This window comes from Cheilinus undulatus, linkage group 6 (assembly GCF_018320785.1).
Source record: "Cheilinus undulatus linkage group 6, ASM1832078v1, whole genome shotgun sequence".
Taxonomy (NCBI): domain Eukaryota; kingdom Metazoa; phylum Chordata; class Actinopteri; order Labriformes; family Labridae; genus Cheilinus; species Cheilinus undulatus.
Genome location: NC_054870.1, coordinates 473,026 through 717,080, shown reverse-complemented (window position 1 = coordinate 717,080; position 244,055 = coordinate 473,026). Strand labels below are relative to the sequence as shown.

General features: G+C 40.1%; 2 protein-coding genes across 3 annotated transcripts in view; one reads left to right on the top strand and one right to left on the bottom strand.

Annotated features, from left to right (window-relative positions):
- Positions 1-14,424: 14,424 nt before the first annotated feature.
- On the bottom strand, positions 14,425-140,088 carry tjap1 (tight junction associated protein 1 (peripheral)). Of its 2 annotated transcripts, none has more exons than XM_041789984.1 (11): positions 139,960-140,088; positions 99,033-99,147; positions 98,687-98,736; positions 92,272-92,442; positions 85,319-85,347; positions 76,058-76,219; positions 55,609-55,675; positions 33,993-34,100; positions 31,923-32,006; positions 30,936-31,622; positions 14,425-16,414 (listed from the first exon to the last, which is right to left on the bottom strand). In XM_041789984.1, the coding sequence occupies exons 4-11, from the start codon at positions 92,389-92,391 to the stop codon at positions 15,752-15,754; spliced, it is 1,920 nt and encodes a 639-aa protein (XP_041645918.1). In that variant the 5' UTR covers positions 92,392-92,442; positions 98,687-98,736; positions 99,033-99,147; positions 139,960-140,088; the 3' UTR covers positions 14,425-15,751. The 2 variants fall into 2 exon arrangements, with proteins under 2 accessions (XP_041645918.1, XP_041645917.1); XM_041789983.1 differs by having other exon boundaries at positions 139,913-140,043.
- Positions 140,089-232,189: 92,101 nt separating this feature from the next.
- Positions 232,190-244,055, top strand: part of dlk2 (delta-like 2 homolog (Drosophila)) — a 47,514-nt gene continuing 35,648 nt past the window's right edge. The window contains exon 1 of the mRNA XM_041788747.1: positions 232,190-232,274. Within this exon, the coding sequence (XP_041644681.1) occupies positions 232,190-232,274 (85 nt within the window). The remainder of the gene's footprint in view (positions 232,275-244,055) is intronic.

Below are 244,055 nucleotides of genomic sequence, written 5' to 3'. Positions count from 1 at the left end.
ATTTTACAGCGATATCCCTGTGCACTGCCAAGGTAACAGGTCCATTAAGTCAAATATTATTATATTATTTTATTTCATTCAACCTTTATTAAACCAGGAGAAAAAAAAATTCTGGCATGTCTTGGCCAAATGAGGCAGTTACAGATGACTAATGACAGACAAGCTGATGCCTCCAAACGAGAAGGTTCTGGGTTCGCCTCCCACTCAAGGAAGATAAAACTTATTTAATATGTATTTAAATAAACAGTTTATGTGAAAGACCAACTTAAGTTTACACTGAGTAACTAAATTAACACTGAACATATACGTGCAAGTTTGCATAACTCTAATTCAATGAAATATGACCTGAGTTACTTCATTATTTCACGCTCTCTCAACAAGGTTCTAAGCATTACTTTAATGTTGTATTTTACCTTGAACTAATGTCATAAAAATACACAGAAAGTTACCGCAGTTTGTGTTGGCACACACCTGCAGAAGTTTCTCTCCCTTCTTCCTTTCCACTGAGTCTGTATCTGCTGAAGTTCTCCTGTGTACTCTGGCTCATGAAGGTAAACAGCATGTCATTGCCACTCAAGTTGAAATCTCCCTTTTTATTTTGTTTTAGATTAGTCTGTTGTCTGATGAAGCCTGCAGAACAAACAGCTGATCAGAGATGGAAGAGCACGTGGCCGAAGCTTGCATTGCCTGATAGTGCCAAACGCAGAGGCTTTCTGGGTGAAAACACATGTGAAATTGAGCCAGCATCATTTTTTTTAACCAGCTATTACCTTAAACTCATTAAATTACAGCCTAGCTTCCCTGCCACAACGCCCGTGTCATGTTGGAGAGACAACACTCAGAGAAATCTCTGGAGGCTAATAGCACTACTGTCGCCAAGTACTTAGAACAGCCAAACTTCAGATATACTGAAATATCCCTTAAAGCTGCTCGCGCCTCTTTAGTTGACAAATGCCAGGGGTTCAAGCTAGAAGCACTTGCACTTTTCTCCTAATTAGAATCCCATGTAGGTTTTTCTTTGAAACTTTCTTGTAAACAAATTTGAGAAAAAATCTTAGGAAGGTATTGGTGAATGAAGTCTGTTGACTTTTTGATCAGGCTATTTCATTTCTAAAAGACTGTTTTGTCCCCAAGTTACAAAAAATATGTATTTCATGGTAATAATATCCTATTTGTGTTTTTTGAACTCATAAAAAACTTCATACTGCCAGTGTCATGTAGCAAAAGTAGAAAATTTTACTCCTCCATGTCTTGTGTTGCTGAAGGTGCCTGTCCACCATCTACTGTAGTTCAGTGTTAATGAGCTGCCACATGACTTTCAATTTAAAAGCCCAGCATAGAGTCCACACTTTTTTCCCAGGAAAACATGACCCACTTTAAACATCTTATTTGACCTTTTTGACATAGAAAAAAACACTTTTGGGTCCCAAACCAACAGTTGTGAACCACTTTTTTCTGCAGTATCTGTAAACAGGGATTAATAAGTTATAAACTAGCTACGTCAGGGTCTTTGAACCATCTGAGTCCCTCTGCTGGGACTCGAGCCTGAGCATCAGGAATGATCATGATTTTAAGATGAGTTCAGAGAGTTCAAAACTAAGGAGAGAAAAGAAGGGAGGAGGAGAAGACAAATGTAAGCAGAAGAGGCAGAGAAAAGGAAGACTGAGGAGGAGAAAGAGACATGAGAAAGGGAAAAATGAACAGAATGAGAAAAGAGACAGAAGAAGAGGAGGGTGACCTTGTCTGTGATGAGGCTGCAGGTTGACGTCTCCAATTATATTCATGAAGAAGAGCCATTAAAGATGCACAAGTCCAGATGCAGGATCTATTTATATCCAGACACACACTACTACTCAGAAACACACACTCCTCTAACAGCCTTTCATTCCCCACTTCCTGTTCCCTTTTGAACATCTGATGACTGGTATGAAAAATTCAACACTTACATTCATGCAGACACTCTCTCTCTCTCTCTGCCAGCACACACATGTTAAAGTATTAGCGACCCATTTCTGACAGTAATAGAAGCTTAATAATTTAACAGCAGTGATAATTACAGCTGAGGACAAAAATCAGGAGATAAAAGCAGGGCTAGGAGGGGAGGGTGGTGTGTTTCCTGGTTTGGGAGGTTTTTGTTCCTCATCCTGCAGCTGTCAAACAAAACAAGAAAATAGCTCTGAATAATTGATCAGCTTAGAGACCGAACGGACTGCTGTTAAAGGAACATACTGCTGTTTTAACATGTTTTATTTATCCCAGTCATATTCAGCACACACAACAGTTTGCTCTCCTGTAGTTCGCACATGCTGAAGCACCAGCATGGTCCTCACACAAAACTGGCACATTTTGAAGAGTTCAGTCTAAAAATGACAAAACCAAAAACTTATTTGGCTTATTTGACCTAGAAAAAACAAACAAACCTAAAAGCCTGGTTTTACCAGGAACTTCCATTTTTTTCAAGTTCTTCCTATTACCCATAATTCTTTGGTTAATCTGTGTTGATTTCATCAACTAAAGAGACTAAAAATGTTTGTCAACTTCCTTATTTCCATGAGGATGATGAGACTAAAGAATAAAGCATTTATATGAGTGTTTTACAGCCCCAATGTAAATATGAGCAGAATGTCAGATCTCATGAGTAAAATAAGGGTATATTTTACTCAAAATAGAAAAAAAAAAAACAGATCAGATGATGAAACTGAGACATTTTACAATTTCAGGAAAAATATTAGCTCATTTTGAATTTGATGGCAGCATCACATTTCAAAAAGTAGGGACAGGGCAACAAAGGGCTGGAAAAGTAAGAGGTACTAATGAAAATCAGCTGGAAGAGTATGTTGCAACTAATTCAGTTAATTGTCAAAAAAATACAAAACAATACAATAAAATAACTGTATTTATCCCTGCAGGGAAATTCAATTGTCTGGAGTCTCTCTCATCTGTTTACGGTAGAATTATAAAGTCTAAAGTCCAAAAAGGAGCCTTCTAGAGTGGCAGAGTCTCTCAGAAGTAAAGTTGGGCAGAGGTTCAACAATCTGTAAAAACTAAGTCCAAAACAATTTAGAAAAAAGGTTCCTCAATGTAAAGTTGTGACGACTCTGAATATGCCACCATCTACAGATTTAGAGAATCTGGAGAAATCTCTGTGAGCAAGGCTTCAAGGCTGAAGTTCAGTATTGGATGCTCATGATCTTGGGGTCCTCAGGGGCCACTGCATTAAAAACAGACGTGATTCTGTACTGAAATCACTGCATGGGCTCAGGAAATCATTGTCTGTCAACACAGTTGGCCGTGCCATCCACATATGATAGTTAAAGCTGGATCATGGAGAGAGGAAGCCAGGATCCAGAAACACCATGGTCCAAAGCTCATTTAACATGGACTGAGGAAACATGGAAAACTGTTCTGTGGTCTGAGGAAACCACAGCCGCCGTGTCCTGTGGACTAAAGAGGAGAGGGAGCATCCAGCTTGTTCTCCTGGCTCAGGTCTAAAGCCTGCATCTCTGATGGTATGGGGTTGCATTAGTGCCTATGGCGTGGGCAGCTCTAACATCTGGAAAGGAACTATCAACGCTGAAAAGTAGAGAGAGCTTTTAGAGCAACACATGCTCCCATCCAGACAACGTCTCTGTCAGGGAAGGCTGCCACTATTTCAGCAAGACCATGCTAAACCACAGACCACATCCATCACAACAGCATGGCTTCACGGGAGAAGAGTCTGGGTCCTGAACTGGTCTGCCTGACCTTTCACCATGGAAAACATTTGGAGCATCATTGCAACAAATCCGGCAAGACTGTTGTTAAAAGAAAGATGCTACACAATGTGTCCCTACTTTAAAAAAAAAAAATGTGTTGATGCCATCAAATTCAAAATGAGCTAATATTTTCATGAAATAGTAAAATGTCTCAGTTTTATCATCTGATCTGTTGTTTCTGTTCTATTGTGAATCAAATATGGGTTTATGAGATTTCATAAATCATTGACTTCTGTCAATGTCAATTAACATTTTATACAGTGCCCCAAACTTTTTGGAACTGGGGTCATTTATTTTAAGCTGTGTGCTGTGTTGTACTAACAACAAAACTAAGTTATATTTGTGGCTTTATCAGCTGTGTTTAAAACATGATGTCCTGTCTGACTACTTCAGAGATCCAGGTCTTCCAAAATTACTCCACCTTCAAATTTTCCAACCTTAAAAGGTGAGCCAGGTGATTCATGGATATCACTAAGAATATGTATTTTTTCTGCAAAAAGCAAATATCATGCATTCCTAACATGATGCGTTAAAACATCTGCAGAGTTGTCTTTATTTAATTTGATGATGTTGCAACAGTGAGAAACATCAGTAGTCTTACACTGAGATTAAACCAGTCTGCTAGCATCGTCTATCCCAGCATGCACCCCAACGGCACCTATAGCTGATTTTTGCACTAACAGTGTCCTGATAGCTTATGAGTCTTCGAGGCTGTTGGTAAAAGCATCCATGTTCTGTTTTGGGCACTTTAGTACCTGTGTCCATGTTATGAGCATGTGCTTAAGAAATGTATGAGACCACCAGGCCACAGCTGCACTAAATTAACAGCATTGGTAATTACCAAAATCCAGGTTTGAACTCTTCGGTCAGCATGGTCATGTTTACACCGCTTTCCACAATATTATGCAAATGACATTTTTCTCTTATTTTCCTAAATATTAATGCAAATGACAGAATATTTTTCAAGTCATCAGCAGTTAGAGCATAATTCAAATGTTTTTGAACAAACCATAATGATAACAATTTTTTTTTAAAAATCAAAACCTCAAAATGCACTGTTCCACATTATTATGCAAAACAGAGTTTTAAAAGATTTCATAGGTTGTAAAGAACTGAAAATGGTCATTTATTGAATTTACAGCATAAGGAGGTCATATTTACTGTAATCAAAGCTATTTCAATCAAAAACATCTTAACAGGCAAAGTTCCATGTTAACATAGAAGACATTTGTCAGCGCACAGACGGGTTCATGCTGATAAAGGCATAATGATGGTTTCTGATGGACAAATACATCGGATTAAGAGAGCAGCTGCTAAAAAGTCATTACAAAGCAAGAAACAGGTATTTGAAGCTGCTGGTGCCTCTGGAGTCCCACCAACCTCAAGGTGTAGGATCCTCCAGAGGCTTGCAGTCGTGTATAAACTTAATATTCAGCCACCCTTAACCAATGCTCACAAGCAGAAATGGTTGCAGTGGGCCACCCTTAACCAGTGCTCACAAGCAGAAACGGTTGCAGTGGGCCCAGAAATACATGGAGACTCATTTTCAAACAGTCTTGACTGATGAGTGCTGTGCAACCCTGGATGGTCCAGATGGAGGAGTAGTGGATAGTTGTTGGATGGCCACCATGTCCCAACAAGGCTGTGACATCAGCAAGGAGGGGGCGGAGTCATGTTCTGGGCCGAATTCATAAGGGACCCCTTTAGGGTCCCTGAAGGTGTGAAAATGACCTTGGCAAAGTATATATAGTTTCTGACTGACCACTTTCTTCCATGGTACAAAGCATGACAATGCTCCATCTCATGCTGCAAAGAATCCCTCTGTGTCATTGGCTGCTATGGGCATAAAAGGAGAGAAACTCATGGTGTGGCCCCCATCCTCCCCTGACCTCAACCCTGTTGAGAACCTTTGGAGCATCTATGAGGGTGGGAGGCAGTTCACATCAAAACAGCAGCTCTGGGAGGATATTCTGACATCCTTCAAAAATATTCTAGCAGAAACTCTCCAAAAACTCACAAGTTCAATGGATGCAAGAATAGTGAAGGTGATATCAGAGAAGGGCTCCTATGTTAACATGGAACTTTGCCTGTTCAGATGTTTTTGATTGAAATCACTTTTGATTTCAGTAAATATGACATCCTAATGCTGCAAATTTAATGAATGACCATTTTCAGTTCTTTACAACCTATAAAATCTTTTAAAACTCTGTTTTGCATAATAATGTGAAAAGCAGTGTATGCCCACAGAAAAGCTGGAGAATGTTTTGATGCCAGATGCATTGCACCCACAGTGAAACACGGTGGAGATTCCATTATGGTATGGGGATACGGCGTGGGCAAATGAGTGAAAATGGACGGTATCATGAACAAGAATGTCTACCACAACATCTTAGTACATCATGGAATCCCTTCTGGACTGAATCTGATTGGTCGTGGGTTAATATACCAACAGGAAATTGACCCCAAGCATACTTCAAAGCTGTGCAGAGACTATTTAACCAAGAAAAAGGAATCTGGAGTACTGGAACTGATGGACTGGCCAAGTCAAAGTCCGGATTTGAGTCCTATTTAACAAATTTGGGATTTAGTAGATTCAAAGATTCGAAGACTGATCGCACAAAAGTTTCACCAAAGCAAGTCTTTGGGAACAGCTAGAAACTATTTGGAACTCAATAACAAAAGAGACTGTGGAAAAGGGAAAAGTACATAAAAACAATGGCAGCAAGAATACAAGCTGTTATCAAGGCCAAAGGAGGCCATTGAAAATATGAAGTTTTTTGGTTATTATGTGTGACAAAGGACTATTTACTGTGGTGTGAAAAAGTATTTGCCCCCTTTCTGATTCCTGAGTTTTTTGCATATTTATCACACTTAGATATTTAGATTTCACAAAGACAACCCAAGTAAATGGAAAATACAGTGTTTGAAAGATTACTTAATTTTTTTAAAAGGGGGGGGGGGGGGGATCCCAACCTCTCTGGCCCTGTGTGAAAAAGTAATTGCCCCCCTTGTTAAATCTTGAGTTAGCTGTGATTAAACACAGTTTTTGGAAAGCTGAGTTCAGTTTCACTGACCACACCCAGGCCTGATTACTGCCAGATTTGTTGAATCAAAAAATCCCTTAAATAGAAGCTGTCAGACAAAGTGAAGTAGGCTACAAGATCAAAAAGAAACGCATCATGCCACGAGCCAAAGAAATTCAAGAACAAATGAAAAAACAAGGTGACTGGAATCCATCAGTCTGGAAAAGTTTACAAAGACATTTCCAAGGCTTTGGGACTCCAGAGAACCACGGTCAGAGCCATTATCCACAAATGGAGAAAACTGGGAACAGTGGTGAACCTTCCCAGGAGTGGTCGGCCAACCAAAATGACTCCAAGAGTGCAACCACGACTCATCCAGGAGGTCATAAAAGAACCTAGAACAAAATCTGAAGACCTGTAGGCCTCACTGGCCTCAGTTAAGGTCAGAGTTCATGACTGAACCATAAGAAAGACACTGGGCAACAATGGCATCATGGGAGAGTTCCAAGGCCAAAACCACTGCTGACCAAAAAGAACACAAAGGATCGTCTCACATTTTCCAAGAAACATCCTGATGATCCCCAAGACTTTTGGAGAAATACTCTGTGGACTGACGAGACAAAGTTGAACTTTCTGGAAAGTTTGAGTCCCGTTACATCGTGCGTAAAAATAACACAGCACTTGATAAAAAGAACATCATGCCAACAGTCAAACATGGTAGTGGCAGTGTGATGGCCTGGGGTTACTTTGCTGCTTCAGGACCTGGACCACTTGCTGTGATTGATGGAACAATGAATTCTGATGTCTACCAGAAAATCCTGAAGGTGAACGTCCGGCCATCAGTTCATGACCTCAAGCTCAAGCACTCTTGGGTTATGAAGCAGGACAACGACCCGAAACACACCAGCAAGTCCACCTCTGAATGGATCAGAATAAACTAAATGAAGGTTCTAGAGTGGCCCAGTCAAAGTCCGGACTTAAATCCAACTGAGATGCTGTGGTGTGACCTTTAAACGGCAGTTCATGCTGGAAAACCCTCCAATATGGCTGAGTTAAAGCAATTCTGTGAAGAAGAGTGGGACAACATTCCTCCACAGCAATGAGAAACACTCATCACCTGTTATCGCAAACGCTTGATTTCAGTTATTGCTGCCAAGGGTGGAACAACAAGTTATTAGGTTCAGGGGGCAATTACTTTTTCACACAGGGACAGAGAGGTTTGGATTTTTTTTCCCCTTAAAAAATGAGATAATCATTCAAACACTGCATTTTCTATTTACTTGGGTTGTCTTTGTAAAATACAAAAATTGGTTTGATGATCCGAAACATTTAAATATGCAAAAAACTCAGAATCAGAAAGGGGGCAAATACTTTTTCACACCACTGTAGTTGTTTCAGTTTGTTATTTGCCAAATAAATAACAATAACATTTTTAGTTTTAAACAAGTTTTTGAAAGATTTCTAAAATAGTCACGTTTTCTCGTTTTTATGACAGGTGGTCTAATGAATTTGTTAAGCACTGTATAAATGAAATGTTTTCAGTAATGACCTGATATCTGAACCTTCTGATGCCTTTTCAGGTCAACATTTGGGTCTCTCTGGTATGCCTGTGCACTGTGTGCTGGTCATAATAATGAATGGCGGCAACCCCCCCCCCACACACACACACACAAACTAAGAGTCTAGTAGTGCCTCTTTTCTCCCTCATTTTATCATAAACATGCTTTAAAGGTACACAGGGGTATAAATCTAAATATAAGATTCAACAAATAAATCTAAATATAAGATTCAACAAATAAATCTCAAAAGGACAAGTTACAATGGAATTGTGATGTGATGTGGACAAGCTGGTTCTTAGAGCCTTTTTTGAATAACCGGAGCTGGCTCCTGTTTAAGATAAGACTTTTGTTGTTTTACGCAAATAAAAAGACAAAATTCTACTGATAAAGAGCTGTTTTGGAACCAAAGATCAGCTCTTATTACTGAGCTGAGCCAAATAATCTACATATCCAAAAAGAGCTGAAACTCCCATCTCTCAATGCTGGACTGGGCAGACATAAAATAGGCCATTCTTTTAGTTAACTAGTCAGTTGATGGTGCGGCCTTTAATGCGTGCCGGTAGTTGATGTACTTGATGTACACAACCAATCCAATCTGGATGGAGGTAGTTAGACCATCAGCCTGGGCTATGAGATATCAGACTTTCTTCAATATGCATTGATCAGCATCGACTCAAAGGATTGTGAGGCGATTGTGGACAGGCCAGGGCACATATTTTTGTTAGAAAAGGCTGAAAAAGTGATTTTTGCATAATATGTCCCCTTTAATGATCAATATTTTTTGATCCTCAGCCTACAGTCACACTTTGCAAGACTTAGCTGGTAGATAATCCAATAACCGATGCTGATCAATACTTGAAAGCTCGTAAAAAAACAAAGAGGCGTGAACAAGTGATGTCAAAAACAAACAGTTTAGTGTTAGGGTTTAAAATCCAATGACTTCCATAAAGTAAGACTCTGCAAGACTCCAAAAACCTGCAGTAAGTTCAATCACAGAACCAATCATTCGGTGGGTCAATCGGTGAACATTGGTCTTCGGTGAGAGTCACAATCAGAGGGCTCTGAGGGGGGCAACAAGCCGACATTCAACCACAGACCTCAGAGAATAAAAACAAACAGTGATGACAGCTGTACGGAGGCCTGGGGGTGCCAGGAACAGAAACACTAAAGAAGACTTTAAAGGTTTCATGAGACTTTGACCAAGTTTTTTGGTATATTTTTAGTTTTAAATTTCAAAGAAGGCTTGATCCATTTTTAAATCTTTAAACAAAGCTGGTTTTAAATCCCACCAAATCCTGAGAGCTGCAAGCATTGGGTGCTGAACTTTTTATTAAAGGTTATCATTATTTAATTTGTTTAATGAATTATTAACATGAACATAGATTTAAAAAATAATTATCCAAACTTTTAACTTCTGTTGAAGCAGTCTGTGGATCTTTATGGAGGCAATGTGAATTCAATCTTTTAGTAGATTGTAGGACCCTTTCTGAAGCAGCAAGGCTGTTTTTGTTGGACTATTACAACCAGGAGAGCTTATAATGACAGAATATGACTCTGTGGTCCATTGTTGTTTGGTGGTCTGGCAGACAGTAAATTCAGGCTGCTGTCTTGGTGAGATCATGAAATACTGGAAATGACCAGAGTCATACCTTCCCAGCATATAAGGACCTCTCCTCAGCAGTTTCTACGTCATGATGAAAACACACTGACAGCCTCGGGACAGTCTTGCTGGAATTTCAAATAGGTTTACACATCAACGTAATGTTAACTTCTATTCATTTTGTACAGAATTAACGCATAATAAATTTCAAAATTATCAGACAGTTGCCACTGTCAAACACTTCATCAACACTAACATGACTGAAAAAATATCACACCATTAATTGTGTTATGGAAGCAGCTGCTTCACTGCTAAAGGTGCTGGAATATACATAACAACAGGGGCTGGTGACACTATACACACTTCACCTGCTTCTGAAGTTCTAACTGTGAACTGATGAGTTAATAACCCTAGCAGACTGTAGCCTATAGAACAGAGAGACTTGTATGAAGTAGTTTTGATGAACATCTCACATGTGGAATGATCTGTCACTGCTTAACAGTATGTTTAGTTGATTATATGAAATGGTTCAGTGGAATAGATGCTGTTTAGGTTAAGGAAAGCAAAGTTTGTGTCTGAGCATCTCCACAATTGGTAACACTCCAGTTTTTTCTCCAGAAATTACTGTTTTCTTCCTCTTTTGAAATATAATGATAGTTAGCTGACACCTTTTCTTTTTGATCTCCTGAAGCTACCACCTAGCAGCCAAGCACAGGTAAAAATAATGAAAAAACTACATTTCTAAGACAAAATAATACTCAAATTAAGTCTTTGATTTTTACTTAACTTAATGAATCCAAAAATCATTGCGCTTCACTACTTTTTTTTTTGCAATATAACAAGAAGAACCTCAGGGGCAATGGATAAGTCAGGTGAATTGTGTAGGCAGCTGGCCTTAGTTTGATAGAGTTTGTTTAGAAATTAAAAAATAGCTGACGACCATTAAAAAATTTCAGTTGCATTTTCTCTTAGAATTTAAATAAATCTCCCATAGCATTTGATCTGAGCTGTCTGAGTTTTGTAGAGTTTCGGGATCAGTGGAGGTATTATTACATCACGTTGACATGGTTTGAATGAATTTTGCTGAAAGGAGCACTGAAGCACTGCGATTAAAAAAAGTGTATACACTAATTGTGGACCTTAATTAATTGCAATTAATGCATTAATGCTAATTTGATGTAAGTCCAACATTACTGCTTTCCAATTCTTTTGTTATTCAATGGTGGTTAGCAAACAGTTTTTTTGATGTGCTACAGCCACAGATTGATTGTAGTTGTGCCTGTTAAAACAAAAACTACATCTTTAAAATAGGATAATAGTCACGTTCTCCTCCACAGCACATTTTATTCAATTTAGTATAAATTAAGGACTGTCCTAGTATATATGAAAAAAAAATCCCAATCACTCTTTATTTGAAGTCAAATAAAAGTAAATAAGATAACCCTAAGGAGAAGTGGCAGTCATTGAAATGGTGTGAGCAGCAGTCTCGGTTGGAGTGTAGCTTTATAGATAAAAGAAAACCTGTTCAAATCTCCAGCCCTGTTTCTGGCACTAACAGGCCTCTGTCAGATGCTTGGAACAGCTGAACATATAAACCAGACTGGTCAAAAACAATAAAACGACAACATATCAGTCCAAACAGGAAATATTAAAATAATCTCTTAATATTGGATTTATACTCCAGATATCATTACAGAGAGAAAAAGAAAGGAACGGTGATAACAACATAAAATCAGATGTTTACATTCCAGGTGGGAGAAGCACTGCCCCCCAGCAGGTACAGTCGGAGTGATGGCGAAAAGGGAGGAGTTTGAGCATGACGGGGGTTAAATCAACTCCCCCTACAAATAAATCAGATAACTAAAAAATAACATCATTACATGAATCAGTGATTAGTGGAGACAACAAAAGAGGAGTCCGACCCTCAGCAGGCCGACGTACCATCCGGAGGGAGACAGTGAGAGAGGGAGTGAGAGAAAGACAGATGGACAGAGAGAGAGAGAGAGAGAGAGAGAGAGAGAGAGAGAGAGAGAGAGTGAGAGAGGGAGAGAGGGAGTGAGAGAGAGAGAGAGAGAGAGAGAGAGAGAAAGAGAGAGAGAGAGAGAGAGAGAGAGAGGGAGTGAGAGAGAGAGAGCGAGAGAGAGAGAGGGAGTGAGAGAGAGAGAGAGGGAGATAGGCACTGAGAGTCTTAGTGGAGTGTTTGTGTGTTCATCCAGGTGTGTCTCATCTGTTCTTTTCAAAATAAAAGCTCCTGGTCATGAAACAAGGCAAAGACATCTGTAAAGTGTGTCATTTTTGTTTTTTTTTTTGTTTTTTTGTTTTGTTTTTTTAGTTTCCATTCAGTTATTTTCTCCTCTGACAAAAAAAGAAAAAAAACACACACCAAGCACACACATAAGACCGATGTTGGGATTCAACTACTGATTGTAACAATGATATTTCAGACAATCAAGCTAAAGGTTTTAACGGTTTGATCAGCTGTCAGCATACTTTCAGTCCTTTACTTCCCGCTGATGGGGGCCTTTAAATGTGTGTACCATGTTAATGAGGAGAGAACGCTCCCCTCTTGTGGTATTTAAGACACCTTAAGAGATTTTCTGGAAGCTTCAAGTTTGTTCTTCAAACTGTGGTGGGTTTTCTTACATTTTAAAGTCCCTGTAAAGTGACAAAAAATTATTTAAAGTTTGTTGTATGACAGAAGAGTAGTATGTGCAATGTGAACTTACATTTCTTCCAGCATTTTTAAGTGATGCCCAGTGTTAGTTTTGGCAACTATTTTAAATTTAGTTTCAGTATCAGTTTAAGTCACATTTGAGTCATTTTAACCTTTAACATTTGAGTCCTGTTTTAGTTAATAGCGGCTCTTACGTTTTAGTCTTTCAGTCACACTATTTATTCTCTTTAGACTAATTTGGTCATCCTGATTGTTAAATTAGTTTAACAGTACACTATCAACTCTTGAATTGATTTAGAAAATTCTGGTGAAAATACTGACATACCTTATAAGCACAGTGGATAAATATCATAGATCTGTCAAACGGAATGCATAAAAAGTCCAGCACCAACATTCTAGTCTTTCTAGTATTAGTCTCACTGGTATTTTCACCTCACCAAAGATGTGCTTGTCTTGAGTCTTTTTATGTGCCAATAATTTGCATGACATCTTTTTTGCCATAGCAGCTGGGCAAGCTGTCACACAAGCAGAGCAATTGTGTGAGAAACTGTGGCTAATATTTTTGGTCAGTTTTTCCAAAGTTTTCCTCCGATGAGCTCACATCTGATCAATCAAAACACTCGTTGTTGCCTATGGTAGAATGGTTCAGACTGAGAAGCAAAAACGTCCTCCTCTACATAACACTGCATGATGTTTTATCTTCTTTTTCATACAAGTATGAGTAATATTAGTCTTTACTCTGATATTATGCAATCCAGTCTAAGATTGAGACAAGCATCAGGGAGCCCGACATGTCCATGTGAGCGTAAATGTGCTACACACACAGCTGGAGCTGATTTCAACCAAAGGGGAATTTACTCCCATTTAAGTCAGCCCCAGACAATCAGCCCCATGAAATTACTGTTTGTTCAGATTCCATGTCTGTCATCAGGTGGAACCTTTTTGCAAAGTTTAAATCTAAGACGCTTGTGCCAGGTCTGAAAGCAAACCTGACCAATCAGTGTCATTTGAGGAGCTGCTCTGGCATGAGTTAAGTCCACCAGCAAGCTTCATTGTTTGTTAACATCAGCAGATTAACCCCCCCCCCAAAGAAAAGTTTTGGCTGAGAAGAAGAAGCAGCGCAGTGAATGAAACAGTAAAAAGAAACAAAGCTAACCTCAGGTCAACAGAGGACAGAGGGGCAAAAGCCATATTTTAGCTCTAACTCTATTTACCAAATTGAGTTTACCAAAGAATTGATAACACTCTGTAAAATTGCAGCTTGAATGTTTTTTTTTAAGTGCTTAACTTTTTTAAAAATGTTGTTGCTTCTGATGTGCATGGAAAGGAATGCCATAATTCACATTTCTGGCTTTTTTGTTAGATAAGCTATAGTTTCGGCTTTTATGTGTTTATTTACAGCGGATAGAGTCAGAAATACAGATGAGAGAGTGGGGATGAGATACACCAGAAAGAGGCTGCACGCCGGACTTGAATCCAGGCCGCCCAAGTACTACCTGCGCCCCATATGTCTTTTATAGCATTGCTCTTAATGTGCTCAGGCCTTTAGTCTCATCTTCCTCATGGAAAAACATCAACTAACATTTTTAGTCATAGTACCAGCCAGAAAAAAAATTAACACTGGAGATGTCTGAGTTATTAAGCTGTTGCTGAATTCATCCAATTTCCTAATATTGCTCCTTCAAAATAAGCACCTTTCATTAACATCAGAAATGGGGACATTTACTGTGAAAAAATTGGTGAAAATAGAACATGTCATCATCCGAAAGGAACCAGAACTTTAGCATAGTGACACTAGCAGAGAGCAGGAAGTAAAGACAGAACCACAGCCCTTTCCTTTTAATCATCCTGGACTTATGACAGGAGGATATCAGTAAAACAGACCTTCAGCAAGTTAAGATGTTAATGCATGCAGTGATAGGCTCAGGTGACACAGAGACAACCATTCCAGCAAACAGCCTTCCCCTTGACATAAAGGTAATCTGCATTTCTGTGTCAGTGAGGGAGAGGCAGAATCTGCAGGTAAAATTTACACAGTTTTTATCATTACGTTGTTAGCAACCCTCCCATACCTACCTTCAAGTATCTATGAGGTAGGCATAGTTAGCCAACTCAACAACACACTGCACTTGAATATGGCTGTAGCGTTAGGGAGGCCAGATTATGCAACTGTCCTACATTTAGCCCATTAGCCTCTAAAGTGGTGACCATATTTCTGCTGGACTAAATCCATAGTATAATCACATTTAGCTCTCAGTCTGTTCACACATTTACAGCATATTTGTTCCAACATATCCTGTGTGTTCAGGATTACATTTTTGATTTTGCTTTACAGGGACTTTAAGATATGTTGAACCCCGGTGACTTCAGTTTTTTAGCCAAATACAGAGCTACGGAGCTCTGCATCTTTTGGTTTCATGTTGACTTCACAGAACAACTTAACAACTTCATGAGTTCTGTTTAAAGGCTTCGTATGCCGGCTACCATCCCATCCATAAGTATGCTGACAAACTTTATACTAAATGTCCTCAAGTACGTCGACTCCACCAACCCAATTCTGTTGGATAGTTCTGAGAATTTGAATAGAAGTTTTCTAGTTGATTTAACACTGTTGAATTTTCAGTCTTTGACGTATTGGATCTCCTGAAATGAAAGATGTGGAACTCTGCTGCAGAACACAACATTCCTTTAACATCCTGTGGATCGGGCCGGTCCACATACTTTTGACTGATCAATGATTTTTTAAAATCTTTTTTTTAATTTTGAAGAATGAGTATTTTTCTAAAACTCTTATCTTTAAAAATACTGTTAGAATTTATTTTAATACACAAAAATAAATCTCTTTATTTACCTATCAATCTGTCTGATCAGCTGATTGACTGGGTTCAAATCACTGATACAGAAGCCTACATATTGATCCAGAGCTGATCAATATCAAAACTGATCGGTCTGACACACTCGCTCACTCACAAACGAACATACACGCAGTGAGCTCGGCAGCATACGGTAAGGTATGGCTATATCCTGATGGGCTTGACCTCTGACCCCGTACAGACAGGCCAGTGGCCATGAAACAGACAGCAGCTGATGGAGCACAGTGTGGGGCGAGCAAGGCTTTCTCAGGCTCTGGAGAGCGAGCATCAGTCCAACAGAGTGCCTTGCTCCTGGGCTCGGGTCAGACTGTCTTTGCGGTGCAGGTGGTGCACACCCATCCTCTTCGGACTCTTCTGTGGTCGCTGTGAAGGGGCGGCAGAGGCGTGGGCTGAGTCAAAGTCCAGGAGGCGTGGTGAGATGACGGGCAGGTCGTGTGGGAGGACGTCTCTCTCCTCGGCTGAACTCTCTGCGTCCTCCTCCTCAAAATCATTCCTGCGGGTGTCAGCTGGGCTGGTCTCCACGGTGACGGCAGTGTCCCCACTGCCGCCGTCATCCTCCAGGTTCATAAGCAACCTCTTGCCCTCCTCTGTGGAGCCATCCCCAATGCTGTAGCGTCCTCTCCTGCCAGACCTTTGCTCAGTGTCGGTGTCGGTGTCCAGGCTGGAGCCACGACTAGGCGTCCAGCTGCGTGCTGACGAGCCCTCCTCACCGTCTGAATACGCTGCTCTGTGGCGATCAGAGGAGGAGGAAGTCCCACCTCCTGGTGTCTGCCTCCTCCTCTGCAGCTCCTGAGCCGTTTGACTGCTGAACGAAGTGCGGTGGACCACTGAGCTCTCGCTGGATGGTGCCATCTTTTCTACAAACATTCGCTGCCAGTTGGCCAGCAGGTCCTCCTCTGAGCTCGCAGAGCTGGCCAGGACGCTGGGAGCCTGAGGGAGAAGGGGGAGTTATTAATATAAAAACCTTTGTAATAGATTAGGATTGATCCAGGACAGGTTACAGGTGTAAAAATACAAAGCATATCAGATTTAGCAGGCAGACAGTAGGTCCCAAACCTACCCTCTAAAGACTCATCACAGCATTCCAGTTAACATCAGACAGGCTCTGGGATCTATAGCATGATACTTGATATGCTGATGTGTTTCAAAGGCAAGGATCCATGATAATATCAGCAACAGCTGAAAATAACTTAGAATGTTATTTGTTGTATTAGAAGATCTGGAAAGTTCTGCCAATATCTACAGCTGATATATATCAGCCATACAGACCTGCTGAATGTGGAGAGGTGGGCATTTAGAAAAATCATTTTTGCTGGCAATTAATTGAAGACAATCCTAAAGGCCAGTATGTACAGTCATGAGCATGAGTTTTAGGCATGTAGGGTGCTGATTCATCACAGGTTCCATGAGCCACCACTTAGGGCTGGATGGGAAGGGAGAAGGGTGCCCAGAGTCAAGCTCCACTGCATTTCTTTCACACCTTCTTATACACCCAGTGACCTCCAGCAGTTATTAGGCCCTTGGGACATCCAAAGCCCAACCAGGGGCTCCTTGCAACTCTAACTAGTGACTCAACCATAACCTACTGCACTGAGTATACTACTAGTGTACTGAGTATACTATCTTGATGCTAAACACAAAATGGAAATTGGCCTAAAAAAAGATTTTGCATTGTTAAGCACTAATTTTAATTAAAGAAGTGTTTGATACTGAGTTCCCTACATCAGCTGGTGGGTCAGCTCCCAAAAGTGTGTTACAGAGCTTTTTCAGTGAGTTCCAAATGTAGATGACAAAAAGAAACAGTGTACAGAGGATCAACATGAACAAACATCCATGTGGTTTTAATTTCAATTAACTAATTAATTGTATTGCCAAGATAAGTAGATGGATTTGTTCTCTTTAGATTTCAACTTATCTATCACTTTATCTTGAGTCATCAGGGATGAGTCCCCATGATCATTTGTTAATTTCTCAAATCAGTATCAAATGAAATGACATGTAGAAAATGCAGTGAAAATATATTCATGTCTTAATGTAACTTTTGAACACTTATGTTTTGTCCTGTCTCTTTATTCAATCAAAACTCTACACTGCAACACTTTTTAATAAATAAATTTCATTGGTTAGAATTTTCAGAGATTTGGGTCATGGTTTCTCATTTAGGATTGGATCATGGGCCTGAGGCTAGACCAGTCCGGAGTCACTGAACGAGATCGTTTAATTGATCAGTCAACATAAAAAGCCTATTCATAAAATCGATCTATTGTTAAGAGAGGAGAAACAAGTATTATCTAATAATACTGTATTGCTATTATTAGTATTATTATATTTCACTGTAGTACAATTATTAGTGTTATTAGATAATACTGTACAACTGTTATAAGTATTATCTAATAGTACTGTATTGCTATTATTAGTTTTATTATATATCACTGTAGTACAATTATTAGTGTTATTAGATAATACTGTATGACTGTTATAAGTATTATCTAATAATACTGTATTGCTATTATTAGTTTTATTATATATCACTGTAGTACTATTTTTAGTGTTATTAGATAATACTGTATTACTGTTTTAAGTATTATTACATAATACTGGAAACCAGGACTTTGTGTGAAATTTTATATTATGCCCTTTATGAGTGGACTAAGGTATGTAAGGGATTGTTTATATTGTATTATATTGTGAAATTTAGTGAGTCATCCAGTCGTCATTTTCCAGGTGTGTACGTTCACATGGGGGTTGTTGGCAGGTGACGTCACATTCTCATCCAGAAGATTTGTGTATTTTTTTTTGTATGGTCTTACAGTGCATCCGGAAAGTATTCACAATGCTTCACTTTTTCCAAATTTTGTTATGTTACAGCCTCATTCCAAAATGGAATAAATTTATTTTTTGCTCAAAATTCTACACACAACACCCCATAATGACAATGTGAAAAAGTTTTTTGAAATTCTTGCAAGTTTATTAAAAATATGAAACTAAGACACCACATGAACATAAGTATTCACAGCCTTTGCCACAAAGCTCAAAACTGAGCTCAGGTGCATCCTGTTTCCACTGATCATCCTTGAGATGTTCCTACAGCTTCATTGGAGTCCACCTGTGGTAAAGTCAGTTGATTAGACATGATTCGGAAAGGCACACAACTGTCTATATAAGGTCTATATAAGGTGACAGTGCATGTCAGAGCACAAACCAAGCATAAAGTCAAAGGAATTTTCTGTAGAACTTCGAGACAGGATTGTCTCTAGGCACAAATCTGGGGAAGGTTACAGAAACATTTCTGCTACTTTGAAGGTCCCAGTGAGCACAGTGGCCTCCATCATCCATAAATGGAAGAAGTTCAGAACCACCGGGACTCTTCCTAAGGCTGGCCGCCCGTCTAAACTGAGCGATCGGGGGAGAAGGGCCTTAGTCAGGGAGGTGACCTAGAACCTGTGGTCACTCTGTCAGAGCTCCAGCAGTCCTCTGTGGAGAGAGGAGAACCTTCCAGAAGATCAACCATCTCTGCAGCAATCCACCAATCAGGCCTGTATGGTAGAGTGGCCAGACTGAAGCCACTCCTTAGTAAAAGGCACATGGCAGCCCACCTGGAGTTAGCCAAAAGGCACCTGAAGGACTCTCAGACCATGAGACACAAAATTCTCTGGTCTGATGAGACAAAGATTGAACTCTTTGGCGTGAATGCAAGGCATCATGTTTGGAGGAAACCAGGCAGTGCTCATCACCTGGCCAATACAATCCCTACAGTGAAGCACGGTGGTGGCAGCATCATGCTGTGGGGATTTTTTTTCAGCAGCAGGAACTGGGAGACTAGTCAGGATTGAGGGAAAGATGAATGCAGCAATGTACAGAGACATCCTGGTTGAAAACCTGCTCCTGAGCGCTTTTGACCTCAGACTGGGGCGACGGTACATCTTTCAGCAGGACAACGACCCTAAGCACACAGCAAAGATGTCAAAGGAGTGGCTTCAGGACAACTCTGTGAATGTCCTTGAGTGGCCCAGCCAAAGCCCAGACTTGAATTCGATCGAACATTTCTGGAGAGATCTGAAAATGGCTGTGCACTGACGCTCCCCATCCAACCTGATGGAGCTTGAGAGATGCTGCAAAAAGGAATGGGCAAAACTGCCCAAAGATAGGTGTGCCAAGCTTGTGGTATCATACTCAAAAAAGTATTCTCTAAAATACTAATAGAAACACAGTATTAGCTAATAACAATGATTATTCTAACAGTATTCTCTAATATACTAATAGTAACACGGTGTTATCTAATAATACTAATATTTCTAACAGTATTCTCTAATATAGTAATAATAGTAACACGGTGTTATCTAATAATACTAATAATTCTAACAGTATTCTCTAATATAGTAATAATAGTAACACGGTGTTATCTAATTATACTAAAAATTCTAGCAGTATTCTCTAATATAGTAATAATAGTAACACGGTGTTAACTAATAATACTAATATTTCTAACAGTATTCTCTAATATAGTAATAATAGTAACATGGTGTTACCTAATAATACTATTAATTCTAACAGTATTCTCTAATATAGTAATAATAGTAACATGGTGTTATCTAATAATACTAATAATTCTGACAGTATCCTCTAATATAGTAATAATAGTAACACGGTGTTACCTAATAATACTAATATTTCTAACAGTATTCTCTAATATAGTAATAATAGTAACACGGTGTTATCTAATAATACTAATATTTCTAACAGTATTCTCTAATATAGTAATAATAGTAACATGGTGTTATCTAATAATACTAATAATTCTGACAGTATTCTCTAATATAGTAATAATAGTAACATGGTGTTACCTAATAATACTATTAATTCTAACAGTATTCTCTAATATAGTAATAATAGTAACATGGTGTTATCTAATAATACTAATAATTCTGACAGTATCCTCTAATATAGTAATAATAGTAACACGGTGTTATCTAATAATACTAATATTTCTAACAGTATTCTCTAATATAGTAATAATAGTAACATGGTGTTATCTAATAATACTAATAATTCTGACAGTATCCTCTAATATAGTAATAATAGTAACACTGTGTTATCTAATAATACTAATATTTCTAACAGTATTCTCTAATATAGTAATAATAGTAACATGGTGTTACCTAATAATACTAATATTTCTAACAGTATTCTCTAATATAGTAATAATAGTAACACTGTGTTACCTAATAATACTAATAATTCTAACAGTATTCTCTAATATAGTAATAATAGTAACACGGTGTTATCTAATAATACTAATATTTCTAACAGTATTCTCTAATATAGTAATAATAGTAACATGGTGTTACCTAATAATACTAATATTTCTAACAGTATTCTCTAATATAGTAATAATAGTAACACGGTGTTACCTAATAATACTATTAATTCTAACAGTATTCTCTAATATAGTAATAATAGTAACATGGTGTTATCTAATAATACTAATAATTCTGACAGTATTCTCTAATATAGTAATAATAGTAACATGGTGTTACCTAATAATACTATTAATTCTAACAGTATTCTCTAATATAGTAATAATAGTAACATGGTGTTATCTAATAATACTAATAATTCTGACAGTATCCTCTAATATAGTAATAATAGTAACACGGTGTTATCTAATAATACTAATATTTCTAACAGTATTCTCTAATATAGTAATAATAGTAACATGGTGTTACCTAATAATACTATTAATTCTAACAGTATTCTCTAATATAGTAATAATAGTAACACTGTGTTATCTAATAATACTAATATTTCTAACAGTATTCTCTAATATAGTAATAATAGTAACATGGTGTTATCTAATAATACTAATAATTCTGACAGTATCCTCTAATATAGTAATAATAGTAACACTGTGTTATCTAATAATACTAATATTTCTAACAGTATTCTCTAATATAGTAATAATAGTAACATGGTGTTACCTAATAATACTAATATTTCTAACAGTATTCTCTAATATAGTAATAATAGTAACACGTTGTTACCTAATAATACTATTAATTCTAACAGTATTCTCTAATATAGTAATAATAGTAACACGGTGTTATCTAATAATACTAATATTTCTAACAGTATTCTCTAATATAGTAATAATAGTAACATGGTGTTATCTAATAATACTAATAATTCTGACAGTATTCTCTAATATAGTAATAATAGTAACACGGTGTTATCTAATAATACTAATATTTCTAACAGTATTCTCTAATATAGTAATAATAGTAACACGGTGTTATCTAATAATACTAATATATCTAACAGTATTCTCTAATATAGTAATAATAGTAACACGGTGTTATCTAATAATACTAATATTTCTAACAGTATTCTCTAATATAGTAATAATAGTAACACGGTGTTATCTAATAATACTAATATTTCTAACAGTATTCTCTAATATAGTAATAATAGTAACATGGTGTTACCTAATAATACTATTAATTCTAACAGTATTCTCTAATATAGTAATAATAGTAACACGGTGTTATCTAATAATACTAATATTTCTAGCAGTATTCTCTAATATAGTAATAATAGTAACACGGTGTTATCTAATAATACTAATATTTCTAACAGTATTCTCTAATATAGTAATAATAGTAACATGGTGTTACCTAATAATACTAATATTTCTAACAGTATTCTCTAATATAGTAATAATAGTAACACGGTGTTATCTAATAATACTAATATTTCTAGCAGTATTCTCTAATATAGTAATAATAGTAACACGGTGTTATCTAATAATACTAATAATTCTAGCAGTATTCTCTAATATAGTAATAATAGTAACACTGTGTTACCTAATAATACTAATATTTCTAACAGTATTCTCTAATATAGTAACACAGTGTTATCTAATAATACTAATATTTCTAGCAGTATTCTCTAATATAGTAATAATAGTAACACGGTGTTATCTAATAATACTAATAATTCTAGCAGTAGTCTCTAATATAGTAATAATAGTAACACTGTGTTATCTAATAACACTAGAATACTATTATAACAATTCTAACACAGTATTTTCAAATATTGATACTGATAGAACTGTAGAATAATCTAATTATACCAGTAATACTAATGCAGTGGTATCTTAATACTAATAATTCTAATATAATATTATTGTATTATTAGATAATACTATATTTCTGTCATTAGTGATACTGGATTATACTGTTTTAGAATTATTAGTACTATTAGATAACATTTTATTAGTATTAGTATTACAGTATTAAGTAATAATACTAGTAATAGTAACACTGTATTAAACTTATATTACTAATAATAGTAATACTGTATTATCTAATAATAATAATAATAATAATGGTAATACAGTATCATCTGAAAATACTAATTAGGGCCCGAGCACCAAGTGGTGCGAGGATCTAATTGTATTCGCCAGGATTATCTTACCTATTATTTGCCGTCATTGCATGGACTTAATATTTATGAATTCGCAGGACACTTTGCACATATATCTGGTCTCGTGAAAATTTTGATATTTTTTGGGTTTCCTGTGTGATCATTCAGAATTGCAAAAGTAGCGCCCCCAAACAGTTTTCAAAGTTAAAGCCCCCTTCTTTGATTTTGTCATAGATTCATCAAATTTTGTGTGCAGGTGCGGCTTGGGGAGATCTACAAAAAAGCCTCTTGGGCCCACACTCTATCTCCAACAAAAAAAAAACCATTTTTGAATAAATATGCAAAAAAGGGGCTGTTTTTGGCCTTTTCCAGGGGTCATAACTGGATTAACTCCTCTGAGGGATTTCATCCGATCTACTTGTACTTTGGCACAGAGCTACATGAGACATGGATGATGAAAAGTTATTTGGGGTTTTCTCATTAGGCGAAAGGTGTGGCCATGGCGAACCCTCAAATTTGCATATTTTTCTAGTAAACAGGAAGTAGTTGATAACTCAGCTGTGCATTGTCCAACTGGACTCATATTGCTAAGGTATATTGACGGTCATGGTCTGCACCCATTTGTATGGTCAGATTTTTTACAGATCAAAGCGCCACCTAGTGGTGACAGGAAATGTCAAGATTTATAGTGCAAGCTATAGTTTAAAAACTATCCAAGATATCCACTTTGTGTCAGGAAGGACTAAAGAAGTGGATTTAGCTTTGTGAAAAATAAAATTGACTTTTCATCAGAGGGGGTGGCCTTGGTGGGGCAACGAAGTCAAGAGTCGCCATTTTGTCTCGCCAAAAATTTTAAACAGTCATAACTCTAGTATACATGGTCCTATCTGAGACAAATTTCATGTGCTTGATAGCAGTCCAGGCCAGAACACATCCATACTTGAAATTGTGAAAAATTGTACAGTGCCAACCTCTGGCAACAGAAAGTCACTACTCCTGAATTTCCCATCGCAGTACCTACATGGTTGGACAAATCGTTCTGGAATTCACTCAGGCAGTTCCCGAGGAGTTGGCCTTGCACTTATACAATGGTCAAACAGTTATGTTAAAAGGCGTGGTCATGGCGAATTTTTTTGTTCACCATGAAATAGGATGTAGATTTTTGAAATGGTCATAAGAAATGTAGAGCAATGAAACTTGACAAAAAAAAAAAAAAAATCTCATTGGCATTCTGAGATGATTGATATTTATTTTGTATGTGGGTGTAGCCTATTGGCTCAATGGCACCCCTACAACCATTCAAAAATTCAGCCGCCCCAGCAGGTTTAACCTAGGATTTCGAGCATGAGTGGGCAGATGTGTCATGTCAGAATGCACAAAAAAGCCTCCTGGACCCATATTGTAATTCAAACAGGAAGTCGGCCATTTTGCGAAGGACTTAAGAAGTAGATTTAGCTTTGTGAAAAATAAAATTGACTTTTCATCAGAGGGTGTGGCCTGGCAGGACGACGAAGTCAAGAGTCGCCATTTTGTCTAGCCAAGAATTTTAATCAGTCATAACTCTAGTATACATGGTCATATCTGAGACAAATTTCATGTGCTTGATAGCAGTCCAGGCCAGAACACATCCATACTTGAAATTGTGAAAAATTGTACAGTGCCACCCTCTGGCAATGGAAAGTCACTACTCCTGAATTTCACGTTGCAGTTCCTAAATGGTTGGACAAATCATTCTGAAATTCACTCAGGCTGTTCCCAAGGAGTTGGCCTTACACATATACAATGGTTAAACATCTACATTAAAAGGCGTGGCCATGGCAATATTTTGTTCACCCTGAAAGAGGAAGTAGATTTTCAAATTGTTGTAAGAAATGTAGAGCAATGAAACTTGACGCAAAAAAATCTCATTGGTATTCTGAGATGATTGATATTCATTTTGTATATGGGTGTGGCCTATTGGCTCAATGGCGCCCCCTACAACCTTTCAAAAATTCAGCCCCCCCAGCAGATTTAACCTAGGATTTCGAACATGAGTGGGCAGATGTGTCATGTCAGGATGCACAAAAAAGCCTCCTGGACCCATATTGTAATTCAAACAGGAAGTCGGCCATTTTGCTTTTTTTTTTTTTGTAAAACTAGGCATATTTTAGGGGTCGTATTTGAACGAAGTCGTCCTAGTGCATTCATCCAAACTACTTCATCTTTGGTGTAGAGCAAGAAGAGATGTCCTAGGTAGAAACTTATTTGGGAATTTCTCATTAGTCGAAAGGCGTGACCATGGCAGCCTTTAAAAGTTAGCTATCTTGCAAAAAAATTGGATTTTGCTGTCATGGAAGCATGCGGAGCCAAAGCATACCACATTTTGACAAACATTACATTTTTCCCCAATTTATCATATCAGCATGCCAGTACTAAAGATCTGTGGATTTTCATCAAAGGGCGGGGGCGTGGCATCCTTACAAATTTCGATGTTGATGATGAGGTCTCGCCATACAAACACAGTCTGTTATATCTCAGCTGTACATCATCATATCTTAACTAGATTTTGTGTGCTTACTGGATTTACTTGCCTGAACAAGTTTCATATGCAACATTTTTCTCTGAATCATAGCACCTCCCGCTGGCAGCATGAAGAACTGTATTCGTATAATTGCCTCTAATTCCTCCAAAATTGAAGATATTGCAGTCAACTTTTATTAGATTTATGCCGTATCATTGGGGTAATCAGATTTGTAAAGCTCACAAGGCTGCTTGTAGCTTAGTTGCCACAACGAAGGATCCTTTGCCATTACACAGCAAGTACTTATATGAAGAGCTTAAACTTCTTGTAGAGCCATGAAACTTGGCAAAGATATGCTCAGTGGCAAACCAAGATGATCAATATTAATGTTGTTTTTGAAAATTCTTGAGCTCATACATAATTTAAAGATCTACAAAAAAAGCATCTTGGACCCATGCTGTAAAACAAACAGGAAGTCCGCCATTCTGATTTCTTTGGTCAAAAAGCAGCATACTGGAGACATCACAATTTTCAAAATTCCTCTTGGGGAATTCATCCAAACACCTCCATGTTAAGTACACTGTAAGAAGACATGTCATAGTTAAAAATGTCATTGTAACTTTTCATCACTCAAAGGGGTGTGGTCATGGTGAATTTTTCTTCACCATGAACAGAAAGTAGAATTATTCTGGGTTTAGAAAACTTGCAGAGTCTTGAAACCTGCAACAAAAATTCACAGTGAGAATCTGAGATGACTTCCCTTGGTGTTTTCGGGGGGCCTTGCTTATCAGCCCCTGGAGTACATATTACCAAGGCATTTGAAAATGCTTAAGCCTGTATGTCATCTCAGGACCTACAATTAGGCCTCTTCGATTTATATTGTTAAACAACAGCATTTTTTTTTTTATTTTGCATGTTGAAAGTTTTAAAAGTCCCTCTTCTCTTAATAGAACTAAAATGAAGGCTACGCTGCCATGTTGTGATGATACAAAATACTGCAATACTATTTTGGACAGGGTCCAAACAGCAAACAACACAGTACAAAGTTTGTATGTGTTTATTTATCTATATAAAGAAAATGACAAACTGAGAGGAGATATAAAAGAACTGAAAAAAATAATGAAACAAACATGTACACATCTGTATCTCTTTATACTCCTCTGATCTATCTTCATCACCAATGACTGGAACATTCAGAAGACAATCAGTTAATACTTTTAGCCACACTGTCATTTTTCTCCTGCGGAATGAGTGCCAACATGAGGGAGAGGGAGTGAGGCTGCAAGAATACAAGAGAAAGAGCGGCTGAGCCACGCAGAGCAGAGAGGGGAGCTGTGAAGTTGACAATACAGTAGTTTGTTTATGATTTGGAGCTGCATTCAAAATTTTCATGATGCATTCCTCCTACCCATTTGTTTGACTGCCAAAGTAATGGCAAGCTCTGGATATTAATAAGGGGGATCACCCTCCATTTCTGTGAAAGTGTGAGTGTTGCAATGTCAACATACTGTATGGGTGCAGCGCACCTTGTTGCTGGCACCCAATGGTTGCCATAAACCTGGGGTCGCAAAACACCCCAACGTGCAGCAGGTTGCGAGAGCTCGTCATCGCTGCTTGCAGCTTTAATTAGATTATTAGAATCACTAGATAATACTGTATAAATACTATTAGTATTAGAACATAATAATAATGTATTATATGCATTATTAGGTAATACTGTATAATGTAAGTCATCTTTTATTTAAAGAGATATTTTAATTAGTATAAGACACATGTATGAAAACATTTCCTACATACAGTATAGAGCAGAGGACAGGAGAAGTTGGACACTTTATACTTTCTGGTGGAGATTTGTCAGAGTGAAAATTAGAGATGTTCTTGTAATCTGCTGTAGTTTTTTCTAATAAACAGCCGATAAACAGTATTTCAATTTTAGCATAAACTTGATATCCATTAAGAAAATAGAAATCTAAGTGTTTCGACACTTAGATGACTGTCTCTTACAGTCTGACCCATATCTAAGTAGTGTGCTGTTTCATATGTACAGGGAGAAATGCTTTATTAAGAGGAGAGCTGATGTTGATCATGTTGGTGAGGGAAAGTAGAGCATGTGTGTCATATCATACCCTTTGTATCAAATTTGGCATATAGCTCAGAGTTACCAAACACCAAGGTTGTGGCTAGTGGAAATACTGAGTGGCTAGTAAGTTTGCAGAACGACTAGCCACCATGGCTGGTGAGCAAAAAAGTTAATGTCAAGCCCTGATGACCATTATTAGATAATACTGTAAATGTATTTTGACCATTATTAGATAATACTGTATATGTATTATGACCATTATTAGATAATACTGTATATGTATTTTGACCATTATTAGATAATACTGTAAATGTATTTTGACCATTATTAGATAATACTGTATAAGTATTTTTACTATTATGAGATAACACTATATATGTGTTATGACCATTATTAAATAATACTGTATATGTATTTTGACCATTATTAGATAATACTGTATATGTATTTTGACCATTATTAGATAATACTGTATATGTATTATGACCATTATTAGATAATACTGTATATGTATTATTACCATTATTAGATAATACTGTATATGTATTTTGACCATTATTAGATAATACTGTATATGTGTTATGACATTTATTAGATAATACTGTATATGTATTTTTACTATTATTAGATAATACTGTATATGTGTTATGACCATTATTAGATAATACTGTATATGTATTATGACTATTATTAGATAATACTGTATATGTATTATTACCATTATTAGATAATACTGTGTATGTATTTTGACCATTACTAGATAATACTGTATATGTGTTATGACCATTATTAGATAATACTGTATATGTGTTATGACATTTATTAGATAATACTGTATATGTATTTTGACCATTATTAGATAATACTGTGTATGTATTTTGACCATTACTAGATAATACTGTATATGTATTTTTACCATTATTAGATAATACTGTGCATGTATTTTGACCATTACTAGATAATACTGTATATGTATTTTTACCACAATTAGATAATACTGTGTATGTATTTTGACTATTATTAGATAATACTGTATATGTATTTTTACCATTATTAGATAATACTGTGTATGTATTTTGACCATTACTAGATAATACTGTATATGTGTTATGACCATTATTAGATAATACTGTATATGTGTTATGACATTTATTAGATAATACTGTATATGTATTTTTACTATTATTAGATAATACTGTGTATGTATTTTGACCATTACTAGATAATACTGTATATGTATTTTGACCATTATTAGATAATACTGTATATGTATTTTTACCACAATTAGATAATACTGTGTATGTATTTTGACCATTATTAGATAATACTGTATATGTATTTTGACCATTATTAGATAATACTGTATATGTATTTTTACCATTATTAGATAATACTGTGTATGTATTTTGACCATTACTAGATAATACTGTATATGTGTTATGACATTTATTAGATAATACTGTGTATGTATTTTTACTATTATTAGATAATACTGTGTATGTATTTTGACCATTACTAGATAATACTGTATATGTATTTTGACCATTATTAGATAATACTGTATATGTATTTTGACCATTATTAGATAATACTGTATATGTATTATTACCATTATTAGATAATACTGTGTATGTATTTTGACCATTACTAGATAATACTGTATATGTATTTTGACCATTATTAGATAATACTGTATATGTGTTATGACATTTATTAGATAATACTGTATATGTATTTTTACTATTATTAGATAATACTGTGTATGTATTTTGACCATTACTAGATAATAATGTATATGTGTTATGACCATTATTAGAAAATACTGTATATGTATTATGACCATTATTAGATAATACTGTATATGTATTTTGACTATTATTAGATAATACTGTATATGTATTATGACCATTATTAGATAATACTGTATATGTATTTTGACCATTATTAGATAATACTGTATATGTATTTTTACCATTATTAGATAATACTGTGTATGTATTTTGACCATTACTAGATAATACTGTATATGTGTTATGACATTTATTAGATAATACTGTATATGTATTTTTACTATTATTAGATAATACTGTGTATGTATTTTGACCATTACTAGATAATACTGTATATGTATTTTGACCATTATTAGATAATACTGTATATGTATTATGACCATTATTAGATAATACTGTATATGTATTATTACCATTATTAGATAATACTGTGTATGTATTTTGACCATTACTAGATAATACTGTATATGTATTTTGACCATTATTAGATAATACTGTATATGTGTTATGACATTTATTAGATAATACTGTATATGTATTTTTACTATTATTAGATAATACTGTGTATGTATTTTGACCATTACTAGATAATAATGTATATGTGTTATGACCATTATTAGAAAATACTGTATATGTATTATGACTATTATTAGATAATACTGTGTATGTATTTTGACCATTATTAGATAATACTGTATATGTATTTTGACTATTATTAGATAATACTGTATATGTATTATGACCATTATTAGATAATACTGTATATGTATTATTACCATTATTAGATAATACTGTGTATGTATTTTGACCATTACTAGATAATACTGTATATGTGTTATGACCATTATTAGATAATACTGTATATGTATTTTGACCATTATTAGATAATACTGTGTATGTATTTTGACCATTACTAGATAATACTGTATATGTATTTTTACCATTATTAGATAATACTGTGCATGTATTTTGACCATTACTAGATAATACTGTATATGTATTTTTACCACTATTAGATAATACTGTGTATGTATTTTGACCATTATTAGATAATACTGTATATGTATTTTTACCATTATTAGATAATACTGTGTATGTATTTTGACCATTATTAGATAATACTGTATATGTATTTTTACCACAATTAGATAATACTGTGTATGTATTTTGACCATTATTAGATAATACTGTATATGTATTTTTACCATTATTAGATAATACTGTGTATGTATTTTGACCATTACTAGATAATACTGTATATGTGTTATGACAATTATAAGGTAATACTGTAAATGTATTTTGACCTTTATTAGATAATACTGTATATGTTTTTTGACCATTATTAGATAATACTGTAAATGTATTTTGACCATTATTAGATAATACTGTATATGTATTATTAGTATTTTTAGATAATACTAGGTATTATTAGTATTATAATATGGTATTGTTTCAGTAGTATGAGTATTACAGGTAATACTGTATACATATTATTAGTATTATTATTATTAGTTAATATAGTATAAGTATTATTAGTATTATAGATATTACTGTATTATTATTAAATAATAATGTCTAACTCTTATTAGTATTAATAGTATTATTACACAATACCCCATTAGTGTATGGGGTATATGGGGTAGATACTCAGTGACTTACCTGTGGTGGGCTGCTGAATGGGCTGGACTGACTGGACAAAGGCTCACTGGTGGCGTCCCGTTGTGATGGAGGAGTGCGCTGGTGCCCACCCCCACCTGAGGAGGAGGAGGGGGCAGGGCTTCCAGTTGCCATCCGCTCGTCATCATTCTGGACCAGGCTCAGGGAGATTGCCTGACGGGTGGCGTAGGTGCAGTTGGGCAGTGGGGAGTTTTTTGGGATCTTGACTTTGTCGTCTGAAGAGAACTCGATGACCTTACGGCCGGGATAAAGAGGATGGGGCGGCGGTGGCGCAGGGTATGGGTTCAATTTCTCAAATGATGGAACCCCGCCTACCTCTTCACTACCCACCTGTCCATCGATACTACTCTGACTTCTACAGGAACCGTTCTGTTGCGCCCCCTGACTGCTGCCATTCTCCCTGCTATGGCCCTCGGCCCCGGCAGGGCCTGTCATGTCCACATGAACAAAGACGTCCTCAGCAACGGGCCTGCCGCAGCTGCTGGACTGGGCAGAGTTCAGGACCAGAGGTTCGGGTTTCTCAAGGACGCGAGCAATGACAGAAGTCGGCACAACATCCGCTGGAGTTAAACTGAGTGTGTCGGGGTCCTGAGAGCCGGGGCCAGGGCCCCGTTCAGGCAGGCTGCTCTTCATGTGTTTATTTAGCATGTCCTGAAGCTCGTAGGGTAACTGTGACACACATATACAAAAATCACAAAGTAATACACACAAACAAAAACACAGGGACAAATACTGAGTGTTAGAGGGTTTCTAGGATGTGAGTGAATCAGCTGAGTCTCAAACACAGAAGAGAGCATGATGCTGCCATTTTTATAGACTGACTCTGATCTTTTGTTCTGAGACAGCTGATGACAGAAATAGAACAAGAAGCTGAACCATTCTCTAAAAAGGACCATGAGGCTCTGTTGAACAGCCACTGTTAAAATGATGATGATAAAGTATCATAACTTTAAATGCAGAGTTACTCACATCAGCAAACTTATGGTTCCTGAAATGCGACTTGTTGCATTTGAGCAGCTGGACAGCCAAGTTACAGTCCTGCCTGTAACGCTCCTGCAGACACAGAGAGGAACAATTAAACCCACAGTCACATACACATGAACATACTGCTCTCTGTTCAGCTCACAGACATGAAATGATCCATGACTTTCATTTGTAAGGCAACTGCCAGCCAATCAGCTGACGAGGCTCAGACTCCCTTTGTTGTCACATTATGAATCAGTCAGAGGGCTCCTGAGTCCATGATAGAGGCTCAGTCATTGAGAGCAAGCTCAGAATGTAATAATGGCTGATCCCTTAGACAGACTCATAATAATGGCAGATCACAGTCAATCAAATCAATCAGAAATCAATCAGAGCAGCTTATTAAAAATCTGCTCTATAAGAAGAAGCTGATTGCCAAACAGGAAAAACAGAGGTTTTTTGTTTTAACATAATCACTGCACTTATGTGAAGATGAAGGTGGCTGTCATTTTTTTTAGTGAGACAGTTGCCATGGTAACGACACAGACTGGATTCAACCTCCAGATTAAAGCTGCTTTAGTAACACTCTGCTGCACTGCTAACATGACCATTTAATCATCGTCTGATTTGTATCTTTGACTTTCTCAGCATCACATCCAAAAAAATCTAAAGGGACATCATGTAAGGGACAGAGAGAAGACCACATAATGCTGTCAGCAGCCGATACTTTGGTCTTTTTCTACCATCAGTGATTACTACACAAGTTCAGCTGTTTAAAACTGGCAGCAGCTCACTAACTTTTTGTCATTATACAGTCATCTCCCAGATATTGTTGCACTAACAAATGTTTTTTGGTACACACGTTTATTTCCTTTACGTACATTGGAATAACACAAAAAACAGAAGAAAAAAGTTCAAACTGACATGATTTTAAACAAAACTCAAAAAATGGGCTGGAAAAAAATGACTGGCACCCTCAACTTAACATTTGGTTGCACACCCTTTAGAAAAATAACTGAAACCAATGGCTTCCTATAACCATCAACAAGCTTCTTACACCTCTCAGCTGGAATTTTGGACCTACCTTTATTTTAGATTATTCAGTGGAAAGAGGACACATGGAGAGAGGGGCAAAGAGTCAGATTGTGGGAACATTTTCAAAAAATGATAATGAATTGTATCAGTTTGAACTTTAAATATGTAATCTGTGTGCTGAATATAGGTTTTGAATATAGGTTAAAAAGTTTCATACCATGGTTTTGGTGAATACTCGATTCTGATTGGCTCTGATATCCATTGGTGTCCATTAACATCTGATATATGAACACCGTTCGAACTTCACAAGTCGTTCCAGTCAAAAAATAATTACACTGTTCAAAATGAATGTGCAGCAGCCGTAAGCCGTTACTCTGTTAGGGATAACCATAGCAACCTGAGGCAGTCATATAGGGAGTACAGCACTGCCAGCCTAAGGAGCCTGCAGACCAGCATCAACCGTCACTTAACTGACAAAAATAAAATGACAGACTCCAGGCTTAAGACCAGCAACGTAAGACCCTATTATCCTCTATATTCGATGTACGCCTTGTTTCCAGGCTCACCTTAACACTGAGAGGTGAGTGTTGCAAAGAACTCACTTTCTTCCTATTCTAACTGCTATAAACTACTGTCAGAAGATTCAAATAACATAAACAAAAGAAAAGAAGCCATTATTTCTTTGTAGAGCCAAAGGAAATGCTTCTGATAAACCCGCATGATAGTATCTGATAAATATTGACGTTTCTAACAGAGAATCAGCACCTGCAGGGTGTGGGCAGGTCCGTTTCACGTCTGTGACCTCGTAGTGCTTAAGGGGGAATTATTCTGTTTATTCAAACAGCTGGTCTGCTAAAACTAAGCCTTGGGGGAGGCAACCGTCCGACGTGCCTTCAGGCCTCCACGTTGTCCATTAATCCCTGATAACTGGACACTTTGTCTGGCATTAACCCTTACTTATATATATACACACAACATCCCAATTTTTTTGGAATAGTTTTATTTTTTAACAACAAACTAAATCACTGAGTCTTTACTCACATTGAGTTCCTCTAGACGATCAATTGTGTTCTTAGCGTCCAGGAGTTTGTTGGTCAGTTCCACAATCTCCTGGTCCATTGTCTTTTTGTCCCTTTCCACCTTCCGTAGCTGTTGGAGAAGGAAGAACATGTTACTACATCATCATTGGCCTTAAAGGAGTCTGAGGAGGCAGGAGACGGAGCCTACATTCAGATCATGTGGGAATAAAAATATATAACCCAGGTAGACTTCATGTTTACTCGGTTTGTATTTTTTAATCATTCATGTTTTCATTGTTTTAATTTACTTTTAAAAGTCACACCCTTAAATTCACCCAGGAATTTTCTATAGTATCAAACTAGACTTCATACTTGTGTTACATAACCTTAATCATCTGAGAGCTTTATGTCTGTTTCCCAGATCATTTGAATGCTGCATTAACAAGCAGCACCTACAGATGCAGTATGGGATGTGGGGATGTGGCTGCTGCTGCAAGAAGATCAGTAAGATCCAATGATCTTGATCAAAGCATCAAAGCTGAAAGATGAAATGTTTTTATTTTTTGGTGAAAAAAGCAAGCAGCTAAGGTCACCTTAAAAGCTTAAATTAAGGTATACTTCTGTTAGAAAATCCTGATTTCACTGGTCGTTTAAACAGATCAGGAAATGGTTCTTTACTGCAAGTTATGCTGGAAGTGTCTAAGGACAATATCTGTCATAAGTTTCTGAGATTGCACCCCACACATCATGTAGTCAAAGCTACACCTGGAGGACTAAAGCAGCTCTTTAAATGAAAAAGCTAACATAGAGATCTACACGTGGATGCTGACTGGACGGCAAACAATCACAGGAATGACATGTCCATACGCTGGTGCCACTTTGGAGAGGGGAAACCACGGCTAACAAGTAAGAAGTTATCTCACTACTTAACTGATGTTAGCAAATCTCACCCTGCTGCTGATGGTTACTTATTTAAGCAATTTAATTCATGTGGTCTAAACATCCTGACCTGTCAAAGCGATCAGTTTCATGCTGGCTGTGTCTGAAACTCATACTGCTCTTTGTAAACTCACCAACACAGTGCTGTGGATTTGTCATGTTGTAGAGCTGTTTGGATGTTAAAGAAGCATTAATAAAAAAAATACAATAACAGAAAAGGACATTAAGTGTTTATTTTCCTCATGTCCTCACTTTACAGTCTTCTCTATAGAATTTATTCAACAGTGAGTTTTCAGGAGTGACTAGCATGATCATTTCAGACACAACCACTGCCATATCAAATCAGCATTTCAACATCAGTTTTATCTACCCGCATGAGAAGAAGAAAGCTTAGTTAAACAGGACAAGACAGACAGAGCTAACTCAAGTCTAAATACAGGTGCATCTCAAAAAATATTTTGGAAAAGTTCAATATTTCTGTCAGTTATTTTTGAAAGTGAAAACAGTATATGTTCCTGTAACGAGCTCTAATCAGTGAATTGACTCAAAGCACTGGCAAATGTTTCCTGATCCCAGATTTACTCCGTCTTGCTCTGGGCACATACTGCTAAATGGCAGTTGTCCAGAACTGGCACTGTCCACAAGGAGAGTAAGCCACAGAGGGTACTTGGTGAAAGGACAGGCTGTCCTCAGAGTGCTGTATTATGTGTGTTAGGAAAAAATGCACAAGCAACAGGGATGAGCTCAGTCATCAAACAAAGCAGATTCAAAATGCTGGGGGAGTCTCACGAGGACTGCACTGTGGCTGGAGTCGGAAGAACAAAAGCCTGATGGGTCCGGGAAAAGGACTACAAGTTCCTTGTGTCGAGCCAATCCTGAACCACAGATGTCATCAGCATCTCACCTGAGCTAAAGAGGGAAAGATCAGAGGGGACGACTGCTCGCTGGTCCAAAGTCCTGTTTTCAGATCTAAGTAAATTACATCAAGGCCCTGGAGCCTGGAGGAAGAATCTAAGGTGCCTGAAGTCCAGTTTTTCCAGTCTCCACAGTCAGTGATGGTTTGGAGTCCATGTCATCTGCTGCTGTTGGTCCTCTGGTCTTCAATCAAGTCCAGAGTCCACGTTGCCAGCCGTCTTGTCAGCCGAGATTTTAGAGCCCTTTGTGCTTCGATCTGCAGAGAAGCTTTGTGGAGATCCTGATTTCCTCTCCACTGTCCCACAGTGAAGCCAGAACTACCAGAAACTGGTTTACTGACCCTGGTATTACTGGGTTTGATTGGCCAGCCAACTGGTCTGACCTGACCCCCATAGAGGATCTCTGGAAGATGAGAGACACCAGACTCAATGATCCAAGCCAGCTGAAGGCTGCTATCAGAGCAACCTGGGCTTCATAACACCCCAGCAGGACCGTGGATTGATTGGCTCCATGACATGCCACATTAATGCAGGAGGCAGACTCCTGCAACGCACCGGGTCAGGTAGCTGTAGAAAATGTTCAGCAATGGATAGAAAATATGATTATGCAATTTCACAGGTCATGGGTAAAAAAATTAACAGTGGGGCTGGCAGGTAACCATGAAAGTCCATTCATAACTCAAGACATTCAGAAAGTCTACACTCAACAGTCTCTGGTTGTGGGCTACTAGCTAAGGGCTACTATAGTGGTTTTAACAGAAGCATGTGATGAATGTGTGTTTGTAAGTGTTTACGTGTGTGAGAGAAAGGTGCCACAGTAGGCTTATGTACCACTGCTCATCTGTGTGCACAACATGCTCAAGGCTGTGAATATCAGGAGATAAACAGAACCATCCTTGTTGTTAAGGAATTGTTTTAACCGTAGCTAAAAACTACTGAGAGTGAGTGGCTGCATGTAGCCTTTACATTGTGTTTAATAACGGGTTGGGTCATGCTGTTATTCACAGGTCTGGGCGGATCCAAGTATTAAATGGGGATGATCACAGGTAACAAGTAGGGGCTTGGCTCTGAGCCCTACGGGAGCAGGTAGATGCGGGTTTGCAAAATTGGATATCTATCTAGAGATTCTTTTGTCTTCTGAGATGGCACCACATCAGATTATGCATCACAAATCTTTTCCTGTGTTGGCCAAAGGACTGACAGCATTACAAGTGGGATCCTGACCACTCATTGTTTGCTGCTGTTATGACTCATCTCTATGTATCAAGGAGATGACAGTATGGACTGGCTAACCTTTAAATACAGCTTGAAGTACAAGCATGGCAGCATGTCAAAAAAAAGAGCCCAGTTAGCTAGTTTTGCAAGCATAGCTTTATGTGAACAGAGGATCCCTGAAGGGAAAAAAGAAGAGTGAGGGGAATTGTATAATGATGCTCTGGTTAATGGCGATACGAAGATAGGGGGCCTGTTCTAAATTCCCCAATTAGTAATGCTAAAATGCAGTTTCATTGTTTATTTTTAGTCAGGCATTCTACTGAACAGCCTAGGGTCCTTTCAATATCCTGCAGGCATATTGTTGGGCAGCTGGGGGCCTAGGGTAATATGAGGACCAGCTCGGATGGCAGCTTCTGTATTACCTGCAGAAAACTGCCAGTTTGTTGAATAGAGGTTGCGTTCGTGAAGAAAGTCAGTGTTAATGACCGGAGAAAGTGTCTAAGAAAGTGAAAATGAGAGTTAGATTTCATCCTGTTTGTAATAGTAGCCTCTGTGTGTGTTTACTAGGCTGTTTTCTCCCGCTATCTTTCTAACTATATGCTAATGCTAATCAGCTAGCTCCGTTCTATTATGTGTTGATGAGGGCGTGTTCAAATGCTAACTAAGCTAATTCACAGCAGTTTAGTCTGAAGCATCTTTGTGCTCCATCTCCTGTGCAGTTTGTAGCTTCAGCATTGCGCTGAACATTTAGATATATATTTCCGATGACTTAATAAGCTCCTTGAACTGTAAAAGGGAGAACATTTTTTATATTCTGTACATGTTTATTGTTTTACAGAAACCATCCTCTGTTCTTCATTGGTTGTATCCCCCTTCTGACCCATATAAATGACATAAACAGTTCTCTGTGTACGTCTCTACTCTCTGACTGGAGTCACTGTTGTGGATAGAGTAGATCAGCATCACACATCACATCAAGAAGCTCTTAACTTCTAATAGGACCAGTGCTCTCCTACTGGACGGGTTCATTGTTGACGTCAGGTCAGGGATAATTCTGACCTGCCGATCTTGTCAAACTGTGGTCGTGGGGAATCCTGGATGCATCAGTGATTATGTCACAGTACTAGAGCCTCTGCTTTTCCAAACGTTCAGATTCGGCTCTGACCTTGATGATGGGCAGCAACAACACAATCGGACCAAAGAATGGTCCAGCCTTAAATGAACAGTCTCCCCAGATTGTTTCCATTCCTGTCATATAAATTTTTTTTGATTGGTCTTGTCTTGTGTAATCTTCTCATATTTTAAGAAAATAAAAAACATAAAGAGGCTTTAAATATGTCCGGTTCATGTAATGAATCTAGACAAATAAAAGTTTGCATTTTTGAAATAAACCACAGAAAAAATGATCTTTTCCATGATACCCTGATTTTTGAGATGCCCTTGTACATCATAATCTGTCTGCTGTAACTCATACCATAATATAAAACGTATCAGCACATGGTAACAAGCCTGGCCCTTATCCAACAAAATGAAACCATCTCATGGTCATGAGTTTCAATGTAGAAGTCACATAAAACAAAAAAGAACTCTGTCAAAAATAGAAAAGTTAGACAAAAACTGCTAGAGCTGAGGAAAAACTCCAACAGCAGAGAATGCAACCCTGCTCATATTTCATGTGAAGTTTTGGCCCATTCATAAAATGACCACTTTATCAGATTAATCATAAACGCTGCAAGGGCCGAGTGCTGAAACACTTTGGACTGAAAAGACACCAGAGAAGAAGAAAACTGAGGAGGAGGAGGAGGATAAAGAGATGAAGAGAGGGCGAGGGAGAAGAAAGGAAGGAGGAAGAAAATGAATAAAAACCCAACTGCATGAACCCATGTCTGACTGACAGCAGCCTGATGGGGATGATGATGATGATGATGAAGAAGATGAGTGAATCCATCACAGAGCAGCGTGAGGAAAGAGGAGAAAAAAAGAAAAGCAGAGATGAAGAACAACATCAGACAAAGCAGGACAAACAGAAGCTGTAAAGAAGTGTTATTTTAGTTGTTAGATTTCATCAGATCAGTTTGCAGTGTTTCATAGAGAAGTAAGGATGTTTGTTTAAAAGTAGTGAGATCCAGTTTTACACGATGTAATACTGCAGGAGTGTTTGTTAGAAAGGTGTTGATATTTATGGGAAATCCTGAGATATGTTTTAAGATAAGTTGGGACATACATCTAGAAAAGTCAGAACAAACCATAAAAACACAAGCCTTTTCTGATCAAGGTGAAGTTAGTAGAACTACTTTTGGTAATCTTGAGGTTTAAACACAGTGTCAGGAAGTTAAGATGTGTGGTCACCTCATGTCAGAAAGTTCTGGACCAACCATATGGAGTGGACAGATAAAGGAAACCAACCTGAGGTAAAGATATTCTGACACATACAATTTAGCACTTTGTGGTGAAGCTTAGAATGGGCCCAACCCCACCTGAGCCTGTTTAATACATTTTCTCTGATTGGACCTCTTTGAATTTTAGCTGATTACTCCTGGTTTACACTGTGCTCAAGGAGCAGGCAGGTGGTCCCACTTTTAAACAGCTTTTCACCCTCATCCTACATACAGCCCTCATACAGTCATCACAATAAATGACTGAAAAAAGTGATATAATGCTTAGTAGTGCTGAGAAATTAATCAAGTTCCAATTTCAACCACTATTTTGGCTCTAATTTCATGTCAAAGTGAAAACTGATTTTTACAACATAAAAAAAAATGTAACAAAAACATGTAATGTAAAATAAGTTACTGCATAAATATTCAGCCCCTACGAGTCAGTTTTACTGGTATTCAGAAGGTTTTTATGTTAAAAGCTAAACGGTCCAAGAGGGTGAATGCTTTTAATAGGCACTGTAAATGCTGCAGTGTTTGGTGATGTGCTTCAGCCACGATAGTCATCTATTTGTTTGTTAGTATTACATATTATTATTTTTTACATATTTATGTTTTTCACTTAGTTTCAGCTTGTTTTTTAAGTGCTACTAGAGGTTAAGTTCCATAAATGCATGTGATACAGATGTAAAATCAGTGAGTAATCAGTTTAGTAATTGTGATCTCAATACCAATTAAATAATCATAGTTAGGACTTTGTCAATATTGAACAGCCCTAATGCTTAAAAAAACCCTTGGAAAAGAGTTTAAGACTTCTTCACTGAAGGAACATGATCAGCAGAGCTGGGCAGCACGTCTGTAGATCATTTGTGCAGTGGGTCTGCACTGAGGGAACTTCTTCTAAGGTATTACAAAAAAAAAAAAAAAGACAAAACTCAAGTCTTAGAGGATGCCAGACTTTCCTCAAGCCTGACATAGCCTGGGCCTGAGGGAAGGTGGGCCTGACCCAGCCTTGGACGGCAGGCCACCCTGGGCTGGACTCCGGTTCTGGCAGAGACTCTAACCTCTAATTTGTAGTCATGTCCAGGATGTTGAATACTGAGACTTGTCAAACGGTTTTTGTGTATTAAAGACAGACAAACTGAGGACATAAAACAGATTTACAAGGTCTGAGCTATCACACGTCACTGACAGACTGATGGTGAACTGTTCTTCTGATGGCTGTTAAATCTGTTGATTATTTGATTAATTATGTAATGCATTTGAGAACAATAAATCACAAGTATAGCTATTGTTAAATAAGCTGAATTTTGATTCAAAGAGCATCTGATGGTATTTTAAGCAATGTTTGTCCAGTTCCTTAGAAATTTCTCAGGTATCTGGCTTCCTTCTGTCTGTTTCTCTCTGCTTGCTTCATCTGTAGTGTTGCCACCATAATGCACACCCATCACTATGTCATAATCAAGCTGTTTTCTCCAGCTGGGCTAGAGTGAAGTTCAGCGTGTAAAACTTGGACTAATGTTTCCTTTGATTCTTGGTCTGAGGTTTTTGTGTCAGTAAACTGGCTCACAGTGACTTCTGACCTCCTGATCTATCGCCTGTGGGATCCTTCCTGCTGTCCATCAGCTTCAGTTTTCCACAGATGATCAATAAACCGCCTCAGTGGGTGTTTTCATTTAGTCATTGATCATCTATTGACAGTGGTATCAATATTCCATATACACACAAAGACAAAGCTTTCACTATGCTCACACAAACACTTGCTGTAGAAAATATAAAGCATCAAATATTGATCTGTATCATGCTCTCACTTATTCCCATGAGCAGAGACAGTTCAATGGTGTGTACAGTTAGTTTAAGTGTTTTAAGGTTAGAATTCTGATAACAAAATACCCTGCAGATACACTTGACTATTATTGATATAAATGTGCAATTTATTTATCCTCATTCCACCGTTCTAGTGATTTGCGTTTGTGTCAATAAGAGCTATGCCATTCACATATGAAATACTACTAAGGCACAAGGACATGGACGGGGGGCTTTCCCAGCTTGAAACTGCAACTCTGTGTCTGTTTCTGGCATTTTCTGGCCGCTTTCAGGGCTTGCCGTGAATTCCTGTGAAAAGTTGGAACGTGTGAAGTTCCCTGGAAAGTCACAGGGCCAAGAATTGTTGGGAATCTCTCTTTTCATGCAGTGTTGTGGGCTGGGTCAAAAATAATTTAACCCATAAACACTTTGGTAATAAAGATATCGAAGTAAAATAAAACGGACAAAGCAACTTGCAGGAATAAGAATCTGGAAAATCAATAAGTAGGAAAATGGTTTAGAAATAATATTTTTCTAAAAATGTATAAAAAATACACTATAGTGACTCTGTATTTTTACTCCCACACTAAAACAAAGACAAGGCTTTACTAAAAGCCGTCTGGCAGATTTGACTAAGCTTTAAAACATTAAATAAAGATGACAGACAGATGGATAAATGACAGTCCTATCAATGAAGACAGGTCAAAGAGACCTGGACCAAGCTAACAGGTCAGGACAAGAAAATGAAGGGGCGAGAAATGAAGTTGTAGTGGGAGGAGACCCAGGCGGGTTTTGGCCAGCAATATCCAATGATGTGTTCACATCATAGCAATGTAAAGTTTGCCATGGATCAGAGATTTTAACAGAGATTATTAGTCATGAGAGAAGCGGTTGGTGTTTGTTCTGCACCTGTTCAGTTTCACAGTACTCTGACCTCTATTGTATCACATAATCCTCCTGTCAAAACCACAGATGAGCATGGTTTTGACTGTACTGATCTAAAATGATCCAGGCTTATCCATAGCTTCCAGTCATGTGATCGATGTAGAGCTAGAGGCCACCACTGACCACCGCTGCACAGAGTATTTTACTCTCCTTCTCCTTAAAAGGAACCCTGCATGATCAGACAAATTTATCTTGTTGGATAAATATTTGTATCTCTCTTATGTATACTGAACTAAAAAACTCACTAGATATTTGCATTTTGAGTAATTTTGAGTTTATAAACTCAACAGGAGGCCGCCATGTTTTGGTCCGTGCCGGTAGTGTGACATCACGGTTCCGCAGCACTCCTCACCGTTCGTCTGCAGTAACCGCTGTTTCAGACGGTTTTTCTGCTTGCAGCTGTCGCTGCCTTAACAACTGTCATACCAGACACAAGTTTGCTGCGTGTTGGTTTTGTGTCCCTGCTGTCAAAGCTCTGTCATTCCTCCTAAGTTTCACCTCAATAAAATGTAAGGTTACGTATGTAACCATGGTTCTATGAATCCTGGATGACCGCCAGAGTGCCCATAGACCGCCAGAGCGCCCATGTGTTACCCAGTGCTTCAAGCACTGGATAACACATCGCGCATGCGCAGGTCGAGTAGCTACAGTCATGGACAAAAATGTTGGCACCCCTGGAATTTTTCCAGAAAATACATCATTTCTCCCAGAAATTGTTGCAATCAACAAATGTTTCGGTATACATGTGTTTATTTCCTTTATGTGCATTGGAACAACACAAAAAATCTGAAGGAAAAAGACAACATTGACATAATTTTACACAAAACTCAAAAAATGGGCCGGACAAAATTGTTGGCACCCTCACCTTAATATTTGGTTGCACATCCTTGGGAAATAATAACTGAAACCAATCGCTTCCTAAAACAAAACAAGCTTCTTACACCTCTCAACTGGAATTTTGGACCAGTCTTCTTTTGCAAACTGCTCCAGGTCTCTCAGATTTGAAGGGTTCTTTCTTGCAACAGCAGTTCTGAGATCTCTCCATAGGTTTTCAATGGGATTTAGATCTGGACTCATTGCTGGCCACTTCAGAACTCTCCAGCGCTTTGTCTCCAACCATTTCTTAGTGCTTTTTGAAGTATGTTTGGGGTCATTGTCCTGCTGGAACACCCATGACCTTTGACGCAGACCCAACTTTCTGACACTAGGCCCTACATTGCGGCCCAAAATTTTTTGATAGTCTCCAGATTTCATGATTCCTTGCAGACAGTCAAGGCACCCAGTGCTTTTTTATGTCTCTTTGTCAGCAGTGGGGTTCTCCTGGGTCTCCTGCCATAGCGCTTCATCTCATTCAGATGACCACCTATGGTTCGAGCTGACACTTTTGCACCCTGAGTCTGCAGGACAGCCTGAATTTGTGTGGAAGTTGACTGAGGATGTTTATCCACCATTCCAACTATCCTGCGTTGCATTCTTTTGTCAATTTATCTCTTTTGTCCACGTCCAGGGAGATTAGCCACAGTTCCATGGTTATAAACTTCCTGATTATATTACGCACAGCAGACAAAGGAATTTCTAAATCTCTGCAGATGGTCTTGAAACCTTGAGATTGTTCATATTTTTCCACAATTTTGCTTCTCAAGTCCTCAGACAATTCTGGGCTCTTCTTTCTCTTCTCCAAACTTGGTGTGACACACACAGACACACAACACAAAGGTTGAGTCAACTTTTAGACATTCTAACTGGCTTCAGGTGTGATTTCTAGATTGCCAGCACCTGTTACTTGGCACAGGTGAGCTTAAATGAGCATCACAGGCTAGAAATAAAATGATTTACCCACAGTTTTAAAAAGGTGCAAACAATTTTGTCTGGCCCATTTTTTGAGTTTTGTGTAAAATTATGTCAATTTTGGCTTTTTTCTTTGATTTTTTTCTATTGCTCTAATGCACATAAAGGCAATGAACATGTGTATGCCAAAAACATTTGTAACTGCAACAATTTCTGGGAGAAATGGTGTATTTTCTAGAAAAATTCCAGGGGTGCCAACATTTTCATCCATAACTGTATACCAACAAAGTCACATGTGACACCTGCTGACCCAGACAGCCTATATCTTCTGGTGTCATTGGGGAATCAGTTCCAACGGGATCTTCTCACGAGCTCACAAGGATTCCGAGTGGCTGAGTGCTCTGGCGGTCATCCAGCATTCATAGAACCATGGTTACATACGTAATCTTATATTCTATTTCATCCTTCCTGACTGCCAGAGGCGGTGCTTCAAGCACTGGATGACCTATACCCGACATGGTCATGAGGAATCCAATACGTACCACTTACTGCGTCGAAGCAGCAGAGTCTGGTAAAAGGATCACCCCCAGGGGATGGGGGCTGGGGATGTTCACTTCGTAGAACCTTGTGAATGTGTTTGGGTTGCCCAAGAGGCTGCATCACAAATGGCCTCCAGGGATACTCCTCTCATGGCCACCCATGACGTGGATATACCCCTCGTGGAGTAGCACCATACTCCAGATGGCAGTGGGTGACCATCTGCCTGATATGCCTCGTTAATAACATCTACAATCCAGTGGGCCAAGCATTGTTTGGAGACAGCACTATGTCTTTTAGGACCACTATGACAGACAAACAGTTGGTCCGATGTACACATGTTCGCTGTGCTAATAATATATAACTTCAAGGCACGAACCGGGCACAGCAATGCTGGCCTGTTATTATCTTCCCCTGGTGGGGAATCGAAACGCGCAAGGTGAATGGGTTTATCAAGGTTTGACTATGACAACAGCCTGGGCAGAAAAGCTGCATGTGGCCACAAGGTGACCCCATGGTCATCTGGGTGCCACCTCAGACATGTAGGGTTGACAGACAAGGCGTGGAGCTCACCAACATGCTTTGCTGTAGTAATAGCAAGGAGGACGGCCGTCTTCGCCGATAACCACCTCAAGCGGGTAGATGAGGCTCTGGCATTCAGGACTGTCTTACGGACAGAAGCTGAGCAGCGTGTCAGCATTGGGTTGAGCCCTGCAGTGGCCAGACCCACAGCTGAAGGCGTTGAGGGTTGGGATGCCAAATCTGACCCCCCATCTGTGACAGGAGATCCTGCCTGTCTGGGAGGCGCCATGGTGGGCTGTGACAGAGTCTGTGCAGTAGTGGGAACCATGATCTCTCTCTGGCCAGAAGGGGGCCACCAGGAGCACCCTGTGGCCCTCCATGAGAACCCTGTGTAGCACCGCCTGAATCAGAGGGAGTGGAGGAAAGGCATACAGGAGACCCCTTGGCCAATCATTTGCCAGGGCGTCCTGCCCCAGAGCACTGGACTCTTCCCTGCAAGAAAACCAGAGGGGGCAATGAGTTGTGGCTTCTGAGGCAAACAGATCTACCTCTGCCTTGCCGAAGAGACCCCAGACGATGAGCACCACCTGTGGGTGAAGACGACACTCCCCTGGGGAAGGCTTGTCTCGTGACAGGAAGTCTGCAACCTGGTTTCGCTTTCCAGGCAAGTACATCGCCCTTAGGCTGGCTAGGTGTGGGGCTGCCCAAGTCAGGAGGTCCTGAGTCACCCGCAGTAAGCGTGCGGACCTGGTGCCCCCTTGATGGTTTATGTGCGATACTGCTGTGACATTGTCTAGGACAAGCTTCCCCTTGAGGAATGGCAGAAAGTGTCTTAATACCAGATGCACAGCCTGCAGCTCAAGCATATTGACATGGTCTGAACAGGCTTGAACAGGCCACTGTCCCTGAGCTGTTCGGTTTTGCCAAACTGCACCCCAGCCTGTGAGGGAGCCCATAGAGTCCTCCTCGGAACCCCGCCCAGAGCTGTGGGTTGAGGAACGGGAGCCAGCAAGAGACGCCTGAGAAGGGATGTCATGGGAGAATAAATCCCCTCCACACTCCCTGAACTCTGTGGCAGATGCTGCCATTGAGAGGATATCGTCCTCTAGAATCAGATGGGCCTCTGAAGTAGTGGGTGAGACCACATCACTCTTGCTCGTCTCAGCCTGGAGGGATAAAAAAACAGCCTTCATCTGCTGAAGCTCTGCAGATAACTGGTCCATCTTAGAAACAAGTTTGGACTCCTTGGCCTTCTTCCTGGAAGAGGAGCCGCTGCCTTCTGCAGCCCGATGTTTCGACCGAACAGATTAGGGTGGGGTCACCTTTTGAGCTGGGGTCAACTGTGGAGGAGATAACTGGTCTGGTGAAGCTACAAGACCCAGGAGTTGCTCCACCTCAGCCAGCCTGGCAGCCCTCACTCCCCTAGGCAGGTAGCTGCAGTTCATGCAGGGATCCTCAGACAAGCCCTCCCTCAAATGCTCGAGTCTGAGGCAGGAGGGACAAAGATCATGGCCATCTTCGGGCTGCATAGTAGCCATACAAGCAGTACAGCAATGACTGCCCAACATCATGGTAGTTGTCAGCATAAGCAGAGAACTCACCAAGCAGGGAGAGAGGAAGCGTGAGCACTGCTTTCACCAACTGGTTTTAAGGGGCGAATTCTCCAATAAAGGGGTAGTCAGATGCTAGTAGTTGGCTATGGCGAAAGCGCTAGCTGACTATGCCACAATTACTAGAGGTGCCAATGCTGGGAGTGGGAGTGAAAACACTGCCTTCACCAGTCAAGGGCGTTACTAAATCCCAGTTAGCAATTATTTATTGCAATATAAATGGAGTAGGCTTCAGCTGAAAACATTACTGCCACTGAAGAAAAAACGGTCATAATTAAGGCTGGAAGGGAACCGAAACGCTGCCTTAGCGAATGAGGGTATATTCAGGAAAAATCAAAATTACAATTATTACAAAATAGGGTTGGCTTAAGCGAAAACACTATTGCCACTCAAAGAAAATAGGCTATGTCATAAGTAAAGCTGGACTTAGAGCGAAGATGCTTGCTTCCAATTCAAAAATACATGTAAATCAGTTATAATTGTTACAAATGGAGCTGGCTTCAGCGAAAACACTATGCCACTCAAAGAAAATATGTCAAAAGTAAAGCTGGACTTAAAGCGAAAACGCTTTCTTCCAATTCAAGGGTGTACAGAAAATCAGTTTTGATTGTTTCAAAATAGAGTTGGCTTCAGTGAACACACTATTTGCCACTCAAAGAAAATATGTTAAGAGTAACACTGGGATGTGTGCGGAAACACCGCACTTACCGCAACTGGAAGCTGTGTGCTAGCATTGACCTAGCTGGACACACACCTATGGATGAATAAACACTGCTTACGCCTGTGTTGGGAGCGGGTGCTGACGCACTGCCCTCACCGAAAAAAGGGTACACAACAGAAATACCAGCAGCCACCGGGTTAAGGTGCTACCACAGCTAACATGGCTTGATAGCCCAAACACAAAACGCTGGAAAATATCCAGGATAATCAATTGAAAAATGCTGCTAATAACCGCAGCACGGTGCAACCGGGTTGCTACCTCTATAGCAAAGCTATTGTGTTAGCTCAGCGGACACGCTTCGCCTAACACCACGATAAACATAAACACGACGCAGCTCCGACTACAACGGTCACAGGGCTCCCAGCGACAGCTGCTTCAAATAGCTACTTCTTAATCTGACATCTGCGAGCGAGAAGATGTGAAGGAACTGATTCCCTGTTGACACCGGAAGATATAGGCTGTCCGGGTCAGCAGGTGTCACATGTGACTTTGTTGGTATAGCTACTCGACCTGCGGAAGTGCGATGTGTTATCCAGTGCTTGAAGCACCGCCTCTGGCGGTCAGGAAGGATGAAATAGAACTCCCTACAAGTGCCTGGATTCAGTGTATAGTGGAAGCATGTCGGGAACTTTTCAAAATAAATGCAGTATGTACATACAAAGGGAGTATCTCCAAAGAAATTGGACTTTTACTTTGAAAAGTGTAAACTGGAGGTACTTCCGTACTGTGTTTACTTTTACCTGAACTGTGTGGAAACAGAAAGCTTCATGAAGAGTCGACGTTTGGGGAACGACTTTATCAAACAGACACATTTTAGCTCGCGGCCTTCATCTGGATCATCAAGAAACAGATTTCAAACATATTCTACCCATGTAGACGTAAATATTTATTACAACAAGGTAAATGTGGTTCTGTATTCAGCACTTTCCTGTCTAGATGGACAGATAACTGCTCAAGGTGCAAATAAAAAAAAAAGAAGAGACCTCAAATTTTAGAATTCTCCGTGTCTGAGATGTACAGCCTCTCTGAGAAGCAGCCCAAACACTGACTGCCAGTCTGAAACAGCGGTTACTGCAGACGAACGGTGAGGAGTGCTGCAGAACTGTGACGTCACACTGCCAGCGCGGACCAAATCATGGCAGCCTCCTGGTGAGCTTATACACTCAAATTACTCAAAATGCAGATATCTAGTGAGTTTTTTAGTTCAGTATACATACAAGAAATACAAAAACCTATCAAACAAGATGAACTTGTCTGATCATGCAGGGTTCCTTTTAAACAAAGCATTTTAACCAGAGAGATGTGAATTTAAACAGCAAGTTTTTGTCATTTTGGACCTTAAAGGCTCCTGGGACACCATTAAATCGCTAAAATCATAAAAGTCTAAGCTTGAACTTTAGTGATGATTACACACCAGCATGTCTACAGCAGAGGAGAATCGTCCTTATAATGTGCCCTACCTGGACTCTGTCCCTCTTAGTGGCTCTGAGAGGGTCCAAGAACAAAATAAACAGTCAGATAACAGACATAGGGAATGTCTGATGGAACATTCTCTTGATCTTCTTTCACTTCCCTGGCTCTGTGGAGCATATTTGCTTGTTTTACCACAGAGACAAAACTATTTGGCTCAAAGTTGCTCATCAATACAAAGCGTCATACGCCAGTTTCTCTACTTTCAACAATAATGTGTTGGATGTCACAAGAAGAAACCGAAATTGATAGGGCATAGAATTAAATACTTAGTGGATCCAGTGTGGACAGCCAGCATGCGGTGCTGTTGATGTCTGATGCTTGAATGCTGTTAGGACAAGGGGTGACAGCACAACAAAGACGAAAGTCTGCATGAGTCTGAGCAGTTTTAAACGTTTATGATGAGTGTGGGTTAATCATGCTGCTGTTTGGCATGTAAAGGGTAAAACATTCTTCAGCACCAAAGCATAGCTGAGGGTTCATAGCTAACATTAGCTGGTTCTTACTCAATGATCTTTTCAGGATCAATAGATAAGAGAAGTCTGTTTGGCACCACTGTACTATTCCCCTAAAGCAGGGGTTCCCCAAAATAAGAGCTTGGGCCCCCACTGTACCTGAGGGTGGGTGAAGCATACAGCCATTACTGTGACTGGAGCAGAAATCTCCCCAAATGACCATCTTTTATCTTGTTTTACATTTAACTAATTTTAATGCATATATATTTATATATATATATACAGAGCGAGAGAGAGAGAGAGATTTTTTTTTTTTACAAAAATAGGTCAAATAAACCATTTGAAATCATTTTAAAATATTCTTTATTTTTTGGAAGGCATCTGGCAACTCCCTCTCAGTGTCTCACGGCTACCAAGGGGGTCCTGACCCCAAGGTTGAGAACCATTGCCCTAAAGGAACAGCAGAGCTTCTGACAGAATCTGCTTTTTGCTCATTTCTAGTTTTCTTTTTCTCTGACAGTGTTCTGTAGAAGTATGACTGGACTTTAGAGTCTAGGTGGACAACTTTATTTCATTCAACAAAGTGAAAAAAACCAAAACCTTCAACATCTCGATGGTATACAGGGGCAGGAAGCTTTTCTTGTCTGCACAGAGGCAGCTCCATGAAACTCATGGAGCTTTGTAGCATAATCCCAGCTTTTATCGTTACACATCTGTTAAGCAACTACAGGCTCTGAAAACACCCATATTCACTTCACTCCAGAAGTATTGGAGCAGTGAGGCCAGTTCCTCTATTTCTGCTGTAGACTAAAAAACATTTGGGTTTGACACAAAAAGATGAATTTGAGACAGGAGATCAACATTTCAGCTCTTATGTCCAGGTATTCACATCTGGATCTGACTCTAAACTTAGGAGAAAGCTTTATTTGTAATGGAACACCACATTTTTAGGTGAGCAAAAGTATTGGAGCAGATGAACTTTAAATAGATTAAAGTGAATCAGACTTAAAGGGACTCTATGCAAGATTTAGAAAAATGTCAGTGTTAGCGACACCGCCGGCCATTAAGCAAACTACAACAATGTGTTGCTCGTCCACTCCTTTCTCATGAACAAGCCTGCACTTTATCAGCTGATACACACGCAGACCAAGGTGATTTACCAGCATCATGTATACAAAGGAGGTAAGTAACTTTGAGTTGTTGAAGCCACAGGGCTAACATTGCTTAGCTCTGATAATGGTGCCTCGATCAAGGATATCAGTTGGCTGAAATTATGTTTTGAAGATATTTTACGAACTAAGTATCAGAACATAAACTCAGTAAGTCCAGTGCCAGGAAGCAAGAAAAAGATGCAGCATTATCCGGAAAACACTAAATGAGCAAAGTGACATTCTCATTGTTTGGATAGCATCTTCGTAAGCAAGCTAACGCGATATAGCATATGGTTAGTAGAACACAAGACACTACATCGTATTTCATGGTCCGGAGTGATGTGTTACCTTTTCAACAGAAAGACGGCCATCTCTGGATCGGTATTTTTCCGAAGCGCCAAGTGAAGCTCCCTCTATTTATTCATTCTCAAATGCTCCACAGATATTTGTCATCGATTTCCCCCTGCGTTGGTCACACTTTCTTTTAGCTTGACGAGCTTCAGCAGATAAAACTATCTTAGTTTTTTTATGTTTTCGCTGAGTTTGTGTCGTTTACTCATGGAAGCAGCCTTCGTTCTGTTTCTCTCTCTCTCTTTTCCATTCAACACACTGTTGTCAGGTATAAATAGAGCAAGGGGGTGCACGCATTACGTAGTACCCAACGTCACTTCCGTTGAGATTTCGCGGAAAATTCGGCCCAAGTTCTTAACAGAGAAATGACTCCACAGGCTTAAAGAGGCAAACAAGGAAGACATAAAGAGCCTCATTCTTCACATCGGGATAAAGTGCACACCATTATATACTCAAAAGTGAGAAATTTTAAAGCAAAAATCTTACATAGAGCCCCTTTAATATTTAGTTGGAAATCCTTTTCTTGCAGTAACTGCATCAATCCTGTGACCCACTGACATCACCAGACCAGCATTCTTCTTCTGTGGGGCCTTTCCAGACTTTCACCGCAGCCTATTTTAGTTTTTGTTTGTTTTGGGGGTTTCTCCCTTCAGTCTCCTCTTTAGTAGCTAAAATGCTCTATAGGGTTCAAGTCTGGAGATTTTGATGTGGTCAGTCTAAAACCTTCCACTTCTTGCCCCTGATGAACTCCTATGTTGTTCTGCCAGTGTATGTTGGGTCATTATCTTGCTGCATGATGAAGGAGGAAGGATCATCAGTTTGGTTTCATCTCTCTTTAAATTGGCAGACAAAATGTTTCTGGAGACATCTGAGTTCATTTCAGCTTCCATCATGTGTTACATCATCAATGAAGATTAATGAGCCCATCTGAGAGGAAGACATGCAACCCAAGCAGTGACTTCACTCTTGTCCTCTGGAGGTTGTTGTTGATGTCACTAACAGTTGATGGTGATACCTTCACTCCTGTCCTCTGGAGGTTGTTGTTGATGTCACTAACAGTAGATGGTGATACCTTCACTCCTGTCCTCTGGAGGTTGTTGTTGATGTCACTAACAGTAGATGGTGATACCTTCACTCCTGTCCTCTGGAGGTTGTTGTTGATGTCACTAACAGTTGATGGTGATACCTTCACTCCTGTCCTCTGGAGGTTGTTGTTGATGTCACTAACAGTAGATGGTGATACCTTCACTCCTGTCCTCTGGAGGTTGTTGTTGATGTCACTAACAGTAGATGGTGATACCTTCACTCCTGTCCTCTGGAGGTTGTTGTTGATGTCAATAACAGTTGATGGTGATACCTTCACTCCTGTCCTCTGGAGGTTGTTGTTGATGTCACTAACAGTAGATGGTGATACCTTCACTCCTGTCCTCTGGAGGTTGTTGTTGATGTCAATAACAGTTGATGGTGATACCTTCACTCCTGTCCTCTGGAGGTTGTTGTTGATGTCAATAACAGTAGATGGTGATACCTTCACTCCTGTCCTCTGGAGGTTGTTGGTGATGTCAATAACAGTAGATGGTGATACCTTCACTCCTGTCCTCTGGAGGTTGTTGGTGATGTCAATAACAGTAGATGGTGATACCTTCACTCCTGTCCTCTGGAGGTTGTTGTTGATGTCAATAACAGTTGATGGTGATACCTTCACTCCTGTCCTCTGGAGGTTGTTGTTGATGTCAATAACAGTTGATGGTGATACCTTCACTCCTGTCCTCTGGAGGTTGTTGTTGATGTCAATAACAGTTGATGGTGATACCTTCACTCCTGTCCTCTGGAGGTTGTTGTTGATGTCAATAACAGTAGATGGTGATACCTTCACTCCTGTCCTCTGGAGGTTGTTGTTGATGTCAATAACAGTTGATGGTGATACCTTCACTCCTGTCCTCTGGAGGTTGTTGTTGATGTCAATAACAGTTGATGGTGATACCTTCACTCCTGTCCTCTGGAGGTTGTTGTTGATGTCAATAACAGTTGATGGTGATACCTTCACTCCTGTCCTCTGGAGGTTGTTGTTGATGTCAATAACAGTTGATGGTGATACCTTCACTCCTGTCCTCTGGAGGTTGTTGTTGATGTCAATAACAGTTGATGGTGATACCTTCACTCCTGTCCTCTGGAGGTTGTTGTTGATGTCACTAACAGTAGATGGTGATACCTTCACTCCTGTCCTCTGGAGGTTGTTGTTGATGTCACTAACAGTAGATGGTGATACCTTCACTCCTGTCCTCTGGAGGTTGTTGTTGATGTCAATAACAGTTGATGGTGATACCTTCACTCCTGTCCTCTGGAAGTCCTTACTGATGTCACTAACAGTACACCGCATTCCACATTATTATGCAAATGATATTTTTCTCTGATTTTCCTAAAATATTAATGCAAATGACAGAATATCTTTCAAGTCTTCAGCCATTAGAGCATAATTCAAATGTTTTTGAACAAACTTCATAATGACAAAAATTATTAAAAAATAAATAAAAACCTCAAAATGCACTATTCTACATTATTAAGCACAACAGCTATTTAAAAGATTTTATAGGTTGTAAAGAACTGAAAATGGTCATTTGTAGAAATTGCAGCATCAGGGGGTCATATTTACTGAAATCAAAGCTATTTCAATCAAAAACGTCTTAACAGGACAAGTTCCATGTTAACATAGGAGCCCTTCTTTGATATCACCTTCACTATTCTTGCATCCATTGAACTTGTGAGTTTTTGGAGAGTTTCTGCTAGAATATTTTTGAAGGATGTCAGAATATCCTCCCAGAGCTGCTGTTTTGATGTGAACTGCCTCCCACCCTCATAGATCTTTAGCTTGAGGATGCTCCAAAGGTTCTCAGTACGGTTAAAGGTCAGGGGAGGATGGGGGCCACACCATGAGTTTCTCTCCTTTTATGCCCATAGCAGCCAATGACACAGAGGGATTCTTTGCAGCATGAGATGGAGCATTGTCATGCTTGAAGAAAATTTTGCTACAGAAGGCACGATTCTCTTTTTGTACCATGGAAGAAAGTGGTCAGTCAGAAACTCTATATACTTTGCCAAGGTCATTTTCACACCTTCAGGGACCCTAAAGGGGCCTACCAGCTCTCTCCTCATGATTCCGGCCAAAACATGACTCCGCCTCCTCCTTGGTGACGTCCTGGCCTCATTGGGACATGGTGCCCATCCACCAACCATCCACTACTCCTCCATCTGGACCATCCAGGGTTGCACGGCACTCATCAGTCAACAAGACTGTTTGAAAATGAGTCTTCATGTATTTCTGGGCCCACTGCAACCGTTTCTGCTTGTGAGCATTGGTTAGGGGGGGCTGAATAGTAGGTTTATACACGACTGCAAGCCTCTGGAGGATCCTACACCTTGAGGTTGGTGGGACTCCAGAGGCACCAGCAGCTTCAAATACTTGTTTGCTGCTTTGTAATGAAATTTTAGCATCTGCTCTCTTAATCTGATGTATTTGTCCGTCAGAAACCTTCCTCATTATGTCTTTATCTGCACAAGCCCGTCTGTGCTCTGAATCAGCCACAAATTTCGTCACAGTACGATGATCATGCTTAATTTTTCCTGAAATATCAAATGTTTTCATTCCTTGTCCAAGGTATTACACTATTTGACACTTTTCAGCAGCAGAGAGATCCTTTTTCTTTCCCATATTGCTGAAACCTGTGGCCTGCTTAATAATGTGGAACATGTGGAAAAGTGCATTTTGAGGTTTTTATTTAAAAAAAAAATAATAGTTATCATTATGAAGTTTGTTCAAAAACATTTGAATTATACTCTAACTGCTGATGACTTGGAAAATATTCCCCCATTTGCATTGATATTTAGAAAATCAGAGAAAAACGTTGTTTGCATAATAATGTGGAACGCGGTGTACAGATCACAACTCGCTGGTTTTCTTAAACCAGATGCGCAATTCGAATCAGCGCCTCATGCGCTGGTCCCTCCTCATGCAGGATCCGGGTCTCCAGTCCGGGTGGACTGGTGGTAGGCTGCTGCGGAGCTCGGCCTTAATATAAGGAGGAGATGTGACGTCACCGCGGCGCAGGGGAACCCCGTTCCATTCACCTCCCAATCTGCCATGCCACAACACCTCGTAGAGTCCAGCTTGCCTATTGTTAATTTAATCAGTGTTTATTTGTAGACTTGTGTTTAAAGGTAAAGCAGGTTTGCTGCTACACGGAGAGACCCTTCAGTTTTTACAGACTCGGTTGAACCTCTCTCCTTTTTAAGTTTGGTTATCTTTGATTGCAGGTTACCATTCTTTGTTACTAAGACTCTTATGTAACATAAATTGTATCTTTGTTAAAACCTTGGAACTTAGTCCTGTGGCTGCTTGAGAGATGGGTGAAATGGGTCCTTTTCATGTTGTGTCCTGGCCACCCCAAGTTGGGGCGTAACATTGCTATCCAAGTATCAATATTTATGTTCAAACAAATTTAAACTGCAAGTTCCTCCTTAAATAAAACAAATCTTCTTGAATGAAAACACAAAAAATAACAAAATAAACAGACCCACACTGGCATAAAGTGCTTAAACCATAGTATAATTTCACCTTTAAATGAGTTTTGGTGTATTTTCTCTCTCATGAGAGTTAACTTAGTTTGAGGATTTGCTGTGAAATGCTGATGAGTAAAAGTCATTGAACAAACACACATCTAAAATGACAATTTCATCTTCAGTCATTCTGATTCACTGCAATGGTTGTTTAGACCGACTCATTTCCAGAAGCTCTGCCATGTTTAAAGAAGAATAATCAAGTGTCAGAGATGAAAAGGTTACCAGAGCGTGGAGCTTCTCCTCCAGATCCTGATTGGCTCTCTGAGACGCCGTGTAGCTGTTCTGGAGTCTGCAGAGAAAGGGAGGAAAAAGTGTCACTGAGCATGCTCAGACACCCATAGAAACATTGTTTGGGTAACACTCATGATTCATTTTAAGATAAGAAAAGATAAGATATTCCTTTATTAGTCCCACAAGGGGAAATTCCAATTTACTGCAGCAAAAAGTATCTTAGACAAAGCAGGCCATTGGCGACAGAAACACAATAGAAATAGAGGACAAATAAAGTATATAAAAGTAGTAATAATCTAGTATTGCAAGAGCACTAATAAATAAAAAAATACAAAAATATGGAATATGAAAATGTCAACTTACAAATTATAAATAGTATTTATAAACAGTTATGTACAGATTGGATATATTACAGATTGGGTGTGGTGGAGATATTCATATGTACATACAAATACAGTGCTTAAAAAATGTATTAGACCACCCTAACCCTAACCAAAGTAAGGTTCATGCCCCAGCTGCCCTAAATCAACAGCACTGGTAATCACCAAAATCATTTTTGATGTTTCTGCAATGATTAATACACCAATATGTAGAAGCTCTTTAACCCAAATGATATTTTTAATGCTAAAATAGAATTATTATTGTTATCCATGAATTTTCAAATGTACTGATTTACAAAAAAACTGAAAAAATAGTAAAGCACATTAATATTTCTTGATTAATATGTCAAATTATAGTTATTTACTGTCATTCCTGAACAGAAAAATGAGTTTTAGTGGTTGAATGTTATGCTTGATTAATTTCTGACTTCTCAGAGAAGCCTAGAGAGTTGGCTCAAATTTGGGTGAATTCAGTTTGAAATCCCTTATTCCTGTTCAAAATGGTAAATTGGTGGTTTGTCTTGAGACAAATATGACAGGTGGTCTAATAAATTTGTTAAGCACTGTACATATACACACACACACACACAAAAAAAAAAATATATATATATATATATATATAGTCAAACATGTGTACAGATTTTACATATAAATATTACTTTTATTTATTATTAATTTATTATTTATCTTATTGGTGTTAAATTATTTTAAGGACATTGATTACAGGTGGTCTAATAAATTTGTTAAGCACTGTACATATACACAAAAAAAAATAATAATATATATATATATAGTCAAACATGTGTACAGATTTTACATATAAATATTACTTTTATTTATTATTAATTTATTATTTATTTTATTAGTGTTAAATTATTTTAAGGACATTGATTACAGGAAGGGTCACTACGAAAGCAGACACAAAGCCGAGTCAGCAACATTACGCTTCCTCTTAGCGAGGGGGGTTTACTTCAGACACTTGGGAGGAAATCTTTCAGACACACAACTCTAAAATGTTGCAGATGTCGAAACAGTTGGAATATTTGATTTGTCCGTTTAGGTTTGGAAGATTCTGAGTGAAGCACTTCCTTCATTAGCTCCAGTAGTCCAAGACACACAGGGCAGATTTTTATCAAAGGAAAGAAGAAAATATAACAAACTACATGTGACGCACTTATTTCAATGTCATTTAAAGTGATACACCGCTTCAGTGATAAACATGATCATGGTGGATATACAAAAAAATGTCTATTTCAAACTATGGATTCATGAGGGAGAAGGGAGAGCAGAGGAATTCTCTAAATGTGACATCTATCATATGTGATAGCATTTAAATATTTTTTATTTGATCCAACCAGCCAGGCAAAAATCAGTCATTAAACTCAAGCATTTGTGACGCTGTTTGGAGATATTAGTGTGGTGAAAGTAAAGGTCATCACACTCACAGCTGAGTGGAGCATCTTTTCATGAAGTGCCAAGTAAAATTTACTGGACTCTGGTTTAAATCTGGTACAAAGAAATGTGGACTCTGTAAAAACCACCATCACAGCTACAGAGACATGAAAACATATGGGACCCCTTTGAGATGATCTGGTTTTCTGTTTTAATTGGTCATCGAACGTGATCTGACCTGCATACAAGTCACAAGTATAATCAAACACACTGTGATTAACCTAACACCACACACATGACTGTAATATTCAGTGTCTTTATTGAACACAGCCATTAAACATTCACAGTGCTGCTGGAAAAGTAAGTAAACCCTGGATTTAATGGCTCCTCCTTTGGCAGCAAGAACCTCAACCAAGCGTTACTGGTAGCGGCTGATCAGACTAGTACAACTTTCAGGAGGAATTTTGGACCATTCTTCCTCACAGAACTGCTTCAGCTCACCCAGATTCTTAGGATATCTGGTGTGAACGGCTCTCTTGAGATTATTCCATAGCATCTCAGTTGGATTCAGGTCTGGGGTCTGACAGGGCTGCTCCAAAAGTTGGATTTTAATTTTTTTTTTAAACCATGCTGTAGTAGATTTGCTTCTGTTTTAGGGTCATTGTTGGTGGACAGCCCCCGTGAAATTATCCTGTAGGCTACCTGGGCAAACTTGAAAATTTCATTTCCCCCTCCATGATGGCAAGCAGCCCAGGTCCTGAGGCAGCAAAGCCCCAAACCACTGCACATCACTGTGCGGATGATGTTCTCATGGCTGTATGTGGTACCCTTTAATGTCTTGCTTGTTCTTCCCAAACAATTCAACCTTAGTTTCATCAGTCCACAAACATTTTTTTCCAGTCGTGTTGTGAAATGTCAAGGTGCTCTTCAGGAAACTTTAGGCATGCAGTGATGTTTATTAGGAAAGCAGCCGCTCCCTAAATTGATGTCCTGCCATGGCAACCACGCCATCTTTAGTGTGACTCATGAACAGAGATGTTGATAGTTCTAGTAATTCTTTTAAGCCGTTAGCTGTTCCTCTAGGGTTCTTTCTGAGCTTTCTGCATTCACCCTGGCTGATCGCCCTCTCCTAGGGAGAGTAGCCACGGTACTGTATCGTCTCCATCTGTGGACACAGTCTGACTGTGGAAAGGTGAGCGCCTAAAGTCTTTGAAATGATGTTGGAACCCCTCACAGTCGTATACAGTCTTATATAGATTAAAGGTCCTAGGAGATCTCTTATGTTGAAAGGCAGGGATCACATCAATAGTTTTGGACCTTTCAACAGCTTTTATTTTGATTTCATTTTCACTTGTTGAGGTGTTATTAGTGTTGATTGCTGGTTTGTTAGTTCAGTTTGGTTTTTATTAGTTTGACTGCTGGGTTGTTAGTTCAGTTTGGTTTATATTAGTTTGACTGCTGGTTTGTTAGTTTAGTTTAGTATTTATTAGTTTGACTGCTGGTTTGGTAGTTTAGTTTAGTTTTTATTAGTTTGACTGCTGGTTTGGTAGTTTAGTATTTATTAGTTTGACTGCTGGTTTGGTAGTTTAGTTTAGTTTTTATTAGTTTGACTGCTGGTTTGGTAGTTTAGTATTTATTAGTTTGACTGCTGGTTTGGTAGTTTAGTTTAGTTTTTATTAGTTTGACTGCTGGTTTGGTAGTTTAGTATTTATTAGTTTGACTGCTGGTTTGGTAGTTTAGTTTAGTTTTTATTAGTTTGACTGCTGGTTTGGTAGTTTAGTATTTATTAGTTTGACTGCTGGTTTGGTAGTTTAGTTTAGTTTTTATTAGTTTGACTGCTGGTTTGGTAGTTTAGTATTTATTAGTTTGACTGCTGGTTTGGAAGTTTAGATTTTATTAGTCTGACTGCTGGTTTGGTAGTTTAGTATTTATTAGTTTGACTGCTGGTTTGGTAGTTTAGTTTAGTTTTTATTAGTTTGACTGCTGGTTTGTTAGTTTAGTTTAGTATTTATTAGTTTGACTGCTGGTTTGTTAGTTTAGTTTAGTATTTATTAGTTTGACTGCTGGTTTGTTAGTTTAGTTTAGTATTTATTAGTTTGACTGCTGGTTTGTTAGTTTAGTTTAGTATTTATTAGTTTGACTGCTGGTTTGTTAGTTTAGTTTAGTATTTATTAGTTTGACTGCTGGTTTGTTAGTTTAGTTTAGTATTTATTAGTTTGACTGCTGGTTTGGTAGTTTAGTTTAGTATTTATTAGTTTGACTGCTGGTTTGGTAGTTTAGTTTAGTATTTATTAGTTTGACTGCTGGTTTGGTAGTTTAGTTTAGTATTTATTAGTTTGACTGCTGGTTTGTTAGTTTAGTTTAGTATTTATTAGTTTGACTGCTGGTTTGTTAGTTTAGTTTAGTATTTATTAGTTTGACTGCTGGTTTGTTAGTTTAGTTTAGTATTTATTAGTTTGACTGCTGGTTTGTTAGTTTAGTTTAGTATTTATTAGTTTGACTGCTGGTTTGTTAGTTTAGTTTAGTATTTATTAGTTTGACTGCTGGTTTGGTAGTTTAGTTTAGTATTTATTAGTTTGACTGCTGGTTTGTTAGTTTAGTTTAGTATTTATTAGTTTGACTGCTGGTTTGTTAGTTTAGTTTAGTATTTATTAGTTTGACTGCTGGTTTGTTAGTTTAGTTTAGTATTTATTAGTTTGACTGCTGGTTTGTTAGTTTAGTTTAGTATTTATTAGTTTGACTGCTGGTTTGGAAGTTTAGTATTTATTAGTTTGACTGCTGGTTTGGAAGTTTAGTATTTATTAGTTTGACTGCTGGTTTGGTAGTTTAGTTTTTATTAGTTTAACTGCTGGTTTGGTAGTTTAGTTTAGTTTTTATAAGTTTGACTGCTGGTTTGTTAGTTAAGTTTAGTTTTTATTAGTTTGACTGCTGGTTTGGTAGTTTAGTTTTTATTAGTTTGACTGCTGGTTTGGTAGTTTAGTTTTTATTAGTTTGACTGCTGGTTTGGTAGTTTAGTTTAGTTTTTATAAGTTTGACTGCTGGTCTGTCAGTTAAGTTTAGTTTTTATTAGTTTGACTGCTGGTTTGGTAGTTTAGTTTAGTTTTTATTAGTTTGACTGCTGGTCTGTCAGTTTAGTTTTTATTAGTTTGACTGCTGGTTTGGTAGTTAAGTTTAGTTTTTATAAGTTTGACTGCTGGTTTGGTAGTTTAGTTTTTATTAGTTTGACTGCTGGTTTGTTAGTTCAGTTTAGTTTTTATTAGTTTGACTGCTGGTTTGGTAGTTTAGTTTAGTATTTATTAGTTTGACTGCTGGTTTGGTAGTTTAGTTTAGTATTTATTAGTTTGACTGCTGGTTTGTTAGTTCAGTTTAGTTTTTATTAGTTTGACTGCTGGTTTGGTAGTTTAGTTTAGTATTTATTAGTTTGACTGCTGGTTTGTTAGTTCAGTTTAGTTTTTATTAGTTTGACTGCTGGTTTGGTAGTTTAGTTTAGTATTTATTAGTTTGACTGCTGGTTTGTTAGTTAAGTTTAGTTTTTATTAGTTTGACTGCTGGTTTGGTAGTTTAGTAATTATTAGTTTGACTGCTGGTTTGGTAGTTTAGTTTAGTTTTTATTAGTTTGACTGCTGGTTTGGTAGTTTAGTATTTATTAGTTTGACTGCTGGTTTGGAAGTTTAGATTTTATTAGTTTGACTGCTGGTTTGGTAGTTTAGTATTTATGAGTTTGACTGCTGGTTTGGTAGTTTAGTTTAGTATTTATTAGTTTGCTGGTTTGTTAGTTTAGTTTAGTATTTATTAGTTTGACTGCTGGTTTGTTAGTTTAGTTTAGTATTTATTAGTTTGACTGCTGGTTTGGTAGTTTAGTTTAGTATTTATTAGTTTGACTGCTGGTTTGGTAGTTTAGTATTTATTAGTTTGACTGCTGGTTTGGTAGTTTAGTTTAGTTTTTATTAGTTTGACTGCTGGTTTGGTAGTTTAGTATTTATTAGTTTGACTGCTGGTTTGGAAGTTTAGATTTTATCAGTTTGACTGCTGGTTTGGTAGTTTAGTATTTATTAGTTTGACTGCTGGTTTGGTAGTTTAGTATTTATGAGTTTGACTGCTGGTTTGTTAGTTTAGTTTAGTATTTATTAGTTTGACTGCTGGTTTGTTAGTTTGGTTTAGTATTTATTAGTTTGACTGCTGGTTTGGTAGTTTAGTTTAGTATTTATTAGTTTGCTGGATTGTTAGTTTAGTTCAGTATTTATTAGTTTGACTGCTGGTTTGTTAGTTTAGTTTAGTATTTATTAGTTTGACTGCTGGTTTGTTAGTTTAGTTTAGTATTTATTAGTTTGACTGCTGGTTTGTTAGTTTAGTTTAGTATTTATTAGTTTGACTGCTGGTTTGGTAGTTTAGTTTAGTATTTATTAGTTTGACTGCTGGTTTGGTAGTTTAGTTTAGTATTTATTAGTTTGACTGCTGGTTTGTTAGTTTAGTTTAGTATTTATTAGTTTGCTGGTTTGTTAGTTTAGTTTAGTATTTATTAGTTTGACTGCTGGTTTGTTAGTTTAGTTTAGTATTTATTAGTTTGACTGCTGGTTTGTCAGTTTAGTTTTTATTAGTCTGACTGCTGGTTTGGAAGTTTAGTATTTATTAGTTTGACTGCTGGTTTGGTAGTTTAGTTTTTATTAGTTTAACTGCTGGTTTGGTAGTTTAGTTTAGTTTTTATAAGTTTGACTGCTGGTTTGGTAGTTTAGTTTAGTTTTTATAAGTTTGACTGCTGGTTTGTTAGTTAAGTTTAGTTTTTATTAGTTTGACTGCTGGTTTGGTAGTTTAGTTTTTATTAGTTTGACTGCTGGTTTGGTAGTTTAGTTTTTATTAGTTTGACTGCTGGTTTGGTAGTTTAGTTTAGTTTTTATAAGTTTGACTGCTGGTCTGTCAGTTAAGTTTAGTTTTTATTAGTTTGACTGCTGGTTTGGTAGTTTAGTTTAGTTTTTATTAGTTTGACTGCTGGTTTGGTAGTTTAGTTTAGTATTTATTAGTTTGACTGCTGGTTTGGTAGTTTAGTTTAGTTTTTATAAGTTTGACTGCTGGTTTGTTAGTTTAGTTTTTATTAGTTTGACTGCTGGTTTGGTAGTTAAGTTTAGTTTTTATAAGTTTGACTGCTGGTTTGTTAGTTCAGTTTAGTTTTTATTAGTTTGACTGCTGGTTTGGTAGTTTAGTTTAGTATTTATTAGTTTGACTGCTGGTTTGGTAGTTCAGTTTAGTTTTTATTAGTTTGACTGCTGGTTTGGTAGTTTAGTTTAGTATTTATTAGTTTGACTGCTGGTTTGTTAGTTCAGTTTAGTTTTTATTAGTTTGACTGCTGGTTTGGTAGTTTAGTTTAGTATTTATTAGTTTGACTGCTGGTTTGTTAGTTCAGTTTAGTTTTTATTAGTTTGACTGCTGGTTTGGTAGTTTAGTTTAGTTTTTATTAGTTTGACTGCTGGTTTGGTAGTTTAGTTTAGTATTTATTAGTTTGACTGCTGGTTTGTTAGTTCAGTTTAGTTTTTATTAGTTTGACTGCTGGTTTGGTAGTTTAGTTTAGTATTTATTAGTTTGACTGCTGGTTTGGTAGTTTAGTTTAGTTTTTATAAGTTTGACTGCTGGTTTGTTAGTTTAGTTTTTATTAGTTTGACTGCTGGTTTGGTAGTTTAGTTTAGTTTTTATAAGTTTGACTGCTGGTTTGTTAGGTAAGTTTAGTTTTTATTAGTTTGACTGCTGGTTTGTTAGTTCAGTTTAGTTTTTATTAGTTTGACTGCTGGTTTGGTAGTTAAGTTTAGTATTTATTAGTTTGACTGCTGGTTTGTTAGTTCAGTTTAGTTTTTATTAGTTTGACTGCTGGTTTGGTAGTTCAGTTTAGTATTTATTTGTTTGACTGCTGGTTTGGTAGTTTAGTATTTATTAGTTTGATTGCTGGTTTGGTAGTTTAGTTTAGTTTTTATTAGTTTGACTGCTGGTTTGGTAGTTTAGTTTAGTATTTATTAGTTTGACTGCTGGTTTGGTAGTTTAGTTTAGTTTTTATAAGTTTGACTGCTGGTTTGTTAGTTTAGTTTTTATTAGTTTGACTGCTGGTTTGGTAGTTAAGTTTAGTTTTTATAAGTTTGACTGCTGGTTTGTTAGTTCAGTTTAGTTTTTATTAGTTTGACTGCTGGTTTGGTAGTTTAGTTTAGTATTTATTAGTTTGACTGCTGGTTTGGTAGTTTAGTTTAGTATTTATTAGTTTGACTGCTGGTTTGGTAGTTTAGTTTAGTTTTTATAAGTTTGACTGCTGGTTTGTTAGTTTAGTTTTTATTAGTTTGACTGCTGGTTTGGTAGTTTAGTTTAGTTTTTATTAGTTTGCTGGTTTGGTAGTTTAGTTTAGTATTTATTAGTTTGACTGCTGGTTTGGTAGTTTAGTTTAGCTTTTATAAGTTTGACTGCTGGTTTGTTAGTTAAGTTTAGTTTTTATTAGTTTGACTGCTGGTTTGGTAGTTTAGTTTAGTTTTTATAAGTTTGACTGCTGGTTTGTTAGTTTAGTTTTTATTAGTTTGACTGCTGGTTTGTAAGTTTAGTTTAGTTTTTATTAGTTTGACTGCTGGGTTGTTAGTTTAGTTTAGTATTTATTAGTTTGACTGCTGGTTTGTTAGTTTAGTTTAGTATTTATTAGTTTGACTGCTGGTTTGGTAGTTTAGTTTAGTATTTATTAGTTTGACTGCTGGTTTGGTAGTTTAGTTTAGTTTTTATTAGTTTGACTGCTGGGTTGTTAGTTTAGTTTAGTTTTTATTAGTTTGACTGCTGGTTTGGTAGTTTAGTTTAGTTTTTATTAGTTTGACTGCTGGGCTGTTAGTTTAGTTTAGTTTTTATTAGTTTGACTGCTGGTTTGGTAGTTTAGTTTTTATTAGTTTGACTGCTGGTTTGGTAGTTTAGTATTTATTAGTTTGACTGCTGGTTTGGTAGTTAAGTTTAGTTTTTATGAGTTTGACTGCTGGTTTGGTAGTTTAGTTTTTATTAGTCTGACTGCTGGTTTGGTAGTTTAGTTTTTATTAGTTTGACTGCTGGTTTGGTAGTTTAGTATTTATTAGTTTGACTGCTGGTTTGGTAGTTTAGTTTAGTTTTTATTAGTTTGACTGCTGGTTTGGTAGTTTAGTTTTTATTAGTCTGACTGCTGGTTTGGTAGTTTAGTTTTTATTAGTTTGACTGCTGGTTTGGTAGTTTAGTTTTTATTAGTCTGACTGCTGGTTTGGTAGTTTAGTTTAGTTTTTATTAGTTTGACTGCTGGTTTGGTAGTTTAGTTTTTATTAGTTTGACTGCTGGTTTGGTAGTTTAGTTTAGTATTTATTAGTTTGACTGCTGGTTTGGTAGTTTAGTTTAGTTTTTATTAGTTTGACTGCTGGTTTGGTAGTTTAGTTTAGTTTTTATTAGTTTGACTGCTGGTTTGGTAGTTTAGTTTAGTTTTTATTAGTTTGACTGCTGGTTTGGTAGTTTAGTTTAGTTTTTATTAGTTTGACTGCTGGTTTGGTAGTTTAGTTTAGTTTTTATTAGTTTGACTGCTGGTTTGGTAGTTTAGTTTAGTTTTTATTAGTCTGACTGCTGGTTTGTTAGTTTAGTTTAGTTTTTATTAGTTCGACTGCTGGTTTGGTAGTTTAGTTTAGTTTTTATTAGTTTGACTGCTGGTTTGGTAGTTTAGTTTAGTTTTTATTAGTTTGACTGCTGGTTTGGTAGTTTAGTTTAGTATTTTTTAGTCTGACTGCTGGTTTGGTAGTTTAGTTTAGTTTTTATTAGTCTGACTGCTGGTTTGGTAGTTTAATTTATTTTTTATTAGTCTGACTGCTGGTTTGGTAGTTTAGTTTAGTTTTTATTAGTTTGACTGCTGGTTTGTTAGTTTGGTTTAGTTTTTATTAGTTTGACTGCTGGTTTGGTAGTTTAGTTTAGTTTTTATTAGTTTGACTGCTGGTTTGGTAGTTTAGTTTAGTATTTATTAGTTTGACTGCTGGTTTGGTAGTTTAGTTTAGTTTTTATAAGTTTGACTGCTGGTTTGGTAGTTTAGTTTAGTTTTTATTAGTTTGACTGCTGGTTTGGTAGTTTAGTTTTTATTAGTTTGACTGCTGGTTTGGTAGTTTAGTTTTTATTAGTTTGACTGCTGGTTTGGTAGTTAAGTATTTATTAGTTTGACTGCTGGTTTGGTAGTTTAGTTTAGTTTTTATTAGTTTGACTGCTGGTTTGGTAGTTCAGTTTAGTTTTTATTAGTTTGACTGCTGGTTTGGTAGTTTAGTTTTTATTAGTTTGACTGCTGGTTTGGTAGTTTAGTTTTTATTAGTTTGACTGCTGGTTTGGTAGTTTAGTTTAGTTTTTATTAGTTTGACTGCTGGTTTGGTAGTTTAGTTTAGTTTTTATTAGTCTGACTGCTGGTTTGGTAGTTTAATTTAGTTTTTATTAGTTTGACTGCTGGTTTGGTAGTTTAGTTTAGTATTTATTAGTTTGACTGCTGGTTTGGTAGTTTAGTTTAGTTTTTATTAGTTTGACTGCTGGTTTGGTAGTTTAGTTTAGTTTTTATTAGTTTGACTGCTGGTTTGGTAGTTTAGTTTAGTATTTATTAGTTTGACTGCTGGTTTGGTTGTTTAGTTTAGTATGTATTAGTTCTGACTGCTGGTTTGGTAGTTTAGTTTAGCTTTTATTAGTTTGACTGCTGGTTTGGTAGTTTAGTTTAGTTTTTATTAGTCTGACTGCTGGTTTGGTAGTTTAGTTTAGTATTTATTAGTTTGACTGCTGGTTTGTTAGTTCAGTTTAGTTTTTATTAGTTTGACTGCTGGTTTGGTAGTTTAGTTTAGTATTTATTTGTTTGACTGCTGGTTTGTTAGTTCAGTTTAGTTTTTATTAGTTTGACTGCTGGTTTGGTAGTTTAGTTTAGTATTTATTTTTTTGACTGCTGGTTTGTTAGTTTAGTATTTATTAGTTTGATTGCTGGTTTGGTAGTTTAGTATTTATAAGTTTGACTGCTGGTTTGTTAGTTTAGTTTAGTTTTTATTAGTTTGACTGCTGGTTTGGTAGTTTAGTTTAGTATTTATTAGTTTGACTGCTGGTTTGTTAGTTAAGTTTAGTTTTTATTAGTTTGACTGCTGGTTTGGTAGTTTAGTAATTATTAGTTTGACTGCTGGTTTGGTAGTTTAGTTTAGTTTTTATTAGTTTGACTGCTGGTTTGGTAGTTTAGTATTTATTAGTTTGACTGCTGGTTTGGAAGTTTAGATTTTATTAGTTTGACTGCTGGTTTGGTAGTTTAGTATTTATGAGTTTGACTGCTGGTTTGGTAGTTTAGTTTAGTATTTATTAGTTTGACTGCTGGTTTGGTAGTTTAGTTTAGTTTTTATTAGTTTGACTGCTGGTTTGGTAGTTTAGTTTAGTTTTTATTAGTTTGACTGCTGGTTTGGTAGTTTAGTTTAGTATTTATTAGTTTGACTGCTGGTTTGTTAGTTTAGTTTAGTATTTATTAGTTTGACTGCTGGTTTGGTAGTTTAGTTTAGTTTTTATTAGTTTGACTGCTGGTTTGGTAGTTTAGTATTTATTAGTTTGACTGCTGGTTTGGAAGTTTAGATTTTATCAGTTTGACTGCTGGTTTGGTAGTTTAGTATTTATTAGTTTGACTGCTGGTTTGGTAGTTTAGTATTTATTAGTTTGACTGCTGGTTTGGTAGTTTAGTTTAGTATTTATTAGTTTGCTGGTTTGTTAGTTTAGTTTAGTATTTATTAGTTTGACTGCTGGTTTGTTAGTTTAGTTTAGTATTTATTAGTTTGACTGCTGGTTTGGAAGTTTAGTATTTATTAGTCTGACTGCTGGTTTGGAAGTTTAGTATTTATTAGTTTGACTGCTGGTTTGGTAGTTTAGTTTTTATTAGTTTAACTGCTGGTTTGGTAGTTTAGTTTAGTTTTTATAAGTTTGACTACTGGTTTGGTAGTTTAGTTTAGTTTTTATTAGTTTTTACTGTTGGTTTGTTAGTTTAGTTTAGTTTTTATTAGTTTGACTGCTGGTTTGGTAGTTTAGTTTTTATTAGTTTGACTGCTGGTTTGGTAGTTTAGTTTTTATTAGTTTGACTGCTGGTTTGGTAGTTTAGTTTAGTTTTTATAAGTTTGACTGCTGGTCTGTCAGTTAAGTTTAGTTTTTATTAGTTTGACTGCTGGTTTGGTAGTTTAGTTTAGTTTTTATAAGTTTGACTGCTGGTTTGTTAGTTTAGTTTTTATTAGTTTGACTGCTGGTTTGGTAGTTAAGTTTAGTTTTTATTAGTTTGACTGCTGGTCTGTCAGTTTAGTTTTTATTAGTTTGACTGCTGGTTTGGTAGTTAAGTTTAGTTTTTATTAGTTTGACTGCTGGTTTGTTAGTTCAGTTTAGTTTTTATTAGTTTGACTGCTGGTTTGGTAGTTTAGTTTAGTATTTATTAGTTTGACTGCTGGTTTGGTAGTTTAGTTTAGTTTTTATAAGTTTGACTGCTGGTTTGGTAGTTTAGTTTAGTTTTTATAAGTTTGACTGCTGGTTTGGTAGTTTAGTTTAGTTTTTATTAGTTTGACTGCTGGTTTGGTAGTTCAGTTTAGTTTTTATTAGTTTGACTGCTGGTTTGTTAGTTCAGTTTAGTTTTTTATTAGTTTGACTGCTGGTTTGGTAGTTTAGTTTAGTTTTTATTAGTTTGACTGCTGGTTTGGTAGTTTAGTTTAGTATTTATTAGTTTGACTGCTGGTTTGTTAGTTCAGTTTAGTTTTTATTAGTTTGACTGCTGGTTTGGTAGTTCAGTTTAGTTTTTATTAGTTTGACTGCTGGTTTGGTAGTTTAGTTTAGTATTTATTAGTTTGACTGCTGGTTTGTTAGTTCAGTTTAGTTTTTATTAGTTTGACTGCTGGTTTGGTAGTTTAGTTTAGTATTTATTAGTTTGACTGCTGGTTTGGTAGTTTAGTTTAGTTTTTATAAGTTTGACTGCTGGTTTGTTAGTTTAGTTTTTATTAGTTTGACTGCTGGTTTGGTAGTTTAGTTTAGTATTTATTAGTTTGACTGCTGGTTTGGTAGTTTAGTTTAGTTTTTATAAGTTTGACTGCTGGTTTGTTAGGTAAGTTTAGTTTTTATTAGTTTGACTGCTGGTTTGTTAGTTCAGTTTAGTTTTTATTAGTTTGACTGCTGGTTTGGTAGTTTAGTTTAGTATTTATTTGTTTGACTGCTGGTTTGTTAGTTCAGTTTAGTTTTTATTAGTTTGACTGCTGGTTTGGTAGTTTAGTTTAGTATTTATTTGTTTGACTGCTGGTTTGTTAGTTTAGTATTTATTAGTTTGACTGCTGGTTTGGTAGTTTAGTTTAGTATTTATTAGTTTGACTGCTGGTTTGGTAGTTTAGTTTAGTATTTATTAGTTTGACTGCTGGTTTGGTAGTTTAGTTTAGTTTTTATAAGTTTGACTGCTGGTTTGTTAGTTTAGTTTTTATTAGTTTGACTGCTGGTTTGGTAGTTTAGTTTAGTTTTTATTAGTTTGCTGGTTTGGTAGTTTAGTTTAGTATTTATTAGTTTGACTGCTGGTTTGGTAGTTTAGTTTAGCTTTTATAAGTTTGACTGCTGGTTTGTTAGTTAAGTTTAGTTTTTATTAGTTTGACTGCTGGTTTGGTAGTTTAGTTTAGTTTTTATAAGTTTGACTGCTGGTTTGTTAGTTTAGTTTTTATTAGTTTGACTGCTGGTTTGTAAGTTTAGTTTAGTTTTTATTAGTTTGACTGCTGGTTTGGTAGTTTAGTTTTTATTAGTCTGACTGCTGGTTTGGTAGTTTAGTTTTTATTAGTTTGACTGCTGGTTTGGTAGTTTAGTATTTATGAGTTTGACTGCTGGTTTGGTAGTTTAGTTTTTATTAGTTTGACTGCTGGTTTGGTAGTTTAGTTTAGTATTTATTAGTTTGACTGCTGGTTTGGTAGTTTAGTTTAGTTTTTATTAGTTTGACTGCTGGTTTGGTAGTTTAGTTTAGTTTTTATTAGTTTGACTGCTGGTTTGGTAGTTTAGTTTAGTTTTTATTAGTTTGACTGCTGGTTTGGTAGTTTAGTTTAGTTTTTATTAGTTTGACTGCTGGTTTGGTAGTTTAGTTTAGTATTTATTAGTTTGACTGCTGGTTTGGTTGTTTAGTTTAGTATGTATTAGTTCTGACTGCTGGTTTGGTAGTTTAGTTTAGCTTTTATTAGTTTGACTGCTGGTTTGGTTGTTTAGTTTAGTATGTATTAGTTCTGACTGCTGGTTTGGTAGTTTAGTTTAGCTTTTATTAGTTTGACTGCTGGTTTGGTAGTTTAGTTTAGTTTTTATTAGTTTGACTGCTGGTTTGGTAGTTTAGTTTAGTATGTATTAGTTCTGACTGCTGGTTTGGTAGTTTAGTTTAGTTTTTATTAGTTTGACTGCTGGTTTGGTAGTTTAGTTTTTATTAGTTTGACTGCTGGTTTGGTAGTTTAGTTTTTATTAGTTTGACTGCTGGTTTGGTAGTTTAGTTTAGTATTTATTAGTTTGACTGCTGGTTTGGTAGTTTAGTTTAGTTTTTATTAGTTTGACTGCTGGTTTGGTAGTTTAGTTTAGTTTTTATTAGTTTGACTGCTGGTTTGTTAGTTTAGTTTAGTTTTTATTAGTTTGACTGCTGGTTTGGTAGTTTAGTTTAGTTTTTATTAGTTTGACTGCTGGTTTGGTAGTTTAGTTTAGTTTTTATTAGTTTGACTGCTGGTTTGGTAGTTTAGTTTAGTTTTTATTAGTCTGACTGCTGGTTTGTTAGTTTAGTTTAGTTTTTATTAGTTCGACTGCTGCTTTGGTAGTTTAGTTTAGTTTTTATTAGTTTGACTGCTGGTTTGGTAGTTTAGTTTAGTTTTTATTAGTTTGACTGCTGGTTTGGTAGTTTAGTTTAGTATTTTTTAGTTTGACTGCTGGTTTGGTAGTTTAGTTTAGTTTTTATTAGTCTGACTGCTGGTTTGGTAGTTTAATTTATTTTTTATTAGTCTGACTGCTGGTTTGGTAGTTTAGTTTAGTTTTTATTAGTTTGACTGCTGGTTTGTTAGTTTGGTTTAGTTTTTATTAGTTTGACTGCTGGTTTGGTAGTTTAGTTTAGTTTTTATTAGTTTGACTGCTGGTTTGGTAGTTTAGTTTAGTATTTATTAGTTTGACTGCTGGTTTGGTAGTTTAGTTTAGTTTTTATTTGTTTGACTGCTGGTTTGGTAGTTTAGTTTAGTTTTTATTAGTTTGACTGCTGGTTTGGTAGTTTAGTTTAGTTTTTATTAGTTTGACTGCTGGTTTGGTAGTTTAGTTTTTATTAGTTTGACTGCTGGTTTGGTAGTTAAGTATTTATTAGTTTGACTGCTGGTTTGGTAGTTTAGTTTAGTTTTTATTAGTTTGACTGCTGGTTTGGTAGTTTAGTTTAGTTTTTATTAGTTTGACTGCTGGTTTGGTAGTTCAGTTTAGTTTTTATTAGTTTGACTGCTGGTTTGGTAGTTTAGTTTTTATTAGTTTGACTGCTGGTTTGGTAGTTTAGTTTAGCTTTTATTAGTTTGACTGCTGGTTTGGTAGTTTAGTTTAGTTTTTATTAGTCTGACTGCTGGTTTGGTAGTTTAGTTTAGTTTTTATTAGTTTGACTGCTGGTTTGGTAGTTTAGTTTAGTATTTATTAGTTTGACTGCTGGTTTGGTAGTTTAGTTTAGTTTTTATTAGTTTGACTGCTGGTTTGGTAGTTTAGTTTAGTTTTTATTAGTTTGACTGCTGGTTTGGTAGTTTAGTTTAGTATTTATTAGTTTGACTGCTGGTTTGGTTGTTTAGTTTAGTATGTATTAGTTGTTAGTGCTGGTTTGTTAGTTTAGTTTATGTTTTATTAGTTTGACTGCTGGTTTGGTAGTTTAGTTTAGTTTTTATTAGTCTGACTGCTGGTTTGGTAGTTTAGTTTAGTATGTATTAGTTCTGACTGCTGGTTTGGTAGTTTAGTTTAGTTTTTATTAGTTTGACTGCTGGTTTGTTAGTTTAGTTTTTATTAGTTTGACTGCTGGTTTGGTAGTTTAGTTTAGTATTTATTAGTTTGACTGCTGGTTTGGTAGTTTAGTTTAGTATTTATTAGTTTGCTGGTTTGTTAGTTTAGTTTAGTATTTATTAGTTTGACTGCTGGTTTGTTAGTTTAGTTTAGTATTTATTAGTTTGACTGCTGGTTTGGAAGTTTAGTATTTATTAGTCTGACTGCTGGTTTGGAAGTTTAGTATTTATTAGTTTGACTGCTGGTTTGGTAGTTTAGTTTTTATTAGTTTAACTGCTGGTTTGGTAGTTTAGTTTAGTTTTTATAAGTTTGACTGCTGGTTTGGTAGTTTAGTTTAGTTTTTATAAGTTTGACTGCTGGTTTGTTAGTTAAGTTTAGTTTTTATTAGTTTGACTGCTGGTTTGGTAGTTTAGTTTTTATTAGTTTGACTGCTGGTTTGGTAGTTTAGTTTAGTTTTTATAAGTTTGACAGCTGGTTTGGTAGTTTAGTTTAGTTTTTATAAGTTTGACTGCTGGTTTGGTAGTTTAGTTTAGTTTTTATTAGTTTGACTGCTGGTCTGTCAGTTAAGTTTAGTTTTTATTAGTTTGACTGCTGGTTTGGTAGTTTAGTTTAGTTTTTATTAGTTTGACTGCTGGTTTGGTAGTTTAGTTTAGTTTTTATTAGTTTGACTGCTGGTTTGGTAGTTTAGTTTAGTTTTTATAAGTTTGACTGCTGGTTTGTTAGTTTAGTTTTTATTAGTTTGACTGCTGGTTTGGTAGTTAAGTTTAGTTTTTATAAGTTTGACTGCTGGTTTGTTAGTTCAGTTTAGTTTTTATTAGTTTGACTGCTGGTTTGGTAGTTTAGTTTAGTTTTTATAAGTTTGACTGCTGGTTTGTTAGTTCAGTTTAGTTTTTATTAGTTTGACTGCTGGTTTGGTAGTTTAGTTTAGTTTTTATTAGTTTGACTGCTGGTTTGGTAGTTTAGTTTAGTTTTTATTAGTTTGACTGCTGGTTTGTTAGTTCAGTTTAGTTTTTATTAGTTTGACTGCTGGTTTGGTAGTTTAGTTTAGTATTTATTAGTTTGACTGCTGGTTTGGTAGTTTAGTTTAGTTTTTATAAGTTTGACTGCTGGTTTGGTAGTTTAGTTTTTATTAGTTTGACTGCTGGTTTGGTAGTTAAGTATTTATTAGTTTGACTGCTGGTTTGGTAGTTTAGTTTAGTTTTTATTAGTTTGACTGCTGGTTTGGTAGTTCAGTTTAGTTTTTATTAGTTTGACTGCTGGTTTGGTAGTTTAGTTTAGTTTTTATTAGTTTGACTGCTGGTTTGGTAGTTTAGTTTAGTTTTTATTAGTTTGACTGCTGGTTTGGTAGTTTAGTTTAGTATTTATTAGTTTGACTGCTGGTTTGGTAGTTTAGTTTAGTTTTTATTAGTTTGACTGCTGGTTTGGTAGTTTAATTTAGTTTTTATTAGTTTGACTGCTGGTTTGGTAGTTTAGTTTAGTATTTATTAGTTTGACTGCTGGTTTGGTAGTTTAGTTTAGTTTTTATTAGTTTGACTGCTGGTTTGGTAGTTTAGTTTAGTATTTATTAGTTTGACTGCTGGTTTGGTTGTTTAGTTTAGTATGTATTAGTTCTGACTGCTGGTTTGGTAGTTTAGTTTAGCTTTTATTAGTTTGACTGCTGGTTTGGTAGTTTAGTTTAGTTTTTATTAGTCTGACTGCTGGTTTGGTAGTTTAGTTTAGTATGTATTAGTTCTGACTGCTGGTTTGGTAGTTAAGTTTAGTTTTTATTAGTTTGACTGCTGGTTTGGTAGTTTAGTTTAGTTTTTATTAGTTTGACTGCTGGTTTGGTAGTTTAGTTTAGTATTTATTAGTTTGACTGCTGGTTTGGTAGTTTAGTTTAGTTTTTATTAGTTTGACTGCTGGTTTGGTAGTTTAGTTTAGTTTTTATTAGTTTGACTGCTGGTTTGTTAGTTTAGTTTAGTTTTTATTAGTTTGACTGCTGGTTTGGTAGTTTAGTTTAGTTTTTATTAGTTTGACTGCTGGTTTGGTAGTTTAGTTTAGTTTTTATTAGTTTGACTGCTGGTTTGTTAGTTTAGTTTAGTTTTTATTAGTCTGACTGCTGGTTTGTTAGTTTAGTTTAGTTTTTATTAGTTCGACTGCTGGTTTGGTAGTTTAGTTTAGTTTTTATTAGTTTGACTGCTGGTTTGGTAGTTTAGTTTAGTTTTTATTAGTTTGACTGCTGGTTTGGTAGTTTAGTTTAGTATTTATTAGTTTGACTGCTGGTTTGGTAGTTTAGTTTAGTTTTTATTAGTTTGACTGCTGGTTTGGTAGTTTAATTTATTTTTTATTAGTCTGACTGCTGGTTTGGTAGTTTAGTTTAGTTTTTATTAGTTTGACTGCTGGTTTGGTAGTTTAGTTTAGTATTTATTAGTTTGACTGCTGGTTTGGTAGTTTAGTTTAGTATTTATTAGTTTGACTGCTGGTTTGGTAGTTTAGTTTAGTTTTTATTAGTTTGACTGCTGGTTTGGTAGTTTAGTTTAGTTTTTATTAGTTTGACTGCTGGTTTGGTAGTTTAGTTTAGTATTTATTAGTTTGACTGCTGGTTTGGTAGTTTAGTTTAGTTTTTATTAGTCTGACTGCTGGTTTGGTAGTTTAATTTAGTTTTTATTAGTCTGACTGCTGGTTTGGTAGTTTAGTTTAGTATTTATTAGTTTGACTGCTGGTTTGGTAGTTTAGTTTAGTTTGTATTAGTTTGACTGCTGGTTTGGTAGTTTAGTTTAGTTTTTATTAGTTTGACTGCTGGTTTGGTAGTTTAGTTTAGTATTTATTAGTTTGACTGCTGGTTTGGTAGTTTAGTTTAGTTTTTATTAGTTTGACTGCTGGTTTGGTAGTTTAATTTAGTATTTATTAGTTTGACTGCTGGTTTGGTAGTTTAGTTTAGTTTTTATTAGTTTGACTGCTGGTTTGGTAGTTTAGTTTAGTATGTATTAGTTCTGACTGCTGGTTTGGTAGTTTAGTTTAGTTTTTATCAGTGTTGACTGCTGGTTTGGTAGTTTAGTTTAGTATGTATTAGTTCTGACTGCTGGTTTGGTAGTTTAGTTTAGTTTTTATTAGTTTGACTGCTGGTTTGGTAGTTAAGTTTAGTTTTTATTAGTCTGACTGCTGGTTTGCTAGTTTAGTTTAGTATTTATTAGTTCGACTGCTGGTTTGGTAGTTTAGTTTAGTTTTTATTAGTTTGACTGCTGGTTTGGTAGTTAAGTTTAGTTTTTATTAGTCTGACTGCTGGTTTGCTAGTTTAGTTTAGTATTTATTAGTTCGACTGCTGGTTTGTTAGTTTAGTTTAGTTTTTATTAGTTTGACTGCTGGTTTGGTAGTTTAGTTTAGTTTTTATTAGTTTGACTGCTGGTTTGGTAGTTTAGTTTAGTATTTATTAGTTTGAGTGCTGGTTTGGTAGTTTAGTTCAGTTGTTATTAGGTTTGACAGTTGGTTTTTATTAGTTTTGACTGTTGGTTTTTAGTTTAGTTTATATTATCATTATTCAACACATGACAATTGATTTTGTTTGAAATGTCTATACTGTGCAAAATGTTTGGATTTGTGTCATGATTGAATAAACTAAACCAAACTTTTTATCAGTGTTGACTACTGGTTTGTTAGTTTAGTTTAGTTTTAATCAGTTTTGACAGCTGATTTGTTAGTTTAGTTTCATTCTTATTTTGCAAAAATCCTTGTTTCAGTTTCATTTCTATTAGTTTTAGAATAAGTTTAGTTTTTCAGATAGATGTGGGGGCTGAGGGAATATCATACATTTTTAAAAACATATTAAAACAGGCTACTCTTTACTTATTTTTTTTTTATTTAAAAACAAGGTTTGAATACAACTCCAGACATAAAACTACCCCTGTGTGAAGTCTTAACCAATCAGATTAGGCCTTTTTACTCTCCCCTGACTCTGGTGTTGGTGCCAGTGAGTATGGTTGTGCCAAAGACTAAAACTAAGGATATTTTGTCTTAGACACAGCCACTCCTTTCCTCTTACTGTCCCTTATCAGCCACAACCTCATTCAATCCATGCTGCTGTCAGAACCATTTAAGGTAGACCTATCAAGAGATGATATATGGTCACATAGAAGACATGGTTTCTAATATAATCAACTTCTCTTCAAGAAAAACGTGCTTTATTTGCATTCCTATAGTGTCACAGCACTGACCCTGGTTGGCTGATCCTGCCTTGACCCATGAAGCCTCGGTGTTCAATCCAGCACGGCCACTAGAAGTGAATTTAACTGTAGTTTTTCAACAAAGGACGGTTTCCTGGGTAACACAAGTATTTTGGGGTATACGACCAGGTGGCAGACAAGGGCGGAAACTCAGTCATACTGACCCGAAACAGGGCAGCGTAAAACAGGATAAAAATAATTATGCACAAACGCTTCATCTAAAAAAAATGGTCCAAGGGTTTAGTGACTCTTTAAGTACACCCAGGTCAATTTAAGCAGTTAAGGGCCTTTAAAACCTAAAACAGCCATTCAAACTGACCCCTAGAACCAGATGTAGAAAAAGCCAGAGTCTATCCACACAGCCATAGAGGGATCAATAAGATCAGCTTCAACATCTTCAAGACAAGTAGGACCAAAAAAACCCAGAGTCTGATCCTGATCATCACTGGTCAAACCGTCTGTGATCAGAACACTCACCTGCGGAACTTGTCCCTCATCTTGTCCAGGTCGTCTCTGGTCCGGCTGAGCTCAGCCTCCATGTAGTGACGGCTGCCATCAAACTCCGCCTCCATGGCCTCCATTTTGTGGGTGGTGAGAGAGAGGCGGCGCTGCAAGTCTTCATTCTGCTGCTGGAGGATTCTGGGTACAGAAGGACAGTTTTTGTTGAGTAACTAAGCAGGTTTACTGAAGTTTGATTATCCAGGACATCCCACAGAAATGTTTTACAAAGTGACTCTACAGACCCAGATTTATTTCAACACATAAATGATCTCTTATTATTATTGCTCTTATTCGCAGCTGTCTGTCTGTGATGTGTCATCATTTCTTTAAATTGTTGCTGACAAAGCAGGAGGGAAAGTCTGAAGTCTGAAGTTTTACAACCGCGCCACTTTACAGGTGCATCTCAAAATACGTGAGAATCATGGAACAGTTTGTCACATAATTTATCTATAAAGGTAACCAGCAGAGGGCGCATAAGAGCACACAGTCTGCACAGAATAGTTAATGTGTGGGAGGTAAACTACAAACAAGGTAGCACTTGAGGAGGTTACTATAATGCTAACTCTGAGTTCAGGACTAAGAGAATAATAGCTGTAATGCACTGTGACATCAGATCAGCTCAGACTGATGACTGCTGGACAGAACAACACCATCTGTACTTCATTCTTTCTTTGTGTACAGACTCAACTTTCTCAGTGTATTAGTGTGACTGGTGACCAAGTTAACAGGTGGCTTTCAGCTGGCTGTGTTCATAAATACAGAAGCGAGAAAACACAGAAAGACTCTTACAAATGTTCGTTTTATTTCTATTTTCACAGGTTTAAACATCAACTCTTGGGGTGTGGATGGCAAAGCAGTGAGGTCATGTCCCATGTACACCAGGGTTCTGTTCCTGCATGTCATTCCCCATTCTCTGATCACCATTTCTTTTTTCCTTTTTTTTTTTGATCAATTTTTTGTTGTTTTCAAAAAAAGTTCATAATAAGGATATACATAGTGTTGTGTCCCATTAGAAGACAGTATACAGGAAGGAGAGGTTATTTGCGTACACATACAGCAATACTGAACGAAGGGTAAACGAGTAACAGGCCAAAATAAAGCATGCAAAATCGAGATAAGTCTGTCCTTCTGTTCTCAATCATTACAACACAAGTATACACAGAAGAAAGATAAAATAAAATACACCCCATCCAACCCATACCCACCCACCCCACCCCAAGGACCCCAAGGATGGACCAAAAAAAGTAATAAAGCTGTTCATAGTAAGGCCTTAAGAGTTCTTATAGTATCAAACCAAAATGTTACATTATCAGGTTTAGCATAGTGCATTTCTGCTGCCCAGCATTCCAAGTTTGCAATATCATTAAAATCCAACAACCATTTCTGCACCGATAATAAATGGGGGGTTTCCATCTACATGCTATAAGTCTTTTGGCAGTGGTGAGGCCAGCTAAAAGGACACGCTTCTGTTTAATTGAAAGCTCTAAGCTAGAGCTGCAGAAGAACATCTGGTGAGAATGGAACGTGTTTGGCCAAAATACGTGATAGAATATCGCAAACTCCTTCCCGGAAATCTGAAACCCCTGGGCACTCCCAAACCATATGTAGAAAGGTGCCAATAGATTTATCAGGGCATAAACTGCAATTAGGAGATGACAGGTCTCTCATTTTATAGAGAGTGCGAGGAGTATAATATGTGCGATGGATAAAGTTAAAATGAACAACTCGGTGGTTAGGATTTTTGGAAGATAGGATGGTGTTTTGCCAGATTGAATTCCAGTTACAAACAGTAGATGGTAGGTCCTTCATCCATGCATTGTAAAGAGATAGGGGATTAGCAGTAGCTTCCAGTAATGTAGCATCAAAGGTAGAAACTATGCTGTTGGGTTTAGTCAGTAATGCATGAAAAGGATGGACAGTCAGTGAGCTGTCCCAGGGAACACCATAGGTGCGTATTGCTGTGCGCAGCTGAAGGTAGAAAAAGAAAGAAGTTCCTGGTAGATTAAAGAGATTCTGAATTTCTTGGAATGAATGTAAGCCCCCTACCCCAAAAATATCACATTAAGTATACACCCCCTTCTTGCTTCAAGTGGGGAATGAAACTTGGTGTCCTCCTACTTTTTGATCAAAATACTTTGGTGCATATACCGATACAAATGCAATTTTCTTATCGCTAATCATAGTCTTGATATATGCCACTCTACTTTCTGAGTCATAAACTGATCCCAAATCTGTTACAGGCTACGTTTGGCAATGATCACTACTCCTCTGTTTTTGGGTTTGAATGAGGAGGAGGCTAAAACATCATAGTATTTATTCTTTAGTCTAAAGCAGTGGTTCCCAACCTTTTCCAACTCAGGGCCCACTTTTAAGTTTCAAAAATTTTCGCGGCCCACCTCCGACCCCATATCCTGATACACAATCTATATTGTGATATTTTGAAATGGCCTCTCAGCAGCTGTATTAAATTCAGCCCCAAATGACACTAGTTTGGTGATAAAAAATGCACTGTTCTATTGAATTTTTAATAAAATTATATGCAGAAAGTAAAAATCAATTTAAAGTCAAATTTAGCTGTTTTATTTTGAAAAGTACTTCATTCAATCTTTCACTAATAAATCAAAAATACATAAATCATGAAATACTCTGTCTTTTACAGTGTATGGAAAGTCCTGAAATGTTTTCTGAAATGTTTACTGCTGATGATTATAAAATGATTATTTTCCTCATTAAGGGTGAAGCAAAACTCACCAATTATGCATGAAGACCAAAACCCTGCAGTCTAGTCCTCCATTCAGGCACAGCTGTGATTATATTAGTCCGCTATCTGTGCTGATGAGTGCTGGAGCAGTTTCTGACAAGTTCATGAGATGAGAGCATCTTTAGGCCTCATTCATGAAGCTCTCCTGTGTGATCATGGGGGAAAAAGCTCGTCTGGAGTCAGGAACATTTTAACTTCTCGTTGTCGGTGTTTTGAACTGTAAGGCTGAGATAAGTCTCCGTTGTTGTGGAGAAGTGGATCACATTTTTCCGCTGCTGGACGTCTTCTCTCTGACATGTACGACTCTGGCAGGGAGTTTTCAGCAAAATGTTTGCACCCAGGCAAACCTCGCATTCTGGGTTAAGTGTCTTTATGAGATTTTGAAAATCCTGGCTTTTCAACAACACTGGGCTCATGTCTTTAGTGACGTGTTGTGTTACTCCCGCCGTTATCTCTGAGTCATCTTGCGGCGTATTTGAACGAATACCGCTTGAGTTTGACCTCTTCCTTTTCAAAGTTGAACGGCTGCTCAACGCTGCAGATCCAGCGCTGTTTCTGTCTCTTAAGTCAGCTAGCTCCCCGCTAACTAGCCACGTGGCTGCTATGTTTACCTTCCTCTCCCTTGCTTCTTGCCGCTGATGCGCATGTGCAAAGGATTTTTCTGAATGGGTGCAGGAGAGTGAGCTCTGTGCTGTGAGAGATGCATTCAGGGACAATGGGAGAAGTGAAACTCCGGCGAGAAATGCATGCTGGCAGCTCAAAACTTCTACATAATTTATACTCGAAAATTTGCGATATAGTCATTTTAACGACACGCTACATTCACAGACCGAGGGTGAACAGGTAGCACCAGAATCTATTTGTGGCGGGCCTACAGCTGATAGTTTCCCGCCCCAAACTTGTCCAAAAACTGCCAGAATGCACAAAAACAGCCCAATAATCATTATTTAGTGCTTTTTCTTTTGACGAACGAACAAAACTCCATAAAAGTCCACTGACAGCTTAAGTACACCAAAAGTAACTCCTATAGTGACACTGATGAAGAGCACAGAAACATCTGATCCTAACATCTGTCTACATCAGCGTATGTGGCAGCTGGGTGTGCAGTTCAATAACATGAGGCTAATTCATAACTCCTCACACCAGAATGTTTTGCTAGCTATAATGTATAATAGTGCAGCGTTTGACTTTTTGTTTACTTTATCAGGACCCCCACTCTTCCTATACAACAGCACGTTATCCAGCTTTGTATAAGCTTTTGCTAATTCAGTGCAGGCTACTGTGGGCCGTAGCCATCACCAAAAACAACACAATTTGCCATCTTTATTGGTCTCTGAGAGTTTAGCTCTCTTGCAGACACCCACACACACACATAAAAACACACAGGGCATGACGTGCACAACCATCTCTCGCTCGCGCGCGCTCTCTCCCAATCACATCACGGCTCCCTCCATTGAACTCTACAGGATACTCAGAGTGACTGACAGATTACAGAAGCGCTGGGTGTTTCCTGGGAGGAGGGTCTATGCTGACTGCAGACAGTAGATCCCATACAGCCACCCGTGCCAGGCGGCTGTGTGCCACAGCACGGAGCGGAGGGGAGAGAGCGATGAGGAAGCTTGTGCCCTTTTCGGCGGATTTGGTTTGCGGGGGCAAGGCATTTGTTTGAGGGGGCGTTGCCCCCTCTTGCCCCTGCGTATAGCCAGCCCGGTTGCAACACCTTCAGTATTACAGTTTTCAAGAAGCTGTCAACACAATAACCTCTAGATAACAACAAAAGTTCCAGTAAATGAGATTCTGGAAAAAAAGGCCAAATCAATATTTTTCCTCCTGAAATTATCCATTATGCCTCTGGATCTGATCACCATTTCTGACTCTTTCCACTGTCCTGTCTCTATTAATAAAGGCCCAAAAGGAAATTTACAAAGAAAAAATAAAAAAAACATTTAAAAGTACAGGTTGTAAAATTAGCCTTAAAAGCATTGAGTGGAACAAACCTGATAAAAATGAAAAATAATATTTATAAGAAGGATTGGACTTGTTTCTAAGTAAGCTTTTTATGAATGCATAACCTCTACTGACTCTGCCATCTTGGATTTTTTTTGGCTTCAATGTTTTTACAGTACCACAGAAGGGACCAAATAATGGACACTTGTTTTATTTATTCCACTGTTGCCACGGTTACCAGCATAAGTTCGCATCAGAAACTAGAGTGTGGCTGTAAAGTCCCGTTCACACCAAAGATTGCAGCCATCTCAACCGAGCAGCTAAAATCAAAACATCTGATGAAGGTGCCTGCAGTTCAGCAATTCAGCAGTTCAGCCAGCCAAATATGACAAGGGAAATGAAATCTTGTTTTCAAAGGCTATAAAAAAACAACAGATATTGTTCAAAGTAGAATATTCATATTTACACATTGAACTTTGCAAGGGATTACAGCTATCTGCCTTTTTTAATTATTCAGCCCCAAAACACTCTGTCTCCGCCATCAGCTGCACACCTGAGCAGGACTTGTGGCACTGCTAACACTCACACATGAGACCATTAAGGCTGCAGTAGCTGAATTTGTCTGTGGACAATTAATGATTGGCGGCAGATATCTTTGTCATAACAGATCATTGCTGTGATTAAAGTCATGCACCTGTATGTGATATAAATGTTACTCATCCTAACCACAAAAAAGTGTGGAAAACAGCGAATCTTAATTTCTGTCCCTCTTATAGAGACAGATCTGTGGTGCAGTAGCTATGAGTCGTTGCCATGAAACATCATCCCCTGTAGTTGCATTGGTGTGAACACATCAGCTTTTTGAACATGGCAGACCGACCACTTGCCATCTTGTTGTGAATCTTTGGTCTTAACTGAGCTGCAGATGTCGCTATTATTCTAAATTTTACACACCGTACCTTAAAAACAGAATTTATTTGTCCCACTTGGTTTGGCAGACTCTGCAGAGACACAGAGAACTGTTGACTTGGTTTTCAGTTTCTCTTCAACCCTTTAAGCTGCTTTCATTTCTGCTGCCATCTATCGCCACACGGTTCAGTACTACAATCTTTAAAAACTCTGAAAGGAATACTGCTGGACAGGAGAGCCTAAGAAGCTACCATGTGGTACAGACCTGTGCTCAAAAGACTGATATGGCAGTCTAATGTCATACACATAACCTTGCAAAGCAGATGGATACGCCCGTTTCCGTGTTTCTCACTGGTGAATCCATCTTGGGCCCGGTTAGAAAGTGGGGCAGTACTTTGGGGTGTGGTGGAGTCATGACGTAAGCAAGCAGCAACAAGAGGCCGATGCCATTATGGCGGAAGACATTAGCATGGATGCTGCTAAAGCACCAGTTTTATCAGAACTTTATGACATTTCTTCGTTAAAAGAAGAACAAAGACCAAACTTTACTTCATGGATTAAATTACTCTATTCACACCCCACAACCTCAATTCATACACACTCACAGCAGTCAAGGCCTTTTAGTTTGCATCGTGGAACCCGCCAAGGGTGCCCCTTAAGTCCCATGCTTTTTGATTTGGCCATTGAACCACTTGCCTCAGCACTTTGCACTTGCAAAGATATATCTGGTATTTGGAGAGGTAACATTGAGCATAAGGTTTCACTGCCTCCTGCTCTATCGCTGCTTAGTCAGTATGGTAAGCTTTCAGGCTTTAAATCAAATATCGATAAAAGTGAGCTTTTTCCTATCAATAATGAAGCACATGCATTAGACTTTACCAATCTGCCTTTTAAATTGAAAAAAACAAGTTTTCTTATTTAGGTATTTCTATCACATGGAAACACAAGAATTTATTCCGAGAGAACTTTATCTCCTTGTTAAACCAGACAAAAGAAATACTATCACAGTGGTCTCCCCTGTCGATGTCTCTTGTGGGACGCATCAACTTGGTCAAGATGACCATCCTGTCTAAATTTTTATACCTTTTCCAGGCCTTACCACTTTTTATCCCAGGATCCTATTTTCAAAACTTGGATTCAGTTATCTCTCCCTATTTATGGCAGTGTAAAAGGCCTCATCTAAACAGGACCCACCTTCAGAGAACCAAAGTTGCAGGTGGTCTGGCTCTTCCAAATTTTTGTTTTTGTTATTGGGCTGCTAACTTGTGATGCTTTGCATTCTGTTTTTTTTTTTTTGTTATAGGCAGCCTGACTGTCCTGACTGGGTAGCAACGGAACTACATTCAGATAAAAAGTTGTGCATTCCTGCATTTCTTGGATCCTCTCTCCCACTTCCCTCAACAGAATCAATCAAGAACCAAGAAGTGAAACACTCTCTAAAGATATAGTCCCACTTTAGGAAGTGTTTTGGTTTTTGTAGTTTCTTTCTCCTAAGCCCCATTGCATCAAAACATCTTTTCAAACCATCCTCTCACAACTCTGCTTTTCAAGAATGGCACAATAAGGGTATTATAGGCTTCAAAGATTTATACATTGGTAATACCATGGCATCATTCGAACAGTTAAGTGAAAAATTCAGTCTTTCTAAATCAAACTTTTTCAGGTACCTTCAGGCAAGACATTTAGTCCTTGCTCAGTTGTCTGGCTCTCCAGCTGCGGCAGAGTCATCCGTAGTTGATACAGTCCTTTCTTTAAATCCACTGAAAAAAGACTAATTTCAACTATATATGGCATAATTCTAGACAGGCATGCCCCCACAGACAAGCTGAGATCAGCATGGGAGGAAGATCTCAGTCTGTCCCTGTCAGAAGATACTTGGACTTCCATACTCAAACTGGTTAACTCTACCTCTTTATGTGCTCGCCACTGCTTAATTCAGTTCAAAGCGGTGCACAGGGCCCATAAGCAAAACTGTCCTCTATGTACCCTGAGATTAGCGCATTATGTGTCAAATGTAAGTCTGCTGAAGCTTCTCTTATCCATATGCACTGGTCCTGTTCTAGTCTTAACAAATATTGGACAGACGTTTTTAAAACACTTTCTAAAATATTCAATATCAAATTAGAGCCTAATCCTTTGACTGGTTTGTTTGGGATCACTAGCAGGGAGATGGGACTAACTGCAGCAAAGAGATGCACTTTATCCTTCGCTTCTCTGCTAGCTTAAAGAGCGGTACTGCTGAGGTGGAGGGACACTTTACCACCCACTCATGCACAATGGCTTGAGGACATCATGACTTGCTTAAAATGAGAAAAAAATAGATATTCACTCCAACATTCTACTGGGAAATTTGGGAAAACATGGGGTTCATTTTTGAATGCATTCCAGACTCTAAAATGGCTTGACCAATAGGTGCTATTTACCATCTCCAACTGTTTACTAATTTGACTACTTTGGATAGGCTGTTGGTGTGACAGTGCTCTAATTATATGTGTGATGTGCTGGTAGTGACTGGGGAGGGAATGTTTTTACTTTGTGTTTCTGTAAGAGTATAGTTTTCTTTTTTCCTCTCTTCGATTAATATCACTCTTGTACATGCTTGTTGAGTTCATGTTTTATTGAGATATAGGTGTCAGCTACTCTATTGTAAACCAACGTCATGTCTTTATTTTTGTAACAATCATCCAGTGCTGCACTTATGCTATACGATGAAAATTTTCAATAAAAACAATCTTGACTAAAAAAAGAAGAACAAAGAACAGTGGTGAGTTGTTTTCTTTTCAAAAACCACAAAAGTCATGTAGTGACATGTCTACAGTCACCATGGTTTACGTTGTGTAGTTCTCTATGGCGTTTGCATCTTGGTAGTGGTGACAACGTCACGTTTTGTTGCTCTGATTGGCCTGTAAAGATGTGACAGACAGAACGTTCATCCAACCACACTCCAAGTTTTTTAAAAGGCTCTGCCCTTTCCCAAACGCCTTGTATGTGAGGTTTACCAGATGGATTAGTGAAACAAGTCCATCTGGTGTGTCAGGTTGTCGTATACCAGCATTGGTACAGATGAGAAGATACAACCGAAAATGCTGTGATGGCAGCTTTTTAAAGACGCATCATCTATGGTGCAGTTCACAATAAAGCCAATAGACAGAAGTAGAAGGCAAACCAAACAAGCATGGATGAGAGAGTCTCCCAGCAGCACAAAGACTGAAGGCTCATTTACAGACTCTCATAAACACCAGGAAGACAGGATGTGGACGTGAGTATGAAAGCTCGGCAAAAACAAGCAATCAACGGAACTAAAAGCTTGAAATATTACACTTCATAATTCAGGAATATAAAATTCTCACTTTTTAACTGAGTTTTTTCTGGAATTCTCCTTTTTTTTTAGATAAACCGGTAAAAACACGCAGAAGTAAAAATAAAGATGGAGTAAATATGAATGGAGTCAGGAGAAACTCAGGAGGAATGATGTTTTGTGTTTCTGGACCAGCTTTTTAATGTGATTTATAAATAATCTGTTGTATTTTTCAGAGCTTCTTCTGTTTTTTATCTACTGTAAGAACAGAAAGGGAACAGCTCATGAGGAAACGAAAAGAAATGAAGAGAAAGGCTCTCACCTGATCCTGTCAGACTCTGATATCGCCTCCTGAAACAGAAGAAAAACCGTTTGAACAGATTTATAAGACAAAAACAGCAACAAACAAAACATTCTGTGAACTAAACCCTCAAATTGCTGCTCTAATAAGAACCTCCCCTCATCATAACAGGAGCTGATAGCAGGTTATTTCTCTCATTATACAGAAAATCCTCATTAAAAGGGCTTAAAATTCACACTGTCACTCACAACGTTTCTCTGAGATCAGTTAAGTCTGTGTGTTCAGGTTGAATGTAGATAAATGTAACGCAGGAATGATGTTTAGCTACAGACAGCCTGAACACATCCATTTAGAAGGACAAAAGGCAGTGATGAGCCATCTGCCATGTTAGACATCAGACAGTTGACCTCTTCTGGAACAGAGATAATGCAGTTGTTGGAGGCTAAGTGGTGATTACAATTTTAAAGACAATCAATCTTGTTTGTACACAACTATCTTGTCTTAACATTTTAAATGATCTTGTTACACACCAGGCATAAATACAAGATATTTAACCAAACAATACTCTTGTCTTGATCAGTATGTAGTTGTAGGAGTAAATCATTGGAGTTCAACCTAAGGTTTGCACAATAAAGGGACATGGAGCTTGGAAAAATATAACTATCTGAAGCACAGCTGATGGCTGATAATAATAATGGTGCAGCATAAGTAAGCAGCTCACACATGAGCAAAGTCCATCACTGTGAACAAGACATGTTCGTTTTCTATATACACTGCATCCAGAAAGTATTCAGACCCCCTTCACTTTTTCAAATTAAAAAAATAAAAATAAAAATTTTAATCTCACATTGATATCAGTATTTAGACTGTAAATGTAGCTCAGGCTCCTCCATGTCTCATTGCTGAGATGTTTCTACACATTGACTGGAGTCCACCTGTGCTAAACTAACCTGATTGGATGTGATTCTAAAGGCTCACAGCTGACAATGATATCAGAGCAGAAACCAAGGGTCAAAGGTTAAAGGAGCTGCAGAGCTCAGAGACCGGACTTCCTCAGCTGAGTGTAGACTAATGGAATGAAAATGAATTGAAACAACTGTAGGATCAGGCTACAAGGTATGAATACGTTCTGAACGTACTGCATACCAAACTATGAAAAGACTAATACATGGATTCTTGAGGTTTTGGTGTTTTTAAATTTTTATCCAGCATATATCATGTGATGTTTTTCTTGGCTGGAACATATCCCACAACTCTTATTCGTGATATTTTTACATTCAGTTTTATCTATGAATATTTTAATTTATTTTTAGAGGTATTTTTATCTCTGTACTTTAAGTTTATTTAATGAAATATGTATAATTCTTGGCAGGACATAAACGTTATATAACAAAGTGCATCATTTTGTAGGTGACCAATAAATATGGTATCAAATTGAGCTAAACCACCATGAACTGCAGCACGTTTCTGTGTTTTGCTGTTATTCAGGACTTCAGGACTGCAGAGCAGCAACGTGTTGTCATGTGAACAATGTGTGCCAGTGATGGCGGGTCAGTAAACGTCGATGAAGCCACATTGTAGAGACAGTCAGATGTTTTCCGTTTCTTTATCATCTGTATTATTGATCTCTGTCGACTTATGGAAACACATCCTCACCCAGCGTGCATGATCGATTGCCTACAGAGCAGCATTATCAACGACTCAGCTGCTGTGACTGGAGTGGGGAAAGGCCAATCACATCGCTCCGTCCTGTGGCTGCAGTGTTATGTTCTGATGATTTGTTGTTGACATTATCTGCTTCCTCAAGTGTCACTATCGGAATTCAATATGAAGAGCACGTAGAGACGAAGCCTGCAGCTGGCTGCATTAAGATAAATCCATGTTTCATCTCCTGACTGCTGGACTGTTGCATTCTGGGTATTTCAGCAGCTGCTGTGTGAGAATTTTACTTCAATTTTTCTACAAACAGGAAAGACGCATTGTCCCCTTGTAATTACATTTAAATCACAAAGTTTGTGGTTTGAACTTGTCGTCTCACTGATGTTTAACAGTTATTAACAGTATGAAAAGTGGCTTCGCTAGCATCTGCTCATATCATTTCAATAATTCATGATGATTCCTGCAGGAACAAAAGGTTTTCCTGTTCTTTTGCCTTCAGTCTGATATTTGAATTTATACTGGAACTTTGGATCCAAAGGGCATAAAAGATAAAGTGACCTTAAGTTCAATCAGGTGACTTTTATCATACATGGTTGAACCCTGCTGACTCCAAACATATGCTGTATCCAAAACCACTTACTAACTCTCTACCTCAGGTGTAGGAATTTAGATACACTGTCTTGACAAAAGTATTTGGCCACACCTGTTAATAATTCAATTCAGGTGTTCTAATCAGACCCACAGGTGTATAAAATCATCACCTGTCCATGCAGGCTCCATTTATAAACATCTGTGATCCTAAACAGGTCGTTCTGAAGAGCTCAGAGACTTCCAGCGTGGTTCTGTGATGATGACACCTTTGATTTAAGACAGTTCATGCTGGATATTCCACAGTCAACTGTCAGGAGCTACTTTCCCACTGCCTCTCTTTTCCATGTCTGTTACATCTTCGTTCCGCAATGCCGTTCTGTATGAAAGTGACCATTCCGCAATGGGGGGTTGATCTCACCCAACCTCTGATCTGGATCGAGAGGTAGTATCAGAGCCATAATAGACTTTTCCACAACGAGTGTGAAAGGATGTCACGGCATTCCGCAACAGCGAGTGTGCGCTACTGTCTCCATAAATGAGAGATTTAAAAACCAGCGCAGTTTAATCGAGCTGCATTTCATCAGAGAAAACAACAGTGGGATAAAACAAAGAATAATGTGGATTAACTGGAGAGACTGACGTCCAAGAGCTGATCACACTCTGTACAGGAGTGGAGAGAGCAGACACATCTCTGCTCACAGCAGCGTCTGAAAAGTTCCATGATGCATTCAAGCAAGCTCGGTACTCTGAAGTTTCCGACCTCCGACGTAAATACGGGCACTGTGGCACTGCTTAAAGTCGGACTTCCAACTCAGAAACATGGAGGAAAAAAGTCTATTGGATCTAATCGATCAAAATAAATATTCATGTTATTTTTAGTTTTGAGTTTCATTGAAAGCAGCAGCTCGGGCAGCGGCTGCCATCTGATTACGGGACGCTGGGGTGTGTATCTAAGCTCGGGCGTGCTCGGCTCTGTTACACCTTTGTGTGAATTGCTTGTTGCGGAACAGAGATAGGCATTCCTTTTTGCCTTTATTGTGGAATCTCTGTGTAAAAATGGCTAATGATATTATTAGAGAGTGGAAGAGTTTAGGAACGACAGAAACTCAGCCAGGAAGCAGAAGACCAGGTAAAATCACAGAGTGGGGTCAACGACTGCTAAGGATCATGGGTAAAAGTCTCCAAGTCTCTGTTAATTCCATCCCTGAAGAGTTCTGAACTTCCTCTGGCATTAATGTAAACACTAAAACTGCAGCAGGAGTTTCATGAATGGGTGTCCATGGTAACAGCTGCATGCAAGCCTCACATCACCAAGTCCAATGAAAGCATCAGATGGAGCGGAGTAAAACACACTGACACTGGACCGTGGTGCAGTGGAAACCAGAGGTCATCTACCATTCTGGTACTGCTGAAAATGCTGGTATTGGTATCAGTTGCATGACTCACTGACCAGGGTGGTCTTCATTTATCGCCACTTACTCAAAGCTAATGGCCATATTGTTTTATTGTTTTCCCAGAATGCTTTGTGAGGGGCTGTTGACCAACAGCAGACTGTTCCATCATCATGTCATGCTGAGTCAAACTGCACACGCTGTAACACAAAAATCACGATGGAAACGCTCTGAAAAGAGAGAGAGCCAGAGAGCCTGTGATGTGGCTCTCATTTTTATTTTTAGCAATAATAAGCAGGAAAAAACAACTTGAAGTGTTACGTAGTGGCTATGCATCACCATTCTATCTGTATGTTGTGTTCTAAGTTCCCCGTAGCTAGGTCAGTCCAGAAACTTCACATCAGTCTGAGATTGACTCTTTCTCGGCCCATACGCCCTGGTATCAGAGTCAGTATCACTAAACGTGCCCTAATAAATGTCTTTTCAGACTCAAAGCATATATTCTAACGTATGAATGAAGCACCTGTACAGCTACGCACTCAGCTCGCTGTTCTTGTGAGTGCATGCCAGGAAGTGCTTGAATAATGTGGTACTTAAACACTTGGCAGTATTACCATTTAACCCAGTGAAATTTGGGGAGGGTTTGGATGGTATAAAGAAATGAATATCACTAAACCCTGGTACAGTTGTGTGCTTCTGTTGCTTTGGCTGGAGAATAATGGCAGTACTATCATTATCATTATTATTATTAATATCATCATCATCATTATTATTATTGTTATTATTGTTATTATTCACTGTGCAATAAGCACAGATTCAGAACAGAATGGAGGATTTTGTGTTATAAGCGTTCATGTTATGTGGTTAGTAAATAATCTGGATACCCAAATATACAAGCTAAAAAGTGTCATATGATAAATGTCCGTTCCAATAAAACATTTACTTCTACCTACTGGCGTTGTCACTTTAAGTCTACCCATGTCGTTGTTGTTGCTCTTGTTTTTTTGTCTCTTTAACAAGGGTCTGGGTCTACTCAAGGTTTCTTCCTACTTAGTGCTGAGCTCATGACAGATTAATGCTGGGTGTCTGTAAATAAAATAACAAAGACCACAGTCTAAGCCTGCTCTTTTAGGAACATATTAAATTTGTAGGAATGCATGAGATTAGGATATCAGTATCATCAGATGAGAAAGGTTCTGCTGACATGTACTGCTGTTAGCTTGGCTGTAAAATTCTGCCCATATCAGCTGCTAATATTGTAACTAGATAAGTTAGTGGAGTTTTAGTCTGGACCTTCAGAACCGTATGAGCCAAAGTCTTTCTCTTTATTCATCCTCATTCCTCACATTTTTTTTGTATTTTTTAAGGATGAAAATGTATCATTCTAAAATAAAAAACCAACACCTCAACTCAAACCCACAGAGTGCCAGTTTGTAATCTGTATTAAAGGTTAATTTTTCTGGGATGAATTACTTTTATATTTCTCCATAAAATTGTAAATACCGATTAGATTCACAAAAACATATCACAAGAAAATGTTTCATCGAGTCCTAATTGCACAGTTTGGCGTTTTAACTGTTGACAGAAAGTTAGCTGGTAGCAGCATGTAGTTGTTTCACAACAGGTAGTTCTGGACCATCTGGGGGTCTCCTTTCAGTCCAAAAGTTTTGTCAGCAGAAGAGAAGTTATCCTAGAGAGACAATCTGACCCTGAGCAGCGAGCTGAGGCTTCCTTCCAACCATCCAAATGAACAGCCAACATTACAGTAACTGAAGTCTCTGTACTCTTTAGGACTTCTCTGTTATAATTAGGATGTGAATACTGAGATGTATCAGGTAAAAGAGACTGACACACTGCTACTATAAAAAACACAGCTGTATATGTGGATGTGAACTATCACAAACAAGTTAAACAACTTTAAACTGCACTCCTACAGCTGCCTTAGTATTAACTCTTGGTTAACTATTTAATCGACGGTGTAATGTTTGATAGAACTATTTCAATCTGTAGAACTACTGCTGCTGCTGTTTCTACCCACCGTATTCCTGAACATCTGATTTCCACTCATTTAACAGAATACATTTCTCCCGGTAGCTAACCATCAACGGTTGCTGTTCTAAACCTCAACTTTAATGAAGTGAGTCACTTCCTAGAAATATGCTGAATCGCTTGGTAAAAACAGTACAAGAAGAGACAGGAACAAAAGAAAGAGAATAAACCTATTCAGACATTAAAAGGAAGGATAAGGGGGGAGGCTGAGGAGATGAGGAAGGTCACCCCCTCTGACCTCTGACCTACCTTTACATGGGACAGATGACACTGACTACAAACAGTATGTTTGTGTTTATGTCTCAGAAGCTGTTCGGGATCCTGAGGCCCCATCTTTACGCCTTTAGTCATCCCCATCACTTCCTCTTTAGACCCCGCCCCCTCTGTGATGTCACCCTGCCGCACCCCTAACCCCTCATCCTGGAGGGGTTGGTACCAGCTGTCAGACCGCTGCACCGCTGCAACCCAGTCGTCCCAGCGTCGAGTCCTTTCTGCAGCTGGACTCCCCTCCTGCTGCTTCCTGTAGGCAGGGCGGTATCGGCGGGGCTCAGGGGTGGGGCTTCCATGCTCTACAGAAGGTTCCTTCCCGAGCAGCATGAGATTAGCAGGGCTCAAGACCTGACAGGTTATCTCATCCAGAAAGTTAGAGAAGCGAACCTTGTCCTGTAGAGCCTGCATCCTCCAGTTTCCATCAGTCCTGGGGGAGGCCGGGGCAGAGGACCGCCGCGAGACTGGCGTCCTCTCCTGAGAATGGTCCAGAGAGCGTGAGGGCACCCTGGTGTTGCTGCGTCGCCCCCCGAACTCATCCAACAGCTCAACAGACTTTGACTTCCTTAAGGTGTCACGTTCGTGCTCCACGCCCAAAAAAGCTGGCTGCTTTAGGATGCTCTTTGGGGTGATGCCAGTCTTTGAGCGGTGTGTCCAGCTGTGATGCTCCGATCTGGGACTGGAGCTCGGCGAATACTTCATGGGGCTTTGGTGTGAAGTAAAACTCTCCCTGGCACTGGTGATGAAGCGACTAACAGAGCGATGAGGACTGGTGGTGACCCCTGACATCCTGGTTCTGGTCCGTGCGCTCCAGTTAGGTCGGCTGTTGCTAAAGAGCGGTGGTGGTGGGATGCAGAGCTCCAGGCTCGACAGGCTTGACATGTCCAGTTCGCTTTCAGACATAGATATTGGTGAGGCAGGGGCAGCATGCCGTGACCCAGCACTTTGAGGCTGTGTGGGAGCGTTAGAAATGTAGGAGAATTTTCTCAGGGGTGAAGGAGGGGTGTTTAGGTTTACCTGATTGATGTTGTGCTGAGGCGCAGGAGGTGGTGGAGCGACGGGCAGAGCTTGGCGTGTCTCACGGTGCTGCGGTGGAGCCTTGCGGTATGGCTTCCGTGCAGGGGCCGCACTTGTCATCCTGGGCCCTACCTTCTTTGTCCTGGCTTCCTTCCTGTCGGTGTGTCAATCCTACCAGGAGAAGAAGAGTTAATGAGGTACCGAATGACACAAAAGCCTGCCACCAACAGCCTGCCAACCTCCCACCACAACGCCTCAACCACAACTGTACTCTGCCACTGATGTCACTCTCTCTCTCCCTCTCTCTCTCTGTACAGATCAATGCTTGGTCGCCCCTGATTAACATCAAACATGGCTCCATCTCTGCAAACTTCATCATGTTTGTTTGTTTTTGTGCGTAGACTGTGACATAAATGTTTGTTTTGCATCTTGTCCAAAATTTTCTGGTTACTTTTATGCATTTGAGCACCAGACTGAAGGCTCAGACCTCCACTGGCAGCACATTTTTCCTCTTTAATACATGTCCCATCTACAGCTGATAAAGCAGCTCTACAGTGGTGATGATGGAGTCTCCACAAACGTCTTAAACATCTTTACAGGAAAGTTTCAGACAATATCTTTGAATGTTGTGTAAGCAGAGTGTGTGTCTGTTGTGGCCAGACTAAGTGTGGGTGAGAGAGTCAGAGCCTCAGGCACCTCATTGATCTCAGTTTGTTTCCAGAGCAGGAAATGCAGCTCCATCGATCAGAATGAGGTCAGCGCTAATGTGTCAGTGTTGGCTGGCTAATCAGAATGACACAGCTAGCATTGCTAACAGAGGCGCCATAGCTGTGGGTTTCCCAACTGTTGCCACGCCAAAGACCCCTGTAGAGCATTAGCATTTAGCAGGGAACCCTTCTCACATCTTTATTTCCCCGTACATTATGATGATACGTATAAAATAGTACTCCTGCCTTGTGCTTATATGCCTCTGTGTATCCAACTATCAGACAGTGAGAGTACAGCTGTGGGTGAAGAAATGCTATAGGCCAGTGTTACTCAACCCTGCTCAGAGCCAAACTGTTGAAAAATACCTTGCAAGAGCCACAATCTAAGAGGTGAAAAGTGGCAAAACTGGGTTAAAGTGGCAGAATGGTCAAAAAGCGACAAAGAAGTGGCAAAAATGAGTGAGAAGAGACCAAAATGGGCAAAATGGAGAATAACATGTCATTCAATGGAAATAGGCTTCTTAAATGGGCGAGAAGGGGTTAAAAGTGGCAATAAAAGGGAAAAAAATGGAAAATAGCAAAAAGCAGGATAAAAAAGGGCAAAAACTGTCAAAAAGAAGTGGCAAACTCAGGCCATAAAAGCAACACAAATGGATTAAAAGTGGAAAAAAAGGAAAAACATGGGCAAAAATGCAAATAAGGGCAATGGAAATATACAGATAAAAAATTAAAGATTGACAATTAAAGCCACCTGTACAAGAGTGGGAAAAAAAATGATTAATGTAACTTGCAATGGGTAATTTCTAAAGTTAAAGTTGACCTTTTTCATGGTTTTCTGGGGAAAATATCACAAATGTAGACATAAAAGAGCCACAAATCATCACAAAAGAGCCACATGTGGCTCAAGAGCCGCACGTTGAGTATCACTGCTACAGGCATTAGCTGACCATGAGGCCCAGTAACTTTGACCTGGTACCTTGAAAAGCTGTGATCCATGAGTCAGAGTGGACATCAGTCCAAAGTTTGAAACCTCTGGAATGTAAAATTTCACCACTAGGGGGCTCTCAATCAAAGAAATATGAATTTCCATAGGGATGAATATAGTGTCTATCCTCATAAAAAAAATAAAATTTGGTCATTAAAAAGGTATATCTATTGTTTATTTTATTCCATACTGACTACCCTTTGTGGTAGGACACCCAACAGAGCATTTGGCCATGTTTTATTATGAGCAGCCAGGAAACTAACTGAACATTACTCGCTTGGCCGTTGTACAAAACTTGCAATACAGTAAACTGGTAAAATGTGTGTTTTTTTCTGTCTGTAAAAAAGTGTGTGTGACAACAGCAACATAGTGGCTGTGCTCTCTTTGCAGCATGCACCTGTCAGTCTGTCTGGGACACAAGCTAGGTCCAAGGTTATTATAGTTAACTAAAACTTACTAAATAACTAAAACTAACATTCAAAAATCATCTTAGTTAACTACAACTAAATCAAAACTTAGCTTTACCAAAAAATGACAACCAACTAAACCTGTATAGATCACTTACAAAACTAACTAAAATAAAATAAAAATAAAGACTACATCTCCTTAGTTTTAGTCTTTGACTCATCCAGACTGACTGGCACCTACACCAGAGTCTGGGGAGCATAAAACTGTCTGAGTTGATTGGTTAAGACTTCATACAGTGGCAGTTTTACATCATCATTTAACAAATAAAATGAAAAGTAAGGAGTAGCCTGTTTGAATATGTTTTTAAAAAGGCATGATGTTCCCATTTTTTGCCAAATAAAAACTAAACTAAACTAACAAACCAGCACTCAAAACTAATTAAAACTAAACAGAAATTGAACACAGGAAGTGAAAACAAAATAAAAATAAAAACTATCGAAAAATCCAAAACTATTATAACCTTGGCTGGGTCATCTCGGTCTGATTTTAGCCCAGTGCTGCAGTGATTCAGCTTGAACCAGTCTTTAAAGGTGTGGGTAAACTCACTGCAGCTGTGTTGAAGTAAAGTTAAACTCATGATAAACATGCTACTTCATAGCTGGAGTACTATTTCTGGAGGGCTTTTATTGTGAAGGCCCCAAATTAGGAAGGATGGTGTAGTCAATAGCAGCTTGAAACATTACAGCATTTACAGAAGTGAAACTTATTTATATATTTATCAAGCATTTTTTGATGTGGACACACAGTAGCATTGATGCTGTGACATTTAATCGCACACAGGTCCTTGATGCACTGCTGTAAGTGTATAGCAAAGGGCTCATTTTTAACGCCTGTCCATGGGAGGCTTTAAGAGTACAGAAGTTACAAAGAGGTGAAAGCAGAGAGACTTGTAAGGAGTGTTCTGCTCAGACATGAGTTGATCTGCCACCACAGGCTTGTTTTAGGGGGAGGAGGGGGATTGCAATGCCTGAATATGCATTTAAATGTGATATCTATTCTAATTTAGTATTTAGTATGATATAATACTATTACCATGAAGGGCAGAAAAAATACTGTGATCTGATAGGCCATATCTGCCAACAGAGGGGCATCCAAAAATGGCCCTTCTTTGCAGTTTTTTTCTGACCATTAGGGCACCAGGGGGCGACCCCCCCCCCCCCCCCGTGAGTCCACCACTGGTCAGAATAAACAGACCACCAACTATGGCACGTTCGAAGTCACATGAATCACCCTTCTTTTCTGCTCTGGTACTCACTTTGAATTCAGTGCATCGTCTTGTTTTCAGAGTTTAATACACTGGCTGCTGCCATGTGGTTGGCTGATCAGATATCTGTGTTAGAGAGCAGTTGTAAAGGTATACCTAATAATGTGATGGGTAAGGCAATAAAAAAAAAAACCTTGGCTTTGAAAACATCAGCATGGTTACTGTGAGACTACAGCACACTCTGGTCCAGACAAAAGCTCATCCATGCTGATAAATAAATCATTGCAGGACCATAAAAACATTTCATCCTAAATTCAGTTCGATTTAAATTGAAACTAATCAGGATGTTCTGTGACTCTGTTTTAACATGTGTCTGGACTGAACGGTCTGTTTCTGCTCAATGACCCGCTCTATTTAGAGTTTGTCCATGTCACATGACCATGTTCTGTCCTGAGGGGAGCAATGAAAGGCCATCGATCACTGTGTGACCCTCTGAATCTCCCACTCACACTAACACACTTCATTATGATGCTATTTTCTGCTGCCGTTTGTTTCAAACGTGTCACGTGACGTCCTCAAAGTGAATGCCATCGATCTTTTGACAAAGTTTCACTGCATCATTTCACTTCTAATTGTTCTTGCTGCCTCTTTATACTACACTACCCATGAGCCTTTGCTGCTGTTGCCATGTAGAGCTCTGGGAAAGAGGCTTGGTTAAAACGGATGAATCTTTAATCAGGTGCTTACAAAGTCCTATAATTAGCTTCAGCTTGTTTTTATAATCTAAAAGCTCTGTTTTTGGCTTTTTGTTAGAGAAATGCACCATGGGAGTTGTAGTTGGCCTTTTTTAGACACTGTCATTTTTTTATCCAAAGAACAGACAAACAAATCCTCATCCTGTGTTTTATATCATTCAAAACAAGAGTGCAGGACCATGAAATCATCAGTTTTTGGCTCTCAGCTAAACCAAAGCTCACAAATATAAAGGTATATGTGTAAAGATGTCACCATCACTGTTTCACACAGCTGTCTGCTGTCGTTTCTATCAAACAAACATCAAATCTATTTTTGACTTTGACCAAGACTAAAAAAAAATACTTCAGGTGGCTAAGCTAACCAGGGACAGGTAGGACATCTGAGTAAAGCTTCTAAATTTTACATCAAAATGCCCCAAGCATTTTTACCCATGATGCTCTGCTCTTATACAACACTCACACATACATGAACCTGCTATTATATTTGTAATGACGCTCCAAACAATCAAACTTGTTTTCAGCAGCAGAAATCTTTGTTTTCTCCCTTTTTCAAACATTTCCTGGCTTTCCCGTCCATGTTCCTTTCTCTGTGTCCTCCTTCTTTCTCTGTGTCCTCCTTCTTTCTCTGTGTCCTCCTTCTTTCTCTTGTCCTTTCAAATGTTTTATTCATTCACTTATTTCTGCCCTCATTCACTGCTTTCTTGATTTCAGCGTCTGGCAGCTTTGCCATCTACTTCTCAGGTTTCATTCCTTGTCCCTGTCTTTCTTTTCTCTATTCATCCTCTTAATCTCTCCATCCTTTCACTCATATTTCAGAGCAAAAGTTCAACATATAGTATCTTTAAACTGGGTGAGGGCTTTCTATGGTCTCACTCTTTCATTTCCATGAGTGAAGATCATTTCCCCTTATCCAACAATAGAGACCATTGAATTACTACGTGATTTAGGATTTCACTGCTGCTGTAAACTAGCTGAAGATTTAGGTTGTAGTTATCACCTTATCACAATGCTGTGGCATCTTTAATTCACATTTTTATTGCTGTTTGTCTAACTTCACTTCATAAAACAAGCTAACAGCTGTTGAGTGAGGAAAGTGAGAGGAAATCAAGAAAATATTCCTTTCATATTCCTGATTCTTTGTCATCTCTCTCTTTTCTTGTACCTACCCCATCTTAGAAGGACACTACAATGGGAATCAGTGATGAAGCAGCCGGGACGAGGACGGGTCTGGGCTGAGCAGAGGGTTGTAGTAGACCTTGGTAAATCTACTAGTGACCAATTTCCAGAAGAAGTGGAAGTGTGTTCAACACAGAATCATGTTATGCAGAAAGACATGAGTCATCAGGGCCAACAGTGAGAGCACCATCTCACCTCCATGTAGCTGGTGTTCATGCTCGGGGCATCCTGGCTAACCAGCAGCAGTGTGGGAAGAGCCATCAATGAGAGGAGGACTGATCTGGATTATCCAAAGAGGCTGCTTTTGTCTTATAAACCCTGATGGTTGGATTTTACTGTTTTAGTGGAGGTTACAGTTGAGATCATCAGTTTATAAGGACTAAAATGGGATCATTGACAGTAAGACTTAATTTTCAGTTGTAATGCAGAGTTTTAGGGTGGTGTCTAGTTAGTGGAGCACTGGTTAGTCACCTGTTGGTACAATCTGTTGGTGTTTCCAGTGGAAGATGGTATTTGGCTGTGCTAATGTGAAGCTAAGCGCTGTTATGTATTAAAATGTAAGTTGGGCAACTGCTTACATGTGTTGAAGAAAAGCTCATTTTCTTTCTGTCGACTCAGGTCTACTGTCTCAGTCCTGGGATAGGATTGAAAATAAAAATGTGTCTCCAGTCCTGCTTTAGCACAGACATAGAGCTGTATCACAGTGTTTCTGTTTTTGTGTTTTATTGCTGTTAAATGCAGGCTATTGGTCACATGGCTTTCTAAAGCAAATGTCCAGTAGTTGTACTAAAAGGCTGAATTCTTGAAGACTGGCGGTCATTTTGGCTGAAGACAAGAGTCTAGTGGAAACTCTGGTTTGCATACCACACATTTTTAGGCATTTTTAATGAACCATGTACAGTGCAGACATTTTTTAACATTGAAAACAAAAACACGGGTTTTCAGTGGATGTTTGCGTGGTTGTGGCCTCAATTAATTTGATCAAAGAAAGCAGACAACTCTAATGTGACAGGACAACTGCTCAGCTGTGTTTTAGAGTCTACAAGTTTGTTTTAGGAGGTTTTCAAGGTTTTCCAGGATGTTTCAGAGTGTTGAATGGCCACTTTAAGTGTGTTTGTACCTGAAGTGTAGGCAGCCCCAGCACTGACTTCATCCACGGAAACAATCCAGCTGAAAAACATTCAGAGGATCAGCTCTTAATATTCACATCGTAGAAACGCTTATTTAGATTAGAGATCTACTGACTATCACATCTGCAGGGAGTTAATCATACATTTATACACATGTCTCTTCATCACAGTCTCATCCTCTCATTCATGTTCACAATGAAAAACATGAGGCTGATTCTTCACTGTGACTGAAAACGTACAATATGAATTAGCAGGAGAGAGAAGAGCCAAGGCTACGGAGATTGTTTGTGTGTCTCTGTCTTTCTGTGACCAATCTGTCCTTGAACAGATCCTCACCTTGTACGTCAGCACTGAAAGCTCGTCATCTTCTCTGCAGTGTCTTTCCTCACACTCTGTCCACTTCCTTCTCTTCTTTCTCCTCTTGGCATGTGAGACAGCGGCCTCTGATCACCTGAAACACAAGACAGTCAGATGGAAAAACACGAGTCAATACCTGCTGTCAGTCAGCCTGCCAGACACCGCAGAGGGTAAAGTGGCAAAATACTAAGAACACCAGCTAAAATCAGGTTAAAAGCTTCTAAACTCATGTTTAAGACATGGAAACAGATTAGAGCAGGCAAGGTGATTTATAGAGAACCATTTATGAGTAGAGCCACTCAATATGATTCACAGAGTGAAAAAACAAATACTTGAACATTAAACATTAAAATGAAAAAGATGGGCATAACAAAAGCACAAAATCCATGCCAAACATTATTCAACAGCTCAAAGCATGGCCCAAAGACAGATGAATAATCTAAATTACTCCACTCATGACAATTTTGGGTTTTAATGCAGATTTGCATCTGTGATTTTTCTTTAAAAAATCCCCTTTTAGGTACTACTGTATATAAATTTATCAATATTGCATCATTTAGTGATGACAAAAAAAATGTACCCAGTGGTCAAACATTTGTACATCCTCATAAACAATGCTGCCTAAAACCACCACTAGGGGGCTCTCAACCAATACAATGACACAATATGACGAGTACAGACCAGCCCTGCCGAGCTTCGCTTTTTTGGTTTGAAATGAGATTTTCTATTCTGTGAAAACGGCACATCCTAAGGCGTGTTAGAGAAACAGAAAATTTCTCATTTGTTTTCTCATAACGAAGAGAAACGCACTGAAAAACGAACTTCTGGTTCTTGATCCATGTGGCCCAAAATGCACATGTGCTCTGGAAGCGATGCTATTTCCAAAGTTACTGACCAATAAATCTATCTGTGCTTGTGTGTGTGTGTGTGTGTGTGTGTGTGTGGGGCACATCTTAATGTTGTCTTTTTCTATATCTTCTGGTTTCTCATACCTTTATTTTAAAGAGGAGGACAGTGGATAGAGTTTGGAAAAGAGATGGAAGAGTTGGGGTCCGATTGAAGGCGAGCAACCTCGTCCACTGGAAGTGTGTCAAGAGTGCTGCGCCGCGCAGCCCTGATCAGCAGGCAGGAATCACAGGAGAACTGTGAGTTCACACAGGAACAGCATGTCAACAGCGGACTATTTTACCTTTGGGGCTTACTTTATCATCCGTGCTGGTGTAAGTCCATGATATTATTGCTTCCGCCATTAGGTGAGCACATTGGGAAGCTAAAAGGGTCATGTTTGCTTGAAGGATCTGTGGTTTCATGTAAAATTCTTTGGCTTAATATCCTAAAAAGTTAACTTTTTCTCATCAGTGGCGCCGTTGTAGCTCTGTGACCCACTGACCTCTTGGTGACCCTTTGCTCTCTCTGCAGGATGAGACATAATGTTGATATAGTGATGATTTATGACCAGGAGTCCGTGCATTGTGTTGTACTTTGAAAGAACCGGATATTCTACGCTTCTGACTTCCTGTTTGGAGCTTTCTGATCAACGGGTATTGATGCGGTTTGGCAGCAGCCGGTGCTGAAAATAGACCTGCAGGGTATCGCGAACGAAGTGGCGCAAAGTGTTGGTCCAGGCACAAGCCACTGCCAGACTGGAGCGCTGGCTGTGGAAATGCTCTGATAGACTAGAGGAAGTGATTTGCTCTGCAGTACGAATCGCTGGCAGATCGCGGCGTGGTCACTGTATGTGGAAATTGGAGGTCATATGGGGTGTGACCAACCTGCCAGGCCATTTGTGCCCCTAGCAGTGCCAACATCATGTTGGCAACATGATCTGTTTCACTGCAAAGCTGTAAAATCCTGTAAACGTTAACAAGTATCTGCCCCAGGACCTTCTCCTCCAACCACGTCTCAGAGAACTGTAAGGATGAACAGATAGCTCAACGGGCCAGAACATAAACAAGCTTGCTGGCTGACGTCAACAAAAGCAGAAATATTAGACTGCAATTCTTTTGACAAGTATAGAAACTGAAAACAGCTCCAAGGTAAAATCTCAAAGTGCTGTATTTATTCCATTTTCAAAGCCTACATTTTTGCTGAATTGATTTATCAACTTTAATACTTTAAAGAGCCAGCAGACATCCTGAACGTCCTGCTTGATTTTACAAACTGAATGGCAGACCACATCACCAGATGGCCTGGCTGAGCTGCGATGGCTCGTTTTAGAGCTGGTGACAGCTGCGATTGTCACCAGCTATGTTCTAAAATCGTCTTGTTGTGTCCCAAGTATTCTGTCTTAACTTGGCTTTACCCATAATCTTTTTGAATAATGTAGCCAAAAAACGTACAAAATTGACATATTGCCCAGCCCTAGGACATAAAGGTAATAGGAAGTAGGCCTGTGCTAAAAGAATCAATGTGGCAATATACTGACATGTGCACCTTGCAGATACGTCTCGATACAGATGCTACAGAATCAACACGGATGTAAACGCTGGGATGGCAGTTTTAAAATAAACATCCTCTGTGGCAGAACAAAAGAGCCAACAGATGCAGCAGACGCCTCACTCCAATGAAGGGAGAGATGGTACTCACAGTGTTACATGGGTTATAGTGTCTAGCTACTGCCAGCTACACTAAAAGAAAAGATACTGGATCATTTCAGGTTTCTCTAACACAAGGAAGCTGTAAGAAGGTAAAACACTGGAGCAACACCAATCTTCATCATCATATGACTCCAGGATAATTAGCCATTAGCAACAGCAGCTAAGCTTATCGGGCTAATCTGTGTCGTCATAACCACTGAACACTGTAAAGTCAAAATTTCCCTCAATTTCTTAACGGGATCATAAGATCATTATCAGCACTATAAGGTGTATTCGTAAAGACACAGGCAAACAGCAGCTGATAATGAACCTGGACTACACACTCTCACAAACACACACTCAGTCACACGCACCCTGAGTATTAGTGTGACTGAGTCAGAGAACCAGTCGACACTGTGTCTGTGAAAGGGAGCGAATCATCCTGCTGACAACCTGAACAAACCGCTCACCTCTCACTGAAGGTCAAACCGCAGCAGATGGCATGCTGGGAAATCCTCACTGAGGACTGTCTGTGTTGTGTCTGTGTGTCTGTTATATAACTTATTGATATTTATTGATTTTTATCTATGACTGGTTAATGGAGCTGCACCAACAGGAAATGTATTTAAAGACTTTCTGGTCAATCAAAGTATTGATAAACAGCCTGGTTATAGACCAGCAGTGAATGATCAGGTCAGAACAGTGAGACATGTTTCTGCTCTGATTATAAATCTGCTGCTTACTGACTTTTTAAAGAAAATCAATAACCTCAGGCTCAGTCACTAACAGCTCTGTGAGCCAATCAGGATTCAGACTTCTGACTTGAGTTTGACATTACTGCCAAAAGCAAGAGGACACTAAGTCAGCATGAGGTCTCTAGATAGAATACTCTGGCAAATGGAGCTTTTCTCAAACAGCAAATGTCCAGTTAAGGTTCAGTAATAATCATCAGTGAAGCAGTAGAGACAGTGGCGGTTTCATTACTCGCTGAAGCGGGTTGCTTGATAAAAAACCAGACATGAACATGTATCACACAGAGGAAGAGAAGTGGGAGGAGTTATAATCTTTATAAACTGTGACTAGGGCTGTCAGTCACCCGTTTCACTAGCCTCTTTGAAAGTTCAGCACAACACAGCTGGGCAGAAACGGCCTTCAAGCCTACAGGAGGAATTTCAAAATAAAAGCATAGCTTAAAGGTGACTTGTAGATGTTTTTTTTTTACTTTCTGTCAATTTCACTGGATAATTGATCAACCAATTAATGTATCTGTATACATCATTGGATTATTATGTGGTTATATCAGCCAATGCAGTAAACAGAGGCTGTTTTTCACAAAGCGGGCAAGCAAAATTCCAACCTGGGCTCCTTTGCCATTTTCCACCATCTTTTCTTAATAAAGGCACAAAGTCATTATTCCTTCTCTTTTAGTTTACAGTCTTTTTTTTGCTCTCTCTCTACTTTATGAATATCAAATCCATTAAATAATGCAATGTTAGAACCTGTGTTTGATATAGGCCATGACCTGAGTCCACTTTCTATTGCTGTCCACAGAGCAGGGAAGGGGGCTGGCATCAACCAACCAGAGAGTAGAGAAGGCACAGGAGTCATCCTTCCCATAATCCTCTCTGAGCAAAGATAAACCCCTGTCCTATGTAATCCAACACACAGACACAAATATAAACACAGTCCATAAATCATTCATTATTTAACAGCATTTCTCAGTATGATACCTGCTTTGTAATAAGGTAATCAATGAAGAGAGATATTAATGACTTCAGAATGAAAGAAATCATTGGTTGCAATTATTGAATCCTTTCAGAAATATTATTAAAGAGAGCTGCAACAACAAATCAATCAAATCCATTTTTAAAAGTGGTGTAAAAAAATCGGTTATTGATTCATTGTGTTACCTGAACATGATGTCATATTGGGCCTGTGCACATCCTCGAGTCCGAGCCAAGTCCGAGCCAAGTCCCGAGGCCCTAGTGTTCAAGTCTGAGTCGAGTCAGAGTAACCAAAGAAAAATCAGAGTGGAGTCCGAGTCGAGTCCTCTTTACCCGAGTCAGAGTCCGAGTCGAGTCCCCAGTACCTAAAACCTAGAGCCATTAAACCAAAATGATCAATAATTTTTAATGCATTAAGCTTTCCAGGTGGGCTGCACTGATGTGTTCTATTAATGTATGAATTTATTCAACTGTTTATTCTGAAGGCCTAGAGGAGCTGTTACACTCTTCATCTATAATATTAGTGATATTAACAGGATTATTTGTTTATTCAGGGTGGAAAAATGAGAAAACATGTTTTTAACTGAACTCTTTACATCTATCTTATACTAAATATTCCTCCTTTAAAATGACTGGATTTATTCAGATTTATAACTAAATACTAAAATTCCTATTTTCTCCATGGGACATTTGAACACATCATAAAAAGGTCTTAAGTTCGTCCCCCCTGCAATACTCTAAAGTCTGAGCTGTCTTTAAACACATCACAATTTTACCGTATGCCACCTCGTCTACCTACCTAATCAGCATTATCTCGCCGTTGTTAACGCAGATTTCAGAGTTGGATTGATATTTTTAACTATCGGGACTCTCTACAAGGTTTAAGAGTTTTTATCACTCTGTCCCAGACTGACGAGGATTACTGTACAGCAGCAACAGCAGCTAATATGACCAGTCTGAGCAGCTGGTGGAGATTTTCAGACATTCAAACGTAGGCTGGCTGCATTTTAGTTTCATTTCTAGTAAAGATTTCCGCGGGAATACAGAGAAGAGCCACAGGTTTAAGATACCTATCAGCCTATCAGCTCCTCTCTCTGTCACCAGGCTCCTCCTCTCTCCCTCCTCTGGTTGTTTTAACAGACATCAGGTTAGACTCACATGAACGCGCATGCAGGTGAACGCACACCAGGCGCTGGTGAACACTGATCAGTTACGAGGGGTTTATCACACAAAAACAACAAATATTACAGAATAAACAGTTTTCAGCAAAAAGGTTCCTCCTCAAGTCCCGACGCAGTTAAAGCTCGAGTCAAAGTCTGAGTCATCAGCGCTCGAGTCCAAGTTGAGTCATGAGTCCTCCAAATCATGACTCGAGTCAAAGTCCAGGACTCGAGTACTACAAGGCTGATCACTAGACAGTAAGTGTGGGTTGTACTGCCTCAGCAATATTCCAAAAACCACAGAAAAACTTCAGCTTTTGGTGGATTGAACTTTTGTACCATAACTTCCTGGTTGGACTTCTCCTCTTCTACATCTCAACAGCTCAGGGATGCTGTTCTCTACATAAATAAAAGGATGGCAACTTTAAACCTTTTAGCGAGCCATTTTATTTTAAATGCTCAACCACCTCTGAGAGTAGAGAGGTGCTTTACCCAGAATGATGACAGGAGGCTACATTACACAATGATGCCCTAATCAATATTCCTGTTTGATCCCAGATCCTTTAAATCATCAACATTACCGTCTATCTTTCCTGAAAGCAGCTCTAGATACAGCCCCACCAAATCAAGTGATCAATTATTTAACATTCTGTTCACACTGACAGAGACACACCTGCAGCTCACCTGTCTGAGTAATCAGACTCCTCTGTCCTCTACCAGGACACAAAATCCACTAAATGGAAACCAGAGCTGATGTCAGTAGCAATTAGCACACACCTTACATCATATCAAGCCTTTGCCTTGTTTGTTATCTGTGAGGACTGATAAATGAGCAAAGCGTGGCACTAAAGACAGCGATGGCTCTTACACAATTCTTATCTCCACATTAACAGCCCCAGTCAGACCGTCTAACAGGACATCCCACTACTGAGACTATTTTGTTAGAACCGATAATAATAACCATCGTCAGTAACCTTGCCAGGTCATCATCAGGCCAAGCCAAAGCTCCAATCAACATTTGGGTCAAACCAAAAACTGTTCAAACCAATCGCTTATTCACAAGGTGGTAGCTAGTGGCGGTGTTAAGTTGCACTGTGAGCTTATAGCCATGACAGCTGCCAGCGGTGAGCTCCATGTAGCTACAGTGGCAATTTTATCAGAACTGGACCTTATCTATGTACCAAAAGAGCAAACAGCACTGAAAGCTCTCCATGGTAGAAAAGCTGTTTTTGCTTTTCTGACCTGCTTCTGCATTTATTTTAATTTTTTCATCATTTTATCATCTTCATGTAACCAGGAGTTTTCCCATTGAGATACAACAATCTCTTTTACAGACGAGTCCTGGCTGAGACGGCAGTGTGTTTGAGGAATCTCACACATGATGAGAACAAAAGTTACAGCTGTCAACAGTCCGTGGAGTCAGTACCGCACATACAGAAGAAGGCAAATTATTCAAAATGGCCTTAAAAAGAATAATATACCAATGCTCCATCCTTTTATTCCACAAAGAAGACCAACTGACTTTCAAAAAGCACAAAAACCCCACGATGATGGGTGCAAAACCCAAACCAGAGGCAAACAGCAAGGCAGTATGGTAGACTGAAGCCCAAAACCCACTGGCACTGTCCGAACTGCATCAAAACACTCAGTCCCTGAGCAGGCTTACAGCCCTGGTAGCATTAAAAGACAGATTTTCTTCTAGCAAATGAGTTTGTGATGGTTACGGTTGGGTTAGAGTTGTACTGTAAGCTGGTATATACGGCATATATACGGTATATACCAGGATACTGGTGGAGCGATTAGCTTGGATGTAGCTGCAGAAAAGCTGAAGTTAATTCAGACCTTTACCACACTTCTTTATTAACACAAGAGCAACGCTAAAAGCTTTCTGCACTAGCCTGGGTAACTCAGCTTACGTAGCAGTGGAGTTGTACATGTCTACTTCCTCATTTTGTCTTGTCGCTCTGATTGGCTGGTCATGATTTTGATGGACAGAGCATTTGTCCAATCAGCTCCTGAGAATTTTCAAAGAGTCCTGCCCTTCCCAAACACTTTGTATAAACAGTCCTTCTGGTTTCAGGGTAAACCAACAGTGTGGCTGCTGTGGCACTTGCATGATGACTTCATGGACACGGCTGGAGGTTGTGGTGAATGTTCTGGTGACTTGTTGGCTCTGGCAGATTTTCCACATGTTGTTGACCTCACTGCTGAGCAGTATGAGCTCCCCATCCTCCTCCTATCTACAAACATCAGGCTTTCTGTTAGTAGAGTTATCTTTTTTTTATTCTTTGCTCCACGATTCTGTAGATAATTTTCAACACTGCCAATGATTCAGTACAGAGGTTCAGTCCTGACACAGCAGCCTGGTGTGACTGGGCCCTTTGCTGTGTTTCATCCTCACTCTTTCTTCCTCTGTTTTTTCAGTTCTATCCACCATCGTATTAAGACAGAGGCCAAAAATGAAATAAATCATTTGATAATGTGCAGTGTATAAATGTGTCAACATCTATGAGATGCTTTGCACTGATCATTTATGGTGTAATGTTGGAGTGTGGTGGGCGAAATAAGAACCTGATCTGAGAGCCAACATTCAGAGAACATTCTGTACAGGTGTACATACGCAGACACTGATAAATCAGGATTATTTGGAACGTGTTTTTTTCTTCGTGCATATTTACACACATATCTGGATTCTATGGACTGATTTAAATGCCAGAAATGAGAGGAGCACCAATGCATGGCAAGCTGCATGGACCCAAAGTGGAACCTGCAGCCAATCAGGTGAACTTCAACTTTGACCCTGAGTTTGTAGAACTAAAATGAGGGTCATTTTTGGGCCACTGTGTGTCATCTTGCAATCAGAAGGGTGTGGGTTCGATTCCCAGCTCCTGCAGTCTCATGTCGATGTGTCCTCAGGTAAGACGCTTACCCCTAGGGATGCACTGATCCACTTTTTTTCAGTTCTGATCTGATTCCAATAAATATGTGCTGATACCAATACTGATTCCGATATATATATATAACATTTATTTTTGTTGTTAGTATAATGTGTGAGGTTACATGAGTATTAAACCACCCAGCTCCTCTTAATAAAAAGCAAAAAGCAAAAAAAAAAAAGCACAAAAAAACAAGACAAATTGAATTTAAATGTATTCCAAACAAATTTATTTGAACTACTACAAAAAAAATAAATATCAACATTATCCAAAAAGCAACAATTGAGTATAAGTTATAAACAACAATGCTTACCCTAAATAGCATAACTCAAGTAGGTTAAACTACTACTTTAACAGTCGGTTAAACTAATTACCAATCCTTTTTTAAGAACACAGGCTTGAAATCCCTGTCTATACTGTGTTTGATGAACCTCCCGCCACTAGAGACCGCTGTAGCTTCAGTAGCTTCAGTTAATGGCAGCAGCCTTCCTCTCTGACCCTTCACCAGATGTAAACAATGAGAAGGTCTGCGGTGGCTACTCTGTTAGCATATAGTAGAAAGATCGCAGTACAACAGTTTTCCAAAGTAGTAAATGGAAATAAAGTGGTATGTGGGCTGTTGAGGGTTAAGCTCACGTATGACGACTCACCTGAAGTGAAAAGAGGCCAAATATCAAAGCAGCAAAAATGATATTAATCTGCAAAGAGGAACGAAGGTGGGCAGCGCTAGCTTTCAATGCTAGCCACACTGTAGAGAGTATATCAGGCTAACGTCACAAACACTCTTCTTTGTGTTCTCTCGTCTATAGACTAGTTTTGACTATTCTAAATAAAGATACGTTTAATTGACTAGGTAATTATACCGCTACGAACATCCTAACTAATACTAGCTCAGTTACACACAGACTGTCTTGTGTTAGACTGCGGTGCGTTCATGGTCTACCGCAAACTGTAGGATGGATTTGGATTGGTCACTTGGATCGGCGCCGTCAGTAAGATATCTGATCCATTAATTACATCCATATCGGACCCGATACCAATATTGGATCGGATCAGTCCCATCCCTACTTACCCCTGCTTCGTTGATGGGTTCATGACGGGTAAATGGGTATGGATGCGTTTGTATGGATTAGCTAATACTGATGGCCACAGCAACCTCTGCCATCAGAGTGTGAATGTAAAGTGTGTGAATGGGTGGGTGTGACCTGGGGTGTAAATGCACTTTAAGTAGTCAGATGACAGAAAATCACTGCACAAGCTCAAGTCCATTTACCATTTTCATTGCGGCCGCTGAGAATTATAGATCAGGTGATATATATATATATATATATATATTTATAAGGGCGTCACCGTATAAAATCAAATACTTTTATCTTTTTTTTAAAGATGTGTTTTAGGCCTTTTTGTGCCTTTATTGGATAGAGGAGGACAGTGGATAGACTCGGAAACAGGGGCAAGATGGGGGAGAGACATGCGGCAAAGGGCCTCGTGCCGGATTCGAACATGCCTGTGCGCCTTAACCACTCGACTATCAGCGCGCCCTAAAATCAAACACTTACTGCACCGCTGAAGAACAGGCTCAAACTGTCTTACACACTAATAAAATACATTTTATTGGGTAAACCTGTGCCACAGTAATGAATAATACTGCAATGAGCAATGGTAACTGGTCAGTAGAGGGCACCAGAGTGCCTGCCATCACCCTCCATGAGGAAAATGACAGACCTTTATTTCACCTTATACGATTTTAAATACCTGTTTGAAATATTAATATGAATAAATTAGATACGATGCAGTTAGAGTAAAATGTGCACTGTTTATTTTCTGCTGCTGTGTTGAGTCTGCAATTTTTATGCCAGTTCCCAGTGCTGTTTACGCATGGCAAATGAATCTGAATGTACTATTTTGGAGGTGTAACAGATAAATATTGAGCAGTGGCTGATTACAGCCTACTGCAGTTTTTGCAAAGAAGGAAAGACAGGAGACATCGAAGGAGATGGAAAGTTTGGCTGCATGATCAGCTGGGGTTGCAGCACAAATGTAAGTATGAATACAAACCCTGTATCATTTATGTCATCTATTATAATGCCTCTTTGTTGCTGAAATGCTGGTTCTCTTATTCCATGCTGCTTAATGCTAATGTGGTCATGAAATATCTGGGTTACAGAGTCAATCTACTGCTCAGCCACTCAGCTTTTGTTAGCATTAATGACTTCTGGTAACCAAGGCCTAGCCTGGGTTCACTCAGATTCATCTGACCTTGGTGTCTGATGATGGATGCTTCATGTGCTGCTGGAATTTGTAACTTCATGCTTACACAGAATGAGACACTTCATGGGAATGTCTTGCTGAAAGTTTTTTCTTGCTGTATTTTGTTAACCAGACGTTTGTTCTGCATAACCACATGTACAACCTTAGCATTCATTGACCACCCAGATGTTTCCAGCACTGTAATACATGACTGTTTAGACGTGTAGCAGACGTTATAAAGTCACGGTAAAACAATGTCAGAGAGATTACTGATGATGGCCTGCAGACTGAGTAATAGTTAAAGGAGACAGTATTAGCTGTATGAAGCAGCAGGAACAAAAGAACAAAAACAAAGACAACATGGTCAGAGAGGGCGAGCCAAGGACGTGTTGAGATATCACGTCTTCTAAACTCATGAATAAAACATGAACAACATTTGGTCTGTTTTCCCAAATAGAGTCGACCAATGACAAACGGTCTGATAGGAGCAAAACAACACATCAAACCAAGAACACAGGTGACCCACATCTTCACCTTCAGTCTCATCAAAGCTGAATAAACTTCACATAAAACACTAAACACTCCACACCACAGACACCTCACCCCTCCCTCCCTCCTCCACCTTCTCTTCCTTCCTTCACCGCCCCCTTATTTATCTCATCTTCCACCTTCTTTCCTCCCACCCCCCAAACTCCTTCACTGCTTCGGCCTGTTAATTTACCCTCATTTCCTTTTGTTTACTTTTCACTTCTTTATTTAATATTGTATTTTTCCTCCTCCTTCCCATCTTCACTGCCTTCAGGAGTCCTGCTGTCTGGGTTTGTCTAACTGAACATACTTGGTAAGAACAGTCTGTTAAACATGCATCATGTTAGCTCAGAAAAAGTGATGTCTGAAACTACTGCAACAGAAATATCACCATAACTTTCATATCATAGCAATACTGGCTGATTGCTTCACCATAAGAGCAACAATATCCAACATTTATTTTCATGTTTCCAGCTTAAAATAGAAGTTTCAAAGTTGATCTGACAGGACAAGGCCTTCCAACAGGGAGGAAAGGGTCTGCCCCATCTCCACAGAAAGCCAGCTTGCCTGCTTTCAGCACTGTGTAACTTTGGCAGAAGGCTGTGGGTCTCCTGCAAGAAGAGAGAGGTTTAACAGCACTGGTTCATACTTGGACTGAAGGCTATTGGAAAAAAGCTGACCCTGTGATAGGTTTTCTTTCTGCAATATACCCATGTGAACAAAAGTATCTGGCTGTTAATTATTGAACTCAGGTGTTTCAATCAGACCTGTTGCCACAGGTATAAACAGGCCTGGAGTGGCTAATCTGGAAAACCAGGAGAGTTCCAGATGGGCTAGGCTTCTTTCAGGGCTGGTAGGGCTGCCATACAGCGGCATTCATCAGGCTACACTAGCTAGGATGGACACAGGCAGGAGATATTATTGTTACGTCACATTTCTCCTCATAAAATTCACAATCGCTCTCTCACTTAATCCCTCCGACCAAAGACAGTCAAAGGGTTCAAGAGATAGATGGACATAACTAGAGCAAAGTTGGTGAAAAAGCTAGACTAAAAAAACAGACAGCATCAGTACCTCACGCTGCCAAATGTGCAAATTAATTTTTGTTGTCACTAACTCACAGCTCGATGTAAACGCACCAGGTGGAGATGACACAGGAAAGCTAGCAGAACCAGAGCTTCAACACATAACAGCATAAACTGTGCAAACCAATGTCCAAGTTTATCAATTGAATCTATGAATTGTATGACTTGGCCTATAATAACGTATAAGAACACAACACAAATAAGCTCTATGTAGATAGCAGCTGTGTAACTAGAACTAAGTGTTAAACATCACCTCTGCAGCTGCTGCAGCCCCTCCACCAGTCTGCTGCTGAACAGAAGAGCCTTCACCACCAATAAGAACAAGCCATAAGAATGGAAAGATAGGATTCAGTTAATGGAAAAAAAGAGTACAGTATTGATATTATATGTAAATAAAACTATCTTTATGTTTTTTATGAAGGGAAGACTTTCAAAACAAGACTTGTACAATTATAAAACTTGAACTTAGACATTTTGTGGCTTAGAAGATCATAATAATAAAACTGTCAAACTTAGGAAATAAAAAAATAGATTGTTATTCTGTTTTAATCGTGGGAACGGGCTTTCATTGACTAGAGAACATATTTCTTACAGTTTTAAAGTTAATGTTTGCATCAGCCATAGTAGCAGGCCTCAGCATTGAGCTCAGTGTGGTGTTAAAGAAAATATTGATAGCCTAACTGAATTTTAATATAACTAATATTATTAGACGGTAATTGAATAACTTTCGTAAAAGGTTATGAACTGAAGTGGGCCGGTCTGAGCCATGAAACTCCAGGGCTGAAAATTAATCCCACTGGGTATAAAATCATCATCTCGCCATGCAGTCTCTATTCTCAAACATCTATGATCCTAAACGGGTTGTTCCTGAAGAGCTCAGAGACTTCAAGAGTGGGTACCTTTATGACTGTGAAGTTTGGTGGAAGAGGGATAATGGTATGGGGCAATTTTTCAGGGTCTGGGCCAGACCCCTTACCTCCAGTGAAGGCCAATCTTAATGCTTCAACAGACCAAGACATTCTGGACAATGCTACACTTCCAACTGTGTGGCAACAGTTTGGGGAAGGCCCTTTTATATTCCAGCATGACTGTGGCCCAGAGACCAAAGAAGGAAGACATGGTCTGAGGAAGAACTGGGCCTCATGTACAAAAGGTGCATACGCACAAAAACGTGGCATGCGTTCTTTTACACTGCAAAGTTCAGATGTATCAAGAGTGAAATGACCGTGGAAATGTGCAGTGCCTCATGCTAACTTCATGGCTGGCATACGCACGTTTCTACAGCTGTGGATCCTTTGGCGACACTTAGAGGTGATGCTGGGAAACTGTTATAATAAATAAATGTGACGTGCACATCAGAGACACATGACCAATCAACACTGATGAACAATTAACACACACGTGTCTGCAATTACACGAGCGGATATAAAAGCATGCGCTATAAGTGGTGAAAATAAATACAGTTAACAACAATGGCTTTAGCAGTATTAGTAGACATTGTAAATGGTGCAATACAAAGAGAGCATGTGTTTAGAGACAGAGAGGATTTACTGGTGCATGATGACAACTGGCTCATCAGCTGCTTTAGGTTCCCGAGGGCAATCCTCCTAGAACTGTGCGCAGTTGCCTGGGAGCGCGACACAGCGAGGAGCCATGTGCTGCCTGTATGCATACAGGTGCTGACCACACTGGAGTTCTTAGCAACTGGGGCATTCCAGAGGGGGCTGGCGAACCGATCGGGACTTTGTCAGTCAACCCTGAACCGAGCCATGGCAGCTGTGTGGGATGGCATTATCCGCATGTCCGCCAGGTAGCCTATGTCAAATTCCCATACAATGCAGCTGAACAGGTCAACATTAAAGTGCAATTTGCAGCGAGAGCTGGTTTTTCCTAATGTAATCGGGGCTATCGACTGCACACACATTGCTATAAAAGCACCATCACATGATGAATTAGTATGTCAACAGGAAAAATTTTCATTCAATCAATGTACAGATCATATGTGATGCGGAAATGCAATTAATCAGCATTGTGGCGAGGTGGCCTGGTTCAACACATACATTCTGAGTGACAGCATGGTTGGGAACAGACTACAAGCTGGCACTGTGTGCGATGGAGGGCTTCTTGGTGGGTACATTTTTTTCATTTAATTGTCCTAATATTAATCCCCCTGACGCGCATTGAGCATGTGCGGCCCTAAGTACTATCCCGTCTTCACAGCATTATTACTAGTCAGTGGCTAAAGTTAGTGACTTGCTGTTTTTTGCTGGTTAAAGTACAGCTTCAGATCTTTCTAACAAGCCCCTGGTTGTCTCTGTGTGCAAAATACTTATGTTAATAACCCTGTGTGTAAAGTGTGAAAGCCGTGTGTGAAGTGTGAAATGTCTTCATCAGCCTCACCTTTTCCCTGGTGCACCTCTGCATTAGTTTGCAACAATAGCGTGTGATCCATGTAAGTAGTGTATAAAATTAACAATTGGAAACTGTAAATCCAGTTTACTTGTCTGCTTTGCGGCGATTCTCTGTTCAAATGGGGTGAGCCCCTCTTCTCCTGTCCCCCCATCTGTTTTGGCCACACTTTGGCAGTGGGCTTCTGTTCTCTGCTTCACATCCACCTTGATGTCGGACCACTTCTTCTTCAATTCAGCATGTGTGCACTAGGCTTGTTCGGTATACCGGTACTAAATTGGTACCGGGGTACTGAGGCATTTAAAACGGTACTATACTGCGCTTGAATGAGACTGGTACTTCTTTTTTAAACGTCGCCGCGTAACATCACCGTATTGTAATTTGAGCCGAGGCGAGCAAGACGGAGCAAGCAGGCGAGCCTTAACCCTTAGGGATGGCCGTTGTCATATAAAAAGTGCATGGTTTATAAAAACATTAATAACTTTTGAACCATACATGACAGTTGCCTACCATTTTTTCCCGTGAAAGCTGACGGTTTTACCGTTCATTTGCTACCCTGGACGTCCTTGTAGCTCTAAATGACGCCGTTCTAACAAGCCTGGAACTTCGGTGACTTTTTCGGGTCTTTAAAGATTAAATCCACTGCGTTGGAGCTGATTATAAATGCCGTTTTATCAATTTTTTATCCATTTTCAATCATGTTTTGATTATCTTCCGGAGCTGCTGCCATCTTGTTTTGGCCAGTGAGGTCATTTTGTCATGCAAAGCATCTTGGGAGTATTTTCAACCAATCAGAAGGTGGTGCTTCTCACGTCATGCTGTCTGTAACTGCGCCTGCCCAAACACCTTTAGATAATATTAAGTTTGACAAATAAAGAAAAAATGTTGATAAACAGTATATATATATATATTATTATATGTATGTATATATATATATATATATATATATACATATAATAACAGTTTATATACACATATATATCCTCATATCAGTAAATGGTTAAGTATTTAAAATATTAATGATGGTAATAATATTAGCTTTTAGCTTTTTTAACCTTTAAATCCCATACAAAGAAAATATCAGTTCTTTTGGTTTTTTTGCAGTTTTTTCTGTATCCTAAAACATTGACAGAAACAAACAATGACATGTTGTGTTTTTTAACACATTAATTTTTTTACTGATGCATAGTTATAGTTCTAAAATTTTCTATAAACATAAAGTCAATAATGACATTTTCTGTGTTCTCTTTTTATTTGGAAAAGTATCAAAAAGTATCGAAATACATGTTGATACCGGTATCGATACCAAAATGTTGGTATCGTGACAACACTAGTGTGCACTTTTCTGACCCCACAGCATTGACAGCCTCACACACATTCTCTCACTCACTCCTCTTGCGTTTACAGTTTATGTCGGAGGACAGCATGCCAAAGAAGACATTTTTGTGTGCCTTTACTTAAGTTAGAATCGTCTCCAATTCGCTTTCTGTGAAGTTCTTCTTTTTTCCTGTCTTACTCATTCTTATGTTTGAATTTTCTGATTGTGCAGAGAAGGGGATCTCAGGCGCACGGCTCATTTAAATATGATTTGGGTATTTAAATGGGGGCGTGGACAGGGAGGAGTCGGGTACTCCAACATGTGCTCTAAAGTCCACATTGATTGGGATGTACAAAGGAAATGTGCTTCATACATCTGGATATTTTTATGCGTTTAACTTTTTCTGGATTTGAGCATACGCCATGTTTCAGCAGAAAATCCACACAAGTCTTTGTACATGAGGCCCCTGGACTGGTCCACACAGAGTCCTGACCTCAACCCCATCCAGCACCTTAGGGATGAACTGGAACAGAGATTATGGTCCAGGCCTTCTGGACCAACATCAGAACCTGACCTCATAAATGGTCTACAGGATGAATGGACACACATTGACACAGAAACACTCCAGAATGTTGTAGAAAGCCTTCAAAGAAGAGAGGAGGCTGTTAGAGCTGCTAAAGAAGGAAACTCCATATTAAAGTAGGGATGCACTGAAAATTCGGCCACCGAAAATTTTTCGGCCGAAAATGGCCCAAAAGTGCATTTTCGGTTTTCGGCCGAAAGACTTTTATCACCGAAACAACAAGGCCAAAACACGACATTGTGATGACACAAACAAAAACCGCGGCCAGTACGTGCTTGGATCAGTGGTTCTCAAATAGGGGTACGCGTACGTGAAGGCGCTCCAGGGGGTACGCGAGATTTCAAAATACATGCCGGCTATTTAAGAAAAATAGCGCCTTTCTTTGCATGTCAGGAGCGACATGTTATTGGCGAGTATATTACATACATTCTAAAATCACATTCGTGCTGCGAACGTCTGCGGTGTGTTTTCTCTGTCCTCTGATAAACACTGATATTTACTGGAGTGGAAGATAAAAGCAGGTTTGTCCCTGTCTGTCCTTCACTCTGTGCGTAACGCGGCGCTTTTACGCACAGCCAGGCTGTCAGTGCCGTTTTGTCTCACGGTTTCATTCACTGTGCCAGCCAAGTTTGTAAAAGGACTGACTTTTCATTCATTCTATGTCAAATATGATCAATCAGAGTTATAATATCGCACAGCTGAGGCTCGCGGTGAGAGGAGTTAACTCTCTTCACAGCACACAGACTGGCTCACCTGTTTGTGTTCCAGACTGGTCAGAGGAGTCATTTAGCTGGTTGATCTTATAAGTAGCATGTCTGAGGTCAGAGGAGACTGTGTTGGTAAATATTTCACTAAAGTCCCGGTAGTTTAGAAACAGCTCCAGCTGTGTGAGTTTCACTCCAACGAGCGCACATGGTGGTGGTGGTGCTGATTTTTAAGGCAGACAGAGGAACAAAAACATCGTCCTCTCCAACACCACCTGATGTTTGATATCTTCTCATATTTGTTTGTAGTCAGTGCTTGTGTTTTTGCCTCTGTTTTGTTTTTTAGCCAGGTAGAGAGGGAGACAGGCAGCAGTCAGCCCGACATATCCACATGAGCGCAAATTTGTTACTTAAATAAACGCAGCAATGTCGCGCTGTGAAATGATGTTGCAGGTTTATAATTTATTTTTTGTGAAGAGATGCTGATCTATAACTAAGTTCATGATTTCAGTTTGAGAAGAGAGAAGTCTTTTTTATAACTTGTTTATTATTTACAGGTTCTAAGTTCTTTCTAGCTCTATGTTTTTATTTCCATATTGTTCCAGAGAGACCGCTGCAGCCAATCAGAGTTTTGCACACTTCTGGGTTTAAAGCCTTTCCAGCCACTGTTCCCAACAGCTACATTAATTTGAATTCCCACATTTAGAGATGAGAAGATGTGTCATGACTTTAGTCATGCATTTTTAACATTTAAAATGTATGAAAGAAAATCTAATATTTGTCATTTGAAAGTGTTTATCAGTTACAAAGTTTGATAAATCAGACGGCTGTCACAGCACTCTTTAATGTCTTTCTTTTTGGCCAAAAGCTTTGCGCTGTTTAGGGGGTACCTGGCAGAAAAAAATACTTCACAGGGGGTTCATGGTTGATAAAAGGTTGAGAACCACTGATTTACTGTATACATGAGAGCAGTCAAAGTTAAACATTTTATTTTTTATTTTATTTTATATTGTGTATTGTTGGAATGAAGTGCTTAATAAATATTTACATAATTTTGTAATTGATTTATTCTTTGAAGCATTAATATTAATTTTTGCAATTGCAATTGGTTTTAGTGAGGTTAGGACACAGTCATAGCCATAAATGCAATGGTACTAATAACTGGCATAATCATTTCTTTCGGTGTTTCGGTTTTCGGCCTTGGTTTCCTCATTTTCGGTTTTCGGTCTCGGCCAAGAATTTTCATTTCGGTGCATCCCTATATTAAAGTACATGGATATGAATACAGTATCATTACAGCCCCTGTTGGTGGAATGGTCAGGTGGCCAGACACTGTTACCATATATTGTGTGCAGTATTTTGTTATTGCGATATTGTAATGTAATGCAATTTCTTTCATAAACCTCAACACTTAAATCAAATCAAAATCCGATAAATATATTTCCTTTTTTGTTTATTTATTGAATCTAAATCAGCAACTTAAATGATTTTTTTCTTATTTGGGCCCCTTTTCAGTTTTTGATTTCAAATATCACACATTGTGTAGTTCTCTCAGAATGGCTGACAAACCACACATCTGTTCCCTGCAAGGATGTATACTAACCAGCACCGGGACAGGTGTTCTAATACTAGCATTGAGTGTCTGCCTCAAGCATCATGTGGGTGTATCTGTGACGACAACAGCGCCACCTGTTGTCTGTACGTAGATGCAGGCGACACGTAACCTCTTCCTGCACAATGCTCTGTTCTCTGACTCTGATGGTGAGGCCAGACAAACTTTAGTGTTTATTAGTCCCTGAGTTGAGAAAACTTGCAGTTTTGGTTTGATTAAACAACACAGAAGTGGCGACATGATGTGCTTCAGGTCTTGTGGCTCACATCCTGTGATGTGACTATAATGCACACATCCTTCAGCCCTAGTTTATACATCAGCCGTCAGCTAAAAGAGGCTGTTAGCCCCGCCCACTACTAATCCAAATAAGCTCATACTGTCTTCAAACTATAACTATAACTTCTTTTCTGTGTTGTTGTCAAACGAGAAGTTTTTTGTTAACTTCTTGTTTAAACTGCTAACTTCCAGCATCTCTCCTCAAAGTCATGTGACGTTGCTGTGATATGTCTCACTACTGTTTGATACAACAGCTGAGGCTACGAGACGAGTGAGGACAGTAACAAATGAGAGAAAAGAGAGTGGGCTCCAAATAGCTCCAAACTGAAGTCTTATATATTGTTGCTTTAAGCCTTGGGAGAAACCAGCACACACAGTCAGCAGATGTCCTGTGTTGGTTTCTCCCTTCAAAGTCATTGCCTTACGTTAAAAAGGTACCAGGGTTTTGTACCGTGCCTAAAGCTGAGGAGGTGGATCAGTCTGTACAGGCTTTGAGGATCCAGCTGGACTCTGCTGACTCAGTTCTAAAGAACATTTCTGCTCCACTGGAGCCAACACGAGAAAACTTCAATATAATAAAATATAGATGTGGACCATTTTTCACACAGAAACCTGCTGTGGCTGAAAAGATCACACCATATCTGAGAGCTCGTCATCCTAAAGTCTGCTGTTGTTTAAAGCACAGGAGCTTTTATTATCTCACTGCTCTCATCTTACTTTGATTGGCCTCTGCTGTGTGAGGACGTTCAGAACAGCCTGGATCGTTTTCTGGTTTTATCACACAGTGGCAGTCCTCTGATTCTATGTAAACAGCAAGAACAACCCTCCTTTCTGAACCAGGCATTGATATCTGATTAACAGAAGCCACATTTATATCCTGTGAAGGAAACTAGTATACATGGCTTTCTTTGGGCAGCTGGCTGGTAAACAGCACCTTAGCTGTAGTTTCCACAGTCTGTCTGCATGTTGTCCTGTGTACAACACACACCGTGCCCAAAAGTGAGAAACACGGAAACGGGCGAATCCATCTGCTTTGCAAGGTTAGAAACAGAATGCACATTTAAAAAAACAAATATACTTTGGACAAATAAAGTTGCATGATGTTTGTATGCTGTTCTCCTGATTACTACATGACCCTGTGATCCCATGATCTTTGATGCGGTTCCTCAGAGCCACACAGTGCTCTGATTCACAAACTGACCCAGTGGACGATGGTGTGGACCATTGATTAGAGACAAACGGAGCACACAGACAAATCCCTGCAGGACCAGAGCCTGCGGAATCTGTGGTGCTGGTGTGACTATGGCCGAAATGTCTGAGAAATGTTTCCCCAATTACAGTCCATTTTTCTAGAAAGTTGGGACATTGCGGTCAAAAGTTATCTTTTATGGAAACTTAAGGCCAAATTTAAACTGATAGTCCGGGGGCTCGGTCCGTTTTGGAACAGAAAGTATAACATTGTTGCTCTTTCCTTTGGTTGGATTCACATTCACGCTGCTCTTGGTCAAAAAGATCAAACCGTCTGAACCCCTACAACCTCTGCCCATTAGGGGTGCTGTGGTTACATACAAACGGCGAAGAAGAAGAAAAGAAGGCGTAGAAGAAGACAAAGCGGCTCATCTATTGCCCAGACTAGAAACTGGAAACACATTCACCGGCCTTTGGAGACCCCCTGTTTTCAAACGGACCAAAGTCCGCTTGTTTGGTCCGCACCAGAGTTCACATGAGCTTTCACACCACTCTAAACGAACCTGACTGTCTGGGAAAACGGACCAGAGTTGCTTTAAAGAGGACCAAACAGCTCTGGTATGAATGCGCCCTTAGGGCCCAGATGTGATGGAGGTAGCAGCGATCCACACTGATGGACCGTTCATCCCTGACATGCCCTGTGATGTGACTATTGTTCATCTGTACATCCCAGTGAGGCTAATAAATGCTATACTGTTAGTCTTTTTGGCACAGTTCCTTCTTTGTGGATCTGGCCGATGGTTTCAGTGTTTTAAAAACCATCACATCCTGAGATAGTTCAGAACTTACACAACAGAACACTCTGACAGGAGACTGGGTTGTCAATGATTTCAGTCTTTTTTAAGCAAAAACGGCGACTGCTGCTTCTTTAAACATCCTCCTTGTTCTTGGAGTGATTGCTTTCTTTTTCATAGAATCTACATCTTATTCAGGAAACAACCTTTTCTTTATGCAGATTTCTCAGACTTCAGAAATGTGACTCACTTGAACATGACACCAATTCACTGAAATAAAAACCCAACCAGACTTCACAGCAGCCTGAGCGGCACACCTGAGCAGGTGAACACAGCAGGACTCACATTTCCTCTCAGTGGAAAACAGGCAGAGTGACAGATGGTGTCTGTCAGTCAGCCGTGAACTCTGGCTCCTCTTCATTAGCCCTCCCCACACACTCACCGTTCAGCTCTACTCTGCTGCTTTAATGAGAGAGAGATTTCAGCAGTGAGCTAATGAACACAGTCCAGAGCTGTCATCATTTCATTACCATGATGCACATTCAGATCTCTTCACATTAGTTCAGACCTCACTTCCTGTCTGTGGCTGCTGACATCATGAAGATAAAAAAATGAGTCACACGGTCTCCTAGCAACAGCAGGACTCCAGGAGTCAGTGTGAGAGCTGTGAACAAAAATCAGAACCAGATTAAAACGAGGATTTCAAAATACTGACACGTGTGCCACTTAAGTTACCATCTGTGTATCAGCCAAAATAAGCTCTTCATTTTTAACCTTAGAACCAACATTATCCCACACCAGGTCTCCTGGTAATCTGAACTCAAACCAAAGGAGGGTAGCTCATGAGCACTGGGAACCTGTGTAGGACTAAGACACTGACATCTGATCCGCCCCAGCCTGGATGGCTGAAGGGACAGGTTACTCACAGGATTCCAGTGCTACAGAAAGATCCTTGTCTAAGGATGCAGGGATGCGTTGGTTCAGAATTGGTATTGTTGATATCAGCTGACAGCATCAAATAACGTGACATGAACAGATGTCAGTGGCAGATTATGGTGCATGCCTAACTGCAGATTTTTTTAATCAGGTAGAAGAAGTGACCCGAAGGACCAACTTTGTTCTGTCCTGAATGTTGACATTGGGGGTCTTTCAACCAAAGACGTCATGAAAAAACACCTAAACTGGTAACCAGCTAATAGCTTATTTTAAATACCAGTATCGTAATAATCTGATGTTCACATCCTGTGCATTTCCACTCTTATCTAGTGATTGCCCGAGGTAAAGGTGGAACAAAATTACACTTTCATATCACGATAAGCAAGACCTGAAATCAGAGGTGGAGAAAGTATATGACAATTGCCCTCCGGTAAAAGTACGCTCTGGTTAAATGTAACTTTAGTAAAAGTACTGGTCTATAAATCTACTCAGGAAAAGATAAACTTTCATGATATTCTAATTTTTGAGTTGTACCTATGAACCATCGGAGTGGAAGCTGGTGGGTGCTTAAACTATATCTGTAAATATCCTTACCTGACACGCCAGACTGATTTGCTCCACTCATCCATCTGGTAAACCTCTCATAGACAGCGTTTGGGAAAGGGCAGAGCCGTTGAAAAAAAAACTCAGAGGGTGATTGGATGAACATTCTGTCCGTCACATCTTTACAGGCCAATCAGAGCAACAAAACACGTGACCTAGCCGCTACTGAGGAGTAAACTCTAAAGAGAACTGCAAAACGGTAACCATGGCGACTGTAGACATGTCAGTTCACGGCTTTTGTAGTTAATTTCTGTCCAAAAAAAAGAAGAATATATATATATATAGGCCAAGACTAATTTATAGAATCAATAAAAGGGTAAAATATCCAAGGGGGTGAATACTTTTTATAGGCACTGTACCTTTATGTCAGCAAGGATTAGCGCTGTAACTCACAGGTTTCATCATGATACCGTAGCAATCCTTAGGACAATTATACGATATTTTCCAATAATCTAAAATCTAGGATGATGCAGTTTCTATTGGATTTTACTCATGAGCCTGTAGACATCTGAAAATATTATTTATCTGTCCAATTCCGTAAAAAAAAAAAAGTTTTGACAATTGTATTTCTGAAGGGTTTCTGCTTTTTTAATGAGAAAATATATTTTAACAAAAAAGACCAATGTGTTGCTGTACAGTGCCGTTTTTTTAAACATTGCTTAGCTTTCTTTTCCTTTTTCAATCGTGTGATCCCAGATGTTGGGAGTCAGGAAGTGGGGGACAGCCATAAGAATGAATGGGAATGGAGGACAGTCTATCCTCTACAGATCTCAATGGACCTGAATGCTGGAATGATCATTAGAATATTTCTACATTGAGTGCAATCCCTGCACTTTACTCAAGTGGGATTCTTCCAGTTTAACAGAATTTTCCTGGTGTGGAGGAGAACAATATCAAAAATTACTCAGTCCTGCAGACCTGTCTAGTGTGGTCCAGATGAAGGGGGACCAGGGTCTAGAGGAGTCTAGCACTGAGCTAAGAGGCTAGCTGGGCCCTATATAAAATAATCTTGTTTTGTCACAAACATGTTTTAGTTAAATGGCTGAGCGCTGTAAGCCGAATAAACCTTATGGGATGAGTGATGGAGTAATGATCCACAAACAAGCCTGTGCATACATGAACTGTGTTTTTACTAGGGCTGCTAACATTAAGGCCCGTGATTAATCTTGAAACCTTAATGCATTAAAAAATAATAACACAATTTAATCATATGACTAAGTTTGACCACAGCTTGCTCCCGTAGTCCTCCAGCACAGATGTTTAGGTGCCTGGGGGTGAAGAGGTGAGAGGGTCAGACACAGCCAGCAGTGATGAGTGAGGAGACAGACCCAGGTCTACTTAAGAGTGAATTTCTTTTTAAAAAGCTGGAGAATGTTAGTGAGGATAAAACCAAAGCTGTGGGTACATGCTGCAGTCATGAACTGTCTTTACACTGAAGCACCAGTGGGACTTGGCAAAATTGAAGTTGGTTAGTTAGTGAACTTAATGAGCTGAAGATAGAAAATATGATGCATTCAGGTAACTTCAGTAAATTAGACTGTACTCTATGTTATGATGTGTTCAAATGTCACATAAAAATGGTATAATGTAGTTTTTGATGAGAAACCTTAATAAATACAGTGTGAATCTGTGTTTATATTTAAGGGATATACTGAATCATAGCTGTTTAACTAAAGCACTACTCAGCTAAGACCACTCGGAGTTTAAATATTTACTATAGAAAGTACTGATAGTGGTATTGATAAGGACTCAGATCAGCACTTTAATGTACTGTACACATAATTAAAAGAATAAAAATAAAACACTTGACAATAACAACCTTTAAAAATCTAAAAACATAAAAATATTAGGGCTGAAACAATTCCTCCAATTATCCGGGTAATTCAATTCAAAAAATTCCTCGAGGCAAATTACCTGCCTCGAGGCTTCGCTTAAATCAGTCATGTATCCATATACACCAATGCTGTATCGTGCTGTGCATGCACGGTGTGCTGTGTTTCACATGGACGGCTATTTATGTGGCACAATGCCCTTGTTTTTGCTGTTACAATAACTTAACATGCATGACACAAGGCGTCAAAATCACAAGGGAATAGAAGTTGATGCAGTGATGTTTACAGGTAGGCTACTCGTCCTGCGTTTTTACGCATCCACAGGCCGCAGCTTCATGGCAGATACGGCACTACACCTGCACCGGCGAACCTACACAGATCTCTGAGTTCATGCGTTACCTGCATGACTTGCAGCACTCAGTTTGTGTCTGCAGACTTCAGGGAATTTCATAAACTCCTCTGATTGACCCGACGGTTTCACAGAAAACCTTCAGGCTTCACGATTCAAGTCCTGCTTTGGTGCTTTCCCTCTTTGTATCTCTCCCCACCTTCTCTCTCTCTCCCTCTCTCTAAAATTCAGCGCACTGACGTCTTGATTGCAGCGTATTTTTCAAAACGTTTCAGCATCCCAAACAATTTGATGACTTATATTGATAATGAATTAACGCAATTAATTTTTTTAATTGCGTAACAGCACTAGTTTTTATGTTAGCCATCTTACTGCCCGTTTCCTTTCCTACTTTTTTGCAGTTATCCAGTCCACATTAAAAAGACAAACTGGTCCTGACTGGGAGCCAAACAACCAGCTCAATGCCAAATGATCTGGATCTAAAAAACAGAGATGGTTTTCCTGTTACAACGGACAAGAGTGAACGGACATCAGCTGAGGAAATACGGGTCAGATCAGAGTTGAATGTGCTCAACCCTGAAAACTGTACAGAACTAAACCAGACCACTCAGTGAAAACGCACCAATCAGCCCCTCCAGGCTTTAGACAGAGGCTTTTTTATTCCCCACAGCGGCTGTTTCTCCTCCAGTGTTTTTCAAACTTTTTTGCTGAATATTTCACTACTTTTGAAAGACAAATGCAGCTTAAGAATTAAGAGTGTTTTGGTTTTTGCGTGCTTAGCATAGTCATAGACAGCCCAAAAACATGATCACCTCTAAATCTGAAATCCCTTCTTCCCTCTTAACAGCTGTTCTCCTCTGCTGCGTCATATCAACCTATTCTGGTCAATCTAAAGCACCAAAATGACATGAATACTTGCTTCATACTTTCATATTAACGTGGCATTTAGTTTTTGAGTAGATTTGTATCATCTTGATTTTGATGTTCGTTGTTTAAACAGGCACAGAAAGAGCAGCTGTCCTGTTTAGATCACTTTGAGTTGGGATGGTTGTATTTTTTATGATAAATTTAATGTGAATCTTCTGACTAAAATCAATGAATCCTGAATGAATGAAGACTGTTTCAGACACCACTTGCACTACTTCAGCTCTGAAGAGTCAGCATGTGATATCACTTTTCTGTCCATGAAAGATCTTAAAGTCCAATGAACAAGTATTTTGCACCCTTCCTGATTTCTAATTCTTTTGCAATGTTGTCACACTTAAATGTTTCAGATCTTGAAACACATTTTCATATAGACAAAGATAGCCCAAGTAAATACAAATGTAGTTTTTAAATCATTATTTTATTTATAAGAGGAATAAAGCCATCCAAAACTACCTGGCCCTGTCTGAAATAAATTTACTGAGATTAACCACATTTTTTAGAAAGTTGAGTTCAGTTTCACTAGCCGCATGATTCCTGCCAGACCTGTTGAATAAAGAAAATTACTTCAACAAACCCTGATCTCAAAAAGCAACACATCATGGAGCCATCTAAACAAAATTCAAGTACAGATGAGGAACACAGTCATTGACATCTATCAGTCTGAGAGGGTTACAGAGACATTTCTAAGGCTTTGAGATGCCAGTGAACCACTGTCAGAGCCATTATCCACAAATGGAGAAAACTGGGAACAGTGGTGGACCTTCGTTAATTCAGCCGTTGATTTCAGTGGAAAAGCAGAGCAAAATCACTACATGAGAGCTTTGCCACTGTCAGTATTGGATTCAGCGGATATGCACATTCACGAGGAAGTATGTGAGAAGAGGGGAGGAGCTACGGAGCTCAAACACGGAGAAGAATAGGATGGGAGGGGGAGTACAGCTGATTCTACATGGTTATCATTGAATGTGACATACTCAAGCTTGAAGTCATGACTACAGACAGCAGGTGAGCAGTGTCACAGTCTAGCTGAGTCGTCTAGTTTGAGCATTTAGGATTATATGATAAAAAATGGTTTTAAATGGTAGTCATGTCTCTTGTTTCCTATATTTTTAAAATCATGTAAGATCTGAAAAGTGTCATTGCCATCCTTAGTTGGTTAAATGAAGCGTTAAACTCAGACTGACCAACTGGTTTCAAGATGCAAAAGCACTCATAAAAGAGAACAAACTGAGTCACAAAGATGCCTCACACATGTCTGACATTTACCAGTGATTGGTGGAGCAGCTCTGAACCTCCAGAGAAAAGTAAACACAGCACGAGGCCCAACCCTGACCTTTGACCCCTGAGAGGTCTGAAGGTTTACTGACGTTGACCTGAAGCCCTGAGGGTGTTTTAGTTGACAACATGTTTTTAAAAAATTTGAACTGAACTCAAGACTAAAAGAAAATCAAAGTACAATGTTATGTTTTGGAACAGTTTTCCCTCTCACTGCAGAAGTTTGAGGACGGACACAGAACTGGAAAGGGGCTACACGGACCCTCCAGGGAGATGAGCTAGATTTACCAAACTGAAAACAGCCAGTTTCTCTAAAGACTGAACCTTACCTTTCTTTTAGCTTGTAAAGTAATATGACCATAATGACCTCTCCTGCCAGTAGATCACGTATATATAATCTAATCCTGACAATAAGTTTTTGGATGAAAGCTCACCTTCTCCTACTACCTGCTGACTCACACCACATGACCGAGTCTGACTGCTGCACATTCAATCACCACCACAGATTTAATTCAGGAAAATATTTTGGAGCTTTTGTGAGATGACTGAGCAATAACTGCATATGTAATTTATCATTTACAGTGAAATCTATCTACCTATTCATCTTTGTATTTTTAGCAGATGACTGTTCAACATGACTCTGGTTCTTGTTAAAATATTGCTTTCCTTGCCAAGTTAAAGTCCAGATCAGATCAAAGACTGAAACAGGCGTTACTGACATACAGCAATGCTCATACACTGGCAGCCCAGGGGCCACATCGGGCCCTCCACGACCCCCATACGGCCCCCGGAATGTCAGGAAATTGAGGAGAGAAAACATGTTGTGGTATTTACAGCTCCTGTGTGGAGATTGAACAAAGTTCGAGAAGGACAAGCATCACTGCAGCCCTCAACTGATCTGGCTTTGTGGAGGGGTGGAGAGATGAAGACTCTTCTCTGCACAAAACACATGAAAGCCTGCTTGAATTTGCAAAAACTATGTTTTGCACTAAGGAGAGGCTTCCATAGCCACTCTGCCATAAAGCCCAGATCGGTGGAGTTTGAGCTACCACTCTTAGAAAAGCTTTGTAGGCTGTGCTGGTTGTAACTGAATACTAGAAGCTGAGAATCACAGGAGGTGAAACAAATCCTCATTTGCACAGTGGTGGGCCATCAGGGCCAGCAAGGCCTTCTCTGCTGCCCTAAACATACTCAGAAAAGTAAATTTATTTATTTATTTATTTTCATAAAAATGTAAATAAAATTATTCTCTATTGTCTGTTCACTTTATGTCATATTATGTCCACTTGGTTGAGCTGCTTCCAATGTTGTATATTATGATAGAATTTTTTATCCAATCATATTTCAGCTAGCTGTGTTGTCAGGTTCTATGAAATCTGCCCGAGGCCTTCAGGAATAAACAGAGCAGGCTCTTGTGCGCTTTAAGTGAACTGACACAGTCATTTGAAATAGCCAATCAGAAATTGAGTTTGCGACACCAAGGCCAGCTAGAAGGTCTTACGCTGAACTGGACACATACTCGTCCTGTGTTTGGATAAGCACTCGTGAGAGCCTGAAAGGTGGCACTTTGCAAAATTACGAACTAAATCCAGAGATCCGTTAGCTACCAACAGCTATCGCTGTATTTTTAACCCATGATGGCCGAAGGAGGAGAAGAGATGGATCTGGTTGCAGATATACTTGCCACGCCATTTTCAAGACGGACCTTTCACGAAAAGCTAGATATTGTGAGAAGAGGTCGGCCAACCCCTGTGCTAGTTAGCCTGTCCCAGCAGGGGAAAGGGTTTGTCTGCCATTTCCAGACAAGCAACTATGAACGCTACCCGTGGCTCACAGCTTCTGAGAAACGCTGCAAATTGTACTGCTGGGAATGCCTGTTGCTTGCAACTGATTGATTTGGTGTTTGGAGTAACACTGGGTTTGCCAACTTAAGTTGCTTCACCAAGGCAGCAACAACACACCAAAGTACGGCTGGGCACTTACAAGCTACGGTGCTTTTAAAAACGTTTGGGGACACCCAAGTGGATCTGCAGCTCAGCGAACAGGCACGCAGGGAAATGGAGCTCCACAACGAAAGGATGAAGAAAAATAGGGAGATATTGAAAAGACTGATGGATTGTGTCATGTTTTTGGGTAAACAGGAACTTTCATTTAGGGGACACGATGAAAGCCCCCAGTCCTTAAATAGAGGTAACTATGTGGAGCTTCTTTCTTTTCTTGCTGAACATGACACAGACTTGCATTACCACCTGTCCACTAACAGGGTGTTTACTGGGACATCAGGAAAAATACAAAACAACCTCATTTATGCTATTGCTGAAGTGATGGGAGAGGAGATCAAAATGGAGATCAAAAGAGCCCCCTTTGTCGCTGTGATGGTAGATGAAACCACGGACGTGGGTAATATGGCACAGCTCACACTCGTCCTGCGCTATGTGACGGAAACAGGTGCAGGACGAGTGCGTTTCGTCAAATTTGTAGATGTAACCAGTGGCAGGAGAGCAGATGACTGCTCTTATTTTCCATTTCTTCGAGGAATATGAATGTTCTCTGGACAAAGCTGTGGCACAGTGTTACGATGGTGCAACAGTAATGGCGTCTGGACTAAATGGGGTGCAGGCTAAAGTTAAAGAGAAGGCACCTATGGCCTTATTCATTCACTGTTAGGCACAGTGTCTCAATTTAGTACTGACTCAAGGGGCCTCAAAGCTTAAAGAGTGCAAGGTCTTTTTTGCCAACTTGAATGGTCTGGCTGCGTTCTTCTCCAGATCCCTGAAGCGCACTCAACTACTGGATGACATGTGCAAGCGGCATCTTCCTCACGTTGCGCCGACGCGGTGGCAATATACATCAAGATCGGTGAATGCAGTCTATGAGAAGGGAGCTGCGTTAAAGGAGTTGTTTGATCACATATTGGAGCACCATGACGGCACAGGAGTGCAGCTCTTCTGTAAGCTACATGAGAAACACAAACTCGTCAGTCCGTTCATGATCTGATATTCCATGTCTTAGCTGAAGGATCTCTGAGTGCAGCACGAGAATCAGACCAAAGACATGCCGATACTTTTACACATTATAGACATATTTGGGGGGGGGGGGGGCTTGTGATATGATTTGAATGCATCTTTCTTGAGTTAGCCACAAGGGCTCGCTGTTAGACTACGACAAGAGTTTACGTACCCAGTTAAGCTACAGTAAAAGCAGTGTTGTTACTGCTCAGCTAAGGATATGCCATGATGCTGTTCATGCTAAAGAACGAACCTAAATAAGAGTATCAAACTTAGATTATGAGTCACTGAACTTCATGACAGGGCTCCGCCCGATTAAACTCACCCTCTCCACCATAATAAAACACAAAACAACCACTGGATGGCAAAAGCTGCAGTTACTGATGCTTGGCAATTGAAAAAAATGCAGTGTTCCAGACCAGACAGCCACTGAGGACCCAAAAGTGTAGAGCATGCAAAGAAAGCCTGCATGATGGAGGTGAAGTGGCTTCCCCCAGCTTTTTAAATACAAAGCAGCAGGTTATGGCCAGACTGAGTCTGGAATTAATGTCATTCTAGCAAGCAATGGCCATCAGAGCAACCAACCAGCCTAGGATGGTGCAGAGGGGCAAACTTGATAAGAAATAACTTACAGACAACGAAGTTGTTGGGTCGCAATGGCTTGTACCCCGCAAAGAGTAGGTCAGCCAAAAAAAGTTTGGGACAAATTCTACCAACACATTCCAGAGATGAAAATCCCTCAAATCTCCATCTTCTCTATTATGAGACTCATAAACACTGACTTGTTCACTGTCCCTGATACAGATGAACTTAATAAACTAACAGTATGCTGGTGAAGGATGTAATGTGCATGAGTCCATTCATCATCACAGGATGTGGATTAGTGACGCAAATAAACTGAAATGTGTCACATTTCTACATTTTACTGCTTATTAATAATTGATGCAAAAGCTCATTTCCCATGACTTACGTATTCATTACCCTGCTAGGCTGGCCCTTCAGTAGAGCACACAGAGGACATGAGCACTGTGCCAACAGAGTCTTATGTCACCTGCCTGTAAACATGCATGATGCACAGCTACAGTCTCAAATGTCGCTGGATTCTTGAGGCAGCTCTGACTGTGTATTTCCATTATCAGTGAAATCTTTACCTCAGCTTCACCTGCAGCTCACATAGAAAGAGATATCCCACAGACACTTGTTTTCCATTGTGGTGCTGCTCCTCTCCCCGTTTTTGAAAGTAAGCTTCAGTCTTCGTCTTTGATAGAGATTTAGAAAGGACCGGCTCTAGCTGCCTTGGACTAAAAACTCACGTAAGTTGATGTTGGCTGAGACTGCAGGAGGACATGTGCGCTTACGTCTCCCTAGTTGCTGTGGGCTGTTTTGGACCCCCTACTGTCATGGCCCCGCTAGAGTCCATTATCACCCGTCATATTTTCAGAGGTGCTGTGCGGGGGTCGGGATGAATGACGGGCCCCTAAAACACATTTTCAAATGAGTTCATTAAAACACAAGAGAAGGCCTTCCTATTTTTCTTGCTAGAAGTAACTTTCAGGCACCCACTGAGTCTGTGGATTATTCCCCCTGTTTATTTCCAGGAAAACTATGCCATCCTGACTCAAACCTGTGCTTCCAGCTGACAGCCAGAGAGGAGTACCGGCGCACCTAGTCTGAACCTGAAAAGAAAAACTGTGATATCAGAAATAAAAGGAAAAAAGGAGAAATGATCGGCAAGCTGAGAGAAATGTTTTTTCTTTAGTTTAAGTTTAGTTAAACTTAGTTTTAGTTGAAAGGTGAGCAACAAACACAGATCAGAAACAGTCTGAGCCAACACTAGCTACTCAGATATTCAGCTGGGATCATACTAGTGTCACACTCATCACCTTTATAAATGGATCAGCAGAATAATAAAACTCTCATATACAATGTTTTCAGTGAACAGACAGATCTACATATACATGGCATTCTAAATTGTTTCACATCCATCAGGGCAACAGCCCATACACTAGACATCATCAGGGGGCCAAGGGCCACATCAGGCCCCCATATCTCCCTAACCGGCCCCCAGGTCGTTATTACATTCAGAGGAAACCAACTTAGCTAAAAAACAGTAGGGACATCTGTGTTTGGTAGATTATTTCTTTGTTGTAAGAATAAAGAATAAACCTTAAACCACAGTAAAGCTTTTTAAATGGAGCCACATCTATAAGGAACATGCATGTGTGGGATGAGCAGCAGAGCTGAGGTCAAAAAGAAGTGTATTTAAGATCTGAACAAATGTACTAAAAATTCTCAACGTGAACGTGAAAGTGCTACTCACACAACTGGAGCTGTTTCTAAACTAACAGGACTTTAGTCCAATTAAATGTCTAACAACAGTCTCCTCTGACCTCGACTAATAAATGCTCCGCATCAGTCAGCTCACTGAAATCACTCCTCTGACTAGTCTGTGATACAAACGTGAGCCAATCAGTGCACTGTGGGCGGAGTTAACTCCTCCCACAGCTGTGCCCTTATTACTGTTATTAATAATATTTAACATAGAATGAATGTAAAGTTGGTCCCTCCTCTAGGTAAATGTGGCTGGTGCAGTGAATGAAACAGTGAAACTAAACGCCACTGACATCTTGGCTGTGAGTAAAACTGTGCAGGGAGTGGAGGAGAGAGAGAGAAACTTCCTTTTATCATCCGCTCCCATAAACATCACTGTTCATCAGAGGACAGGAAAAACACACCACAGACTTTCACGGATGTGCTAAATTTATTCGCAAAATCTTCTGGTGTGCATAGAAAGGCGCGACAAAATAAGCCTCCGAGTTATTCGCATTTTCGTGCTGTTTATTCGCACCGCCCTATATGTGTAAAGGCCTTTAGTGGGTAGGTGGCGCTGTCAAACCCATCTTCATGTTTACTTATACACAGAACATCACCCGCCACGTAAATTCAAGGAGAAGCCAAAAACATTGCCGTAGGGCTGCGTTTTAACAAATAGTTGGTGCCTGGAGACGGTTCTGGTTGAGTTTACAGGTCGAAACATTGTCAAATTGTTTTGCATTGTTAGCTGGTAGGATGATTAACTCCATTTTAGTTTCTAAGTCATTTTACCAGCTAATCAGAGAAAGCATTCTCCTGCTCATATCCCACACTGACCTATGTAGCTTGCTTAGCACAGATGTGGTTTTAAAGTCATTATTTGGAAACATACAACACTTACCAGAAAGAGGAGCCGGTTTTAGATATTTATTTTTCCCCTCAGTTTTAAGTATCATGATTTTTCTGCTATAGAATGAATGACAGCGAATGTATGGCATCGTGTTAGATATTGTTTAGTGACACAATAGATTTTAATTTGCATAAACTATTAAACTGTTGTCTTCATAGCATGCGTTCACTGGAGGTTAGAAACCCATTTGCTCTATTTAAGTTCATTCCAGCATTGTTACCTCCAGGAAGTGATCAGAAAACATTTTTGACCCTGAATAGATAATAAGAGGGCAGCTTCATCTATGTTATACAGTTGCAAGAAAAAATATATGAACCCTTTGGGATTTCTTGGATTTCTGCATAAATTGGTCATAAAATGTGTTCTGATCTTCATCTAAGTCACAACAATAGACAAACACAGCCTGCTTAAACTAATACCACACAAAAAATGACATTTTTTCATGTTTTTATTGAACAAAACATGTAAACATTCACAGTGAAGGATGGAGAAAGTATGTGAACCCCTAGGCTAATGACTTCTCAAAGAGCTAATTGGAGCCAGGTCAGCCAACCTGGAGTCCAATCAATGTGATGAGATCAGATGTGCCCTATAAAAAACACACCAGTTTTGAATTTGCTGTTCTAAAGACGCATTGCCTGATGTTAACCATGCCTGGTACAAAAGAGCTCTCAGAAGACCTACGATCAAGAATTGTTGACTTGCATGAAGCTGGAAAGGGTTACAAAAGTATCTCTAAAGCCTTGATGTTCATGTGTCCACGGTAAGACAGACTGTCTACAAATGGAGAAGGTTCAGCACTGTTGCTACTCTCCCTAGGCGTGGTCGTCCTGTAAAGATGACTGCAAGAGCACAGCGCAGAATGCTCACTGAGGTGAAGAAGAATCCTAGAGTGTCAGCTAAAGACTTACAGAAGTCTCTGGCACATGCTAACATTTGTGTTGACAAATCTACAATAAGTAAAACATTAAACAAGAATGGAGTTCATGGGAGGACACCACGGAGGAAGCCACTGCTGTCCAAAGAAAACATTGCTGCACGTTTGAAGTTTACAAAAGAGCACCTGGATGTTCCACAGCACTACTGGCAAAATATTCTGTCCATAGATGAAACCAAAATTGAGTTGTTCGGAAGAACACACAACGCTATGTGTGGAGAAAAAAAGGCACAGCACACCAACATCAAAACCTCATCCCAACTGTGAAATATGGTGGAGGGGCCATCATGGTTTGGGGCTGCTTTGCTGCCTCAGGGCCTGGACGGATTGCTGTCATTGATAGAAAAAATGAACTCCCAAGTTTATCAAGACATTTTGCAGGAAAACTTAAGACCATCTGCCTGCCAACTGAAGCTCAGCAGAGGATGGGTGATGCAACAGGACAACGACCCAAAGCATAGAAGTAAATCAACAACAGAATGGCTTCAACGGAAGAAAATAGGCCTTCTGGAGTGGCCCAGTCAGAGTCCTGACCTCAACCTGATTGACATGCTGTGGCATGACCTCAAGAGAGCGATTCACACCAGACATCCCAAGAATACTGCTGAACTGAAACATTTTTGTAAAGAGGAATGGTCCAAAATTCCTCGTGACCATGTATTATGAAACTGCAAAAAAAAAAAAATGTTGTACGTTGTACAATGACAATAAAATGTTTCTGATTCTGATATCACAGAAATGCTCTGGTATCACAGCAGTGTTGGCGACTCCTGGTTCGGACCAGCAGGAGTTCAGAGAAAAAAAGTCACCATGAGCATTTTTCCCTTAGCTCTGACTGTGAGGAGAGAGATGGAGTGTCTGTGTTTGTTCCTCCTGAAGCTCATTTTGAAGATTTCAGGTGAAAAGAAGCAGCAGAGCAGAAACTGATTCACTGACTTCAAACACAAACACGCAGACACAGTGGATTTGGTTTGATGGAGGATTTCATCACGACTGCAGAGAAACACAGCCACCTTTTCTTACTGCCATTGTGGATTAAGTGTAAAAACTTTTCCACACAGTGTTTCCTCCCACTGATCAACTTCTAGAAGCTTCCTGGCCCTGATAACCTTCTGTTGGTCTGTCTCACTCAGTTAGCCCCCCAGGGTCCGGATCAGACCTGGGATGACTGAGTTTAGGCACTGTGGTCACAATGGGGATTGAAACCTCCATCACTGTCACATGACCTGAGGACACACAAAAATGATTTGTCCTGAAAATAAAATAATCCCTTTTACTTTTATAGGAATTAACAGGCGGCCATCTTTAAATACTGCAGCCAGTTCTCAGTAACAGTCCACGAGTTCAGCTCTGGCTTTGAGGACTCTGTTTGGACCGTGTAGGGTTTGGGGGTTTCATTTAAAGAGTTTTAACTTTCTCCTTATTTCTGACTGAAGTTAGAATGAACTGAAGCTGTTTTAAGGTGAACAGGTTCTGGTGTACACTGAAATATATTCAGCTGGATGAACTCTGGTTCTGATATTCCCTGTTTGATGAAATCTGAGGCATCAGTGAGTCACATACTGTCTAACACACACACATATTAGAACCGGATTTGATGTTGTGAGGAGTACTCTGCTCAGCTCTTATGAGCAGCATCCCTCTTTACACTCTGGTCCCTTTGCAGGTCCAGTTAGTGGACTTTATTATTCACTGACTCTGTCCTACTGAGGCAGAGGGTCCCTGACTGTGGTTCCCAGCGTTGTAGTTGGCCATCAGTGCAAGTGGATGTGATGAAACACACAGAGAACCACACAGAACCTGGATGATTCAGTTAGGGTGGGTATATATCCAGTTTAATCAATATAGGGTAAGACAATATGTCTATAGTTTATGTTAATGTTGATTATGAAAATATTATAAATACCAGGAATCATTCTCAGTAAAAAGTACCTCTACAGCTAGAATAAAGATAATCTATTTCAAATGTTTAGTCTAGATTAAGAGCTAAGATTTTATTTAACTGAGGAGCATTTATATTAGCAGTAAAGATCATGATATTGATAAAAAAGAAATAAATAAATAAATTAAATTAAACAGAAGTCTTTGACAACCAGTACAGGATCATTTCTGTTTTAGGCCGGCCACACACTACAGGATTTTGAGCCCAATTTTAGGCAAGATTCGACCCCTCCGATTGGGGGGGCGTATACCAACTGGAGCCTCATTGCAAACAATTATTTGTCTGACTAGTCTGCATGTGTGTGGCGTCAACACCATTAATTTACTGCTCCAGATCGCGTCCTAAACTTCCAGACCCTGAATCGTAAATATCAAACATGTTTGAAATTTACGGTTCTAGGTCGTAGTGCCGCTGACAGAGTACCCTCAACAACCAATGAGAGCGAACACACCAGGTAGCATCACAGCCGGCTCATATGTTCTTTCACCGCTCACAACCATAAACACAACAGTACCTTAATTCCAGCCAAGATTTCATCCTGAGTCTTTCCCTTGTTTTATGATTGTTGCTGCACCTGTAACTCACGCCAGGACAGCCTGTTGTGGAGAGACAGCAAGATGGATCGACACACATCCATGTTTTTTTTTTGTTTTGTTTTGTTTTTTTCTAAAGTCACGTGATCACGTGGGGTCATAGGCAGGTCGGCAGGTGTGTGGTCTCCAGTGATCTGACAGTCTGGCTGAGTCGTCTAGTGTGTGCGTTCAGAGGATTAAAGATGAAAATCTTTGGAAACTGTCCTGAAGTCTGTGGTCTCCTAAGGTTTAAAAATCATTTCAGATTAAAAAACTGTCTAGTGTGTGGCCGGCCTTAATGATCAAAATTGTCTAAGGTGAAAATATGACTGAAGGTCATGAGCTTTCTGGGCTTTTTGATACTACCATTCATTAAATTGAGAGAGATTTCATAATTTCAAAACGTGGCCTCTTCAGTTCAAGAAAATGTTGACAACTTCAGCATGCAGAAATACAGCCATATTTGTATAATTTAGAGTATGGAGGTTTGTCTGCATTTTAAATGAAACCTGTCCTTTATTGAGAGGCTGGGGCTTCTGTTTTTCATACCGTGGTTTCAAACAAGTTTTATTGTTATGGATGGATGGTAGTGAATGTTCCCCAACATGCCAACACGTTTGTCTTGGACAGTGCAGAGGCTGATTTATTCAAAGCTTTCAGTCATGTGACTGGTGCAGGGACCTGGAGGACAAAAACCCTTTAGGCTACCGTTGACCACTACGCTGAACTGCAGCACTGGCAAAAACACAGGTCCGTATCACATGACCTGTAAACATGAGAAAAGTTCCTGGCAGAGCTTAGCGGTATGTCTACAGTAGCGGAGAATCCCTTTCCTTCCACAGGTTAATACAGAAGGACAGTCAGATTTATGTATTTATGTTGTGTTTGTGGTAATCATGCCGCCATTTGGGAAATACAGGGCAAGAAATTCTTCATTATTAAAGCCTAGATGAGTGCTGATCAGCTAACCTGAGCTAGTTCTTGAAGGTATCAGGATCATTGTCAGCTGTCAGTCAGTGTTCTGGGGCTGTGATTTTAGTTAAAAACAGTCATTTTCTGCTCAGGTTAAAGGGATACTTCAACATTTTGGCAAATTCGCCCATTGCCATAATTCCTACAGTCTTAGTAATAGGTTCATTACCTTCAGTTGTCGGTGCAAGTTATTTTTAGATCGCCGCTGCCGAGTTCGGACCTGCTGTGCCAACTCAATGTAAGCAGACGGTTTTCCAGCTTTCCCTCATTAAACTCATCAAATACACAATCCAACAACTCCAAAACGCTCTCTGGGAGAAGTTGTGACCTGCACATTCATCATGCTATGAAATAATCATGGAACGTTACTAGGCGGAGATGTTTTAAAGCTAAATGCAAAGCAGGAACTACACTCCAGACATGGCTGCTGTACTGTGTCACTCCGCCCAGTGGTTTACTCAAGAAATAGTTCCGAATATTTGCTTCATATGTTGTAATGTTACATAAGTATACGTTATTATTTCATAGTGTGATGAATGTGCAGGTCACAACGTGTCCACAAGAGCTTTTTTTGAGTTGTTGGATTGTGTATTTGATAAGTTTGATGAGGGAAAACCGGAATACCGTCTGCTTAAATTGAGTTGGCACAGCAGGTCTGAACTCGGCAGCGGCGATCTAAAAATAGCTTGCACCAACAACTGAAGGTAACGAACCTATTACTAAGACTATAGGAATTATGGCAATGGGCGAATTTGCCAAAATGTTGAAGTATCCCTTTAACTCCATGTTTTAGAGCAGGAACCAGGAGACGTTTGTTCAGAGCTGCTGTCTGTTGTATAGACAGAAGTGGATCAACAATACTTACCCATGGTCTGCTCATTTTTTTCCCTGACTATTCTACATAGATGCACCATGAGCGAGTAACGATAAAAAAGTCAGCTCGATTGCATTGATTCCAACCACAGTAACTGCACGATGCAGTGCGATGCAACACGATGCAGCACAATGCAGCGCGATGCAACACGATGCAGCACAATGCAGCGCGATGCAACATGATGCAGCACAATGCAGCGCGATGCAACACGATGCAGCATGATGCGGCACGATGTCTTCCTGTCCCAGCTTTCCTCTCTGTCATGTTGGAACTGGCAGAGAACAAGGACAGAGGCACATGACAAACTAGGAATATTCCCATCATTTTTTTTTTTTCAATTTCATCTTTCAGCATAGGGTTTTAGTTTGCTTTACAAAGTGGACATAGCTTTGCAGTATTGATATCCATACCAAGATTTTGTGTTTGACCCGTCGTGACATTTCAACATGGAGACTAAACCATACAGCTCAAAGCTGTCCAAGGCTCGTCCCTTTTACAATGCCATACTTCTGTTCATCCACATTCAAAATAAAAGCACCAGGCTTCAAACTCTTTACAGCCTGAAATTCACAGGGCATGGACGGGCATTTTAAATTGATGCAGCGCAGAGAGCAAGCATGTCCTGATGGCTGACACACTCTTGCTGTCAGGATACAGTGTGATGGGGCTCTGGAGTAAAATCCAGCCATGTCTCCATATCAGTTAGTGCAGATGAACAAAAACTTTGTTACAGTAAAAACAGTAACATTAAACTGGCTTAAACACTGCTGGTGACAATTGAGGCCATTGCATTGGAAGTGTTTTTTGCCTGCCAGGTGACAGTTCCATAAGCCTGAGACATCACATGAAAACTGTAAATTTAAGTTTGTTTTTTACTGTAATAACTACCAAGTCTCTTCTGTACAGTCTATTCATTCAGAAAAAATAGGCAAACATGTGATTCCACTGACAGTAATAAATGTATTATTCCACATTCATAGACATTCAGTATTTTCCTTAGATTACATTTATATACAAGGGCTCAACAACCTTGGAACAGAATCTGATTGGCCCCTTATATGTTTTTTTTTTTGTTTGTTTTTTTACACAAACGATAAATTATTCTACACTATAACCAACACAGACAGCATAGACTGACAAAACTTGGGCTGAACAAGTTTAAAAAAGTATCTGATTGAGATTATTAGACTCTGGTTGCAGATTCAAAAACATTAACAAAAATGAGAAGCGTAGGGTTTTTAAACTGTTCTACATCATGACACTTGAATTACTCGATGATTTGTAGAGTCATATTTCTGCACCAAAAAAGCTCTAAACTGGTATTTTTTGACACATTTCAGGTTAAAGAAATTGCCCAGCACAGATTTATGTGATGTGAAAATGTATTTTAAAGGGTTAAAACCACGCTTCATCTCTTTGTCAGCACAACAAACAGCCTTGTAACAACAGCCTGCTGACAGACAGCGAGCTCTGTAGCCAGCTGCATAAAAACATGTTTCTTTGATACTTTCACATTAAAAGCAGCCATCCTAATTAACCGACAGGTTTGCGGCTGATTGGCTGAGGTGATCCCGACATGGGGCTTTAAGTAACACCAAACATTTTTCTCAAGTGCAAAGAAAAATAAAGCAGCTGAAGTTCAGACCAGAAACTTCAGAACAAACTTTAAAATATGCACTGAGGAAAAAGAAGGAAACTTCTCTGCTGTTTCTGTCTACAGCTCCACAAACTCTGCTCTCTGGTCTGTTCTGCCCTCTTCTACAGACCACAGAACTGTAAACTCAGAACTGTTCCTGAGTCAGCACTGATGATTGATACTCCAGTAATATCGCGCCTCCCTGTTTATTAGGCATGGTTTGGTGACAACCATGCTGTTTATCAGACACAAATATCGAGATATGTACCGTGAGTCGCCACTAAGCTAGAAAATATCGAGACGTGATTGTTGGTCCATATGATCCAGATCTAGTCCAGACTCGATCACCTGACCGCTGCACACCAGCCCTCAGAGCCGACTGGCAGGCTGACTCAGCCCTGAGTGCTGTCTGGCAGGCTTACGGGGACACACACGACAAAAACAGCGGGTCTCGGTGACACCGGGCCGGACCGGCCCTCAACATCGCACTGGCACCGTCCTGCAGCGGCCCGGTAAGGCGACATAAACCCGCTCAGACCGCTGCAGAACTCATCGTGGCCCAGTTCAGACCACAACAAGCTGCACCCAACTGTCACACACCGATTAAACCGACTCATCCGAGCCTCTCACCTCCACAATCCCCGCTGCGACTCCAGTTCACCAGGGTTAGAGCTCACCTCTGCGGCCGTGTGGCGCCGATCAGCTCCGGTTATCTCCACAAAACAAATCCCAGAGAGCGGAGAGGAGAGGAAACTTTAGCCGGAGCTCCGATCTGCTCCTCAGGCGGGGCGAGGAGGGAGGGAGGGGGGCTCCGAACCGATGTGAGGCCGTGGAGGATGGCAGAGGTCCGCCTGTGGAGAAGATCCGAGCGCGGAGGAAGCAGCAGCAGCAGCGGGCGGCGGGAGGAGAAGCAGCCGGCTGAGACGCTCCGTGTGACGGAAGGAAATCCACTCAGAGCTGCTCGGATAAAGTTGATCCGCTGCCCTGCTCTGCTGTCGCCATCTTTACCCGCGGGGCATGACGGGTAATCCTCAGGAATCCCGATTCCCCCCTCCCTTCCCAAACCCCCACCGTACTCCATACACACCCGTCACACGTCCTGCGTGCTGACGTCACACACCTTAATCTGAGGACAAACAAGTGGGAGCACAGGTGTTGATCAGGAGCAGAGGGGCTGGTATGAGAAGTTAGAAATGTTGATCATTTATTCATCTGAGATCTGCCCAGAGCAGGGAGGAGTACTCACAGCAGGACAGGATCAAACAGCTCAGAATATGAGGAAGAAATAAACACAGGGGACATATGGGTGTGTGGGACAGTTCAACGAAATGCTTGGATGAAAATAAAAAGTGTTTTTTCCTGCTGATTATATATACGGCATCATACGTGTGACATCACACAGGTGGACAGGGCAAACAACAACCAGGGCCTCCACCAGGTGGTCCATGATGAAATGATGATGTCAGCTTTTTATAATGACACGATCATGAAATCATAACTTGATTGAAAGTTTGATGCAAGTTGGAACTGATTTACTACTACTACTGTTTTTGGAATGAGGTTGTTTTCATGATGGCCCATTCACCCAGGGAATAGGACAGCATCATTCTGGCTGATTGGAGAGTAAAAGGCTAAAAGGCTCTTATTATGAAGGAGATCATCAGCTTGGTGCTGAAAGAAACCGTCCTGTTTGCTCTGTATATGCTCCTATGAAGCTGTTTCCAATCTCTTGATGTGTGCAGACCCCTAACTCAGTAGTCCCCAAAAACAATGACAGATTTTAAATGATTTCAGACGGTACATTTCAGCCGTCATTGTAAAGATAACTCATGTTACCTTATAGGACAAATTCATCATCGTTCATTTAAGGCTGTGATCTGAACATTTCTGTGAAATTTGGCCTCTACTATTATATTCTGGTTCCAGGCTATTCAGTCGGAGATCCTGGGGCAAGATCAGGGCCCCGCAGTCATTTTTAGTGGCCCTTTAAGTAGACTACTCATGCTTAAAAGTGATTTTTGATAAACAAAAAAGGTCTACGTTTTTTTATTGTACAATCATCTGTCACATTTATTTTCCAGTCCCAGACTAACTGTGCGCTACGGCAGGAGTCAACCATTATAGCCAACGACCCCCACAATAAAGATGCGAGACACCGGGGACCCCCACCGTACCTGAAGGTGACTGAAGCATAATTGAATGCAGGAACGTGGAATAGTCATGTACACATGTACACGCTAACATTTCAGCATAAATCTGACCATATTGTCATATTATACCATACCATATAATATCATATTAATATTTTTTTTGAATTTAAATATATTTTATTGAGTCAAAAACAGTATACACTTTACAATAAAAATGGCCAGTGTTCATTTTCTTTGTCCTTTCCCCTTCCCCAACATTATATATAATATACACGCTCTACCATGGGCGCAGCACGGGGGGAAAGGTTACTGATTACCCAGGCCCGCAGTCGGGAGGGGCCCTTGAGAAACCTGCCATGAAAAGTGTTTTATAAATTGTTTTTCTCAATAATTAGTGTCATTATTGAATCAGAAGTGACTAAATGAATCAGACTGAAATTTTTATCAAATAGGACAAAATAAAACACAGGGGGGGGGGGCTCCTCCCTTCAAAATGTCCAAATGTTGAAGTCCATGCCTGCGAAATAATGCAAGCGAATTTAATTTAGAATACACAGATATTTGTAAAAATGAGGCAACATTTGTCTCTTGGCTAGCAGTTAAAGAGGGGGTATTATTCCTTTTTTCAAGGCTTTCCACCATCTCTCTGATCCCCACGTAGTAGCTTCACATGGTTCACAGCTCAAAAAACTCCCCATGTTTCTCACACTGGCGTCCTGAAAAACCCTTATTTTACCCTCCGTCTGAAACGCTTCATTTTGGCTGCTGTCTCTTGAACTCCCCCCGCTCCACGGACCTGCTTTCCTGATTGGCTGATTTTCCGAAGGCTGGCCGGCGGCAGGACTCAATGTTTTGTGCCCGCCCCCTCCAATGATGCTAATGCTATTATGCTAATAGTTGTAAACTTTGAATGAACCGGTCCGACTGAGTAAAATATGGCCAATTTTGATATCCGCCCGTACGTGTTAGACCCGGAGTCTGACGCTGATAGTTTGGAGAGAGAGGTAAGAAAAGCAGCAGCAGCGAAGGATAGAGCAGGACGTATCTGTTTGGTAAGTGTTTAATTACTCTGTTGCTAAGTGGCTAATGGCTAAAAGGCCTTGTGGGGGCGGTCTGTTGAATCTCGGTGAGTTTTTCAACGAATCGTTTTCATCAGTTCACACACTAATTCCAAGATTACCGCCACATACGTTTATCTTGCACTTTGAAAATTTGCATACGTGGAGTATGGACACCTAACATTGGGACTTTATGTTTTAAAAATCTGAAAAGTATAATACCCCCACTTTAAGGAGGGCCCTGTGTAATATTCTTTCCGGGGGCCCAAAATTCCTAGCTACGCCCCTGCACTCTACTGTAGCCTATATGTGGACTGGTGCGTAGAAGCCGCTCACATCCAGGCCAAATTGCTAAATCTGCGAGTCAAGGTGAAGGATTAGATCAGTAACAATGTTCTTATAAGGGCAGAAAGCGGATAAAAGTTCATCAGGAGACACTGAAAATAGTGATGTGTGGGGATGGCTTGATGTTCAAGCCTAATATGTCTGATCTGAAGGAGCATGACCAAAACATGTGTGTCAGATTACATGGAGCATCCGTCACACGCTTCCCAGCTCTATCTGGATAAAGTTTACAGAGTTTGTCCTTGCTGTAACGGAGCCTGAAGAATACTTTAGATTAAATAAGAGAGAGTCTGGCTCAGTTAGAAGAAGAGTTGACAGTAAACCATGCTTTCTTCCAGGAAACATCAGAAAGATGGGTCTGTAATTCCCCTGTAGTTTCCCAGGCAGTTTTAACTTTCCTAAAATCAGGATCTCTGGATGGAGAAAGCAGGTTGAATAAGTAGGATATATGGGCCTTTGGTAAGTCCTTGGTCTTCAATGCTAGATCCATGCCGTTGGGAGGCGGGGCTTGAGGAAATAAAGGAGAGTGGGTCCAAGCAAAGTCATGAAGCTGAAAATACAGACAGAAATCTGAGCTTTGTAAATGAAAGGCAGAGCAAATCTGACTGAAGCTAGCTAACAGTCCATCTACGTACAACGCTCCCAGACAGTTAAGAGATCGTTACAGAGTAAGGCTGCTTGGGGCAGAGTCAGCCAGCAAAAGTGGCATCTACATTGTGTCCAAATCTTTAGTGTGTTTTTAACCAAGGAATTAGATGTGAAGGTCAAGATAGAGAGAGGGAAAGTACTGAGCACGCTAATGCTTGAAGTGAAGAGGAGCAAAAGTTTGCTTCAGTCAGGCACCAACTGAACTGTGGAGAAATAAACCAAAGTACAAATTTTTATACATTTGCCACCTGATAGTAGCCAGTAGACCACCTGTTGGTCTATTCCTCTAAAGTAGGGTTTTGTTTGCTCCTGCACGCTTTCCAGTCTGGATAAAAGTGGAAATCATGGCATTTAGGGATTTGAAAAAGATTGCTGTTGTTTGACCAATTTCTTCTCGTAGAGCGCAAGGAGAACATGTGACAACTAGACAGTTTCCTCAAGCGGAAATCGCGAGAGGGGCTCGGGGGGCGGTGCCGGTTTCATCGCAAGGCCAGGAGACTTCATTCATGTGTTTTAGTCATGTGGCCTGATTAGCTGATGCTGATCACCTGGCAACTGAGCCTCAGCTGTTTTCTTGACATACCTGGTGGTGTTGACCCTCCCTATGAAATAGAGTCCTTTATTTGAATTTTATACAGACATGCAGTTCCTGTCAAGGTCTTGATGAGAGCAGGTGCAGAAGAGATGAACTTTGTTATTTCCAGCTCCATTTGAACACATTAAAAACTTTTATTGAGAAAGGATTGTGTGTTGCTATTTTGATTGACGTCACCAAAGTCAAGAGAACACAGAAACACACACCAATGCGTGCTTCACGCGCTAACACACACACAAATGAACAATCTCTCCCATTCACTTCATATGGGATATATGTGTGGCTGTCTTTGGCGACTGACCTCACCAAAGACTTTATGGGGGACTGTATGTGGATGAGAAGCCACCCACCATCCTGTTAAAGCATTGTTTAAATGGGCTGCTTTATTGGAACAGCTCCATGTGTGTGCGTGATCAGAGCCCATTGAGGGCTGTAATCTGTGTGTCAATCAACGATGACATCATCAAAGCACCAGAGCTGCTGTTGCCATGGTAATTAATGCCTGCCAGTTACGCATCACTGATTACAGATCAGTTACACCTGAGGCAGCAGAGTGTAGTTTTGGGTGATTTTTGCTTGTGAACACAGTCTCTTTCTCCTCTCCGTGTGCGAAAACCGTAAATGGTATCATCAAACGGATTTCGGCGTGAGCATCTGCAGGCTTGGAACTAGCTGTGATGTAATTTTGGTGTTGATTGTGCAAGAAATGAGGCCAGGAGGGCGATCTAAAAATGGGCATCTTTTTGACTTTGAAATGAAATGGATCCGATTCGGTAACATTGCAGCAGATGGCCGAGATGTCCATTTTCTTGGGACAGTTGGTCCTCTCACGCCAAAACTGCACATGATATGGCTTTGGTTCTTGGTTCCACAGTAGCGGGACAAGATTTCCTCCATTTTGATATATTTTTTATGTGTGTGGTGTTAGATTTGTGGCCGTAGTCACAAGTTGTTCGCAAAAGTCTCAGTTGATGTGTTGGCTCTCTCACACTCTGGGGTGATGACATCACCCACTCTAGCAGGGTGATTTTTCATGATTTTCACTCAACGCACAGGAGATTTGAAGACTTGCCTATCGAAAACCGTAAACCCCATCATCATAACAAAGACATTCCTGAAGACAGGACAAAAATACCTGCGTTTTAAAGTTTGAATGATCTCTGTAGGTGAAAGTATGGCGAAGCAGTAGGGGTGGTAAAAAACCCTATTTTGGGGGGTTCATTGTCTCTCTCCCCATTCATTTCAGATGGGACATTCTTCGCAGTTTTTTGCAAATAACTGCGAAAAACTGGGGAATCTCTTAGAAAAGTCGTAGCACACCGATCGGGAACAAACCACACGTTTTGATGTATAATTTGCAGGGGTTTTCTCAAAGCCCTAGGAGAAGTAGCGCGGCGAATTTTTGTCCATAAGATGAAAACGGAAGAACAACAACACTCTCCTCCCATAGCTTTGCTATGAGGAGGAGATTAGCTAATTATGGTGAGATATTTGATTCCTTCTTTGACAGTTCTATAGCCAGCTGATTAATAGAGACTCTCACTTTTAGAGATGTTCAGCTAATATCTGGAGAAAGAGCCAAAGGAATCTAACAGTGAGAGGATAGGTGGGATGCTTGTTAGAGGGATGAAGAGGAGGGGCTTTGGAGTGCTGAGTATTTGTGCACACTGATGCATGGGGGATGTGATAATCAGATTCAGGAGAAGAGAATTTTTTTTTTTGTTTTAGGGTTGTCAAGATTGATCACATTAATCACAGTTAACTATGATCAACATTAAGTGCACAAGAATTTTTTTAGTCACAGTTAATTGCATGCTTGATATTTCCTTCAACACATTTTGGTTTAGCCGCTTCAGCGTCTCCCTGCAGTCACCATCATGTCAAATATGTCCACCTCTGCTGCTCAGTGTCTCATTTCAGTTTCAAAACTCTCAGACAGCTCAGCAGACAGTCACCTGAACCATGTGTTAGCAAACATTTATGTTTGACTGTTTTACATAAGTACTTTTCATTCATGTTAAAATTCTCACTTCACCTATAAAAGTAGGGGTGTATAAAAACTGGAAGTCAGTTACCTTTAGTTTAAGACAACAGAAAAATAGAGGAATTTTAGAACGGGATTGAAAGAGTGTGATTAATCACAATTAACTACAGAAATCCTGAGATTAATTGCCAACAGACATTGTAACCTTTTGACAGCCCTAGTTTTTATCTGTTTGTGCTTAAAGGGGACATATTATGCAAAAATCACTTTTTCAGGCCTTTCTAACACAAATCTGTGTCCCTGGCCTGTCCACAATCCCCTCAAGTACCAGAAAAATCCATTCCCTTCCCCCTCTCTTTCTCCACCTTTCAGAAAATGTTTGCTGAAACAAGCCATTCTCAGTTTTAACACCTAGTGACCTCACCAGGGGCCCTCAGCACCCACCCCCAGGTTTGGTTGGCCCTCCCCCACTTGGAGGAAAGTTCCACCCTCCTCTACTGATCCTCTTAGCTACCAGCTGAGATGCTGGATAGCTCAGTGGGTTACCCTGCTGACTACAGTGTAGAAGATTGATGATTCGAATCCCAGTCTAAACTTTGGATAAAAAAGTGTCTGCTATATCACAAGTGCTGCATTCATTTCCTGGAAGGGGTGTGGTCAGGGGCGGAGTCAGACAGCTAATCAACATTTAAAGCCACAGGCACAGAAACAGCTCGTTGTGAGGAGGGCTGAAACAGAGGGGTTTTTAGACATGCAAAAATCCGAAACTGGAGTGTTTTTTCAGCAACAAACTCCACAGCCATGTTTTGGGACCTCTGAGAACAATATAAACTTGTCTTAAAAGGGTCAAATATGAGACCTTTAATCTGCAATGAGTGCATCGGGATTTGCAAGGAAAACAACTGGAGAAAGTATTTGAAGGCCACTCGTACAAATTTTAACACCACTTGGCTCTGATTTTTGCTACTAAAAGATTTTGAGGCAGATCTCATGTTGAGAGCAAAGACACGGCACCCTTTGAGGGTGGCTCAGACTACACAAATTCAGCCAATCATTGTTGTCAGTGTTGGGCCTACTGAATCATGGTAGCTCACCATAGGCCTGAATATGAGCGTTGGAATGACATAGTGGGACATAATAAATGACACCTTCAAGACACCCCATGACCGTGATTCACCCTGACCTGACGGCCCATCTTTGTATCCTCATTTACCAGGTAAATATCTCAAGATTTTAACAAAGTCCAGTGGTAAAGGCACACAGGTACACACAAACAGAAATCAGAGGGATCTGTCATGTCTGACAGAGGTGGTGTATTTAAGGACGTTTGTCTCATAGACCCTCAGGAACTAAACAAGTGCACCACCTGCCATGTGGTCAGTTTTTGGCTGAGAAACTCTCCTCCAGGAGCCGGTTGGACACTTTTTTGGTCAGGTCTCCCTTTCAAAGGAGAAGGTTGATCTCAGTGGTACTAACCTGGTTAAATAAAGGTTAAACAAAAACATTTAGAGAGGCTTTAGCTGGTAAAACATGACCAAAAAGAAAAAATCCAGATGGGAACAAATGTTATTTTTTTAAATCGACTGTCATTTTGTTGTTATATATTAATTATAAACATGCACACTTGTGTTCATATAGCTCTGATGTCATTTGGTTGAAATCCACCTGGATATTTCTGAACAGTCATTTTTGGATCTTGTTGAATATGATCAGGCAATGCTTCCATTAGGTCTCTAAGCTAAAATATCACAGCCATTACTAAATAACACTAAACAAATATTGAGAGCATTGGAACTGCAAGAATAGATTAAAAGTAAATTGTGTGTGTGTGTGTGTGTGTGTGTGTGTGTGTGGGGTCATCACTACAGAAGTGCTCTGTGTGATGGTAGTGGTTGGAGGTCAAACAAACAATTCTGGATTATGGATTCAAAGCAATTATGGACACATCCCGACATATCCGGAGGAGGACATGATCGGCTGGCTACTCTTCAGTTACTCTGAGTATGAATGTGATAATGTAAAGAAAATAAGCCCATGTGGCCTAGCTAATACAAACAGTCAGTGGCGGACCAAGGCAAACACAGGTGTGGGGGCCCTCCACAGGAGCATGTGAGCGGAGTGGAGCGATGAGATTTCCCGCTCCTCGCTCACAGAGCTGTTCCTGCTCCGCTCATTATCGCTCCACCTTCCACTAAAATTTCTACCCGCTCCACTCCAATCGCTCACCGCTCACTCAACGAAAACACGGAAGCACATTACCATTACCATCTTCTTGGTTTCAGACACTGGGAAATACTGATGTTTTTAAAAAATGACGATGGTAATATTAGTATATCAACACTGTGCAGGCATCTCAAGTCTCTCGGATTATTCCGGCGGAAAGCCCAGTCTGACGTGTTGGATGTTGCTGTCTCGCTGCAGGAGCAGATACAAATTCTTGCAGATGCATTCTGGGTGAGACATGCTTCAGACGCATGGTGTGAGGGGTACCGGAGCGAAATTGGAGCAGGATGGAGCGCAAGATAAGGTGCCAGTCCAGCTTTTTTGAAAAAAAAAAAAAAACGCTCCGCGGTCTGGCCCAAATCCTTCCGCTCACGCTCCCCGCTCGCTCCCACTCTGCTCCACCCACATGCTCTGCCCTCCACATCCATAAACCTACTTTGAATTCCTGTTATTCAGTCTTTACACAGCAGTGATGTGAGGATGAACAGTTAAACAAATGCTTTACTATAGAAACTATAAAAATGTAATTTTTCTGTTTTTCCTTTGACCTTAAAGTCTTACATATTTTACTGTTGCTTTATTTCTACAGTCTTCCAATGCTTTCAGTAATTTGTTAAGTGTTATTTTGCTGTCTTTGTGGAATAAAAAAATCTTTTCATTTTCAGATTTATGTTTGGGTCTTTTCATGCCTTTATTGGATAGAAGAAGGACAGTGGATAGACTCAGAAACAGGGAAGAGAGTGGGGAGAGACATGCGGTAAAGGGCCACAGGCCGGACTCGAACCTGGGCCACCCGCACACATGGGTGGTGCCCCAAACCACTCGACTCTCTGCGCGCCCCTAAAAAAAGCAGTTGCTCCTTACCTTTGAATCATCAATTACAAGAATCCCTGCTTTTTCTGAAAACTTTCTGAATGTACTTTACAGAGAAAAACCTAAGTTTCCATTTCAAAGTAACACAGAAACCTGGTCTCAACTGCATAAATGCGTTTAACAGGTGCTGGTTGAGCCCGAATACAGAGGCTGCGGTCCTCGACTCACTGGTCTGACATGAATTCCTGATCCTGGCAGGGTTTGGTGCATGTTGTCCCTCTCTCTCCCATATTTACTGTCTCTCTTCAGCTGACCTGTCAGAATGAAGGCAGGAAGCTTAAAAATGTGTTCAACGGAATTATGATTTATAGCTTTTTTAACTCAGTTAAAGCAAATATAAATTCTAATTTTTCCTCTGATACTCCTGCTATAGTGAATTTATGTGATTGCTGAGGTAACTACAGATTTTCTCTTAAAATAATGTTGCCTTTTAAATGCATGAATGATAAACGACTGTTGGCCTAAACAGTTTCTTTTAAAAGGAGCTCAACTTTTAATGCAACCTTCGATGACACACATACTAGACCTGTTTAAAACTATCCAACTAAAGTAGTACTTTAACCTTTGACATGTAAAGACCGTCTGCTTTATGCAAATACAGATGACTGTGGGGTCATGTGTGACTGACCTGAGACAGAGGGGGAGGGACGGAGGGAGGAGGTGGTGCAGTGATCAGTAGATGGCAGCAGGGTCAAGAGTAATGAGACAGAGGGAGGGTTGGCCTCCACTCTATTGTGAAACTGGCTGGAGTCAAAAAGTGAACAGAAGTCAGGTTAAAGCATCCTTAGTGTCCTGGGCATGTTTCTGTACTTCTATGGTACAGAGCATCTGAAGGTTTATTGGACACACAGTTCCCTGGGTCATCCACCACATCATCTACCTTTTCAGGTCTCTGGGCACCCTTCAGTGTAAGGGCAATATTATTTTTACATGAAAAGCAAAAGTTTCTTCCCTCAGGTTTGTAAGATTCATGTTGAGCTTCAAATTAGAGAGCTGCATAGGAGCACAAGAGAAATCATGCAGGAGTAGGTGAATTCACCATTTCTGCAGGTGTTAAGAAACACTGCTGGTTTGGAGAGCTCGTGCCTCTTTTATGGAATTAACAAAATATTTGAATGTTGATTTTTAGTAAAAATGACAAATAAGATAGTAGCTGGCAGAAAAGTAAGAAGAAATGGACGTTGAGTGTTTCCTTAAATATCATAGAGACCCACAGTGGCCCAGCTGTCACATGCACAGCCGATTCCCAGGGGGAAATAAGTGGGAGTTAGACAAAAAGGAGTGAAAGAGTTAGATTTTCAGAGTGAGTTCATGCATTTAGACTCCAGCTAGTGTCCAGTGATGCTCCTGTTCACACGATGGCAAGAGCCATGAATCAACACTCTTCCTGAGTTCAGAACAGCCACACCTATACTGCACTGCAAAGCAGGGAGTTTTCCCATCATGCATTGTGTGTTTAGATGTATTTTAGATGTAAAGGCTTAAATGTAAGAGACGTCTCCTGTTTGTAAGCAGCCTTGCTCCTCCCTCAGGGAAGTAGATCCATCAATCCATCAGCTTTATTCTCAGTGGGTGTGGCGCAGAGTGGGGAAAATCTGATCAAAATCTGGCTGGTCCCAGTTAGCAAGAGATGAGAATAAAGGTTTGGATTCAGTGGCGTGGACCCACGTTTCCAAGAACGTCCTCCAGTCCTCCAGAGCTGCATAAAAAAAATAGAAAAAAAACTACATTTTATAAACAAAGCATCATCAGTAAAGGAGGATGGGGAGAATTTGAATATCTGGCACAGCGAGTAGACCAAGGAAAACACAGAAGCCTAGGCTAGGCTAGGCTAAGCTGTGGTAGAAGAGGACAGGGAGGCTAGGCTAGGCTAAGCTAGGCTAAGCTGTGGTACAAGAGGACAGGGAGGCTAGGCTAGGCTAAGCTGTGGTAGAAGAGGACAGGGAGGCTAGGCTAGGCTAAGCTAGGCTAAGCTGTGGTACAAGAGGACAGGGAGGCTAAGCTAGGCTAAGCTGTGGTACAAGAGGACAGGGAGGCTAAGCTAGGCTAAGCTGTGGTACAAGAGGACAGGGAGGCTAAGCTAGGCTAAGCTGTGGTAGAAGAGGACAGGGAGGCTAAGCTAGGCTAATCTGTGGTAGAAGAGGACAGGGAGGCTAAGCTAGGCTAAGCTAGGCTAATCTGCGGTGGAAGAGGACAGGGAGGCTAAGCTAGGCTAAGCTAGGCTAAGCTGTGGTACAAGAGGACAGGGAGGCTAAGCTAGGCTAAGCTGTGGTAGAAGAGGACAGGGAGGCTAAGCTAGGCTAAGCTGTGGTAGAAGAGGACAGGGAGGCTAAGCTAGGCTAAGCTAGGCTAATTTGCGGTGGAAGAGGACAGGGAGGCTAAGCTAGGCTAAGCTAGGCTAATCTGCGGTGGAAGAGGACAGGGAGGCTAAGCTAGGCTAAGCTGTGGTAGAAGAGGACAGGGAGGCTAAGCTAGGCTAAGCTAGGCTAAGCTGTGGTAGAAGAGGACAGGGAGGCTAAGCTAGGCTAAGCTGTGGTAGAAGAGGACAGGGAGGCTAAGCTAGGCTAAGCTAGGCTAATTTGCGGTGGAAGAGGACAGGGAGGCTAAGCTAGGCTAAGCTAGGCTAATCTGCGGTGGAAGAGGACAGGGAGGCTAAGCTAGGCTAATCTGCGGTGGAAGAGGACAGGGAGGCTAAGCTAGGCTAAGCTGTGGTAGAAGAGGACAGGGAGGCTAAGCTAGGCTAAGCTAGGCTAAGCTGTGGTAGAAGAGGACAGGGAGGCTAAGCTAGGCTAAGCTAGGCTAATTTGCGGTGGAAGAGGACAGGGAGGCTAAGCTAGGCTAATCTGTGGTAGAAGAGGACAGGGAGGCTAAGCTAGGCTAAGCTGTGGTATTAGAGGACAGGGAGGCTAAGCTAGGCTAAGCTAGGCTAAGCTGTGGTAGAAGAGGACAGGGAGGCTAAGCTAGGCTAAGCTAGGCTAATTTGCGGTGGAAGAGGACAGGGAGGCTAAGCTAGGCTAATCTGTGGTAGAAGAGGACAGGGAGGCTAAGCTAGGCTAAGCTAGGCTAATCTGTGGTAGAAGAGGACAGGGAGGCTAAGCTAGGCTAAGCTGTGGTAGAAGAGGACAGGGAGGCTAAGCTAGGCTAATCTGTGGTAGAAGAGGACAGGGAGGCTAAGCTAGGCTAAGCTGTGGTAGAAGAGGACAGGGAGGCTAGGCTAGGCTAAGCTAGGCTAAGCTGTGGTACAAGAGGACAGGGAGGCTAAGCTAGGCTAAGCTAGGCTAATCTGCGGTGGAAGAGGACAGGGAGGCTAAGCTAGGCTAAGCTAGGCTAATCTGTGGTAGAAGAGGACAGGGAGGCTAAGCTAGGCTAAGCTGTGGTAGAAGAGGACAGGGAGGCTAAGCTAGGCTAAGCTGTGGTAGAAGAGGACAGGGAGGCTAAGCTAGGCTAAGCTAGGCTAATTTGCGGTGGAAGAGGACAGGGAGGCTAAGCTAGGCTAAGCTAGGCTAATCTGCGGTGGAAGAGGACAGGGAGGCTAAGCTAGGCTAAGCTGTGGTAGAAGAGGACAGGGAGGCTAAGCTAGGCTAATCTGTGGTAGAAGAGGACAGGGAGGCTAAGCTAGGCTAAGCTGTGGTAGAAGAGGACAGGGAGGCTAGGCTAGGCTAAGCTAGGCTAAGCTGTGGTACAAGAGGACAGGGAGGCTAAGCTAGGCTAAGCTAGGCTAATCTGCGGTGGAAGAGGACAGGGAGGCTAAGCTAGGCTAAGCTAGGCTAATCTGTGGTAGAAGAGGACAGGGAGGCTAAGCTAGGCTAAGCTGTGGTAGAAGAGGACAGGGAGGCTAAGCTAGGCTAAGCTGTGGTAGAAGAGGACAGGGAGGCTAAGCTAGGCTAAGCTAGGCTAATTTGCGGTGGAAGAGGACAGGGAGGCTAAGCTAGGCTAAGCTAGGCTAATCTGCGGTGGAAGAGGACAGGGAGGCTAAGCTAGGCTAAGCTAGGCTAAGCTGTGGTAGAAGAGGACAGGGAGGCTAAGCTAGGCTAAGCTAGGCTAAGCTGTGGTAGAAGAGGACAGGGAGGCTAAGCTAGGCTAAGCTAGGCTAAGCTGTGGTAGAAGAGGACAGGGAGGCTAAGCTAGGCTAAGCTGTGGTAGAAGAGGACAGGGAGGCTAAGCTAGGCTAAGCTAGGCTAAGCTAGGCTAATTTGCGGTGGAAGAGGACAGGGTGGCTCAGAGAAATGCTGGTCAAACTGTGAGGGTGCTTGTTAAGTGTATGTCTGCATAAATGCACAACAGCTATGAAACAGTAGTTATGAGAAGTAGAAAAAGTAACAAAAATTAACTGTAGAAAAACAGTGTCTAAAGGAGGTTCGCAAAGGAAAAGTGCAGCTTTACCAAGGAAGTGGAGCGATACGCTTACTGTACGTCAGCACATCAGCTCTATCCGTGGATGAGACCTGACGGGGACCGGTGTGAAGTGTAAATGGAGGGAGGTTAGCAAATTGAAACATACAGACAGACAGCTCTCCATATATGGTAGTAAGATAACAAAAGATATTTATCCATATTAATAATTTAAGAGTGATATTTATGTCAAAGCTCATTTTAATATTAATTGTGTAAACTGGGTCTCATGGTTTAACTGGTGCTGAATTTACTGGTGACAACTATGCTGCATTAACGTAACTAGGAGAGGGTCTATAGAGTCACAAACCACATTTTTAATGATTCATTTCATAATAGAAAATCTGTGCATAGCAGATGCCTGTCTAAATGAACACATGCTGGCGTCTAATTAATGGTAATGCCTGCCTTCATCCGCTCATTCAGATGTGAATCAGAGGTTGGTGCAACAATGGAGGAGCATTTTGTTGGATTTATTGACGTGCACAACAGGATAAGGATTGTGTGATGCTTGTTGAAACAACTTAAAAAACTGAAAGTTAATATATCTGACTGTTGCGGGCAGGGAAAACACCAGGGTGTTCAAAAGAGAGGACTGGACATCCACAAGGAAGTGCTGTGTCACACTTTAAATCTCGTTATTGCTGATGCAGTGAAATCAGTGAACTTCCTTGGACTTCTTCAAAGACGTTAGAATCTTCTCATCTCCTCTGTACAGCGGGAGGAAACCATGAAAGAGCGTATAAAGTTGACTGTGGAGACTACAACCAGATGGGAGTGCAGAGTGGACAAGGCTCCACCATAGATAACCATAGATCAGTGTCAAAGTGTTAGCTATGTTCAGAGTAGATGTCCTTCAGTGTTATCTGACAGTGTTGATCCATTCATTGTTAATCTAACACTGCAGACTCAGTTGATCCAAGCTCCACCCACTGCCATTTACAATCTGGGAGTTTTCCCATCATGCCTTTGTGCAGGGTGTGTTTTCCATCTTTCAGGTGAATTATTGTTTTTGATGTTAAGCACTTCTGCACCATGAACTTGGTTGGTCACTTCCTGACTGTGGGGGTGGGTGATCTTCTTACCATAAACAGAGTAGTGGAGGCTTACAGCTCAGAGTATGCTCTAGCTCTGGGTCTGTCTGTTTGCTCCATGATTGCCATAACACCCCTCAGATTGCTGTAAAAGTTTTATGTGAGGTGGAAATACATATTAATTATGATTTCAAACTACTTGGCACAGTGTAGATAATTGAATTAAAAACACATCAGATTTACACCCAATGTTAGAAGAAATAACGCAATATTGAGTTAACAGTATATTTTAATATAGAGTAAAAATCAGAAACTGCAAATGTTAAAAATGAACACTAGATTAGTGGTTCTATAAACCCTGGCAGAGTGTTAACTTTAACAGCTAGGTTTTAACCTGTTTTGGTGCTTTTGGTCCATTTGACCCCAGTAGGTGCCAGAATACCTGTGAGAGTGGTGCACCTGTAAATCTTTCAGGTGTTGCTCATACTTGATGAATAATGCCCGTAAAAGAGTGGATTTGAACACTAGGGGAGTTTGAAATGTGACACTATTTCAGTGTTGATGTTTGGTGTCCAGTGCTAAAACAATGGTGAACGTCACTCTTATTGAGTTAGACACACGCTGTCTAATTTACTGTGTAGGGTAGGTGTAGGACCAGGACCCGACCTATGTCTGGTCTAGAGATCAGTCCAAGATACCGCAGTGATTTACTGAGGAAGAAAATCATAATTCTCCAGCCCTGGAGTTCTCTGGTCACCATCAAACCTTCATTTATAGTTCCGGCCTCACGTTTGTGCTGTTTGATCTTCCAGAGTTCTGTTTTGTCTCCTTTCTATCCTGTCAGAGTGGCTCCACGTGTTTGTTGTGTCCACAGAATGTTTCAGTCTGATCTCTGCTGTGTTTACACTAAAACACTCTGATGATGCAGTCAGGCTTTAGATGCCAACATACCTGAGCTGACTGAGGACGAAGGAACAGACTACGAATGAGAGAAACAGAGAAAATGCCCCATGACCACCCCCTTTCCCTGTCACTGTAAATGGTTTTAAAACATTTTCTCTGATTCTCAAAGCTTCAGCTGCTGTAGAGATTTAAACGTGCTCTGTTTCAGTGACACCACCATTAAAGTACAGTTGAGCTTTAGTAAAGTTATTCCATGATGGGGATCAGCGTGATGGGGACCACCTGAGACATGGTGACCCCTCTGCCCATCCAACCAATCAGATCATCTTCACAGCTCAGAGCGACCTCACAAGAATAGAGGCTGACAGAGCAGCTGTTAAAGAGATTAGCGTCTCCCTGCAGGGAGGAAAGACGAAGACAATGTCCAGCTGCTCCACAACAATGCAGATCTCCCTCTGTCCTCTCATATGAGAGCTATGGGAGTAATGGGAGTAATGGGAGGTATGGAGAACATGCCGCTGGTTGGTGTCCCTGCAGCTGCTGGTGTCTCTCTGACGTGTTTCAAAACCAGAATCAAAACCCAGTAAATCAGAGACTGAGGAGCAGCTCCAGCCAGAGTTAGAAACTTAAAGCCAAATTTATCTGTCCAGCTCCTCACAGAGACGTAAAGCCATCCCGTGCTTTGTGTGGATGAACACACAGACATGTAAGAATATCATTTAGACGGCCTCATGAGCCACAATAAAAACACAAACTTCACACCGAATCATCCAGGGGTTTTCCTTGCACCTTTCACAGAGCTGGTTTGAACAGAATTATGGTAGAGTTCAGCAGTGGTTTGCTGTTTTATGTTGAACTGCAGGCATCTGCTCTGCTTGCTTACCTCTGGCATCACCTGCATGTTTCTTACAAAAAAAGGCATTTTAAATTTAGTGGCTTTGGCCATGCCATCTTCCAAAGTTGACCTTTTTTATTAAGCTTTATCACCGACACCTTTGCTCTTTTTAGTATTCATCTTTTTTCCCCATTTTTCTCTCAGCTTTCTTGAAGAGGAGGAACTGACCATTGTCAAGGAGCAGGCATAATGGCTGAACTGAAAAAGTTGTGTTTCCAGTCAGACAAAGACAGGACAGACCTCCAGTAAAACACGGCTCGATCAGTAATTAGTGGTTCTTATCGCAGCGGGTGAGGGTGAGAGATCTGTTTACTGCTGCGGTCCTCATGGCTCTGAAAGCAGCCTGGCTCCCCCAAAATCTTCCCATCTCTCCAGATTAGTCCCCTAGGCCTGTTTGGTGTTAAATCTTAGCGCTGACTGTCACACAGCAACACAAAGTGAATTCAGTCTGCAGCAAATCTGCACAGTCAGGTGTTAATGCAGCAGCAGAGGTTCAGCTGACGTTCATCCATCTGCCTACAGTCAGTAACCATGCCAGTCTACATAGACCAGGTCACATCATCAGAAGAGGAAGATATGAAAGACGTTCTGTCCTATCAAAACAACAGCAGCATGTAGGGGTCAAAGGTCACACAGTCAGTACGGTTCCATGCTGTTAGAAGAGTTGAATGACTGTGTCAAGCCCGCCATGTAAAGACTAAAAATCTTAATGATTTTGTGTGGCATTGAATGAGAGGATCAACAAACTACACCACTAACAGAGTCTCACCCTCTAAATGCCAGATCTCACACAGTCTGAGCGACTTCAGAGAGGCATCCACTGTGACTGGAGTTTAAGTCCGGCTCAGGTTGTCAGTGTCTGTGTTACAGCACACGCTGTTAAACACTTGTGCTGCCTCAAATCATCGAGCTGCTCCTCCAGTCCTGAAGTCTTCATGCTTACTGCTGCTAAGCTGACACTTCATACATCCATCTGGTAAACCTTTCATAGACAGTGTTTGGGAAAGGGCAGAGCTTTGAAAAAATACTCAGAGTGTGATTGGATGAATTTTCTGTCTGTCACATCTTTATGGACCAGTCAGAGCAACAAAACACGTGATATAGCCACGACCGAGGAGTAAACTCCAGACTTTTTTAGGTTTTTGAAAAGAAAACAACTCACTGCTGTTCTTTGTTCTTCTTTTAACCAAGAAATGTTGTCAGGTTCTGATAAAACTGGCGCTTTAGCAGCATCCACGCTAATCTCTTCTGCCATAACTGCACCAGCCTCTTGTTGCTGCTTGCTTAAGTCACGACTCTACCACGCCTGAAAGTACTGCCCCTCATCAATGATTGGTCCTGTCACTTTCTAACCGGGCCCAAACGGTTCAGACGGGAGCTTTGCAAGATGGATTCACCGTTAAGAAACAAGGAAACAGGCGAATCCATCTGCTTTGCAAGGTTATACTGCTGCTGTCATGGTTGTGTTTTCTTTTTGCTTCCTTCTTTGTCCCAGCTTGCAAACCTAAAGTGGACTGGACTTTACGAAGCAGCAACCGCTGATGCTGCTAAATGAAGGCGTGTGGAGGACGCTGCAGGTCCTCATTAAGCACATGAGGCTGGGAGCAGAGGCACAGGAAGTCAGATACAAATGCGTTTAAATGTCAATTTGTACAGTAGAACTTATAAATCCTCAAATGTGCCGTCTCCTTTCTGACCTTGCAGCTCTCAGGGGTTCACCATCACGCCGGCATGATTTCATCATGCACCACTTTTGTCACATGACCTGTGACCATGAAACCCCCCATAAAAGAGCTGTTTTTCAGAACATTCTCTGAAGCTGATTGGACGAACATTCTGTCTGCCACAGTCATTACCAGCCAATCAGAGCGACAAGACAAGATGATGTTGTCTCACATGTGCAGCTTCAGTAGGCTGAGCTTGAAAGACAGTTTGTGAATGGTGGAGCTTATTGGTGGATAAAACTCATGTCTTCTCTGCCCAGAGCAGCTCTCAGTGGGGATATTTGATCTTTTTCAATAACCAAATGTGCTCCAGTTCTGATTAAACTGCTGCCATAGCTGAAGATACTCTGACTTAAGTGCTACACCAGCGGCAGCCATTGCTAACGCTTGCCACGTCTGTAGTTGTAGCCTGACTGGTCAGGTCTGTTTTCAGATTGATACTCAGATTATTCAGACTGGAGCTTTGCACGATGGATTTGGACAATATGGCCATTCTGTCTGTTTGGAAGGTTACTTTAGTCAACTTTTGTTGTTTTAAATGTGCTTTATGAATGAATCTAGATTGGATTTTGAGTATTCTATTATAAAAAACAGTAATAACTGTAGATCAGCTTATGTGAGTGTTCACCAGTCTGACTGTGAGCTCCTTGTTTGGCTGTGAGAAAGATAATGTGTGTTTGGTTGTAGGGAGGAAAGGAGGAGGAGGGAAGGAAGCAGTGAAGGGAGTGAGGAGGTAGGAGAGGACCTATAAGAACAAGGGAAGTAATAAAAGGAAATATGTGACTCTTGAATCTTCCACTTAAACTCCATCACAGAGTTAAAACTGGGATGAGGGATAATGGCTGGGGGGGGGGGTCCTCAGCTGCTGTGGTGAGGGTTGGGTCAAGGCCACCCCCCCATCTATTCTTTTCCCTGCAAACAGAGAGGCACTATGAGGCAGGTGGTTTCATACACACTCACAGTTTAGAGCAGAGAGGAATCTCCCAGCTGCCTCTGCTGCAGTTCATTCGGCAGGTTAGGCCCTCATCAACCCCTCAACACCCTGCTACCCCCACCAACACTCGCCACTTCAACGTCTGAACATTGGTCGAACGCACGCTGGCGACAGATTTAGCATCCGAACATCATCACAGACACCACGGTTATAAATGCACTCCCACGATGACAAACTGGCCAAAGAGCTTCAGAAGTCCACTTTAAAACCAGTCTCATCAGGTGCAATGGTTCCAGATTATCGGTTACTGATCAACAGGGTTTTCTTTCTGGGTTCAGCCGTTCGTGCTCCTCTTGCTCTGTTTTTCACACATTTTCCAGTGAGCTGTAGAGGGAACAGATGGTTGCAGATGGAGAGGAAAGTGACAGAATCTGAGCTATGGCACATTAAACCAACGAACCAGCTGAGAGGAGACCTCATCACTTCCTCTGGTCTGGTCCACATCAGTAAAACTGATCCATTCCTGAGCACACTTGTGTATTTTCCAATACAGTGGAGGAAACATTGATTCACATCAGAATCACATACATTTCTACATTTCTGAATCGATTCAAAATGACCAATAACTGATGTTTTCAAACATGCGTGGTTACATCCTGGGCGTGTTTTCCACTGCAGACCTGCTGTGAGTATTTTCCTCTGTGTGCCGTCTCAGACGCTGCAGGATGTGGATGGCTTGTTAGCTGCACTGTTAGCATTAGCAGTGTTGGCTCTTAGTACTGATAATGTTTACAGAGCTGTGTCTGACATATTCATGTACTACCTGCATCATCTGTGGAGTTATGCAACCTGTCCCGTTTTCACAAAAGAGAAAAGTTTTAAGACTCCTTGTGGAGTCTGACCTGACATATCCACATACTCTGCTGAAGAACTAAAGCCTGCTTCAGGACCCCCCCCCCCCCACCTTGCAGAACAACAAAGCCATTAAAGACAAAAAAAAAAAAAAAAACATATCTGAGAGGTGAATGACAGAATACTGTAGCATTAAGGGCAGCAGTAAGGGTTTTTTTTTGGGGGGGGGGGGGTCTGGAATGAATGCATGTGCTTTGGTCTGTATGGGGACCAGTGAAGGGTGATGATTTAGTGATATCTAAGGAGAGAGATATGTATCTGTATGGATGTATATAGGCTTAGATGTGTTTATGTGTGTGAGATCAATAAGATTTGTCTTATGAATGTCTTAATTTTAAGATTTATTTTTTTGGCCTTTTCATGCCTTTATTTGATAGAGGAAGGACAGTGGATAAACTCGGAAACAGGGAAGAAAGTGAGGAGAGACGTGCGGTGGAGGGCCACAGGCCGGATTTGAGCCTGGGCCCCCCGCGTACATGGGTAGTGCCTTAAACCACTCGACCATCTGCGCTCCTAAATGTCTTACTTTTAAATGAAATGTGAGCCTGTATGGGTTATGGGTAATAATACTATAATAGTATAATTGGAAAAAACTAAATTTATGTTATTTGGTAACTGTAAACTAAACATACAGGTGAAAATGATGATTGATGATGTAACTATTGAAAGACTATATGAAAACAAATTCCTTGGAGTTATACTTGACCACAAACTTTGCTGGAAAGCTCAGGTAAGATACACTTGTTCTAAACCGGCAAGAATGGTTGGCGTTTTGGGTCGGGCTAAGCACATTCTGAATAAGAATGCATTTATTTTGTGCTGTTCACTGGTGCTGCCATATTTAATGTATTGTGTTGAGGTGTGGGGGAACACCTATAAAAGCACCCTACAGACGATATGCATAATACAAAAGAAAGCAATAAGGGTCGTGCATAAAGTGGGTTACAACAACCACACCAATCAGCTGTTTTTAAAGTCAAATACATTAAAATTTATGGATCTGGTAAAATTTAAAACTGTACAAAAAGTTTATAAAGCAAGAAAAAAAATTACCACCCGGTAACTTGAATAAACTGTTCTTGGACAGAGAGGGAGAGTATGAATTAAGGAGGGAGCATAATTTAAAACTACCCAGTGTCCGTACTACTCTTAAAAGTATGTGCATTTCTATCTGTGGGGTGACACTGGGGAATGGTTCAGAAAAACATATGAAAATGAGTGAAAATGTCAAACAACTTAAGAAAAGTTATAAAGGAGTTATTCTTGAGAGTTATAGAAGCTTAGAAGGAGAGCCAAATGTTGTCTAAGGGCTGTTCATGTAATCCTCAGGAAAAACTCTTGTTGTCAGGATTATTGTACTCCTGTACAATATTATTCTACTAATTATAAGATTGGGGATTGACACAAGTTTGTCTCTATCGACTTATCTACGCTAAAGAATGAAGAATGAATGGAAGGATGGGTGAAGGAGTGACTGAGTGAATGAATGAGGGTGGGGGTGGGTGAGGGGGGTTTATGATAAGGGGTGACACGGGAACATTAAGATGTTCATAAAAGGACAGTAAGTGGGGGTAAGACTGGAAAAGCTTCTGCTTTTTCCCACTCCTGTTTCGGACTCATGAAAACTTTGTGGGATGGATTATGAACTGTTTTATCATTGCTTTACTGTTTTTTTTATTGTCTGTTGTCCAAAATAAATAAATAAAATAAATAATAATAAATAAAATAAATACAGAAGAAATAAATAAAGCAAAAATAAGACAAAAAATAAGTAAATATATATAGGCTATACATATGAATAAATTAAGAGGAGGGTAGATAAATGAGATGAACAAGCAGAAAAAAAGAAAAGAAAGAAAAAAGAGAGAAGAGGAGAACAAAACAAGAGAGAGTCCCTCCATCTTTTCTCTGCAGTATTCTTTATGTTAGATTTTTTATTTTCTATTTTCACATCTGTCTTCCCCCATGTCTGTTTTCTTTTTTAATCATTTCCCTTTTTTCCCTTCTTCCTGTAGTTATGTGGAGTGGCGGTAAGCACGCATCAGTCAGCTCAGCAGAGTGAGCTGGCAGACGTGGCCTCCTCCTGATCGTTTTCCATCCATCCCCAACCTCACCTGTCTCCCTGCTTGTAATCCCTCCCTGTGTGTTTAGACTCGGCGTTCCTCCCGGTCCTTTGTCATGTAGTTGTTTGTCTCTGGGACATCTTTGTGAATCCTTCTCGTGGCTCCCGTGTATTTTTTCCTTTTTGTTGGACGTATAGTTAGAGTACGTTTTTAAAGGAGACATATTTGACCCTTTCAAGACCAGTTCATATCGGCCTCAGAGGGCCCCAAAACATGGCTGTGAAGTTTACTGCTGAAACAAACATTCCAGTATTGGATTTTTGCATGTCTATAAAGCCCTCTGTTTCAGCCCTGCTCAGAATGAGCTGTTTCTGAGTCTGTGACTTTAAATGTTAATTAGCTGTCTGACTCCGCCCCTGACCACACCCCTCTCAAATGGATGCAGCACTCCTGATGTTACAGACACTTTCTACAAAGTGTCAAATGAAGTTTAGGACCTGACTGGGATTCAAACCATCAACCTCTGTAGCCGACAGGGTAACCCACTGAGCTATCCAGCCTCTCAGCTGAGGGGATCAGTAGAGGAGAGCGGGGGGGGCAAACAAACCTGGGGGCGGGTGCTTATGCCCCATGTGAGGTCACCAGGGTTAAAATCTGAGAACGGCTTGTTTCAGCACACATTTTCTAAAAGATGGAGAGAGAGAGGGGGAGAGGGAATGGATTTTTCTGGTATTTGAGGGGACTGTGGACAAGCCAGGGGCACATATTTGTGTTAGAAAAGCTTGAAAAAGGGATTTTTGCATAATATGTCCCCTTTAAAGTAAGTTTCATCAGTGGTTTTTTCCTTGTTAGTTGTTTTTTTCTTGTGTTTGGACTTTCTGTCATTTTCTTGGTTTTTGGCTATATAATATATTTATTAGTTATCAGGGTTCAGCATTAGAATGTACAATACAAATTATGAGATCACAAACTGAACCCGTTTTCCACCCCAAACCCAGAACACCTTCCCCCAGCACCTAAGACACAACAGAAAAACAAAAACAAAAACAAAAAAAACCCAAACAAACAAACAAACAAAAAAACAACCCAGCAACAACAACAAACAGAAGGCTAGAACAACTAGACTGTATGTGACAGGAAATCAGACAAGCAACAGTAGGGCTACAATAGACATTTACGCCTATATAGCAATGTATCTTGAAATCTCAGTCCACGCTAAACCATAGAGTCCAGACCTAAGGGCCTGGGCCCCATCATCTCCAATGTAGTCCAGGAAAGGGTCCCAGATATGAAAGAACTCAAATGGTTTGTCTTTGAGCCAGAAACGTATTGCCTCTAGAGGGATGAGTTCCATAACACTCCGAGTCCACTGAGCAACTGTAGGGGCTGCGTCTGAAGTCCATTGAAGGAGCACGCATCTCCTAGCACTGAATAGAAGCACCCTGAGCAGCTTCAGCGAAGCAGGGCTAAGGTTTAGTGCCACAGATTGTACACCAAGAATACATAGGACAGGATGAATGTCTAAATTTTTCTCAAATACAGTGTTGATTTCACTACATACTTTGACCCAAAAATTCATTAATAACAGGGCAATCAAAAATACAATGAAAATATGTACCTTCAGCAGTCTTACAGTTAACACAGTACTTTGAGAGCGAGGGGTTGAACCTGTGACGCTTTATTGGAGTAATTTGAAGTCGGTGTATAATCCTAAATTGCTGTTCCCTAGCTTTGTTGGTAAATAAGCAACCTGAAGAGCTCAGCCACACACCCTCCCAGTCATCATCCGGGATAGGTTCCCCAAAATCAACGTCCCAAAGAGATTTAACCCGGACTGTACAGTCATTGTCCCGGGATGATAGGGCACAGTAGAACCTGGTGATAATTTCCTGGTGTCGGAATTCTGAATAACCCTCTCCACAGCCGAAAGAGAAAACCCATTGGGACACAACCTAATAGTTGAGGTGATGAAACTACGCACTTGTAAGTACCTGAAAAAGTTATTACAAGAGAGAGCATATTTCTCTCTGAGCTGCTCAAAAGACATGATATTGCCATCTAATATCAAATCATCCACAGTCTGTATCCCTCTTTCATACGGTCTGTAAAGCTAGGGGGGAAATCTGGATTTAAGTAAAGAGGTGTGAGAAGTGAGATTTGGTCCTCCTGGTTTTCTAGTTTCCTAGTCAGTCTCCACACTTTCAGAGTGTTCTGTAAAATGAGATTACCCTTTACCCTATTACTAACCCAATTTTTAGAGGCATATAGAATATTACGGAGAGGAATAGGGGCCACCGAACTAGCTTCTTGGGCAAGCCAAGTAGATTCAGGGTCCTCTCTATACCAATGCCATAGATAACTACAGAGGCAGGCAATTTGGTAGCGTTTAATGTCTGGCACACCCATACCTCCTCCCTCGATTGGGCGTTGCAGTATGGTGAGCTTCAGCCTAGCTCTCCATAGAAAAAAAGATAGGGAGCTATTTATAGATGCAGTTGACTTTCTGGTTAAAAGAAACAGAATCATTTGAAAGGGGTATAAAAGCCGTGGTAGTATATTCATCTTAAAAAGATTCACCCTTCCCAGGAGAGACAGTGGAAGAGCTGTCCAGCGAGCCAGGTCTTCTTTAATCTTACGAATTAGGGGCATAAAATTAGCTTTGTACAAGCCATCAAGGGAGGGGGTAATATATATACCTAGGAATACAAAACCTGATGGGGACCAACGGAAAGGGGCAGAGCAAGATGGGGACCAGGACACATGAAGGGTCAGAGGCATTGCCTCAGATTTAGAGTAGTTAATCTTGTAGCCTGAGAATAGGCCAAAGGACCTAATTATATTGACCATTCTTGCAATGGAGGCCACAGGATTACTAAGATAAAGAAAGACATCGTCCACGTAAAGTGAAATCTTGCGGCATATAGGAGAGATATCCATTTGATAAAGTTATCACCTAGGTTAAATTTAGTAAGGACGCCCAGCAGGTACGGCCACTCAATCCTATCAAAGGCCTTCTCTGCATCGAGGGAGACCACTAGAGATTCGGACTTTGATTTACGACCATATTGAATGAGGTTTAGGAGCCTCCTGACATTATTACACGAATTACGACCCTGTATAAACCCTGTCTGATCTACCGAGATGAGATCTGGGAGAATATCTTCAAGTCTTTTAGCCAATATTTTGGCAAGTAGTTTCTGGTCTACATCCAGCAGAGCAATCGGTCTATAGGAGGCGCAATCATCAGCCGGTTTGCCCTTTTTCAAAATCAGTGAGATGTTTGCATCCATCATAGTGCCCGGCAGAGTCCCTGATTCAAAAGAATGGGATAACATATTGAGTAAGGGATCAACTAGCAGGTCCTGAAATGCTTTATAAAATTCAGGAGTCAGACCGTCCGGCCCAGGGGCCTTGTTATTCTGTAGGTCTCTAATAGCGTCTGTGATTTCCTTGCGAGTAACTGGTCTGTTCAACAGCTCTGTCTGTGCCTCTGAGGCTTGAGGGAGATTAACAGAAGAAAGGAATTGGTGCATCAGAGCCTCAGAGTGACTGTCTATCTCTGAAGTGTACAACTGCTCGTAAAATTTAAGAAATGAATCGCTGATATCCTTAATGTTATGAACTCTATTACCAGCCTGAGGGGCGCTTCTTGCCCTAACCAGGTTGGCCAGATATTTACTTGGTTTATTCCCAAATTCATACGTCTTATTTTTAGCGAATAGAATGGATTTTTGGGCCTCGGTAGATAGGAGAGTGTCTAGAGCTGCTGTAGTAGCATCAATTTTATGCCTCAGAACCTCTGAGGGGTTTAGGTTGAATTCCCCTCGCAGCCTACCTAATTGCTCTTCCAGTGCCTGTTGCCCAGCCCTCAGCTTTTTCTTCAGATTTGCTGAAAAAGATATAGTAAAGCCCTGAATTACAGCCTTAACTGTCTCCCAGAGCAGACTAGGAGATACATCTGGGGTACTATTTTCCATGATAAAATACTTGAACTGTTCTGTAGAATACAATTTGAAATGAGGGTTTTTAAGAAGATGATTTGCAAACCTCCACTGCCCTTTGGGTTGTTGAACCTTGCTGGACAAGGAGTTGTAACTTTGCAAGTTACTGTGTCTTGAGGCTGTGGGTTAGCAAAGAGCACGGGGACAACTTCTGTATTTCTTCTTGAACACTTTAATGGCTCCTTTTTCTTAGCATAACAAACTTTTTCTCTCTTGTTCACCGGAACAGCCACTTCTCATCATTACACGTCTTAAAGCTGTATTACTCCGCTAGCTGTTACCAGGAGCAACCTTAAAGGGAAAGTGTACCATATGAACTAGTACCCTTTTACATATAGTATTAAGCTCACACAATGAATATAATTCAAATTAACCCTTACATCAATTGGTATTAATTACCTTACATGGTAATAAGAAAAACTTAATAAAATAAAACTTAGCCAAAAATAAATCTCATCTTACAGTATATTGCTTATCGGAGGGGTGGAGAGACCGCCATGTGTCAATGACATGTATATCTTTGCAGCAGCCAAGTAGGGATTGGCTATGCCCCAGATTGGATCGTGCTGTTCTATGAGATTTATCCAGACGTGAATTAAGGTAACAGTTGAAATCACCTGCTATCACTGAGGAGTCTACAATCCAATCTGAGAACAAGGAAAACACCTCAGTGTAAAAATCAGTGGAGTGAGTGGGAGGGGCATATGCATTTAAATAGGAGACTTTTTGGGGAAAAAGTTTTAATCATCACATATCTACCAGATTTGTCCGCCCTAACTTCCACTCCCGTCAGTGGTAATGATTTATGCACTAGGATGGCCACGCCTCTGCTTCTAGCAGTAAAAGAAGAGTAGTAGACCTGGCCTACCCATTCTCTTTTTAACTTTAAGTGCTCATTGTCATCTAAATGCGTTTCTTGAATCAGTGCTATTTGGATCCTTTCCTTTTTCAAATAGTTAAGAATTTTCTTTCGTTTTATAGGGCCCTGAATCCCATGGACATTCCAAGAGCTAGTTTAATTATTGCGTTATCAACCATACTCTAAAATGGTATCTATGATAATCCTACCTGAATCCCCAGTCACTATACACACACTCAATGCAATAAACCTTCTGACAAGAACATAAAAAACACAAATAAACAGTGAAGGGGGCAAAAACAAAATAAACCCATCCCGAGCTCTCAAAACGCCTCCCTGAACCTGGCGTCTAGCGCTTACTACACTGTGCATTCTAAACCTGCACTAAACCAGTACTCCTTAAATGATAATATTCACAAACGTCTGATTAATAAGCAGAACAACATAAAATGAGTGATGTCCAAACTCACCACAATCAAGTCCCATGGGAAAGTGACCAATAAGGAGGAATAAAATTAAAATATAAACTCCCGTTTGTATCCTTAGCCGTCCGATTCAGACTATGTCCGCCAGTAATTCAAAAGAAACCACAAGCTGAAAAGTTAGGCGTCAGTGCCTTCTGCTGCCTGTCCAGGGGTGATGGTTTCCGTGTAGAATTTCAAAGCTGTGTCTCTTGTTGTCGAATGACACCTGAAGCCTGGCAGGGAATAACAGACCATATCTGATGTTGATGGCCCAGAGCTTCAGCTTGATGTTATTAAACAAGGCTCTCTGCTTGCCGACCTCAGTCGTGAAATCCGGGAAGATGTGCACCCTATTTCCACGGAGGGTAAGCGGACCTTTCTCCCTTGATAGCCGCAGGATGCGCTGTATCATTCTATAATGGTGGACCCTCATGATCATGGGTCTGGGGGGCGCGGTCGTACCGCTCTGGCATGAGGCAATACGGTGTGCCCTGTCCAGCAGCTCGGGTCCGTCAGGTACGTCAATACCCGGCGTCTTGACGAAAAACTCAGTCATGAAGCTCGTGACTTGAGACCCCTCCATCTTTTCTGGGATGCTGAGCATGCGAAGATTCTGGCGTCTGCTTCTGGACTCTAGATCTTCAGTTTTAGCCATTAGCCTCTTGTTGCTTGCTTCCAGTGCTACACGTTTAGCTTCGAGTGCAGTAATCCTGTCGTCGTAACTTTGCAATGATGTCTCTACTTCAGTTAAACATGTCTCGAAAGAGTCCACAGTAGTCTGCAAAGTTTCCATTAAGGCGCGTGATTCACAGCGAAACATTTCTATGAGTTTGACCACCGTTGAAAGAGTTGGGTCCTCCTCCCCATCATCGCCATGTTGTGGCTGCGGAGAGTTAGCTTTCTCACTAGCCTGTTGAGATGACAAACTTTTAATACGTTCCTGATGCGGATTACCTCTACCCCCTATCTCTATATATGTCTCCAACAAAAAAGGAGTAAAACTCACGCTAAAAAGAGGGCTAAAGCAACGTTTGTATCTTAATGAATTGAGTATAAGTGTCGGAGGTGGCAAAGACACGTCTACTCTCCTCCCATGCTGCCCCGCGTCTCGGTTTTTGGCTTTTTGATAATTAAATCCTTTTGAATTTTCTGCTTTTGGGTCTTTCTCTTTTGTTTTTACTTTTTTTGCCAATACGTGACAGGTTGAATGGAATCTAGTGAAACTTAAAGGTTCACGTCTCTATGATACAGTAGTTAATGCGGGCATGGTGCACAAAACAACCAAGAAGAGCCGACCATGGCGATTATTCAGGCCAACATTTGTTCACTGTGGAGTCCATCCTGCAGGCCGCCAAGGAAGAACTATTAAGACTCCAAAAACTACACCTCTTCCTCTCCCTTGACCTCCTCCATCCCTACTGTACACTTGTCTTCATGCTGCTCATGGAATCAGCCTTTGGAGTCTAGACTATTCCAATCAAGGTCCAGGTCCCTAGTGTACACTGACCCTTAAAGAGGTCTAGGACTGGGAATTTCATATCTTTAAAGAGCTCTACATGATTTTCTTCAGGTCAATAGCAGCTAGAGCACTGTTTCCCAACCAATTTTGGAGGCCCCCAACATGTACCTAAGAAAAGTGGAGCCCGCCCCCCAGGACCCAAGAGAGAAAAAAAAGTGACACACTGTTGTCAAAAATCAACATAAATTTCAGTTATTTCACTGATAATACCCCAAAAAGGCGTATGCATGCTTTTCCTTATCAAAAGATCTTTGTATAGATTATTTAATACCTGCTTTATCATGGTTTTAGTCAATATTTGCATATCTGATTTTGGCAGCCTCAGAGCAGACAAAGCCCCCCCCCCCCCAAGATCTCTGCCCCCCCCCCACCTAGAGTCCATCTTTTGGTCCCATCTTCCCTTTTTTTCCATTACAGCAAAAACAAAAAAGGAGGATAAAGGGAACGGCCTCTCTAACAGATCTGACCCTCATCATTCACTAAAAGGAGTCAGCTCTCAGAACCGGCACACCAAAACTCCTTTATAAGTTCTTGTCTTGAATTAGAGCAGTCCTTCAGTCTTTATGCCCACAACATTGATTTAGTATATCCAAGTGTCTGTTAGAAGCATGTTTAGGACAAAGCCAGAAAAGCGGCTATCTCTCCTGGCTTGTGGCTAAATATCCTCCATTCTGGCTCCACCGCACACATCATCCTGGTATACCATGCCACAGCAACGATGCAGGAGCTGTGGTTTGTATAAGAGGAGGGCAAGTGAGTTCTGAGATCAGATGAAGATGTTCTGTAAATGCATAGTGTGGACCTCGGTGCAGTGCAGTCACCAGTCTTGGCGTCTGAATGTCAAAATAGTTGATCCAATTGTTGAAACGACCCTGAAGGACCATGGCAATAAACTACATCACAGCAGCACTCTGGGAGCCTCTCTACTTCATTAGAGCACAAGAATGTAGTGCTCTAGAAAAGATGACAATCGAATGTCCTTGTAGGCTTGTAGGTCCTCCAGGTGGTTTCAGAGGTTGTCAGACAGGTTGCAGTGCTCTCTAATCATTAAAAGTTAAGGATTATTGTCTTTAAAGATGATTTTCTGTTGTGTCCGACTATCTTTATTTGGCTGACCGTTGAGGTCAGGCAATGGCAATGTCCATGTCTGAGTATGTCTGTCTGTCTGTCTGTGGGTAAGTAACTGAGTGAGTGACACTTTTGTTGAGCCATATAATACAGAGTTGCATTTGCTTGGACTGAATGCTGGCAGTGATGGCTGCCTCCACCTTGTTAACTAGGCTCCAGTTTATGTATGACTCATCCATACAGAATTTCTCTATGGCAGAGTTTACTTGTGCTGAAAGCCCTTTAATGGCTATCATCGCTGCTCTAAATACTCAGATTTAGCTTTAGCCTCTCTTCAACCAGAACTGGGCCACATTTATGTATGACAAAGAATAAACAACCCTATAAACTTTTCATTTTGGGAAAGATGTTTTTACTCCTCTGCTGAGCTGCTTTGGCATGATTATGTGACAGTTGAGGGGAAAAAGGGTAACTTGTGTGAATGCTTTTGGACTAGCCGAACATTAGCTCGGCCTTAGCCAGAACAACACATTTCTTCATCACAGCTAGCTCTGAGAGCAACACAGAAAGCTTTCTGCAAAAGAAAACTAAGATGCTGCTCTTCTGCCCCCCGCTTTGGCATGATAATGTGATAGTTATAGGAAAGGGTTAGTTGTGTATGGCTAATGAGTTGTTGTGTCCCAGCTAACAACTAGCAGGCCTGTCATTAGCTGACCGAGCCACAGCGGAGCTTCTGTCTGAACCAGACAGCACGTCTAAATCCAAACAAGCACAGAGAGCAACACTGAAAGCTTTCTGTGACAGAAAAAAATGTTCTCTCTCCACTCCCGGCCTGTTTCAGCATTGCTCCCCGATCATGGCGGTGAGCTTGTCCTGTTTACTCCGCCGTTAGCTGTAGCTGTTAGCTTGGATGTCACAGTAGGACCGCTGCTGTTTACTCTGACCTAGACGCTGTTCTTGTTGAAATCAGGGCACAAAGCCACACCAACAGCTTGTCTTATGCAGAAGAGAGCTTCTGGCTCTTTTCCTGTAGCGTTGTCATCCAGTCTATCTGCAGCTGAGTCGATGTGTGTCTGTGTTTAACCAATCAGATGCGGTAGAACAAAAGCAGGAGGGGAGGGGGGATGCTTAGGTTTCATCTTCTCACACACAGGAGATAGAGAGAGAGAGGGCAACATGTAGCTTTTTACGTTTCAGTAACCACTCACCATACCTTTGACTAACAATAATAAACTACTAACAATCATGACAATTTCACTCTGCCAAAACACACATTTCAGTCAGGCAGTTAGGCATCCCAGATAGTTGTGGTCAGTCATATACTAGGTTTTTACCTAGTCTGGTTTACAGTCTTCTAGTTAACAGTGTTCTTGATGTCTATGATCATCTTCTTAAAACTTTATTTCCTCTCATTGACAGTAAAAATGAAATGTGAAGAGAGCTTTAAACTGTTTCTGTGAGTTAATCCTGTTTTCCCCTCGTGTCGTCTGTCAAGATCGACTGTCTCTGAAGCGGCTGACTCGTGAAAACATTAGAAAAGCTGCACCTTGTCTAAAGTGTAGACGTGCCTCAGCATGTCAGGAGACATCTACTGATCTGAAATCAGATTTCATATACTTACAGAAGCTTTTTAACAAACCTGCAGAAACAGGAGCAGACTGGAGGGAGCCTGCGTCTGATATCATCACACTTGGCCTGCTGGGAGTTGATCTGCACAGGCACTGTTCAGACACGGCAGATCTTAGTGGATTATCAGGGAGGAAGAGAGTCTTAAACAAACAGCAGAGCATTCTGGGAAAGAATAAGCGAGGCAGAATGAGCAAGAGAGAGACTCTCCTTAGGGCCAAATAACATTCAGCATGTAGAACTAATTCTGTTAGACTGAGACAGAGGCAGTGAGAATGACGGAGCTACACTGAAGTTCACAGCTTTAAAATGAATCAAACATGACAAACATAAAACAGCAAGAGAGAGTGGAGAGCTGCTGGTGTCCTCTCCAGGCTTCATCACAGCTGAAATATGAACTAATTAGATCCTGATGGTTTGTCTTCTTCTATTCACAAGTCTCATCTTTTAGGAATTTTGAGTTTGATGAAATCTGGATCTACATCTAGTCTTAGTTTCCTGTTTGTTCCTGATATTTCTACCTCGTTAGAGGGGAGAGCAGGTAGATGTTGTCTCTCAGGTTAGGGGTTGGACTTCCATCTGCTGCAGTCCCATATCACGGTGTCCTTTGGTAAGTGTTTGCAACTGTTTGAGAGCAGTCAGTCAGGGCAGTGTGGTCCTGTCCAGTCTCCCTCACTTTGTCATGATTGTTTCTGTAAAAAACTCTGAATCCATGTCCTCCTAATTTTACATCAAGAAAGGTGTCACTTTCAGGGTATAGTGCAAAAAGCGCACTGGTCAGCTGTGTTTGCACTCGTTTAATCTGAAACCATCTCTTGCGCCACATCAATAATGCTGAAATACTGCCTCCTAAGTTCTGCAGAGTAGGCCCATAGATATATAAAAGACTAGATACGTCAGTGCGCTGTAGCAGCCCGCTAAGTGACGTGCCTACGTGGCGGCCATCTTGGCGGTGGTGATGTTCTTATTAAAGGCAATGCATGTGCATTGAAAATTTATCATAACTTGCTCATTTCTCAACTGATTTTCATGCGGTTTACTTTATTGCCAACATCAAAACATGTGCTATTAATACAGGTTATTTGATTTAAAAAAAAAAAACGGAAAAAGGCTTTCTACCAGTGTAGCCTACAATTCTAATTATTTTACTCTTTAGGTCCAGAGGTCTGGGAATCTTTTATGTTCAGCCATTATATATTTATAAATGTATATACATAGACATATAGTTGTATGCTTACAAATAAAATGATAAAGTCATACATATACAGAAATATGTTTTTAGATTGAAAAATTTAATAATAATAATAATAATATCTTGAATTTATATAGCGCCTTTCAAGAAACCCAAGGACGCTTTACAGGAACTCATAGACATGGACAAACTATGTGAGGGGTAGGATGAGTGTAAGGGTGGTTTAGTGAAGACTGTAGGCTGTGGTGAACAGGTGGTGCTTGAGACGTTTTTTTGAAAATGTCCAGAGATGGAGCGCTACGGATGTCTGCAGGAAGAGTGTTCCAGAGGGTGGGAGCTGCAGCACTGAAGGCTCTGTCTCCATAGGTTCAGAGTTTGGTTTCGGGTATGGAAAGTAGGACGGTGTCTGAAGATGGAAGGTTGTGGGATGGTGTGTATGGATGGAGGAGATCAGAAAGGTACTGGGGAGCCAGAGCATGGAGAGATTTGTATGTGAGGAGGAGGACTTTGTAGTTGATACGGGACTTGATAGGGAGCCAGTGGAGGTGGATGAGGGTCGGAGTGATGTGTTGCCAGGGTCTAGTGCGGGTGAGAACTCTAGCTGCAGAGTTTTGGACGTACTGAAGCCTGTCCAGGGTTTTTGCTGGGAACGCCAGACAGGACTCCATTACAGTAGTCCAGGCGGGAGGTTATGAAAGTATGAATGAGTGTTTCAGCCACAGAATCAGGGAGTGATGGTCAGAGTTAATTGTAAAGGCAATAAAAATAATCATTTATATTAATTTATTTGTCTCTCTCCCCCTCCTTGTCTCTCTATATATATATAAACGTGGAGAAACAACGGTGGTGGATGGCTACTCTCTCTTTACTGCAGGACATAAAGATATAGAAGATCTTTCATACCATCAAAAATAAGACTATATAATTCTACCATAAACAGATGAGACTCCAGACAAATAAATTTCCCTTCGGGGATAAATAAAGATATTGTATTGTATTGTATTGTATATACAGTGCATCCAGAGAGTATTCACAATGCTTCACTTTTTCCACATTTTGTTATGTAACAGCTTCATTCCAAAATGGAATAAATTCACTTTTTTCCTCAAAATTCTACACACAACACCCCATAATGACAACATGAAAACAATTTTTTTGAAATTTTTGCAAATTTATTAAAAATATGAAACTAAGACACCACATGAACATAAGTATTCACAGCCTTTGCCACAAAGCTCAAAACTGAGCTCAGGTGCATCCTGTTTCCACTGATCATCCTTGAGATGTTCCTACAGCTTCACTGGAGTCCACCTGTGGTAAAGTCAGTTGATTAGACATGATTCGGAAAGGCACACAACTGTCTATATAAGGTCTCACAGGTGACAGTGAATGTCAGAGCACAAACCAAGCATGAAGTCAAAGTAACTGTCTGTAGACCTCCGAGACAGGATTGTCTCTAGGCACAAATCTGGGGAAGGTTACAGAAACATTTCTGTTACTTTGAAGGTCCCAGTGAGCACAGTGGCCTCCATCATCCATAAATGGAAGAAGTTCAGAACCACCAGGACTCTTCCTAAAGCCGTCTAAACTGAGCGATCGGGGGAGAAGGGCCTTAGTCAGGGAGGTGACCAAGAACCTGTGGTCACTCTGTCAGAGCTCCAGCGGTCCTCTGTGAAGAGGAGAACCTTCCAGAAGGTCAACCATCTCTGCAGCAATCCACCAATCAGGCCTGTATGGTAGAGTGGCCAGACTGAAGCCACTCCTTAGTAAAAGGCACATGGCAGCCCACCTGGAGTTAGCCAAAAGGCACCTGAAGGACTCTCAGACCATGAGACACAAAATTCTCCGGTCTGATGGGACAAAGATTAGATAATATAACTATAACTTATATAACTATATATAAACTGTAACTATAATGTACATAACTATATATATACTATAACTATAATGTATATAACTATATATATACTATAACTATAATGTATATAACTATATTTATACTATAACTATATTGTATATAACTATATATATACTATAACTATAATGTATATAACTATATATATACTATAACTATAATGTATATAACTATATATATACTATAACTATATTGTATATAACTATATATATACTATAACTATAATGTATATAACTATATATATAACTATAACTATAACGTATATAACTATATATATACTATAACTATAATGTATATAACTATATATATACTATAACTATATTGTATATAACTATATATATACTATAACTATATTGTATATAACTATATATATACTATAACTATAATGTATATAACTATATATATACTATAACTATAATGTATATAACTATATTTATACTATAACTATATTGTATATAACTATATATATACTATAACTATAATGTATATAACTATATATATACTATAACTATAATGTATATAACTATACATATACTATAACGTGAATAACTATACATAATTACTATAATATATAACTATACATATACTATAACATATATATCTATACATATACAATAACGTATATAACTATAACATGTATAACTATACACATTCTTTAATGTATATAACTACACATATACTATAACGTATATAAATATACATTTAACCATAACGTATATAACTATATATATATATATATATATATATATATATATATATAGCTATAATGTATGTAACTATACATATAACTATAACATATATAACTATACATATACTATAAATATAACATATATAACTATATATATACTATAATATATATAACTATACATATAACTATAACGTATATAACTATACATATACCACAACATATCTAACTATACATATTACTATAACGTATATAACTATAAATATACTATAATGTATGTGTCTATACATATAATTTAACATATATAACAATACATATAACTATAACGTATATAACTATACATATACTTCAATGTATATAACTACACATATTAGTATAACTTATACAACTATACATATACTATAAGGTATATACCCATACACATAACTATAATGTATATAACAATACATATAAGTATAACGTATATAACTATACATATACTAAAACTATATTGTATATAACTATATATACTATAACTATAACGTATATAACTATATATATACTATAACTATATTGTATATAACTATATATACTATAACTATAACGTATATAACTATATATATACTATATCTATAATGTATATAACTTTATATATATACTATAACTATAACGTATATAACTATATATATAGTATAACTATAACGTATATAACTATATATATACTATAACTATGACGTATAGAACTATATATACTATCACTATAATGTATATAACTATATATACACTATATCTATAATGTACATAACTATATATATTGTTACGCTGCTACCCTAACTTCCGCTAAAAGTCACCTAACTCTAGGGCTAGGGAGCCCGTAACCTAGTGCCTCACCCTACGTGAAGTAGTTGACGTGAACTTGTTGCCTGTGTGTCCCTCGGTGTGTGTGTATAAAACCTCTCCCTGTCTGTGGGGGTTTGTGTGTGGATGACTTACCGCTGAGACGCCGCGCATGCCGCGACTAGCTCACTCTCGGTCGGCTACAATGCCAGTTTGCTGCCGCCAGCTCGCTCCGATAGTTGTTGGTTCAGGTGGTGCTCCCCTCATCCGGTGCCGTGTCGTTGAAACACAAAAAAAAACATAAACCCAAGTGTCCTGAATCCGTTTGGTTTGTCCTTGAGTTGAGGTTTTCTTTAGCGTCCTCCACGTTGGCGTCCATTTTCCTTTCAGCCTCTCTTCCACCTTCACAGGTGTCCCTCATAAGGCTGATCAGTCAGAGCCACCACGCCCCCCACTGTGTGACGTCAGTCATGACCCTGCTTCTCTCCGCCTACCAACAACTCCCACCACTCCAAGACACTAACTCCAAACAAATTCCCTCAAACAGTGACATAACATCCCTCCCCCCATAAAGAAAAAGAAGGAAAGGAAAACAAAAGTGTGACAACCACCCTTTTTGTAATTTTCTTCTTTTCTACCATTTTGAATTTTTTTTTTCTTCCTCTTTTTAGAGCACTTTTCTTTTATCTTTCATAACTCCTTATTTACACATGTATACAAGCTTCCCATAAAAGGGTTCTTTCCCAACACAGAAGAACCATGAGCTTCTGAAGGACCCATCACTTTTAACTTCTCTTCCACTTCAGAGAAAATAGTCATTTGCTTTACAAACCAAGACCACAACTGAAGAGATCCTCACGTCAGCTCTTCAACAGGCATGCGAGACAGTGCATCAGCCAAAATGTTGTCCTTACCGGCTATGTGCCGCACAACCAAACTGTATGGCTGTAAAACCAAAGCCCACCTGAATACTCTCTGGTTCGACGTTTTAAACTTGGCTAAGAATGACAGGGGATTGTGGTCTGTATAAACCATGACTTCTCGACCAGAATGGCACACATACACCTCAAAATGCTTGACAGCCAGCACAAGACCCAAAGCTTCCTTCTCAATAGTAGAATAAGCTCTCTGATGTTTATTTAGCTTTCGTGAGAAATAAGCTACTGGTCTGTCTAGTCCAGCCCCATCTGCCTGTAGGAGCACAGCACCCACTCCAATGTCACAGGCATCAACAGCAAGTTTAAATGGTACATCAAAATTGGGTGCAAGCAACACTGGCTCACAAGCTAAAATGGCTTTCAAGCCTTCAAAAGCTCACTCACAAGCCTCTGTCCACACAAACTTGACATCCTTTTTCAAAAGGTTAGTCAGAGGCTCTGCCACAACAGCAAAGTTAGGAACAAACCTTCGATAGAATCCACACATGCCCAACACTCTCATGACATCTCGCCGGTTTCTTGGTACCGGAAGATTAAGGATGGCCTCCACTTTGGCTCGACGAGGCATCACTTTCCCCTGACCCACATGATGTCCAAGATATGTTACCTGTCCTTTTCCAAACTCACATTTCGGCAAATTCACAACAAGACCTGCACTTCTCAACTTTTCAAAAAGCTGTCTCAAGTGTAACAGGTGCTCTTCCCAGGAACAACTGTACACCACCACATCATCAATATAGGTAACCACTGAGCTCAACCCAACAGTGATGGTATTCATCATCCGCTGAAATGTAGCAGGAGCATTTTTCATGCCAAACGGAAGAACATTACACACATACAAACCATCTGGAGTCACAAATGCTGAAATCTCCTTAGCACGTGGGGTCAAAGGCACCTGCCAATAACCTTTCAGTAAATCTAACTTAGAAACGACTTCTGCTCTTCCAATTCTGTCTATGCAGTCTTCGAGTCTGGGAATTGGGAATGCATCTGCCTTAGTCTCCTGGTTTACCTTTCGGTAGTCAATACAAGGTCTCAATGTGGTATCTGGTTTTGGAACAAGCACAACTGGAGAACTCCACTCACTCTGTCCATGCTCTATCACACCAATGTTCAACATGTAAGACAACTCCTCTCTCAAACAATGCAGCTTAGAGGGTGCTAGCCTGTAAGGATGTTGTTTAACTGGAGCTGCACCTCCCACATCCACATCATGCACTGCACAAGATGTCCGCCCTGGAACATCCTTAAAAAGAGAAGAGAACTCAGCTATCAGTGCCTTAACCTGACTCTGCCAATCCGCTGGCAAATGAGCAAGGTAATCATCAAGCGAGTTCAGCGCCTCCGAATTTCTCAAACGGAACCCAACAGTTTCCACTTCCTCACTGTCTCCTTCAGGCATCTGCCCCACAACTGCACAAGCAACAGTTGTACCACATGCACGGCCCTGGTATTTCTTTAACAGGTTAACATGACATAATCGTGTTTTTCTCCTGCCTTCAGGGGTACTGATAACATAGTTTTTGTCTCCTACCTTCTTTAATACAGTGTAGGGACCACAAAATGACGCATTCAGACCAGAGGCACGCTGTGGTGACAAAGCCAGAACCTGGTCTCCAACAGCAAAATGCCTGTCAACAGCTTTCTGGTCAAACTGAGTTTTCATGCGTGTCTGAGTATGCTGTAAATTCTCCCTTGCAACCTGACAAGCCGACCATAAACGATCCTTAAATTCTGACACATACTGCAAAATGGTGGCACCAGGCCTCGGTTGAAGGATCTGTTCCTTGAACAGCTTCAGAGGACCCCTTACCTCGTGACCAAACACCAGCTCAAACGGTGTAAACCCAGTAGATTCACTCACAGAATCTCTCAAGGCAAAAAGCAAAAACGGCAGGCCTACATCCCAGTCTCCAGGAAACTGCACACTGTATGTCTTTATCATAGTCTTTAAAGTCTGATGAGCCCATTCAAGGGCCCCTTGAGACTGCGGGTGATAGGCTGAGGAGACCACTTGCGAAATACCAAGTTCACACATTACATCTTGAAAGACTCCGGACACAAAATTGGTCCCCTGATCATGCTGCACCTGTTTTGGCAAACCAAACTGAGTAAAGAAGGCTAGGAGGGCTTCTATGATGGTCCTAGCTTTAATATTTCTTAAAGGGACAGCCTCGGGAAAACGGGTGGTAACATCCATGATAGTCAAAAGAAACTCATTACCTTTCTTAGTCTTAAGCAAAGGACCGACACAGTCAATAACAACTTTGGAAAAGGGCTCTTCTACTATAGGCACTGGAGTCAGTGGAGATACAGGGATTTTCTGATTGGGTTTCCCAACCAGCTGACAAGAATGACACGAGCGACAAAATGACACCACATCTTTATGGATTTTAGGCCAATAAAAGTGCTTCATAATCTTAGCTTGCGTCTTTCTGATCCCCAGATGACCAGCCATTTGTTTTTCATGAGCCAGACTCAACACTTCACTTCGAAAACCTTGAGGCAAGACTATCTGCTCAACCACACTCCACTCCTCAGTGGCAGGACGCATAGGAGGTCTCCACTTTCTCATCAGCGCATCATCTTTAATGTAGAATCCCTCTGCCATGTTTACACTTTCCTCAAAAGTTGACGCAGACTCCCAAAGAGGCCTCAGAGTGGGATCCTGTCTCTGCTCTACAATCAATGTTTCTCTATTTAGAACAGGCAGCTGATCTACACCACACCATTTAGCAAAGGCTGTGTCTGCCAAGTCAACTGAGGGAACTTCCCTCGAAGTAGAAGCCATACCCTCAGTGTCCTCAACATCAACAGAAGGGTCTGCACGGAGTTCAGACTGTGAGCGTGTTACAACACAAACTGGAAACGCCTCTGGAAATGTCTCCTCTAAAACTTTAGTCTCTGCAACTTCACAAGGTGTTGGAGACAAGAGGGGAGTAACAACTACCTGATCATGGGCCAGGTCATTTCCCAAGAGAAATGTCACGCCTTTCACCGGCAGCTCAGGCGTTACTCCAACATCAGCATAACCAACAAAAATGTTAGTCCGGACAAACAATCTATACATGGGAACTGCACTATAACCACCTCCAAAGCCTTTCACAGGTACAAAGACACCTAAAGCAGCAGTTTCAGGAAGATCTACAGTGCCTTCTACCACAAGAGATTGCCCAGATGCTGTGTCCCTCAGCACTTTAACAGGAGTCTCAGCTACACCCTCCTCCACAGCAACAGCACCATCAGAAAGAAAACCATCAAACATCTCAAGGTCAGCTTTCTCAACATCTTTGACCGTCTCATCAACAGAAAATGAACTTATGAGGTTACAAGCAACAGAGCGGCTACCTCCTGTTCTCATAGACTCCTTCTTCTGTAAGGCAGGACACCGAGACTTAATGTGACCTGGTTTGTGACAATAGTGACAGATAATGTCTCCAGAAAAGGGAGATGGTCTGTCACTGGAATATGTAGGCGACTTATTCAGTCGTCCACCATTCTGATGGTTCACCGGTGAACGCCAGCCAGCATTCTTCTCACTGCGACGATTCTCACAGTCACTCGTTCTTTTAACCTGGCTGGTAGTTTTATCACGCCAGGTCTCCTTGTGAATGAGGACATAATTATCTGCAGCCTCAGCAGCTTTAGACACACATTTCACTTCTAAATCACTCAAATAAGTCTGCATGACCTGAGGAAGACTTTGCTTGAATTGCTCCAGCACAATCAACTCACGTAGGTGTGCAAAATCATGCACATCACTAGCTCTTAGCCATTTATCAAAAGCTGCCTCTTGCTGTCTCGCAAAGTCTAAGTAAGTTTGTCCTGGTCGAAGCCGGTCTGACCTAAAACGCTGCCTATAAGCTTCTGGAACCAGCTCATAAGTCCTCAGCACTGCCTGACGCACCACATCATAATCATCACTTTGACTCAAATCCAGAGCAACATAAGCTTCCTGAGCCTTACCTGTTAGGGAGCCCTGTATAAGTGTGACCCACTCTTCTTTTGGCCACCCTCGCTGCAAAGCAATTTTCTCAAACATCTCAAAGAATGACTCAACCTTCTCAGGGTCAAACTTTGGCACCAAAGACAAACATTTACTTACATCGAAAGTTTCTCGCTGTTCCTGACATCTACGATCCAAAGCAAGTTTAGCTCTCTCCAGCTCAAATTTGGTTTTCTCATGTTCCCGTTCTCTCTCTCGCTCCTGGCGCTCATTCTCTCTCTCTCTCTCTTCAGGGTTACAGTTAACCAAAATACTCTGCACAAGTTCAGGCTTCTTAGCATCCTCGGGAGCCTCTCGCTCCAAATATTCCATCAGTTGCCATAGTTTCGGTTTATCAAGTTTAACCAACCGTGTACGTGTCACGTCAGTTGAAAAGAACTCCTCAGGTTGAAACTCTGCCATGGTTCAAAACAACTAGAGTTTGAGAAACGATACAGACTCTTAGCAAATAATGGAACACAGGTGACTACAACAAAGTTGCACACTGCAACAACGCTGTCACTGAACAGCACAAACAAACATCCACGCAGGGATGAACAACATCTCACCTTTCTTACCAACAAATGCTAGAGCCAAATACTCACCTATAACCAGCCCAAACGCCGGCTTAAGTCAAAAGGAGAAAGGTTACACACTGCTTATGAAGCACTACGAGCAGAAACACGCCGCCACGGGCGCGCTAAACCACAACGAAACTCCAACACAAACCAAAACATTACCATTTTGCTCCGCAAAAGCGAGAACATACAAACCACAGTCCGCCTAGCGAAGCTCAACCGAACACGACCAGCAAACACGCCACAACGCAACACACACGAAAATAGCACAACAGGCTACGCTTCATATCCCGGACTGAGCCCCCAATTGTTACGCTGCTACCCTAACTTCCGCTAAAAGTCACCTAACTCTAGGGCTAGGGAGCCCGTAACCTAGTGCCTCACCCTACGTGAAGTAGTTGACGTGAACTTGTTGCCTGTGTGTCCCTCGGTGTGTGTGTATAAAACCTCTCCCTGTCTGTGGGGGTTTGTGTGTGGATGACTTACCGCTGAGACGCCGCGCATGCCGCGACTAGCTCACTCTCGGTCGGCTACAATGCCAGTTTGCTGCCGCCAGCTCGCTCCGATAGTTGTTGGTTCAGGTGGTGCTCCCCTCATCTGGTGCCGTGTCGTCGAAACACAAAAAAAAACATAAACCCAAGTGTCCTGAATCCGTTTGGTTTGTCCTTGAGTTGAGGTTTTCTTTAGCGTCCTCCACGTTGGCGTCCATTTTCCTTTCAGCCTCTCTTCCACCTTCACAGGTGTCCCTCATAAGGCTGATCAGTCAGAGCCACCACGCCCCCCACTGTGTGACGTCAGTCATGACCCTGCTTCTCTCCGCCTACCAACAACTCCCACCACTCCAAGACACTAACTCCAAACAAATTCCCTCAAACAGTGACATAACAATATACTATAACTCTAACTTATATAACTATATATATACTATAACTATAACGTATATAACTATATATATACTATAACTATATTGTATATAACTATATATATACTATAACTATAACGTATATAACTATATATATACTATATCTATAATGTATATAACTATATATATATACTATAACTATAACGTATATAACTATATATAGTATAACTATAACGTATATAACTATATATATACTATAACTATGACGTATATAACTATATATACTCTATAACTATAATGTATAGAACTATATATACTATAACTATAATGTATATAACTATATATACTATAACTATAATGTATATAACTATATATATACTATATCTATAATGTACATAACTATATATATACTATAACTATAACGTATATAACTATATATATAGGATAACTATAACGTATATAACTATATATATACTATAACTATGACGTATATAACTATATATACACTATAACTATAATGTATAGAACTATATATATACTATAACTATAATGTATATAACTATATATACTATAACTATATTGTATATAACTATATATATACTATAACTATAACGTATATAACTATATATATAGTATAACTATAATGTATATAACTATATATATACTATAACTATGACGTATATAACTATATATACACTATAACTATAATGTATAGAACTATATATACTATAACTATAATGTATATAACTATATATATACTATATCTATAATGTACATAACTATATATATATACTATAACTATAACGTATAGAACTATATATATAGTATAACTATAACGTATATAACTATATATATACTATAACTATGACGAATATAACTATATATACACTATAACTATAATGTATAGAACTATATATATACTATAACTATAATGTATATAACTATATATATATACTATATCTATAATGTACATAACTATATATATACTATAACTATAATGTATATAACTATATATACTATAACTGTAACGTATATAACTATATATATACTATCACTATAACGTATATAACTATATATATATACTATATCTATAATGTACATAACTATATATATACTATAACTATAATGTATATAACTATATATATATACTATAACTATAATGTATATAACTATATATACTATAACTGTAACGTATATAACTATATATATACTATCACTATAATGTATATAACTATATATATACTATATCTATAATGTACATAACTATATATATACTATAACTATAATGTATATAACTATATATACTATAACTGTAACGTATATAACTATATATATACTATCACTATAACGTATATAATTATATATATACTATAACTATAATGTATAGAACTATATATATACTATAACTATAATGTATATAACTATATTTACTATAACTGTAACGCATATAACTATATATATACTATCACTATAACGTATATAACTATATATATACTATAACTATGACGTATATAACTATATATACACTATAACTATAATGTATAGAACTATATATATACTATAACTATAATGTATATAACTATATATATACTATATCTATAATGTACATAACTATATATATACTATAACTATAACGTATAGAACTATATATATACTATAACTATAATGTATATGACTATATTTATACTATAACTATGACATATATAACTATATATACACTATAACTATAACGTATTTAACTATAACGGCTCAGACCGCTGTGGTGGTTGAGGAGAGGGGACAGAACAGGAACTGTTGGCTCGTCTTGGTGCCGTTGTGAAGAGAGGCAGGGAGCTACGAGACCTGTTGTTAGGATGTCATTTGATTTGGGCTTAGGAAGACAAGGAGGTGACTCAGAACTGCTAAATCCATAGGGCTGCCAAGGACGTGCACAGAGAGACTCCACAGCAAGAGGTGGATAATTCTTAGGGTGCAGGATATCATATTTGTTCTCCAGGTGGCTATTGAAAGGTGGTGGTGCATTTCCCCTCCCATCACATTTGGCAACTGTGGCCCAGGGCTCTTGATGGGTCGGTGTGCAGCAGACTAGGGCTTTGGGTCTTTTCCCAAGTTGAGTCCAAGAGTCGACAGTGACAGTGGCCAAGGGAGGGGGATCATTAGTGGGATAGTCAACAGCAACACAGCCCTGTGGCGAGGCAGCTTCAGATCAGGGCAGAGTGGTGCAGTCCTGTGGCGAGGTAGCTTTGGGTCCAGCAGTAGTGCAGTCCTGTAGCAAGGCAACCTTGGATCCAGCGCAGCCTTGCAGTCCTGTTGTGAGGCAGCTTTGGGTCCAGCAGGAGTGCATCCCTGTAGCGAGGCAGCTTTGGGTCCAGCAGGAGTGCAGCCCTGTAGCGAGGCAGCTTTGGGTCCAGCAGCAGTGCAGTCTTGTAGCAAGGCAACCTCGGGTCCAGCACAGCTGTGCAGTCTTGTAGCGAGGTTAAGCTCAAAATATATTTTATGAGAAGTCAAATTATGAGATGAAATGCTCAAAGTATGAAATTAAAAGTCAAAATCCTAAGTTTGAGTCCTAATTGTGAGATGCTAAATTGAAAATGTGAAATTAAAACACAAATTAATTTATTTTCCCATATTCCCGACTTCTTATCTATATATTTTACTCCTAACTTTTTCAGATTTTGTGACTTCACAAGGAGATCTTAAATCATCAGGATAAGTTCACATTTTTATACTTGTGGAAATCTGCAGACCTCAGACTGATGGGATAGTTAGAACAGAAATATCAGATCATCTTGCGGACCGGATTTGGCCCCTGGGCCTTGAGTTTGACACCTGTGCAGTAAAGGCTCTGAATACTGATGTGTGAGATTGAGTGCCAGTCCTTTTATAAAATGGAAAGTGGCTTGTGCCAGCGTTTTTGGCCATTTTGAGTCATCTTTCAAGACCCACAGAATATTTTGTACCATGAGTCTGAAAACACCAAATAGCTCAAATGAAAGAAGAAACTCTCTATTTCATCAAGGAAAAAAAAAACGTTTGTTTGCACCTTTTTCCGTTCTTGATTTATCTGAAGTTGAATAGAGGCTAGTTTCACCAAAAACACCACTGGTTTTCTAGAAAGCTGAGAAAAATGCATTTTTGTGAAAGAGAGTCTGTCAAGCAGAACAGTGATTTGAATGTTATAATTCTGCCTTCAATGACATAAAGACATCTGAAAATTGTATTACAAATGTTATTTTATTGTAAAATAAATAACAATGCTTCCAGTCACTGTCATTCACACTCTGGAACTGGATGGCCTCCATGTGACCCCCCTGTACGCCCACGTCCTCTCCTGCTTGCCTGTCCCCTGGCACTGCCTGTAAATTATAGAAGTAATATATCATATGTTTTATGTACAGTGCTTAACAAATGTATTAGACCACCTGTCTCAGAGACCATCCAGCATCATGAAGTGCTTTAATGCGGGCTCTTTCATTTTCAGTCAGCTCTCCACATTTTACCATTTTGAACAGGAATGAGGAATTTCAAACTGAATTCACCCAAATCTGAGCCGGCTCACTGGGCTTCTCTGAGAAGTCAGAAATGAATCAAGCATAACATTCAACCACTAAAACTCATTTTTCTGTTCAGGAATGACAGTAAATAACTATAATTTGACATATTAATCAGAAATATTAATGTGCTTTACTATTTTTTCAGTTTTTTTGTAAATCAGTAAATTTGAAAATTCATGGATAACAATAATAATTATAATTATAGCCTTTAAAATATCATTTAGGTTCTACATATTGGCGTATTAACCATTGCAGAAACATCAAAAATGACTTTGGTTTAACCAGTTTTTACCAATGCTGTTAATTTAGGGCAGCTGGGGCATAAACCTTACTTTGGGTGGTGGTCTAGTAAATTTGTTAAGCACTGTATATAATATGTAATCTATAATATAGAATTTTTTTGTTCTTACCTCTTTTTCTGCCAACAGACGGTGTTGTAGAACTGCATGAGGCTTGCTCTCCTCTCAAGTCTGCTTCTGAAATCACAGGAGCATGAGTGATGGTTTCATTGATAAATCAGTGGGTTCCTAATGTTAACTTACCTCCATCGCTCTGGGATGGAGAACAAGATCTGCTCCGCTCACTCAGCAGCCATTGCTCAGAGTCTGGGTCGGAAAAGTCCGTCTCTGAAGTGTCATTGCTGTATGCATCCAGCTGGCGAGAGGCTGCCTTATTTCTCCGACGCATGGGGGAGACCTCACAGCATTCTTTAGTCTCTTGGTCGGCCGAGGCAGATGAATGAACGCGCTGATCCCTGGAATCGCTGTCATTAAGTTCAGTGTCGGTTTCAGTGAGTGAGCGATTTCTCAGGCAAAAGTTTAAAGTTTCTCCCAGCGTCTATTTTTAGAACTTTTAGCTTAGATTACCACTGTAACGATCGCTCTGCTCTTTGACCCCAGGGTCTCCACCTCTGATCTCTGTGGCTTTGATCTACCATCTCTTCCGACTGTAGTTCTCCGACTACATATCCCAGAAGCCCCAAAATTACTCACAGGGAGCGTGAGAGCATCCCCTTGTGCCAGCCACTGAAAAAACACTTTGACGTATATATACGTCTATGGCACTCAATGAGTTAATAAGTTTGCAAAAATGTCTAAAATTCTGTTTTCAGTGTGTCATGATCAGTGTAGATTAATGAAAATAAACATGAATTTAAAAGACTGCAGCATCAGGCTGAAACAGAACTGAAAAAGAGAAGGTAGCCAAAATACTTTCAGAATGCTCTTTTTACCTCTACGTTGATGATGGAAAATTCTTTCTCTTCACATCCCAAACAGCAGCATTGTTGACCCAAAAACACGATGAAAAAATAAAGTGTAGTTTTGTGGGGAGATGGCTCCTCCACTCCTGCAGGTAAACCTGTATGTAAACATTTAACTAGAGTCCCAGGTGCTGCAAAAGCATCCAGAAAGACAAAAACTTACAGTTCAAATTCATATCTTTGTTCTTCTGCAGTTTTCAGGGGATGTAAACGTGCATTGCCTTGACATGTTGGGGAAGATGTCGGAGCAACAGCAGACTTAGGAGGTAGCTGCCTCTGTACGAAGCTTTATTTTGCCCTGCAGGCCTAAAGCGTAACCTCTACCATTTTACCACAGCTATAATAATAATAATAATAATATCTTGAATTTATATAGCGCCTTTTAAGAAACCCAAGGACATTTTACAGGAACTCATAGACATGGACAAACTATGTAAGGGGTAGGATGAGTGTAAGGGCTGGTTTAGTGAAGACTGTAGGCTGTGGTGAACAGGTGGTGCTTGAGACGTTTTTTTGAAAATGTCCAGAGATGGAGCGCTACGGATGTCTGCAGGAAGAGTGTTCCAGAGGGTGGGGGCTGCCGCACTGAAGGCTCTGTCTCCATAGGTTCGGAGTTTGGTTTTGGGTATGGATTTGTGTGTGAGGAGGAGGACTTTGTAGTTGATACGGGATTTGATAGGGAGCCAGTGGAGGTGGATGAGGGTCGGAGTGATGTGTTGCCAGGGTCTAATGAAACCAGGAGAGAGCTGTACCAGTGATGCCAAGATGGTGAGACAGGCGGTCAAGGAGGATGGTGTGGGATATTGTGTCGAAGGCAGCGGTTAGGTCAAGGAGGATGAGGAGGCTGATGTGTCCAGAATCTGCAGCTGTGAGGAGGTCGTTGGTTATTTTGATAAGGGCGGTCTCAGTGCTGTGGTGAGTGCGAAATCCTGATTGAAGAGGTTCATGGAGCTCATGGTTGGACATGTGTTGCTGGAGTTGGGCAGCGACTGCTTTTTCGAGAATTTTGCTGATGAAGGGAAGGTTGGAGATCGGTCGATAGTTGGAGAGGTCCTCTGGGTCTGACCCGGGCTTCTTGATGATGGGGGTTACTGAGGCAGTTTTGAAGGATGAGGGGACAATTCCAGATGATAATGAGGTGCTGATGATGTCTACCATGATGGGGCACAGAACAGACAGAGATGCTTTCACCAGTGGTGTGGGCATGGGGTCGAGAGAGCAGGTGGATGCCTTGGCCTTCTTGACCCATTCGGCCACTTGGAGAGTGTCCACGGGTGTGAAGCAGGAAAGATGGCAGTGAGGCGGAGGAGCGGTGTCCTGATGTGAAGTGAAATCCTGAGGTGGAGGTCCAGATGAAAGTTGCTGCTGGATGGAGGCAACTTTATCCTGGAAAAACTGCAGGTGCCTAGTGCAGCGGTCGAAGTTGGCTGGGGGATGAAGGTTGTCAATGGGGCGGAGAAGGCGATTTATTATGGAGAAGAGCATCCGGGGATGGTTTTGCTGGTCACTGATGAGGGATGAGTACTAGCTGGACTTTGCTCTGGAGAGAGCTTCTTTGTAGGAGCGCACATGCTCTTTATAGGCCTCCAGATGGACGGTGAGGCCAGATTTTTTAGAAAGTCTCTCCAGCTGTCGGCCAGAAGCCTTCATGAAGCGGAGTTTAGCAGTGTACCAGAGGGCTGGGTGGGTAAAGGAGACTGAGCGAGTCTTCAGAGGGGCGAGAGAATCCAGGCTGAGGGATAGTGCTGTATTGTAGTGATTCGCCAGGGCATCAACTGTGGTTATAGGGTGTGTAGTGGTCAGGTTGGTAGCTAACATGTTCTTGAGGGCTGGGATGCTTATTGACTTGAGGTTACAGAAAGTGATGTTGCGTTTAGTAAGCTGTCTGGGGAGGGGGGTGGGGATGGAGAAGAAAACAGCATGGGGATGTGAGATGGCTAGGTCCAGGCATTGTGGAATGAATGGGGTGAGACCAGTGGAGCACACAATGTCCAGTGTGTGACCTTTGGAGTGGGTGGGTCCTTGGACGTGTTGTGTGATGTTGAAGCAGTCCAGTAGTGATAGAAATTCGGAGGTGAGTGTGCAGCTGGTGGAGTCAATGTGGATATTGAAGTCTCCAAGGAGAAGTATGGAAGAAGACCTGGAGCAGACAGAGGTGAGGAGCTCAGACAGGTCAGACAGGAAGGTGGTAGTTGCTTTGGGAGGCCGGTTGATGAGGACGATCTGAAGCGGAGCTGATCCGGTGAGAGAGATGATTAGACACTTGAGAGCTGAGGTGCTGGGTGCTGGTAGCTCCTTAACCTGGAAATCTTCTCTATATATCACGGCCAGCCCCCCACCGCGACCAGTGGTGCCAGGTTTTTGGATAAACACATAGCCAGGTGGGGTTGCTTGATTTAGTGTGAAGTAGTCATTTGGGCTTTGACAGGTTTCAGTCAGACATAAGAAGTCTACTTTCCTGTCTGTGATGATGTCTTGGATGAGGTGGGCTTTATTGTTTATGGACCGGGCATTTTGCAGCATAAATGTGGTGGAAATGTTTGAAGATGAAAAGCAGAGGGGAGTGGGAGGGACGTTGGTGCATCTGAGGTCTCAGGTTACTGAGCTGCACGTGTGGTTTGTTGTGATGACGTCATAGAGAGTGGGCGGGGCGCCGGTCTGACTGGACTGTGGGGACGGCGTGGCTGGAGTAAACAAACTTATGTTTCTGTGCTCTGTGGATAAAACGAGGACGACGCAGAAGGCTGAGGGATTTAATGTCTGTAAGACGGGTTGGAGTGGAGAAAGAGATGAGGTTGAGCAGCTGCTAGGGCGAGTATTTGAACAGCACCATGTTAGCTGCGCGAGGAAGCAGTGGGAGCAGGCTGCTGCTAGCAATCTAGCCCACAGAGGCTAACAGCTGATCGGCGGCTAAAAGCTAACAGCTAATCCGGCGTCAAGCTGGGAAATGTGGATGGAAGATCCACAGGTGGTCAGGAGAGAATGCTCAAGATTCGAAGGGGAAAAGCACAGTCAGAGTTTCGGTGGGTCACTAGCTAAGCCAGGAGGCTAGAGGTTAGCCGGAGGGCGCTAACAGCTGTGGGGCGGTGAGTACTTCGGCTGACAACAACACAAGGTTCGTTGTAACAAAGTTAGAGCTAACTGATATCAATCAGCGCTTGACTGGATGGTTTAACAACAGCAGAGGAACAGCAGAACTACATGAAATAATAGACGTTAAGCGAAAGCAGACAGTTTTCTTAGGATCGTGAAGCGGCGACAAACACATCAGCGTCCTCACACATCCGGCGCATGCGCCACTATTCTGTTTATGACCAACAAAGCTATGGTGAAAATGAACCATCTCGCCACTGTCAGGCCTCCATCCAGGACATGGTATTACTACCACCGGAAACTACCACCTTTTACTTCACGCTGCCTTGGCAGGCTGACCCTACCCTGAACCTAACAGTTTTTAAATCAGCCCAGACTCTAACCCCAAATTTCCATATACAGTGTGCGCACCGCAGATCGCTGGTGAATCGTACTGCGAAACAAATCGCTCCCTCTCTAGTCTATCAGGGCATTTCCATTGCCGGCGCTCCAGACCGGCAGCGGTGCGTGTCTGGAGCACCAATCCGCTCCGCTTCGTTTCAGATACGTTGCAGGTCTATTTCAGCGCCGGCCGCTGCCAAACCTCGTAAATTCACTGACATTCAGGAAGCACCAACCATGGAAGTCACAAGCGTAGAACATCCGGTTCTTTCAAAATAAAACACAATGTCGGGATCCTGATCGTAAATCATCACTTTATCAACATTATGTCTCATCCTGCAGAGAGAGCAAAGGGTCACCGAGAGGTCAGTGGGTCAAAGAGCTACAGTGGCGTCATTGATGAGGAAAAGTTAACTTTTGGGGACATTTAGCCAAAGAATTTTACATAAAACCACAGATCCTTTAAGCAAACATTAACCTTTTAACTTCCTAATGTACTCAACTCAATGGAGGAAGCAAGAATATCATGGACTTATACTGGAAACGGTAAAATAGTCCGCTGTTGACATGCTATTCCTGCGTGAACTCGCAGTTTTCCCATGATCTCTTCCTGATGATCAGGACTGCGCGGCGCGGCGCAGGGCTCTAGACTTGCTTCCAGTGGGCGAGGTCGCTCACTTTTCGGTCGGAGCAAACCCGTGGTGCTTCGGTGCGCGGTGCACACGCTGTATATGGAAGTTCGGGGTAACAGCTGAAACGGCTGCCAGTCATTCCTTGCTCGTGATTACAGGAACTCCAGGTGCATCAAAGAATTTTCTACATACTTTGCTCAAATGTTGACTCCGACTCAAGGACGAACTAATTAAATGTTGTAGGTCAAAGGTCAAGCTCATTGGCCTCATCATTCAGTTACTTTGCCTATACCTGCCCTGCAGCAGTTCTGGTTTAACATCGGACATTTTCTACATGACTTTTTCTGCTCGTTTGTAAAAGAACTTTGGGTTGAATTTGTCTAACACATAAATAAGACTGGAGGATTTCTTCATACAGTGCACTGTTTACAGATTTGAGTTTAAAGCGGGAAGGATGTGAATATTTATTTGCTGTTAAAGAATCTTCCCATCTGCGTCTGAAATATGCTGACTCTGTGAGGAGCTGCTCCGTCTTCATGGCGCTGAGTCTCAACAGACTCTGAACATCAAACCCTGATGCCTCTCTCCTCTTCTGACTTGTTTATCTGTCTTCAGGACTGACTCGGCTTTCTCTCATGGATTTTTGTCTCTGATTTGTTTTTGTGGAGTGGATATTTTGAGACCATCTAGTTTTTAGTTTGTGGATAGTTTTGGGACAGACTCTTCTTAGTCTGTGAATATTTTGCACTCAGCTCACTCCCTTCCTCCTCTAGTGTTTTTATTCTGACTCTTTTCTGCTTTCTGGAATTGTTCGGGCCCATTCTGGTGGACAACATAACAGAGCTGCAGTAACTCTGGAAGATCTGTGGTAAGGAGGGTCTCCTCTGGAAGAGCAGAGCAGAGAGTCTGCCTCATAGCCATGCAATCATACTGATGAAGAATGTATCCTTTAGGGAAGTCGTAGGTGGGAACGCTAACTCAGTGGGTAACTTCGCGCACAGTGCAAATGTGAAAGACATGACAGAAGGAACCCTGCAGGGATCACGGTGCCACAGGAAACATCCAAACATGGTCAAATATCTCCAACACTGATGACCATTTCACTCAGAATGGAGTTAAAACGACACCCTGGAAGTTCAAATCAACCTGAACTGAAACACTTAACCCTGAGACATCAACACTCCGGATGTTTCTGTCCATGGATATGAGCTGGAATCATTCTCTCTGTGAGGAGGAAAAAGTATAAAAGTACTCAAGTAAAGGTACAGTTCATCTGGTTAAAAGTAAAAGTACTGTTCTCCAAAAACACTACTCAGTTACAGTCTTTTCAGTAACTATAATAACAGACTTTCAATCCCTGTATACATGCATCCGTCTGTGCAAATGTATTTCAGTTTGTTGTGTTTTATTTTAACCTTTTTTATTTTATTTGATTGTATTTTTTATATCATCCATTTTATTATTATTATTATTTATTCATTTGTAGAATGTAACCTGAAGTCAAAGGTGAAAAGAATGACATTTACTCAGATTACTGTCATTGAGTAGTAAACTGTGTGCCAAGTTGTCCCAAACTTCTGACTCCTGATCTAAAGGAAAACCTGGAGAACTAGAGGAGACTTTCTGGAACAAGTGAAGGAAACTCAAATGTTTAAGAATCAATGATCACGTGATGAAGCTGGGATCTTCAAATATGATCCTGAGACAAAACAGCCACCAATAGCTGGAAAACACCATCGTCCCCAAGGACGAAGAAAGCTCCACAAAGATCCAGGATCGTTCTCTTTGACATTAAGGGGGTCCTTCTGGAGGAGTGGGTTCCAGAAGGGTCAGCGGTAAATCAAAACTATTACAAACAGGTTCTGGACAAACTGAGCGATAAAGTCTGGAGGAAGAGAGCACAGCTGTGGAATAATGGGTTCATTCTTCATCAGGACAACAGTCCAGCTCACACTGAGCTCTCAGTAAAGACGTTTCAGAAGCTGACCACAGCGATGATCTAGTGCTCTTTCCCTTTTCCTCAGGTCAGATCTGAGCTCAGAGGAACGTTTAGAGTCTGAGTCAGGAGTGAAGAACCACAGATGTTCTGAGACTGAAGAAGACCGACTGCACTGATCTGATCTATGAAGACCTGAATGCATCGGGGGTTTGATGTCAAAGGAGGAGACTGAAGGAGAAAGACACTGAAGAATATTCAATAAAACTGGATTACTGCTGTAGTCTCAGTTTAGTAGCTGCACCTCCTATATGTTCATTTAGCTCAGTGGTTCTCAAACAGGGGTATGCAAGATTTTAAAATATATTTTAAAAGTAATTATTAGAAGTGTATATATTTTAAAAAAGGTTTCCATGTGAAACTCCTTTGAAATAACTAATAAATATTTCAATATAAGTGTAGGTTTATATACTTAATGTTATATTTAGTCTGTCGAATTGTAATTATTTGTTGTAATTAATTAACTAAGATACCCAGAGCCCCCTCCAAAGGATGGTTTGACCATGGCACATCAGCTGTCGATGGCTGATGGCTGTATAGTCATCACTCTGGTCATGATTCCTGTTTTGGGGGAGTAATGTTCCTAACTTCAGTTTGAGAATTAAATGAATAAACAGTGTTATTATGATCTGTGTCAGCAAGATTAACGTATGCTGAGCTGCATTTCTGATTATCTTTGCCTTTCTCTGATTGTGACATTAATTTAATCTGATCTGCAAAAGCACCACGGAGAAAAGATGTGGCTGACAGGGACAGAAGTAGGAGAGGGCGTGCCTCATCTCTGACGCTCTACAGGCTGAAGCTCCGGGCTCTAGTCTCTCTTTAAGGTGTTCTCAAGGCATCAGAGATATTGTGTGAAAAATGACTCTAAAGTGTTCATGAGTCTAATCAACACTTATTAACACCTGACTGTGCAGATGAAGCCTCAGACTGTCAGTGTGACTGTCAGAGCTCCAGATTAACCCCCTGTTTACCTGACAACAACAACACGCTCCTATGCACACACGCTCCCCCTCACTACACTTTATATATGTCTGTATGTGTGTATGGGGGTGTTTGTGTCAGTGGGGGAGGGTGGTCAGCCCCACAGAGGGGGAGTGTTAAATGAACAGGGAGGACTGGTGGAGGACAGATGGGGGACGGCTCTCCCTGTTGTATGACTGCAGCTTCAAACACTCTGAACATAACTGGAGGACAGGAGTGAGTGAAGTAGAGCTGAATGTTGATGAGGATTTTCACATTAAGAAGAAGGTGCGTTGAGTCAAGGTAAGAACTCTTTATTTCATTCTTTAAAATCAGTCAATTCAACATCAGCTTCACGCCAGTCACTTTTACAAAAGCTGTCAGTATATCTGAAAGATCCAGGATGACAGTCAGCTGTGGGCAAAGTTCCCAACATCATTACTGGAATCAGAGTCAGAGATTGTTCTGGTCAAATATTACTACAATACCAGTCAAAGTACTCGCTGGAGTAATACTGAAGTAGTGCATTTAAAAACACTGGAAACACTCGGAATAGTCCCAGTGTGTAGATACAGTCAGGAATACATGGGTGTATGATAGGATGTAATGGGATCAAATACGATACTGCGCAATAAGATACAATATAGGAAACAATATACATTACAATACAATTAAACCTGATAGGATACAATAAATAACAATGTTATCCAAAAGAATTCAGTACAATAGAGAAATAGGAAAGGGTACAATATAATACTAGTGTTAATTTCATCAACTAAAACGATGATTAAAAATGTTTATTGAAAGCTTTGTTCCGTGACAAAACTAGACTAAGACTGACAAAAATAGATCTGTGATGACTGAAACTGACAAAAACTAGACTGAGACTAACAAAAATAGATCTGTGATGATTAAAACTAGACTAAGACTGACAAAAATAGATCTGTGATGACTGAAACTGACAAAAACTAGACTGAGACTAACAAAAATAGATCTGTGATGATTAAAACTGACTAAAACTAGACTAAGACTGACAAAAATAGATCTGTGATGATTAAAACTAGACTAAGACTGACAAAAATAGATCTGTGATGACTAAAACTAGACTAACAAAAATAGATCTGTGATGACTAAAACTAGACTAACAAAAATAGATCTGTGATGACTAAAACTAGACTGAGACTAACAAAAATAGATCTGTGATGATTAAAACTAGACTAAGACTGACAAAAATAGATCTGTGATGACTAAAACTAGACTAAGACTGACAAAAATAGATCTGTGATGACTAAATCTAGACTAACAAAAATAAATCTGTGATGACTAAAACTAGACTAACAAAAATAGATCTGTGATGACTAAAACTAGACTGAGACTAACAAAAATAGATCTGTGATGACTAAATCTAGACTAACAAAAATAGATCTGTGATGACTAAATCTAGACTAACAAAAATAAATCTGTGATGACTAAAACTAGACTGTGACTAACAAAAATGGATCTGTGATGACTGAAACTGACAAAACTAGACTGAGACTAACAAAAATAGATCTGTGATGACTAAAACTAGACTGAGACTAACAAAAATAGATCTGTGATGACTAAAACTAGACTGAGACTAACAAAAATAGATCTGTGATGACTAAAACTAGACTAAGACTAACAAAAATAGATCTGTGATGACTAAAACTAGACTGAGACTAACAAAAATAGATCTGTGATGACTAAAACTAGACTGAGACTAACAAAAATAGATCTGTGATGACTAAAACTAGACTGAGACTAACAAAAATAGATCTGTGATGACTAAAACTAGACTAAGACTAACAAAAATAGATCTGTGATGACTAAAACTAGACTGAGACTAACAAAAATAGATCTGTGATGACTAAAACTAGACTGAGACTAACAAAAATAGATCTGTGATGACTAAAACTAGACTGAGACTAACAAAAATAGATCTGTGATGACTAAAACTAGACTGAGACTAACAAAAATAGATCTGTGATGACTAAAACTGACTAAAACTAGACTGAGACTAACAAAAATAGATCTGTGATGATTAAAACTGACTAAAACTAGACTGAGACTAACAAAAATAGATCTGTGATGACTAAAACTAGACTGAGACTAACAAAAATAGATCTGTGATGACTAAAACTGACTAAAACTAGACTGAGACTAACAAAAATAGATCTGTGATGACTGAAACTAGACTAACAAAAATAGATCTGTGATGACTAAAACTAGACTGAGACTAACAAAAATAGATCTGTGATGACTAAAACTAGACTAACAAAAATAGATCTGTGATGACTAAAACTAGACTAAGACTGACAAAAATAGATCTGTGATGACTAAATCTAGACTAACAAAAATAGATCTGTGATGACTGAAACTAGACTAACAAAAATAGATCTGTGATGACTAAAACTAGACTAAGACTGACAAAAATAGATCTGTGATGACTAAAACTAGACTAACAAAAATAGATCTGTGATGACTAAAACTAGACTGAGACTAACAAAAATAGATCTGTGATGACTAAAACTAGACTAGACTAACAAAAATAGATCTGTGATGACTAAAACTAGACTAACAAAAATAGATCTTTGATGACTAAAACTAGACTGTGACTAACAAAAATAGATCTGTGATGACTAAAACTGACTAAAACTAGACTGAGACTAACAAAAATAGATCTGTGATGACTAAATCTAGACTAACAAAAATAGATCTGTGATGACTAAAACTAGACTAAGACTGACAAAAATAGATCTGTGATGACTAAAACTAGACTGAGACTAACAAAAATAGATCTGTGATGACTAAAACTGACTAAAACTAGACTGAGACTAACAAAAATAGATCTGTGATGACTAAATCTAGACTAACAAAAATAGATCTGTGATGACTAAAACTAGACTAACAAAAATAGATCTGTGATGACTAAAACTAGACTGTGACTAACAAAAATGGATCTGTGATGACTGAAACTGACTAAAACTAGACTGAGACTAACAAAAATAGATCTGTGATGACTAAAACTAGACTGAGACTAACAAAAATAGATCTGTGATGACTAAAACTAGACTGAGACTAACAAAAATAGATCTGTGATGACTAAAACTAGACAGACTAACAAAAATAGATCTGTGATGACTAAAACTGACTAAAACTAGACTGAGACTAACAAAAATAGATCTGTGATGACTAAAACTAGACTGAGACTAACAAAAATAGATCTGTGATGACTAAAACTAGACTGAGACTAACAAAAATAGATCTGTGATGACTAAAACTGACTAAAACTAGACTGAGACTAACAAAAATAAATCTGTGATGATTAAAACTGACTAAAACTAGACTGAGACTGACAAAAATAGATCTGTGATGACTGAAACTAGACTAACAAAAATAGATCTGTGATGACTAAAACTAGACTAACAAAAATAGATCTGTGATGACTAAAATTAGACTGAGACTAACAAAAATAGATCTGTGATGACTAAAACTAGACTAACAAAAATAGATCTGTGATGACTGAAACTAGACTAACAAAAATAGATCTGTGATGACTGAAACTAGACTAACAAAAATAGATCTGTGATGATTAAAACTAGACTAAGACTGACAAAAATAGATCTGTGATGACTGAAACTGACAAAAACTAGACTGAGACTAACAAAAATAGATCTGTGATGATTAAAACTGACTAAAACTAGACTAAGACTGACAAAAATAGATCTGTGATGATTAAAACTAGACTAAGACTGACAAAAATAGATCTGTGATGACTAAAACTAGACTAACAAAAATAGATCTGTGATGACTAAAACTAGACTAACAAAAATAGATCTGTGATGACTAAAACTAGACTGAGACTAACAAAAATAGATCTGTGATGATTAAAACTAGACTAAGACTGACAAAAATAGATCTGTGATGACTAAAACTAGACTAAGACTGACAAAAATAGATCTGTGATGACTAAATCTAGACTAACAAAAATAAATCTGTGATGACTAAAACTAGACTAACAAAAATAGATCTGTGATGACTAAAACTAGACTGAGACTAACAAAAATAGATCTGTGATGACTAAATCTAGACTAACAAAAATAGATCTGTGATGACTAAATCTAGACTAACAAAAATAAATCTGTGATGACTAAAACTAGACTGTGACTAACAAAAATGGATCTGTGATGACTGAAACTGACAAAACTAGACTGAGACTAACAAAAATAGATCTGTGATGACTAAAACTAGACTGAGACTAACAAAAATAGATCTGTGATGACTAAAACTAGACTGAGACTAACAAAAATAGATCTGTGATGACTAAAACTAGACTAAGACTAACAAAAATAGATCTGTGATGACTAAAACTAGACTGAGACTAACAAAAATAGATCTGTGATGACTAAAACTAGACTGAGACTAACAAAAATAGATCTGTGATGACTAAAACTAGACTGAGACTAACAAAAATAGATCTGTGATGACTAAAACTAGACTAAGACTAACAAAAATAGATCTGTGATGACTAAAACTAGACTGAGACTAACAAAAATAGATCTGTGATGACTAAAACTAGACTGAGACTAACAAAAATAGATCTGTGATGACTAAAACTAGACTGAGACTAACAAAAATAGATCTGTGATGACTAAAACTAGACTGAGACTAACAAAAATAGATCTGTGATGACTAAAACTGACTAAAACTAGACTGAGACTAACAAAAATAGATCTGTGATGATTAAAACTGACTAAAACTAGACTGAGACTAACAAAAATAGATCTGTGATGACTAAAACTAGACTGAGACTAACAAAAATAGATCTGTGATGACTAAAACTGACTAAAACTAGACTGAGACTAACAAAAATAGATCTGTGATGACTGAAACTAGACTAACAAAAATAGATCTGTGATGACTAAAACTAGACTGAGACTAACAAAAATAGATCTGTGATGACTAAAACTAGACTAACAAAAATAGATCTGTGATGACTAAAACTAGACTAAGACTGACAAAAATAGATCTGTGATGACTAAATCTAGACTAACAAAAATAGATCTGTGATGACTGAAACTAGACTAACAAAAATAGATCTGTGATGACTAAAACTAGACTAAGACTGACAAAAATAGATCTGTGATGACTAAAACTAGACTAACAAAAATAGATCTGTGATGACTAAAACTAGACTGAGACTAACAAAAATAGATCTGTGATGACTAAAACTAGACTAACAAAAATAGATCTGTGATGACTGAAACTAGACTAACAAAAATAGATCTTTGATGACTAAAACTAGACTGTGACTAACAAAAATAGATCTGTGATGACTAAAACTGACTAAAACTAGACTGAGACTAACAAAAATAGATCTGTGATGACTAAATCTAGACTAACAAAAATAGATCTGTGATGACTAAAACTAGACTAAGACTGACAAAAATAGATCTGTGATGACTAAAACTAGACTGAGACTAACAAAAATAGATCTGTGATGACTAAAACTGACTAAAACTAGACTGAGACTAACAAAAATAGATCTGTGATGACTAAATCTAGACTAACAAAAATAGATCTGTGATGACTAAAACTAGACTAACAAAAATAGATCTGTGATGACTAAAACTAGACTGTGACTAACAAAAATGGATCTGTGATGACTAAAACTAGACTGAGACTAACAAAAATAGATCTGTGATGACTAAAACTAGACTGAGACTAACAAAAATAGATCTGTGATGACTAAAACTGACTAAAACTAGACTGAGACTAACAAAAATAGATCTGTGATGACTAAAACTAGACTGAGACTAACAAAAATAGATCTGTGATGACTAAAACTAGACAGACTAACAAAAATAGATCTGTGATGACTAAAACTGACTAAAACTAGACTGAGACTAACAAAAATAGATCTGTGATGACTAAAACTAGACTGAGACTAACAAAAATAGATCTGTGATGACTAAAACTAGACTGAGACTAACAAAAATAGATCTGTGATGACTAATACTAGACTAACAAAAATAGATCTGTGATGACTAAAACTAGACTAACAAAAATAGATCTGTGATGACTAAAACTAGACTAACAAAAATAGATCTGTGATGACTAAAACTAGACTAACAAAAATAGATCTGTGATGACTAAAACTAGACTGAGACTAACAAAAATAGATCTGTGATGACTAAAACTAGACTAACAAAAATAGATCTGTGATGACTGAAACTAGACTAACAAAAATAGATCTGTGATGACTGAAACTAGACTAACAAAAATAGATCTGTGATGACTAAAACTAGACTAACAAAAATAGATCTGTGATGACTAAAATTAGACTGAGACTAACAAAAATAGATCTGTGATGACTAAAACTAGACTGAGACTAACAAAAATAGATCTGTGATGACTAAAACTAGACTAACAAAAATAGATCTGTGATGACTGAAACTAGACTAACAAAAATAGATCTGTGATGACTAAAACTAGACTAAGACTGACAAAAATAGATCTGTGATGACTAAATCTAGACCAACAAAAATAAATCTGTGATGACTAAAACTAGACTAACAAAAATAGATCTGTGATGACTAAAACTAGACTGAGACTAACAAAAATAGATCTGTGATGACTAAATCTAGACTAACAAAAATAGATCTGTGATGACTAAAACTAGACTGTGACTAACAAAAATGGATCTGTGATGACTGAAACTGACTAAAACTAGACTGAGACTAACAAAAATAGATCTGTGATGACTAAAACTGACTAAAACTAGACTGAGACTAACAAAAATAGATCTGTGATGACTAAAACTAGACTGAGACTAACAAAAATAGATCTGTGATGACTAAAACTAGACAGACTAACAAAAATAGATCTGTGATGACTGAAACTAGACTAACAAAAATAGATCTGTGATGACTGAAACTAGACTAACAAAAATAAATCTGTGATGATTAAAACTGACTAAAACTAGACTGAGACTAACAAAAATAGATCTGTGATGACTGAAACTAGACTAACAAAAATAGATCTGTGATGACTAAAACTAGACTGAGACTAACAAAAATAGATCTGTGATGACTGAAACTAGACTAACAAAAATAGATCTGTGATGACTGAAACTAGACTAACAAAAATAAATCTGTGATGATTAAAACTGACTAAAACTAGACTGAGACTAACAAAAATAGATCTGTGATGACTGAAACTAGACTAACAAAAATAGATCTGTGATGACTAAAACTAGACTGAGACTAACAAAAATAGATCTGTGATGACTAAAACTAGACTAACAAAAATAGATCTGTGATGACTAAAACTAGACTAACAAAAATAGATCTGTGATGACTAAAACTAGACTAACAAAAATAGATCTGTGATGACTAAAACTAGACTAACAAAAATAGATCTGTGATGACTAAATCTAGACTAACAAAAATAGATCTGTGATGACTAAAACTAGACTAACAAAAATAGATCTGTGATGACTAAAACTAGACTGAGACTAACAAAAATAGATCTGTGATGACTAAAACTAGACTGAGACTAACAAAAATAGATCTGTGATGACTAAAACTAGACTGAGACTAACAAAAATAGATCTGTGATGACTAAAACTAGACTAACAAAAATAGATCTGTGATGACTAAAACTAGACTAACAAAAATAGATCTGTGATGACTGAAACTAGACTAACAAAAATAGATCTGTGATGACTGAAACTAGACTGACAAAAATAGATCTGTGATGACTAAAACTAGACTGAGACTAACAAAAATAGATCTGTGATGACTAAAACTAGACTAACACAAATAGATCTGTGATGACTAAAACTAGACAAACTAAAAAGGGTAGAAATGATTAAAATGTGACTAAAACTAAAAAACATTTCAGCTATGAGGGGCCTCATATCAGAGTCTGTTAGGGCCTCACTCTGGCCAGGGGCAGCCCTGCATATATCCCTACATGATGAGATGCAATTTGATTCAACACATTTCTGTACAGCTTGACACAACAGGACAAGATACAACAATTCTGTAGGAGAGGAAAACAGCAAATGTGATAGAATCCAACACAACGAGACAATGCAGTACAGACTTCAGGTGTGGCTGTGTGGTTCTTCCACTGAGGCTCCTGTTTGTTCAATGATGAAATTGTTAAATCACCAGTGTGATAAGGATGTGAGTCTCCTCCTCCTTAGTGTCAGACTTTGAGACGGTCTCAGGGTGTTATTAATGCCATAAGATTTCTCAAACTTCATATTTTCCTCCATGTCCTGTTATCACAGGATGAAATGAAAACCTTTCCATGCATGTGTCCTCAGGGATCCTGTAATGATTTGCTTTTTAACCCATAGTTTAGTCCTGCCTCTCGTACAGTGATATGGTTTCTCTTCTTGGACAGAGTATATAATCAGCAGGTTTTTGGTGAAAGGAACTAAAAACGTCCTGCAGCTCAGCAGCGTGTGAAATCTCTAACTGGCAGTACTTTAAGGTCTCTTTGAGTCGTGTTCATCTGTCAGATTTTTTCTTGGAGAGCATTAATCCACCTGCTGACAGCCTTTTAGCTTTAAATATCTGAGCTCAAGTATCTGTTAGATGGGAACCACTGAGTCTCTGATTTATGATTTTATGGCTTCTTTTCATGGCTGTAGTCAGGATCTTAGAAACACTGAGGTTATGTTTGGACAGAATGGAAACCTTACAGGAATATTTTGGTAGAGAACACCTTAAGTGCCTGTTAATAAAACTTTTTAGTGTCAAAACGACAAAAAAAGGGACTTATGAGCATTTTCCTCCAAAGACTGAAGGTAAATCTAAAATAGTTGCTAAAAGTTAAATTGTAGAAAAATGTTTCTTAATCTGCTTTGAAATATAATAAAGACAAACTCTAAAAACATTAAATCTAAAATTAAATTAGCCTAATAAAAGTCCTCTTTTCTTCCTGAGAACAGATCTGAAACAGATCCGGGCTCCTCTGTGTCTCTGTGTTTGTCTCTCAGACTTACCAACCAGCAGATCTTCTTTATTTCTGCACACAGTCTCAGTGACTCTCTCCGTCAGGATCAAACGTGCTCATTCAGCTTCGGCAGTCTGTAAAAAACACTCTATAAATACCAGACCTTCACAATTAAAGCTCTGTGACAGGCTGACTCACTGGAGGTCCAGGATGTCAGCTCTTTTCTCTTTGCTTTTATTCTGCTTTACTCCATCCATATGCATTAGACTTTCTTCTCTGACACTGAGCAACGTTAGTAAAAGGACTACAGAATCCAGTTTAAAGTGAACCACATGAAAACACGACTCAGGTAGGCTGGTAGGTGACAGAGAAGTCCCTCATCTACCCTTTTAGATGCTCACAAACTCTGTGTGAGACAGATGCATGAGATTGGATTTGGGCTGATTTTCCAACTTGTTTGATCTGATAACGATGTATACCTTGTTTTTCTCTCTCTCTTTCTTTCTTTCTTTCTTTCATGTGACACAATCACATGACAAAAGGTCACCACAACATATGAAAAACATACAAACATCATACAGCACAGAACTTTTATTGGACTAGCAATATAAATAGTTCATAATAACGTACAGCATTAAAGGGCTTCACTGATTTTAGAGAGAAAAGTCGCCACAAAAGGGATTCAACACAAACATTCAAAGTCACATCAAACATAGACTCAGAAACGTGACAGCAAGGTTACTAGAGTGCGAGAGTTAAGCATAGTATAAGTGTAAAAAAAAAGTCAAAAAACACATCAGAAGAGGAGCTACACTATATTGCCAAAAGTATTTGCTCACCCATCCAAATGATGTAAACCAGGTGTTCCAATCACTTCCATGTCCACAGGTGTATAAAATCATCACCTAGGCATGCAGACTGTTTCTACAAACATTAGTGAAAGAATGGCTCGCTCTCAGGAGCTCAGTGAATTCCAGCGTGGTACTGTGATAGGATGCCACCTGTGCAACAAGTCCAGTGGTGAGATTTCCTGGCTCCTAAATATTCCACAGTCTACTGTCAGTGGTATTAGAACAAAGTGGAAGCCATTGGGAACGACAGGAACTCAGCCACCAAGTGGTAGGACACGTAAAATGATGGAGCGGGGTCAGAGGATGCTGAGGTCATAGTGCACCAACTTTCTGCAGAGTCAATGGCTACAGACCTCCAAACTTCATGTGGCCTTCAGATTAGCTCAAGAACAGTGGTAGAGAGCTTCATGGAATGGGTTTCCATGGTAACAGCTGCATCCAAGCCATACATCACCAAGTGCAATGCAAAGCGTCAGAGGCAGTGGTGTAAAGCACGCCACCACTGGACTCTAGAGCAGTGGAGACGCCTTCTCTGGAGTGACCAATCACGCTTCTCCATCTGGCAATCTGATGGACCAGTCTGGGTTTGGTGGTTGCCAAGAGAACGGTACTTGTCTGACTGCATTGTGCCAAGTGTAAAGTTTGGTGGAGGGGAGATTACAGTGTTGGCTTGTTTTTCAGGAGCTGGGCTTGGCCCCTTAGTTCCAGTCAAAGGAACTCTGAATGCTTCAGCATATCAAGACATTTTGGACAATTCCATGCTCCCAACTTTGTGGGAACAGTTTGGGGATGGCCCCTTCCTGTTCCAACATGACTGTGCACCAGAGCACAAAGCAAGGTCCATAAAGACATGGAGGAGAGTTTGGTGTGGATCACTTGACTGCACAGAGTCCTGACCTCAACCCCATAGAACACCTTTGGGATGAATTAGAGCAGAGACTGAGAGCCAGGCCTTCTCATCCAACATCAGTGTGTGACCTCACAAATGTTTTTCTGGAAGAATGGTCAAAAATTCCCATAAACACACTCCTAAACCTTGTGGAAAGCCTTCCCAGAAGAGTTGAAGCTGTTCTAGCTGCAAAGGGTGGACCGCCGTCATATTAAACCCTATGGATTAAGAATGGGATGTCACTTAAGTTCATATGTGAGTCAAGGCAGGTGAGCGAATACTTTTGGCAATTTGGTGTGATGATGATAAGCCTAAGACTGAAAGGAACTGGAATGACCAATACACCAATAACAGTTCAAATTACTGTAGGGTTTATTATCAGGATCCTGGCTGATTTTCCATCTTCTCTCAGCTTCTCAGTTGCTTGTTTTTCGCTCATAGACAGCTCTCTGGTTTTCATGTTGGGTATACATCCAACTATAAATACAGTCTGCACAGGTAAAACCCAAATCTGAAACTGAGCGTAGACATTCAGCACTATTTATTGTGTGAATAATTGAAGTAATAGGACACACCTGGGCAACGAAACACATCTGTCAGTCACATGTTTCAATCCTTTTGCGCACATAAAAAATGGGTGGGTTCCAACAAAGGTACTATCTTTTAAGTTGTGTATCAGATCTAGACGTAAATACCTGGTAATAAAAGCTGTATTGTCGATCTATTGTCTCATTCATATTTTGATGTCAAACCCAAATGTTTTCAGTCCACAGTAAAAATAAAGGAATTGGCCTCACAGTTCCAATACTTTCAGAGAGGAGTATATGTGTTTAAAACAGTTTTATTTAAAAAAAAAAAAAGTAAGGTAGGAAAGTTGTTTAACTGGATGCAGATACGTATGGGAGACACATTTGGGATCCTCTACAGAACACCATCAGGGAAAGAAAGAGAGAGGAGGAAATATGGGATCAGTGCTGCTAAATGCTGTATCTGTAGGTTACCACAGACAGGAGCATGGATCAGGCCTCTTATAGACCTGAAATCACGTGTAGTAGACTAGTATGTAGTCTATATGTAGTTTCCTCATTAGAGGAGCTGAGCTGATGAATTCTTCCGTGGCTAATTGACACAAACCTTCTGCAAGCTCACATCCAAAACACAGAAGTATCCCTTTAATGTGCTTTAATCTCAACTGTCATCCAGTAAAATCCAGTTAATCCAGTAAAAGAGTCCCCAGTCCCAGACCTGAGCCCAATTTGAACTTGAAACTGATCTCAGGAAGCACACAGACTCAGTGAGGAGGTAAATGTTCTTGATGGTGCAGAGGTGATGTAGTGAGCTTTGACCCCCATTAAAGTCTGATGGTTTGAAAATCTCTGTGATCAAAAACAGGAAACAGTGATGACAGTTTGAGCCTGAAGGACGAGACACTGAGTGTGATGAAACTCTCAGAAACATCGCTCAAATCTGATCCTCCATCCTGCGCTAGTCCACATGCTCCCTCCTCCTCCTCCTGTTACCATGACAGCAGTCCCCCACCTGCAGGGCAGAGTCGGCGTCCCTGTTTGTGGATTATTTCCTGGATTTTAAAAGTCCAAACTGTCGGTATCGGGGGCTGCTGCAGTGGTGACACACTGACAGCAAAGACACTTTAAAGGTTTTCCTCTTCTTCCTCAGAATATCTGCCCTTAACTGAGGGCACATCCTCTAAGAGCTTGTCATCATTTTCTCTAAGATCAGGAATTTTACACTTAATCTCTACGTATTTGATTTCTGTTTACCCTTAGTGCCTCCATTATTTTTAAATCGCACATCCGTCGGAACAATTACATGCTACACTCAAAGCTCAGTCAGCATATTAATCTGGACTACTGGAATTGTCCCAGCGCATTAGATCAAAAGTGGGGACCAGTGGCCAGTAACAATAAGCCACTGTTGACATTGAATATCATAAAGCATAAAAAATATGACTGATTACACTCCACATTCACATCCATTCAAACCCATTCATTCCACATTAACACCTATTCATTCCACATTCACAAACATTCATACCACATTCACACCCATTCATTCCACATTCACAAACATTCATTCCACATTCACACCTATTCATTCCACATTCACAAACATTCATTCCACATTCACAATTATTCATTCCGCGTTCACAAACATTAATTCCACATTCACAAACATTCACACCCATTAATTTCACATTCACACCTATTCATTCCACATTCACAAACATTCACACCCATTCATTTCACATTCACACCAATTCATTTAACATTCACACCCATTCATTTCACATTCACATCCATTCATTCCACATTCACAAACATTCATTCCACATTCACAATTATTCATTCCGCGTTCACAAACATTCATTCCACATTCACAAACATTCACACCCATTCATTTCACATTCACACCAATTCATTTAACATTCACACCCATTCATTTCACATTCACATCCATTCATTCCACATTCACAAACATTCATTCCACATTCACAATTATTCATTCCGCGTTCACACACATTCATTCCACATTCACAAACATTCCCTCAAAATTCACTAACATTCATTCCACCTTCACACGCATTCATTCCACATTCACAAACATTCAATCCACATTCACAAACATTCATTCCATATTCACAAACATTCATTCCACATTCACAATTATTCATTCCATATTCACAAACATTCACTCAAAAATCACTAACATTCATTCCACATTCACAAACATTCATTCCACATTCACAAACATTCATTCCACAGTCACAAACATTCATTCCACATTCACAATTATTCATTCCACATTCACAAACATTCATTCCACATTCACACCCGTTCATTCCACATTCACACCCATTCATTCCACATTCACAAACATTCCCTCAAAATTCACTAACATTCATTCCACATTTACACCCATTCATTTCACATTCACAAACATTCATTCCACATTCACAAACATTCATTCCACATTCACACCCATTCATTCCACATTCACACCCATTCATTCCACATTCACAGTCATTCCACATTCACACCCATTCATTCCACATTCATGCCATTCATTCCACATTCACAATCATTCCACATTCACAAACATTCATTCCATATTCACAAACATTCACTCAAAAATCACTAACATTCATTCCACATTCACACCCATTCATTCCACATTCACAAACATTCGTTCCACATTCACAAACATTCAATCCACATTCACAAACATTCATTCCACATTCACAAACATTCAATCCACATTCACAAACATTCATTCCACATTCACAAACATTCAATCCACATTCACAAACATTCAATCCACAGTCACAAACATTCATTCCACATTCACAAACATTCATTCCACATTCACAAACATTCAATCCACATTCACAAACATTCATTCCATATTCACAAACATTCAATCCACATTCACAAACATTCATTCCACATTCACAAACATTCAATCCACATTCACAAACATTCATTCCACATTCACAAACATTCAATCCACATTCACAAACATTCATTCCATATTCACAAACATTCATTCCACATTCACAAACATTCAATCCACATTCACAAACATTCATTCCACAGTCACAAACATTCAATCCACATTCACAAACATTCATTCCACATTCACAAACATTCAATCCACATTCACAAACATTCATTCCATATTCACAAACGTTCAATCCACATTCACAAACATTCATTCCACATTCACAAACATTCAATCCACATTCACAAACATTCATTCCACATTCACAAACATTCAATCCACATTCACAAACATTCATTCCATATTCACAAACATTCAATCCACATTCACAAACATTCATTCCACATTCACAAACATTCAATCCACATTCACAAACATTCATTCCATATTCACAAACATTCACTCAAAAATCACTAACATTCATTCCACATTCACACCCATTCATTCCACATTCACAAACATTCATTCCACATTCACAAACATTCATTCCACATTCACACCCGTTCATTCCACATTCACAATTATTCATTCCACATTCACAAACATTCACTCACATTCACAAACATTCAACTTTAAAATGCTGGAGTTTTTGGAGAGGAATGCTGTCCCATTCTCATCTGATGTAGGATTCTAGCTGCTCAACTTTCCTGGATCTTTGCTGGATTTTTCCTTTTCTGATGCTCCAAATGTTTTCTGTTGGTGAAAGGTCTGGAATGCAGGCAGACCAGTTCAGGACTCGGACTCTTCTCCTGTGAAGCCATGCTGTTGTGATGGATGTGGTCTGTGGTTTAGCATGGTCTTGCTGAAATAGTGGCAGCCTTCCCTGAGAGAGTCGTTGTCTGGATGGGAGCATATGTTGCTCTAAAAGCTCTCTCTACTCTCAGCATTGATAGTTCCTCCCCAGATGTTAGAGCTGCCCACACCAGAGGCACTGATGCAACCCCTTTAGACCTGAGCCAGGAGAACAAGCTGGATGCTCCCTCTCCTCTTTAGTCCACAGGACATGGCGGCTGTGGTTTCCTCTGACCACAGAACAGTTTTCCATGTTTCCTCAGTCCATGTTAAATGAGCTTTGGTCGGTGTTTCTGGATCCTGTTCACATATGGCTTCTTCCCTCCACGGCCAACTGTGTTGACAGACAATGCTTTCTGGAATGTTCCCTAGCAGTGATTTCACTACAGAATCATGCCTGTTTTTAATGCAGTGGCCTCTGAGGGCCCCAAGACTATGAGGTTTTTTTTTTTCACTTATTTCAAATCAAAGATTTTTGTTTAATGGACATTTTTTTGTAGAAATCTGTTTCCATTTTGACCTTGAAGAGGGATTTTTGTAATTTCCTTTGTCTAAGGAAGTTGGATCAGCTGTTTTAAAATCAGATTGCGGGAAAATACATAAAGATGGTGTATATATATATATATATATATATTTTTTTTTTTTTTTTGCAACTTTATGTTTATTGGGCAAGGTAAGGAATTACAAATATGGTCCAGTTATTACAAAATCTGTTACATACAATAAACATCCTGACCTGAAAGGCTTAGACAGATAAAGTAGTAGTAACTTAATTCCATTGTTTGCCCAACAGCTCAATAAGTAAAATAACAATTAATGAGACAACAGACAAGTAAAACACTTAACAAAAAACAGACAAAAAAGTAAAACATTGAACATCACAAACATATAAAAGACAAACATCCATGTCACACACAATTGATCACAATATTTCCTCAGTTTCTGAAACTCATTTGCTCCAACCCCACTTTAATGCACGATGAAATAAAAAGGTAAAGAAATAAAAGAAGTCTTCCAATTTCTCCTCCCTTGCTAAGTCTGCACCTCTTCCATAACATGTAGCCAAGGTAACAACACTGAAAAAAGTGAAACATTGGTCAAACTTAAAAAAAAATGAAGTAATCAATCACATGAAACATTTTCAATTGAATCAGTTTTTTTTTTTAAATCAGATAAATCTTTATTTTTTGACTTCATAGAAACTATGTTTGAAGGTTGAGCAGACCTAATTATTTTAAATTGTCCTAAACTAAAAATAAACGTTTCATTTATCAGCCAATAGAAATCTTCCACTCATTTGAACTTGAAATGGACACCTTGCACGCTCACACCTACGGCCAATTTAAAGTCACCAAATAGCCCAATGCTCATTTTTTTGGTGGTGGGAGGAAGCTGGAGTACCTGGAGAGAACCCATGTGTGCATGGGAGAACTTCAGAGAACACACAGAAAGGCCCTGAACGGAAAGCGAACAGCGACCTTCTTGCTGTGAGGCAACAGCGCTAACCCCTAGGCCACTGTGCCACAATCCTTCATGAAAGAACGTAAGGATCTTTCAGCTGAGGAGACTGTTCATCTTTACAAATGTAAAACCATGTTAAGTTGTGGAATCCACGACCATGCACACGTGGGTTCTCTCCGGGTACTCCAGCTTCCTCCCAGCACCAAAAGCATGAGCATGGGTTAACTGGTGACTGTAAATTAGCTGTAGGTGTGAGCGTGCAAGGTGTCCATTTCAAGTTCAAATGAGTGGAAGATTTCTATTGGCTGATAAATGAAACATTTATTTTTAGTTTAGGACAATTTAAAATAATTAGGTCTGCTCAACCTTCAAACATAGTTTCTATGAAGTTAAAAAATATAGATTTATCTGATTTTTAAAAAATTAACTGATTTCGTTAAAATGTTTTGTGTGATTGTTTACTTCATATTTTAAATGTTTATTTGATGTTTTATGTTTTACTTTTTCAGTGCATCTGTTTAGGAATTGTGTATTTTGCAGTCTTAATTTGAAGTTATTTTCTCCATGATATAAATATCTACAACTACTAGTTTCCATGTGTCACAGGCTGGAGTATCTCTTTTGAGCCAGTACAAGGTTATGGTTTTTTTGGCTGCTATGAGAAGTGTGTGCAGTAAATACACTTTTTTCCTATTCATGGTTTCAGGGACAGCCCCGAGGATAGCCAGTAGGGGGCCCTAGGGAGTGGAAAATCAAACATTTTTTGAAGTGAATCAAATATCTGCCTCCAAAAATTTTCCAGGAGAGGACAGTTATTAGCTGATTCTTCTCCACAGTTCCTCCAACATTTACTGGATTGACTGAGATCTATTTTGAGAGGAAATGAGGTGTTCTTAAAAATCTGTTCACTATTTCACGCTGATATTCTCTCCACACATTTACATTTGTAACTTTGTGGATTTCTGAGGATATTTTAACCCAGATATCTTCGCTGATTTCCAATTTCAATTCTTGTTCCCATTTAGTTTTTATGTGGAAGTTATTTTCCATTTTCATACGAGATGATGCTCTATATAACTCGGATACTGGTCTCTTCAAGTCCTTTGATTTTTTGAATTTTCATCAGGCATTGCTCAGTGGGAGAACCGCCTTTCTGCAGGCTGGTCCAGTTTGGATGTGAAAGCAGACCACTTCTTATCTGCAGATATGTAAAAAAGTCTGATCTTAGTCCTTTAAAATCATTGCTCTGGACCTTCCATGAGCTGGTGGACATAAAGAAGGTTTCTCCAGCATTTATATTGTTTATCCAGGTTTTAGGGGTGCAAAGTTCTCGATGTATATTTTAAGATGATTTAATAAAAGAAAGGCTTCTGATGATAAGACAGGAGCAGAAAAACAGTGAGGAAGGGAAAGATGCAAAACGGATGAGCTGCTGCGTGTGAGGAGAGGAGAGGGGTGCAGGGGTGTGTTTGAGGGGGGTCGAGGGCGTGGGATCAGCTGGTTTATGTTGGTTTAATTTTGAGGAGAAGACCCCAATAAAAGCAGATTCCCACATGTCAGGACGTTGTTGCTGGGTAAACCTTTCTCAGCTGATTAGATGAGCTACGAGGGACAGAGAGAGAGCTACAGGTGAAGGAGAGGGATTCAAGACGGGTAAAAGTATCCCCACCTGTCCTTCATGGCTCTCATCCACAGTCACTGATACTGGACCTGCTGAGTCACGTGACTTCACTGATTTTTTTTTTTTAAAGGTATATTTTGGGCATTTATTTGATAGAGTTGGAGACGGGGATGAGGGCGGGGTGGGGGGCCTCAGGCCGGATTCGAACCCTACCATCCGTGTACATGGGGCGTGCGCCTTAACCACTCAGCCATCTGTGTCCCACTGATTTTTTTTAAACAAACTGTATTGAATGTTATGCATATTATGTTGATACATCTCAGTAAGAATCAAAAAAAGGTGCATTGAACAGTACATCGTAAGGAACTTTAAAAGAAAAGTGGAGAGGCATGGACTAAATGAAATAAAAACAAGACAGATCAGTCCAGTCTTTAAATAAGTCTTGAATCAAAGTTCAGGAGTGGATAGACTTCTTATTATTGATCATTTTAATGGATTCAGAGTCACTTTTACAGCGTGGGTTAGTTTTCTGGAATTTGGACTGATGGATGTGGGATTTACCAGGATTACTCAACAGATTAATTGTTTGTTGTAAGTTTTTTGTTTGTGTTTTCATACATTAAAATGATATCTTTTGGTGCTAGATTTACTGTAAAATGTGTTATGTTTATCAAAAAATGTTCCATATCCTTCCAGAACAATTGAATTACTGGACATTCATAGAATAAGTGCATTATATTGTCCTCAGCTGTTTTGCAGAAATCACAAATGTTACTTATCTCAGCAAATCTTGAAATGTATGAATTAGTGGGATAGACATTATTTATTCTTTTTGATTGCATTTCCTCTGTCTTGTTTGGAATAGAACATCTGTAGGCTAAAAGCCATGTATTTTTTCAATTAAGATTTGGGAAGTAAGCATTCCAGAAAAATGTACCTCTCTGACTTATTTTGCTCTTACTGTGAAAGTAGCTTCTCATAAATTCATTAGTGCGTTTATAACTTCTAATATCTATCCAGCTGACAGAGAGTACTGGTCCTGCCAGCGGCTCATCTAGTTCCTGACTCTCAAATGAACCCTTCAGTAACTGTAATACTTGGAATAGCATTTACAACCATTTGAAATGCTTTAAATTCTTTCTATGTTACAGGACCATTTTTTTGAGCCAAGAATTCTTCATTTGTTGGAGGACTTGAGTTAGTTTTTAATAAGTCTGCGACAAAAACAACCTCCCTGTCAACCCTTTTTTGCAAGTAAAGTGATTTTTTTTACAGTAATGAATTCTTTACTCCATTTACAGTTTTGAGGAGGACAGTTATGAACAAAGCACATTTTTGCTGAGAGTAGAACCTGCTGATGAAATGTAGACAGCTTCTGTGGAAGTTTGGATTCATCATAAATGCATTAAATATGAATGGTAAGCCTCCAATTCTTTGAAATATGTTGGTGGAATGAAATTCCACAAACTGTGTGGAGCTTTTAGAAATTCTTTTATCCATTTTAATTTAAAGGTATAGTTCAGATCCAGAAAGTCTAACATTTCCAGACCTCCTTCATTTTTTGAGCCGGCTGACATTTCCTTTTATAGGTGATGCATTTAATTCTTCCATACAGAATGAACCGAAGTATTTTTAATTTCTTTGATTACAGAGGGTTGGATATACAAATCTTGAAACGCCCTCAGCTCTACTGAAAAGAATTCTCCTTAGCATAGATAAATCTCTCTGTAACCACATGTTCAAGATATTTTGGTTTAAATTTTCTTTTGTGTCTTTCTTTCATATTTTTGGTGATATATATTCCAATTATATATTTAATAGTATTTTTAACTGGAACGTTGCATATGGAAGTTTTATTAGAATCCCCCAGCATCAGAATTTCACATTTGGAGGTGTTTTTACTTTAGACCAGAACCTTGGGAAAAATATTGACCAACTGAAATGCTTTATCTACTTGATGTTTGTTCTTTAAAAATTAAACAGCATCATCTGCTAACCGGGTTATTTTGATTTCTCTGTCAAAAACGTTTAAGCCTTGTCATTGGTTGTTTAAAACACAAAGTGACAGCAATTCTACAACTATCAGAAAGAGGAAAGGTGAACTGGGACGTCCTTGAGGGACTGATTGCTGAAGTGGAAAATGTTTGGTTGTATTTGGGAAGCGGATAACACAGCTACTTAGATTTTTATAAAGCATCCTGATACAAGAAACAAAGTTAGTACCAAAGCCAAAGGTTTCAAGTGCTTTAAATAAAAATTCATGCTCCAGTGTCGAATCCTTTATAAAAATCAAGAAAGAGAATTAAAGCGTCTGGTCCAACGTACTCTGAGTATCCAACAAGTCCAAAATAAGTCAAATGTTACGGCTGATGTGACAGTTTTTCATAAAGCCTGTTTGAGTCTCATTAATCATTTCAAAAGCCGAGTATACGTTTATCTCCAGGGGTGATCAGTGTAAGCAGCTCCATGACTTCTTTTCTCACTTCTTCATTTTATTTTTCTGGGTAACTGATGAGTCGTAAGTTCTCCCGTCGGCTGTAGTGTTCATTTCCTCTAGTTTTCCTTGTAGTTTTTCAGTGTATTCATCCTTCTTACTGCGTCGTCATGCCTTTCACCTCCTCTTTGACATGACTGAGGTCTTCTGTGTTTTCTTTGTTTTTTGTTCAAAGGTTGCAAAGCCTTCCTCTGGCTCAAAAAAAGGCTTTGAGAATATCCGCATTTGAGAGCGTTTCATTGTCTTTAGCTACGCAAACTGTCTTTGGATTTGGGCTTCTCAGTGGAGATTCAGGTTGAAGTGAGCATAGACCAAGAAAGGTATTCTCTGATGGAAATCCACTACAGACCTCCTTTCACCCCCTTCTTTCCACCTCTTTTTGTCATGTTGAAAGCTCACGTTCACCAACAGCGATGTTAGCAAGCTCGTTAGCTAGCAGTTACCCACACCATAATGGAGAATTTTCTCAAAATTGATATTGTTTTCACGGTTCAATATGTCCACCATCTATTCCTAACACAGTTCGAAGTCTGTTAAGTTTGACAACAAAGTCCTTTATCAAGTATTATTGAGGTACTCAAGACCTGTTGCAGAGCGATTCACAGTGCGTCCACCTCCATCACCATCTTGCGCGACCTCGCCACGTGACTTCACTGTTGGATTAACGTCTTTTTATGACGCGACAAAACAAGGAGGGAAAGACGGGAGTCTAAGCTGAATGTTCCTGTCTGATCTGTTGTATAGAGACTCACAGCACAGAGCGCCACTCTTTTCCCATCAATAAACAATAGTTCATCACAAAGATCGTTTACAGAACAGTCGTTCATGGGTCTGTAGGATAGATCATACTTTTAAAATGGTGATAAGAGCTAAACAAGAGCCAGTACATTAGCATGATTCACTCATTCATTCATCTCTGGCATGGGCTAAACCGTTCAAACATCTCCAACATTCCATCTACAATAAAAAGGGGAAATGGTTTACACTTCTGACATTCATAGACCCAGACCTGGTCCGTCCTGATTTCACTCTCACTCAGAAGTCTGGAATTTTGGTCATGTGACATCAGTGAATGCTGAGATTAGAGCAGCAGAGGCAGGAATGAACCCCCACCCCGGAGATAATTAGCGGACATTTTCATTGGCAGAAATGGCGGACTCTCTCTGATGGTAGATTGAGTGTTAAAGGTAAGAAATGGAGTCTGAAAAAGTTGGCATGCAGCTCATCAGGTGTAACCTCGGCCAGACTCCAGGTTCCTTGTCTTTGCTCCTCTCATGGGTACTTCAGTCGGTATCGGCGTGTTCAGTCTGGTTTTGTTAATGACGCTCTGAGGTCGTGTGTCCGTAGGACGCAATTCTATTCACTCATTCTTCCCGTTTTCATTGACAGCTCATGGTTACGCTGAAGAGACCCTCAGGAATGTTCCCGTCCTCCTGACGTGTGATCCACACAGAGACGACAAACCCTCCATGTTTAAACTCATGTCTGAGTAAATACTGATGCTCTGCAGACATGACTGCACCGTCGGAGGTTTTTCATGTTCACAGTGTTTGAGCAGCTAGAAAGCGTCTGCTCTCTGCTGCAGTGGAGGGACTCTTCAACAGAGACTCACAGAACACAAAATAAAACACAGTTATCAAGACTTCTTTAGGGAAAGAGGGAGCAGCTCTCTGCAGCAGACCTCAGCCTGCCTAGAAGATTTTCACTCAGGAGGATTACCTCCTTTTTTCTCCATTTTTATCACAGCTCCCTGTCAGAGTGAAAAGTCTGCAGCTGCTGAGAGAATACAGATATCAGATTGTTGGGTAGTGTGGACACAGGAATAGAGCCACCTGTATGAGAGGTTACTGCTACAGCCTTTAACTGGTCTCAAGGGGATGAAAAGATAAGAATGAGAAGGCTTTTTCTTTATTTTTAAGGTTTTAGAAACAAATCTGAGAAGGTAAAGAGCAGGCAGTCTCAGAATGAAAATAGTCTTGACTTTCAGTCGTTAACCTGAGAGTTTAAAATGAAGCAGCTCATCATCATCATTAAACAACCTGATTCTGAACTGAGGAGAACCTTCATGTCATGATGAAGTAGAAACCTGTGCATTTTTCCAGACTGGTGTACATTCCTGAGCGCTGAGGTCAGCCCTACAGACTGACTGATGCTACTTTCAGAGCCGTAGCATACAGAGCTGGGTTTGCTTAGCCGTCAGTAATGGCTGCCTCCACTGTGGTAACTAGAGCCATACAGAGCTGGGTTTAGCTGTACTGACAGCCCTCTAATGGCTGCCTCCACTGTGGTAACTAGAGCCATACAGAGCTGGGTTTAGCTGTACTGACAGCCCTCTAATGGCTGCCTCCACTGCTGGAAATACCTCAGATCTAGCTTTAGCATAGCATCGTTTGACTAGAACTGGAGCACATCTCTGAAGGACATGAAGAATAAAAACAACTCTATAAGCTTTTCATGTTTTCACTGCTCTGCTGACCTGCTTCTGCATGAGTATATGATAGTTACGGGTTAGTCGTTGTGTGAGTGATCGTACACAAGGCCTGCTAGTAGAGCGATTAGCTGGGACTTAGCCGAAGCAGCGGTTTTGTCTGAACAGGACAACGTGTTCATTCAAATGTGCAGAGAGCAACGCCGAAAGCTTTCTGTGACAGAGCAATGTTCTCGTTCTACTCTGGGTTTCTGATAAATATAAGATACATCCAGGGCCTGCTGCCACGTTAGCTTGGATGTGGCTGTAGGACCGCCACTTTACTCAGAACTGGAGAACATTTCTTGTTAAAACCAGAGCAGGAGGCCACATAGAAAGCTTGTTTTGGCAGAGAAGATGTTTTTGCACGTTTCCTGTAGTGATGTGTCCTCTCTCCACACAAAAGAGCACAGAATAAAGGAGGACATTTCCTCCTCACTGATCTGCCAACAACATGTCTGTGTAGGGTCATGTGTTTCTGTGCAGCCAATCAGATGTGATAAAAGACAAGCAGGAGGAGAGGCGATGGTGCTGCTCAGGGCATCGTGTACCATTCAGTCTGCACAGAGAGAGAGAGAGAGGAGGGAATGGAGCTTCTGTACATTTAAGTCAGCAGTAACAATAAAGTCCATATAAATAAGGACAGTACCAGGTTGTGTAACAAGCTTTTATACAAAACGTTCTGTAAAATGTAGTCATCCCTTCAGTTTTATGCTTTATCTATTGTCCCCATGCTCCATTTGGAGTTTGATTTATTGGGAAATATTTTGCCAAAGCAGTCTTTTTTTATTTTATTAGCTTTCCCTGATGAATGTCAGATGTATTCATGGATCTGAGTCGTTCTGGTGTGTCAGGTAGCTGTGTCCTAGCGACAGGGCTTCATGGTTTAAACTTCTGGGATCCTTCAATTCTCAACCCACAGACGTGACCCAGATAGCAAAAGACGTTAATTCAATGTTGGATTTTGGTCAAATTGGTTATTTTTGGTTGAGGTTGAAAAATCTACGTTGTTTCAATGTTTAATTACAGTAAGCATTTCAACGTTTGAAAAACTGTTGTTGAATCAGTGTAGTATAGATGATGACTTTTCAATGTTGAAATGCCCTACAATGTGTTACTGGAAGCTGCTGTTCTGTTGGTGTTCCTCCTTCATGGTTTGTGCTTTTTACATTCCATAGACCACAGAGACTCTCTGCCATTGGCTGTGCTGACTGAGGACGGTGGTATAACCACAGATTTACCTGCTAACATCTAGATTGCATATCCTCCTCCATGACGGCCTCCTTTCTTTTCTCCTTGCAGTAACTGCAGGATAATCAGCTGATCTTTAATATTTCTCAGCTCCAGCCTAATCTACTCATTTTAGTTTCTCAGGCTTCTTGTGCAGGCAGTAAAGAAGAGCACGTAAACAACAGATTAGTTTCCCTCTCTGGGGTTGATTTGTCATTCCTTCTGTTAATATTCTAGGAGGTTTGCTTCTGCCATGGCTGAGTATATAAGGAAGTTAAAAGCTTGTGTGGTTTCAGTGGTGCTGTCGTACCACTCTACTGCTATGCCAGTGTAGAGATGAGATTGACTATGGGGAGTCTGTCTGTGGTTACAATGTCATTTAGCAGATGCGTTTATCATAGATATAAGATATCTTTATCGATATGATAAAGATTTAAAAAACACTTATGTGCAATACTGTCCAAACTTGTGGTGATAGGGTTGTCTGTCATTGGGCAGGTCCATTTTGCAGACCTCCTAGGTCTGAAAATGGACCTAACCAATCAGCGTGACTTCAGGAGAGCGAGGCGGTGGATTGGGCCTGGGTGTAGTTGAACTGGGAGCTGATAGCAATGGCTGCTGCCAGTGTAGCGGTTAGCACTGATGTGGCTATGGTGTAGCAGCCATTCTATCAGAACTAGACTTTATTTCTTTATGATCAATGAGCAAGAACAGCACTAAAATCTTTTCCTGATAGGAAGGGTTACTTTGCTTTCTTCCTAACCTGCTTTGGGGATGAGTTTGCAATAACCGTGGGCAGGGTTTAGCTGCAGAGTGAGCTGGTGTATAAACTGGCTGCAGGTGTAGCGATTAGCTTGGATGTAGCTAGATCATAGCAGCAGTTTTATCCAAGCAGCAACCTCCGGTCCTGAAAAATGAATTAAAAAAAATCACAATACCGTGAGTGTCTGCTTGAGGCTGGCTGCAGGAACACAGGAAGTCCCGTCTGAACACCTGTTAAACAGTCGGTTCAACACTAGAGAGAAACTGGTTTACAGCCTGGTTCAAAAAACAAACATGTCTCATTAGCTAGTTCCTTCATGAGCTCTCACTGTATGGGGTGGATTTTTTTGTACCACAATGGTTTAGATTATATTTAGGAAAAACATCCCTGCGGACTGATTGGCGCGTCTCATTTGATTGACAGATAGCTTGACAGGCAGAAGCTACGTTTCTGTTGAACAGAATGCTAGCTGGCTAGCTGACAGGAAGTCGAGCTTAGTGGGCGGGCCGTTGGGTTGATCCAAAGTTCAGTTGAGACTGTGATTACAACATGGAAGCCTCCGCGGATCGGCTTCAACAGCTGTTTGAGTCGGCCTATTGTAAGCAGACGGCTGACGTCACACAGCGTTTGTCCAGTTTTCTCTACAGTCCGTGGGTTTATCAGACCACACTCCCTCATTAAAACAAGAACAAAGAGGCAAACTCAGAGCTTCTCACCTTCTCCTGACTGGCTTCAGCCTGAGTTCATCCAACAAGCTCCACAGTCTGTGAACTATGTCAGCATCTTCCTGGTGCTGCACATATCGACTACCTCATCATGTCATGTTGCACTGATTGGTCCGTAATAAATGAATGTTCCTCCAATCACCTTCTGAGAATTTTTTGAAAAGTTCTGCCCTTCACAAACACTTTCTATGGGAGTTTTCCCTGTTGATAGAAAAGCTATCAACACCAACAAATAGAAGTAGAATATTTTGTTGGATGAATTCATGCTGTGAAGTTGAACATGATCCATCTTTCTGTTTTTTTAGGACATCCCATGAACACTTAACCTTGAAAAGCAGATGGATCCTCCCGTTTCTGTGTTTCTCACTGGTGAATCCATCTTTGGGCCCGGTTAAAAAGTGACAGGACCAATCAGTGATGAGGGGCAGTACTTTCAGGCACGGCAGAGTCGTGATGTAAGCAAGCATCAACAAGAGGCAGTCATGGCAGAGGAGATTAGCGTGGATGCTGCTAAAGCGCCAGTTTTATCAGAACTTGACGACATTTCTTGGTGAAAAGAAGAACAAAGAACAGCAGTGAGTTGTTTTCTTTTCAAAACCCACAAAAGCCGTGTACTGACATGTCTACAGTCGCCATGGTTACCGTTATGCAGCTCTCTATGGAGTTTACTCCTCGGTCGCGGCTACATCACGTGTTTAGTTGCTCTGATTGGCCCATAAAGATGTGACAGAGGACATTCATCCAATCACCCTCTGAGTTTATTTCCAAAGGCTCTGCCCTCTCCCAAACGCTGTCTACGAGAGGTTTACCAGATGGATGAGTGAAACACATCCATCTGGTGTGTCAGGTTAATAAACACTCTTCTCCCCTCCATAAGCTGCACTCGCTGGCAGGGTGCACGGCACTAAAAGTGAGAAATTCAAGGTTGAAGTGGCTCAGATTAATTCTTCACAGCAGATGTCTGGGTTAGGAGAAGACTGAGCTAGGAAAGTATTTTTGTGTTTACACGTGCTGTGAAATTTCACTGCCACACTACGATTAGTGCCGAACAGGAGCGATAGAGGATCTGATTCTAATATCTCATTCTAGTTTTAGACTTTTGACCATCTGCTGAGTCTGACGGTAAAAGAGAGACTCATCACTTAAAGCCAGCATATGTTCAGCTCCAAACAGAGAAGTTCAGATAAAAACTTTTTCATTTGAAAACTTTCATTGTTTCTGCATTTCAAACTGGTTTGGAATCTCAAACATTTTCTGAGCAGTGTTTAAACCAGTGTGAGAGCTTCTATGCTGAATGTCTGTTGTATGTTGAAGCATTAAATTGACCACCTGTTGCTATCCGTTCTCAGACGCTCACACTGGCCTCGTTCTTTTCTTTCTCAGCCAAACACTGAAAGAAAACACTCACACTCTCTCCAAGTATTCCAGGCATGTCAGTTCCTGTCTTAGCGAAGGTTGTGTTCGGCGCAGTAATCTTTGGAAAAATGATCCCTCTGGTTATTTCCCGCCGCCCGCCAATGGAGCGCGTGGGCAGAACAACCTGAGGGTCCGTCGCTACAGCAACAGGCTGAACAGTGCGAAGCTGGGAGCAGGAAGAGGAAAAAACAGAGCTACTCCAAAGAAAAACAACAAAACATGAAGACAGGAGAGACGTAATGGAAATGTAAAAACATCACATCAGCAGCAGAAGGAGGAAATAAGGACAGGAAGCAGCAGGTAGGAACAGGAAGCTGGAAGATATCACATGATTTAAACTCCTTCAGCTCATCCAGGTGCCCACAGCGGCGTGGCTTTTAAAGATTCATGACAACATGTAGCTTTGTTAGCCTGTTAGCTTCACAGAGAAGCTGCAAGCAGAGGAAAGGAGTCAGAACTAAAGAGTGTGTTTCTGTCCAAACACATGAAGCTCTCCTCTGAGACTAACATCAGTCACTGACCAGCTACACGTTTACTTTGGACCACATGTCCCCATAAATCTGTGATGATGATGTTTATGGTTGTAGATCATCAGACTCTGCAGCCCGGCTCTCAGGAGGTTTACTCGCTGCTTTGACATGAGTCCAGTTATGGCGGTCTAGATCAGGGATTTTCAGATGATTTTTCCTGTAATCCAGAGTTTATTTCATTAATAAAAACTATGAGGAAAAATGTTCATTAACCACCTTTTGAGATGGCAGATGGCAGCGACGATGATTTTTAGCACCTTCACTCATTGAAAACTCGGGTCCATCCACTGTTTCAGCCCTTCTTTCAGGTTATTAGCTTTAACATCACTGCACTCTGCCAACGTTAATGGACATTTTCACTCTGTCCCTGTGTTCTGTTGTCATTTTACTTGTGTTGGAGTTTCACATTAGATCTGAACAGCACACGGAGATTCAAGTGAAGCTTCATGGAGAAGAGAGAGAGAGCGAGCTGCAAATCTGAATAGTCAATCAACCATTTGAATTACTGGGACCAGTGCAAAAGGTCACACCTGCTCCAAAACACTAATACAACATTCTTTATTAAGGTGTGACCAATGGGAGGAAAAGGATGCACACAGCTCACAAACAGAGAACTACAGAATCGAGGGCTTATTTTTAGCACAAGCTGCGTGCATCTGTTGGACAATTTAGAAAGGGAAATGATAGAGAGCTAATTTGGATTGTTTGGCATGGACACACATGTCCACATCAGTAGAACATGTTTGCTGTCTGTCTCTTGATGATCCCTGATCTGGCCCAGGCTGAAACGCTGTTTTATGAATAGATAGGGTGGTTGGAAATCGCAAGTTTGTAAAGTTAGTTTATTTTACAGATTGTTCTGAAGCAAAATGCTCCTGAAGGATTGTAAAGGAACCCCTGATCCTGGACCTCGATCAGACCAAAAACTGGGCTGAGCATTCTGTGCAAAGCTTCCACAGTGGGCTTGGACCTGGAAGTCACACAGAGTCACCACAGCCTCGTAGTCGTCTGCCTCCGTGTTTGGACCTGAAGTTAGGTGTGTGATCTTTGTGAAATGTTCAGAGCTGTTCAGGTTTTCAGCTTAAAACTGCCAAACTGTTTGAGAACTTGTTAGCAAGCAACTGTAAGACGGTCTAGACTGACCGCTGTAGAAGGCGCTGCAGATCAGCTCAGTGTGTTGGTTTGTGTTTTTCTGTTGACAGCTACAGATCAGTGACCTCTGTAGAACTCCTCTTCTGCACTTTATTTGATATTTTGTATAACTACCATATTTTCTTATTTTAATCTATCTAATTTCCCTGTCAGAAGTTCTTAAGCTGTTTTACGGCCTCGTACTATTTTTATTTGTCATGTGTAAAGGTGCCACACGTAGATAAACTGGCTGGGATGACAGACTGATTGAATTCCTGGTTATGGCTCATTAATGTCATGACAGAATAATATCTACAGACCTTATTTACACATCATTATGCAGTTATACAGAAGTAGAAGTGAGGTCTTCCATCAGCTCTCACAGACAGCAGGTTCATCTTTACTCTATTAACGCCGTTACCATCCTCATCATTAGAGGATAAATGCTATAAGGCCAGTTCGCATGGACAGGGGTGTTTTTCCCCAAATAACTGCATAATGCCTCAAGGTCTCCGCACCATTGTGCGCACTACACAATAACGGAGCATTAAGGCTGTGCCCTTTGACTTTTTTACAAAGTTTTAGAGCGTGCATCCATTGTGGAGCTTTAAAATAGCATCCCATGGTTTGGCTGCATGGAGACAAACCTGGATTCTGACAAATAACTGCAATGAAACCATCATTTCTATTAACAACATGCGACACATCTCCTGTTATATCTTCTTTAATATGAGCATGGAGACGTGCTTTAAAGAGTTTACTGTGATTGGAGAGTGTGGAGCAGGTGTCTCATCTCATCCAGGAGTGCCATGTGGGTACGCTTCAACAAAGTCCAGTTGTTTTCCTGCCCTTCACTTACTCTTTTGAAAAATTCATCCACAGATGTGCACTGCTGTGTTGTTGTTGTTGTAAAAGAACAACATAAACCTTCTTTTATTTCAATCATAGTAAACACTTGCAAGATGGTTCCTGAAGGATCCCACTCCCAGCGCAGCCTTCTTGTCCTGACCTGAGGTGTTTGTCACCCTGAGGTTGCACACTTCTGTACAGAAGGTGGTGATATGTAGCTGCACAAATAGGATGTGAACTGCCATTAAACCAGAGAAGAAGAAGTGGAAGTCCTCGTATGGTACTTTAACATTTTAGGATGTTATAGAAAGATGTACATATTTATGTTTTCTTATGGCACCAGTTTTGACCCGGTACACCCAGAAAGTCTTCTGAGAGGATTCAAGGACATTTGGAGCAACGGTGTGGCAGATCAGACATTTAAGGGACAATTATAGTAGTAAGTTGTGAAAACAAACCTGGCTGCAATTCTGATTCTGAAACAGGAGCATAGTACCACCTGTGGATATGTCCCACAATAAAACAAAGACCAGGTAGAGCCGTAGTCCACCTAACTGTGCACATAAATATGGTGAGAGTGAATGTCAGCGGTTGACTACTCTGGTTGACTCTGAGCACGCTCATATCATTGGTTTTCTGTAGTAACCTGTACAGGTAGGCTTTCCTCTGCGTGCAGTCTCACTCCACACAGCTTTTTGGTTCCACATTGGTGCTGCTTTCTGGTTCCACTGAAGCTGAGCTGTCACTAAGGGTGCTTTCACACTAGGGGCCTGGCCCCGGATCTGAGTGCACTTGAGCCCAAAGTCCGGTTCGTTTTGTTAGTGTGAATGCAAACGAACCACGCTCGGGCCCACTTGGGGAGGTGGTCTCGGGTGCGATTCAAGTGGACTCTGGCACGGTTCGGATGAGTTGTGAATGCAACCTTGCCCGGATACAGGACATTATGACGTCATCATAAAAACTAAACTTCTTTCCACAGTTTCTGCAGTTTGTTCACATTATTCCTCAATAAAGGGCTGAAATCATCAGAATCCAGTCAATAAACGTCTGCTGTGACTCACCTTACAGATGAACACAAGTTGGAGTCAGTGAGAGGAGGAGCACAGGCAGTAAAAGTCTCCTGTCACCTCAAAAACCGCTGTATCTGCGCAGTGCAAGCCCATTTAATCCTCTGAGCTGTAGTAGATGTGCAGATACGAAGAGCGAAGTTGTTGGCATCTTAAAAGGGATTTTAAATCATCCATGACTGCAGGATGGACTTTCTGCCAGGTTAAGACGAAAACAATCTTCGCTCACTAATGTAAAAGCGCCCAAAGATGTGAAATAGCTGGAGAACAGGTGGGACTTTTACACCAACACCAGTCTCATGATTAATCGTGTTGCTCTTTTTCAGAGTTGGAGCATGAGAAACTTACTGTAACTTTTTCTGCTTTACGTTGCCTGCTGTCTCAGATTTCCAAGAAGTTTAACCCCTGCACACCCAGAAATGGACTAAATTTTAACAAAACACTTGAGCAGGAGCGGTGAGAGGCCAGAGCAGAGAGAGGAAGCCTGAACAGCTCGTCATTAACTGGAGTGATTTTCCATTAACGCCTGAGTGTAACAAACTCTCTGTACTGTTGAGCTTTAATGAGCGTGGAAACAACTGAGACATGGAGGAAGAGGAGGATTAGGAGGAAGAATAAGGGGGAGGAGGAAGAGAGAAAAGAGCTAGAAGAGGAAGAAGCAGAGCAGCTGCTTGGCTCTGCTTCTAAGAAGTCTGTTATGAACAGCTGAGATCCTCCAGAGGAAGTGAGTCTGGGAAAAGTTACCGTTACCACGGCAGCAGAGGTGGGGCCCCATTCACCAGCGTTCTTAAAAAGACATTCCTAACTCCTGCGCACACAGGTGACTCTGGATCAGTGTGTAGAGGAGATGGTCCCACAGTCAGAAGGCTGTTGGTTCGATCCCCAGCTCCTGTTGATGCCTCCATGGGCAAGACACTTAACCTCAGTCTGCTCCCACTGCTTTGCTGGTGGCGTGTAAATGTGTATGGATGTGATTGGATAGGATTAGCTAATACTGAAAGCCAATTCTCCATAGCAACCTCTGTCATCAGTGTGTGAATGTGTGTGTGAAGGGGTGTGATAGGGAAGGAGGACCTGCAGTGTAAAAGTGCCATGAGTTCAGACGACTAGAGAAGCTCACGTCCATGTACCACTCTTACCTGAGGATATAAGAGCTGATGTTCTGAATAGGGCATGGTTTTAGAGGAATGACATACTGGATGATCTGATCAGACTCTGAGAGAAATATTGTTAAAGATCATTTTTGTGTTGTTCAGAATAAAAACGGTGAGAATAAACAGCAGACTTCCTGAGGATCAGAAACCTCCATCACTGACAGCTCAGAGCCTCGCCTCTGATCAGCTTTCATGAGTGTTTGATCTTTAAAAAGCTCGGATGTGGACTGAGTTCACGGAGGGACATACATCTGCTCTGGGATCTGCTGGGCATGATCATGATGATCTGAGTTTAGTCCACCTAACCTGCTGCTTCATATCTGCAGAGCAGCCATCTGGGAAAGCTCCTGTAGAAAGAGTTTGTGAGGGGCAGGACTTTTCAAAAATACCTCAGAGGGTGACAGGACAAAGTTCTGCCTGTCACATTCATTACAGGCCAATCAGACGCAAGGAGGTAGTAGACACGAGCAGTTCTGGAGAGTAGCCAGAGCTGGACAGGTGTGGAGCTGATTGGTGGATAAAACTCATGCCCTTCCACTATGACAAATGGCCCAGTTCTCATAAAACCACCTTAACCCTACAGCTACATCCATCTCATGGCTTCACAGGAGGCCGCCATTGCTATCAGCTCCCAGTACAACCAAACCACCAAGCAGACTAAAGAATGAGTCTGTCTTTAATGATGGTCATCAGGTGATTACAGAGTTGTACATTCAGACTATAGATAGGCCAACAGACATGACAGACAGATGTACAACATCAATCACTGATACTGACTGAAGGAAGGACGGAAGGAAGGAAGGAAGGAAGGAAGGAAGGACGGAAGGAAGGAAGGAGGGGCTACAGCGCTAGACCGTGAACAAAGATGGCTTTTCTGTACTTCATTAGGATGAATGATACGCTCTTTTGATGCTAACGCTACTTACTAACCAAGTTGTTGAAGTGTTTCTCTTTTTTTACCAGTCATGGCCGTCCCACTACAGCAGGGGTGCTGCAGCACCCTGGGGTGTCTTCTGTCGTTGTCAGGGGTGCCTTAAAAATGCTTTGTAAAAATTCAGCCATGAATTACCATGAGTGATCGATCATACACTCTTTTCCTGAAATCCTTTAAACATCAGTGAACAGGGGTGTCCCGATCCTGATCATAGCTATTGGAAAGGAGCCTTTAGAAGCATTTTTTTAATTTATTCGAGATCAGCAATTTGATCCAATCAGCCCAGCCGATCATTTACGATCCTAAACCTGTGACAATCTAACCTGACACACCAGGTGGATGTGTTTCACACATCCACCTGGTAAACCTCTCATAGACATTGTTTGGGAAAGGGCAGAGCCTTTGGAAAAAAACCTCAGCGTGTGATTGGATGAATGTTCTGTCTGTCACATCTTTACGGGCCAATCAGAGCAACAAAACACGTGACATAGCTGCTACTGAGGGGTAAACTCCATAGGGAACTCCATAACGGTAACCATGGCGACTGTAGACATGTCAGTACATGACTTTGGTGGTTTTTGTGTGATGATTGGTATTATTTCTAAGTTGAACCCAGAAGCAGACAGGAAACAGATGAAGCAGTTAAATAGATTTATTGTTGGGAAATATAGGAGGTTGGGGGAATCCAGGGTCCAGGGCGTGAGAGGGGAATCCAGGAGGTTGTGAGGACGTGAGGCGAGAGGTTCAGTGAAGGAGGCAGGTGAGTGAGTCCAGAGTGAGAGTGTGGCAGAGATTGGGCTGTTGCACTGGCGGCACGTGGAGGCACTGGAAAAGGTGGAGGAGGGCAGGATTAGTCACAGGCCACAGGTGAACAACAGCAAAACTCAAATTACTAGAGAGTAGGTCAAAATGCACGAGTGAGAGGCATCTCCACATGAGATACTGGAATAATCTGGTGGCTGAAGAGCCTCGCAGCAGAGCTTAAGAGGAGGTGGTTATTGTGGTGATTGCATGCAGGTGCGAGGGTGCCTTGAGAACCAGTGCAGGGAGACGCCCTATCTCTATAAAGAGAAAAAAAAACTCCAAGCAGGAAACAGACATCTGGAAATCTTTCAAAATAAAACTAAAATGTGCCACAATCACCGCATTTTTTAAAGAAAACAACTCACTGCTGTTCTTTGTTCATCTTTTAGCGAAGAAATGTTGTCAAATTCTGATAAGACTGGCGCTTTACCAGCATCCATGCTAATCCCCTCCGCCATGATTGCCTCTTGTTGCTGCTTGCTTACGTCACAACTCCAGGCTTGTCTCTGATTGGTCCTGTCACTTTCTAACCGGGCCCAAACGGTTCAGACAGGAGCTTTACAAGATGGATTCACCAGTGAGAAACACAGGAACGGGCGTATCCATCTGCTTTATAAGGTTAATGACAATCTGCAGCAGGCCAAAACTGTGGAAATACTCAAGTTTTTGAGCGAAAGCCAATCCAACCACCACGGCCATTTGGCGAGGCGTTAGCAGCCGGCTTGTTTAATACTATCTATTTGATTTGATATCAACAACAGAATATGGTTACCATGGTGACCGAGGAGCTGGCTGGATCAACAAAGTCCGGACTTTTAGAGAGATAAGATGGAGATGGAGATGCTGGTTTCCTCTCTCTTCATTTTCAGGTAACAGTGAGTAAAGAAGGACAAATCTCTGCAGCAGCTCCAGCTGAACTGTAGAAATCTCTCTGTGATAGTGAGTGTCTTGTATTTGACCATAATGTCTCAGGCAGTGGTGGGTAGAGTACACAGTTACAGTACTCAAGTAAAAGTACTGTTACTTGATGATAATAATTACTCAAGTAGAAGTACTCATAAAAATAGTACTTGAGTAAGAGTAAATAAGTACCTTGTTAAAAGACTACTCAAGTAGTGAGTAACTTTATGAGTAACTTCATTTTGTGCAGTTTATTAAAACATATTGCTCTACAACATATTATTCAGGGGTAGTAATGTAAACTGCACATGGTCATAAATAAAGTAGCATAACTTGTCAAAAGTAAAAGAAATAAAAAACTGAACATAAAGCAGCAGTCAAATTATGGGATGAAAAATTCAATATAATGAGAAAAAAACACTCTTCCTCTCATTATAGCTATCTTATTTCTACATGATGATTTTAATCTCATACATGAATTTATACCTTGCAGTTGTAACTTTTTAATCACATTATGTTCATTTTATCATGTGTTGATGATTTTTGGCTCATATTTATGCAATTAATCTTATGAACTGGCCTCAATACTGACTTTTTGCCCTTTTTATTTAATTGTTAAGCTCCAGTTTATGAATTTTTATCCTGATTATCACTCAACAAATTCGGCAAGCCAAACTGAAACTTCTTAAAACTAAAGACAACTTTGGCCCACTGGCCGCACGTTATAACCATGTTAGGTCTAATCAGAGATATGCCACACACACATGATAATAGCATCACCTACACACGTAACGTTAAATAATGGCGTGTAAAATCACATTTGTGGCAGAGCTGCAGAGGTGGTCGGACACGTGACGTCATGTATCACTGACACAGCTGTGTGTTTGCAGTCTGCAGGTTAAAACAGAGATTTGAACTGATGTGTTTAGCTAACTAGCAGAGCAGTCGTTAGCTTGTTTATCTTACCATAACGTGCTTTCTTAGATTTGACGTGCTATTTTTGAAGCTCGACGTTTCCACCGTTGTAGGTAGACACAGTAAGCAGAGCATTATGTGTCTGTTGTTCCTCGTAGTTTGAAAAGAGTCTTGATGTTGGTCCGAGGATAAACACGCTCCTCTGAAGGAGACGCAGGTATCACAGCTTCAGCCATTATCTCCAACTGTTGATGGTTAAGGGGGCGGGGTCATTCCTCCGTTTACTCTGTGGTGCTGAGGATTTTACCTCACGCTGCTGTGAGAGCTCAGCTGAGAGTAAAATACTTAATGAAAATAAATTATAGACAAGTAAAAGTAGCGACCAGTGCATGTCCAACAGAGTAAAAGTATCGTTTTTTAACCACAAATGCAACGGACCAGGAGTAAAAAGTACTCTGCTCAAAATCTACTCTCAAAAGTAGGATTTTTAAAAAAAACCACTCAAGTACATGTAACGGAGTAAATGTAATGCGTTACTACCCACCTCTGGTCTCAGGGTTAAGCTGCTCTATTTTAACACAGATTGTTGTTTCCATTCATTTATTTTTGACCCTATTCAAGTCAAACTGTTCACACCACTCTAAAGTGGAGTTGGGATGTTTTAAATTCCTTTTTCTGCTGTGACTAATAAAGTCTAGCTCATTTTACCACTCTTTAGTGGGATTGTAATATTTCAAATTCATTTATTGAACTCATTTGTGACTGTTGGAGCTGTTTACACCACTTTGTCTGGAACTGAGGTTATTTGAATTCATGTTTTTTTGCTCGGGTCTGTCAGCTGTTTACGGGGATGACTCTTGTCTAACCCTGCACTAAGTCACTTTGTTTTATCACTAAAGATTAAATTGAATCAGAGGTATTGCACCATTCTGAGGACAAATTTGAAAGTGTTTCAATACGTTAGCTGTACTAAATTTAATGGAATGAGCCATTAAGTTATTCTGTGGACTCAATTTTGTGAACAAAACCACTGAAACCTTCATCCAGGCAAGTATGAGTTTCATTTCTGGACTCAGAATCGGTAGATACTCAGATCAGGATCAGAGGCCAGAAATGCTGATCAGGATGTCACTGTGGAATAGTCTGCACTCAGTGATGCTGTGCTAGAATCGTGTAGTTTTCTTGTTTAGTTCGGCAGGGGCTGTAGTGAGAAAAGCCTCAGAGTGTTTTTAAGGACTAACCCTGATGAAGAAGTGAACATCTACACAGCCATTCTATGAAAATGAAGGCATTTTAATCCTAGGAAGAGATTATCTTGTTCTTATTTTCATATATGAATCCTTCAGTAGCCATCGGGTGATTTCAGATTTATTGAATTTTTACAAGAGACAGAAAAAGGCAGTGGTCTAAAGACGAGGATGTAGTCGAGATCGACAAACTTCTGCTCTTCTCACAGTTCCACCTCACTCTGCCTGAGCTTGGTCATTTGGTCAGTTTACATCTGTGACAGCACCATACTGAGCGCTCTGTGCTCTCATTGGTCAGTTTCAATGATGTCATGGAACAAATCCAAAGAGGCAGGACTAAAATCACACAACAGACATTCTGAAAGCAGATTATGAAGCGCCTCAGAAATTTTCATGATTTTTCACTATGGCACGACACAAATAAATCATCAGATCATCAGTTTGACTGTGGTTTAAAAAGTGTTCAGCAGCCAGACCACTAGAAAGTCTCTATTCAACTGTTCCAGGTTTTTTGACATTTTAAAGACAGCTCGATTCTTCCGCCGCAGCCTCAACCTCAGGAAAACTTCACTAAGCAACCTAATAACCAGAAAGAAAAAACAATTATTCTACAAAAATACAAAAGAAAAGAAAGTATAAAACATACAAAGAAATTTCTGTTTTATTCAAGCTGGAATAAAATGTAAAAATAAAGGAAAATGAATAATAAAATAAAATATAAGAATCAAACTGTTTCTCCTTAAATACAGAATAAAAACATCCAATCAAAGGGGATCTTGACTGGGTCTAAATGAAAACCTCTGTGAGGGCTAGAGGAGCCGAGTTCAGGCTGGATTGAAGAGTTGGGTGTGAACACGGCCCGTGAGTTAACAGCTGATCCTGGAGCGGCTCAGATTCTCGTCCGGACCTTTGATCAGCTGTAGACGTGTCCGTGTCACCTTTCAGGAGCCTCCGTGTGTTTATCCTCTGCTGACAAACTGACTCCAGGTCAGACACCAACACGTCTGTCTCTTTCTTGCAGCTCGTCTTTGTCGACATGTCGTCAGTCCGAGCTGCTGCCATCCTGCTGCTACTGAGCTGCTGCCTCCTCGTCCTCCTGGCTCCGCCCTGCACAGGTCAAGGTAAGGTCATCAGGTCACATGTGACCAAACCTCAGGTTACAAGCTGTTTTTAACGACACGCTCACACCAGGCAGTCTGTACCTAGTCTGACCCCCAGAGTCCAGTTTGACTAGTGTGAGTGCTCTTTTGGCCCTAGCACAGTTGGAAGAGGAGAGCGTCAGCATGGAGCAGCTGGGCATGCGTGAGCACAATAACAGGTACGCAACATGGACATGACATAGGCTTTCATAGGCGGGGCCGTTTAGACTAGGCAGGACTTTTAAAGAAAGGATTCATTTGGTCTGATGCACGGGTTTGGGCAAAGATGAAAATTCAGAGTCAGCAGGATAAAACCCACAAGAACTCAGAGGTCTCTGGGAAACCTGCTGTCTTCTTGGTTCTATTAATGTGATGACGAATGTCTAAGAGGAAGCTGTGCATGGGCCCGTTGGCCCTAAAGCCCTGTGTGTGCAGGTCAGTGGGGAACAAGTGGACATGCCACCTGGTGGGGGTGCACCATAAATTTAACCAGCAGTGGATTACATTGAAGATGGCCTGTTTAAAAAATAAAATGCAAATTAAAATGATTATGATTTATAAAATGCGAGGTCACTTCATTTTTACTTACTCCAGCTAAATCCTGACTCATGTTGGTCAGTGAAGGATCACAGACCAGCTCATGCAAACACAGGAGGGGACGTTGTTGTTGGTGTTTTATGCTTCTACGGGTCTGTAAATAGTCTTTAAAATGTTTTAGCAACTGTAATGTGTTCAAGCCTTTCTGCTTTCACATATGGAGGCTTTTTTTTTTTTTTTAAAATGCACCGAGATTAAGAGCGAGAGAAAGAGAGAAAAGGGCAGTGGGTCTCGCAGCTGCTGCCTTTCAGACAAAGCTGAGGGAACAATGCATCATGGAGCTCTCGCTGCTGTGCCTGTCTCTGGAGCTGTAGAGTGTTTTCATATGCCAGGCCGGCTACTTCCTCTTTTTCATTAGTGGTATTACAGCAGTTAGCAAATGCTTACCGGCATTACAGTCACCGGCATCCACAGTAAATACAGTGATATTCATCTTATTTTCCACCCCTCGTATTAATGGTTCGGATGTGGACTATACATGCACCAAAACCAGTACACCCCTAGAAATGGCACCTACTTTTTACATAACATTACACTTAAATAGGTGTGAATGTGAGCGTGCCTGGTTGTCTGTCTCTATATGTCAGCCCTGTGGTTGACCAGTCCAGGGTGTACCCCGCCTCTCGCCCAATGACAGCTGGGATAGGCTCAAGCCCCCACGACCCCGAAGGGGTTAAGCGGTATAGACCATGGATGGATGGATAAAGCTTTTTACTAGGATTGAGAGTCCTCAACATGAGGAGAAAGTCTCTTTGACCCTTTTATAAAGACTGTGACCATCCCTGCAGCAGTAAGAGCTACAAAGTTAGTTTTTCTCACATCCTCTGAACACAGCTCTCCTTTTAGATTTTCCTCCGATGACTGTCTGACTTATTTTCAGGTGTTTCCAGGTGTTGAAGATCTATGTGAGTGCTTTAAAAGCAGTATAAAGGCTTAAACTCTCCAGAGGGAGCTGTTCGAGGCTAATAAATGTCCTCAATCGATATGACTCAAGTCAGCGCTGGCCGGAGCTGAGGAACAAAAGAATAAGAAAAAAAAAAAGTCCTGCCTGTAAACAGTTCTGATTCCTGTCTAAGCCGCAGGCTACATTATCAGCTACCAGCAGAACAACACTTCTCTCAGACACAACTGTAAACGGACTAGCTGCATTATGGGTAATAAAGAAGTAGGAGTTGGACAGGGGAGAAATGTTTACAATAAAGAGAGAATATCTCTGCATGGATGAGGGAGGAAAAAGTGCTGAGGTGCTGCAGAGACTCCTTAAAGTAGAAACAATTCAAACAGCTCCTAAACAGCTGAGCTGGTGTTTACCCTGCTCTATGGGATGTTTGGTTGTGGTACACCTCTACTGTCAGTGGACTTCAGTGGACTGCAGAGTGCAGCACAGTGAATGGTGGTGTTACTCTGAAACACATCACTGATAGGAAACGTACACACTGGGAAAGGCTCTGCATCAACAAAAACAGGAAGGAGAGAAACAGAAACAGTGTTGATGCTTTGCAGGGCATCTTTTTCCTTTTCTTTTTGTGGTCACAGAAGAGAAAGAAAATTGAGGAGTTTGTACAATGCACATGTTACGTTGTTTAAAAAAAAAAGTAATCTGAGCACTCTGAGGAATGAGTAATGTGTCAGCCTGAACACTGAGAGTCTCTGGCTTGTTTATAATGGGCTTCTTTAGCATCTTTAGCATTTGGCTTTAGGTGGCTCCAAAATTTCCATTCAGGAGACTGAACACAGAACAGAACAGTGAATGATGGCAGATTGGTTGCAGTTTACCGGCTTTTTGCAGGAGTTACCCAAGCTGACTGTCAATGACGGGTTAAATTTAGCTGAGGATGTTTGTTGGGGCACACAGCAGTGATGTCCAGAAGTGCTATTAACCCCTTTCTTAAACATTTTAGCACGTTTGGATGCCATAAAGAGTAAACACAAACAGCAATCCAAACAAACACATATTGTTGGGTGGAAGTTGTCAAGCCGCCTTATTTTCTGCCGTAAATAGGTGGCACCCTACTGTGCATCACGCCGATACGGCCTGAGCGACCAAACCCTCAGCAGCTCTGAGTTTTTCTTTCATTTCATGCTGCAAACAGCACACTGGGGTATTTCAGAGATTTTAACCTTGATCAGAGTAATCAAAGACCTCTGAAACCTCTGGGAAATGACACGCAGGAAAGGAAACACAGGCTGGATGTGGATGTGGGACATCGGTCTCTGTACATGTGAGACAGTGGCGCTCCTCTTTGTTTTTGTGGGGCTGTCAAAAGATTACAATTTTCATCACAATCAATCTGGGGATTTCTGTAGTTAATCGCTGTTAATCACAAGAGTTTCATTGCATAGTTTGACGTGGTGCCGTTGTGAACGACGTGTGTGTAGTCTGAGCCGGCCTTTACTCAGCATTTCATTAAAAAAACTTCAGACCAACAGTCAGACATGGTGGTGGTAGTGTGATGGTCTGGACCAGCACCTGGACCACTTGCTGTAACTGATGGAACCATGAATCTTGGTCTCTACCAGAAAATCCTGAAGAATGTTGGGCCATCATAACCCAAGCACACGGGTTATGGAGCAGGACCCTGACCCCACCTCTGGATGGACTAAACACTAAGTAAAGGTTCTGAAGTGGTCTAGTCAAGGTCTGGACTTAGATCTGACTGAGATGCTGTGGTGTGACCTTAAATAGGCCGTTCATGCTGGAAAACCCTCCAATATGGCTGACTAAAAACTATTCTACAGCTCTAGGTTTGCATGGCTCTTTTACCTTAATAAATGAAATCATCATTAAAAAAGTACATTTTGCATTTCCTAATATCTTTGTCTAATAAAATGTGTTTGACGATCTAAGAGTGACAAAAATGCAAAAAGAAGAAATCAGGAAGGAGGCAAATATTTCTACAGCTCTGTGATTTGTACCCGTACACCTCCTGTATGAGTGAACGCCTAACTGAAAGAGGTGGGGCCCTCAACTGTCTGGCTGTAGATTCACACCACTCCTGGGCTTGTGTCCCCCATGCCCTGGGCCCTTGGAACGTGAAGCCCCAGCCGTTGTCTCTTCCTTTGTTTAATGGGGTCAGAGGTCTCCATAACAGCTCCTATTTGTCTCTATAATCATACAATACAATAATAACTTTATTTATCCCCGAAGGGAAATTCATCTGTCTGGAGTCTCATCTGTTTATGGTAGAATTATGTTGTCTGATTGCTGAGGGTATAAAAGATCTTCTGTATCTTTCTGTCCTGCAGTGAAGAGAGAGTAGCCGTCCACCACCGTTGTTTCTTTGGTCATTTAGGGAGATATGAAGTGGATGATCCATGTTCCTCAGAAAGGCCTCCACCTTCTTCACCTCTCCTCCTCATCCTCCAATGAGTTCAGCTTGGTTCCGACCACAGAGCCAGCTTTTTTCACCAGTTTGTTCAGACGCCTTGCATCCTTGTGTTTTCCACTGCCTCCCCAGCAGACTGCAGAATAAAACAGAACATTTGCCACCACAGACTGATAAAACATCTGCAGCATCTTACTGCAGATGTCTACTGATGGGAGTCTTCTAAGGCAAAAGAGGCGGCTCTGCCCCTTTTTGTAGATGAAGTCTACGTTTTTAGACCAGCCCAACATATTATCCAGGTGTACACCTAAATATTTTTACGATGTCACCACCACGATGTCCACACCACAAGTGTTCTCTGGTTGAAGAGGGGGTTTGGATCTGCAGAAATCTATGATCATTTCCTTTGTCTTTGAGGTGTTGAGTAGCAGGCAGTTTTTGTGACTCCAGTCACTGAAGGCACTTATCAGATCCCTGTATTCTGCTTCTTGCCCATTTCTGATACATGCCACCACAGCAGTGTCATCCGAGTATTTGTGGATGTGGCAGGACTCAGTGCTGTATTTGAAGTCTGATGTATACAGTGTGAACAGGAATGGAGCCAGGACTGTCCCTTGTGGAGCCCCTGTACTGCTCATTAATGTCCCAGAAACACAGTTCCCCAGCCTGACAAACTGTGGCCTTCCTGTCAGGTAATCTGTGATCCAAGAAACACAGGAAGGATCCACTCCCATCTCTGTGAGCTTGTCTTTGAGTATGGTGGGTTGGATGGAGCTGAATGTGTTTGAAAAATCAAAGAACATGATTCTCACATAAACTCCAGGTTCCTCCAGATGAGACAGGGCACGGTGAAGCATGAAGAGGATGTCATCATCCACTCCAACATGTCCTTTGTATGCAAACTGCAGGGAATCGAGTTTGCCTTTGACCTCAAGCCTCAGTAGGCGTAGAATCAGCCGCTCCAGAGTTTTCATGATGTGTGAGGTAAGGGCAATAGGTCTGCAGTCATTTAGTTCAGCCGGACATTTGATTTTTGGTACCGGTACAATACAGGATGTTTTCCACAGAGCAGGCACCCGCCCCAGCTGTAGACTCAGGTTGAAGAACCTGTGGAGAGGTTGACACAGTTGTGCAGCACAGTCTTTAAGCAGCCTTGGACACACACCATCTGGGCCAGCTGCCTTCCCAGAGCAAAGTCTCCCAAGCTCCAACCTCACCCCTGTCTCTGTGACAGAGAAGGGTACAGGTGCTAGAAGGGAGGTGGCTGCAGCTGTGGAGACATGTGTAGGAGAAGGAGGAGCTATAGTGGGGATTTCCATATGTTGAGGAGTAGAAGGAGGAGCAGCAGTGGAAGTAGGTGTGTCCACAGTGTCAAATCTGTTGAAGAACAGGTTGAGTTCATCAGCTCTTTCCACATCACCCACTATTGGCTCCCTTTTCTTTCTATTGTTATATCCAGAGATGGTAATGATTCCTCTCCACACATCAAGGATGTTGCTGTGTTGAAAACTCCTTGCTATCTTCTTTTTGTATTCCAGTATTGCCATCTTCAGTCTCCTCTCCAACTCATGTTGCACTTTCTAGAGCCGTTCTTTGTCACCGTCTCTAAAAGCTTTCTTTTACTGGTTGAGGATTGCCTTTATGTCACTTGTGATCCAGGGTTTGTTATTGGGGAAACAGCGAACAGTCTTTGTGGGTATGACTGTGTCTCTACAGAAGTTGATGTACTCAGTAAAACAATCAACCTGTCTGTCAATGTTAATACTGTCCTCATCTGTTTCCAGCAGCACATTCCAGTCTGTTGATTGAAAGCAGTCCCTTAGAGCTTCACTAGCTTGAGGAGTCCATCTTCTGATTTTGACTTTAGCTGCAGGCTGCCTCAGCACACAAGGTTTGTAACAGGTCTGCAGATAAACCAAATTATGATCTGACCTGCCCAGTGGTGGTAAGGCAGTAGCTCTGTAAGCTTCTTTGACATTGGCATACAGCAGGTCTAGGGTTTTGTTTTCTCTGGTAGGGCAGTTAACAAACTGTGTAAATCCAGTCAGGTAAGAGGAGAGGCTGACATGGTTGAAATCCCCTGATATTGCAAGTGCCTCAGGATGTTGAGTCTGTATCCTAGCAACAGTATCACGCAAAACATCACACGGAACCAAATCAGTTGCCTTGGGTAAAATGTATACAAGTATTGTTATGATATGACTGAACTCCCTTGGAACATAATATGGCGGAAGGGCAACTGCCAACGGTTCGATATCTGGACAACACAACTTCCCCTTAACAGTTATGTGTGAGGAGTTACACCATCTCTGGTTAACAAATAAAGCCAGACCCCCTCCTTTCTTCTTGCCACTAGCTTTAGCATCTCTGTCTGAAAGTGAAACCAGGTAGATCTACAGTAGAGTCCGAGTTGTTTTGATTCAACCAGGTTTCAGTAAAACACAGGAGACTGCATTCACGGTATGTTTTTCAGTTTTCACCAATATCTCTAGCTTGTAGCTTTTGTTGGGCAGAGAGTTGACGTTTCCCATAATGGATGATGGAAGAAAGGGCTTATATCTCCATTTCCTAGCCTTCACCTTTGCACCAGCATGGCAACCACGAAAACGCCTCAAGATGTCCACTGGAATTGGATGTTGTTATCCAGATTTGTTCCGTCTCAATGAAAGAAGCTCCTCTCTTGAATAAACTCTTCTCCCAGCAGAAATATCCATCAGTAGTTGACAAAAATATGAAAAAATAGAGTAAAAGTTAGAGAGACCAGACTTTGCAGCCACTTGATCAAGCGTGGGTTTAAGAATCTATAATTCATAGAGTTAGTATAATAGTATAATATAGTAATATATATATATATAATAGTTCAGAATAACCATGGAAACCCACCAACCACATTACATTACATTTATGTCTGTGCTGGACTACGGTGATATTTTGTATATGCACGCCTCCTCTCAAAGCTTACAGTCTCTGGATACTGTCTATCATGGAGCTCTGAGGTTCATCACTAATTTTAAATCTCTTACTCATCATTGTTTGCTGTATGCTCGCGTTGGATGGTCTTCTTTGTCCGCACGCAGACTCAGTCATTGGCGTGTTCTTATTTATAAATGTATTCTTGGTCTGCTCCCATCCCACCTTCTGACCTACATCAGTCAGAAGAACACAGGATCTTATAATCTTCGGTCTAAGGATCTTTTCTTATTGTCTGTCCCTAAAGTAAGAACTGAACTGGGAAAAAAGGCGTTCAGGTTTGCGGCTCCACATGCTTGGAACGATCTACAAAAAGACCTGAAACTAAAAGAACTGGTTTCATTGGATACTTTTAAGGTGATATTGAGTGACTTGGAGTCAGACACATCTGGCTGCAGATGTTTTGACTGATGCACTTTATCCTTTTCATGTGGGCAATCCAAGCAAAATTGTCTGTCTAAAATTGTGACTTTTCTTTGTTAATGTACTGAATTCTTGTCTTTTGTTTTTGATGACTGCGTGTGTTTGTGTATAACTGTTGAATGTGCTGCTGTCTTGGCCAGGACACTCTTGCAAAAGAGATTTTTTAAACTCGATGAGGTTTTTTTCCTGGTTAAATAAAGGTTAAATTAAAAAAATAAAATAAAATAAACACCTTCACAACACTGACCTTTGTTACCACCAAAGACTCCCCTCTTATGAGGCTCTGATTGGACGGTTACTGAGAGAAACAGGTGCCACCAGTGAGCAGGCCAATCAGAGAGCAGCAGAGCAGCCCGAGGGGTGACTTCATCAGTGCAGCAATCATCATGTTTTAAGCTGCAGCCTGGGCTAAAATTATCCTGGGTACTTCATCTCAGTTTCACTCTGATGACCGTCACAGCCTCCGCGTCCAGAATAACCCAACGTTCATAAACGCACCTTTTCCTTGAAAACAACAAGGTCCAGGTGTCAGACTGAAATAGCTCTGCAGAGGAAGTCTTCAGCTCCTCTCTGCAGCAGAAGCACTTATTTAAAGTCAGACCGGCACAAACAGAGCTCAGATCAGTTTCCTGCTCATCTCATGTCTGTCAGTCAGATTCTCACATCTGGAGGCTCTCAGTCATTTCTGCCTGTCAGTCACTTCCCTCTCCATTGCTCTTTGATGCTTTTACTCTGATAAAAACAGTAAATTTCTCCATCTCTAGAGCCTCCTCTCTCCTCTTTCTTCAGTCTTCTGTTTCTAGAAACCTGGGGCTGCAGAGATAATCCAGTCACTGTGGGGAAGCATCTCCTCTGGGGACTCGATATTCTTCTGGGGTCTACTTTTGCTGACTGTAGTTCCTCTGAGGACTGTGGTAGAACTGGTCACTTTAGTATCTTTGGAGACTGAAGCACTACAGGGGAGTGTAGTTCACTTAAAGACAGTAGTACTTTTGAGAATGGTGGTAGTTCTGGAGACGTACTGAACATGTGAGCATCAAGGCAATTTCTATGCCTAAACATAGCGCTAGGTTCAATGTTTAGATTTAGTCTGAATACGTCCTCTTTAACTGTGGCTTAAAATACAAGATGTAATGCTCTACATATCATGCAAACATTCAAGTGCAATTTCTTTTACATCCCCGATTCCAAAAAAGTTGGAACACTGTGTAAAATGTAAATCAAAAAAGAACTCAATGACTAACAATCTCATAAACCTATATTTGTTCACAATAGAACAGAAACAACAGATCAGATGTTAAACTCAGACGTTTTAACATTTTAGGGAAAAATATTAGCTCATTATGAATTTAATGGCAGCAGCATGTCTCAAAAAAGTAGGGACAGGGTCATGTTTACCATTGTGTAGCATCCTCTTTTCTTTTAACAACAGTCTGTAAACGTCTGAGGAACTGAGGAGACCAGCTGATGGGAGAGGAAATAGTGGCAGCTTTACCTGACAGAGACGTTGTCTGGATGGGAGCATATGTTGCTCTAAAAGCTCTCTCTGCTTTCCAGCATTGATAGTTCCTTTCCAGATGTTAGAGCTGCCCACGCCATAGGCACTAATGCAACCCCATACCATCAGAGATGCAGGCTTTAGACCTGAGCCAGGAGAACCAGCTGGATGCTCCCTCTCCTCTCTAGAAGAGGGGCTCTGTTTGCTCTGACGCTGTCAAACTTGGATGTACATAACGCTGGCGTCAGGCCAAAACCTCATGTCTTTGAAATCACTACTTTTCAAGGAATGAAAAAAAAAAGTTGTATTTTCAATTAATTCCACACTGAATGGTGCTACTCAGCATCTTTTGCCTTCAAAATGGATTTAAACCCACTGACATACACTATATTGCCAAAAGTATTTGCTCACCTGCCTTGCCTCACATATGAACTTAAGTGACATCCCATTCTTAATCCATAGGGTTTAAAATGACATGGGTCCACCCTTTGCAGCTGAAACAGCTTCAGCTCTTCTGGGAAGGCTTTCCACAAGGTTTAGGAGTGTGTTTATGGGAATTTTTGACCATTCTTCCAGAAGAACATTTGTGAGGTCACACAATGATGTTGGACCAGAAGGCCTGGCTCTCAGTCTCTGCTCTAATTCATCCCAAAGGTGTTCTATGGGGTTGAGGTCAGGACTCTGTGCAGGCCAGTCAAGTTGATCCACACCAAACTCTCTCCTCCATGTCTTTATGGACCTTGCTTTGTGCACTGGTGCACAGTCATGTTGGAACAGGAAGGGGCCATCCCCAAACTGTTCCCACAAAGTTGGGAGCATGGAATTGACCTATGGCTAAGTCCCGCCCTCAAACGCGATGAGCCAATCACAGTCCGTATACCACTCCAATATACTCGGACATCGGCTGCCTGGACGCCCATTGAAATGAATGGGAGAAAGTCAGTTTTAGTCTGGTTTTATGAGTTTTTTTTTTGATAATTTACATTTAAAAATGGTCAAACGGTGTTCATGGGGTACATGCGACTCCAACACAAGGTATCCTGAGTGGCTAGGCAACGGAGTGTATTTTTTACCCTTTCCTAAGCCACATCTAAATCGAGAAAAGTGTCTTCTTTGGATAAAAGTTTTGCAGTAGACCAAAACATCAACCTAACGTGAATAAAATTAACAACATCTGCTCTAAGGTATGCCAACATCGTATTTGAGGCAACATATTGTGACTTTGCTAGAAAGAAATATATCTTTAACCTCTCTAACGTTAGCTAAAGTTAGCCTAACGTTAGCTCCTAGCTGCGTTTTTCATTGTGTCATGTTATTTGTTGGGAGTTCGTTGGCATTTTTTGTTCTAGTTTTTGTTCTTTGGTGATCGTACATCATTGTTAGCTGTTGTCCAAAGCACTCTAGTTAAACTAACGTTAACTTCTGGAGCTTAGCTTCATGAACTTATCTGTAAAAGCCGAGATTACAAAGGTCAGCAAACGTTATGCTGATTGATTCAGTGTAAATATTGTAGCAGCAAACTACCGGAGAGACACTCTTGGTAAAGATGGTAAAAAGGCCGTTATATTTTTGTCATATTCTGAGCCAAAATCCTTAACTTCAGTGGCTCTTTGATGCTGATCCTCTATCTTGTGGTCTGAGATTGTGATGGCAACGAGATGCAGTGTACCACGTTTGCACTGGGACCTGTAAATTTTGGCTTGTAACTGAAGCTTTTACCGATCTTCTCAACAATAAAATGATTAATATATCACTCCAATGCGTAGTTTAGACCCTTTTGGTGACTTTTAGATGATATGTGAATTTTCTGTCTCCAAAAATCATCAATGGCCTCCAGTGAAACGTCTCCTACTGTGACAACTGCAATAGCGTCTGTCAGTGAATGTTCATTGTTTGTCCGAGTGAGTGGAGGGGGCGTGGCTTAGCCATAGGTCAATTGTCCAAAATGTCTTGGTATGCTGAAGCATTCAGAGTTCCTTTGACTGGAACTAAGGGGCCAAGCCCAGCTCCTGAAAAACAAGCCCACACCATAATCCCCCCTCCACCAAACTTTACACTTGGCACAGTGCAGTCAGACAAGTACCGTTCTCCTGGCAATCACCAAACCCAGACTGGTCCATCAGATTGCCAGATGGAGAAGTGTGATTGGTCACTACAGAGAAGGCGTCTCCACTGCTCTAGAGTCCAGTGGTGGCATGCTTTACACCACTGCATCCCACGCTTCGCATTGCACTTGGTGATGTATGGCTTGGATGCAGCTGTTACCATGGAAACCCATTCCATGAAGCTCTCTACCACTGTTCTTGAGCTAATCTGAAGGCCACATGAAGTTTGGAGGTCTGTAGCCATTGACTCTGCAGAAAGTTGGCCACCTCTGCGCACTATGACCTCAGCATCCTCTGACCCCGCTCCATCATTTTACGTGTCCTAACACTTGGTGGCTGAGTTGCTGTCATTCCCAATGGCTTCCACTTTGTTCTAATACCACTGACAGTTGACTGTGGAATATTTAGGAGCCAGGAAATCTCACCACTGGACTTGTTGCACAGGTGGCATCCTATCACAGTACCACGCTGGAATTCACTGAGCTCCTGAGAGCGAGCCATTCTTTCACTAATGTTTGTAGAAACAGTCTGCATGCCTAGGTGATGATTTTATACACCTGTGGACATGGAAGTGATTGGAACACCTGGTTTACATTATTTGGATGGGTGAGCGAATACTTTTGGCAATATAGTGTATGTTACGGGTGAAAATCATCATGGAAAATGGTCATACAAGATTGTTGGGCAACGACAGCATATGAGGGCCACTAAAAAAGTTAGTTTTGGGTGGGAGGAGGGGCTTCGTTTTTCTTCGATATGAAAGAGGTCCTCAAAGAAAGAACATTTGGAACCTCCAATTTATACAATGAACTGACTTTTTTGAGGTGAGGTCTTGGAGCTGTAG

Bases quoted from the DNA above. Each gene is read 5' to 3' on its own strand.
- tjap1 (XM_041789984.1), bottom strand. From the start codon at position 92,391: ATGACAAGTGCGGCCCCTGCACGGAAGCCATACCGCAAGGCTCCACCG. The intron at 32,007-33,992 runs GTGAGTAAAGAC...CTGTGTCTGCAG, and splicing joins ATCGTCTAGAGGAACTCAAT to GAGCGTTACAGGCAGGACTG. The intron at 31,623-31,922 runs GTGAGTAACTCT...TGTGTGTCACAG, and splicing joins GGAACCATAAGTTTGCTGAT to TTACCCTACGAGCTTCAGGA.